We start from the raw sequence: 272,896 nt of genomic DNA on the forward strand, positions 1-272,896 counted from the left end.
GAAAACAGATCCACCAATCACAATCACCTTTACATACAGTCTTCCTTTACCAAGTATTGCCAGGTAAAATTGCCGGTACGAGACCCAGGGTGGAGTAGGTGCATCTTTGGCTGACTGTTATGTTGCCTTAGATACAGTCAACTTAAAATCACAATAATTTGCTTATATATTTTATCCCATCTATTACGTGTTCTTAGTGGTAATATAAAGTTACATAAATATAATTGTAATTAAAATTATAAATTTATATATGCACTGACCATCCGAATTTTTGTCTTGGAAATATTATTATAATTATTTTTATCTTTTCTTTCTAATTCCGTATCATTCTAAATCGTATTCACATATTTTAGTGAATTTTAGTCGAGGTGAATATTTCTAACCTGTAGTATATAGATTTAATTTTTTATCATTTGTTTCGTTAATGTTAGGATATTACGACGTCCCACGTCATAGTGTTCAAGCAGTGTATAAGGATAAATAATAATGAATCGTAGAATGAATGATGACATCTTAATCTTAGTATCAAGTGAACTAGCTTAGCGAGATTAAACTATCCTTAACAGCTGGTTCTTTACGAGTGAACTGAACTCAGGACGTGAGTGGAGGCGGGATGCTATTTAAAATGATGCCTTAATCCTAATAGGCCTCAGATATAAACACCTAGACCCTTAAGAATGTGATCCTTGACGTCCTAATAGAATTGAGTTCCATTAGGATTGAGGCCTATTATGTTTCTTATAACCCATTAACCTAACCTCACCTCACCTAACCTAACTTAACCTCACCTAACCTAAACCCTTTACGACACTCAACCTTGACTCGGGATCCCATGACTAAGACGCGGCCAAGGACTGGAGTAAGTGGGGGGGGGAGATTAAGAGATTTACAGCTTAAATACGTTTTTATATTGTATAAATACTTAATACTCTTAAAGGAGTGTCAATTGGCTCCTCTCTCTCCCTTTCATCTTTTTCTATCAGTTTTCTTCTTTTCTTTCTTCATTTTTATACATCTGACACCCTGCCTTTCTTTCTCTCGTACCCTATCTCTCATAATCTGAAAGCATGAATTTCGTAACTCTCTCTCTCTCTCTCACACACACAGCCCGGGGTCTAGTGACATAATGGTATTTCCCCCGTGTTGTAGCGCCCTGGTGTGACCCTCAAGCTAGCCTCATCTTTCTATCAACTTTACACATTGTAAACAGGCGTAAAAGACCTCCCCACCCACCACTAAACACATCATCATCGCTGGAGAGAAGTAAACGCTGGAAACAATAATAATACGTTGTGTCTTTACCATCAAACCAGCGCCAGCGAGAGAAATTACCAGCGTTTGTTGGAGTTACGCCATAATCTCCTCCTCGCTCTTCTACCTGTACTAGTGCTGTTTGACTGAGTGACGTGTGTGCGTGTTCATGTCTTTGTGGCGAATGTTCCTTTTATCATTATTTTAGAGAGAGAGAGAGAGAGAGAGAGAGAGAGAGAGAGAGAGAGAGAGAGAGAGAGAAACAACTTTCCTGTTAAACAAGCAATAGAATCCCAGCTGTCTCTCTCAATAAGTGGATCAGGCTAGTTAGGGAAGTGAGTCAGTCTCTCCACCTCATCCCCGGAACAACGCTGCCTATGTTTTCTTGGATATAATCTGTGATATTAAGTGAACATGATGTGATGCTGGACTGACATCCCCTCAAATACAACAGTAGGGAGAATGAAGCGTGGTGGTGTTGTCAGTCGTAGTTGTTGTGATGTTGTAACGAATAAGAAATTTTTCAGTTGCCAAGAAAATCATGTAAATTTCAACTCATAAACATGTATAAATAACATTAGGAAATATATAAATTACCCCTAATATAATACTTCTAAATATAAGGTCATCATACTGACATTTCCTGGGGCAAAGTTAGATAGTGTAGGAGAGATTGAATTATACCAAAATTATTTAAACCACCAAATAGGCACAAGTTTCTCCTTAAATTCACCCGTCTTATGATGACTTAACACCTCGAGTACAATGTCATATTACGCTGACGAATTATTCATCGTATATTTAGGTTACAACATTTAGCCTCAAGATGATTAATCTAACACTGCTTGACGCAATAGCAAGAGGTGATGGTTAGCATTGTTTTCCGAGTGCTAATGTACCGAGGGAATGGTTGATTTTCACAGTACATAATATTATAATCTGAAGGTATGTCACTTACTCTAGCTAAAAGGCACCATCTCCCTTAAAAAAAAAACACACACACAACAAAAAAACAAAAATGCGTTGACAATTCCCACCCGTTTTATATTATAATGCCATTGAGTTGCCAAATAATACCCTCAATGTCTTATTTTCACTGTAATCACGCAGTATTTCCCCCACACTATCTCTCACACAATTAGATGTATATATAAATGTAAATATGTTAACCTGTCACCCCACATAATCGCCAAAAAAACCCAACTAATTAATAAATTAAATGCGTCGACTCTGATATCAACACTAGGCTACCCCACGCCGGACACTTACTAGTGACAACAGAACTGGGAACGCGATACTCTCTTCCCGCCAACGCTTTTTATACGAAATAGATAAATTTAGTCAGTAAAATCGCCATATAAATTTATATTGATTCAGAATATACATAGACAGTTTATAATATACATCTAAACAGTGCAGATAAATAATTTAGATATACAATACAGGTATAAAATGATAAATAGTTAATCGATACGACAAAGGATACTTCGACAAAGCCAATACTGTTTGTTTAGTTCAAATGACGTCTTTTCCTAGTTCTCTGACCACCACCACCCCACTCCACACTTCTAGAATATTTAATTCCACAAAATTACTAATTAAGCAACTCATAAACAACATAACTGACGACGGAAGGTCACACAAGTACTGAGTCGACGATCAGTAGAATTTAAATCCTGTGAGAATTGTCTTCCCTCCCTATGTAAACCGGATGGGTAATATCTCTTTTAATTCTTTAGTGTTGATAAGTAGTGTGTTTACTTACCAAGGATACGTGCTTAAAGGCCTTAGTTGTTGAAGTGTTGTAATGCATTATATCCCCTTCAACGACATGTGGATACCCCCTGAATCCGCGTATTGAAATTACTGCTGTAAAACAAAACAATTTACTGAATATAACCTAACAGCTGCATCCTATGAGAGAGAGAGAGAGAGAGAGAGAGAGAGAGAGAGATTATTATTGAAAAATTTAATTCTCAAATACATCAAACCTACTGTATAGCTTTCGAGTCCCCGCGATACAAATGTGAAGTGACACGTACTGGTGATAATATCCAACGTCGGGACGGCTTGAACACTCTGCAAACACACACACAACTCAAGAACCCACGTGTCCAGTTAAATATTAATTAAACACATCCAAACACTTCCCAGTGACCCGAGGTTTTGCTGTTATTTTAAAATGGGATTTACCATTATCAATTTCACAGCCGACATGTTTACCCCGCCTAGGTTAAGTGTCGCCGCAGGGTAGGTCACAGGGTACGTACAGGTATGTGGGTCAATCTCTTACATCCTCTAAAGGAATGTAAAGGGGAGGGGGGAGGGAAGGGGGGTTAGGGAGGGGAAGGGGGTGGGGGGGAGGGGAGGGGGGTGGTAGTGTAATATTGTTTTTTTTTCTTTATTATAAATAGTGACTACATTTTGTAAATATGAATAGCGGCTGATTTTTATTGATTTATTAATATAGTGAAAGCATTAGGCACATTTAAACGAGAAAATGGGAAAGATTCTTGAGTTGTGAAGTATAAGGGAGTTTTAACCCAGAAATCCTCAAAAAATTATAAACCAGTTTTCTCATTCTCTCTCAGGATATAACTATGAATCTATATTTTGCTCTCTCTCTCTCTCTCTCTCTCTCTCTCTCTCTCTCTCTCTCTCTCTCTCTCTCTAGCTAATTTTTCAGCGTTTATCATAGATCCAACAGTTCAGGGAGATAGACAGAGAGAGGGAGAGACAAACAGACAGACATAAAGAGAAACGGAGAGAAAATCTTCAGGAAAATGATGTAAGCCTCCAAAGGTGAGAATAATGACGGCCCCTTACACAACCGGGGGTGAGTGAGGTAAGGGTAAGGCTCCTCTCAACCTCTCAAGTCTTGATCAACGTGAAGGCGACACATTACGACACCTGCCTGACGCTGTGTACTGTACTGCTCCGGCCCACACCCTGACGAAGCTCAACCTTACACGTCAGTACCGATGTTTGTAGAAATTGATGATTATACTACAGTCTGCCTATAGAAAGGTTATAATTAATTAGTGTTCATAACTACTGACTACAACCTGCCTATAGAAAGGTTATAATTAATTAGTGTTCATAACTACTGACTACAACCTGCCTATAGAAAGGTTATAATTAATTAGTGTTCATAACTACTGACTACAACCTGCCTATAGAAAGGTTATAATTAATTAGTGTTCATAACTACTGACTACAACCTGCCTATAGAAAGGTTATAATTAATTAGTGTTCATAACTACTGACTACAACCTGCCTATAGAAAGGTTATAATTAATTAGTGTTCATAACTACTGACTACAACCTGCCTATAGAAAGGTTGTAATTACTGTTTATACTACAATTTGCCTATACGGATACAGAGTTGTACTAAGTATGAATTAAGTACACTAGAAGTCATACTATAACATGTACACAGTTGTATTTAGTGTGATAATTAATATTCACACTAGCACTTATCTTCAGTGGAATATGTAGACGATTGTACTAAGTGTAAATATGTTTATAATACAACCTAACCTAACCTAACCCCCAGTATTGTTAGGGTGGTTAATCTTCAGGTGAAATAAGCTTAGGGGGAGAATCTTCAGGTGAATTAAGCTTAGGGGGCGAGTTTTCAGGTGAATTAAGCTTAGGGGGAGAATTTTCAGGTGAAATAAGCTGAGGTGTATTTATTAATTGTCCACAGGTATATATTTTACTTGTTCATTGGGAATCCCTCCGATGAGATTGAATTTAAGAATCTGTTTTTATATTCACAGGTGGGGCTTTGTTAGTTACGGTTCAGCGAAGTGATATGAAGTACCCCCCCCCCCTCTCTCTCTCTTTCTCCTGCCTCCTTCTCCTCAAGATAAGTTGTCTTTTCCTTCTCTTCCCCTTCTTCTTCTTCTTCTTCACATAATAAGATTGAACTATTCCTTCTCTCCCTCTTCCACCTCTTCCTCTTCTCCCTCATCGTCTCACCCCAGATAAAAAAAACCATCAGCACAAACACTCAGCATCGCCAGGCGTTTCCCTCTGGGCCACAATGACAAAGGAAGAATGGGTCCTGTAAGCCCCTAGTACGTGGAGGTGGTGGTGGAAGGGACAAGGGCGGGATTCCCAGAAGGTTCCTCAAGAAGTCCTAAGACAGAGGGACCCAATGCGGCCCTCTCTTGATACCCTTATTCCTGCAGGACATTCACGGACAGAGGATGTCCCGGCGTTCTTGACCGACGATGTTCACGGCCGAGGGAAGTCCTGGCATCCTCATCTTTCATCCTGTTGGATACTCGCGGGTGACGGAGATGCTGATGTTCTCTCTCTCTCTCTCTCTCTCTCCTACATGATATTCACGTATTGAGGTCCTTGAGTCCTTTGTCTTCCTATAGGATATTCGCAAATGATGGAGGTCTTGGCGTCCCTTTGTCTGTCTGTCTGTCTCTCTCGTAGGACATTCAAGGACGAAGGACATTTAGGCGTTCTTGCCCTCGGGAAGGATGGTGGTGGTGGAGGTTGGGATGGTAGAGATAGTAGTGGTGGTGAAGGTGGCGGTTGTAGTAGTTGTAGTCGTGATGGTATAGGTAGTACTGGTAGTGAAGGTAGTGGTTGTGGTAGTGGTGGTGGTGATAGTAGCGGTGGTGGTGATGGTAGAGGTAGTAGCGGTGGTGGTAATGGTAGAGGTAGTAGCGGTGGTGGTGATGGTAGAGGTAGTAGCGATGGTGGTGATGGTAGAGGTAGTAGCGGTGGTGGTGATGGTAGAGGTAGTAGCGGTGGTGGTGAAAATGGTGGTGGTGGTGATTGTAGAGGTAGTGAAGATGATGGTTGTGGTAGTAGTGGTCGTGATGGTAGTGGTGGTGACGGTAGAGATAGTGAAGATGGTGGTTGTGGTAGCAGTGGTAGTGGTGATAGATGTAGTAGTGGTGGTGGTGAAGATGGTGATTGTGGTAGTAGTGGTGATTACAGTCACTGAATGCCGCATAGATCTGCGGCTCAACTAACTCAACACAGCTAGGATTGCTACTTATGTATTAGGATATTTAATATTAAGGTAATAAAATGGTGGCGAAGGAATGGTTATTGGGGGAGGCTGGAGGCCATTTAAAAAAGAAGTGGTGATTTAGGTAGTGGTTGTGGTAGTGGAATAGTCCTGGGCTATGAGGAGACACCTGCTACCACTTGTTTATTTCACAGTCTCCTCAAGTTACTTAATATTTCCTGTGTGTCTGCCAGATGCTCTTCCCAATACACGTGTTTATCTGTTTATATGTTGTCTCATATTTCAGTCTTTGTTTTGTTTACATTATCGTTAATTGGTGAATGTTTATTTGCTCTCTCTCAATACTTACATCAATTCTTATCACTGCATGTTATTATTATTATTAGTAGTAGTATTAGCAGTAGTAATAGTAGTAGCAGTAGTAATAGTAGTAGCAGTGTAGTAGTAGTAGTAGTAGTAGTAGTAGTAAAAAAAAAAAGTAGTAGTAGTAGTAGTAAAAGGATGTTTAATATTAAGGTAATAAAATGGTGACGAAGGTATGGCTATTGTGGGAGGCTGGAGGCCATAAATAAGTAGTAGTAGTAGTAGTAGTAGTAGTAGTAGTAATAGTAGTAGTAGTAGTAGTAATAGTAGTAGTAGTAGTAGTACCCTAATATCGAGTTACAAACGTGGAAATAGCGACTGGTAGCAAAACAAGACAGAAACGTAACTTGTCCACAGGTTAGCAGGCTTCAGGGAGAGAAGAGCCGAGTGTGTGTGTAGACGGTAAGATAATATTACCATAGATGGGGTGGTCGGTGGCCATAGTATAAGGAAGACCACATCATCAGGTGACTCATTATGACACAGGTGAGACGCAGGTGACACTCAATATGACACAGGTGAGACGCAGGTAACACTCATTATGATACAGGTGAGGCGCAGGTGACACTCATTATGACACAGGTGAGACGTAGGTGACAGCCCATTATGAGCCACACATGTGAGATGCAGGTGACACTCATTACGCCACAGGTGAGACACAGGTGACACTCATTATGACACAGGTGAAGACACAGGTGACACTCATTATGACACAGATGAAGACACAGGTGACACTCATTATGACACAGGTGACACTCATTACGCCACAGGTGAAGACACAGGTGACACTCATTACGCCACAGGTCTGGTCCACCGCTGGTTTCTGTGAGGTTCGCGGAACTCTGATAATGACGAATTTCCTGACAGTTGGAGACACTGCCGCCAGCCTCCGCCACCCACCACCACCACCACTACCACCAACAGCCACCCACCACCACCAGCCGCCACCCACCACCATCAACACTACCACCGCCCACCATAACCACCACTCCAAATGCCCAAACGGCAACCACCACTCCCTACCAACACCACTACCACAACCACAACAACCACCACCAACCACCACCATCAACCACTGTTCATCTATTTCCTGACCTGTTACACTACCCAGGGCATCATTGACCCACTCTACCACACATCCACATTTCCAGACGGATATTCCAGTCTCTAGTAGACAACACCCACCAACACGCCCACACACACACACACACACACACCGCTCACACAAACACACACACACCGCCCACACACACGCCGCCTACACACACACGCCGCCTACACACACACGCCGCCCATACACACGCTGCCCACACACACACGCCGCTCACGCCGCCTTGCCACACACACGCGCCGCCCACACACACGCCGCCCACACACACACACGCCGCCCATACACACACGCTCTCCCACATACACCTTAGGGGTAATTAGGAATGCAGGTTAAGGAAATTCTGGAGGCCATAAACGTCGCACCTTCCCAAACATCTGAGAGAGAGAGAGAGAGAGAGAGAGAGAGAGAGAGAGAGAGAGAGAGAGAGAGAGAGAGACGTCCATCTTACCCACAATATATTTCACATTTTCATCTCTCATCACTAAACCAATGACGTCAGCCTTCAGGTGTAGGAGTGATGACTAACCCTGTACACTGACACTTACCCACCTATACTGTATATACCCACTAACAACCACACACGGTTTGGTTAGGTTAGGTTAGCTTAGGTCAGGTTAGGTTAGGTTAGCTTAGGTCAGGTCAGGTTAGGTTAGGTTAGGTTAGCTTAGGTCAGGTTAGGTTAGCTTAGGTCAGGTTAGGTTAGGTTAGCTTAGCTTAGGTCAGGTTAGGTTAGGTTAGGTTAGGTTAGTCTTCAGGTGAAATAAGCTGGGGTGGAGATTCTTCAGGTGTTCTCAATATTCTCTCGACTAATTAACAACAGGTGGGATGTTTCTTGAGTTGTGATATTGAAACAGTTTATTTAGCCAGAAGAACACAGATAGAGAGTCGATAATAATAACAATATTAACATGGCTGAGCTGTCCCAAACTTCTCTCTTGTGTTTATTTAGAGGTGGAGGTGAAGTCTGGTGTTGGTGGATGAATGAAAGGTTTACATCTGCATTATCCATCTTCCACACCAGTACATCCACACGCTACACCATCACATCACCATACCATCATACCAGAAAGCCACTATACCTTGTCATTAACGCACAGAAAGTCACCATACATCCCATCATCCAACACTACACATCTACACCACCTTAACCTCACCATCACTACACTTCACCACCACCATAACCCCACCACCTTTACACCATCATCCCACCACCTTTACACCATCACACCACCATCACCCCACCACCTTTACACCATCACACCACCACCTTTACACCTTCCTGGATGTGCCTCCCTCCCCACGCTCCCCAACCCACACTATACCTGTCCATCACACCTCACGCACTGTCTGTCTCAATGTCACTTGAAAAAAATATCACCCGACCAGTTTAGAATATGACGGGAGTTTATTCTTAGAAAAACAAAAACAAAGGGAAGAAAACAAGGAAGGGGTGGTGGGTAGTGGGTGGTGGTGGGTGGTAGTGGGTGGTGGTGGGCGGTAGTGGGTGGTGGTGGTGGTGGGCGGTGATGGTTGTGAAGGAAGAGGGGTGCAACAAGACGGATGTGCCCACGTCCTCGTTCTACCCCGGATCTTCCTGTCGGGGAGGTAGAAGAGGGAGCGGGGGAGGGAGGAAGTCATGCTTGGTTCCTTATCAGTGCTCCTGTCCCTCATGACAATCTAAGGTTTGGTATTCTTCCGCCAGGTATTTTAAGGTTAATGGCCTCCAGTCATAATTTAACTAGTTCTAATGGCCTCCAATCCTAATTTAACTAGTTCTAATGGCCTCCAGTCCTAATTTAACTAGTTCTAATGATCTTTAATCTAACGCAATCGCCTCCTTTGTGCTCATTAGGATGCCGTCCCTAGCCTTGAGTGCATTAGGACGGTGGGGCATATCTGAGCTGGTATTTACTCAACCGCTCTCACCTTCACGACTAACGAGTGATGCATCTACCGTCCTTGGGTGTGTTGCGTGTGTATGTGTGTGTGTGTGTGTGTGTGTGTGTGTGTGTGTGTGTGTGTGTAACAACTCTCTGCACGGGAAGGAGGGGGATTCCATGAACCCTCATACCCCAGTCAGGCTGTGGTATGATATCCTTTTCCTTCGAGGGCGGGAAGGTTAGGTTAGGAAGGGTGAGGGGAGGGAGGGGGGAAGTAGGTGAGGGGGTGAAGGGAGGGGGGTAAGGGAAGGGGGAATTTTTCATCTATTAGTCTGTGGATTATAATATGATTGTTCCTGACAGGCGAAGGGAAGGAGGGGTAGTGGTGGTGGTGATGTCATATTAAACACACACACACACACACACACACACACACACACACACAACCTGACGTCATATAAAAGAAAATTGACAAAATAAGTCACCTACGAGACCAAGAATTCCCGTAGGACCAAATTTCTTTAACGCTTCACTCTCCTCCCAGGGACACCGGCCACCATAACATCCTGCCCCAGTGTATCCTTGATCTAGGTTACCTCAGTCTAGTATCCTTAACCTCTGATTATGGTGCAGTTGTGGGGGCCGGGGTGGGGGGGGGGAGGAGAGATCATACCATGCTAAACAGGTTGGAGATAGGTTACTGAACAATTCTCTGCTATATTGTACCTCAGTTCTATCCTGTGTTGTACCATGATAACTACTCTTAATACAACAATTTAAAGAGAGGATACTGAACCATTCTTTGTTATGTTGACGTCAAGACCTAACCTATACTCACTGCCTCCTCAAGTTAGCGTTGTGTTCCTGATCAATTTCACGAAAATATTTCATCATGTTGAGCATAATGTCGCTTTCCTAGAACCTTCATTAAAAACTTCCTCACGGGTTAGGTTAGGTTAGGTTAGGACGCCATTACTTGTGAAAGCAACCAATTGTCTCGGTGAATATTAAACTTTTCCAGACAAGTGAGAAGTGTTCCATGTTTATCATTAATAATTAGTTCACTTTTGTGTCGAGCTTAGAGACAAGACCAAATTAGATGTATAATCCCTCGGAAGGTTAATTACGTTCACCTGGCCGTCAAAACAACAACAATAGGGCCTCCCACACACACCCACACACCCACTCTCTCTCAACAACATCCCCTCTAACCAATAGACGTGCAGTATATACCAACTCGGCTTTTGATTGGCTCGACCTTTTGAAGCACACGAACATACAAATCACCCCAACACTTGATTGGCTTGACCTTATGAAGCACACGAACATACAAATCACCCCAGCACTTGATTGGCTCGACCTTATGAAGCACACGTAACATACAAATCACCCCAACACTTGATTGGCTTGACCTTATGAAGCACACGAACATACAAATCACCCCAGCACTTGATTGGCTCGACCCAGAAGACAACAGGTATAACACGAAGCTTCATCATAACACCTTGAACTCACAGGTAAACAGATCAGCTCCTAATTAACTAAAGAACCAGGTAGGGAGACTTAAACATAGGAAATACTTTAGCTAACGATCACGAGGCGGCTGGCGTAAGAAAACAAGGATTTAAGATTTCCTAAGAGTTTGTTAGTCAACCCAAATGATATACTGTGTGTGAGTCAATTGTCTTTTGATAAAGTTATGGTGTTCATTTATTTATTTATTTATCAAGTGCCTTCAAGAATGCTGTTGTTGTTGTTGTTATTGTCATTGTTCTTGTCATTGTTCTTGTTATTGCTGTTATTGTTTTTGTCATTGCTGTTGTTGTTATTGTTGTTGCTCACTTTGTATTTGTACTGTATTTGTACTGTATTATTAACTAAGGTCTTCAAGCACATACAGTAATTTAGTTCAATAAATACACTAAAAATTACAAACATTCATCTTACTGATTTATTCACCCTAAAAAAACAGTTTCAATTTCAACCCCCCCCCCCTCCAACTTCCCCCCCTCCTCCTCCCCTTCTTCTCCTTCCCAACCCCCCAACTTCCCCACCCTCCTTTCCCAACCCCCCCAACTTTCCCCCTCCTTTCCCAATCCTCCTCCCCCCCTCTTTCCCAACCACCCTCTCTCCTCCCAACACCTCTTCCTTCTTTCCCAACTTCCTCCTCCTCCTCCCCTTCTTTCCCAACCCCCTCCCCCTCACTATACCATTCAGGGTCACGGCTTACGTCATCCGTTAGTACAAAAGACACAGACAGACAGAACTGAACGTTATACCAGAGGGGGACTAGTAGCCTCCATATAACGAACTATATCAGATGAAAGTCCGTTATATCGAGGGTGAGTTAGCTATGACACCTCCATATAACGAACTATATAAAGATGAAAGTCCGTTATATCGAGGGTGAGTTAGCTATGACACCTCCATATAACGAACTATATAAAGATGAAAGTCCGTTATATCCAAGGTCCGTTAAAAGAAGTATTTATTTAATCTTACAATATCTTCATTATGTATCTGTATACTGTAATGGTTTGTGTTAGACAGTTAGTTGTTTTCTAGTGTCTAACGGTACTTAGTTCTTATAAATAAACCGTAAGTTGTTATAGTCACCCATAATCATACATACAGACATACACATACACTCAAAATACATATTACCAAGATCTATACATGCACAATGACTGGACAGACTCTCTCTCTCTCTCTCTCTCTCTCTCCCCTCACCTCTTATTTTTCTCCTTCCCTCACAAAGTCTCTCCCTCTCGCTCTTCTCCATTTTTCTCCTTGTTTCCGCCCACCACCCCCCTTCCCCCCCCCTCCCCTTCTCGACGCAGGCAGAAATTTTCCCGTTGGTGGCAGTGACGTCATCATACAGCCCGGGAAAGTGACGTCACGATATGGCCCTGGTAGTGACGTCATCCGCCAGCTCCTCAGCTCTTATCGTCGGCTAGAACGCCGCCCACACATCACGTGTCCTCCAAGCTACCGCGCGCTCTGTCTGTCTGTGTGTCTGACTTGCATGCGGATCTCATTTTACCGTATCTATCTTGATATTTAATAATTTACTCTACTTTTTTTGAAGACTTAGTAATAAGTATTTTTTTCCGGGTCGCTTTGTCTCCGAGTCTCTCTTGGTTATATCTCCTACGCTGTAAATGAGTTCTCTCCTGATCTCTCCCAGGTTGGTCTCTCGTCTCAACAAAACATGAATTAAATATCTTAAAAATAAATAGAAATACGAGTTCCTAACCTGAGCGTTCCCTGTCCACGTCGCTAGGAGGAAAAAACTGTTGGCGCCACTGGTTTATAATCGATAGCTGGAGCCCGCCAAAATATAGTCCTATATTGTCCCGCCAAAACTTGATACAATTTTTAGAACATTATCTGAAGTTCACCAAAAATTTAAAGCAACACTGGAACAATGTTTTACAACCGTCAAAATTAATTATAAACAAACATTCTAAAAAATTAAATATAATACTGAAATACTGTGTTAAGTCAAGGTAGTACAGTATTTAATGTACTAATGGAGTAAATACCTAATGCCCGCAAAAAATAATAAGTGCTCGTAATATTGGAACAGTTCCTGAATCATCCCAGAATTTAATACAATATTATTTTGAACAATATCAGAAGCACACTAAAATTTATTGTAATTGTTTCAGTGTTTAATTAACATGTAAAGCGATTATTTGAAATAGGGTAAACAAAGCTTTCGATTCAATAACAATAATAATAATACACATAAAAAGTGATGAGTAATAATAATAATAAGCACAATAATAATAATAATAATAATAATAATAATAATAATAATAATAATAATAATAATACACATAATAAGTGATGAGTAATAATAATAATAAGCACAATAATAATAATAATAAGCACAATAATAATAATAATAATAATAATAATAATAATAATAATAATAATAATAATAATAACTGCATCCGGTTAAAGCGTCTGGCGTCGGTGTGCCTAATTTGTGTCCGTCTGTGTTAGAATGTCTGTATATGTCTTGTTTCTGTCTATATGTCTGCCAGTAAGAATTTCTGTGTGTCTGTCTTTCAGTAAATGTGTGTGTGTGTGTGTGTGTGTGTGTGTGTCTGACCCTTATCTTATCTAAGGAACACAGACCCTCGTAACCAGGATGCAACACCACCTCTGCACTACATCAAATATCACTGAACATCTCACGTGGGAAGGTGAGGGGTGGAGGGGAGGGAGGTGTGGGAGGGTAGGGGTTTGGGAAGGTGAGGGGGAGGGGGGGGGGAAGGGGGTATCATCTCTGTTAAGGATATTGTCTTTTTGAGTGACCCCTGACCTTTTCTGACCTTTCGTGGAGTGAACTAGACTTTGAGAATGTCACGGTCACGTTGAGATAAAATAATAAAAGAAGGATTTGTGAGTTATGGATTGTGGTGGTTGAGATCTTACGTCGCGTTGGGGGTGTTATGGTTAGTATGTTCGCCTTGCAAGTGAATAGGCCTGAGTTCGATTCCCGGGCAGGGTGAAACTATGGGCAAGTTTCTCTGAGCCATTTGCTTTTGTTTACCCAATGGTTAGCCAGTGCAGTTGACAAGTTGTCCGGCCTTCTTGGAATATTCCTCAACACTGGGTCATGCAGCTCGTTAACTCAGGGTGTGGTTGTTGTGTTGGCGACAGCTTCTACACCATAAACAAAATTCACGCCTAGGTGGCTCTAGGGCCGGTCTTCCTTGAACACGAGAGGCATCCATTATTATTATTAATGTATCACTGCGCTTCAACAAATAATGGAATGGTATTATTGTTATTACATGTTAGTGCAGTTCAACACAGGTCTTTTAGCATGTATTGTAGTTTCGTAAATACACTACTAGTCATCAACGAGGCAACAACCTAAGACAGTTTAGATGACTCACAAAAGAGCCCCAAAAAGTGAGTCAGGGAACGAGGAAACGGTGAGCTCAGACTATCATTTCAAAACGTATTCATGAAGTGTTTTAAAACATGAAATACAAATGTTTGAAAATATATTAAATATTGAAAATATATTTGCGCAAGAGTTAAACAATAGATTGGATAAATGTTTCTACAGGTTACATAAAAGCGATACAGAGAATATTTTGAAACAGGTTGCTGAGATTATTATTTACAAACGGATAAAAGGAGCATTTTCAAAGAGCATATATATAAGTCTTTAAAAGGGATTAAATAAGAGTTAATTGATTACGTACATATTTAACAACGAATTTCAGTGGAGGTTAACGCTGTATTAAAAGCTTAAAGCAAATTACATAAGAGTTTAATTAAAAATGGATGCGTTAAGTACAACATATGTGTACCAATTTTACGTTAATAAGTGTTCCAAAAACGGCAAAAAAAACGTTCCAATATTATTAGAAGTGATTGGAAACTACAAAATTAACAAAAGTCTCTCAAAATACGTAAAAGTGATTCAAAACTAACAAAAGTTTCCCAAAATACGTACAAAAAGTGATTCAAAACTAACAAAAGTCTCCCGAAATACGTAAAAGTGATTCAAAACTAACAAAAGTCTCCCAAAATACGTAAAAGTGATTCAAAACTAACAAAAGTCTCCCAAAATACGTAAAAGTGATTCAAAACTAACAAAAGTTTCCCAAAAATACGTACAAAAAGTGATTCAAAACTAACAAAAGTTTCCCAAAATACGTACAAAAAGTGATTCAAAACTAACAAAAGTCTTCCGAAATACGTAAAAGTGATTCAAAACTAACAAAAGTCTCCCGAAATACGTAAAAGTGATTCAAAACTAACAAAACTCTCCCGAAATACGTAAAAGTGATTCAAAACTAACAAAAGTTCCCAAAATACGTACAAGAAGTGATTCAAAATTAACAAAAGTCTCCAAAAATACGTAAAAGTGATTCAAAACTAACAAAAGTTTCCCAAAATACGTACAAGAAGTGATTCAAAACTAACAAAAGTTTCCCAAAATACGTACAAGAAGTGATTCAAAACTAACAAAAGTTTCCCAAAATACGTACAAGAAGTGATTCAAAATTAACAAAAGTTTCCCAAAATACGTACAAGAAGTGATTCAAAATTAACAAAAGTCTCCCAAAATACGTAAAAGTGATTCAAAACTAACAAAAGTCTCCTAAAATACGTAAAAGTGATTCAAAACTAACAAAAGTTTCCCAAAATACGTACAAGAAGTGATTCAAAACTAACAAAAGTTTCCCAAAATAAGTATAACTCGAGTTTGAGACGGACCCATTAGTGAGTGACTGTGAAATCCCGTTGCAAGACACGACTTCCTCCCTCGCTGGCAGCTTCTAGATATTGTTACACCAGCGAGCAAACGAGACTACGAGGAAAATGAGACAGGTAAATAGATGAAAGCAAAAATAAAGAAAAATATAAAATAAACGATACAGAACGATTAAAAAACAAATTATGTATGGTGGTATTGCAGAAAATCAAAGGCAAAGATAGAAAAAAAATAAGAAAAATAATAAACAATAACGATAAAATATAAAATAAAATCCGATAAATTTGGTAGAAGTAAAAAAAAAAAAATAAACGTAACGACAAAATAATAGAAAAATGATGTAAAAGAAAATCAAGGAAAAAATATATAAAAAAAAATGGAAAAATATTTACAAGAAAAAGAGAAGAACTGGAACGAAATCAAGGTTATGGATGTGTTCTGGAGCAACAGGTAAACAGAGAGAGAGAGAGAGAGAGAGAGAGAGAGAGAGAGAGAGAGAGAGAGAGAGAGAGACCTTGACAGCACCAACACAAACTTGAAAAACATCCGATATAAGAGACTGTGATGTAAATATGGTAAACACACCACCTGTACTATTATTGTTGTTGTTGTTATTATTATTATTATTCCCGCCGACAATAAAACCTTCAAGAGGGGTTATATATAGCCTGATGATGTTATTCTCTCTGTCTGTCTGTCATTAAATGCCTTCCACCCCATAGAGACAGTGTACATAGATCGTGAAGGTATGTACACACAGAAAGACAATTTTGACCCAAGATAGCCAACGAAGCCATTAGATGGTTGTTTCCAGTAGCGTGTAAAGAGGAGAGGGAAGAGAGAGTGAGGAGAAGAAGAGAGGGAAGAGAGGGAGGAGAAGAAGAGAGGGAAAAGAGAGGAGGAGAGGAAGAAGATGGGGGGAGGAGGGATAAGGTGGAATTTCGACACTATTTTAAGTAACTATAAAGAGCAAATTACATAACATCTTCACATCGACAGACTGACGTAACAAAATAAAAATTAAATACACTAAATGAATCTTGAATAAACCGGATCTTGTATAAATAAAAACACAATCTATAAGTGTTATTTACTCAATTTACTCAGAGTGGAAAGACCAAAGAAAAAAAAGACCACCATCTGATTCACGTAGAGTTTAAACCAACGATAATACAGTCATGACACCACTTTAGCCTAGCACAGCAGGATTCCTCAGTGGGGGGGAGGAGGGTGTGGTCACGTGTTAACTGAGCTAGGCTTTGGGTGAGAGGGAGGTTAGGTTAGGTTAGGTTAGGTTAGGTTAGGTTTCCCATTGAGTCACAACTGCAAACGTGCCAGTGTGCCATTTACACGTTTCTGCTCACTCTAGGAAGGTTATTAGGCGTCATTCTTATAACTTAACCCCGACTAAGAACTTTCTCAGAATTATGGAACGTTCCTTACCGAGTCTCCCCTAGAGTATGACTGTACGGGCAGACGGAAAGACAGACAGACAAAGCCATAGACGTACACAAAGCCAGGAAAACATAGACACAAGGGGTCATAGACAGTCAGGAAGACATACAGAAACAGACAGAAAGACACACACACACACACACACACACACACACACACACACACACACACACACACACACATGTTCACTCGAAACCAGGCATAAGTATTTTTATCACGTGATGTGTAGGGATATGTATACTGTATGTGTGCGTTAAGTATCCGCATGTTTGTCTCTGTGTGTGTGTGTGTGTGTGTGTGTGTATGTAGGCGTGTAGGCGTGTGTGTGTTAGGTGTCGGTGTGTATATATCAGGTGTCTGTCTGTCTGTTTGTCTGTCTGTGTGTGTGTGTGTGATATGTTATCGTACGCCATACCAAACCCCTATGAGATGTTTCCGATATGCACAAAGTTTCCTAGTGTGTGTGTGTTGTCAGACCTGATAGCGGGAGGAAACAACAGCGGCCCTCAGTGTTCTAGGAGTCCCATCAAGAGGAAGGTGGAGGAGGGTGTTGCAAAGAGGGTGAGGAGTGTGGTAGATAGATAGATAGATGGATAGATGGATGGATGGATAGATGGATAGATAAAGTAAACAGATATGTGTTTGTCTGTTTTATAAGTCAATCCTTATTCATAGCAATAATCTTAATTAACCTAACCTAACTTAACACCTATATTCATGTTAGGTTAGGTTAGGTTAGGTGACAGATAACCAACACCTTATCACCTACATTAGTGTCAGGTAAGGTAAGTTGATTAATTCGTCAGTGTGAGGGTAAGATCGATGCTTCGTCTTGTATACAATAGCTATTTGTCTTTGGCAGTATTGGTGATTTAAGTAAGGTGTAAAGGCTTTTTTAAATTATGTTGAGTCGGGGATGTAATTACCTGTCAATCACATGTCAATCAATCAATTAATTAGATTATATTAACCTATTGTGATTTAGTTTTTGTTGTGATTTTTTTTCCTCGAATGCAAATATTTTTCAATTAATTTTTTCAAACTTTGTTATAGTATTTTTTTTTTAATCTCAAACCTAACCTAACCTAAATCAACAGACTTTTTTTCGTATTATTTTGATGACCACAGTGTTTCGTTTGAAGAAAAATCATCATTAATACTTTAGTTTTTCTTTTGATTTTCCTCTAATAACAACAAGATATGGTTGTGATACAAAAGATCAAATGAGCTTCAGTTGTGACGAGAAACCTTTAATACTTTAGTTTTTGATTTTCCAATAACAACAAGATATGGTTGTGATACAAAAGATCAAATGAGCTTCTTCAGTTGTGACGAGAGAAATTTTAATACTTTAGTTTTTCTTTTGATTTTCCTCTAATAACAACAAGATATGGTTGTGATACAAAAGATCAAATGAGCTTCTTTGTTTTATGTCGAACACTGAGGAAGGGAAGTATCACGAGTCTCAGTAGATACAAGTCTGTGGGGACAACAACACGCCATCTCTCTCTGCCTGAGACAAGGACAGCACCCCCCCAACACACACGATACTGACAACACCGAGACGAATTCCTGTGCTTGCTTAAATTAAAACAGATTTCATGAAGATGTTGCTTGAGTGTGTGTGTGTGTGTGTGTGTGTGTGTGTGCGTGTGTGTGTGTGTGTGTGTTTTCTGGTGTCTTGCGTAAATGTATGTGTTCTGCTCTGTGTTGTATGTAAGTATGTATGTATGTATGTATGTATGTATGTATGTGTTGACATGTGGTGTTGCAGAGGGAGATAACAGTCTCATGTACACAACAGGTGAAGTAATTCATCAGTTGCTGCAACACACTTCCTGAAACACGACTTTCACAACAATGGGGGGTCGTGACTTTCCTGCATGTGTGTGTGTGTGTGTGTGTGTGTGTGTGTGTGTTTAATTGTTGTGAGTGTGTGTTTGTGTATTTGTGAATATAAGTTTGAGTGTGTGTGTGTGTGTGTGTGTGTGTGTGTGTGTGTGTGTACATAACACTATAATCAACCATACAATTATAGGTCATCACATACACATACGTTCACAAACACACACCTACACATCCTACACATACACTCACGTATACGCACACACATTACACACATGTACACACTCATGCAAATACGTTCCCACACATACACAAAGGTTCACGCACATACATTAGCGATTGAATGGCCAGAATGAATCATTTTTTAATCTGATAAGTGATAGGATCGACTGACTTATGTGTAGGTGTGGGAGGGAGAGTGTGTAGGTGTGTGTGTGTGCGTGTGCGTGTGTGTGTGTGTGTGTGTGTGTGTGTGTGTGTTGTACCAGAATCCCGGAGGATATCGAATGTGATACCGATATTCAGGAAGGGAGATAGATCACTATCCTCTAACTACCGTCCAATCAGTTTAACATCAATTGTAGGCAAATTACTGGAAGCAATAATTTGAAACTCTATTCAAAATCATCTGCATGAGAGGCACTAGTTGATCAATGACTCCCAACATGGCTTCACAAGTGGGCGTTTATGTCAAATCTATTAACATTCTTTTCAACTGTTTTCGAATCAGTGGACGATGGATAGGATTATCGACGGAGTCCCCCACGAGAGACTTATACGAAAAGTGGAGGCTCGTGGAATTGGAGGAGATATTCTAAAATAGATTAGGGCGTGGTTACAGGACAGGAAACAGCGAGTAAGCATTACCGGCACTAAATCTGATTGGGTAACGCCACTAGTGGAGTACCCCAAGGCTCAATACTTGGACCATTACTATTTATTATATACATAAACGACATAGATATCGGCGTAGACAGCAGCATAAGTAAATTTGCTGACGATACTAAAATAGGGCGTGTAGTTAAATCTGACGAGGACTCCGTAAAACTACAGGAAGATCTAAACAAAAAATCGCATGATCTGAAAAATGGCAGATGAAATTTAATGTGGACAAATGTAAAGTACTTAGTCTAGGAGATGCAAATAGAGAAACCAGATATCAGATGAATAAAGTTGTTCTAGAGAAATCCGACTGTGAGAAAGACTTAGGAGTAATGATAAGTAGGAATCTTAAACCAAGTCAACACTGTGTATTTGGTCGAAACAAGGCTGATAAAGTACTTGGGTTCGTACAAATGAGTATTAGTTACAAGACTAGAGAAGTTATCCTAAAACTATATCTTGCACTTGTGAGACCTCACGTGGATTACGCGGTTCAGTTCTGGCCACCGCACTACAGAATGGATATAGAATCATTATACAGAATTCAGAGGAGACTGACAAGACTAATCCCAGGCATTAGGAACCTTGGGTTAAAGCATCTTAATTTGCACTCCCTCGAGAGACGTAGAGTAAGGGGCGATATGATCGAAGTGTATAAATGGAAGACAGGGTTAAAAAAAGGTGATATAACAAAGGTACTCAAAATATCCAACCAGGAACGAACTCGTAACAATGGTTTTAAAATAGACAAATTTAGATTAGGCGCGAGATAGGTAAACATTGGTTTGGAAATAGAGTAGTGGATGAATGGAACAAGTTACCAAACATCATCATTAACTAGAATACGCTGGGTTGTTTCAAACATAGGCTGGATGGATATATGAGCGATAGGGGTTGGGTGTAAACGGGAACTATCTAGTATGGGTCAATAGCCTGGCTGCAGTTTCCTCCATTCTTATGTTCTTATGTAGAGAGAATGTGAGAGGAAAATAGGATGTGCGAAAGGTGAGGGGGAGGAGTCCGTGGGCGAGGAAGGCAGGTGAAGGAGAGTGTGTGTGAGAGGCGAGGGTGAAAGAGTGTGTGGGAGAAGGAAGGAGAGAGAGTGTGTGTGTGTGTGTGTGTGTGTGTGAAGGGAGTGGGGAAAATGTCACCAAATGCTGGGTACATTTATACTCTTCCTTCCTTTTGTTTATATGCTCTCTCTCTCTCTCTCTCTCTCTCTCTCTCTCAGATGCTCGAACACACACCACTGCTAAACCATCTGAAGCATCAGCATCTCGAACCCTTGTATACTCACGTTCATAAGCAAACCACATGATGCTTTGTCACCTCAAACCAACAACGGTGATTTAGGTTCGTAACAAGTGAAGCATCATCTAAGCGAATCACACGAAGCACCTCCCTGAACAGCTCGTATGCTCAGGTTGATGGACGAACAGTGATTATAGAACCTGATAAAAGTGTAATTACATAACAAAGATAAGGAGAAAAAGTGTAGTTTGTAATTTAATGATTGTTTTTTAGGTGTACTTAAGCCAGAAAGATGGATAACTTCAGTAAAATATCCATCCAATTTTATCCTCATCCACACCCAAGTACCTTAGCAGTACAGGTATACAATGTAGTTCGATAGGGCAGATAAACAATGCATATAGACAGTGCAATTATACAAACAACATACATAGACAGTGTAGGTAAACAAATAATGTAAATATTGACTTGTAAATAGACCGTACTTTTTACATTTAGTGTCATATAAATTTTCCATTCATCATTGTCATTTATATTTATCGACACGTGTTAATGTGTACAAGGTTTCATATAAGAACATAAGAATGGAGGAAACTGCAGCGGGCCTATTGGCCCATACTGGGCAGTCCCATTTACACCCAACCCCTATCGCTCATATAAGCATCCAACCTATGTTTGAAGCTATCCAGCGTATTCGAGTTAATGATGATATTTGGTAACTTGTTCCATTCACCAACTACTCTGTTTCCAAACCAGCGTTTATCTATTTCGCGCCTAAATCTAAATCTGTCTAATTTAAAACCATTGTAACGAGTTCGCTCCTGGTTGGATAATTTGAGTACCTTTGTACGGACTAACCTTTCACCTACAGTCCGTTAAAGAGAGGTTTCATATATAACGGACTAACCTTTCACCAATAGTCCGTTAAATAGAGGTTTCGCTGTATTGTAGTACTTAACGAGGAGATATTACCGTGACCTTTACGTGTGTGTGTGTGTGTGTAATAATAATAATAATAATAATAATTAACGGTTTATTGAAAGAGCTTAGCAGCCAGAAGGTTGAAAATATACAGTTACATATTTGGGGAATGAGTTTCGAATTACAAATAATATAGTCTGTGTGTGTGTGTGTGTGTGTGTACATCATCATACTCAGTAACTGTGTGCGAGAGTGTTGTTAAGTGGTCAGCCAGTCAGTCAGGTACACTTAGTCTGGGGTGAAGTCAAGGTGTAGCCAAGGCCACCGCGGCTAAATGGATGAAATGTCAGGGGGGTCGCGCGCCTCACAAAGGTGTAGTGAGGCGAGGTCAAAGGTCATAATGTTGTGTGCTGACGTAAGATAAAAGGGGTCAGAAAAGAGCATTGGGTGGGAGGGGAGGGGAGGGGTTAGGTCGAGCTGCATGAAAACTGGATTTACGTCATTCGAAGGTCAAAGATATAGAGAATGTTAAGGTCATAGGTCAGGTGGGGTTCATGAGAGTCATCAGTCACCTGTCCTATCCCCCCTCCCTCTCCTCCTCCTTCACCCCCTCCCTCAGTTACCAGGCAGGACCTAATCTAACCTAACTTAGCCCAATTAACCTATCCTATCGTAGCATAACCTAACCTAATCTAACTTATCGTAGCATATAATAACCTAACTTAATCTAGGCTAACCTATCCTATCGTAGCACAACACAACCTAACCTAACGTGGCTAGGTTAGGTTAGGGTAGGTTAGGGTAGGTTAGGGTAGGTTAGGTTAGGTTAGGTTAGGTTAGGTTAAATTAGGTTAGCGCTAGAGTGACAAGTAATATTAAGGTTAAACAAACTTGGGTGCCTAATCTTCACATGACTCCCCCCCCCCCCAATAAAAAATACAATAACAAACATACGAACAAATTCTATAAATAAATCCAAGCAGTATATCCAGGTTACAATACTCCCTGTGGTCCAGTTTAGTATGTCGACTTGTTAACATACTGTACACACAGCGTCGACAAGTAACGTACACACACACACACACACACACACACACACACACACACACACACACACACACACACACCAGGTAAAATTTGATTCCTAAGTCACAGTTGTTTAAGTTATTTGTCACAGGGATACAATAATGTGTTTCCCAGGACGGTAAAAGACATTGTGTATCCAGTGTGTGTGTGTGTGTGTGTGTGTGTGTGTGTGTGTCTTTGTTTGTGTGTGTGTCTTTGTTTATGTGTGTGCCTGTGTTTATGTATATGTGCCTGTGTTTATGTATATGTGTCTGTGTGTGTGTGTGTGTGTATGTGTGTGAGTCTCTGTTTATGTCTGTATATCTACTGTATTTGTCTGTGTGTATCTGAACATCATACACTGAAACACAGGCATCCCCCCTCTTGACAACCTAACACAAACGCACATTTTCCTCTTACGATTTACGTCAGAAAATACAAAAAACAAAACCAGCCAAACAACCTATAACCTCAGGGCTTTAAGAAAATCGGAGTATAGCATTACTCATTTCTACATCGAAAAATACAAACATAAAACATATCATCTTTACCCGCATGGCATATTGTGTAGATAAATGAGAACGAAACAGGATGGCAATATTATTATCTGGAGCTCACCTGTTTGACCTTTCGAGTGCCATCACTTTAAGCCAACACTAACATCATCATCACTACAACACAACACTAACATCACTTTAAGCCAACACTAACATCATCATCACTACAACACAACAATAACATCACTTTAAGCCAACACTAACATCATCATCACTACAACACAACACTAACATCACTTTAAGCCAACACTAACATTACTTTAACGCTCTTATATATTTTGACATACTAATTCTTGTTCATTTACTGTACCCAGTAATTTAAAATCACTGAGAAAACTTTGAATAAAATGTAAATACACGACCTGAACAACGATTCAACGGCAAGAAGGAATTCCTTAAATTCCTTGAAGAAAAAGTAATTTTCGCAGTATTTCGACACAATTGATCTTGCAGGAAGATTTAGTCCGCAGTATAAAGTACTGTGATGGCCAAGGCATCTCGGCTTCAGTTATTGTGGACGGTTAATGTCAAGTTAAGGTGCGAAATACAATGTGCGCGTGGGGGGCTCTCCACAGCGTCAGCCCAGAAGTACGCCTTCGGGCGTCGTCTTTCGGCCTTGTGTGGAAGTCCTTGCACTCGTGCTCGTAGCCCAGCGCTGTAAAAAGCAAGTCGGTGGATATTCCCTCAAACCAAAATACTTCGCCAGCCAACCAGAAACGCAAAATCAGACATGGAAAACGTCAAAGCAGCCAAAACGAGTTAAAACGTCAGCTATGAAAAAAAGGAGACTTTCGTCGTTTTTTTCGAAGTTTCTCTCCTTCATCCAAACAGTAACAACATAGTGGGTCGGCACGACCTATTCAAATATAACACGTACTGATACAAACAAAATGGGCTTCAGGAAGTACTAGGTTCCAGATCGGACGTTTAATGGCCACCCGAGGTCTGGGTTACCACAAGGGAAGAGGACCGGAAATAAGCGACTGTATTACTATAAAGGCTTAAAATGGACTGACAGTGGAATGACAGCAAAGATGTTCTCATACAAGACCACAAAACACCCCACCTATGTAAAACTCGACCAGATCTCACACCTGTCCTAATCGAGGTCAGACCCGACATATTCGAGGTCGGGCCACGACCTATTACAGGTCGAATCCGACCTGGTCGAGGTTGAGCCCGACCTGGTGGAGAGTCGAACCCGGCTTAGTCAAGAATCAGGCTTCCGGCAATCAAGGTCAGCGGAGCAGCCAATACACCCAACGTGGCCAAGGTTGAACCCGACCAACACACGACTAGCGTGGCCAGATCGAACCCGTCGGGACTCATGCGACCTGTCTCAATTCTGGCACGCCTGGCCGTGATCCTTTGAACCCGACCAACACACACGCGTGGCCAAGGTCGAACCCGACCTTACACCCAACGTGGCCAGGTCGAACCACGACCAACACACACCCAACGTGGCCCGTGATCTCGCCCGACCAACACACACCCAACGTGGCCAGGTCGAACCCGACCAACACACCCAATGGCCGTGATCTCCTTTGAAAGCAACACCACGCCTTGTGGCCAAGGTCAGCCGACCAGCACACACCCAACGTGGCCAAGGTCAGACCGACCAACACACACCCAACGTGGCCGTGATCTCCTTGACCAACACACACCTAACGTGGCCAAGGTCACACCAGAAGAAACACACAAAAGTTGACCTCCAATCGGACAATCACCAAAGCTAAATGTGGAGGAATATGATTGCGTGGGTCCTGATTCTCCTAAATAAAAATTTTCATTTATTACTAAATACTTTAATTTCATATAAACATCACAATTGTCAGTCATTTTTTCTTTTCAACCAACCCCACAAGTACATAATTTATAATAAAACTGTTGCCCCAGACAATGAGTCAAACCTATATACAATATACTTCTCTTACCATTGACAACACAACATACATACAGGCACAGCACAGAATATATGGTTTCTCACTCTTGATCTTTTTTGTTCTTTATGGTTCTTTAATAGTATTATTTATTATTATTATTATTATAATAATTATAATAATTAATATTATTATTATTATTATAATAATTATTATTATTATTATTATTATTATTATTATTATTATTATTATTATTATTATTATTATTATTATTATTATTATTATTGCAGTTTTATTATTTTTATTTTTGTATATTTTATTAAAAATTGTACTTATCTGAATTATTATTATTATTATCATTATCATTACATTTTCGCCCCCGGGCCCCGATGTGGGTCAGTGACCTGTGCCCGGGTGGGCTAATCCCTGTTAAAAAACAAAGCAAAACACTGTTCCAGTGTGTCCCACATACCATGACACCATATAAATAGACTATATATATTGTTAGGATAGTTGAAAATGCATCAAATTGCAACAAAATGTTTATTGTTCTATGGAAATTCAAATTACTGTAGTTATTCATTGGTACTCTTAAGAAGAAGCCCTCCAGAACCCCTTTCCAGGTGTGTTGGGGTTACTTCTGAGAACCATATAGTGTTGCCAGTATACCACATGACCTAACAGTGTTGCCAACACTCACCATAGAGTAAAACCATTTGTCATTATTTGTTATTACCATCAACCACCACCCAAACAGTGTCACCATTGAGTTCATTAACCAGGAGCGTTCTGTACATGACAAATGGGGCCCCAAGCCCTTTTAAGCCCCAACCTAACCAACCTGAGGCACCGACTGTATACAGAGATAGTGAAGAAAATAGATTAAGCGAGATAGTAGTGATTAGTAACGACGTTAGTAAGCAAATAGACAAGATAAAGCCTAATAAGTCACCAGGTCCCGATGAGATATTTGCCAGAGTATTAAAGGAATGTAAGGAAGAGCTTAGTATGCCCTTAGCAAATTCGTTTAACATGGCCTTAAAAACAGGTGTAGTACCAGAATCCTGGTACTTAACGTCAATTGTAGGCAAAGTACTGGAAGCAATAATTTCAAACTCTATTCGAAATCGCCTGGAGAAGTACAAGTTGATCAATGATTCCCAACCTGGCTTCACAAGCGGGCGTTCATGTCTAAGTAATCTATTAACATTCTTTTCAGCTGTTTTCGTATCAGTGGACGAGGGGCACGACTATTATGTGGTATATCTTGACTTTAGTAAAGCCTTCGACAGAGTCCCCCATGAAAGACTAAAAAGAAAAGTGGAGGCTCATGGCATTGGAGGAGATATTCTAAAATGGATTAGTGCGTGATAACAGGACAGGAAACAACGAGTGAGCATTAATGGCACTAAATCCGATTGGTGTAGCGTCACCAGTGTAGTACCCTAAGGCTCAGTACTTGGACCATTATTACTTATTATATACATAAACGACATAGATATCGGCATAGACAGAAACATAAGTAAATTTGCTGATGACACTAAAATAGGGCGTGTAATTAAATCTGACGAGGACTCCGCAAAACACAGGAAGATCTAAAAAAAAAAAATGAATGGTCTGAAAAATAGCAGATGAAATTGAATGTGGACAAATGTAATAGACTTTGTTGAGGAGATGTAAACAGAGAAACCAGATATCAGATAAACAACTATGTTATAGAGAAATCCGAATGTGAGAAAGATTTAGGAGTAATGATAAGTAGTAATCTTAAGTCAAGTAAACAATGTGTATTTGCTCGAAACAAAGGTTATAAAGTACTGGGGTTCATACAAAGGAGTGTTAGTTACAAGACTAGAGAAGTTATCCTAAAGCTATTTCTTGCGCTTGGAAGACCTCACTTGGATTACGCAGTTCAATTCTGGTCACGGTATTAAAGAATGGATATAGAATCCCTAGAAAGAATTCAGAGGGGAATGACAAGACATCCCGGGCGTTGGGAACTTTGAGTACAGAAACAGGTTAAAGCATCTTAATTTGCACTCCCTTGAGAGACGTAGACAAATTTAGATTTAGGCGCTAAATGGGTAAACATTGGTTTGGAAAAAGAGTAGTGGATGAGTGGAACAAGTACCAAACATCATCATTAATTCGAATACGCTGGGTAACTTCAAACATAGGTAAGGTGGATATATGAGCAATAGGGGTTGGGTGTAAATGGGACTGCCCAGTATGGGCCACTAGGCCATCTGCAGTTTCCTCCATTCTTAGGTTCTTAGGTTATATCATGTCATGGAACGCATCTCTTATTGTGTGTAATCCAGATGTTGTGATGGTTGCCAGAATTCACCAATGTTATTATAAGTATTATCATTACCTGAAGAGAATACTAATTAATTAATATACAGGTGTGTGGGTTTTTTTTGGTCGGGGTTGAAGTTATGTTTGTGTTGTTTATGTTGGGTTTAATAATGTACAGGTGATGGTGTTGTTTTATTGTTATCTTATGTCAGGTGTGTGTGTGTGTGTGTGTGTGAACTAAACCATCACAACAAATACACACAAAAACTCATACATAAATAATCATATAATACACTACAATCTAAAACACATACACACACACTTTATAATGAGGGCTACAGAACATGATACATAAATTAAAAAAAACTCCCATAAAGTCCATCTAACAAGCAAAAGCTGGGAAGTGATCATGAATATAAACATGGTATACTATCACTAGCCCTCACCCCCCACCCGACGGCCGATAATACCTTGGACATAAAAGTTAAAATATTGCGTAGCTATTTAAATTATATAAACAGGTTATATGGTATTGGTGGTAGTAGACTATGATGAGTGGTGGTAGTGGTAGACTGGGCGAAACAATTGGTAGTGGTAGACTGGTAGTGGTGGTAAGCAGTTTGGACGGGAGTGGTTGTCGTGGTTGTGGTAGTGTGACCGGAAACACTGTACGGTTGGTGGATTTCCAGCCGGATATTGTAGAACATTCAGGCGGAAGTTTGTGGTGAAGGGGGGGGACTGTGTGGGTTGTTTTAGGGGGTGGTGGTGGTGGTGAGAAATGGGGGTGCAGTGGCGAGAGAGGGGTGTGGTGGTGAGGAGGGATGTGAATGTTAGGGGAAGGGGGTGCGTGTGTTGGGTAGGGAGAGGGGGCTATGGTGGTGGAGAGGAGAAATAGAGGAGGATGAAAAGAAAGGTGTATACCGTTAGTGAAAGGAGGAAGAGGCAGGAGGAGAGGATTCTTTGGCGAGGAGTGGGAGAGGTTGTAATCTCAAGTGACGAAGAGGGCGTGGGCGTGAATCCAACAGCACAGAGAGGGGGGTGGGGTGTGGGTGTAGATCCAACAGTACAAGGCTATGTGGGCGTGGCTCCATGAAAAAATAGACCATATGAACGTGGGCGTAGAGGATAAACCTTACCATATATAGCACAGAAGCTCAGTAAGGTGACAAATCATTCCTTTTTCCACTGAGCAATGAGATTGATCGGCCGGAACCAAAAGGTCATATCGACACCTGAAGAGCAAGTACCTAATAAAAAGTGTGTGTGTGTGTGTGTGTGTGTGTGTGCAAAGTTTATCTACAACGGAGAACCACAACTAAACTTCTCACTTAACTGATACACAAAATATTCAAAGATGTCAGTACATACATTTGGAGTTTGTACGGATAATGTTATCGTTTACGGGATAATATATTTACTTAAATACAGTGTATACAGCTTAAATATATACATTATGTACATAGTTCCAGACATATACTTGTAAGTCTTCGTGTAGGTGTATGATAAATCCCCACCAATCATCGAGAAGTACGTGAAAATGTTTACAGGTGTTCTCGTGACGTCACAGTGTCAAGAACCAATCAAGTACACCCAAATTCCACACCTGTTTTATGTCATTTAAGGGGAAAAAAATCATACGTCGCCGCCACCACCACCCACACTCGCCCTCGCTACAGGGTGACGCAAGGCAACCTTGGTTACCTCATCCAGGACCGTGTGTTCGTTCACTGTCTTACACTTGTCCCACTGTCTATTTCGTCATCGCTGTCCCCCCCCTTTATGTTACGCCATCATTGTTTCCCTTACCTATTACGTCATCCTGTCCCCCCCTTTATGTTACGCCATCATTGTTTCCCTTACCTATTACGTCATCCTGTCCCCTATATTTGTTAAATCATCGTCCCTCCCTCATTGTTACGTCATTAATGATTATCGAACCAGAATGCCCTTTTATAAATAAGTTAGTTAGTGAATGAATGAATCAATTATTTCGTACGGTATAAGGTGTGTTTGTTCCTATACTCGGTGGGTTGCAAACGTCACAGGCATCACGCGAACACCGCTAGAGGATAAGATTGGTCGTGTTCAGCAGGCGGTGTTGTGGTCGGTGTACCTGGTCCGTCCTGGGAATAAAAAAAAAAACACCCTCGCCTAGACCTCTTGCTCAACACGGTGTATAATACCAGGAAAACCGATGAGACTTGGGGGTAAATTGACGTGGTGTATTGTTGTGGTTGTTGCTGTTGTGGCGGTTGGTGCCGTGTTGTGGTGGTTGGTGGTTGTTGTTGCTGGTGGTAATGGTGGTGCTGTTTTGTTGGTGTGTTGTTGTGTGGTGTGATGGAGTGTTGCGGTGGTGTGTTGTAGTGGTGGTGGTGCCGTGTTATTGGTGTTGTGCCGTGTGTAAGGTTGACGTGGCGTGTTGGCCTGAACTCTCATTATCAGACAGGTCGAGATAAACACCACCATCCCCACGGCTTCAACCACTTGGGCCCCGGCGCAAAAACATTACCAGACAGCGTGGGACGGGGTCCGGACAAAAGCCCCTCAGTAAAAGTGCAAAATAGGACAGAAGCCCCCTGTTTTTATGTTAAAGAGAGGGCCATTAGAAATATTAAAAATATATTGATTTAAATATGAAATTGTTACAATTTAAATAATTAGAATATTATAACTCTTTCAATTTTGATATAGAACATTATAAAATGCAAAGAAAAAAAAAGACGACATATTTTACCTTTATGTTCATTCTGTATTTACTGAGATGACCCTAGGCCCAGTGAGGTCACTGAATGTCAGGGGAGTAATTACCCCAGTAGACACAACATACGTCATTGCAGATTTATTAAACAATCCTTGTATACTTAACTATAACAGAATTCCCGAAGGTTAGGTTAGGTTAGAGAAGTGTTCATAAACTAAAAAAAAAAGAATTATTTTAAAAATTCTTATTATTTCTCCTGGGGGACCTTTGTCCTGGGGGACTTTTGTCCTACACTCGGAGCAGAGGCAGACACAGACACACGAACCTGGCGTCACGTACAAGTTCCCTCCACTAGTGCGTTTACAGGGGCTCGTCACATAAACATTACACAAATCATTACATTGAGATATTTGTTTTAATAGTGTTTTAATTTGATTCCATAGCATGTTTATTCTTGTGAGTTTCCTTCTGTTGAAAGTAAACAAACACAGCGCTGCCACACTGTACAAAACCTGACGAGCCCCTGTAAACGCAGTTGTGAAGGGGACAAGTACAGCATCACACACAGAGTAAGACCTTTATACACACCCCCCCTATATGGAGAAAGAAATCCTTTGTATGGAGGTTTTACTGTAAGCACAATGGTTGATATATTACAGAGCTGTGAGGATGTGGTATAATTATCGGAATACACTGGAGGACTCCGGATATTGCGACAAGATTGTGAGGACTTGGTTGGTTATACAGATGACACACACACACACACACACACATACATACACACTGTCTCTTTTTCAGTGGAGATGACAGTAAGCCCCTGGGAAGTTTTCAACGATTACATAGTGGTTGGTGTTGTGGTTGTGGTGATGGTGTGGTGGTTGGTGTTGTAGTGGTAGTTGTTGATTAGTGCTGGTTGATGATGTGGTAGTTGTGGTAGTGGTTTGTTGGCGTTGTGGTTAGTGATGCCGGATGTGGTGGCGGCTCGCAAGGTAGTTGGTGTGGTTGTTGTGGTGGATGGCATGGTGGTTGTTGTGGTGTATAACATGGTGGATGTTGTGGTGGATGGCATGGTGGATGTTGTGGTGGATGGCATGGTGGTTGTTGTGGTGTATATCATGGTGGATGTTGTGGTGGATGGCATGGTGGATGTTGTGGTGGATGGCATGGTGGATGGCATGGTGGGTGGCATGGTGGGTGGCATGGTGGATGTTGTGGTGGGTGGCATGGTGGATGGCATGGTGGGTGGCATGGTGGGTGGCATGGTAGCTCAGTGTTGTGGTTGCTCAACAGCAGCGCACACCGGCCAAACACCTGCACCATACCACCCCCCCTCCCTTAATCCCTCATATCCACACCCCCTGTCAGGGGTTGTTGCCCCCTTTACCCCGCCTTCTGGGGTCGCCACACCTCTACACACCTGCTCGTTCACTATCACACATCTGCCGGTTCACAGTTATCACATTTGTCACGTAATCTTCACCTGTGTCCCTTAATTACAATCTGTGAGCAAGAGAGAGAATTAATCACCCAATTTTCACACAATTTTACCTTTATCCCTAGTGAGAGAGCGAGAGAGAGAGAAAGAGAGAAAGAGAGAGAGAGAGAGAGAGAGAGAGAGACATTCATACACACGTACAACAGGTACCCGCATCACTACCACCACCACTACATTACTCATTCGCCAAACCTTTACATCTAGTGATATACATAAATATACATAAACACATATAATACAGATATCATACATATCATACATGGAAGCATACATGTTATACTGCGCATGAAGTACACATGAAAGTGGGGAATCCGGGTGTCAAGAAAACGAATTATAACCTAACCTAACCAAACCAACCTGCAATTTTTCTACCATTAAAGTTCTGTTTTATCTCTGAAGTGGCGCAAATGTGTGATGCTCGCTGCCCACCCAGTTAACCTCGTGCAGTAGGGTCACATAATGCGGAAGGTGATGCGAGGTCAAACAATCTGGGTCACGGTGAGGTCAAACACAAGAGGTCAGTAGTGGTCAAGGTAAGGATGAACTGGCTGTTAGGGTACATCTCTTATAATTATTTTACACCTGGGTTATACCATTACTGCAAGACGTCACTTCACTAACAGACCAACCTTCACAGTGCTGTCACAAAGTGCATCTGCGTATCGTTGCAACATCGACAACTTCATTCTCTCTAGTTAATGGGGACAATTTTGTTTAAGTTTTACAACGTCAAAATAATAACCTTGTTTCATTTAAGACGTGGTTTGGTTAAGGTAATGTTAAATTAGGTTAAGGTAAGGTTAAGTTTGTTATGGTTGATATTCACATATAAATTGTACTATTTTGATCTATATTATCACCACTATATACACTGAAGTTAAAAAAAAAATATGATGAAATTTTCACTACCGCAATATCGTCCATAGCATAAAAATCACTGTTTACGTTGATATACGAAGCGTTCATTGGATGCCGGATTCCTCACGCCTGGCTGGGAACACCTGAGCAATTCTTAACAAACAAACAACTTATTTTTGATGCTGTACAGTTAGAACGCGTTGCATAACTCTGAACTTAGGTAATGTGAGTTAGTTTGGTTGTCTTAGTTGAACTAATTACGTACAGTCTATTAGATTTCGTTGTTTACTCCTAAAGCAATATTAAGTTTCAATATCAAAAGGCAAAACGAACAAACCTAACCTAACCAGAACCTAACCTAACCAAAACCTAACCTAACCAAAACCTAACCTAACCAAAACCCAACCTAACCTAACCAAAACCTAACCTAACCAAAACCAAACCTAACCAAAACCAAACCAAAAACCAACCTAACCAAAACCTAACCTAACCTAACCTTCCCAGCCTTGTCTCTTACCAACTTCGATAAGAAATATTTTAAGACTGAAGAATTTTTTTGTATGTCTATTTAGATAAAACTGTTTACTGTGGCAATCTGACAGCCTCCATTTCCTTAACCTGTTCGTAATGTAAAAAAAACTCACAAATTCTTCTCTTGTCTTACATTATATTGAAGAGTTAAGAAAAAAGTTGTATTTAAATAGAGAAAATATTATATGAACTTACACTTATACCGTATTTAACTTTATTATATATACTGTAACAAGGAAGATGATGATTACTGATACTTATGTTCACCAGGAGATTAAAACACCAAGGAATCAGAAATGTTTTATTTTATGGAGAGTAGTTACCGTATTATGCTGACCCCATTAATGAGCTCGTACAATTAAGAAGACCAGTTCAACATCTACACACACACACACGGGTTATTTCTGCCCTCCATCGTGTCCGTTATCTTGTAGGGGTTAAACATAAACCTAACACGGGGAATTTACCTTCTGCGGGTTTATACACTCATCCCGGTATTAATGGAAAGTTTTGATTGGTGAGGTGATCTCTGACGCCACATAAACCATTTAGTCACCTTTTCATTAATAATATTGTAAGAAAAACTAAATAATGTCTTAGGTCAACGGTAGGGTATTATATATACCTTACTATATCACACCTACACGGCGATATAAGTGAAGCGACAATAGATGACTGTATCAGTTTGTGAATAACTTGGTATAAACGTAATAGTGTAGACGAGGGGATTAACCTAATGACTTTGTCTCTTATTCCAGGCGATTTAATTTTTATGGAAGAAATTTATAAAATATGACTTCAGTCGAATACATACATACAAATACATACGAACGTACATTAACACTAACATTACCCGCCCCCTAACACAACAAACACACACACACACACACACGTCTTAAGTTTCAGGTCATTACACACAGGTAAGTAATGCAGGTGACAGTCACGGACGGCTGAAACCTCCTAAGTACTATAGGTGAGGAGCCTCCACGTACACACTGCTCCTGTTGGTGACCTCGTTTGTCTGTACTTCTATCTGTACTTTTACCCACACATGTATTTGTGTCTGTATCTGTATTTTTATCTATAAATGGCGTCACAGTAGTTGATGTCATCACCAACTACTGTGGCCTTATCACCCACTGCTGTGACATCATTGCCAACGACTGTGACGTCATAACCTACTATTGTGACGTCATCACCAACTTGTGACGTCATCACCAGGTTAGAGGATGTCAGGTCAAGTCAAAGACAGGTTAGGTTAGGACAGGTCAGGTTTGGTAAATGAGTCTCAATTTAAGCTTTACATTCCTTATTTAAGGCTTATTATGCTTGCTTTATATGTCTGCTTTATCTTCTTGCTTGAGAGTGTGCACGACTGAGATATATCAAGGGTAGATGGGAGTCTTGGAAGGTTGGCAGGTCCTTAACTCCATGAATTTGTTATATTCTTATGGGATTAATTACTTCACTAGCCAACGACTTTTCACAGTCCCTTTACTTGTATCTACACCTGTACTTGTAGCTATACCTGTACGTGTTGTCCCCAGGATGATTATAATTAAATAAAGACTTAATACTAACTTCACCTGTCACACAAAACTGGTTTATTCAAGATACAAACACTGCTATGTGTGTGTGTGTGTGTGAGGCAAGGTGGGCAGGAGTCTCGCAACCTGTTATTATCAAAGAGCTGGGCAAGACTGTGTTGTCACTCCTGATAATAACTCCTCAAGAGGTTGCGTCAGTGTGTGTGTGTGTGTGTGTGTGTAAATCCTCCAAAGTTTTGTACCTGACATGAACTGGTACCTGGTTTAGACTCGTACCGTGTGTGTGGACCAATACATGGGGTGGACCGGTACTTGGAGTGGACCGGTCAGAGTTCAAGTCAGCTTCACAAAACAACAATAATCTTCAGAATGTAACGGTAACTATTTTAACCCTTCAAGTGATCTTGACAACTATGGCCAAAACTGAACCATTTTTTCCCACGACCAAACATTATTACTACAGAAAGTTTAAATAATCTTGGTATTTATATTTTTTTGATTCAACAACAACAACAACAATAATAATGATGATGATAGAAAATTGCTCAAATACAAATCGTTTCTGTTTGTTCATTCTAGCATCCATATTTCTTTCCAGATCTTTTTTAAAATTTCACAGCTGGTGGAACTCGACCCAGAATGTATTATTTTTTGAAGAGCTGCCAACATCGGCTCAAGGTTAAGGTTATAAGCCATCGAGCTAAGGTTAAGGTTACCCCTACTCTTGCCTGCTCTGCGTGTGTAGGACGAATCAAGGGTTGGTACGTTTTCTTTAATCGTAATTTTTTTCTCACTTGCAAACAGGAGGAGCTGGAGGAAGGGACGGAGGTGTTAAGAAAATGATATAAGAGTTTCAGGGCAAAAATTTCAACATAGCTCCTGTGTTGCAACTCAAAGTGTGTATTTATGCTTTCTCACATGATCAAGTTTGGGTCAAAATTTTAAGTAAAGTGGTAAGACCTTGAGGCTTCGTTCACTTAGGGAGTCACGAGAAACATGCATTACCAAGGTAAATTTTTTGGGGGGAGTCGTCTTCAGATCTAAATTTCCATCTTTGACTCGGGTTGTGGGTCGTGAGTGTATCGTAAACCTAGACAAAATATACCACAAACTATAAGATAATAACCCCCCCCCCCCAAAAAAAAAATTACACACACCAGTTTACTTCACTTGATGATTAGACACCCTAAGGCTACATGGAGGGATTAGGGTGGTAGATTAGCATTAGGGTGATTAATCTTAAGGTGAAATAAATAAGGGGGACTAATTTTCATGTGATACGATAAAAATGACTGGTTCCACACTTCTGCCCTCCAACACCTGGACGATAGCTGGCCGTCTCCCTGTGTATTGTGATGTATTGAGTCATGGTGAAACTCCTCTTACGTTCATACAATAGATGTCAGTAGGCAACACTATTAACTCTCAAAAATAGTGAAATAGTCACTATGGTCCAGTTACATTATATTTAAGTGGTTTTATTATGATTATAGTGATTTACTAAAAAAAATAAGATAATATTGAAAAGAGTTAAATTTTGACATCATCTTCATCTATGCTTTAAGACACTACACACCCACGCACGTCGAGCATACCAAGGAGTTTGTTATTTTCGTTTAGATTTGGAAAAAGTGGATGTGAGTTTCGTGTTTTTTTTTCGTATGTGTAAAAATAAATAATAAATATTAAACCTGAAACTTATGGATGTTGGTTAGAGAATTGAATTACCACTATAGTTGTTCTTAACTTTCCTGTATACAGTCAGAGTAATGGTGGTGGCCTTAATCTCTAGATACGATAGATGTGTAGCCAAAAATTTACTCATCTTAGTCATGATATACGGTGCTTGGCTTAATCATGAACTTAATAAAATAGTTTACTAGTTTACCATGACGTCCAAGAGATTAACTAAACCCACGAGAGAGAAAAATAACACAACCACAACCATTCGAAAAAAAAGTCGTAAGTTAAATCTATTCCCCGACCTCATCTAAAATAGCGACGTAAAGATGGCACCCAAAATGGAAGCTTCTTATCCCTTCGTCTGGGAAAAAGATGAAGAAAAAAAATTGAAAAGCTATAACTCCTGTACCACGAGGTTGTCTACACACAGGTTTTTCTTAAAGGTGTGTCACGCTGGTAAATATTGCACATATATATATACCTGGGGAATGACATTTACAACTGCTACAGTAAACACGGTGTGAACTCTGAACTTTAGCCGTCTGTACCAGAAGCCGTGAACCGTGAACTATGAAGCTCCTGGAAACGTATCAGCTCACTCTAACCTATAATAGTGAACTCCGGGTTAAGGGTGGCTTATGCTTGGACCCGCCTACGCTTTCACACGCCTACACTGACACATTCAATAGTACCCGCCTACGCTTTCACACGCCTACACTGACACATTCAATAGTACTCAAAGTTGCAACACACAATGCAGCATTCCTAGAATGGTACAATGTGTAACACCTACTACGTGACACACCTAGTACAGTGGTATACATATTTCAAGAAGTAACACAAGTTAGTAGTGTGTTACCAACCCCTCAAGACCTCTGCACCCGACAGACACTGAAATTCCCCTATATTCCCCTTCATTATCCTACGGTTCAGTATGAAAATACTACTATACTAGTTGGTATGGCTTTTATTTATATACCGGTATATAGCATATACTGCATATACCGCCCTACAGACCATGAAATGAGGCTGAATTACCCTACGCGTAGGGTAAATACCCTACGGTTGGCAACAAGTATAATACAATGGTCGAAGAGAAAGAGAAAGAGAGACTGGCGAGCGTGAGTTACAATATGGTGTTGTTTGGTAGAGCACTGTACATTGTTTCATCTAGAACAACAGCAATAACAATAAAAATATATTAATAAATAATAATAATAATAATAATGACAATAATAACAACAACGATAATAATAATAACAGTTCTTGACGTTTTAGTACACCGACCTCCGCATCTATCATAACGGAAGCCATTTTAAACACGCCCTACGAACCTAATATCGGATAAATTACTCACTGCTCATACGACAAGTGTGCCAATATCTTCTTGTTCCTCGGAGTTTGTGCAGGTTTGCTGATACTGTATAAAGAAAACACAGGAAATTCTTGGCTGGCATAGTAGATCCAGTCGTTGTTGTACCTCTGGGTATTTGGTCGAGGCCTTCTGTTGACATATAAATTAGTTGTCTCTAGATATTTTTGTGTTAATGTCTAGATTAAAGGACATGTTTATTCTCTGGACTTGCTCTATGTAAAGTAGTGTTTTTAGATGAATTTATTTTCATATCTCAGCTAAGACATTTGCTCTCGGTAGCTTTTCTTTATAGCTATTTTATTATATAACTAGTTCTTTGATAACTTTTTTTAACTATCTATTTAAGGTAGTGTCACATAAGTTATTTTACGTATTATGTATACGTGAATCTGTGTTATTGCTTGTATATATTAAACAAGTTGCTGAATTTTACTCTAATTTTCCCGATCGTCCCCCAAAGCACTTTCTTACCACCTGATATTACAACCGGATCAAACCAAACCTAACCTAACCATGTTTAAGTTCAGGGGTTCAAAGTTGACAAAACTCATTCTCCCCTTCTCCGTTCAGTCTCCTCCTCTTTCCCTCTCTTACCTCTTGTATATTGCCTCTTACAGACACATTATAAGCGTCTTCTTAATACACACACATATACACAAAGGTTCCCCCCAAAAAACAAATTAACATCGCGCTAACTCTGGATTCTTTCCTATAGTTGAACCAGCTCACCGTTTGTCGTTTACATACATACACAATATACGTATACAACTGAACCACTGTGTAATTTTATGATGCGTTTTTACTGAATAAATATCTGTCTATTTGTTAGCAAAATACTAAAACTATCCCCAAGGTACGAACATCAACTTATTCCACTCTAACTGGTGCCGTTTCAGGAAAATTTTGTTGTGCGTGTGTGTCTGGGGGAGAGGAGGAGGGAGGGGGAGGTGGAGGGATGAAGGGAGAAGGAGGAGGGGGGGATGGAAGAAATAGGGGGTGATGGTGGGACAAGAGAGAGAAAAAGGAAAGAGGGAAATGAGGACTGAGAGGAAGGGAAGACAAGTGGAGAAGGAGAAGGTTAAAAGGGAAGTGGGGGAGGAGGGAGTAGAGTGTAGTAAGAAATGACGAAGGGGAGAGAGGAGAACAAGGAGGGGTGAGGTGGTGGTGATGGGGAGGGAAGAACGAGGAAGAGGAGGACAGAAAGGGGTGGTGGAGGAAGAGAAGAAAGGAAACCAAGGAGAGAATAATAAGAGAAGAGGGAGAGAGAGAGGAGGGAGTTAAGACCAACACAATTGCTGAGTGATGACAGACTCCGCACATAATTATCACTCACCGGAACACGAAAAAAATTTCATCGGACAAAAACCCTAACGGACAAAATAACGCACAATCCCATCTGACAAAATCCCACCCAAAAATTATTTCTGTGATTCCCAATAGCTTTGGTTTAGTTAAATCAAGTTTGAAGGTCATTTAGGTTAGGGAGATTTAGGTTGGGGTGGTTTAGGAAGGGTTGGTTTAGGTAGGGGTGGTTTAGGAAGGGGTGGTTTAGGCAGGGGTGGTTTAGGCAGGGGTGGTTTAGTTAGGGTAGGTTTAGGTAGGTACGTTTTAGGTATTTGTGGTTTAGGTAGGCGTAGTTTAGGTAAGAGAGTTTCACGTGTTATTTAGGTAGGAACGTTTTATTTAAGTTAGGTTAAGTTAGGTTAGGTAGGTGGTTTTAAAACAACTATATACTGTGTACCATCAGCAAATATATATATATATATATATGGCGCGAAAAAGCTGACCCCCTGACCTATGTTCCTTTGTAATGCAGTGACCTGAACGTTTCACTGTCGTAGATTATGTACAACTAGTCACCCAAAAAAAGCCGGTTACCTATTTCATTATTCTGAATTCCAGACCGACCTTTCGAACTATACGGGCCGACTGCCCACCCTTTGGCTACGAGGTTATAAATTCTTTAGGGTCTTAATATTGTCTAAGGTAGCCACAGGTGATGAAATGACGTCAAAAGTAAAGCAGAGCCTGGTATGACTACATAGATTATAAGCAATGAGCAACATACAAAGAACTTGCCTTTCAAAGTCATGCTGTGTGACTGGGTTATGAATGGAGCGTCACTAGAAGCCCTTAAATATTGACTGTACTGAGGCAAACACCACCTTTATAGGGAGCTTATTAATGAAATGAAGATATCCTAAGCTAATCTATAGGGGAGAGGCAGTTAACCTGCGTTTAAAAAAAAAAGTATACGCCAATGAAATGCAAACAACTACAGTATAACTGCAGAAAAATCGTAAAAAAATCCTTAAGTAACGGACACAAGATAATGACCGTCTCACCAATTACCTTAATTTCCTTTATACCTTTTTGTTTGCTACACTATTATCACTTAATATTAATCAAGAACAGTCAGACCAGATTATAGCTCTTCCTGTTCCCTCACCTCCCTCTACCAATCAAAACTTAACCTTACCTTAATTATCAGATGCTGGAGGTTTACGCGATGTTACTTTTGGTACTTTGCCCAACCAAGTGTCCTGCAGAAGCCACAGTAACGAGATTTCTTTTGTCTTGGCGAGTTTCCATCTTCTAATAACAGTTTGAACCGCACTTTGCATTTCACAGACGTTAGCAGAACACCATAAGCGCCAGTCTTTCTGCGTTCGTCAATTGTAAACGAAGAAGATGACTCTGACTACCATATCATGTATTTACGAATATCAACATCAATAAACCAAATTTTACACTTAATCACTTTATTAAAACTGCAATAGATTATAATTATTAAATTAAATTTAGTTATATTACGTGGCTCGATGTTTATTTTATAAAAATATCCTCATTATCGAGTACAGTATAGATCTTGGCTTGACCGCGGGAATTGGTAGAAGCCAATCAGGAGGATACGATATGTTTCGTTTAAGTGAGACACCAGAAAAAATAAGAATTCATGGAAAAAACGACAGAAAAGGGGAAAGTTGACGGAAATGGTGCAAAAGTCACCACTGACGATACACAAGTAACTATGCCCAGCGGATCAGCGTTGCTTTCAGTGTCAAGTGATACACACAGTCAGTTTTAATTTTCCTTCCCTATTCGCAAGATGGATTCACGGCGCAATGAGTGTTCGTCAGCTTGGCAAACCATTTGTCAAATCTGTCAAAATGAAGCCGCTATTATTGACATTTTTAAGGCTTAATAAGATGTAAACAGTGTCTCCCGCCAAAATGTATGTTTTAAGTTGAATCGAAAAAAAAAATAGAAAATATAAATTTACGACGAAAACGTAATAAATGAAATCCCCCCCCCCCCTGTCTCCCTATATAAATAGCAAAATAAAGTTCCGTGGTAGAAAATTTCCGAATCTTAACCCAAAGATGTCTGCTTACCACTTCAGAGTAAACTGCAAGTTAAAGCAGCGTAGATCAAGGTAGCACGAATAAGAGAGTAGATCAAGATTCAATCTCAGCAACAGACAAGGTATATCCAGGTTTACTTTACTTCCTTTTACCTTACCTTACTTTATTTGATCCTCTTCGCCACTGATCGGCCGCCTCGCTTCTTGGGCGACAGGTCACATCTCTGTTACACACTGTTGGCAAGTACAGTACTTGGTATTTACTGGCTCCAGAATATTTCTGAATTTACACCAGTGTTGGTCAAGTCTGGTCTTAAATGAGCTCACACCCGGTGCCGTCACAACACTGGCAGATTGTTCCAAGAGTTCACAACACTCACTCCCCAAAAGTTGGCCCTGACAGCTTTCTGAAGGCTTGATACTGGTCAGTAATATAGTAGATCATAATGTACAACTTATCCTATGACTAGATAATGTACAACCTTTCCTAATGTACTGAGGTAATGTACAAAATTAGTTTTGTTACGAGTTGGGGATTTAGAATATAGTTAAAAGTCTACCCAGATCCCAACAGGCAACAACAATAAAAAAACAAAGACAATCGGACTATAAAAGGGTAGACAAAGGATGCGAGTTTTTGGTGTGTATAATAAAATACCATAAATTCCTTAACAAAATATTCAGCTTTCTATAATTTACCCTTAACCATACTTAACCTAAACATTAACAGTATATACATATTTATACAACATAAAACAATAGTGAAGCAAGGTGGAGGTGGGAGGCAATATAAGATTACAAAATACTCAAGTGCAGTGCTGAGATGGCTGACGAGTAAGGCTGAGTATTGTAGAAGACGGTAGGTAGTCACTGTGCCGTAGGTTTCCAGGATAGGTGAGCCTAGTGTGGTCACTTCCTAGAGTGAACTGAACATTCCTCGATCTGGAGCTGATGAGGAAGACTTGGAGGAGGTGACCCAACAACCAGGATATGGAGAAGGGAAACCCCGGAGTGGTAACTAGACTAGTCATACTCGGGTTTCGTCCCTAGATGGCGTTGCTCGTGGTGCTGGGTAGGTAGATCAGGACAATAGATGGCGTGGTTCGTAGTACTGGGTAGGTAGATCATGACAATTGATGGCGTGGTTCGTAACAGTGTCAATATTTTAAGCACACGAATGCATCCGACATTGTCTAGACGTGTGCAGAATTATTCTATACACAAATATAGGATCATCAAAAAAGAAAACCCATAATTTAATATACAACCATTTAAACTCCGGGTATTCTTTTTAGATGACTCTGTGCATCTTGTAAGCATAATGAGTTCTCTATTGATTTTGATTGGACGTGACAAGGGGTATGTATTCCCGGTAAAATTTATCGGGTGGAAAGGCATTTTTGCGGTTAGAGATTGGTTTGGCAAGAACCCTGGAATTGATGGTCGCTTTGAGATGTGAAATAATCTTTTTTTTTGTATATGGTATGTGGTAAATATAGGGTAAGACAATAGCGAGGACAGGATGTAACACACAGAGGAGCCAGTGTGAGGTCAGGGTCTCAGAGCCAACATAATAGGAAAACACGAGTGTCTCAGGAGTCGATTTCAGAGAGGGATTCCCACCCCCCCCACCTTTTTCAGCAAGTCTTATATGGCATTAAAAGTATCATTGGGAAGAGTATAATTTTGTGAATATTATTAGACCGAGTGTTGCTTTCTTGGTACATTGTTAAAGATTCAGTGAGGTAATATGACCAAGCCTTATACACTGTAAGATTTCATGCTGAGAATTGTTGGATAGCTGGGGAGTTATTATTAATTTGGATCACCTGAAGATGAGACACACCAGTTTTTTAACCTGAAGATTAGACACACTAGCTTATTTCACCATAAGATTAGATACCCCAGCTTATTTCACCATAAGATTAGATACCCCAGCTTATTTCATCTTAAGATTAGATACCCCAGCTTATTTCACCATGAGATTAGATACCCCAGCTTATTTCACCATAAGATTAGATACCCCAGCTTATTTCACCATAAGATTAGATACCCCAGCTTATTTCACCTTAAGATTAGATACCCCAGCTTATTTCACCTGAAGATTAACCTAACTTAACACTATCATGCCAGATACTAACCAGGAAGATAGTATCAGAGGAATCATCCCGAATCTCATCTCTATATACGGTTTACAGAAAGGTTTCAATGCTAATGAATTCCGTCAGAAGGAGCATTAAGTAGGTCAGTCTCTCTTATATGTATTTAATTAACCAGCTATAGTGAGGAGACATGATATAACTAGTCTCCTCCATACACGTCCTCAGATACACATAAATGATCAGGTATGTTATTGTTAAACTATCATATAATAAAAATAATTCATTAAATTCTGGACATATATATTTAGAGTATGGTAACTTATATTGTCTAATGTTGGTAAAATGTATCTGGACAATGTTGCTGTGTGTCGTCATGTGCAAAAACACAGGAGGTATTACTATGTAAATGATGGCAAAGAGACAAGTTGTATGTAATAAAATATAAACGTTTGTGACTTGATTCAGTGTATAATGTATTGATGTACGCTTTATTTCATGATGATAATGGCTCTGACATTTACTACGTGTATTATGGAGCCTTTATGGGAAAGCACATCACAAAACGACAACATGTTCATTGCATAATATTATCAAATATTTATATGTCGACATCATGTGATATATTCAAAATGATAATGGCTGGTCATTTTCAATCCCGTCACGTTTTATTTTATATACTGTATATATAACTAGCCGTCCGGGCGGTGGGTTCGTCTTTGTTATTTCGTTATGAATTTTATTTGTTCAGTGTTACTACAGGGGAAACCTCAGTAGCTCTCCAGTAATTCTTCCATAATCACTCAAGTTGCTAGATTCACTTGTTATATGCTCCTAAAGTCGAGTGTGAAGCCTCATTACTCCTGTCGTGAGTACTCGTGATAGAAGAACGGGCTGTAATACCTGCTTTGTTCCAGATGATAAACAACCCAACAATAATCTAACCTAACCTAACACCTTCAGGTATGCGTTAAGGTATTTAATCATCATGTGAAATAAGCTAGGGTACCTAATCTTCACATGGCCTTCAAAATTTTCCAAGATAATTTTTTTTGGGTGGAAGGGAGTTAGTGATATGATAAGTTTGGTTCTAATGTGATTTTTCCTCAGTTATGTTTGGTTAAGTGAAGCGATCAGTGTGATAATCGAGATAGTGTGAGAAAGGAGAAAGGAACTTACTATTTAGGTTTTTGTCTGGAGAGGACAGAAGAGCTTTATCTTGTGTTATTAACGACATCTGCTGAAGAGATCACCAACACGAGGGGACATAACTACAAGGTTGCAATCAGGAAATACGCCTTCACACAGAGGGTAGTGGTCCCATCGAACCGTCTACCAGCTCAAGCAGTGGAATTGAGAACAGTACTTGGCTTCAAAATAGTCCCTGCCCAAACCATCAAGAACAATGGAGGAATCCTACACAGACCACCGGACTCCTTCCCTTGGCATGGCCGCCTTTAGTGGATGGCCATTAGGTAAAATAAGGTAAATGAGAAAAAATCATGAACATATTTGCGTTTACTGACTCGACTGTACACAGTAATGCATATCTTGCTAATGACCACCACATGTGACTGTGTACTTTAAGCTGCTACTTTGGTCTGATATAGGAATAATGTTAAATATTTATCCACCACCACCTGTCCTTGCAAACAAAGAAATGTCTCAGGTAATAACACAGTCAGTCACAAAGCATTTCGAGTGGTCAAGAGACATTATATCACCCGAACATTGACATTTTGCATTTTACGTTGAGTTGATGGTCATGTTGAGTTGAGACAATGCAATCTGTTTTTGTATTTGTTACCGGTATATCGGGCGACTTGGTGGAACAACTGGGGGAAAGACGGGCCAAGCAGACAAAGGAGTCAGTGTGAGGTCAGCGTCCCGCCTACAACACCCGGGAGGCTCCCCTACAGCAACACACTAGGAAAACACAAGCTGCTGGCCCTCACCTCGTACACCACCATATTGTATCAGCGAATTCACACACGTGAACCGCGACCTATCTCTATCAGCGCCAAGCAGCTGCCGTGTCTCCCCGTGTAGCAGTTTTTGGGACTGGGTTGTGGAAACATCATAATACAACCTATATAAACAACCTAAGATATGTACAGCCTTCTTCACTGTCTATCCATGCGTGTATTGAACAGTTATGGTGACATGTGGTCGAAATTAGTTTCAGAAAACCATTTGTTTTACAGGATAAATAAGGCAGAAAATTTACTCGTCTTGCAGGACTTTGGGTTTGTGCTTCATCTCTACCAAGTTACATAAAAGTGATCAACATGTAAACTATTTTGTTTGGTATCTGTGTTTGTTATTTGTTTACCTTGTACCTGTGAATGGTTCAATCTTATCATTCCAATGCCATATCATTGTGTCAAACGAAAAGATGCAATAAACGAAACTTAACACGACCGCTTGAATAAGGGATATGTGATTTTACTCAAATAATATATTATGTATTTTTTTAACTAAATTTAACGTCCACTTACCCAAGCAGGGTACAGTACGAGAGTTGGTGATAAGAAAAGGTTTTTAGAAAAAAATGTCACTATTTTGACTAACTTAAAGCGAGGTAAGGTGACATACCTCTCAAGGCAAGTGGGTTGTGACTCTCCAAATTTAGGAACTATGTAAAAGGAAAAAAGTCAAGCAAAAATCACATGGTTATATTTGTGAGGGACTAATTGTATGTTCTAAAGCACCACCGTCAGAAAACATTACCGGGCTTCCATAATTTCTACACAATCTCTTAATAGTGGCCAAGATAACAAAATTGCGACAATATAAACAAGAGAATGATGATGCAACTCAGGGAAGCGAAAACGATGTTTACGAGAAAATCCTAAACCTATTTAATTGAATCTCTAGGGGAGGGAAGAGCATCTACACTTCTGAAGTTTTGCAGTGGCAGGATCTTAAAGAAATGAACGTAAATGTAAAATGAAGAGCTGATCGTATTACATGGCAGAGAGAATATGAGAAGGCAAAACAAGAATTATAAAAGGCTAATGAAACTGGTAAACGAGGGGAAGTGATTTTTGAGATGGTGGCTTCGGAGTGATCAGTGATGGGTGTCTAAGAGAAGACGGTGCAGTTAAGTTAGGTTAGGAAGAAGGCTTATGAACCATCGGAAGGAACAGTGGAGTTCCCGGTATGGTATGTGAGGGGGAAGTGGATGCTACAACTCGAGAAATGAAAAGATAACGGAGGACTTGAAGATGGGTGTTATTGTGTCAGTATACGCAAGTGGAAGAGAGACATCATATACTATGGAGACTATATAGGGACGATAATGAGCTTATTTGGGAAGTATCGAAGAGTATAGTGCAACGGAGATTGAGATAGTGAACATCGGTTTGTTCGTGTTCTGGCCAAAACAGAGGAGGAATAGCAGAAATAAGTTTTACATTGACGACACTGATAACGTAAAACACACTCACACACTCACACACACACACACATACATACACGGGTTCTAAGAGTAAGTCGCATCACACCACAACAACGGACCAGATAACGTGTGACTCACCTGGATTCACAGGACCACAAATGATGTCACATGGATTGTTAAGCACGTGAGTCGCTGGACCATCACATGACAGTGTTAGGATAAAATTCAACCTACCCGATCGTAACTTATCCTAATATTGTCTAATCTACCTTAACCTAATATAACCTAACCTATGATATTCAAATATATAGGTACAGTTACAATCCACTTTTTCTTTACCTGCCTGGCTGGATGGAAGGCGAAGCCAAAGTTTAGAAAGGCCGGGCGAACGAACATACGCTGTGCTACGTGCTGTCGTTATAAATTAAAATTCATAAAATAATTATAGCCCTATCAACATACCAAAAGTCAATGTTATTAATCATATTTCATACGTGTGCTCGCGTGTTTTGCCTGAGTGTGTTGGAAGTGGTGGTGAGTGTTCCCACCACCATCGTGCCTCATCACCAAACTACTGAAAGAGTAGATTGTATGTCCGCTCGCCTGACCTTTCTTCAACCTTGGTTTCGCCTTCTCTCCAACCAGAGGGGGAATATGGATAGTGACTGCACACATATCCAACCCCTGACTTATTCAAATATAGGCTACTATTCTATCATAGCCTCTTATAACCTAGGATAAACTACCCATATATAACGTGGCCATTCTAATATAGCCTTATCTATCCTAAGCAAGCAAGTCTAGATTAATATATCCTGTGCCACTTTAAATTGAGTCAGTAGCCGTGATCGCATAGTGGTTAGTACATTGCGTTGTGGCCACAATAACCCAGGTTCGAATCCTGGTCACGGCAAGGGATGACTAGAGTACAAGAACCTTTTGGCGGCTACAACATACGAGTTGTCGGAGATCATAAAGATGTTATGAAGTTTCCAACATCTAACATAACGTAAGGGCCTGTCCGGGATTTGAACCCGGGACCTCCTGCACCCAAAGCAGGAATCATACCCCTAGACCAACAGGCCGCTATTTTATTAAAAGAGGATAGACAAATATAAGGAAGTGATGCCATACAATGATAACAAATGTCCTGGATTTGATAACCAGCTCGGGTCAGATGTGACAAGGGTGTTATCCAATGTAACCCCACCAAACGTCGTAGCTTTTCTCCGGTTACTCTAATTTTCTCCTGTAAAACGTTTCCTGGACCCTACCGGGAAGACGCCTCCTAGACCCTACCTGGAAATCGGCTCCTGGACCCCACCTGTAAGACGTCTACTGGACCCCACCTGTAAGACGCCCCCTGGACCCCACTTGGAAGACGCCCCCTGGAAGACGCCTCCTGGGCTCCACCTGTAAGACACCTCCTGGTCCCCACTTGAAAGTTGCCCCCTGGACCCCACCTGTAAGACGCTTCGTGGACCTCACCTGCAAGACGTCTCCCGGGACCCACCTGAAAGACGTCTCCTGGAGCCCACCTGGAAGACGTCTTCTGGACCCCAACTGGAAGACACCTAGACCCCACTGAAATAAGACTCCTGGACTCCACTTGAAAGACACCTCCTGGGACCCACCTGGAAGACACCTGGACCCTACCCATAAGACGCCTCTTGTACGTCACCTGAAAGACACCTCTTGGACCCCACCTGAAAGACACCTTTTGGACCCCACCTACCTTGATCTATCGTAACCTATCCGAATAAAATCTATCCTAATGTAGCCTCATCTCTCCTAAGCGAACCTAATCTGTCATAGTCGAGACTAATGTCTCCTTTGTCTATAAAATGAGTCAGTGGCCGTGATCGTATAGTGGTTAGTACATTGCGTTGTGGCCGCAATAACCCAGGTTCGAATCCTGGTCACGGCAAGGGGATGACTTGAAGGACTTTTTGTCGACTACAAAAACACGATTCGCTGATGTTTATAAAGATGTTAAGGAGTTTCCAACATCTAACATAATGTAAGGGCCTGTACGGGATTTGAACACGGGACCTACTGCACCCAAAGCAGGAATTATACCCCTAAACCAACAGGCTACGGCATTATTAATAGAGGATATATATATATATATATATATATATATATATATATATATATATATATATATATATATATATATATATATATATATATATATATATATATATATATATATATATATATATATATATATATTTTTTTTTATATAAGCCTTTATTATACAATGTTGACATGCGTGTTTTTAATTATGTTACTGGCCCGGATCAGTCGTGAGATGGGAGTTGCCCAGTGTAGCCCTACCAAACGCCACAGGTTTTTTCCGGTTACTCGCGTTTTCTCCTGTAAGACGTGTCCTAGACCCCACTTGGAAGACTTCTCATGGACCACATCTGAAAGATGCCTCTAGGACCCTACCTGGACAACGCCTCCTGGACCCCACCTGGAAGATGCCTCTTGGACCCCACGTGAAGGACTCCTCCAAGACTCCGCCTGGAAGACGTTTCCTGGAGCCCACCTGAAAGAGGTCTCCTGGACCCCACTTGGAAGCTTCTTCCTGGAACCCACCTATAAGACGCTTCATGGATCCCACCTGTAAGACACCTCCTGGAGCTCACCTAAAAGACGCCTCCTTGACCTCACCTGGAAAAGGCTTCCTGGACCCCACCTGGAATCTTCCTCCTGGACCCCACCTAAAAGACGCCTCCTGGAACCCACTTGCAAGATGCTTCCTGGACCCCACCTGGAACACGTCTCTTGGACTCCACCTGGAAGACGCCTCCTGGATCCCACCTGAAAGTCGCCACATGGACCCTACCTGGAAGACACCTCCTGGACGTCACCTGGAAGACGCCTTCTGGACTGCGTTTGAAAGACACCTGCTAGACCCCATCTGAAACATATTTCCTGTAGCCCAAATGGAAGACGTCTCCTGGACCCCACTTGGAAGCTTTCTCTTGGATCCCACCTGTATGACGCCTCCTGGACCCCACCTGCAAGACGCTTCTTGTACCCATTTGGAAGACGCCTCGTGGATCCCACTTACCCTGATCTATCATAACCTGTTCTAACCTAATGAATCCTAACATAGCCTCATCTATCCTAAGCCAACCTAATCTGTCGTAGTCGAGACTAATATCTCCTGGAAAGCTGTAACATGAGTCAGCGGCCGTGATCGTATAGTGGTTAGTACATTGCGTTGTGGCCGCAATAACCCAGGTTCGAATCCTGGTCACGGCATGGGATAACTCCAAGAACCTTTTGACACACACGAGTTGTTGAAGTTTATAAAGTTGTTACGAAGTTTCCAACATCTAACATAACGTAAGGGCCTGTCCGGGATTTGAACCCGGGACCTCCTGCACCCAAAGCAGGAATCATACCCCTAGACCAACAGGCCGCTATGTTAGTAAAAGAGGATAGACAGATATAAGGAAGTGATGCCATACAATGATAACAAGTGTCCTGAATTTGATAACCAGCTCGGGTCAGATGTAACCCCACCAAACGTCGCAGTTGTTCTCTGGTTACTCTAGTTTCCTCATGTAAGACGTCTCCTGGACCCCACCTGGAAGATGTCTTCTGGACTCCACCTGTATGACGTCTCCTGGACCCCACAAGGAAGACGTCTCCTCGACCTCACCTGGAAGAAGCCTCCTCGACACCACCTGGAAGACGTCTTCTGGATCCCACCTGAAAGTCGCCACATGGGCCCCACCTGGAAGACACCTCCTGAACGTCACCTGGAAGACGCCTTCTGGACTGCGTTTGAAAGACACCTGCTAGACCCCATTTGAAACATATTTCCTGTAGCCCAAATGGAAAACGTCTCCTGGACCCCACTTGGAAGCTTTCTCTTGGATCCCACCTGTATGACGCCTCCACTTGGAAGCGTCCTCCTGGACCCCACCTGCAAGACGCTTCTTGTACCCATTTGGAAGACGCCTAGTGGATTCCACCTACCCTGATCTATCATAACCTGTTCTAACCTAATGAATCCTAACATAGCCTCATCTATCCTAAGCAAACCTAATCTGTCGTAGTCTAGACTAATATCTCCTGGAAAGCTGTAACATGAGTCAGCGGCCGTGATCGTATAGTGGTTAGTACATTGCGTTGTGGCCGCAATAACCCAGGTTCGAATCCTGGTCACGGCATGGGATAACTCCAAGAACCTTTTGACACACACGAGTTGTTGAAGTTTATAAAGTTGTTACGAAGTTTCCAACATCTAACATAACGTAAGGGCCTGTCCGGGATTTGAACCCGGGACCTCCTGCACCCAAAGCAGGAATCATACCCCTAGACCAACAGGCCGATATGTTAGTAAAAGAGGATAGACAGATATAAGGAAGTGATGCCAAACAATGATAACAAGTGTCCTGAATTTGATAACCAGCTCGGGTCAGATGTAACCCCACCAAACGTCGCAGTTGTTCTCTGGTTACTCTAGTTTCCTCATGTAAGACGTCTCCTGGACCCCACCTGGAAGATGTCTTCTGGACTCCACCTGTATGACGTCTCCTGGACCCCACAAGGAAGACGTCTCCTCGACCTCACCTGGAAGAAGCCTCCTCGACACCACCTGGAAGACGTCTTCTGGATCCCACCTGAAAGTCGCCACATGGACCCCACCTGGAAGACACCTCCTGAACGTCACCTGGAAGACGCCTTCTGGACTGCGTTTGAAAGACACCTGCTAGACCCCATTTGAAACATATTTCCTGTAGCCCAAATGGAAAACGTCTCCTGGACCCCACTTGGAAGCTTTCTCTTGGATCCCACCTGTATGACGCCTCCACTTGGAAGCGTCCTCCTGGACCCCACCTGCAAGACGCTTCTTGTACCCATTTGGAAGACGCCTAGTGGATTCCACCTACCCTGATCTATCATAACCTGTTCTAACCTAATGAATCCTAACATAGCCTCATCTATCCTAAGCAAACCTAATCTGTCGTAGTCTAGACTAATATCTCCTGGAAAGCTGTAACATGAGTCAGCGGCCGTGATCGTATAGTGGTTAGTACATTGCGTTGTGGCCGCAATAACCCAGGTTCGAATCCTGGTCACGGCATGGGATAACTCCAAGAACCTTTTGACACACACGAGTTGTTGAAGTTTATAAAGTTGTTACGAAGTTTCCAACATCTAACATAACGTAAGGGCCTGTCCGGGATTTGAACCCGGGACCTCCTGCACCCAAAGCAGGAATCATACCCCTAGACCAACAGGCCGCTATGTTAGTAAAAGAGGATAGACAGATATAAGGAAGTGATGCCATACAATGATAACAAGTGTCCTGAATTTGATAACCAGCTCGGGTCAGATGTAACCCCACCAAACGTCGCAGTTGTTCTCTGGTTACTCTAGTTTCCTCATGTAAGACGTCTCCTGGACCCCACCTGGAAGATGTCTTCTGGACTCCACCTGTATGACGTCTCCTGGACCCCACAAGGAAGACGTCTCCTCGACCCCACCTGGAAGAAGCCTCCTCGACACCACCTGGAAGACGTCTTCTGGACCCCACCTGAAAGACTCCTCCTGGACCCCACCTGGAAGACACCTCCTGGACCCCTCCTGAAAGACACCTCCTGATTAGTGGCAGCAGTGGGGCGAAACCGTAAAATGGCAACGATCGCCTTACATGTGATTACTTGTATATATAGCTAGAGTATTATACGAAAAACTTCAAGTAATGAATACATTGAAGACTCTTGATATATGAGCTCTGTTCTCCTTCTTATGGTGTTCAATTTCCCTATTGTATTTTGATATTCGAATGGATACTCCTATTACTTCAGTTTTCTTCTCTCGTCAGCAGGATATTCATATAAATACCCTTCCCATCTCCTTTTGATGAGTATTTGTTCGAATCACACTGCTCTGTTGCCAGTTCCACTGTGTGTGTTAGTAGGAGGTTCGGCGCAATGACCTGTCGTACAGGAAGGGTGCAACAGGCTATGCACCCTTCACCACTTGTGCACCACGAACTTCTGAACGGAACTATACCTTGCTTGGACCCCGACTCGAACACGCGTCACGGACCCCTGGCTTGATCAGTCTAAGAATGGTTTAACCTTACCAACTCAAGTTAATTCAATCAGACTTTTTTTCTAACTTACAGATTGCCTGAATTTATGAAAACTTATAATTTTGTTTGTTGGATTTTGGGGAGTTGAAAGTTCTCTGGAGGCAGAAGCCAATGTTCTAATAACTTCTTATTTTGATAGCCCAAACTAACCTAACTAATCTAACCTGTATAAACCCAACCTTTCTGTGGATTACCCATGATTGACGAATGATAAACTCCGCATTACGTAAATATGTGCACAAAGCAACTATGAAAAAGATTATTTGATTTTTATATAAATTTCGGTGGAAAGGTTGAAAGTAGAGGAAGGGTAAGAATGATTGATAGCAAGGGCAAGGAAAGTGTCAGAACAATGGAGCATGTCAAAACAACGAAGGCGGCGAACAATACACTGTAGGGTGACCCCGTTACCCAATGTGATTTTTGTTCTTTGCAACGAAATTAAGACTCGAGGAAGAACTCCCATCACTTAAGGTTAGAAATGGTATCATTTTGTCTAACTCTGACCTTTTTGTTGTTGTTGAAACATTTTCATTAAATGGTAGGTAGCGAAGCCCTTACTCAGCTATTCGAGTTTCAGGGGGCTGGTGAAAATAAAGAAAAAGTGTTTTCAGACATTTGCCACATACAAAACAAAACTGACCACCAAAATAATAAAGTGAACGAATACCACCACTGTAAGTCAGGTTAGGTTGGATAAAAGTTAGGTTAGGGTAATTTTGGTAAGGTTATGTTCGCTAAGGTTAATTAAGGTTTGGTTGGATTAGATGGATTTTTGTCCTACAATAAAATGGATTTATACCTGACACTGATGGCACACGAGACTCAGAGGGCGGTGTCGTGGCTCTGCTCTGAATAACCGGGTGCAGGAAGCTTCTCGTTACTGAGAACCTCCAGCGTGGGTTGTGGTAGCCAAGGCGTATACTCACTACGTGGAACTGCTGCATCAGTGCCTGAGGGATGATAAACACATTATTGGTGGAACTGCTTCAGCTCTAGGAAATTTTTGAGAGGGTGATTTAGCAAACGAGTTAATGTTGTTTGTCAATAATTACCCTTTTTTTTTTTTTAGGTGAAAACGTTACTGTGCAGGGGAGACGATTTTGATGAACCCTGAAAGAGAAGTTGGTTAATGGATAAGAACAATCTGATTTGATAAAAAAAAAGTCGTCATACCTAAATATAAGGACATAAAAAGGTAAATCAGTTCTGAGAAAACCTTAAACACGGATTTAATGTTTTAAACCCTCTCTTGGTCATCATCCACTTCACCTTTCAGTTGTCATTAAAATCTGCTCGTTCGACTTTTTTCTTCAGTCATTGAGGCATGACTGACCTTCACCTTTCATCTCACACCCCCCTTATGGTTTGGTCAACTGTTTCAGGTTTATTGTTGTGGCTCTTAACCTTAAATTGTAATGTTATCCTTTCACACCTTCGCCTAAATGAAGCGTTCCCTATGACTAGTGCCAGCCACCTGACTCGCCTGTCACGGGTCATCATAATCAGCTGTCTCGTTTATAACGGAATCATTTCTCCCACACACACACACACACACACAATGAAAAAAAATACCCTGGCAGGTGAGGAGGATATTAATCAATGAGCACAAATTAGTAAAGATGATGGTAGATCAAAGGTCAGGACCAAAATTCAAAACCACGCGATTAAGACACATCCGGGCCGGGGGAATTGGTTCTGATAAACAATTTTGAACTTTTCAGGGTCGGATCCAGGAATATGAAAGGGGGGGGGGCGTAGAGCCCACCAGTTGGGGGTGCGCTGTAAGCACCCCTCCCCGATTTTTTTAATCTGACCAATATCATGGGCATTTCGAGGCCATTTTGAAGCCATGTGCACTTGATATTGGGAGATATTCTGATGTCAAAAGTAATTAAATTTTACTGTGTAAAAACGCGTCGCCCGAGTATAATATTGCATTAAAGAAAAATATTGACATTTTCTAATGAAATGTGGGGTTCCGGACCCCTCTGCATCCGCCCCTGCTTTTACCTTATTTACCTAATGCTCACCCACTATAGGTAACCATATTGAGGAAAGGAGGCCAGTGCCCTGTGTAGGATCCTTCCATTGTTCTTGATGATTTTTCTAGGGCTATTTTGAAGCCAAGTACTGTTCTTGATTCCACAGTTTGAGCTGGTAGAGCGTTCCATAGGTCTACCACCCTCTGTGTTAAGAAGTATTTCTGATTCAACACACACGGTGATAATCCAGGGGAGGTACATGTGGCAGTATACCTTCTGGTTGACAATACTTCTGACAGTGACCTAAATCTAAGCTAGGTTTTCCATTACAAAAAGACAAAATACGAACTAAGAATTTTGCATGAAAGCTTCGTCTCTTGCCAAGTTGCCAGCTTACAAGTGGTAAATGCTGCGAAACATATGCGCGGACACTTGAATGTACCTGAACATGTGCCAGAGTTGAAGTCTATTTTTTTTACTCGACTTAATTAGGGGCTTATTCAAAGAGTTCACTAGTCTTATTCAAAAGAAATATCCAAGAACTACTTATTGTGGCTAAGAACGTTATATATATATATAAAGATTGCAAGATACATCCTGTTATATAGTGGGAATTACGCGCATTCGATAAAAAGGCTGCTAACTACATGTGACACTTCCAAACACCGCAGTCTTCCCCTGGACACCCTAGTTTCCTCCTGTACTAATACTGGACATTACACGTCTGCAAAATATCAAAGAAGTGATCAACTGCCTGAACGATAGATGGTGAAACGATAAATTGATATCAGCAAGTCAAATTTATTTTAGTTTGCCCTGAAAATTTCCTTCACAATATATCTGGTCAACTCCAAAGAAAACGAAAGAATTGATGCCTAACGTACTTATTATTATTATTGCCTTATTACTTCCACGTAAAATTTTCTAAGTGTACTTTCGCGCTCTTAATAAAAGGGTCAATTTATGGTTATTTTTCGTTAACCACCCATCACCCCTTTTCACATGAAAAATATATTTTTTCGTCAGTTTTCTTGCTGTTTTAGATGATTCTGACATTTATCTTTGGGGCAAAGCACTTTTTTTTTCTGTTACGTTAAGTTAGGTCAGGTTATTTGGTTGGATCCTTCCTTTGGTATGAGAATAGGTTATTTTTGGTGTTTTTCTCAAGTCTGACCTCCATTTCTGTGCAAATTAGCAGTTTATTAAAATAAAAAATTTCATTTTTTTGCAAAAAAAAAATAAATAAATAAATAGCAAAAAAAATGAAGGTCAGATTTGAGTAAAACACCAAAAATTATTCTCATACCCAAGGTGCAGGGGCTAGTGAGTACCAGATGCATTGTGACCACCAATCTGGTCTCCTGAGTCGGCTATACAGTACGTACAGTGCACATTATTCCCAGGATCATGATAAATGGATCTGCTTGTTGTTAAGTTTGCATGAAGCACTGCTACCTATTGTGGGACTACAGTATTACTCCAGCGATTGTGTTTGATAATTTGATTCGTGACTTCAATTTGGGGAACATCAATGGGTTTGAGGGTCCTAAGCTGCCAATGTTCATGGTTTCCAAAACTACTCATACAGAACAAGTTGCCAGTTAATTCAAAATGATCACATACTATATGTCTGCCAGAAAAGCAAGTGGCGAAGCATCCATGAAAAAAGAAAGCTCAATTAGTGATTCAAGCTGCCATTGCCAAAGCATAGGCAAGGCAACACTATCCAATGTGCATATTGCATAACTACCAAACACCTCCCACCAAACTTGCAAAGAAATGCTAATACTTAACACAGGTTTCAAACACAAAACAAAACATAAGTGTTTCTTTGATCATACGCATTTACACCTTAAGTAAATTAATCATGGTTTAAGTGAACGAGCATACTATATGTGGTACTGTACGAGTTATCATTTGGTAGTGTTCAAAAAAGGCCAGGAGTCAGCTTTGGCTGGGTATTGAAGCACATGTACAGTACACACTTGTTATTAATCAAGTTTATTTCCTTCTGGCTAACAACTGATACCTACATTCTATGCCTAAGCAGATCTTACAGTATATGCCAACAAATGGTACATGCTACCCCTACCTGTGACCATTAAACCTTTTGTGAGGATTGGTGTTGATTAAGTTGACCTTATTCATTCCAGGTCATCTGATGGATTGAAATGGACTAAATGGATAAAAGATCTATATATTCTAACTTTTGTGGATTTGGGGATTTATTGACTTAAGGTAGTGAAGGTAGTGCCTTAAAGAACATTGAAGCAACCATGGTAGAAAAGGCTATGAAAAACTTTGTTTATTTGGGAATACCCCGAGATGATAAGCAATTTCAGTACTGTACTCACTTTACAATGGAATGGATGGACAAGGTATCATGGCATTTACGTACCATAAGGTGCTTCAAAGCAGCCTAAAGTTCTCATGAAATGTGAGGTGCACTCTAGACAGACAACCCTAGGACCTCTCTTAATTTTAATGCAAACTGGGGGACAACAATGAGAAATCATTTGATAGCCCAAGTGGTTAACAAGCCAATCAATGGCAAAAAGGATAAAAGTAAAAGAAAAAAAAAGATTATTTTATGCTTAAACATCTTTCTTACTGCACTAAAGCTATTCTACCTCTACAAATGATGGTGCTAAATCCCGACCACCCTACCTTAAGATAATATACCAAATTTTTATCTACAGTACAGGTATTCATTTTTTAATGTTAGGTACTAAATTACAGTACTCTACAGTTAGATAATAAATTACAATGGTTAGGTACTAAATTACAGTACTCTACAGTTAGATAATAAATTACAATGGTTAGGTACTAAATTATGGTAGTTTTTTGGGGGGGTTGTTTTTGTCCATGAGCCAATTTGACTTTTTGGTCAGAAAGAATTGAACCATATTTTTCCCATATGTTATGTTATTTGCTATATGAATATTCACGTCACAAATGGTTTTCAAGCACCCTAATCCATTCGTATAGTGAGACGCACCTGTATTTCATAAGATTCAACCTGTACAGTACCTGTACCTTATTAAGACACTTGTACTTAACTATAAATCTATACCCGATGTATTGGTAACTGGAGAGTTTTATTCATATTAGACATGTAGTATACAGCTGCACTGGGCTTACATTCGATTCATGTACCAATAGTCCCTGTATTCATACTCAAGAAAATTAAAACTTTTAACAATTTTATTTTCATTTACATATGTTTAGTGGTTGTAATTTTATTTTATTTATATGTAAGTGTATTTGAGTATAACTGCCATTAATAAAAAAAGCTATCATAGGTAAAAAAACAAAATACAATGCCAGAAACACATTCCCCCTTATTCTACTAATTCTATGGGAAAATATTATAGTACTTTCATTTACATTGTTTTGATAACCGACTCACTTTTCAGGAACACATCCCTAATGTAAATTGGGGTATAGTACAGTGTTACTGTATACAGGTATCCCTAGTTTAATGATTGGGAGGAGTTTCTGAAAAATCGATTGTTAAGCAAAATAATTGTTAAACGAGGGATAACGAGGAATAATATGAGGAGAAAGTACATAATTGCATAGCCAAATCACCGACTCATCACCCAGTAGCACTAAGAGCGGAGTACTGAGCTGTGAGTTATCTTATTGTTCAACTCGTAATTTTGGGTATAGTGTACAGTACAGTACATAATTTTCTTTATTTTTCATTTACTCTGTTAAATGCACAGAACAATCCTTCATACAGAATATGCAAAAAATTATAAAAATAAAATGAAATAATGATCATACGACCAATAACCTAAAAGTAATAAACATTTCTTATGTGCTCAGCAGTTAGCCCACAGAGTGGGAGAGGGGGAACAATGGCAATGCAGTATTTTTCTTTTATTTTATTTATTACTTTTATTTATTATTTTTATATATTCCTCACATTTACTGGTACAGTATACATGCGACACAGTCCACCTGGGAACTCACCAAGCTGACTCAAGAGACGTGTGTGGCTGCTGCCTGTATGTCCTGACATCACATAGGGGGAAGGGAGAGGATGGTGAGCCAGAGTTACAGCTCACTTCCTCAATACATGTGTTCTTTTCTCACACATACACACCTGTGCTCTTCATTTTTCTTATTTTATAGTTTATAGTACAGTACACTGTATACTATAAAACTATAAAATATAGTACTGTACTGAACTGTACATTGTATACAGTACCGATTTTCTTTATTTCTAAGCCACATTACAGTACATTATTGTAATGATGTGCACTTGGAGCACAGAATCCCCAGTTTTTCTGATATCCCTCCTGAATTTTTCCCAGGTAGTTGCAGATTGCTAAACCGAAAATTGTTGATTGTTAAATAAGAAAGGGTGTTAAAAATTTTAAATTGCTAAACCAAAAAATTGCTAAGTGAATGATTGTTAAACAAGGGATACTTATATCATATATCAGAAGACTCAACCATGTCAGCAAAGTTTGTTGTATACTTTTCCCAAAATATACTTCTTAATGGAGGCATTTTGCAAATTCATGTTCTTCCAAAGATGAAAACATTAATTATTTGTATATCTATTTACCCATTGATAAATGTTTGGCGACCCATTTTTGATTGGACTCTTCCACCCTATGGCCCATCACACAATACTACAGTAGCTTTAACAAAAACTTTTAGTCTTTAAAACAAGGAAAATGATTTTCAGTCATAGAATTTTGCAAAACTTTACATAATTTTACATCATAAGTTTTAATCTGCCAAATACTACATGCCAAAGTCAGTGAGCCAATTGAGTTAACATATCTTCAGTTGTTAATTTTGTACACAGCATACACTAAATGGTTTCATGATGTTACTTTTTTTATGTGCAGAATAAAAACATTTTCAATGAAACGTTTTTGCCAAAATATGTTGTTACCTGATGAACTAACTAAAAAAAACTATCAATAGCTGTTAATGTTTACTGAAATAAATGACAATATGACTTACCGGGGTAATTCTTTAAAACTCAAAAGTTGGAGACCTGGGAAATTATATATCAATGGATGACTAAATTGGAAGATATGGTTATATTTCTAAAAAGTAAGGTAAATAAAGATGTTTAATCCAAATTGAAAATTCCCATTACTAATTTAGGCTTTCATTTTCTATAACTAATACCTCTACAATGTGTGATACCGGTACATACTACAGTACTTTAGTGTCCAGAACTAGATGGTGGGACATGACCCAGCATTCACATTACCTACAAATGTGGTGTATGCTAAAGCTACTGGGTCCTTATTAACAGTTACATTTCTCACACAGCCAATAAATTTTTTATCACTTGCTCCTCCACGTCGATTCTGTACGTGTGGTTGTGAACCCAAGAATAATGGGTTCTTTGTATCGGTAGAGGTGGCCCCGATCTTGCCAGACACAGGAACAGTTGAAGTTTCATCCACTACAAGAATGGCAATATTCTTGTTCTTGATTACTGGAAATAAGTCAATTTAAAAAAAACTACAGTAATTGGATTAATGTTAAATATAAAATCAATTCATCTGAACTCTAATTTATAATAATATAACTGTAATGAATGAAATAAAGTAGCCAGCATAAGGAGATACATTTACTGCCGGGTAGTAGACTGATATATGAAAGTAGTAATAAGAGGAAGAGGTTAACATTAGTCTACTGACGGTTCTTTACTTTGGCCACACCCACAATACAGCACCTCTACAACCAGGTATATCCTTCATCTAAAGTTGTACGACTTGCTAATTCTACTCTTTTTATTTTTACTTATGAATATGAACAAAATGTTAAAAATATAAACAATTCACTTGATATAAGCAAGGGCCTCATATTTTACATGTGTATGTTACAAAACCAAGAAAGAATGTTTAACAAATGATTTGGGAATTACTGTTGGTTACTAGACACTTTACAATGTTGAGACAGATAAATAAGTATTATGAAGTAAATATTTATATATCCCAACCAAACATAAAATAGAATATCAAACACTATTTAGATACACATTTACCCTCTGTACTTACATTGGATAGAATGCCATTTGCCATCACACAACATCCATGGGGAAGGTGGGGTATACTTAGCAGTGATAATACCCTTGCCATTGTCAACACTTAGTTCAACAGTTCCATTCTTAAGATGCAGCATCACAAAATCACGCCGTCCATGAACAGATGCAAGGACACCATCAATTGTTCTGGGTTTTATATCCATTGTCATTTCAAACACTCTTCCCACGCTAAATCGTTTGCCTGATGAAGAAAAATATAAATTGTAGTACCTGTACAGTAATCTGTACTGTTAAAGAAATTTGTAACACCAAAATGCATATAAAAATGAAAGCACAGTATTTAAGATACAGTAATATAAACAGAAATTCCCCAATTTATGAAAGGGTTTTATTCCTGAAAAACCTTTTTGTAATTTTTCTTCAATCCAGAATGCGACATCTAGCTTATACCTAGGTATGTTAATGCCAAGCAATAACTCGCCAGGCCAACATACAGGCAATTAAAACATCTAATAATTACTTAATAAGTAATATTAGGAGGACACGTCGCTACCTGGTATTTAATTGCAATTCTCAAAATCCCCTCCCTCACCCCCCCATCATACCACTTCTTTACTTGTATTCATTAGTCTTGCATTTTCTTGAACACTGTACAGTACTTCCTTTTTGCAAAACTGGTTGATGAAATTTAACTTAGAAATGATTCAAGTACAGTAATAATTTTGTTTTGTTTTTACAGGAGGGGGCAAAGTTATATTTTTCCATACATAAATGCAACATCAAATTCATGTAAAATGTTTAAATGTAACCAGTTTTCAGTAAATCTGAACTTACGTAAAATAACATGAGAACGAGGACCATATCCAAAGAATACTCCAGCCTCCACATTAGCAGAACAACGGATGAGACTAAAGGCATCATGTCCACCACCTACGCGTTGGTTATTCATGCGGAAGTTTCTCAGGCATCCATTAAAGGAGATTTCTGTGCCTTCAGTATTTTGCTGTACAAGATTTGCAACGTCTGAAGAAATGCCACCATAATAGAAGGGTTGCTGTAAAGAAAGAAATTTCAAGTAATTTAATTTGTTCAAATTAAAAGACTACCAGCAAAAACAGGCATAAAAGAAGTACCTGGTAATCAAGATTAAGATATGAATTACTGAAACATTTTAAAGTCGATCAGTTCAACAATGTAATACTAATCACAGTAAGTTTGACCTCTGAAGAAAAAAAAAAATCCAGTAAAATAAGCAGACAATTCCCAAACATTAAAGCTTTGCTCCTTTGAAAAAATTCCTATTGGGTTATTTATTAAAGTTGAGAAACCATTTTGGTATCAAGTTGTAACTTACAGTACTGTATCATGGTTTATACCATAATAATTCAAACAAACCTCCACATCAATATATTTTGAATCTCCTCTACCAGTGCCATTAGCAACCTGGTAGCCATCAATAAACAGCATTCCATATTCTTCTCGGCGTTCTACTATCACACTATGCCATTCTCCATTGTTGTAGAACTGTTCAGACCGCATAATTGCAGCTCCAGTGCCAGTGTCAAAGCCGAACACGATCTAAAAAAATTTTTAAACAAATTACTACTTTTCATTTAAAGTATAATACAAAAATCGAAACTAATTGAAACACAGAGGGGATAATATTTCTGAAAATGCAATGAAGAGGTGAATTTGGAGTTGGTACCAGTGGACATTGTTACCAGGATTGAAGATTGGCTTAACCTTAGGCTGTGGTAACAATTGCAATACTGTATAAGAATGGATAGAAAAGGATGCAGGTGGTTTAGAATTTTTTTTATAAAAGACAAAAAACATTTGCCAATAATGGGTTACAATTGAATTGAAGATACTGTGTTTTGCACTTTATGAAAACCCTTCTTTGTTGAGGGCAATCTTGATATGGTTCTAAGCAGTAAAGAATGTGATTTAACTTTCTTCGTTTTGTCAGTTGCCCTATCAGGAAAGTTTGAACTTTATATACTGCAGACCTGATTCATATAAATACCAGTACTGTATGTACCGGGTATGTATTGTATAGTATTTCCTTTAACTGTATTGTACAGTGTATTATTCTGTCACTATCAAGGGAAAATGGATAATGTGGTGAAGGGGAGATTAGTCAGGGTAGTAGTGTCTGTCAACTCACTCTGTACCCAGTGCCAGCAGGGATAGAAGGTACCTTGTTGTGTTCTATCTGATATAAAGCAACATTTTCCACTTTACTTTATGCTGTACTTCATATAATGTTAGTATTTCTAATATACAGGCTGTGCTTCAGGTTTATACTGTAGAGTAAAACCTATGTAATTCCGAATTCCATATTTTCTGATGTGATATATTTTGGATACTGTATTTTCAGAAAATTTATTCCTCATTTTTCAACCTTTACCGAATTATAGCAAATAACTTCTGAAACAGGTGGCCTGGCACTTAATTGTTGCTGGGTAACCAATATTCCAGATCCTGGCTGATTGTGAGGGGGGCTTTGGGTGGTGGGGACTAGGAATGTGAGTATTAATGTGAATCTATCAAGTACAAACAGTACTTTTTCCTACCTAACTACTGTATATGTATGCTATATTGATGAAGTACAGTAAACCTTTCTTATTTGTGGGTTTACAACTCATGTTTTCAAAAATTTTTGTCAATCAGATGGTGGCTAGCTCATGAGCCTCTGCGAGAGCACTACATGTCACCCTTACACACCCACAGCGTCTCTTCTCCCTTGTTTGTGTTCAACCATTACCCGTGATGCATCGTCTCTCATGTTGTGTTCAAAACTTTAGTAATTTTTTTTTTGCAAAATGGCTCCTAAAAGAATGCCTAGTCCTAGTGATCTTCAACTTCAGTAATCAGACTTCATCCTGTTGTACAGTACACTTCATCAAATTTCAAACTTCCGTATATGAATATAAGTAAGGGGTAACTTCAGTGTCTCACACACAGTATAGGTATATGGTAGTGCAAGTTACTATATTCAAGGTTTTGCTGATTAGTAACACACCTTGGAACCTAACCCCCACAAATGACAAGGGTTTACTGTACCTTATATAATGTTACACCAATATATATATTCAGTCACCTTGTTATCCTTAAGGTACATGGTGATGTAGTCACGGTGTGCTAAACTAGAAGCATAGAAGATAACACCCTCATCAGTAAGTGTTTTAAAGTCAAAGGAGAACTTGAAGTCTGCACGTGGATTATCTGGTAGAGTCTGGAACTGAATGCGGCTGTTGCGTTTGCTACCTGTAAAAAATTAAATGGAATTAGATTTCATGCAAAGTAAAGCAACATGTATATAACATAAATCGCATGTAATATCCAGTCACTATGTACTGCATTATAAGTGTAAAAACCAAAAATCATGTCTACTTAAAAGTTTGAAATTTCATATTTGCATAAAAATTCACGATAATAAAACAAATTTCAAAGAACTGTAGCAATGTTTCAGTCAAGAATGCAAAGCATATACAGCTCCTCCCCGACTTACGACCTACTCGACTTACGACCACCCGCACTTACGACCTGCCTCAGTCGTATCAAAATTTTGTCAAATTACGTATTTTCGAGTCCCAACATCAGTACAGAGAAAATTTTCGTTTGTAATTCACTTTAAAATGGCTGGCAAGCTTAAAAGTGAGAGTTTTGTGGTGCTGAGAAGAAAAGAGACACCGATTTTAGATTTTCTATGTATTATTTAAGCATTTTCGACTTACGACCATTTCGACTTAAGACCTGGATTTGGGTCCCTAACCTCGTCGTAAGTCAGGGAGGAGCTGTAATAAAAATCTTCACACTACATGCATGGTTCAAATTGTATTAGCATCAACTTCAGAGACCCCACTCACAGTTTAATCTGGGCAGAGCCAATATAATACAGTGGTCCCTCGGTTAACGAACGGTTCGGTTAACAAATTACCTTTCATAAGAATCTTCAATTCAGTTAACGAACAAAAATTCGATTAACGAAATCCTTACGAAAATCATATTTTGTTGTGAGCATCAGCTGATCAGCTGATAGGCTAGTCTGCCCATTCAGTAATCTGTTCTATTTTTACATTTGTTTCCAATGGAGTAAATATCAATAAAGTTGTGCTATTTAATATTTTTACATGTATTATATTAAAATTAATAGTCATTTTAACATTTATTTAACATATTGATAATATATGCAGTACAGGGAACTAGTTTGTTGTGCGCCCATCAGATGCGTGAGTCGGTCACAAGGCATCAGTTGAGGCTTTGTTTACAGTGAAGAGAGCATCTATTTTGTTGGTGTCTTGAATATTTTTGCATTTTTCATTGAAATTATTGGTCATTCTGAACTTTAGTTAACATATTGATAATATATAGTGCAGTGTTGATTTCAACAAAATTAATGTTGAATTACACCCAGTGAACTTAAAATTTTATTGGTGAAATGACTGCATCAAGCATGGGTCCCCTGAAAGGTGATTTCTCCTCCATCCCCACTTCCTTCTCTTCTCCCTTCTCCTCCACCCCACTTCTAATTCCCATCATCATCATCATCATCAACCAGGAACCTTCTACATACACACCTCAAAGTAAGTGTACTTTACTGCATTTTTTTTTACTTTGTATGTACTTTTCGGTGAGCTGGAACCAATTACCCAATATCCCATTGAAACAATGGATTCGGTTAACGAAATTTTCGGTTAACGAACAACCTTCTGGAACGAATTGTGTTCGTTAACCGAGGGACCACTGTACTGTACTAGGGATAAGTTGTATATGGTATATACTGTGTATGAATTGATGTCCTACTTAGGTCTAGCATATGGTAATAATTTAATACACCACAACACATGTTAAATGCTAAAGAAACAACAGCGAACTCTCATCGCAACATACTTGAACACCTTGAACACATTTAAGAGGTGAGAAATCAATAGTATCATGCAAAAAGACTTAGATATGGAGTTTGACTACATAAATGCAGCAACTGTTTTTGCATGCTTACAAAGAAATTGGAATACAATAAGTCCTCATTTAACGTTGCCCCCGATAATGCTAATTCATTTTACATCGCTATTCTTTAGATACCCATGATTCGGATAACATCCCGCCGATTCAGTATAACGTCATTACAGACTACTTTGTACGGCGCATCACCCTTTCCCATCTTGGCACGCTACGCTCTCACTCGCAGAGTGTCACAGCATCCCCAAGCGTCGCCAGACTTTGTTAGGCATCCACAGCATTCGTGCGTGTTTAAGTGTTTTTGCTCTTAATACTGTACTCTAACCCGTTCGAAATGGCTTCCAAGCGCCAATCATGTGCTACTGATGCTTGTGTTGTGAAAGCAAAGGAAGACCATTAGCCTTGCTACGAAAATGGAGGTTTTAAACCGTTTCGAGAAAGGTGAATGTGAGGTGGACATTGTTGCTGCGCTAGGTCTAACCCCCACAACAATGCATACTATCCAGACCAGCACACACTTGCTCCACCACCTCCGCCCACCAGTGAGTACAATACAAAATGATCTAGTTTATTTATATATATACTATTTTCTATAAAAATTACATTGAATAAATGTATATGTACTGTAAAGTATTTTATGGGGCAAAGGGAGGCTGGGGAACGTAACTCCCATATTTTATCTATTTTTTATGGGGAAAATTGATTTCATTTATGTTGTTTCCATTAACGTAGCGGTTTTCAGGAACGGAACCACAATGTTATGTGAGGACTTACTGTATTATATGGGTTACTTTACAAAGTAAGGCAACCAGTAAATGAAAAAATGTGGGAGTAATTCTGAAACACCAATCTACAACCAAGGAGAACCCATAACCAGGTGTTTCCATATTACAACTCCTTCCAAAAGGGATGGGGGTTTAGGTCATCATATTTTACCCCTAAGGATAGTCAAGGGTTAATTAATGATCCTATGATCACCCAACTATTACAGTCACATCTATTGTCTATAAATATGGAAGGTTAGATGCATAGGTTGCCTTCTAGAGGAAGATGGTCTTATTAGAATTCATGACTACATCAGGTAGTACAGTATACAATTCCCATAAATTATAGGCTGCCATTATGATGGGATATGTTGACAAAAGCATGTTACAGGGTTGTAAAGGCCTGCTCACAAGCTTGATGGCTAGTCTTCAAATTGAGTAATTTAATAATGTATACAATCATTAAAATTGCCAAAATAACATTCTTACCTTAATGTTATCACCTAAATTTGGAATATATCCTCACTTATCACCTAATGAAAAAGACATTGGTTTAAATTTGATAAAAAGACTGCTGAAAGGCTTTATATGACAAGGACTTTTGTATGGGTTAGAAGTGTGATCACTTTCAGCAGACACCAAAAAGAGGTTGGAGACCTTTTGAAATGTGGTGTTATAGGTGAATGCTAAGAATAAGCTAAACTGACAGGAAAACAAATGATGAAGTACTAAGATTAGCAAAAACTTTAAACTTTTGTCATATAATTAGGGATGAGGGGATAATTACAGTAATATTCATGGGCAAAGTTGAGGGTAGGAGGGCCAGGGGAAGGCAGAGACTGGGATGGCTGAATAAAATTAAAAACTGGGTCCCCATAGAGACAAAACCTCGGAGGATTGGTAAAAACGGCCCTAGAACATTTACGGAGTGGAGGACTGTGGTCGCCATCCCTCAGATATGAGGATGGTACTTTGATTGACTGATTGATCTTCTTTTACTGGTAAGATTGACCATTTCTTCAGGCCAACTGACCCAGCTTCGAGAATGATGAAATGCAGCTCTTCTTGTTATGACAATCTAGTCGAAGCAGGGCATTCCAGGGTCACTTTAAAGCCCTCCAATATCATAATGAATTCTGAGTCTGATTAATCACTTTTGTAAGGTATTTGTAGAAAGGAAGGGGTAAGGATTGCACAATTGTCATTAATCATTAACACAGTCCTCCATCATCCCTCAACATGTCTGGGAGCACCGAGTCATAATTTTCAGTTTCTTTTATTTATCTGTTTATGGCAAAATAGACTATAGATTTTAAATTTGTTTTGCTTAAATATGGACTTTTCACTTACCCAAACCATCTTTTGGGTGAATTATTTAGATTTCATTAGCTTCAGAATACAGCCTATCGATGGAATATTTGCAGGCATAAACAATTATGAGAAAGTGCGACATGATGGAGGATACAAACTGTGATTCATTAATACCATTTAACTGAAACACACACCTGTAATTAGGCATTACCAACATTTCAGTATCCCGTGGCTTTTCGATTAAACGTGCACTTTATAAAGCATGAGAAAATAACTTCTCTCATGCAACAGTAAAATTGAAGACATTCCATTAAATAAAATTAATTAATAGAACAGCAACTCAATATGTAATGCATATTAATCAGTCAACAATTTACTTAAGAGAAGTACAAATGTCCTAAAAATTCACTTCAAGGCAGAGTCGCTAAACCTTCACTCACCAAAGTTATAGCCGCTAGGGAAGTCTTCATCTATGGAGTGAAAATTTTTAAAGAGAAGTTTTATACACTAGAAATCACACATGAAATTGAGCTAAAACACAATTTTAGTCACATGAAGCTTTTACTGTACAGGTACTATAGAAATGCAAGAGATTTTGACATGTGTGGCAAGAGCACCACAGAAGGCAGCAGCCAGAAAAATCCACTCATTCTTTACTCATGTTTAATGAGATTACTTACCGTTAAATCAGAATTTCCAAACTTCTCAAACACTTTACATCAAATCCACTTCACTTATTAAGTTTATTCATCAGTGAAGCTGTGGTTTTCGTGCACACTTCTACTTTCAATCATAAATCTCCACAGTGTGTGGTCTCATGTCAGTCCTCTAGCAAACACCATTAATATCTTTCTATACCTTGTCAACTAACTTATAATATTGACTACAACCACCTCTTACATGGTCTACCTCTCCCCATCCTACCTTTCATTTCTTCCACTCAATTCTTGCATCTTGGCGCTTCACCATTTCAATTCTCATAATTGCCAGGGTGCTAATTAAGTTATCAAATTCTACTGCTTAGATTACTGAATTAATTGTACTATGAAAAATAAAATACATCAGTCTGTTCATTATGGGTTTGCTTAGACTGAGCTGCTCACAGATGACATCATTTCAAATCTTTTGGTCATCATTTACAAATGAGGCAGATGACAGCAATTATACGGCAACTCCTCCACTTTTTGGGGCAATAAGTTCAAGTGTTGGCAACTCTCCTCTCTCATAAAATTCAATAATCAATAAATAAATAGAAACTAAACCGACTGGCCAGCTGACCTATCTGATATTTCTTCGATGTTTATATATATATATATATATATATATATATATATATATATATACAGTATATATATATATACAGTATATATATATATATATATATATATATATATATATATATATATATATATATATATATATATATATATATATATATATATATATATATATCTAACAAGTTCAAGTCTTAACAGTATGTAATATTGTACCTGTGGTGGTGGTGGTGCTTTCCTTGATGGTGGTGGAATCTAATGCTAGTTTTCATAGGTTGTGACAAAATGTAACAAGAAAGAAGTATACAGTATAATAAATAACCGAACAGTAATATATTCTTCTGTTTTGATATATAAATACTAGCTGGTAGCCTCTTACTGTTTATAAAAAATCTATGTGTTTAATACATGGTAACTTGCTCCTGTCTCTTCTGTAGCCATTTACACCAAAAATACTTAATGTGACAGATTCTCACCATACATTACATTCATTCATAAAATTATGTCAATTGTTTTTATTTGCATTTCAATACTCAAAAAATATATTAGACATGCATAGTCACTAAACAGAAGTCTCATGGATCAACAACACTTCGGTCACCACTGATTGATACTTTCTAGTATATCCTTCGCTTCTTTCAAGTAATCATTGTTACAGTGGGGTATGCTATAACGAACGGATCCTACTACGAATATTCCTATAACGAACGGTTTTACCTATAAAATTGAGAATGCTATAACGAACGCAACTCCTACAACGAACGCGGATGAATACAGGACTATTTCGCCTGGCGCATGAATATTGTTGTACCGCGACCCACAACAAGAGCGTCAGGCGCCATCTTTGTCTCATTGTGTAGCCAGTGCACCACTGTTATTGTTGAAATTTCGTCTTTTGATGTGGAAATTCGCGTTATTTGTATAACTATTTTGTTATACAAGTATACAATTGTAACAATGAGTCGTCCAAAGCGAGTGAGAAAGCTAATAACCCTTGAAACTAAGAAAGAAATTGTAAAGAAACGTGAGAATGGAAGAAGCATTGCGAAACTTAGTGATGAATATGGGATGGCTAAAACGACTACTATGTACGATTTTGAAGAATAAAGAGGAGTTAAAAACTGTGCAAGTGGCTAAGGGAATCTTTAGACTTAGCAAAGCAAAGTGTAATGTGATTGAAGAGATGGAAAATTTACTCTTAGTGTGGATAAAGGAGAAAGAAATGGCAGGTGGTAACATTAGTGAAGCTATAATTTGTGAGAAGGCTAAACAATTGTTTGAGGACCTTAAAGCCAAGACTCCCAGTGGAAGTGATAGTGATGTGCCAGTGTTTAGGGGTACCTGCATGCTGAATAACACTAAGGTAAGATAAAGTACCATATTTTTTACATTTTCCACATAATTTTTTCAGTGTTAAGTGGTTGTATTTGGGGGTCCGGAACGGATTAATCCTATAACGAACGAATGCTATAACGAACGAGGTTCTGGAACCAATTACGTTCGTTATAGCATACCCCACTGTACGTACATTGTTTTTATGAAGACTCGATAGAAATTGTAGCAAACTTTTAAAAAGCTTCTCTAGATTTGCAAATGATCTTGCCTGAAACAGATATTATTTTGTCACTAAAGCTAAACCAGTGCAAGAGCATACTCACATAGGAAGGACTGTACATTAGCTGATCTATAACCCTCACAAACTGAACATTGGCAGGGCTTATTGTATCTTTCCAAAAGAATAATACAATCTTAATGCTGTACAACATTTAAAATTTGTCTTTCCCATTATTGTTTATCTATTATCAATACCACTACTTTATCATCCTACTCATTAATTTTGAAATTCTATCCATTAAAATTGAATGAATTCCACCTTCAAATTCCTCGACTTAGTATTATTATTATTATTATCATTATTATTATTATTATTACAGTATTATTTTTAAATTTCACCTTTCACAATAGTACTGGCTAGCATGGGTATTCATGTCAAACTAATACTGAAAGAAGAGCAGCTGGGTGGTATTCATCTCCATTAACCTTTTGGAGATCCTTTCAATAGTAATCTCCCCATTAGCTGGAATCTTAGATCCAGTACCCAGAAAAACCCTGGGGATGAGCGATTTTTTCCGGGGAAAATTTGTCACCATACCTGGAAATATCTCATTCCCAGAACAGCTCTACACCAATTATTCTGGCTAATGAGGATATCACTATAAACACCAATATATGTCAAGTCATTCCAGTTCAGAAGCTACAGTACTGTCTCATTCAAAAACCAATTCAATAAAAGTTTCTCTGGGTTATCAGGAACTGATACCTACTTCAGGCAATGGTACTGAAATTTAGTTTAATTAGTGTAAATCAACTTCAGTTTGTTATTATGGTTAAACCAAAGACTTTTTACCCTCACTACCAAACAATTTGTCATATCATTTACTTGAGATAAATATAGTGCGTTACCGGTAAGTATTCTCATTAAAAATTGGGTAATTTTTCATCACAAATTTATTCATGCATTATTTCAATGTTGACTTTCAAATTCATTTTTTTATTTCCACCTCTGCTATACTATACTTTCTTCTATCATTTATCAAATACTCCTCATATGATCATCAAAGATATCAACATTTCCAGTGCTAAAGATCTTCAATATCAGAGCTTCTATAATGTTCTGCTTCCAGCACTTACTGTATCCGTATTCAAGGTTTCTCCAACTGTGCAACTTATTTCCCACACTGATGCCTAACATTATTTTCCATCTCCTATAATTCAATATTTCTAAGCATTTCCACTTAAGTATCAGATCTCCTCAAGTATCTCCCCATTTTTCTTCAGGAAAGACTTTTTGAAAAAGTTATTCTTTTTGTCCATGCCTTTAATATTAAACCATGCATGTTTTGTCTTTAAATTCATAGTTATAAAAAGAAAAATATTCTATAACCAACATCAGCCGCTCCAATAAATTAAATTAGAATGCACTTTGATTACCTGCCACCAAATTAACAATAATTAATTTTCATATGAATTCAACATTAGTAATAATGGGGAAATCTTACATCAGTACTTACCAAATCGGAAGCCTTCTCCTGAAGGAACGTCCTCTTCTGCTGGGTCTTCAGGTAAGGCACAACCGTCAAGTGGAACAGGCTGTGTAATCTCTGGACGAATCTCCTCTGTTAATAATAGATAAAAATAATTATCACAGATTTGGGATTATCAATCTTTATGTAATACACCACATTAGGCATAAAAAAAATGCACTTTATTTGAAATAACACTATTTCTACTACTGTACTCTGTGGGTCACTGGTAGAGGTACCATAAAGAAAGGAGTAAAAAGAAGTGTGGCGCATGATAAGTGTGCAAAATTTATAAGACAATTAGTAGAAACAGCCATACATACTTGCCCATATGATCATCTTGCACATGTGCACACGCGCACACACACACACTCTAGATAAAAATGAATCTTAAAGTTTACTTTAAGTTTCACTTCAACTCACTGTGTATAGAGTTCTGGTTTGATGAACCCTCATCAACCACAGGTTTACCATCCACAGTTCTGTGTACAGTGTCAACATTTCAAATATTGTAAACCAATTTATCAATTATGGTGTCCAGTCTTAAGTATCCGTGCAAGATTTCTAGCCTAGTGCGGCAGGAATGTTCACTGGAGGCCTATCAAGTGGTTCGTCTTGTTCACTTCATTATATGATCCCCAAACAACAATTTATTATCATCTGACATGCCCAGGTCCTCTTTCATTTATAATCTCTTAAAACCAATCTGCTCTTTTTCATCCTTTATAATTATTATATGCTTTATGGCTTTTTACTGTTCAAGCAGTAGTCATCACTTAACACTCTTGGAGTAAGGGAAGTATCAAGGCCAGGCATGCAGCTTAGGGGACTCTCCATTAAACTACGACTTTAATGTTTTTGGAATACTTGCAGTGTGCTGCATAACAGTTTTATATATTAGAATAATTTGTTTTTAAGTATAGCACACACCCTGTACTCATTCTTAACTTGAAGCTGTACATTATAGGAATTTAGGCATGTCTATAAAGGTATTTCCCAATTGACCCATCTCTTGCCATGCAAGCCACAGTTTTGCCAATTGTGGGAGAATTCTAGAATGTAACTCCTGTGGTTGGGAGGGATTACTGTATAATATGTTTGTGTACAAAATAAAAAAGAATAAAGGGTACCTGTATTTCAAAGCAATACAAAAATACTATTTGAATAACAAATGTTTGAAGATAATAAAGCTCACAAATAATGCACAATAATGTTACATTCCAGATACTGTATGCTGTAAAACGTGATAAGCAAGAGATTACTGAAATGTTTCTTATTCAAACACTTAAGCATAAATAGTTAAGTGTATAGCAAGTGTACTATAACATAAAATATTCTGCATTTTGTGTGAGCGAGTTAAAAATGTGAATGTGCTGAAAAAAGAAAAGAACTTAGAATAAAAAATGTCAAGCTTGCTTCATAAAGCAAACTGAAGCAAAGGTGCAGTACATGATGTTCAGTCCAAATTCCTTGGGACCAAGCAGTGTTCGAATTGTGCTGATCTTTTCACAAATGGGTGCCCTAGAAATAGGTGGGGTACAATATACTTTTAATGCTTCATGCTTAAATCACTTATAAACAAGCATATTGAGGTCGGCCGATCTAACTCCGTGCATGGTTTTACATTTTGCAATGCCCTTCTCTGAGTCAATCTTGATATTGATATTGTATATGGTCATGTTACTAACACCATAACACTTCATCAATACATACCAAACTAGACTGCACACTAGAATGTGGCACCAGTCTTTCATCCCTGGTCAGTTTCCAGAGGCTTTGTAAATAAGGAAATACTGTATGAAGTTTAAAATTTGACTAATTGACATGGTTATCTTAAAATTATATGCTAGCTTGAATCAGCAAACTCCTGCTGATCATATTAACCCTTTATTTTTATTTTCTTATGAAGAGGCTTCATGCAATGAACGAGTGGTAAAAAATTCTTATATTCAAATTAATTAACACAAAACAATAGGGGTACAGATTAATTTACAAAATGTGTCAATTTATGTTCCCAAACACCTACTTGTATAAAATCTATATATTATATTGGTCATTTACAAAACTATACCTGTATATAAAAATAAATAATGAAATGTTAATCATGACACTTGATCACTTGCACTTCCCCAAATGTAAATTTAGGTACCCAATCCCAACTGGGTTAACTACTAGTATAACATATGATAAAACCTTATGGCTCTGTGATGGGCACAGACAGAGTTATTAATGGTATTGATCTCACTGGCCACTCACTTTCTCCCAGTGCAATATGCTTTAATTATTGATCCTTCACAATTACAGTAATTCTTTAACCATTTGTCACTTTTTAAATTTATGGTACTGTACTGTACTCTACATGTATTTCATGCACAACAGTCAGCATCTCCTTATGTACTGCACTGCATCATAATCAATATATAAGATCAGCAATTCAAAATAAGAAAATCTATACATAATCTGGTTGAGCAAATACTGTACTGACTCCTGTAGTATGTAAAAAGAAGTCAATTTAACACTGACAATATTGCTTATGACACAACAGACATGTTTACTGAATACTTTTTACCATCTTTTAACCCAGTTCAACTAGAGTACTTTCAGTTTGATTTATGTACTAATAAAGTATTTTCTTCAGGTTTCCCCAATTTTGACCTTTTAATATTTTTTCTTTGCCATCTAATACTGTTTATGTGGAAAATCTATCATATTTATGTGGGGGAAGAAGAAGGGTAAGTACAGTATTACAAATAATTTGAATTTTTGATGGCTAAATGACATCAGCAGTAAAATTATTTAAAATCTAAATATGGAATCAAAACACACTAAAGTTATTCAGTCTCCTCCCAAAGCTTTAATGATATTATGGTCTTTATATTCTTCTCTGCACAGTTATAAAAGCTAAGCATAAAAACAAATATTTAAAAAGACTGCTTTTATGTCTCAACATAACTGAATTTTTAATTATTTTAGTCACTTTCGAAAAAATATACCAGACCACACAATTTCATCTGAGATCTTTACCAAGTAGAACATTCCTTGATAAACTTCACCAACACTAAATCTGTATGTGAAGACTTGTCATGTTTACAAACCAACAGAAAACAAACCACACACACACATCCAAGAAAGACAGACACACAATCACATGGACATGCATATAATACTAAAAACATTATAGTCACACAATCTTATTACTGTACTGTACTTCATACTAAGACAAGAATAACTAAATCAGCATGAACTTTGGGACTTGAATAAAATTACTGTAAAAGCATTGTATACAAGAAATCATTATTCTTGCAATTCAAAATAATATGGAAAACATACATTATAATATATTCATTTAATTAGCACTTCACTGTACAGGTAGACCCCTATTTACAAAGCATCGGTTAACGAGAATTTGAATTTCTAATTTTTTGGTGTAACCTATTTTCACTTATGAATAAAAACCCTAAAGTTATGATTTATTTATTTTTTTTATTACAGGTTGACAATCCCTTATCCGAAATCCTTGGGGCCAGAGGCATTTCGGATTTCAGAATTTTTCGGTTTTCAGAATGGTTAGTTTTTTTATTTATTTATTTATTTTTTGTATTAGCCCACCCAGGCACAAGTCACTGACCCACATTGGGGCCTTGGGGGGGATATTATAATAATAATAATAATAATAATAATAATAATAATAATAATAATAATAATAATAATAATAATTATAATAATAATTCATAGGTCTAGGTCGTGTTTCTCACTTTTTATCTTTTTTCATTCTTGTATTTTATTGTTATTATTATTATTATTTTATTAATAGAGTATTAATGTTATTATTATTACAATATTATAAATTTTATTATTATATTTTATTATTATTATTATTGTTATCATTATTATTTTATTTTGGTGTATTTTTTAATTTAAAATTTTATTTGCTATGAATAATTATTATTATTATAATTATTATTATTATAATTAGGATTACTATTACATTTTCGCCCCCCAGGCCCCGATGTGGGTCAGTGATCTACTGTATGCCCGGGTGGGCTAATCCCTGTTATACTGTATATAAAAAAGAAAAAAAAAGAAAAAAAAGAAAAAAAAAAAATGCTCCACAAAAAACTTTCGGTTTTCAGAGCTTTTCGGTTTTCGGATAAAGGGTTGTCAACCTGTATTAATATTTTCATATTTTTTTCTCAGTAACAATGAATGCCTTGTTAACATTCTATTTTAAATACTGAATATACAGTACACCTCATGTTGAATTTAACCTTAAATTTTGCATTCATTTGTCTACTTAAATACTCAAATTAATTTTAAAAATTATAAATAAAATCCCTACATACCGGTATATCTTAACATTAGAAAAATCTTTCTCTGAATTCCAACTACCTGTTGTTGTGGCCATGGTGGTGGTCGTACTGGTGGTGGTTGAACTAATAGTGGATGAAGTTGTTGGGGATGTGGGGATGGCAGAGAAGGATGTGAAAAGATCACTAGTTTCAGAAGTAGATGAGGGAGGGGAAGAAGTTGATAAATCTACTTCCACCACATCAGGGAAACTGGGCGGTTCAGCGATGATAGGAACTTCTTCATAGTCACTAACGTTGATTCTCATCCCTTCTTGCCCTGAAGTCCCGGGGTAAACATTCATAGAAACAAGCAGCAAACAAAGGCTAAATTAGCAAACACTGCAATGCTTAGAAAAAAATTGCCCTTGTGTGGACCTCTTTGATTAGTGAGTCAGTTTACTGGTACTGTATGCTGCTAGTACACCAAAACTGACACTAAAACTTGGCAAGGACAAATTATATGACAAAAGTTAAAGGCAGTATCTGCATCTAGTGCTATATTTATGACTATATTTATGCATATCAGTAAATTAGCATGCAATAAAAATATAATGACTTAAGCAAAGAGCAACAGTCAAAAAGAGTATCAAACTATACTGGTCAAGCACATGGGGATTGCTTCAGTAGTTATTTTACAAGAGTACCGATGTTTTTATCTATGAGTTACAGTATCTGGGGTATTACCAGGGTTTGACTTTGAGATAAGAAATACAGTACATGTACGTACTGATATTGAATAAGAATAATGCCCAAGAACTTCAAGTTACTCAAATGAAAATAGAAGCATATATGCCAGACATAACTCGGAGAGAAAAGAAGAAATGAATGCAGGAGCTTTCAAACTTAATTAAGAAAAAATAATTTTTAAAGATTAATGTACTAAAGTGGTAGGGGTAGGCCATCTTGCATGAAGAGATGAGCAACAATGGAACAAGAACCTTGACTGGATCTCACAAACAAGGAAACACTATGGAGTACATTAAGTGCCAGGTAGATACTGTATGTGAAATTATAAAGTTCAAGATGTGCATAATAGAAAAGGAAGGTTTGAGAGAGAAGTGAGTAGAAGCATATGGGAGAAGCTTTAAACTACTGAAGCCATCTCTTCCATGATACAGAGCCCGTATTTAAAAAAATTAAATTCAACAAAGGCATCTATCTAAAGAATGAATAAAAGACACAAATTCCAAATCATGCAACTTTTTTCCATACCAACAGATGGTTTCTCAAGGAATGATGAACTCTTTTGTAATGGACAGTTCTGCAGATGTGCATTGGGTCGTTCTCGACTTTCCGCAAAGTTTACAATTTGACTGTTAAGTGTCACATCTCCAATACATCCAAAGAAGTTTGTGTCAATGGCTGAAGCAGCAGCAGCTATGTTGTAGAACTCAGGAACCCCACCAAAATATACTGGTCCATCAAATTGTACCGCTTGTTCTGGTACTTTCACTCTGATGGTTTAACATGAAAGTTATGAGTTTTAGTTTCTTACAAGAAAAAACAAAAAACATAGTTTTCTCACTCTTAGTTTATGACCAAAAGAAGAAAGGTTCAATACTTCTAACAATTAATTCAGTGATGCTGCTTACTAAATACTTTAACACCTTCAAGAGCCCTAATGTAAAAAAATTCCCATAAAAAATTTACTCACTTATATGATTTAAAATCATCAATGTCCAGGCGCAGCTCATTATGTTCACGGGTAGCAATGACAACATGCCATTCACTGTCATTGTACTTGTCATATGTCCCTAAAAGAGAAGTTAATTACTTTTAGTAGAGAAAAAGCTGTTATACATTTCCCCAAAACAGAACAAAAACAAAGGACTGAAGTTGGAAATCCAATTTTGTGACTGAAGGAAAAAGTCTACCAAAGACGATCAAACCAGAACCCCACTTGAGAAGGACTATCTTCTTCAGGAGGATTTCTGCATTTAATAAAGGAACATTACCTTGTCTGATCATTGTAAATTGCCATATAATCGTTTAATAATTTGTCCCAACAATTAGGACAGAAATGATTTTACCCTGAAATGCTGGCATGGAGCTTGAGACTGCCCAAAATATATAGAAAGTTTGGTTGAAGTATGTGGTAGAAAAGGAGCACAAATGGGGCGGCACTCTTTAAAACTGACTAACAAAAGTGTTTGATTGTATTCCTCGGTTTCTTTTACAGGAAAATGTGGTCTAGGAAATGGTAATGAATCTTAGTTGTGGTGCCTTATGAAAACTAAGCCACAGCTTTAACCAACACCACTATAAACATCCCCTGAACATATCCACACTGATACTTTCCTCAATTCCTTTTTTTTATATTCCATCATGTGGATTTCTACAAACCAAACTTTTTCACATTTCCTTTTCTGTGAATACAAGTCAATAATGTTTAAAATTCATATACTATACAGGTATTAATATCTATACATCTCTGATGCTATTTCTTTAGGTAATTCCCTCATGAGAAAACAAGTAACAATAAAAGAATAGCATCCAGATCAATTAATATGACATCCTCACAAGATCTTTCTTTATGAAGCCTGGTTACTTTCCCCACCCTGCTGCTCCTTTTATACCTCTACTGTTCATCTATTTGCAATTGTGTCATCCATTATCCTCTGTATTTGTCTCAACCACCAAAAAGTATTTCTCCTAATCTGCTCTGTTATCCCACCTCACATGCATATATTATCTGACTTTCTCACCTGTCATACATCTTTGATACACCATTACAGTATTGTTTATCCCCTTCCATCTACAAGAACTTTCAAGTAATTTTCAACAGCCTGAATTCTATACCTTTCTCTTAGGTCTTCATTTGACTGTATGTCTGAGTCAGAAAGATTATGCTGTCTCCTCACACTTTTCTATACCGTATCCATTGCTACTTTTTGCTTTTAATAACCCACACTTGAGGAATGAAACACAATCTCCTTCTTTTGTTCTCTTACTTCTCCTTCCCCATGCCACTTATCCAAACCACTAATCCCAAAACTTTAAATTCATAAACCTCTGCCAAAACTTCATCAACATTGCAGTTTATTGAACTTTATTTACTGTATTTTACAAGGTAAATGATGTCTACCACTTCACTCTTCCTTCTCTCAAAAGCATTACCACATTATTTTCAATATTAACATGGAGCTTTCTTCTTATACCATAATTATATAGAACTCAATTACTACCTTTTCTAAATCTTACTCTGCCACAAGAATATGTTCATCAGAAATAAAAGCCAATCAACAATGACACTTTCCATCCAAATCCAGGTTTACCTAAACATGTAGGCTGACATACAGAAAAACATTTTAAACATATTCTCAACATTGTTGCTGGGTCTTCAGCAAGACCTAAAATATTCTGTATTCAAAATGTTTCTGGAAAAATTTTACCTGCCAAACAGTGTTTTAAATATAGAAACCAGAAATACAGTACATATAAAGGATAACTTCTACAATTGTATGACACATACCAAGTCGAGAGTGATAAGAAGTAAATGTATTTTATATAATTCAGAAATTATTATATCAATTTTAAACATACCTGTGGTAAGTTCGCCTCCAGGGAATGCACGAAGTATAAGAGCACTCTCTGCTAGAGACAGGGAGAGATAGCTGTCTTGATTCATTGTCGAAGTGTACAAGATTAAACCATCTGGTTCATCAGTCTTGAATTTGAACACAAGCTGTAAGCCACTACCTTCTGGACTGCTATGCTTCACATAGCCAGAAGATGTCTTATCAAATGATACAAGACTTGCCACCTGTAGGCAAGTCAATATATATAGACTGGTATAGCTATGACAGTTTCAACAACAAGCTATAAATGTGGGATTGATCATGAAATCCCATTTTATTACAAACATACCATGCTGTAAATCAGACAAATCATGTACAGTACTTGTGTTGACATACTGTACTCACAGGTTTAACCCCAGGGTTCCCAGGAATCCTCCTTTGGTCTATACTCTACAAATTCAGTAATAACTGAAAACAAGAGATAAAATCGTCCTGATGCAACTACAGCACCTACTGTATTAATAGGGGGTAGTACTGAAAATTCCCGAGTAGCCCAAAGCCTACTCCAAAGTGATGCAAGAGCTCTACAATCAGCCCACCAGTTAGTCACCAACTAAATTACTATTGATAAACAGCTGTAAAACGTCCATCAGCATGAAAAGTATATACTGTATCTAATGTACAGAACTGCATGACAACCAGTCTATCCCTCAAATAAATGCTTGAAATAAATAAACGAATCAATAAATAAGTAATGCAATTTGCTGGCCCAAAAAAGCAGCCTAGCAAGAAAAGTTTTAAAAGCTGGGGAACTAAAGAGCAGTTGAACATGACACCTGTTTTATAGCCTGCTTGAGTCACTGGGTCTATGAGTAATGGTGCAGTAGTTTAGACAGTCTGCTCTTGACTTCAGGCACCTGGTTTATCAGTGCTATCCCCTATATATACAGGTTACTGTTGATCCTGGAGAGATCCTGTCTCTAGTTTTATGGAATTAAGTAGTGTAGTCAGTTGCAAAAGTGAATGTTCCTGGGAACCCTTAAGTTAGACTCACAAGCTTGTCAATGCAACTACTGTACACGAGTTTCTTGACCAATTACATTATTAATAAATAACAGATTTTTTATAAGCAGATACGACCATCTCCCAATTATAAAATATTTATATGAAAAAATGAACCTTGAAGTTCTGACAAAAGAAGATATATACTGAATTACTCTACAGTCATGAAGACTTGCCAATTCAACAAAGTCACAATTCATGGTGCTTTTAAAAATCAATAATTGGAGTCAAGATCTTTAACTAAACCTAAGAATATAACCATGTTAATTTTCCCTTAACCCTTTAGCAATGATTACCATGCTGCGATGTCATGCCTGTTTGGGGGCAGTGGATAAATACAGTAAAATTCATTCAATTTCATAGGTTTACTAAATTCTACTAGGAGATAGACTAAAACTAAATACTGCACAGAAAACCTACCTTAATCGGACAGCCAGGAGCTGTGTTAATGGACTCCTTGTTCGTGGAAAGGTCTACAGCAACAGAAGACATGACAATATTGTCAATACATCCATTGAAGTCCTCATTTGTAAATTCTCTGAAGTCATGCTCTCCTGGGTAGCCACCAAAGTACATAGTGTCAGGTGTACTTGAAAACTGGCTAATATGACCAGGAGACTGTTCCTGTATTGTCTCAGATGCAATCTGAAGCATTATCAAAAAAAAATTGATGAACATTAAATACTTGACTTCTTTCTTAAAAAATCATTGACCGAATTTTGGCAAAGGTTCCACATATGGAAAAATCTCAAATTACAAAGGAAAAAAGGATCTTAAAAATATACATCACATATAAACAGACATGCTAAGTCAACTATACCATTCTCATATATAGTTTTCAGTGCATGCTCCTTTATTCAACCATATTTATAATTACTTCATAAAAAACTTCTTTGAATGCTTGAATGCTTACCTTTAACACACCATTACGCAGATGCCTGGTAGCTTCTACATGATACCACTCCCCATCATGGTATGTGTCGGCAGATTTTAGCGTAACAACACCAGACCCGAGGTTGTACTGGAATATTACATGACCTTCTTCCATCGCCACTACCATATACTGTCGCTGTTAATAGTAAATAAAGAATTACTTCACTTTATTAACATACTGAACATGTTAAAAATAACCTGACTTCATTAGTCCAATAATAATCATCTATATCAATTCTGATGAGGTAACAAGGAGCTATCTTCTCCATGGAAAGGTTAACCTGAAACAATGGGTCTCTTAGAGATTATAGAAGACATAAGAGAACAGAAATAGAGAGAAAAAATAAATAGACACAATGAGATGAGAGAGGATAAAATGAAAAACTTAGATAAAACAAGAGAAATGAATATAACAACAGGAGAGTAGAAAGAGCATGAAGTGGAGATAACAATATGGGAGAAGTGGCAAGGCAAGAATTAGAGATGGTATGACTTCTACAGAATGTCCATCTCTACTCACCACATTTTGTTATTCTTGCCTAATGTAATTTTATACTACAGCATATTAATTTCGAACATATTCACAAAGACTTATACTTACAGGACCTCCATCAATGATGAACAAAATGCCATCTTCAAGATACGTCTTGAAATCCATTTGTACGTCAAACTGCATCCTAAAGCGGTAACCATTACGAGTGTCTAAGGCTGCATATCCATTTCCATCAAACCGAAGGCCAGTTGGAGGCACTAGATCAACCAGGCGATCCCTGACAAGAGTGAGATATAGTATACCAGTGACTCATTCCTTATCACATGTGCATACTCTAAATTGTATCATATTAATTTATCAAATACAGACATTTCCTTTAATTGTTTAGAGCTCATAGTAATAATTAAATAACACTTATTAGACAAATAAAGGACAATGCAGTAAACCCCAGCTAAGAGTCATGATTCATTATTTCCCAACAAACAGACTATATGACCACTTGCTAGTACAGGTTAAATAAAAAATAAATTTAGATTGTACTTCACTAAACTTTTCATTCAACACCAACTAGGAGAAAAATGAAGGAGTCTGTTGTAAAGTTGATTCAAATTTCCTCCACAGGTCCAAGTTTCAGTGAAATGTTTTTCCATACAAATAAGGTCCATGAGTAATGTAGTTGGCTATATTGTGGCAACTATTGGGACATATTACTGTGATGTATTGGGGTTTACTTGACTTCATGATCCTAATGAATGTTATGTAACTTTCCTTAAAAATATTTCTACAATGTTTCAAGCAAAGATTCATCATCTTAAAATTCTTCCATACCTCTCCACAGCACCTCGCTGTTCGATGTTGTTGGTACCATCCATCATGAAGTTCCACAGTCCAATAGGTTGATCATTAAGACGAAGATCTTCCATTTGGCCATAGTAGGAAGTGCTTCTGATAGCACTATTAACTTCTACTCCAGCAGGGATGCCACCAACATAAATCTTGGACACTTTGGGGTCTAAATTGAACACTGAGAATCTGCCAGGTAACACTTGCTCCACTGGTTCACCTTCCATTTCTTCACGATGCACAGATAATTTTACCAACTTACCTGTCCTGTAAACGATATTATTCATTAGTTTATTTTTACTTGATTTAAGACACATAAATGATCATATGGTGTATTTCACCTGAGGAATATCATACGAGATTGATTGGGTCATAAAGGACTGCCAAAAGGAGGCTGAAGAAATTTAATCTATAAAAATTAATTTCAATCTCTACTAGCTGTTATTTACCTTTCAACAGTGATTTTACTCCAAACACCATCAGCAATGTACAACTTGTTGTACTCAATTGAATGTGCTCCAGCCCCAAGATCCATTGTGAGTCGGACAAAGCCACGGTCCATCTCAAGGGCCATGAAATCATCAGTGGTCGTACGTCGCATCCTCTGACTGCCTCCAACAGGTGTGCCCATAAAGAGTAGGAGTCCTGATGGTTCTTCTGTTTGAACAAACACTGACAACTGTGAAAGGAAATGAAATTACTTATATGTTTCCATTATGATTATAACATTACTTGAAAAAAAAGGTCAGTAATGCATAACTCAAATTTGTGTTAAATCCAAAGAAATTAAAAATTCTACATACAGAATCTATATTCTATGAACTATACTACTTTGTCACTACAGTATAAAGGAGGACAGTACAGTACTGTACATGTAAGACCTCCAGAATAGAAAATCTTGAAATTTATTCTCCAGATTCCTCCACCAAAATAACCTCCCCTTGTGGAAGTAATTCTTTTGTGCTTTCACATCTCTTTTGGTTATGCTTTGTCTATTCCCTCTCACATAACACTGAAACATTCTTTTCATCATTTTCTCCACATTCATTATCTGCAAACTTTTGACAATCAATTTTGTATTTATCAAACATATTTCAAGTGTTCTTTCAAATTCTGGTGTCAAAACAGACATTCCCCAGAACACTCAAAAAGACAGCAAATCCACATGATACAAAGGTGAACAAAGAAGAATACCCATTTGTTCACACTTAATGACTGATATATTCAAGCAGCCCTAAATTTGGAGAAGTATTACCTAATATTGTACCTAATTTCATGCAGTACTTGCAAGTAGTTACTGAAAACTAATTAAAAAAAAAAAGATGGATTTAATCAACACCTACATCAGTAGCCAAAACACGCTGACTACCACACAGCCACTAACATTACATTCCCAAACTAGCGATACTGGTCAGTAATTCTTTAAGATTTTGACCAAATTAACAATAACATACATAACTTATTAATACGTGAGCCTTTTTGAATATCAATATACTGTATCATAAATCTTTATTAATTGCAAAACTTTTGTATACTGTACTACAGTTTCATTAACTAGAGTTCTAAAATTAATGTAAAAGCAATAAATTTTTCCTACTTCTCAAATGCACAAAGAGATCACCAACCTTTGTAGAAGTGGTGGCCTTGGTGAGATCTTCTGGATTCTGCACTTCAATTGTAGTGTTAGGTTGAAATGACACACCCACTTTAATTTTATTTGACAACTCCCGAGTCTTTTGAATGGTACGTCGTAGCTTCTCCAAGCGATCCCCAACATCAATAGCAGTAGTCTGAATCTGTTCCTTTTGAAGACGCAAACGAGCAGCCAATTCTGTTATCATAGGGACTGCTTGCTGCACTCTTTCAACTAAGAATATTGGAGAAATAAGATGAAAGTAAACAAATATTACCAACATTTAGAACACAACCTACCTATGAAACTGATTATATTTTGTTGTGTTATTCATAGGCAAGAAGTTATGACAAGCAGCAAATTAGAGTTTAATGTGACTGACCAAAATTAAGATATGAACCAATAGTAAAAGAATAAGATTTCTCACAAAGCAATGTTTCTATAGAATGCAGCCATCAAACATACTTCGTAAGCTAAATACAACCAAAGCAATTCTATACATTCATTAAGATGGGAATTACATGATACACATTATCAAAAATAGTTACTTGGACTTGATTAACAAAGGAAGCAATCTTTCTTTAGTAGTTTTTCATCTTTACAAAGGATAAAAACAAAGGTTTGCTCCTTTATGAAATTCATGCTGCACCTGTATGACATGTTCCCTAATACTGTGAACCAAAGCAATAATTGGGTTGTAAATTTTCTCAGTTTACTTTAGATGACCATTAAATAATTCAAAGTTCATAATATTGTACTGTACAGGGTGCAATACAAAATCTAGTACAGTACAGTGACCCCTCCGTTAACGAACTCAATCCGTTCCAGAAGGTCGTTCGTTAACCGAAAAGTTCGTTAACCGAAACCATTGTTTCAATGGGTTTTTGGGTAATTGGTAGAAAAGTTCACTTACTTTGAGGTGTGTATGTAGAAGGCTCCTGGATGATGATGATGATGATGATGATGATGATGATGATGATGATGATGATGGGATTTAGAATGGGGGTGGAGGAGAAGGAAGAAGAGAAGGCATTGGGGTGGAAGAGAAGTCACCCCATGGCGCCATTTCACCCATAAAATTTTAGCTCTCTTGGTGTAATTCAAGATTATTTTCTTTAAATCAACACTGCACTGCATTATATATTGTCAATATGTAAAATATATTTCAAAATGACCAATAATTTGCTTGGAAACACAGAAAAAAAGCGTTTAGTTGAAGAGAGTCTCAAGCAAGATGTTACCTCCAGTGAAAACAGAGAGACTAACTCCTGTTTGCTGTGTTAAGAGGCTGGATGCGCACATTAAACTAGTCACTTTACCTTCAATTATGTTCAATAATTGTTAAAATGACTAAAAATTGAATATTAAACTTTTAAAATTATTGAATAGTATAAACTTCTTGATATTTACTAAAATAGTAAGGAATTTAAGCCCTAGAACCGATTAATGTATTGGCGGACTGATACTAAAGCTGGTTGCCCGGTCAGTGCAAGCGAAAACATGTTGAGGTCGGTTCGTAAGAACTTCGTTAACCGAATTTTTTTTCATTAACCGAATTGAAGATCCTTATGGAAGGCAGTTCGTTAATCGAAATTACGTTAACCGAGGTGTTCGTTAAACGAGGGGTCACTGTATATATTTTCAAATTTCTGTACTTTGGTGAATAACCCTATTTCTATAAACCATGGGAAGCCCTTTGTACCATCATAAACACAGGTAACTACTGTATTGCCAATTTAAATACTGGCAAGTCACAAGTACCAATATGAATAATGGTAAGCCACTACAGTACCGTACTGCTAAAGTGAATATTGGTAAACCACTAATACTTATAAGAACAACGGCAAGCCATGTGAACAGATTCATCATTTACAGATGCATAATAAAAATGAAATGAAATCATAATAATTAACAAACTAATCTTCTCTCTCACCAACCTTGTTTACTGGCTAGTTCTATAGCCTTCCCTGCCTCTGCCCTATTTCTCATTAGTAAACGTGCATCTTCAGCAGCTCCAGGTAATTTTCCTTCAACACTGGCTATGTTTTGAATGGCTCCATCAGCTTCCTCCCTAGAGCTAACAGCAGCTTCCTTAAGTTTTGCAGCATTTGTTGAAACTGCTTCTTCATCAAGGCTGTTCAGTTTACTGTGTTGTTCCACATATGAAATAACAAAAATAATAAATGGATCCAGTAATATCATTGCATAACAAGAAAGAAATGGTAACTCATGTACAATTGACAAGCCTAAGGTTTGAAAACCAGGTTCCCAGAACCTGTGACATGTGTCTGATAAGACTAAATTCTAGATATCAATCCTAAAAAAGCTCAATCTTTTCCAGTGCAAACATTGTCCCTGAAAAAAGGGGAATGACATGTACTAAATCTTCTGGAAGGGTTGTGGTTGTGGGTCAGGTGGTGTAAGGATCTTTATGGCTGAGAAGTGGGTGGAGAATGTGCTACTGTGTGAAGAGGGTAAATATGAGAATTCTGCATATGCCCTACAGGTCAAGCAAACTGAGGAAGAAAAGGAAAACCAGGAGTCCTTCATATTTTAATCTTATAACTTAAGGCACATCTTATGGCTGAAGTAAAATGCACTAATAATATAGCCAAAAAGGCAGTCGAGTAAAGGAACACCCCTGACAATAGGTCATACAATGAGAAGTTCTACAAACAAATTGTTGTGATGCAATAGGAACAATTACTTCAAACTGGGAAAGTATCTCTATAGTGTGTCTTGCCTGAGATAAAGGACTGGAATGTGTCCACAGTGGAAAATGGACACAGTTGGGTTGAGGGGTAGTGCACACTCAGCAAGAAACTTGTCATCAAAAGCCTAACTTTCCTTATTGAACAGCCTATTTTACAATTAGCTGGCTATCAGATCCCCAAAAGTATTCCAATTTACCTTAAAATAGATCATGAAGCACCCGAATCATCTCCCCAAAAAGATATTAACCAGTTTGTGTAGACCCAACAAACTCTCAGGTGGGACAAGCTGTGTGACTTTTCTAAATGGAACATTCCAGAAATTCCATTAAAAACAAAAAACCCCAAGGAAACAAGAAACTACAATCAATATAAACAAATGGCAAAGCTGTGATACTGTACCAGAAATGTAGTATTGCCCTACATTCAGTTATGTCATTAAATTACCTTAACTGGTTTATTAAGCACATGAAATACTGTACCTGCAATCTGATACACACCTTTAATAAAATACTCACACCTAAGGCTGCTAGGAAAACAAACAGAAATTGAGATAATACTGTAGTCCAAAACATGACAAGAGAGAACGTGTTGCTGAAATAAAATGAAGTCAGGAGGTTTGATCTGCATGCTCAGGTGACTTATAATGAGCATAACATGCGTATTAGTGTTCTGTCTGAATAGCAACTGAAAGCTTCCTAAATACCCTTTTTTGAAGTTGTGTTGGGAGAGACTAACTGTTTTGCACATTTTTTCCTGGAACTTAGTTCTAGTCACACATGCCACAGATCCTGGGACCTCTGGTTGTCAAACCATTAATGGTAACAATTAAGGACAATAGAATGAGTTAACCAGCCACCTGAGCAAAAAATATATATTAAAAATCTTATTTCTTATGGTAACTCAACACTAAAGCAAACCGAGTGAAGATATAGCACTTTTTCAAATCAGGTGGGTGATAGCAGCATTGTCTTTATCTATGAGAGAAACCCAGGACAAAAACATGAATATCAAAACTGCTATTCCTTCACCCAATTTGCTTTTGTCTTGAGGTAAGAAATATGTTTTCAACTACAGTACTATACAGAGATTTTTTGTCAAGTGGCTGGATAACCTAGGCTTTTGTCCTTAATAAATTATCCCATGAACTTGTTGACTGTACATTAGTTGTCCATTCCACAAACAAGATTTAAATAATGCAAAGAAAACATATAAGTTCATATTCAAATTTATGTCAAGAGACATGCAAACATTCAGATGTACAGATTTCCTCTTCATTTCTATCAAACTCCCTCATAACAACACACAATCTTGCATACATACACCCATAGTTTTTAACTTTTTAAACTCAGTTTTGGTCTTCTATTGCAGTACACCATCTTTTTAGCTTACTCATAAATACAGTTCCATTAATCTCCACACATGCACATTACCCACATGGTCATCTGAAGTAATCATTCCTTACATTAATGATCTAAAAAGTTAATACTGTAAGCCTAATGCTTTTAAAATTGAATCTTGTATAAATGTCACAGCAAAATGTTAAAGAAACAGATGATAAATAGGTCGATTCATTAAAAAAATTATTCACAGGCAATCTTCAAAAACTCCTGTCTTATATCCATAGGATCATATTGCTGAGGGCCAAGATCTCAGATGAGATCAAGGGTTATTGACGGAGCACAAAGGAATACAGGAACTTGCCAAGACAACACTGAACTTGATACTTAGGCAGTCCATACATTCTAAAAATGACTTGTCATCAACTAATGTAATTCATTAGCTTTTCTACATATCTTAATACACACCATGAATAAAATTTATACTGTACAGTATTACCTCGCTTTACGCGTTTTTTTTTTTTTTATGCGTTTCCACGTTTACGCGGTACCCTGCCAGACCCGGAATGCTCACCTTAGGCGGTGCATGTACTTTTTTACGCGGAGAGCGGCACAGGCAGGGTGCGCACAAGGTCGCCCAGTCATCAAAACATTACTGAGTTCTTCACCCGCCACCCACCACAGCCGGCCCAAGTCAGTGATAGTGAGGATATGGACTTATATGGACTTTGAGGGGTTTGACAAAGAGGCCCTGCAAGCCTCTGTGGTGGATAGTGATACAATTGATACAAGTGATACAGGTGAGGGCCAATAATCTACCCTCTGCCTCGGAACCAACCCCCCCATCCCCGTGTGCCCAGCCATCTTTTCTACTAATGTAAGTGTTAAAAAAACCTAATATTATTGATATTTCTCTTAATTATTAATTGTGTGTGCATACCATCATAAAATTAAGAAGTTATTTTTACTACAACGTAGGTATTGTGTCTGAAAAAGTGGAGTTTGGGGGTCGGCCCAGTCTCTATTTCAATTAATCCCATATGTTCTGTTGTTCACTTTAAGCGTTTCCCGCTTTACGCGGGCCTCCGTGGGTTCAATTGACCGCGTAAAGCGAGGTTTCACTGTATATGTTTTCAGCACTCTTGTGCCAAGATAAAACTAAATTATGAGGCTTTACTACAACAATTAAAATTTTAATTTAACCTTTGAATAAAGTCCAGGATGGTAATTGGTAGCATTTAATAACTGTACAAAAAATTCAAGAGAATATATATCTTTTTACCTCTCTATAACTGCAAGGTTGTCACTAATGTACAAGTTCATGTCCTTAAGATTGCTCACATCTAGTTGAGCTTGTGTCAGTTGAGGACGTAACTCCTTCTCAACCTGTTGTGCTCGGACCTCTGCTGATCCAGACTTCTCCTCTGACTGTGTTTGAGAGACTAGGGCTTGGTCACTCAGTCCCTCAGACTTCTCTACTGCCTGTGAAAGATTCATTAATGGATTAAAAATTTCCCCTCAGTATAAACATAATTTTTTCTTTCAAATTTAATCAAGGTGTAGTATTCCACAGAAACAAATAATATTATTTATGAAACCTACTTGTTGTGCAGACATGTTAGCAGACAGGGAGGCATTGTAAGCATCATCAATAGCAAAGACAATATTCTTATAGGCATTAGCTGCAGCAAGAGCATTCTCTGCTACCTCTCGTGTGTCTGCTAACAATTCATCCAACTCTTCAGCCTGAAATTAATTAATTATTAACCATATTCTTGTGGCATAGGCTGTTGAAGAAAGGGTAAAATCATACATGAACCCCACTCATCATCTTTTCCTCTCAAATTCCAATTCATTATAAAAAATATATATTGTAGTACTGTATCTGTTATTCCATGTCTCTCTCTTCTTACCACCCTCTTCCCCTCAGTCAAAGGTAAAATACTTCTGAGATATATATCACAAAAGTCATGGACATTAAGACTTTTCAGCCCTCAAAAGAAGACTGACTTCTGAATAAGAATACCGACCAGTAAGTAATACTGCACAATACAGGTACCTTTCACACATCAGATCAACAAGTCTGTTTAACCCCTTCACTACAGGGATGCCACTTTTATTATTTCATTTAGCAAATACCAGATGTTTTATTCAGAAGAGAGAGACCCCTTGTATCCAAGAGGTTGATAACTTATATTGATAAATTTTGTGACAATATGTACAGTATAGTAGTTGTAGGTTCAGTGTCACACTGGTCTAGAAGTAAACACTACTGTACACCAAACACCTTTTAAGTAAATGGGAGACAAAGAATTCACTACAAAAATGTAATCAATCTCACCCTTATTCCCAGCTGTTCAGCATGACCCTCAGCTCTCTGGGCAGGATACTGTGCCTCCTCTAATTCCTTCATCATCACAGTCACACTGTCATCTAAAGTTGATTTGACTGCACGAAGATGTTCTATTTCCATCACTGTTACAAACACAAAAAAGTTACATTACAGAAAATTCTAATAAACTATGCCAAACGAATGGGAAAATAAAATTTATGCAAACAAATGAGGAATGGGGTCAAATAATACTAAATGTAATAAAGTAGTTGTTTTGGTTGCCCAAGAAAGTATTACTGAACTGTGTAATATTTATAATGATAACATTTTTCCCATTGTTTCTCTGACCACAGTCATACAAATGGTATACATTCTTAAAAATCATCTAAAAAAATTAAGATTAAGTCTACTGTAAGTACTGTATATCATTTAAGACTTACACTATTAGTGAAATAATGTAATATGACCAATTAACACTCGTTGCAGTACTGATGTATGAAGTTAAGGGTTGATAGAACAGTATATCACAGAGCAGCCCAACATGTACCCAACACATCCTACAGTTAGAAGCATCTGATCTATACCAAATACAGTATATACTACAGTTACAAGTCATATGTACCAAGTAATTCATAGTTAGCTGATGCGTTGATATGATTCCCGTTGGCCTGATCAACCAGATTCTGAGATTCTTCTAACTCGGCAGCAATCACCCTATCCAAGCGACGTATTTCTTCCAGTTTCTTTTTCAGTGACTTGTATCTGCACGGAAAATAGGTGAAGAATTTTCAGTTATCTTTGTTACAATCTCATATTAACAAAGATGTGAACGGTTTCACAGATCTCCCTAGTCCAAAGTGGGTATTAAATTAGTTCCCTCTACTGATAATCTAATGGGTCTCATGGAATTTATTAAGGACACAAGTCAACAAATAAGACAAAACTCGTAACATATGTAACTATCAAGCAAATGTTTAAACATGTATATCTTCAACAAACACTAGAGACTGTATGGCTGCTATAAGGTCCTGTATTCCACTATCATTTTCACGCAATATAACATAAAGCCTATACTCTGGTACTTATCTCTCTCCAATAATCCAGGAGAGAGAGAATAAAAGAAGAAAGTCAGAAAAAACCTGAATGGAATGTCCTTTCTTAACATAAGTGATAATGTGATGGTTATTTATGAAAGGGAGAACAAGTGAGTGTTCCTGAGCATCTAGAGGCCCTTATATCCCAGTGAATATCCATCTTTATGAATTGAGAGATGAGGGTTTGTCTGGAGGCCTGGTTCTTTTGATGGTGACTAGGAAAAAACCCCACAATTTTGGTTAGGTTAGGTTAGGTGACTTTTTTCTCTGATTAATTTTCCCTGTGAATTTTCTTTTCTAGATTTGTTTTGATAGTACAGTACAAAGCCCCTTGTATGAAAACATGACAAAGTACCTCATCACAAAAGGTAAGCAAAGTACTGTACAATCAATAACATATCATGCTTGAAATCCCGACTCATAAATATAAAACTAACCAGTCACATTACCAACAGTTTCCTATGGAAGAAATACTAATTGGAAAATACAATTTACCCATATAATTTGTTGTTACGGATCTGGTGCTCTGCATCAGTTGTCTGTTGTGTGGCCTTTTGGATGTAATCTCTCATTTCCTTAATCTTATTCTCAAAGTTTGTCAAATGTTCTTGATATGAAGTTAGTGTATTCCTTTGGCCCTATGGGAAGTTAATTAAATCATAAATTTATTTTTATTTTATAAGAACACATTATAATCACTTGGCCATATGGGAAGTTAACCAAAATGATTTTTTTAAATATTCCTTTCAAAGGGTTTGACATTGTGACTTTAACCTCACTTCTTAAAAAATCTACTAGAAGTTTCTTTTGTAAATAAAAAACTACAACACACACTGATGTAGTTATAGAACAATTTACAGACATGAAGTTATATGACATCAACCTAAAACCCAAGTTCATTTATTAAAAATGTAATTATTGACCATTAAAATTAAGTCAAACTTTCTTTTTCTTTTTACACTTTCATGTTCCATCCTATTAAATGCAGGGTGGTTAGAAACATCAATAAAAACACACAAATTTTTCCATTATATAGTCTCTTTCATTCATCCATTCTCTTGTGTGTGAATTATGTGAAATTGTTCTGTTTTGATACTCCCCTTCCAAAACAAGGCCCCAAATCTGGTTTAGCCCTATTACTTCACACAATCCAGCATCACTCATCAGCAGCAAGCTCTTCCTTATAATATTGTTTGACTCCAAGTTCTACACTCACTCTTGAACAATGCTACCTCCTGGATGTCCATTCCCTCTCTTCATATGTGCCCTCCGTCCCATCCTTCCATTTCCATGCAACTCTGATACTTTTACCAATCTATCATTTCCCATTTCCTCAATATATCCCATTCACTTAAGAAACTCACCTGCTCTCTGCCCAACACTTCCTTCACTTAATTTTATATTTCCTTTTTCATCATATTTACCCCACTCATTGCCCTCAAGCATATAATTTCTTACATTTAATCTGTTTTTCACCTTCTATCCAGAGACCTTATTTCATACCCCCATAATAATTTCTTATCAGCATTCTCCCTGTACTTCTCCTTCCTTGTCTTCAACACAGATTCTTGCCATACACTTCAATACATTTGCTTGACATGGTGATACCAATACTACAGTACAGTATTTATAAATCCTAAAATATTATGCCAAAAACATTCTGTACCTTAATTGGTTCAAAGAAAGTTCCCATGCTGTCAAGGAGCTCCTCTGCTGTTTCTTTCTCCTCTTCCACCTTACCCAGCTGCTCTGTAGAACTGCGTTTTTTCATCTCTTCTACCACAGCTTCTGCTTCACGAATAGCTTGTTCTAACTGGGCCCCTGGGAAAACAGGATGATACTTCATGCTTTGGTCTTTAATTCCATAATGAGGAAGTGTTTGTTTCCATCACTATCTACTCTTTCATGGAAAAAAAAATAGCCCTCTACATATTACAAAACACTGAGATTCTACTGTATATACTGTATAATAAACATATACTGTATCAAATTATCCTACAATTTTACAATTGAATAGAAAAAATAATTATTCTCACTAATATCTAATTCATACTACAGTAATTATGATGAAGTAAAAGAGGTTGTACAACATGCAAACCTTTTATACATAAACAACTAAACAGGAAAGTCATTCCAGGTGATGCAAGGAAGCTATCAAGAAAAAATAATGTTCTTACCTGTGCCAGTCTCCAGACCAATCACAAGTCTGTTGATCTCACCAATGATGCCCCGGGCTGAATTGAAAGCATCATCTACATCTTCTCGAACCCTTAATGCTTTTACATGAATTTTAAAGCTATCTGTTGCAGCCCCTCCAGCTCGATCCAATACATGTTCACTCTAAAATATACATAATAGTTAATCACATATTTTACTGAAGCAGATAAAGCACTACATGATATTTTTGTCATAATTTCTAATTCATTATTCAAGTAATTATAGACATAAAATTATTATAACTCTTCCTCCCTAGAAGAGAATAAACTCCCATACCAATGAAGAAAACTTTTGCAAAAGATCCGAGTGACTGTGAAGAGCAACAGAATAAGTTAGAAAAATAAACAAGGTCCATGGTATAAATGATTACACGACACAGTTTACTTTGAAACAGAAAAGCATTTCCAGTAATTTAAATCTGACCAAAGTATAATAAGAGTAAGTATGGCTCATCTGTAAACACTTATTACCGATAGCTATATGTTTAAACATTTACTATAAATTTTACTCTATTTTCCACTAAAATCCTTTCAGTTGTAGGCCAAATGGCATCCTGTTTGAAAAGGCCCTACCCTAACCTATCCTAAAAAAGGAGATGGGAGCTCAACAGGACCAGGCCCCAATCCTAAAAGTTACAAAAGAGGATTCTTTAACTGTACATCAATAGGATTAGGGCCTACAAGGACTATAGGCCATTAAGATTGGGGTTTATTTGACTGCAGTCTGATAAGGAAACCTCTATACATGAATTAAGTAGCACATGCCAAAGTTAAGTGACATAAGCTGGGTTGGAATTCAAACTAATACTGTATTAGAGAGTAGAAGAGTAGAAAGCAATTTCTAGAGGCAGATTACAACCAAGGTCCAATCAAACCCAAAAGCTTCTAATATTTCACAAAACCAAAATTCAGGAAACACGTGGGTGTAACAGATCTGAGACATAGATGGTAGTAATGAAGACTCAGACCAGGACACAGCTGGTTGTTAATGAATTCTTTTCCTCAAGTGTTTAGATGAGGATGAAAAAACCTACTAGTACTTAATTTTGAGGAAAGGCAGTTTGGCATAATATTGAGGTAATACTGTATACAGTACTGTATAGCATTCTCAGAATGCCTGTGAGGGTTAGCCATGAACCTATGATTACTTGATGGCATGGTGTCCCATTTGCTATCAAGCAAATCTGAAGTAAGTTTTATGGATGGATGCTCATCCTATTGCTCACCCAATTTTACAGAGTGGGAACTAGGCATTCATCATAAGACTTCCAAGCACCTTCATAGCTGGCAAGGCAAGGTTGCAACTCCCTGAGGTAATAAAAATTTTCTTGCCTCCACTGATATCCATTAATACACCGGTGTAACAGACAAGAAAAATGCAAAAGAAAACGAAAAGTTTGATTACATTATACTCATGCATCACATATAAGTGCTAACTAGCTTCTGCCAGCAGATGATACATGCTGCACAACAGAAATATAAATAATTGATTCATAATTACTTATATGTTTTTATAATCATGAGTAAGCATAAGCAATCTATTCACTGGCAGTCAAAATAAACGGTAGATAACAGTCTTTTATTTTTTTAACCCTGCCACAGTTATAAGAGAATTCTGATTACTTATGTTCTAATAAGACTGAGTATCATCTATATAATGCACTGTCTTGTTACAACCTAGATCAAGTGTGCCACACATTATAATAGGCTCTAAATTCTAATGAGCCTCGGTGGGCCCCAAGACTGATGACAAACACATACAGTACAGGTATATTATAATATTAAATACTTATTAATAGAATTTACACATTTGTGTGGCAGTTTATTTTAATCCCAAGAATCACACACACAAGAGTTTCCTAGTTATAAGTTGTTCAGATATTGCAGAACTTAGTTGTGGCTGAGCAACTAGTAACTTACTTGAGCAGACACAGACTGTGCTTCTTTCATGATGGAGTTTAGATCGCCTTCTAGAGGTACATTCTCAGCCTCAGACAAGTCCAGCAAATTAACTTGAGGTCGAAGTTCATACAAAGTCGAGTTGATAACTCCCAGTCTTTGGTGTAGGAAAAAGCTATATGCTGCAGTCTGTTGGCAACAATGCATATTAATATTAATAACAGGAGGTTTGCCATCATTTTGATTACATATTCCATATGGTGACATCCATATTATTTAGTTCAAATCACAAGTTTTCAAAAAGTAATCTAATGACACAAATCAGTAGGAAATAAAAAAGCTGTTAACACCTATTAAGTTAAAACTCAATATTAAAAGAATAAGTCAAAGACGTACTGAACATCTGGAATAAGTGGCAATAAATATTGCATTAGGTATTGATTGAGAGTCCATTTTATAACTGAAATGTGACAAAGAGACTCCAAGAAGAATAACCAGTCAGTTTCTTCTACCAAAATCCAAAATAAGAATCCTTAAACCTAAATCAGCCTCCAGCTGGATATTATCATTCCATGAGCAAGACACCCATTTGATTAACAAAATAAACTCTCCTCTGATGATAGAATTATGTACATCCTGTAATGTAAAACTGGGTTCCCCCTTAACACAGTATGAGAAAAGGCTGGAACCTGCAACCACATGCTGGTTGAATTGTCAATTGCAAGGTGAGTGCATCCATTACTTTGGGTATGGAGACAGCTGCCAGATTAAGGACCCTCACTACTTGGGAAAACAGAGAAAGCCTTGGTAGTGGAATTCCAATATGGCAGATAACAAACAAGGGAAGGTAAGGCTGCTTATGCTAGTGTGGCCAAGAGTCAGTCAGTCTTTGAGAGCAACCTTGGTTCCCTTTTTAACCTCTTCACTATGGGGACGTCACTTTCAATATTTTATTTGGCTAACACTAGATGATTTTATTCGGCACAGAGGTGACCCCATACACAAGGGGTTAAGGAATATGGTTACTATGGGAAGGTGTTGCTAATCATCTGAATAGCACCAATCATAAACTGGCTTGATGTTATAAAAAATCATGAAAAGGAGAAGTCACTCAACCAAGACAATATAGTAAGGCAATATGTAAATCCTTTTATGTGATCCATGTTATAACATGGAAATTTGGTAAAATGCTACATAACTGATGGACCCAGAACATCCACATCACCTACCTTGGGATTTGAGTTTAGTGAGTGAATTATCAATGCCCATTAAAGAAATATAAATGTGTTTTAAGTAATTTAGTAAGAATTACCTCAAATTCATTGATTGTTGGCTGAATGAGCCATGCGAGTTCATCAGTGGTATCCAGCAAGGCATGGACACATTCTTCACATTCTTGGCAACCAACACCATCAACCAAGACCCACCTGAAAATGTATATTAGTGCTTCATTTTATGTGTGCTGACATTCAAGTTATTTATTTTTAAAGCTACAGTACTGTATACATCAACAGGAATTTAGATTTGCATGCAGAATATTAATCATAAAATTCAAATTTCTCAATGTGGCAAGTAACTTCATAATAGTGTACCTGTAAATTATAATTTCAAACACTACCTGTATGGGCATCCCTCACAGTTTGTTCCTATTACTCCCGGTAAACACTGACACTGACCAGTCCGAGGGTTACACCCAACACCTACGCTGAAACCTTCACGGCATGTGCATTCTGCATGGAAAGAAACCATTAAAGATTAAAGACATTTGTCAGAATTTTTTATTTTTTTTTATTTACAAATTTCTGTTGAAAGAATTCTGAAAACCCCCTTTATGACCTCACAAGTAGGAAGCAACTGACATATAAAGTCCACTAAAGCCTCATATTTTGGCCTACACTGAAGATAAGCCTAGTGAAGGATCGGATGTCAAATTTCTGACATCTGCAGATGTGAATGTGACAATGTGACATTGTAGTATTAAAAAGATACAACAGAGAATATAAATGGATAAGAATTCTCAATATCAAGTCAATTTCTGAGCAAAATAAATAATTATAAGGGATTCAAGCACCACAGAAACCCATAGTGTATTCATTTGTCTTTGTCAGAGTTGAATATAAAGGATTTTTTGCTTTTGCTATGCTGGTGGACCAACTAAGATTAGAGAAATGTTGACAGAATGCAGGTACAAGAAATCTCCGCATTTCTGGGAATGTTGGAGAAAATAAAGCAAAACAAGATGAACACCACCAACCTTGGCATCCATATCGAGTGTAATTCCAAAAGCCTGGCATACAGTGGTCACATCGCTGACCAGTAACTCCACCAGTACAATGACACTGTCCAGTGCCTTCATCACACTGGCTAGTTAGTGATGCTATCCCGCACTGACAAGGCTGACAACCCTGAATAAATAAAAAATAATAAAGTTATGGAAACAAAAATCTAAATAAAATGTACTCTATGACCTCTAACAAACATTGAAAACCTTGACCTAAAATAATTGGGACATAACAGATGAATTATATCTTTAATTAACATTTCAGGAATCATTTAAATTGGTCAACTGTAAAGCCCACAGTTCTTTGAGTCAAACTTAATTTCACTCCCTACCTCTTTAACCTATAGGTGAATCAGACAAAGAACCCAGTTAACAGTACAAAATTAAATAAAGGTAAAAAACAAAACAATCAATACAAATGAGCACAATAATGGAAGATCATCTGATATGCTACTTTGACTCTCGGCTAATTATTAAAAAATTTACACAGTAATAAGAAATTCACAACCCTTCTGCACAGGAAAACACTAACAAAACTGGGAAACTTTATACTGCAGTACTAAACTAAGCAGCTCCTTTCTGTGCAGGAACACGGCTGGATCTGACCAGGTGATTCTTGAAACATCATCTTATAATGTGTGTCCAATAAAGGCAGATAGATAATGTGTTTATGCTTAGCTTAAAGACCTCAAACTTCCTAGTTTTATGAGCATCTTCATGCCAAAGATTACTCTTATAGAGACTCTGGTTTGAAGGTGATGGTAAAACTAATTTTCAAATTACTTAAGTATTTGAATTTTATATGCCTGTCACAAATATCTGGACCCTAAACCTAAAGATTAAACTTCTTAAACTTAGTGGCTCTGAAGAGTTATTTAATCTCAATGTTTATTTATAAATTACTTAAATAAAAGTATGGAACAATCAACCAGATACACCCACATCTAACTGTACATTACTCCTTACCTGGCAAGAGGCAAATCCCCAATGGTCAGGAGCACATTGGCCACACTGGTTACCAATGACATTATCAAAACATTCACAAACACCAGAGAAGTGTTGACAATTCCGAGTGCCACACTCATCACAGGTACAACCTGCAAGACAAGTGAAAATTTGAATATTTCATTCAATTCTGCTCCTAATAACTTAATTATCTACACTTTACTAAAGTACTGTAATGTTGGGTGTGTATGTGTTAATTTATGTAATTTACAATACGTACATCTTAATACATAAACCTTCTGAATTATGAGTTAAAGGTAATTCAGAATAAAACAATGGGAAAAACATCATAAAATGAGACAAAGAAACAGTGATTTCGATATCTAGATTGATATGGGTAACTCATCATATGTCAAACCCTTCAAAGTGCCAGACACAGCGAGCTCACATTTCTGTTTTGCACAGTACAAGTACATGGGTTATACTGTACAGTACTACACTCTTGATTACCCAATCTACATAATGTACTGTAATATTGTACATCCGTCTGTATTTTACTTGATATCTTGTTAAAGCTGAAATCTGTGAACTTACTTTCCTTTGGACATCAATAGAAACATTAACAAATGGTATTAAATTTATCTCACCTACACCAAATTCAGACCACTCAAGGTATGCCTTGCCATATCCTTCCCCAGCGATGCGTTCTTTCTTCCTTCCCTGTCTGCCTTGTTGAGAGCCCCGGGGAGATGGATATGTTTTGGGACGTTGGTTACTTTCTCTACTCCAACTTTGACCATGTCTACCCAGTGTTGTGTAATGAGTAAGACCAATGGATGATTCAATCAGAGGGGGAACTGTTGTTTCCTGAGCAATGTCAGTTCTGCTACGGTGATGGCCTATTACTTTCTGGCCTCTAAATCTACCATGACCAGAGGTAGATTGCCTCTGATGACCTGAATTTCTATGCTGCCCAGTGTTTTCATATCTCCAGGTGGATGTAACCCTTGTTGGTTGTTGTATTGCTACAGATGATGTAGAAGTACTCTGATTACTTGACTGGAGTGAACTTCCATATTGTCTTCTATACGTGTCTAAAGGCCTGTATGAATCATAGCGAGAGGAGGAGGTAGAAGCCCTGGAGTGAGCATGTCTTGTTGCTCCAGACCAGGAACTAGAGTTTGGCCTTGACTGTTGCTTGGTTCTTGAAGTGCCATATGTAGTACTCTGATATTGACACAGAACTATGCCTACTAGCAGTAATAACACACAATAACGCAACATGCTTCCTGCCCCTCTAAAGCAGGCAAGGCACTGAGCCAACCTAACCTACACAGCTCACACTATTAGCGACTCATCATAGGGGCAAAGCCTCTTGGTAGCTATTCATAAGTAAAGCACATTTCCCTACAGTATAATTATCAAACAACCAAATCTATGATATATTTTAAAGAATCCCCCTTCCTTTATTAAAAAAAAAATTAATAAATGAGGATAAATACATACCTAGCTTTGTAAATTATTATTATAATAATATCTGGCAGCCCCTGAGAACCACCCTGCTGGCACAAACCACAGGTCACACCATCACTGCCAAAAATATATCACAGCTGCTGCCCTTTCAACTTTCTAAGACATATTACAACTAATGTGTTAAAAAATATCCCTTATTGCATCTGTTACTGATGTGTATATGGAAATCTATAAGTGATTGGCTTAAAACTCCCTAAACAAAATCTTTCTAAAAGTGTAAACATTTTAAATCACACAAACAGCTGAGAATTAAAAACTTTTGTCTGTTATCCACATTACACTATAAAACTTGAGGCATGTGAAAGTAATATGAAAAATATGAGGTTATGAGGGAGAATGATACATACACAAATGAAAAACTCCAAAGTACTTGATAATAAAGGTGACTCAAGAGTGTGATAGAGGAGCAAAAGTCCAAATAACAAGCAAGATGCAAGTGAGAGGATAGTGGGTGACAGTAATGAGGAGCAATGAAGTAAATGGCAACTGAATAACACAGGGTTGTTAGAGTAGAGAGTAACAGGTGTGAGGAGTGTGAGTGACACAGGTATGAGGGTAATAAATGACACAGGTATGAGGGTAATGAATGACATAGGTATGAGGGTAATGAATGACACAGGTATGAGGATGAATGACACAGGTATGGTGGATAATGAATGACACAGGTATGAAGGTAGTGAGTAAAATAAGTAAGACTGTTGTGAGTGACATGGAAGCGTGAGGGGAGTGAGGAACATTCATGTGTGAGGATAATAACAGAGATGCTACTGATAAAGAAGAGGCAAAGGCATTGAAAATATGGCTCTCTTTTATTCAGGCCTTTTCCCACTTCCTGTAGATACAGGTACAGCACATGCACACACACACACTCTTTTTCCCATTCACTCTCACTACTATAGAAAATGTACTGTCTCACGGATACAGAGGAATACTAATAAAAAATAAATACAATTGAGAGAGGTAAAAATGTAATCAGAACTTATAGGAGTGATGAGATATGAGAGATAATGTAAAGAGACCTAGAGGAGAGGTTGGCCTGTCGCCCAGTCTGGCTCAGTGCTAAAAATAAACATGCTCACATTTCCTCTCTCTCTCTCTCTCTCTCTCTCTCTCTCTCTGTGGTTAGTGTTAAAATGTCAGCATTATTTTCCCCCAGATCCACCAAAGATGGTCACTGTTATTTTTAAGTATCTGGTGATGTATGATTATACTATGGGTTAAAAAAAAGGTAAGAAAAAATTAACATTAGCACTACAAAGTGGCGGCCACTTGTGTACAATACGATTACAAAATGTGTCGGCACTGAAAAAAAAAATATGGTACATTCCAATCTGCTTTTGTTTACATCATTACAGAATATTAATATGACAAGGATCGATTCATCAAATCCAACTCATTTCAACAGCCTAAACAGATGCCAAGTTGCTCGATCCCACCTTAGTTATAACTCGCATACATTCTGAATGCAAAAAGGTTCTTGGTGGAGTACCACAACGCTATATCCTTTGACCCACCTTGTCTGTGATCTACAGTAACAACATAGATGAAAATATATCGAGCCACATTGTCAAACTTGTGGACGACAAGAAGATATTTGGGAGGATAGCAAGTCAAAACGATATCACAATAATGCAGAAAGATTTAAATGAGCTGTTCAAATGCTCAAGACTGATAAATGCTCTTTAACATTACAAAATAAAAGACCCTAGATGTAAGACACAACAACCCTAAGTACAACTATTCTGTTAATAACAATACATGTATAACAATTTCCTGGATACTGTAGAGATGGAGAAAGATCTTGATGTTTTGATAGATCACTAACTGAAAGTGGCACAACAGGTGGGGGCAGCAGTGAGAAAAGCATACCGAGATTTGGGAATTACAGTTTAAAGCATACCTTCAAATACAAAGATAGGAAAATGCTCCTTCAACTGTACAAATATCAAGTACAGGTATGTCCCAGTCTGGATTACTGTATACAGGCATAGAAACCGTACCTCCAAGACGACCTAACATCCCTACATAAGGTGCATCACAGAGCGACTGAGATGATTCTGGGATTATGTCATCTCAATTAGCCAAGTAGACTGAAGGCCTTCATAATCACAACCTTCAAAATCTTGAAAGGGATGTGAAATGTGAAACCAGGCCATTTATTTTTGATATCACACACCACCAGGACAAGAGGATACAACTAAAAACTCGCCAAGTTATCATGCAAAACAAACAAAGAAATACTTCTTCCCATAGAGGGTAACTTGGCTGATTTATTCACTTTCACCAAGAACTCCCATTACTCCATTTCTAACTGAATTGCATTGGCTTCTTTTTAAAGGCAGAACTGAATTTACTATATTCAAATTGTGTTTGATGACCTATAAAGCTGTAAATGAGGCAGAATTCTCTGTACTGATTGGTTTTCTGTGATCTCTGAATCTTGGCTTTAACAGAGCCTGCCAGAGGCAATATTCCATCCAGTGCTGTACAGTATATCTCTTTCTAGTACCTTAGAGCCATGTGAGAATTTTCTTTCCAGCCACATCTTTACCTACACACCACCTCAATTAAACAAACAGTACACTACCTCCCTGAAGCACCGAGTCAGTAGCGAGTTTCGAAGAGCAACTAAAGACTTTCCTATTTCAGATGGCATATGACCCTGTTGGTTATATGGTGAACAAAGATTATTATTCTTGTGACAGTTCTCTTTCATATAACTGTTCCTATTATAGTTTACTATTCACTTATGACCCGCTTGCTGGTCTCTTTTACATTTTTATATGTTGAATGTTTGGGATTTTTTCTTAATTTTTTTAGTACATTTGAAAATTAAAACTCAAACTTTACTACCTTTATTAATTATTAATGTAACTAATATCATAGTTAAATGAATGATAATAATTGTAACCGCCATCTGGGCGGTTAATGGATTTAATTTGACTTGTCACGTTACACTCGAACATTATAATTCGGTCAAACCTGTTAAATACAATTCATTTTAGTATTTCAAATAAATCATACATAAATGTCTAATCCAATATATATTTACATAACAATCATAGCTATGTAATTAGTCTAATCTTAACACTTAGAATGAGTACTTAATTTGCCATATTTTTGTCATCACAATGATAAATGATGCAATGGACACAGTCTACCTGTGTACACACTAAATACAAGTTAAACTTACGTGTTGAAAGTCTTCAGGAGAAACAGGTTAGGTGTTGGTGGTGTAATGGGGATAGCTACAGTGAGGCTGGCGATCAGGTCGGCTATTCAAACTCGCTGTGTCAGGCGTATTATACGCAAACAAGCTCACCTTACACCACCCAACACCTCAACCTACTCTGGGTCTCTCATCTGCCTCCATATCAACACTATATACTGTATATGGGCAGGCACGCCCAATAAACATGACATGAGTTACAGCCTAACATAACGTTTGTTTATGTGTCATCATAATTCAGTACCGCTTGCAGTAACAATAATATTTCATCAATATTGTTTACTAAACAAAATCTGATACTTCCTTTGTTATAGTGGTAGCTAAAGCTACTAAGGAGCCTTGATATGATAAGAGGTCAATCTTTACACACCCCATACTACCAAAGTGATTCTTCATATTTGCAGATACGGTACTGCACAAGCCCACCTCCCTTGAATTAGGAATCCAGAATTATCTCTGAACAGTACTAAGTGTCATGGAACAACAAAGTTGTACAGCACTAAGAGAAAAATATACAGTACCCTTGCTAGAGTTGGCTAAACTTTTGATGTGCTGAGAATACTTCCAGCTGAATATGAGCAAATTGACTGACCATATAAAATGTGAGGTACTGTACTGGTACTTGTTACACAAGAAGTCATCAAGTAAAAATATGACTATGCTGCAGCAAATGAGAGAAAAGAAAGAATGTGATATATATTTTACAGAAATGTACCAGCAGTTTTCTACTCTGTACCAAAATTATAAAAATTTCATGCACAGGATGGCTGATCTTGAGACAAACCATTTTCTAATTAAAAAGAAGATACAGTATAATTATTTTTAATATCTATATCCAATAGAGGAAGGTCAAGAATTCAAAACAAAGTCTTACTCACTTTCACAGTTCTTGAGGTTAATGGCATCACCATAATATCCAGGAGCACAGCGTTCACAGGAATTGCCATATGTATTGTTAAGACAAGCTAAGCATCGGCCAGTAATATCATCACACGAAAAAGAATCTCTTACATCAATGTTGCCATTACATGTACAGGCTTCACACCTGTCACCTGCAAGAAAGAGTCCATCATATTATTGCAGAAAATGAGCCAGAAAGTGTAACTGTGGAAAAACATTAAATTTGCTAAGTCAAATGATGAGGTCAACAGAAGAACCAATCACTGTTGTTAAATGTGTATAAACGTAGAAGTAAAATCAATGATTGATCCCAAAATTCTTTTTCTGGTGGGACCTGAAGTCAAGCAGCTCTTGTAACATTGAGTACCCGGTAACTTAAGAGAGGGTTCTTGAGTTCAGTTGACAAGATAAATCACTTACACTCCCCTCTCCCCAAAGTTGCTGGCCTCAAACAATAGAGATTGACTCCGGTTGCTCCAAAAAATTTAAGGTCTATTTGAAAATGTGATCATCCAACTGCCTTGATACCTGACTCAGCTGTTTATTAATTCAACCGAGATTAAACCAGCCAAAATTATATAGTTAGCATATCACATCTTTGCAAAAACTCTTTTCACATGATTTTACAATGATGCAATGTATAAATTATGGATAAAATATCAATTTACAAAAGAAAATTCGCAATAATGAAATCGATCAAGAACCCCTTTTATACCACATGCCATCCACATGGTCTGTTCCAAGCCCTGTTTATGTAAGGCATTACACAGAGATTACCACTATGTCTAGTAAGTGCAAATGTACTGAAACTTTGTATTTCACTAATTTTATGATTACATACAGTAATAATTAACCCTTAGGCCCCGGGTGACGTTCCAGAAAGTCCGACCAGTGCGCCCCGGGTGATGTTCCAGAAATTCCGCCTATTCCCACAATTTTTTTTTAAGTTGATTTCTTCTTGATTTATCCCGGAGGGGGGTTACTGCCAGCAGCACCCTAACCCGGGGCTTAAGGGTTAATACAACAGAAAAATAGAAAAATGCTTAACTAAGGTAATGAACATAAGACTGTTTAAGGGGGGTAGACCCATGTGGAGGTAGGAATGACCGGTAGTGAAATTTACTTTGCTAAGATTATGCATTCTTTAACAGAGCTCTTTTTGTAAATCCTTTTGTTAATTTAAGATATTAAAAGTATAAAAGAATACAGAGTGACACTTGTAGTTTTCCTTCTAAAACAATATATTCATTGTGGAAAATATTGTGTACATTAATGTTTTGTTTATCTAGCACCTACCTAGAACTTCTGGTTGTCCATGGTAGCCGGCAGCACAGCGCTCACAGCGTTCCCCAATGTAGCCTTCTTGGCATTCACATTTAATTGAGAATCCATCATCTAGGAAATCACAGCTTTCTGCAAAACTGTATAAGAAATAAAATCAATAAATCATTCTATTACTTTAGATGAAATATAAACTAACTTGCAAAGTGTATGTACAAGTATTACCTCATTGCAAGCATAAGATAGTTTGGTCAGTGTTGTCACATAGACAAAAAGAGGAAAATAAGGAAGTATGGCCAGAGAAAGGTAAATATAAAATATATATACTGTACTGTATACAGTATATAAACAAATAAAAATAAATAAATATATCAGTAACTACTGTATATAGTAAAATTATAATATTCGGTCATAACAGTGTGCAACTCTGTAGTCTCTATTAAACTCTCCACCCACCTGCACCACAGCATGCATCTATGATATGTCTGTCCCTCCTCATATTCAAAGCAGACTGATAATCACATAAATTTACTTTGACTCACTTGTTGGTAATTGATGGCATAGGACAGGCACAGATAAGACAGTCATATGGAGTGCCCTGTGTAGCTTTTCCGTGGTATCCTGGTGCACACATTTCACAATTGTCACCAACCGTATTGTGTAAGCAGTTCTAACAGTGAAAAAAATACTCCAAATTGTATCAATCTAAGTAAAAATACAATTCAAAATAAATAACAGTACTGTACTGTATTTATGTTCATTCATTAATAAGAAATTTTAGTCAGTTAAGAATGAAGAGTTGTTTATACAGTACAGTACTCAATACATAAAGCTACAGTAAAAGTAATTCACAGGATTAAAAATATCAAGTAAAACAATGTACGTAATAGGACTGCGGAAATACAAATTAACATAAGAGTTAATTTCATACAACAATTTTGGTTTTCTAAAGATCCTATTCTCCCATAAACACAATACAAGTGTAATCAAAATGTATTAATTTTCTACAAATATAACAACTTACACTAAAACTTATTCACTTTCATTAAAAAAGGTATAAAACCCTTGAATACTGTACATTAATGACAAGGAACTTACCAGGCATTTGCCAGTTTCTTTATCACAGGTACCAGCATGACCATTACACTGGCAAGGCACACAGTATCCACCATAAGGCCCACGCTGAGCACGATAATATCCTCGTGCACAATCCTCACATGACAATCCTATAAATAAAAATTGAAATATAATTAAAGATTTTACCCACTTTTATAAGATGATTTATAAACTAAACTTAACTTATATCGTTTTACATACTATATTTAATGGGCACTGGTATTGTAAGGTGTTGTTTTTTACCACTATAAAATATTAAGTACTTAAGACATCAACGACACACCATCACCACATCAAAAGTTCCAGAATTTTTCTAAATATTGTAAATAATTGCCCAGAATCCAACCGTAATGAATTTATTCATGAGAATTTTTAGAAGCGGAAATCATACCTTGCTCAATTGCTCTGGATCAATTGCAAAACAGTTTCAAGCATGTGTGCCGGTTACATATACAATATTCTTGCGATGCCAACTCTGGTATAATGTGCAACTTAATACAATAAACTCCTTTTAAAAGACCTGACTGAGTGGGAATAAACTCCCTAGGTACAATTTTTGGGTAGTTACTAGTGGTTGTGATGGAGTTTACTTCAGGAGCCCACAATCTCTTATCAATAAAAACATGTCTATTGATCTTTAAAATACTGCAAAGCAACTTCATGACACAACATCTAATCCCAGTTTCTGGTTTTGGGATGAGAGTGCTTAAGGAAGGCACATTTGTGCAGAGTTGGCATGTCAAATATTACCAGCAGAAATCGATGTAAATCGTTCCTTTACAACTGACAATTAGAAAAGTGTGTTAACATGGGATGCTCCTGCTGAAGAGCAATTTTTATAAAAGGGGGGGAAACTCTTACAAAAATATCAGGAATTCAGTGCTCTGCAGTTTTTCTTGTGGTAATAAATATTCATTTGGAATTCCATCATATTTACTGTACTGTACATGGATTCAAACTCATGCTTTGTTCAAGGTTAGGAATTTTGACCTTCAGCAATGGCAAAAATTTTAATTTTGTTGTTCACCACTTTTTATGGTGGTTTACATATTCATGTGAAAATTTATGATTTTTTCTACCATAACAAACATTTTTCTCTAAACAAGGTTTTGGTCTTGACCTTTGACCTGGACATTTGATTTTGATGTTCAGCACTTCCATAAAAATTTTCAAAACCACAATTCCCAAGCAATATGCACATGATGTTATTTTCTGCCAAGTAAGAAACATATCCAGTTGAATAAGTTAGCATATGTTAAAAAAAAAGTTTTAATCTCGGACCTTTTCTCACAACCTTAAACTATAAAAATTAGATTATCCTATGCATTATTTGTAGATGTATTTCTATTATATTTCAACGTAAAACAAAATTTAATGCAGAAAAAACAATCTTATTTACAGTTATCAAGAAGACTAAATGAACTATCTTGAAAAAATAAAAATAAGCCAAAAAAGGTAATCTTCTCATACCTTCATAATTAATTGGACACTGGCAGCGTTCCACAGACAATGCTGGTTGTGATTCACGTCCAAGCCACTCAGCAGTTGGGACATCAATGCTCGTATTAAATAACCTGTGAGGGCAATTGTTTATTATACAGTAAGTACTGTACACATACGATTATTCAGTCAGTTTTGAAACATTACACACTTTTTTACACCTAAAATCATAGGCATACCGAAGGGGGAACGACGTGGGAAATCACCCCTCCCCTCTTGAGCCAATAAATTATTCCAATTAAACCAATTTTAACAATAAGAAAAGAAATATATTGATAATTAAATAAATAAAAACAATAGCATAACTAATTGACCAGTAAGCTCATCTTGAACATATACAGAAAAATATTAATTATCTTATACAGTGGGGTATGCTATAACGAATGGATTCTACTACGAATATTCCTATAACGAATGGTTTTACCTATAAAATTGAGAATGCTATAACGAACGAAACTCCTACAACGATTTTTTTTTTTTTTACTAATTTATTGTTTTTTTATTAATGTATTAATGATATTCTTTATTTCACGAGTTTAGATGCATATTTATGCACTTTTTTTAAATTTTTACAATTTTATATTATATTCTTCAGTGTTAAGTGGTTGTATTTGGGGGCCTGGAAAGGATTAATCCTATAACGAACAAATGCTATAACGAACAAGGTTCTAGAACCAATTCAACTATACCTCGGTATGTTTAGTTCAAAGTTTGACCCCCTCCTCCGTGGCAAATTTCTGGGTATGCCACTGTCTAAAATTACAAATTACAATTCATTCTTGAGATTTTTGGCTACCAGTGCAAAACTTGATTACAAGTATTGGACCCAGTTGCATTGCCTCTTTGTATTCCCATTCATGGGTGCCTTTCAATGTTGGTTAACTGGAAAGAGATGATAATGGTTTTCTTCATGATGATTGAACTGAAAGTTCAGGCCATAACAATGCATCTTAACAGTCACTGACAAGAGAGACCCTCTGCACACCCTTTGCATTCTAAGAAAATAGGGTCAGTCCAATGACCAGACTGCCAAGTCATTCAAAATAAAAGCCTGAGTTACCCCCTAAGCCATCTTTCAAAAGAAGGTTAAAAAAATCATTCTTTGATTCAAGGGTGCTCTTTCTCTCTATTTTGTCGCAGATCCTTTGCTAAACATAACCGAAAAATGTTTCTCAAGTGGAAAACTGTAGTCACCAACCCTCAGACATGAGGATGGCACTTTGACTGTCTGAAACCTGAGAGAAACTCAAACCCTAACACCAGCCAAGCAAAGCAACACCCATATAACAACTTGCTCAACATTCTCCTATACATGGCAAAATAAATTAACAAAAGAACACTACAACATCCTACCCCCAATCCCTCTCCACACATTCAATATTACAAAAATGTCATTTAAATTAATAGACAATAACTAAATTCCAGCACCATATACCCAACCATCAGAATTTACCTTCTACAAGGAAATAATAAATTGCAATTGCTGTAGATGCCATCTCTCCCTTAACAGGTTAAGACATAGCCCAGCTCCTCCAAATAATACATGCCACCCAATAATTTCCTACCTACCTAAAACACAATGCAAAAAATTTTTAACACAACCTTTAAAAGAGCAAACAATGGAAGTCGCTTGCTTCCTAAGGCCAAGGGATTCACAAGGAATTGAACTGGGGCAACATAATAACAACAGTTTTTCAACAATAATGAAGTACTGTAGATGATTCTTACCTTGCTTCAATAGCGTTGCTCCAGTAACTTGCTCTAATAAAAATAGCATCAAGTTCGTAGAGAAGCATCATAAACTGTTCTCGCTGCACTGGGAACCCTATAATCCCCCCCAAGAAAACAAATCAGACATTGTTTTTATCAAGATCAGTCTACATTTGAATAAAAATCACTCAACCCCAATGCAGGGGTGATTAATGTATTAAGAATACAGACAAATAACAAAAATAATCTTAAAAATCTAAATCAACAGAAAGTGCTAAATAAAATATATGAAGCACATTCTTTAAAAGGCAACCTGTTTTGTGAAATCAGTGGTAAAACACAAACTAATGCTTCATTATAAATTTAGTCAATAAATCATTTAATTGAATAAAAGATAATTATTTACTTATCTGCATTCTAACTTACACAGTACTTCAAAGCAAGATCAGCTAAATAATTAACCTTTCTCCTTTATGGATACAAAATGTTATATGCAAGAGATAATGAAAGAACAAATGGTGAAGGAGTAATTGTAAACAGGGAACAAGACCCCACTCTAAAAGGGAAATAAGAATAGACAGCCATAAAATGTTCTCTCAGTTACAGTACTCCAATGTTACTTTTTTGGCTGATTTTGAGCAGTGTATAAATCCCTCTTTGGTACTCCTGCTCCTCTACAGTAATGAAACATTATGATATGTTGAAAAGTTACTGTATGATAAGTTACCTGCAACACTGCTTCACAAGGCACAGTGGTACCAAGAGAACATTACATCACTCACAGCTGATGTCCATCTATTTTTATGTGAATCATTCATTCCATATCTTTGTTTTTTAGGGACAGAAACTACTTATTTGGAATGTAAAAGTAACAGCTTGTTTATGAGCATAATAAAGTAACAGCTTGTTTATGAGCATAATAAGTATTGTCATGGGAACAAGATATCCTGATGGTCATAATTAACAAATAATTCCCCCAGGAACTTTACAGACCCAAGCATTTGGGGTAACTGATGTTGGTCAGTATCCATAATAATGCTTGTTTTTTCTTCATATTTATGCATGGTCTTTGTGTACTGTACCTGATTATTCTTTTCTTGAATTTCATATATTTTCCATTGTTATTTTCATGTGGTCTTGTAATGTGCCGGTAATCTTACTTTTTATACATGCATTGAGTTAATACTATTGGCAACACATAACTTTTACAGAAATTTCATTAGATAAGTGTATGGGAATTACAGTACTGTATTTATATTGTTTGCTTTATAAACATTAATTTAAATTTCACCTGACATAGTTCTGAAGTTGTGCTCCGTTAATCGTATCTCAGCAGATAAGACTTGTGAAGAAAATGGTAGATCTGGTGAGAAGTACTGGACAAGGATATCACCTCCCCTCAAGATAACATCTGGACCACTTATTTTAGAGCCTGTAAATTGTAAATTACTTGTTAGCAATATATTTATAGAAATAACAGTAAGTTGTGAGAAACTTCAACTCTTTTTCCCACTCAAAAGTCAAGACAGGACAAACAGTACAGTACAGGTATGTGTTTGCATCACTGATGTTAATTGGACACCCGACCAAAAGAAGCTACAGATTTTGTAGTTCGACACACACACCACATGATGAACTGAACGAGCCATCAAACTACACATACAGCTAAACAGACAGAGGCAAATATACAAATAGAGCAAAAATAGTCAAACAAACATATACATAGACAATCAAACACTTACAAGTACAGTGGTCCCTCGGTTAACGAACACAATTCGTTCTAGAAGGTCGTTCGTTAACCGAAAATTTTGTTAACCAAAACCATTGTTTCAATGGGATTTTGGGTAATTGGTTCCAGCTCAGCAAAAATTACATACAAACTAAAAATAAATGCAGTAAAGTACACTTAGTTTGAGGTGTGTATGTAGAAGGCTCCTGGCTGATGATGATGATGGGAATTAGAAGTGGGGGTGGAGGAGAAGGGAGAAGGGAAGGCTTCATGCCGCCATTTCACCCATAAAATTTTGAGTTCACTAGGTGTAATTAAAGATTATTTTCTTTAAATTAACACTGCACTGCATAATATATTGTCAATATGTAAAATAAATTTCAGAATGACCAATAATTATACTGAAAAAACGTAAAAATAGTTTATGTTCAAGAGAGTCTCAAGCAAGATGCTTCCTCCACTGAGCAGACACAAACTGACGCCATTCTGGGTGAGTCAAGTGGCTATTTGGTGTGCTAAAAACTAGTTCCCTGTACTTCAATTATGTTAAATACTGTAATTGTTAAAATGACTAAAAATTTTAATATAAGACTTGGAAAATTATTGAATAGTACAACCTTCTTGATATTTACTCAAATGGTAACGAAATTAAGCCCTAAAACCGATTACTGTATTGGCAGACTAATACTACAGTTGGTGAGCAGGCGAAAGCAGGCGAAACCATGTTGGGAAAAATTCGTAAGGAATTCGTTAACCGAATTTTTTTCGTTAACCGAATTGAATATTCATATAGGAGGTAATTCGTTAATGGAAATTTCGTTACCCGAGGGATCACTGAATACACACAGAGAGACATGTGCACACAACTGAGAGGACAGAGCAGGACTCTTCACAAATATCAAACTCTACATTTGTTTATTTTCAATCACAACAAACTGTTGTATTCTCAAAATTTTTCATTCAACTTCCTTCCAAAATATCAATTTACTTTCCAGTTTCTCAAGTAATCTCTTATATCTATGATCCTATAAGCTTCATTATTTAGACTTCCATTTTTCACTATTTACTGAGGCCTTTAACTTTTCATGAATAAGACTCCAAAAAGAACATAACATACAGATATTACTCACATGTTGAAAACTTATTACTGTACCTTCATCTCCCCATACAATCACAATTGAGTATCTGAGATATCCTCCGTAAGATGAAACATGGTTGCCAAGGTAAGCAGCTGGAGCAGTGAAGAAGATTTGGCCTTCTGGGTAGTGTTTGTCCACACCCTCCATATCCTGCTGTATGAGGTCCTTATAGTATGTTGGTTGCTGATCCAGTGAGGAAAAGCTGAGGGCAGTCAGAGATTGGGAGGAGAGTCCAGGCGAAGAAACCAACTGCTCCACAACTATCACACTCCATGCAGACATGTCATCAATCTATCAAAGGAAATAATATATCATAATCACAACACTTATTAGTGAACATAAAAGTATTCTACTGTATAACACAGTAACATAGAAATTCAATACGGGTGCTCCTCTACTTACGAACGAGTTACGTTCCTGAGGCTTATTTGCAAGTCCAATTGTTTGTAAGTCCATCTTTACTCTTGTAGATACCAAACATATTGTACAAAATGAAAAGATTACGGATATTTAGTATAGCTATACCCTTTAATACAGCCTTAAAACCAGGCTCACTCTTCTCCTCTTAGGTAATGTTTGTTCTATCTGGAATTTTCTCCAAAATAATCCAGTCTCATCCACATTAAGCACCTGTTCTGGCAGGTAACCCCCCCTCAGTGATGATGTTTGTATCTCTGAAAGTTGTAGGTTGAATGTTCTTAGGTATATGAGCACCTGTATAAGTTTTATGATACAGTAATATCTTCGTTAGCCGTAATCCCTCAAATCCGGAACTCTCCGATAGCCAGAATTGAAATTTTATGGGAAAATCATTGCCAAAGCCAGAATTTACCGGGAAATTCCAGCTTTTGGAACCAATTTCCGAGGGGCACATTTTCTGGAAAATTCCAAGAAAAATTTCCCAGTAGCCAGAAAATTCTGGGGATGGTGAATTTTTTTCCGGGTTTAAGAGATCAAAATCAGGCACATTTACCAGAAATTCAAAGAAAAGTTTTCCAGTCCCCAGAAAATACCAGGGATGGGGGATATTTTTCTGAATTCAAAAGATGATGTAATGAGCAATTTCTGGAACTTATGAGAAAATTTTCTGGAAAAGTATAAGGATGAAGGATTTTTTTCAGGCTTTGAGAGATGAAATAATGCATCATTCTGGAACTGACGAGAAAATTTTTTCGTTACCTGAAAAATTTTGGGGATGAGGGTTTTTTTCCAGCTCTGCACCAATTGTTCTGGCTAACGGAGATATCACTAGTATTTGTGTACGTACTTCACACATTTTGTTGCTCTACAAATATTTAGATATAATTTAAAATACACTGTAGTTATTTAATTAAACATATGTCTTAGAAAATGACAACACACCTTAATATACAATTGAAGATAAAGCCAAAATAATAACCCTGAACACCGCTATAACAAATATCTTATACACCTCACTATCTCCTCTGGAACATTAACTACACTGAGGTCCTGATATGATCATGCAACTTATTCCTATTAAAAATAATAACCTAAGTTGAGAAAATAAGTTCAAACCTCTGTGCCATGCTGCTGTTCCACGCTCAAACCATTCTCTGGGCAACACGACACAGTTCAGTCAGGCTTTCACCCAGGTGACTCCAAGATACTGTGTGTGTGTGTGTGTGTGTGTGTGTCTGTGTGTGTGTGTCTGTCTGTGTGTGTCTGTCTGTGTGTGTCTGTCTGTGTGTGTGTGTGTGTGTGTGTGTGTGTGTGTGTGCTGTGGTGTCATATGCACTCTCATGTTCTGAAATGTACTTATTTTATAAATTTATATAATAAATTATTTTCTTTACTTCTAAACCACATTAGAGTAATACAATGATTTTTCCACAACTTTTATAGTTTCATTACATGTAACAATGGCAACATGTCATCTCACAGGCCACCTCATCCCCCTTCCAGTGAGTCAAGCTATTGCTAAACAGAATTTTGACCAAACATTAAGTGAGAAAGGGTGTAAAAAAATTTATATCGCTAAACTGAATTACAGTAACGCTAAACGAGGGATGCCTGCACAGTACAATCTTCGATGCCAAGCTTTTCTGACACTCACATTTCCTACTTTTTCCTGACTGTCTGCTCCTCTCACTCCATGTGTGACCATCATCCCATCCTTCCATCTCCTTCTCACTGGAACAGTCTTATACTGTACAAACAGTAACTGACTCACCTTTCAGTTGTATTTTATATCAATATTCACCGAGCTTACAACCCTTACCTTCAACTCTCTTACTACTCTATTCATGAAAATACAAAATCATTATGTTAACATCACACATCTATGCCTAAATCTTACCTTTACTGGAAAGCATCTTCCCTCTTCCTCCAGAAACTCTGATTCAGATTGGTTTCATTTGTCTGGCTTCACAAGCACTTAATTTGCATGTGTTTGGTTCACTTTTTAACATCCAAAATCTCTTTATAACAGGATAAGGTTAACATGTACAGGGTAGTACATTACCATCGACTCCCTCTCTCCCTACCTCACTTCTTCCAATCTCATAGGGAATGCCAAATTGACAGCAAACTCACCCAGTAAGCATATTAATAATGTATCATGAAATCATGGCTATTAAATACTGTATTATGCATACAGGTACTTTACAATGGAAAGGATAGAGTTTTGGGGGGAGACAAATTTGCATGGTTCGAGTCACTCTCTGTACTGCACACCACTGCAGGACATTTGCATATATATATAATTTATAAAATAAGTTAACTAAACAATTTGCATACCAAATATACATACCAACATTCCCTCCCAGTATACATCAGCAGATGAACAGTACTCAGACTTGCCAAAACAGAAGCACTTTGTACAGCCATCAGGGTTTGTTTCTTCTAAATTGTAGGAGCCTGGTCGACACATATCACAGGAACGACCTTCAACATTAAGTTTGCAATAGCAGCTCGCATCATCCTAAAAAATAAGCGGAAAAAGTGTTCAGCATATTGTGGAAAGAATCTTTAAGAATTAAAATACTGTAGAGGCAAATGTAAAATACAAAAAAAAACATTTGAATACAAATTCAATTTCAATATGGTTTGAGAAATAAAATACTTTTGATAAAAAAATGGAGATGGTTTTCAACTTACCATCATGTCATAGGCATATTCTCATTACTTCACAACCTAACCATGAAATTTCATAAGCTTCACATCACTCTTATTACTATTAAACAATTCCAGACATACCCTAAAATACCAAAGTTAACCAAGATAAGGGTACCAAGATTATACTGTACCAATATTTTTTACCTTATAAACTACTTATATGGTACTGTACCAACTAATAAAGACTCACACAGGACTCCTGGAACCTTCTCAATTACAGAATTTTTTTATTTATTTATGATGACAGCAAACAGAGAAGTGTCCTAATATATCACGTGAGGGAATACTTTACAGACCGAGTTAATCTTATAAAACAAAATATGGAGTTGAATGTGTACAGTAATGCACGATTCAAAAGGTTTTATCTTAAAAGTCCAATTGTAGACCAAAACTACGGTATGCAAATGGTTCGGATCAGTGTTTTACTCAACTTGTGATGGGGCTGTTAATATAGGATGTTAACTTTATCACTGTTTGGTGTTTTATGTTGAGACTAATTACTAAAAAGATGTCAAATTTAAGAGAAAGTTATCAGAGTCTATATACAGTACTGTAGTTACTTAAACCACTGAGCCATGATATATAACTCACCTGACTACATATATCCTCCTCAGTTCCCCTCAAATCACAGTCACACAGCTGGCAGAATGGGAAAGACCAGAAGCCAGCTGCACATCGCTCACATCTAAAATGAGAATTGAATGAAAAAAAAATACACACAACAAAAAATTTAATATAAGCTGATTTTGGTTAATGTTTATGCAATGCACAAGATTTGCCTATAAAGACTGCACTGCACACTCTACCCCTCAATCAATCATAACAGCCACAGATTTCAACTCACCCTAAATCTAATCTGATGCAGCCCTGCACCTAACATCATCTCACCCACCCTAACACAACACAGACAACACATCAATGAAACCTTTATAAAATATTCTGAGACTTATGTTAGTCATCAGCTCCCGAGAGGCTGCCAAGTTCACATGGAATTGACACAGGACACAGCAATAACAATAGGATGTGTTTAAAACAGATTGCAAATCTTTTCCCTTCACTTATGAGTAACCTTCACTATGGGATGCCACTTTTAATATTTTATTTGGCCTATGCCAGATAATTTTATTCCGCAGAGGGGGGACCCCATACACAGGTGGTTAAAGATATAAGAGGTTGTCATTGCTACTACAGTAGTACCCCGATTTACGCGGTCAATTGAACCCACAGGGTACAAGATGAAAACCGCGTAAAGTGAACAACAGAACATATGGGATTAATTCCAATAGAGACTGGCCCGACCCCCAAACTCCACTTTTTCCGACACAATACCTATGTTGTAGTAAAAATAACATCTAAATTTTATGATGGTATGCTCACACAATTAATATTTAAGAGAAATACAGTCGCCAGGTTAATGTCCATTCAAATAATGGACTCAAATCCCCCCCCTCCCTCTTCCCAGCTCACTAGCTCTCCAAGAAATGTTGGGTGAAAACACTAGATTTTAACGTTTAGTAATAAATAATACCTCAGACTAAAGATAGGATAATATAATTGAATTTCTGGATTCCTTGCAGGTCAGGGAATATTTTGAATGTAAACTTCATATATTTTGCACAAAAGATAAAATATTTGCTTTGTGTAAACCAAATTATTACATTAGATCTAAAATTTGTATGTCTAATGCAAATCCATGATGTTTATATTCAAAATGATCATCATATTGTAAGAATTCCAGCAATGTAAATTATATTCTGGCCGGGTAATTTGTATGAATTTTATGAGCTAAAAAAAAAAAAAAAATTATACTTCACCGCGTATATGAGTAGATGCACCGCGGAAAGTGAAAGTCTGGTTCTGGCAAGGTACCGCGTAAATGAGAAATCACGGAAAGTGAAACCGTGTAAAGCGGGGTAATACTGTACTGTATATCCAAATAGAGGTAAATCTCCTTGAATACACAAAAAAAAAATCATTGTTGATCCAGGCAATTATTTCTCTTTACACTTCCTACCATTCCTCCATCAATCCAACAAACTCAATTCATTGTTGGAAATATTTGATTTGCTCTCTAATATTTACGTTGCAACAAAGTGTCTGGCCCATTTTGTATTCTTTTAGAATTATATTTTCAGAAACATATACGGTACTGTTTTCTCACACATTTATCAAAATACATCTTTACCACCACATTCTTTCATTAACTTCTGGGAACCTGCTCATCTTTCCCACCTTAAACTTTAGGTTTTTTTGTTATCCAACACTGCCATGTTTTAAGCCAACTGAATCAGATTATTTTTAGTTGCTGATAATGTCATCAATTTGGGCTGCTTATGAATGACATTTCAAAGATTTAAATGTCTTCAAAATATAAAATTACTGAACACTTAAATTAGTTATAGTAATGCAAAATGAAACTTTTTCTTCATAACCTAATGATTTATAAGACAGGAGTATTTCAGACAAACTCCTGTGAAAAATAAGTAGGTTACGGTTGTACAGCTATGTACAGATCAAGGTTATTTTATTAATGTTTATGGCTTCCTGTGAATTAATAATGAGTATTATCTATATTTGAAAATAATTTTTTTAAATTATTTAAGAAACACCAAAAACATACAGTACATACAAGGTATATGTATATTCTCAAGTTAAATTCTGTTTTTATATCAAAGGTAAGAAAGTAAGGGCTAATTCTAATTCTGAAGAGATGTAAATAACAGCTGAATTATTTACCTTCGTCCAACAACTGAGTTTTTGCAACTACACTGTCCTGTTTGTAGGTCACATTGAAGGTTACCAGATTGAACACCAAGGGCAGAGCACTGGCATTCCTCACACCCAATAATTGGATCAAAACCATAAGTGTATGGTGCACAACGCTGACACCGGTTGCCTTCCACACGGGGTGGACAAATGCATTCCCCTAGGAGGATATGCAATAATTAGTACAGTATGTTAGAGGCTGACCTCTAGTGACAAGCAGTAGAAGAATTATTTTAAGCCACTAATAAAACTACATGCTTATAATGCTTTCAGAACATTCAATATACAAACAAGTTTCCAATAGCAACATTGCAGAAAATACTACTAAAATAGTTTTGTACAGTACAGTACAGTACTTGCTAAAATGAAGTCACATTTTCATTAGGTCCAAATATGTAAGGAATACAAACAATAAACTAGAGAAGTCCACAAACCAGTAACAGGATCACACAGGGCTGTGGATGGGCAATTGCATGGTTCACAGTCAGGAAAACCAAAATACCCAGTTTTGCAACGATTGCATCTGCGACCAATAACATTTCGACGACATGGACATTGTCCACCAAAGCTCTCACACTCAAAGCTTTCAGATCCATAAAAGTCACACTGGCATGGTAAGGCCCCACTATTGTATTCCATTGTCAGTTCATATGCTGCAGCCTTACAGAAATCTGAAAAAGTTTATTATCTATACAATAAAATAATCATAATTTTTATGTATGGATATCAAAACACCTGAATTTAAAACATGTCTTCTCTTGAGTATTGTAATTACCTTTACAAGAACTACATGTTAGCAACCTAAAAATTACATACAAAGAGTTTTAAAAATAATCAGAACACAAAATTAATGTTGACCCCTTCACTCCAAGGATGCCACTTTTAACATTTTACCTGTATTTGGCTTATGTCAGAGGACTTTATTCAGCTCAAAGGGAACCCATACACTAAGGGGTTAAACTCATAAGCCAAATGCAGTGCCTTTTAGAAGCATTTAGAACTTCATGAGTATAATGTATTACAAAAATGTAACAATAATACCAGCTATAACAGTATGGTTTGTGATCATTATTAACAATCAAAACTTAAAATAGCATACAGTGGGGAGGGGGGGTGTTACTGGTTAATAAGTTACTGTATTATGATATATCAAAATTTACATAAACTACATGTAAAAAATCATTCACCCACTATGCACCTTGAAAAATCTATTAAATAAACAATATATAGTATTTGCTGGTATATAAGGCAAACTGTTTCCCTAAAAAAAGCCCTCTAAAATCATCCAGCATCTTACTGGCAATTGCCATATTGTGAACTGTACTGTGCAGGTACTGTATTATATTCACAAAAATATTTTTTTCTTTTAGGCCGCATTGATGTATGTTTCCATTATAAATAAAGTAAATACTAAAGTACTGTACAGTATATTCATAAAAGTACTGTACTGTTTTTTTTATTTCCTTCTAAAATCAAGTTGCACTTTATACACCAGAAAATACGGCAAAAATTAATTTATCCAAATAAGATTCTCTCTTCACAGTAGTAGTCTGTTGTGCAGTATGTAGCACCAACAAATGATACTTCTTTACAGTATCCTGAATTAACATAAATGAATTGAATTAAAAATTCTAATCAATTAATCCTCTTAAGAGTGAAACATTTATACTGTCTGTGAATTCCAAATACTGTACAGTACAATTTACTTTTTGTGAGAACTAGGCCCGAGTGTTCTAACACAACATATATCCTTAAAAACTGGTTATATTCACCCTTGGAAATTAATGGTAAAATCTTTGGCTGAAACAGTATTCTTACTTAAAGAATTAAAATTTTCAATATTACAAACCTGTAGCATTATCTCCAATATTGAAGTTGTTCTGTCCACAAATGTTAATGAAATCTGCTGTCATATCAATTGGCATTTCATGCATAATTTTTTCATTAAATTGCTGAGCTGGAACCACCAAGACTTTGTCTACCCAGATTGATTTATGATTTGGCTCCTGAAAAACACAAAATGTAAAAAATATGTATAAATCTATTTATAGTCATGAAGTTGCCACATGGGCAAATGAGGAAGCACTGGAGCAAACCCAGTTCATAGGTACATTAATTTTTTATTTATTTAACTCTGAAATCATTCAGTTATTAATTTTCCTCTGAACACATCACTCAGCCTCTCAATATACTTAATATCTTATGAAATAAAATCAACGTGTGTCAGTACTGAGAAGGAACAACAAACCCCTCAACACCGCCCTTCTAAATTAGCCATTTAGAAACACCAGAATTAATATGGTGGACCAACAATGAAATCCCTTGTCTGGTGGGGCCTGAGGCCATGTGGCTCTCATAATACAGGGCAACTTTCTAGGGGATCCTGGAGTCATTAGAGAGGGCCCACCCTAATGTCAACTTGGATTAATCTATTCATACAATATGGATAAGTCAATTATGGTGATCCTTGAAAAGCCAAAGTCTCAATGAAACCATGACTGGCCATTCAACACACATCATGTCAAGGACATATTACCACTCCACTTGAATCTGAATAAAATTGACCAAAGCTGAGTGAACCTAGGCCAACACAATTGCACAAGGAAGGCTGGAAATGTCCTACAGTCTCTGCTACAGAAAGTATTTTTAGAATCAATTCTATATTTCTGGCTACCACCCATAAGCCAGGAAGCTCTCATACTACTGTACTGTAGAAGACAAGTTAAACAAAAATGAGATGGAAATGCTACACCAGTTCTTTTATTAGACATTTAAACACCAACTATGTGATTTGCCTTACTGTAAACGCCCGCTGGGTGTCCCAAACTCTTTTACAAAACGAGTCTGGTGTTATCTGGACTCTTGCAGATACAATTTCAACTGGAATTACACCCACCCTCTCATGAAGATTCAAGCAACCATGGTTTTGAGCTAACTACACAGTTCTAAGAATATTTGTTATTACAGTACATTCATTAAATACTGCAAGAAGTAATTAATACAATTCAATGGTTGAGGGCAGCAAAGTTAATAACGTATAGAATAAACTTATGTAAATATGATCACTTTATAATCCAAATGTTAATGTCAAAGAATTCATCATTTAAAGAGTTTGAAACATTCCATAGATCACATATAAAATGAGAAACTTACCTTAAGTGAGAGAACAAAGTTTTCCAAAATATCAAACACGTAAGATCCGTCTGGTTGTCTAATAACAGAGCGACAGCCAGAAGTGCTAGGGCAGTGATGGACTGCCAGTGAACCTTCATAAAACTGACCATTCTGTATCAGCACGTCCACATCAAATTCTGTAAAGGAAAAATTATTGGTAACTACAGACTTCAAAAAAAAAGGAAAAAAGGAAATTCTGGGAAAACTTTACTCATTAATGTAACTTGTTCATGCAATGAATCGAAACAAAAGCAAAGCAAAGAATCCATATCAAACATTCCTTTACTGAAACAATATTGGTAATTGCATTTTTTTTATAAAAAAAATTCATGAAATAGCTATTTCTGGCAAGGCCCACAGGCAGACAGTGCATTGTAACACAAGCTGGCAACTAGGATGTACTATATACTTGGACAACTTCCAATTAATCAGACTAGGAGTGATAACTAAGAGCATACCTAATCTTCTCACCTCCCAATCACACCACCAGCGTCACTGGGGGAGATAGGGGTATTTGGTGCAATGGATATCCTTGAAAGACAGGAGGCTTTGTTAATAAGCGAGTCTTACTAATTAGTACACGTCACGACAAAAGCTGTAGCTCTGGCATCTTGTTTTGGTCACATCTATTTCTTATTTAGTTCCTAACTGAATAATCCACAAAGTCCAGGTAGGAGGAAGGGCGTCCCAGCCATCTAGTTACAAGCTCTGCCAGAAAAATCAATTGCAAGATCAGTCTAACTTTTCTGGTTAATGCTCTCCACGAGGTGACTTCTCATAACCCAAACCTATGCTATTCAAAGGTCCAGGATTAATCTGGGTTATGAGTACAGTATATAATAAATACTTCTTAACTCTTTCTTACTGTACACTCACTTAGCATCATCCTTGAGCCTCCAGTCAAATGTCATTGGAACTTATAACTCCAATCAATTGGACCACAAAGACCCATTGTAGAGGGGTCAAGTTAAGTTACCTCTGATGCATGAACCATAAACATGTCTTGAGGGTCAGGAAGATAGAAAGTCTACAAAGAGGACAACAAGGTAAGCATAGAGTTTTTATCCTACTTAGGAAAAATTTTGATCATTAAGCTCAAACTACAAGTACAGTATATCTATCTCAGTCTTCCGTAATGTGCACGGCATACCACTGTAAACCTAACCACCAAATATTCTGACTACTGTATGAGAAAACTTAGACCCCTATTTATTCACAAAGAAACCTACTTAGCCTAGGATGCTCAGACCTATCATAATAGCCCACCTCACTGCTTCACAGGTAAACTAAAATTAACTAGTTGAAAAAAATAATAAAAATAACACTGATAAATCTTACCCAAAATTATTCCTCATATTTTGTGAACATTCCCAGAGCTATTTTCAATTCGAAAGGAAGAACCCTGAACTGGGAAGACTGACTACTGAAAAAAGAATTAAAATTTTCTAATGCTCGTATGAAGAGAAATGTCTTGATAAGCATCCCTCATTCAATAAGGATAAACCACATTCCCACAAAGGTTCATCCTTGCCTGGGGAAACTGCAGTCATCCAGAACATTTTATTAAGAATAAAGTCATTCAACCATTAATGATCCAGAATCACATGATGATCCTCTTGATGTTTAGGGGCATAAATATTTCTAGAAATTAAATCTCTATATTCAGTCTTTCAAAATCAAAATTTCACATGGGAAGGTGGGAAGTACATTCAGGGTTAAAATTTCATTCTGGGAAAATTATTTTAGGGATATCAAAGGACAGAGCACACCCCAACAGCCAGCCTGTATCAAATGAAGCCAGAAAGCAGATAGTAAAAGCTAGATGGGCAAAATTCAAATACTGTAATTAAGTTTATTCATGCAATAATACAAACAGGCACAACAAAGCTTGCAGTAAACACGGCAGCAACTGCTTCAAGTTAACATACCTGTTTTATTCCATATCTTAAACAAAGACAATAAAGCAAAGAAAGCACAAGCAAAAGCTAACCTTTCTCGCTTGTATAAACAAACTGCACATACAGCACATCATCTGCAGAAGTCATACACAAACACATAATTAATATATTTTCAGCATTCACATTGTGCAATTTATTTTTCATGTATTTTAGTAACAAATGACAAACAAGTATGGTGCAACAAGTAACTAGAGTCTTAGACATATTAATTAAAAGAAATAAAAACAAAGATAAACATTCAGAAATAATAACTAACCAAGGTTTCCTAGATGCCCAGGCAGATAAATCATCTAGGTACTGTATCTGAAAAAGCATCCCACCCCAATATTGGAACTTACTTACCAAGCCCTCATCTCCACAGCAGCAGCAAAGAACAAAATGCATAATAAAGTGGGCACTCAAATACCCACCTAAGAGTCCTTGTTCCTAAAATGAGGGCCCAAAGATTCTGGGACATGATAGACTAAGGATTAATATTCTTCAAAACAGGCAAGGCAAACAAAAAGCAGCATAATAAAGTACCACAGTCATCATATTAAGACCATTTCCTAACTACCATGTCCCAAGAAGCAATGCCCTACTATTGCACAAACAGCAATTACCAATAATAAAAATCAATGCTATGAAACAAAAATGCTCCCTCTCATGGACTACAAAATAGAACAAGACGCATGTCTCATCCTACATTGTAATTCCAACTGTGAGTTGGTCCAAATGTAACAATATAGCTCAATCTGTTGTTAAAAATTATTGCATCAAATTATCCATCCCTCTTTGAAGAAAAGCAACTGATTAGAGTTAATACTTAAACAAAGTAAAATGAATCTATTCTAGAGATCAAATTGGTACCACACTGGTCAGTGGACCAGGACAAAGACCTAAGGAACACAATCCACAAAAATGAGTGGATGCTGTCCTTTGGTCTGGGCCAGTTTAACACCACTTCCCAGACTAGCATCAAGGAAAGTCAGTGGAATGAACAGTAAAAGAACAATGATTCGGCCTGTTCATGCTAAACCTATATATCACCAGTACTGCAGCTGTGACAGACAAACTACAACACAGCAATAAATACATCACACTTCTACACTGCTTACAAATAAAGATCGGTTACAACAAAATTATGCTTAAACAGTGTGCTAAAGAAGGTGGAGCCCTAATTCACAATGGGAAGTCCTATAAACCTTATCTTGAAGTCACTTCCAAGGCTATAATGAAAGATACCTGAAATAGAAAAATCCCTGACATAGCAATAAGCCCCCCCCCCCCCAAAAAAAACCTACAAGAGTGGGATTGTACCTGGGAGAGAATTAGCCTAAAAGTAGCTGAAAGTGGAAAGAACCACTTGGGTTGAAAGGTAACAACAACTTTATTAGAAAATGTTTTGAAACAACCTAGTTACCGGTACTCCTTATGAATCACCCAGCCATAGTTAACCATGTCAGATTCTTTGATGGAATTCCACATGTCATAACCTAACATTAGGTATACAGGAGTGCAAAATACTCAAGTATATTCACTTCCTCAAACATGAAAATTGAGAAGTGTTACAGTATTGTATATGAAAAATCAAAAAGACAATTGAACTTACCTGGGTACTGTGGCTGATAGTAGTGGACAACAAAGACGTACTTTCCAGCGTACCTCAACTTGCCAGTAATATCTACCATTGGGTCACTATGGTTGAGGTAAACAAGACCAGTACCATTTGCAACACCATAAGGTAGTTCTGTAGACATTTTCCCTTCAAAATTTGATTCAAACTCAACCTGAAGTTAAAAAAAATTTCAAATGACAAAATGCACTAAAGCCTTTTGAAATTTAAATATCTCAATTATTTTTACTCCTATCCTACTTATAAGTGAGATGGATGAAGGGGTACAGAAACCTCAAAGAAAGAGAGTGGAGAGGAATGCCTGGGAGAATGATATAACACAAGTGTAAAACAAAAAATCACAGGAATGTACTGTGACATGACGAATACCTAAACAAACTTGCTTATATCCATAGCTTAATCACTCATTCATTAATAATCTGAGAGTATAGGATGAAATATTATCAAACATTTTTCTTCACTACTATGTATCAGTATTATACATTTTTTTAATAAGCACTGCTGCCACATTAAAAGGTTATTTACCTTTACACTCTCAGGAGGAATTGGATATGAAGATTCTAAACACTGGCCATCTAAGCGGGTGCAAACTGGTTGTGGACGCACAAGGTCTTCGTGCCAATATTCGTATGGTACTGCAACAATGGAATCAATCCCAATGTTTGTGTTGGTCTCACCCTGAGGAAAATAATGTTAATCTTATGCATTAGAGAGAGATGAAAGATTTATCCCGAATCTCTTTTTTTTTTAGCAGAGCCTAAAGCCAGGCAGCTTTCATAATTCTGGGAGACTTACCACATACCCAGGGTTAATCTGTTAATACAATTATGTGCTGTATATGGTTTAACTCCTCCTTTCCCCTGTTCAGCTGGCCTAAAACAAAGGGATCCTCAGTACTGTACAGAGACTCCTCCGAAGCTGAAGGACATGTTGAAGTCATGGCAACTCAATCAGAGCACCAAAATGACTGCCCCACCACTTATGGATCCAAGCAAATCTGTTCACCTAACTGTCTCTATTGTTATTTTCAGTTGATGAGACACTAACCCACGGGAAGAGGGAGGGTTTATGAGGCACCTAACTTTGGGCTCTGTCAGAAAAGAAGATTTCAGGATTAATTCTCCATTTCTATCTACAGGTACGACATCTAGATAAACTGCTCTTGCAAAACCAAGATTAATTAACACAAGAGGGTGAAAGAGGAGGTAATCAATGTTAAACATATGCTAGCTTTATATAAGCAAATAATTATGTCTATGATGTAATGTACAATACTGTAAAGAAAAATGTATGCATGAAATACTTGTCATGATACACTGTCTTGTACATAAAAACACATAAGGATATTTTGGGATAGGTTACTCAGTTTCTAGTGTATAGTGAAGAGTGCTAACTTCAAGTCATATGGATAAGAAAAATGCATTGATAAGGAAGATAAGTTAAAGAACAGTTACAGTAATATTAAACATCAATGATGGTTACCTATTTATAGGAGCCATTGGTTCCAGCTATTAATCCTAGTTCTTTTTCTTAGAATTTAACTAACAGTGATTATAAAGGGATAAAAATATGTATCTATGGAACACTTACTGTGATCTCGAGGCTGATGAAATTACTATCAAAGTAGAACACGCCCACTTTACCACTTGCATCTGTAATAACTTGACGACAGGTTGTTGAATACATGCAGTCATACAGGATGGCTCTCCCCTTCTCTCGACCTCTACGTGTTGACGTTTCTATCATGATATTAGTGGTTTTACCACCTTCAGGAGTAAAGTAGTTGATAAGAAGTATATGACGTCCTGGACGAGAAAGTCGTATGTCGTACTGAACACTGGGTTGGTTGTGGTTCAGCCATGCCATCGGTTGTGTGTCTAGTTCTGATAAAACCTAGATAAACAAAAACATTGTAAAGGCAAAATAAACACCAAATGCCAATTAAACATTAAAATACATTTCTATAATGCATTTTTCATTAATTAATATTATATTATGTTAGTGTGAATGAGGAGTCTAAACTCACAGAGGTGTTAACTATTCTCTATTATAACATCATAGATGGAGTGGATCCTGTCCAAGGAACAGAAGATTTACTTTAAGAGAAGTGAGTTAACATTAAGATTATGGGCCAAGCTCAAACTTTGATGGCTTATATTCTGAAGAACATATTTCTAGTTTATGCCAATCTCATTTTTCATTTTCTTAAGACTTAAGAGAAACAGGGCTTCAATTTCTGTGTAAAAGGATTAGGTAATGTACACCACCGATAAGGGTTATTGCACAATCCACACACATATTTTTTTTTTATTATTAATACTTCAAGTCCCTCTTGTAAAAAAAAATATGTTCAACAAACCTATCTACATCTTCACTTAAGGTAGATACAGTATATTTTTTATTTATGGACCAGTCTTCCATTGGTACTATGTCAACTGTGCTACATCTTCACAGACTTCTTATTAAATAGACTGAGCAACAGTACCAACCAAGTTCCTAGAAGTAAGAACTTACCTCATAATCATCAAACAGTTCCACAGACTCTCGTTCATCACCCACACTGCGATACCCAGCTGATCCATATATGTAGTTATATTCGAAAATATCAGGGTAAGCATAATGTATGCACATATCACCATATACATGGCCAATCATACAGGGTGTGGTCACATTCCTGGAGAGGATGGTGCCCTCATAGTAGGCAAGAGGAAGCAACACAAAGTAGTCCTGAAATAAAAACAAAGTACAGTAATGTAAATAGGCAAATATTCTCAAAGAATGAAAATATTGGTTCTGTATTATTTCTCTCCACATTGGTCAAATCAGTAATAATTCTCAAAACAAACACAGTAAGGGACTAAAAAAAAAATCATGGATAAATCAACTCATTCATTTCAAAGAAAACTCAACTGAAGGTTATGTAAGAGGCCTGGGAATTATACAGACAACTAAACATAAGCCTTTTAAAAATTACCTTGTGTGTTAAGCTTTTCTTTGGAATATCAGTTCAGTCATATACTATAACCCACTTTTGTACATCACGGGATGTAAGAATCATTTGTCTTTCTTCAGATGCTTAATGTTACAAAATTTATAGCCAATACATTAACTTACCAGAAAGAGATTTTTCTTATTCTTTATAGCAACGGACCATTGGCCAGGGTTCATAACTAAGGGCACAGGGAAGTCACCAAGCACAGACTTCACTGTCATGAGTTGGGGCCCATTAGTAGGTGCAAAATGAACATCAATTTCCTGTGAAAACAAGGTATAGGATCAGCAAAAGCTTATAACTGCGTAAAACCTCAATAATTATGATTAATCTAAGAAGCCAATTTTACACAGCAATAGCTAGAAGATAATCTAAGTGCATTATTGCCTTTCCCTAAGGAATATTGGCGAGGTTGTGTATAGAAGTAGGCCTCTTTTGGGCATGTGGAAAAATTGGTAGAGACCATCTGATTCAAAAGATGCACAAGTTTGAATATGGTAGGGAAGAGAGATAGTAGTATGCCAAGAATGACATAGGGAGAGGTTTTAAGAAGTTCCCTAAGAGATAAGAACCAGATGAGAGGCTGTAAGAGACTACAGCATGGAAAAGTGGCTATAAGGTCATCACAACAACACAAGTCTTCACAATTCATCATCAGATAAACAACAATTAGCCTACAACAGAAACATGAGCCTCTAAACATCCAAAATTCTCACCTACATACTGCCTCCCTCATTTTCATCACACCACACTAACATAATTATCTATAATAATAGAACACTTACAACTAATATCTCAACAAAATTTTTCCCATTTTTTAAGTTGATCATACCAATGGCTACCTTACAGTTTCTAATTATACTGTATCTAATCTAACATCAACCTATAATTCTAAATTCTTCTCGTGACCTCATCAGCAAGGGGGATATGGTGGGTGTGAAAGAGGGGTCCAGGTCAGGAGGATTAGGGTTGATTTTTCTGGTCAGTTGTGGGCAAGTTATATATTAGCGAAGAAATTAGCCATTTAGCATTAAAATCAGTTTAATAATTTTCCTTTTTCTTGAACCTTGTATTCTACTCTTATCAAACTTCTTTCAGCATACTGTATATTGTATTTATATTAGAGTCTCTTGTTTTCTGTTCATTCCTGACCCTCCATATTTCCCCTCCCCAAAATCCTTATAAAGGTATTTTTTCTATCAATAACTGTTCCATTTAAATCCCACATCACTATAACCTATACAATTTCACACAATAAAGCTCTCAGCAGAGTTATTGTTTGCAGTACCTTTTATCTTTCTTTTCACTCTCTCTTATTTCTATACCTATAATTGTTTTGTTTTTTTAATTACTGTACCTCCATTAAGGAGTATTTACCTGTTCAGTATCACTTGGGTTGTCAGGTGTAACTTTAATCTTGCCAACAATAGTCTTGGAGCTTGGGTTATGATAGAACATCACCAAAAGATACAGAGATGGCTTCTCTATGTATATCTCCTGGATGATTTCTTTTTGAATATCGGAGAAGACTGCATATCCTCGCCAAGAGTAGTTTGGAAATACTTCTTCATCGTAAGCAAATCTGAAGAAAAAAGGTGATAAATAAATCTAACAAACTAAATTTTTCTTTCTAAGAACATATCTTAACTTCATTTATATACAGTATTCTAAATCTGAATGAAATACTTTCATTATTGAATAACTGTAGAGCCATAGCAACTTAATTACAAGTCCTACACTTAAACTGTACTGTACAGTATACAGTATTGGTATTAAAGTACAGTGACCCCTCGTTTCACGAACACCTCGGTTAACGTAATTTCGATTAATGAACTGCCTTCCATAAGGATCTTCAATTCAGTTAACGAAAAAAAATTCGGTTAACGAAGTTCTTACGAACCGACATCAACATGTTTTCACTTGCACTGACCGGGCAACCAGCTTTAGTATCAGTCCGCCAATACATTAATCGGTTCTAGGGCTTAAATTCCTTACTATTTTAGTAAATATCAAGAAGTTTATATTATTCAATAATTTTAAAAGTTTAATATTCAATTTTTTAGTCATTTTAACAATTATTGAACATAATTGAAGGTAAAAAGACTAGTTTAATGCGTGGCATCCAGCCTCTTAACACAGAAAACAGGCGTTAGTCTCTCTGTTTTCACTGGAGGTAACATCTTGCTTGAGACTCTCTTCAACTAAACGCTTTTTTTCTGTTTCCAAGCAAATTATTGGTCATTTTGAAATATATTTTACATATTGACAATATATAATGCAGTGCAGTGTTGATTTAAAGAAAATAATCTTGAATTACACCAAGAGAGCTAAAATTTTATGGGTGAAATGGCGCCATGGGGTGACTTCTCTTCCACCCCAATGCCTTCTCTTCTTCCTTCTCCTCCACCCCCATTCTAAATCCCATCATCCACCCCCACTGCCTTCCCTTCTCCTCCACCCCCACTTCTAATTCCCATCATCATCATCAGCCAGGAGCCTTCTACATACACACCTCAAAGTAAGTGAACTTTTCTACCATTTTTGTTGAATTTAGGAAATTTTCGGTGAGCTGGAACCAATTACCCAAAAACCCATTGAAACAATGGTTTCGGTTAACGAACTTTTCGGTTAACGAACGACCTTCTGAAACGGATTGAGTTCGCTAACGGAGGGGTCACTGTATAATACTGTACAGTGGCAGTACAGTGTACCCCTTCCCAAAGATACAAACATACAGTATAATTTTTTGGAGCTATGATTTTAATTTTAATAAAAAAAGGATGTAATAAATATTAATAAACTCTTAGCAATATAATACTACAAAATTCATTGAAAATTTATCAGACAAACTATTTATTACAAAGTTACATACAGTACTTCACTTGTTTGTGTAAACATAGGTGTGCAAGAGCAAAACAAATTCAAATACTGTATAAATGTTTCTAATTCATTAAATCCACAAATCGTCATGCTTGTGAATATATTGTAGCATTTATTAACACCTAAAATGAGATCCTCCTCTTGAACTATATTGTACAGTACTGTATACTGTACTGTACTGTACTTGTTTATGCAATCAACCTGACACATACCTATAATTATATTAATCATTAATACAGTACAGTACAATAAATAAAATAATCACTTAATGGTTGAGGATCTATTCAGTAAAGGAATGTTCTTACCTGACTGCAGTATTTTGAGGTGTGTGGCCATCTTCTGCCTCATATTTCAGTTGATAGAGAGTTGGGAAGTAATGCAGTTGCATGGGTTGATCACAGTGCTGACCAGTAACACGTGGTCTGCAGCGACACTGTCCCGTATTTCTATCACAAATATTGTCAACTGACCCACCAGAAATACAACCACATTCTGAACAACCAAACATGTTATCTTCTACCAAATTATATGTTCCATCTCGACATTGGTTGCATTGACGGGAAGTGACTCCAGGTTTGCAGATGCACTGGCCACTCACTGACTCACACAATGCCATTCCACCAATTGTACCAGGAGTGTGACATCCACATTCTTCGCATCCAAAAGGATTATCTTGCCTCAGATCCCAAAACAGTGACTTACACCTATCACAGATTCTGCCTGTGACTCGTTCCTTACATTCACATAGTTCACCAACTGGTGCTTCACCACATCCACCAAAACTTTCTATTACACCTGCAGGGTTACAATTACACTCTGTATGGAAGAAAAATAATTTGTATTTTATATTAGTAATCTGGACGTGAGGGAAGGAGTAAATAAAAACTCCAGAAATATAGTAATACAATGAGAACCATATGTAGGGAAAGTAGAATGCATAGAAAGCTTTAAACATTCAGGTGCTTGTTAGGGGAAATATCTCCTTAAAGTATTAATGATGAAGAGATATAGCAATGACTTGTGATGGTACCGTATAGATAATTTCAGAAATAATACAACAAGGTCCATATATTATTCATCATCAGTGAAATCAGCAGTGTTGTGACTTACCTTCACACAGGGGGAAATTGTAAAATCCTTCAAGACACTTATCACAATGAACTCCATCGTAATGTGGTTTGCACTGGCATTTTCCATCCCTGTCACATGAGATCCCAATACTTCCTGCTTGATCACAATTGCATGGAACACATTCTGGGAAGTTGTAATATCCAGGGCTACATTGGTCACAAGCTCGACCAGAGAAACCTTGTATGCAAGTACAGCCTCCAGATGCATCACAAATTGATGAGGATGAACCTATCTCGTGACAACCACAACTCTGGATATATGGATAACCATAAAATCCGGCAGCACTATTATCACAGCGGTTACCACCAAACCCACTCAAGCAGAGGCATTCCCCTGTCTCCTTGTTGCATTTTTCTTCTACTGTCCCTTGCGCATCACAGTTGCAGACTGAAAGCAGTTTAAGAAAAGTTACAATTTGTAATTTACATAAAAAATTAAAAACAGTTAATAAGTATCAAAGCATATTAAAAACATCAATACATTCTTTTATAAAATAAAATGTCATAAGTTATCAGCAACAAACAGTCCATTACAATGACCAAACATGTGTAAACTTACATGTGCATGTAGGATAATCATAAAAGCCATGTTCACACCGATCACAGATTTGTCCACCAAATTCATTTTGACAATTGCACTGTCCAGTTTCTGCATTACAGTTGTAATCTAAGGATCCAATGTCACTGCAGTTGCATGGTAAGCAGTCTGGGAAATTGTAATAATTAGGTGCACAACGATTACAGTTTAGTCCCTCATAATTATCCTTACATGGACACTGCCCACCACCTACTTCACATATGCCACCAATTGTGCCACTTCTATGACAGTCACAAGGTTTACAGTTGGGATAATCATAGTATCCATCATTACACTCATCACAGTAAGGTGGTAAAAATTCAAGGCGACATTCACATTGCCCTGTTCCAGTAGCACAATTACCAGTTGAGAAAAACTCATTACAGTTACATGGTTGACATACATCAGTATCATTGAGGTCTCTATCAAAAGGTCTGTAGTACCCAGATATGCACTGGTCGCAGTTGATGCCTTGCGTATTGTGCTGACAATTTTGACAAACTCCTCCACCTTCAAACTGGCCATAGATGTCCCTAGATAGTCTTTGTTCATTTACTTCTTCACTGTAGATACACTCATTGGAGTGATCATAGCAGTTGCATGCTGAAACAGAATAAAAATATTTAATATTCAATATACGGAGGAAAATACTGAAACACAATCATAACACGTGAGATTTTAAAAATAAACACTCATGACAGAGTACAGTGAGCAGTAGCTTTGTGGAATGAATCACAAATAACGAATACAGTACTTCATATACAGTACAGTATCTATATTTGGCACCAGAACAATATTACAATAAAATTAAAATTAAGTAAATCTCGAATATAAATTATTTTGAAAACAGGTTACTGGTACATCAATCAAACAGGGTGCAGCAGCTGAGTGGATACAGCACTCATCTCCTACCCTTAGGGTTGTTGGTCCTTCCAAATGTAAATGGGAACCTAACTTTGCAAGTTGGGAAAGGCAGTTGAAGGCAGTTAGTCAGGCTACCCCTTTATTTAGTGATGGCTCAGCATACAGTGTATTGTTTCCACTTTGTCCCTCATGGTCAGCCGTGCCTTTGGAATCCACTTCCACTCTCATATAAATCAAGCCCCATATCAAACAAAAGGTATCCATTAAACACTTTACAAACTAAGTTCTTTGCGTTCACAAAAGTTGGCTGAAAATTACTTACGTTCACAAACAAAACTGCCTTGGTAGCCAGCTGGTCTCCATTTCTTTTGGATGAAACCAGGACAACACATCTCACACCGAGAACCACATGTGTTGTGTTGGCATCGACACTGCAGCTTATATAGGTCATTTGGATCTGTTATATCACACACATCTGCATGACCATTGCATACACACCTTCCTCCTATACTGATGTCTTTGATGGAATAAAAATACTGAAAAAATACAAGTAAAGTGTCATCAATATTTCTATCACAAAATAATTCAGCAGCAAGCAGCACACTATTACCAGCACATATTCTAATATATTTAACAAACTCTTGGCTAAAGGCTTTGGTAATAAGGATACAGTGTCTGTCTTACCCTCCTTGTGACTGTTGGATCTTGTCTTGCCACAGACATTAGATGAGCAAGTAGAGTTTTAGTGCGTAACAAGCGAAGGCGAACATTAGTGGCCCTAGTGAACTCTTGAAGGACTGTCGAGTTGAAAAAGCTGTTGGCTGATGGTCGATTATTTAGAAGGGACACAACAATCTGAAATATGGTACATTGCTATACTGGCAATATAAAGTAGTTTGGTTCAAGAAAATTATACAGAACCAACACTGGAAAAATCAAGCCAGAGGGCAATTTGATTAAGTGAATAGTCTGGACTATAGTAAAAGTCCGGTAAATTTGCATTGTCACACCGTTCTCTGTTAGAAAGTCAAAAATAATTTTTTTAGTGTATTTGTGTGTGCTTAGACCGAATATGACCTTCATTTCTGGCAGAAATTAGCGGGTTTTTCGATTTTTTTTTCGTTGGATGTTTTCCGAAAAAAAATCATGGCAAAATACACCAAAAAACACTTGAAAAACAAAAACAAAACCTAACCTAACCTAACTGACTCTCACCATATGATGGAATTACCTATTTCTTACCTTATTGGCCTGATTCTTGTTCGTCGTTGGATTCTGAGACTCTTACACAAAGCCACATATGTTGGTCTTTGCGATATTTACATTTAGTCTTGTTCTTAGTACACTTTACTGAGGTTGGAAACAGCATGCGATCGAAAAAATGCTATAGTTTCTTCGTTTTTTTCCTAAAAACTCGCAATCAGCTCTATATAATTTAAGGGACACCCTTCGCAGACTTCCAAGGTCGGCGGAACTGAAGTTACTGAACTTGAATTTCAAAATATGAGAGACCCGAAACAAAACTCGAATTTGATTGGGCCAAATATACCGCGAATTAAACCCAAAATCATTTTAATTAGTTACAAAAAGAAAAACGCTTTTGATTGGCCGCGTGACGTGTACGGGAACGCATGCGTGTGACGATTTATGAAGGAGACACCAGTGTTGGAGGAGAGGCAGGCGACAATGGCGGAAGACTAATGGAAGAATATAGAGTAAATTTTGGATAAGCTATCTCCGTTATTATATATTTCCACCGGTAATGTAATAGATGAAAATTATCTTATAATTAGATGTCTTATTCAAATATGATAATAGATTAGTGGTAGGAATGAACGGTGTGTAAACGCAATCATACCAAAAGTCCTTTACTTTACTCAATTTTACCCAAAAAGAAATACAGTACTGTTTAACACAGAGAAACAAGTAAGAATCCTCCCTGGTGAAATACACCCAAGACTGGGTGTAAGCATACTAAAGCCCAGATGCCCAGATAATTCAACCAATGATATACTTAGTAGCCACCACATGACCTTTCTACTCAGCACCTTCCCCTTCCACAGCACTGCACTTGATGCTGGTTAGTTTAGATACAGGAATCATAAGTGTACAGTCAGCATTAACATGTTTTTTCAAGCAAACCAGAGTTGAGATATGGTTCCAAGGACAATTTAAGTTCTTCGTGAAGCCCAGTTTGCGGTGACTCGAATTTAAGGAGGTCTAGGAACATTTATATAACAAGAAAATTAGATAACTTACCTCCCCACCTTCAAGAGGTACTACTTTTGAAAAGTGTGTTACACAGGTTACATCATCATCTTCCCTGATTGGCTCCAAGCTCTCCTTTCCAAAGAAACTTTCACAATCCCTGAAAAAAATATGAAAATAATTTTTAGTCACAAGCAAATGCACAGTCTCCTCAAGAACCTCCAGAAAAAAATTACTGTAAGCATCTTTATCAAAGATTTTCTTGTAGAAAAACTTATAAAGAATAAGGTAAGAAGAGTAAGAACGTAAAAATAATAGAAAGATTAAGGCAAGAATTGTGAGAATAAGGTAGCAAGTTACTGTATAAAATCTCACCATTCATCTAATTTTATCATTCATATTCGCCACTTATCAGCTTACTAGCCATTAAAACGGTTTATCCAGCGTTAGTATACAGGAGGAAACCAGGGACCGGGAAATCTGTAGTGTTTGGTAGTGAGGGTCACACTGGATAACACCCTTCTCACGTGTGTCCGGACCGAGGCTCGAACCCTTGACATATTGGTGAGAGTTATGCGCGTTACCGCTTTACCACCATTAATTCAACTACAATATTTGGGAAAATTTTTTTTTTTTAAATAGCACAATAGCATACAAAGTCAAGAAGAAGATGAAGAAAGCTACTTACCCTAGACTGTCAGCAAAGTACTGCCATGGGGTGTATATTTCTCCATTATCCACAGAACGTTCCAAAACCCATACACCAGGGCGTGGAGAGTTTCCCATCTTGATTAATATGTAAGCAACTTGGAACAACTGCAACATAAATAAGAAGAATTTTTCCATAAAACTGATTTTTTATGACATAATTAAATATTAACCTAATTATGGTACAACTTTCCCAATGACGGAAATATTTCCTTCTTGGTATACTCAAGAGCAAAGGGCATGCTCTTTTTTTTTTTTTTTTACGGGAATTAGCCCAACCGGGCACAGGTCAAACGACCCTACGGAGCCTGGGCGAAAAAAAAAAAAGAACGGAAAGAAATTGAAAATACATGTACAGTGGGGTATGCTATAACGAATCTAATTGGTTCTAGAACCTTGTTCGTTATAGCATTCGTTCATTATAGGATTAATCCGTTCCAGGCCCCCAAATACAACCACTTAACACTGAAAAATATAATATAAAATTGTAAAAATTGTAAAAAAGTGCATAAAGATGCATCTAAACCCCCTGAAATAAAGAATATCATTAATATTTGGAATAAAAAAACAATAAATTAGAAAAAAAAAAATTAAATAATGTTCGTTGTAGGAGTTTCGTTCGTTATAGCATTCTCAATTTTATACTGTATGTAAAACCGTTCGTTATGGGAATATTCGTAGTAGAATCCGTTCGTTATAGCATACCCCACTGTATAGAAAAAAGGTTATACTGTACTGTAATGCAGTACAGTTGATTTAAAGAAAATAATCTTGAAATACACCAAGAGAACTAAAATTTTATGGGTGAAATGGTGCCATGGGGTGACTTCTCTTCCACCCCAATGCCTTCTCTTCTTCCTTCTCCTCCACCCCCATTGTAATTCCCATCATCATCATCATCATCCAGGAGCCTTCTACATACACACCTCAAAGTAAGTGAACTTTTCTACCATTTTTGTTGAATTTAGGAAATTTTCGGTGAGCTGGAACCAGTACCCAAAAACCCATTGAAACAATGGTTTCGGTTAACGAACTTTTCGGTTAGCGAGCGACCTTCTGGAGCAGTTGAGTTCGTTAACGAGGGTCTGTATATTACTAATGTTACAGTAACTATATAATACAGTACTAGTAGCGGAAACCGTGAGGCAAACTTTTTGAATTGAGGGTTGTAAACTCTTGGAACAATCTACCAGAAAGTGTTGTGGCGGCACGAGTGTGAGCTCTTTCAAGAAGACTTGACCAACACTGGAGGCGGGTTCAGGTACATTCAGGAGCCGGTGCATGCCCAGTATTTGCCAACAGTGCGTGACAGAGGCGTGACCGATCGCCAGGCTAAGAGCCGACCTTTTTGAAGAATATAAAGGAAAAGAGTCGTGACCCGATCAAGCGGCTAACAAGCCGATCCAGTGGCGAAAGGATAAAAGTAAAAAGTAAAAGTAATATAGTACTAGTTAATGAGTATAGTACTACTGTTACAGTAACTATGTAGATCTAGTGTAACAGTGATTATAATAATAGTGTTAGAGTAACTATAGTACAAGTGCTAAAGTGACTATATAGTGCTAGTGTTTCAGTTACTATAGTACTCGTGCTAGTGACTATATAGTACCAGTGTTACAGTGGGGACTACAGTACTAGTGTTATAGCCTATAGTACTAGTGTTACAGTGACTATAGTACTAGTGTTATTGACTATAGTACTAGTGTTAGTTACTATAGTACTAGTGTTATTGACTATAGTACTGTGTTACAGTTATTATAGTACTAGTATTAGTGACTATAGTACTGTGTTACAGTTACTATAGTATTAGTGTTACACTAACTATAGTACTAGTGTAATACTGTTACAGTAACTATATTACTGTGTTAGTTACTATAATACTACTGTTACAGTAACTATATTACTAGTGTTACAGTAACTACAGTACTAGTGTTACAGTAACTACAGTACTAGTGTTACAGTAACTACAGTACTAGTGTTAGTTACTACTGTACTAGTGTTACAGTAACTACAGTACTAGTGTTACAGTAACTACAGTACTAGTGTTAGTTACTACTGTACTAGTGTTACAGTAACTACAGTACTAGTGTTACAGTAACTATAGTACTAGTGTTACAGTAACTACAGTATTAGTGTTAGTTACTACTGTACTAGTGTTACAGTAACTACAGTACTAGTGTTAGTTACTACTGTACTAGTGTTACAGTAACTACAGTACTAGTGTTAGTTACTACTGTACTAGTGTTACAGTAACTACAGTACTAGTGTTACAGTAACTATAGTACTAGTGTTACAGTAACTACAGTACTAGTGTTACAGTAACTACAGTACTAGTGTTACAGTAACTACTGTACTAGTGTTACAGTAACTACAGTACTAGTGTTACAGTAACTATAGTACTAGTGTTACAGTACAGTACTAGTGTTAGTTACACTGTACTAGTGTTACAGTAACTACAGTGCTAGTGTTACAGTAACTACAGTACTAGTGTTACAGTAACTACAGTACTAGTGTTACAGTAACTATAGTACTAGTGTTACAGTAACTACAGTACTAGTGTTAGTAACTATAGTACATGTAACTACAGTACTAGTGTTACAGTAACTACAGTACTAGTGTTAGTTACTACTGTACTAGTGTTACAGTAACTACAGTACTAGTGTTACAGTAACTATAGTACTAGTGTTACAGTAACTACAGTACTAGTGTTACAGTTACTACTGTACTAGTGTTACAGTAACTACAGTACTAGTGTTACAGTAACTACAGTACTAGTGTTACAGTAACTACAGTACTAGTGTTAGTTACTACTGTACTAGTGTTACAGTAACTACAGTACTAGTGTTACAGTAACTACAGTACTAGTGTTAGTTACTACTGTACTAGTGTTACAGTAACTACAGTACTAGTGTTAGTTACTACTGTACTAGTGTTACAGTAACTACAGTACTAGTGTTACAGTAACTACAGTACTAGTGTTAGTTACTACTGTACTAGTGTTACAGTAACTACAGTACTAGTGTTACAGTAACTACAGTACTAGTGTTACAGTAACTACAGTACTATTGTTACAGTAACTACAGTACTAGTGTTACAGTAACTACAGTACTAGTGTTACAGTAACTACTAGTGTTACAGTAACTACAGTACTAGTGTTACAGTAACTACAGTACTAGTGTTACAGTAACTACAGTACTAGTGTTACAGTAACTACAGTACTAGTGTTACAGTAACTACAGTACTAGTGTTACAATAACTACAGTACTAGTGTTACAGTAACTATAGTACTAGTGTTACAGTAACTACAGTACTAGTGTTACAGTAACTATAGTACTAGTGTTAGTTACTACTGTACTAGTGTTACAGTAACTACAGTACTAGTGTTAGTTACTACTGTACTAGTGTTACAGTAACTACAGTACTAGTGTTACAGTAACTATAGTACTAGTGTTACAGTAACTACAGTACTAGTGTTACAGTAACTATAGTACTAGTGTTACAGTAACTACAGTACTAGAGTTACAGTAACTAAAGTACTAGTGTTACAGTTACTACTGTACTAGTGTTACAGTAACTACAGTACTAGTGTTACAGTAACTAAAGTACTAGTGTTACAGTTACTACTGTACTAGTGTTACAGTAACTAAAGTACTAGTGTTACAGTAACTACAGTACTAGTGTTACAGTAACTATAGTACTTGTGCTACAGTGAATATATAGCAATAGTTTAGTGAATTATAGTCATGTACTAGTGTTACATTTACTATATAGTACTACCCGGTAGTGTTAGTGACTAGTATACTTGTGTTAGTGACTATAGTGCTAGTGTTAGGGACTATATAATACTAGTGTTGCAGTGACTACATAGTTCAAGATGTACTGGATGCGTGTCGGTAATATCGCGTGATTGGAATGAACATACATTTTCTGGTTGTTTTAATATATGATTAAAATCTACACCCTTGTTTTGTACACCGTATCTTATTAATGGTCACCAGCGACTCCGCCTACACGAGGTTGGCTTTTACGAGTTTCTCTACATCTTAACAATAAGAATGTAAAGTTTACCGAGGTTCCCACTTATGTTATGTATTTTTCATATTAAGAGACACATTGATGTAAATTTTTATACTACATTAGTTTAGAGGGTAAAGTAGATATAACAGTGGAGGACGGGATGTGTAGTTATCGAGCAGGGTAAATATGAATACAGACGCTGAAAGCCTGAGACACACCCAACAACAGGTGCACCACATTAAGTTTCAAGGCAGCTGCTGGTGCACGTGTTCATAAGTGGCAGGTTCCGCTCGCTCACTAACAAACTGCTGCCTCTTCTCCTCACACTATACTACTGATGGAATTATTAGATAAAGATTGGTTTATATCCTGAACTGATGCACCAGTCAGAGATCTTTTGGTAGTAAGTATACAAGGGATCCTGAGGCTAATATAATTTCATCATGGACTTAGTGCCCTAACATTATCATTCGATTTTGGACTTAACATTAATTTTGCATTAATACAAATTATTATTAATACAAAATTAATCGTTACCATCATAATTTGCATTACTAATAACACTTTAATCATATATCTCTAATACCGTAATACACATCTGAATAATACGTATCAACTATTACGTGAAGTTAACTGCTTGTTTTGAAGTATCATCGTGATCGTGTGGGAGGTGGTGTGGGTGATGCTTGTTAGACATGCGGCCAGTGTGGGTGGTGCTTGTTAGAGATGCGGGCAGTGTGGGTGTGGTGGTGTGAGTGATGCTTGTTAGATATGCGGCCAGTGTGGGTGGTGCTTGTTAGAGATGCGGGCAGTGTGGGTGGTGCCTGTTAGAGATGCGGGCAGTGTGGTGATGCTTCTTAGAGATGCGGGCAGTGTGGGTGGTGGTGTGGGTGATGCTTGTTCGATATGCGGGCAGTGTGGGTGGTGGTGTGAGTGATGCTTGTTAGACATGCGGCAGTGTGTGGGTGGTGCTTGTTAGATATGCGGCCAGTGTGGGTGGTGCTTGTTAGAGATGCGGGCAGTGTGAGTGATGCTTCTTAGAGATGCGGGCAGTGTGGGTGGTGGTATGGGTGATGCTTGTTCGATATGCGGGCAGTGTGGGTGGTGGTGTGGTGGTGCTTGTTCGATATGCGGGCAGTGTGGGTGGTGGTGTGGGTGATGCTTGTTAGATATGCGGCCAGTGTGGTGGTGGTGTGGTGACCTTGTTAGATATGCGGCCAGTGTGGTGGTGGTGTGGGTGGTGCTTGTTCGATATGCGGGCAGTGTGGGTGGTGGTGTGGGTGATGCTTGTTAGATATGCGGCCAGTGTGGGTGGTGGTGTGGGTGGTGCTTGTTAGATATGCAGCCAGTGTGGGTGGTGGTGTGGGTGGTGCTTGTTAGAGATGCGGCAGTGTGGGTGGTGCCTGTTAGAGATGTGTGGGTGATGGTGTGGGTGATGCTTGTTCGATATGGGCAGTGTGGGTGGTGGTGTGGGTGATGCTTGTTAGATATGCGGGCAGTGGGTGGTGCCTGTTAGAGATGCGGGAAGTGTGGGTGATGGTGTAGGTGATGCTTGTTCGATATGCGGGCAGTGTGGGTGGTGCCTGTTAGAGATGCCAGGAAGTGTGGGTGGTGGTGTGGGTGGTACTTGTTAGAGATGCGGGCAGTGTGGTGGTGCTTGTTAGAGATGCGGGCAGTGTGGGTGGTGGTGTGGGTGGTACTTGTTAGAGATGCAGTGTGGGTGGTGGTGTGGGTGGTGCTTGTTAGAGATGCGGGCAGTGTGGGTGGTGGTGTGGGTGGTACTTGTTAGAGATGCGGGCAGTGTGGGTGGTGGTGTGGGTGGTGCTTGTTAGAGATGTGGGCAGTGTGGGTGGTGGTGTGGGTGGTGCCTGGTAGAGATGCGGGAAGTGTGGGTGGTGGTGTGGGTGGTACTGGTGTTAGAGATGCGGGCAGTGTGGGTGGTGCTTGTAGAGATGCGGGCAGTGTGGGTGGTGGTGCTTGTTAGAGATGCGGGCAGTGTGGGTGGTGGGCTTAGAGATGTGTGGGTGGTGTGGGAGATGGTATGGGTGGTGGTGTGGGTGGTGCTTGTTAGAGATGCGGGCAGTGTGGTGGTAGATGCGGGCAGTGTGGGTAGTGTGTGGGTGGTACTTGTTAGAGATGGGGCAGTGTGGGTGGTGCTTGTTAGAGATGTGGGCAGTGTGGGTGGTGGTGTGGGTGGTACTTGTTAAGATGCGGGCAGTGTGGGTGGTGTGTGGGTGGTGGTGTGGGTGGTACTTGTTAGAGATGCGGGCAGTGTGGGTGGTGCTTGTTAGAGATGCGGGCAGTGTGGGTGGTGGTGTGGGTGTGCTTGTTAGAGATGCGGGCAGTGTGGGTGGTGGTGTGGGTGGGTGCTTGTTAGAATGCGGGCAGTGAGGGTGGTGGTGTGGGTAGTGCTTGTTGAGATGTGGGTAGTGCTTGTTGAGATGTGGGTAGTACTTGTTGAGATGCTGGCAGTGTGGGTGGCTTGTTAGAGATGCGGGCAGTGTGGGTGGTGGTGTGGGTAGTGCTTGTTGAGATGCGGGCAGTGTGGGTGGTGGTGTGGGTAGTGCTTGTTGAGATGCGGGCAGTGTGGGTAGTGCTTGGTTAGAGATGCGGGCAGTGTGGGTGGTGGTGTGGGTAGTGCTTGTTGAGATGCGGGCAGTATGGATGGTGGTGTGGGTAGTGCTTGTTAGAGATACAGGCAGTGTGGGTGGTGGTGCTTGTTAAGAGATGTGGGCAGTAGTGTGGGCGGTGTGAGACAAGACATAACATTTAAACTGAGCGAGTGGGAAGGAAAAGTGACACTAGTCTCAGGCGGAGGGAGGGAGAGGGATGGAAGGAGGGAGGGAGGGAGGGAGGGAGGGAGGGGGAAAGCGAGGGTAAAGAGATCGCCAGGCAGGGAAGCGATACAGAGCAAGAATGAAAAAAAAATTAAATAAATAAAATTAATAAATAAATAAGAGAGAGAGAGAAAATATCAAAGTTTTCGGGTATATCAAATCAGGTGTGACAATGTTATTTTGGATATTCGTACTTCAGCTTTCATGTCACTCAAGAGAATAACTCACACCACAATAATTACCGAGAAATTTTGGGATAAGCGAAACATCTCCATTTTGGTGTTTAAATTGATTTAATGAACCTACAAAGTTTCCATCCTACTCTCAAACAGTACAACATGCTCTTCCAACCAATCACGGAACACCGACTATGACATCACATCAAGGCTCCACCATATCAAAACACTGGACAAGAAGCTCTCTCTCTCTCTCTCTCTCTCTCTCTCTCTCTCTCTCTCTCTCTCTCTCTCTGCCATACTAATTTATTCGTCACATTTACCACACTGATGAGTAACTATTAAGTACATCAGGAATATCATCACATTACAAAGATTCAAATATCAGTTTTCAGGGAATTGATCAAGTGCTCTCAAGACAGCTGCAGCTCTTTTAAGTCTTACCCGTAGCAATATTATCGTCAGTGTGCAATTTGTATCACTGAAATTCTACTTCAATAAACGGTTTCAATTCACTCGAGACAGCAGTGAGGAGAGGCAGCAGTGAGGAGAGGCAGCAGTGAGGAGAGGCAGCAGTGAGGGGAGGCAGCAGTGAGGGGAGGCAGCAGTGAGGGGAGGCAGCAGTGAGGGGAAGGTCAGGGGTGTAAGGAGACACGGGGACCATTATGACCTCACCCCTCACCCACATGTCTCTCTCTCTCTCTCTCTCTCTCTCTCTCTCTCTCTCTCTGTCCGTCTGCCTGTGTGTGTTTCTCCAGACAGCTGTGGTGATCCGTGACACACACACACACACACACACACACACACACACACACACACACCTACAAGACATATCCTAAGTAAAAATTCTGCCTAGGCTACACTACCCACAACCCTTCCACACCACACTTATACTCCAGCTACGCCACCTTCACCCTAATGATGTCCCAGCCACACCCTCCTAATGTTGTCCGAGCCACACCCTACTAATACTTTCTGTCCCATCCCTCCTAGCGCTGTCCCAGCCACACCCTCCTAATGTTGTCCCCAACCACACCCTACTAATACTTTCTGTCCCACCCCCTAGCGTTGTCCCAGCCACACCCTCCTAATGTTGTCCAACCACACCCTACTAATACTTTCTGTCCCACCCCTCTGCTTGTCCCAGCCACACCTCCTAATGTTGTCCCAACCACACCCTACATTACTAATACTTTCTGTCCCACCCTCCTAGGTTGTCCCAGCCACACCCTCCTAATGTTGTCCCAACCACACCCTACTAATTCTGTCCCACCCTCCTAGGTTGTCCCAGCCACACCCTCCTAATGTTGTCCCAACCACACCCTACATTACTAATACTTTCTGTCCCACCCCTCCTAGCGTTGTCCCAGCCACACCCGACACCAGTAACGTGAGAACCCTCCCAGGCGTCTGTGTTCTGTCAACAAAACACAAATGCCCAACTGTGTAGGTCACGCCTATTATCTCACAACATACCCCCACACACCAGAAGTTCACAATATACCCCCACACTATCTCACAATATACCCCCACACTATCTCACAATATACCCCCACACACCAGAAGTTCACAATATACCCCCACACTATCTCACAATACCATCCCAAGCTTACAATACACCCCTATTTGAGTATGAAGCCAATTTATTCAATAACTAACACAAGGTAAGCTAAGCGCACCAACCCCTCACTTCAAGATATAATAACAAAATTTTGCTTAGTGAGCAAGATCAATTTTGTGTATATCAAGACGCGATGAGTCAACGCTCCATACCAACTGTCACGTTAACCCTAGAAAGATGACAGACAGACCCAGATAGATAGATATTATTCAATTAAATCGTCATACAAGTTTACATTTATTCAGTATGTGTATAGACAGTGTAAACATTAAGTGGATTCGACCAAGGATATGCCAAAAGAAGTTACCATAAGCTTCTTTCCCTTGAGATTTTCAATGACATAAGTACTGCAAGGTACTGTATATGAACAAGGGTGGTGGCGTGAGAGAGGGTGAGAAGTATCAAGGAGTTCCTCAATTGCTCCCTGAGTCCGAGGTATAAGAGTTGTTTTAAGTGAAATTAGAAGTCTTGAGGTGGTTAACAGGTTGTGAGGGACATAAGACCAGACATGATTTCGTCTCTTTAAGGCTGTTGAGCTAAATGTAAAACAACCTGATAAATGACAATGCCGACGTAAATGCGGAGTCGACGAATACAGTAATTGTTTCCTTGGATATTATATTGATGAGGGCTAACGATTTTCTTTCCATGCGCGTGTGTACAGTATGTGTGCGTGTGTAACCATTATATACCCTAAGTACTTTTAGTCACGACCAGCTAGCAAACAGACAGTGGGAGAAGACGGTAAACTAATTCTGGAGTTCAGCAGACCAATAGTGAGATGAACCTCTGTCTGTGTGTGGCAGTGAGGGGAGTTGCCCCACTGCCCCAAACTAGTACATGTGACCTGAGTGTGGAGAGGGAGGGAGGGATAAGGCTGGGGGACGAGGGATGAGGAGGGAGGAGCGAGGCCGAGGAGGGGGGACAAAGGAGAGGGGTGGGGGTGGGTGGGGGCAAGGCTAGGGAGGAATGGGGAGATAGTGGGGGGTGGAGGGGAGGACACTAACTACGGCCCCTTCCGGTGGGTGTGTGGAGTTCGCTGATAACTGCACTACAACTAACCTCTGCTGTTGTCCTGTTCCACTACTACCTCCTGTTACTGTCCTCTTCAAAAACTACTTTCTACTATTGCTCTCCCTTCTTCACCTTCTGCTACTATCCTCTTCAACTACTACCCTCGCCAATGTCCCCTTCAGAAATTAATCCCAGCTACTTTAAGAATTGTAAGACCCTACTGCTGCATTAACTCATCCTCACAACATTTACAAATAAAGTATTGGTGAAAATTTTAATTCACCTTGCTTAACCAGCTTAACCAATCGGCAATAAATGTTCCTTTCCTAGCCTGGTAAGCTGTAAGACGAGACAGTATGTAAACAATGAACATCTGGTTAGTCCCATCTGGAGGAGTTATGACATCAACACCACGTATGTTCTGTAAATAACTGTTACGGGCATGATCGCTTCACACGACCCCAATACGATAATTAACAAATATTGCCACTGGACTGGTATATAATTACGTAGATACTAAGATGAAATCATTATGTTATATATACAGACCATTATCTTACAGACAAGTATCAGCGTTGCTACAATATGGTGGGTAGGGGTTGCACTGATAGTTGTATTTGTAACTTAGAATTTAATTGTACACATTCATCCTGGGTTTATTTGCCAGAAAAAAATAAAAATCGAGGACAAAAAAAAATACAAGAAACTGGAAGTGGTGGAGGTAATTGTACTCACCTGACCCAGGTCGATGGTGAGGTTGACCTCATTGTACTTCATGCCGCGGGAAAGTGGTGGGCTCTGCCACCACCGTTCAGATCCATCGATGGCAAATTGCACAGGGTGGGACTTGTCCAGCAGGTTGGGGTCACACCGATCACACCACTGTAACAATACACAAACACTAATTCACACCACTTAATTTTAACTATAACAGTATTTATAATAATCTCTATTGGTCAGCAAAATAATTATACCTACTTTGTTATTTACCTAATTACCTAAAGGCCACCCACTAGAGGTGGCCATGCCGAGGGAAGGAGGCCAGTGGCAGAAGTGGTGCTACAAGAGAAGCGAGGCACTTATAAAACGCATCGAGAAAACAAAGTTTTAAAAATTATGAAGTTGTCTGTGATAAAACGTTAGCCTTAGAACGCTCACTACAATAACAATTATGAATCTAAATGTTACGACCGACCCGTTGCGACACATCCATCATGATGCCTTGTGAAAAATCAAAGGTCTACCGAAGACCGTATTGGATCATATGAAGATCCTCCCCCCCAAACCTACTTGGGGGGGAGGATCTTCATACGATCTAGCCTGGATGGGAGGATCTGACCTGACCAATGACCAAACCTGACCTTACCTGACCTGACGTCACTATGACCACCTAACCTAACCTAACCTACACCAATATTTAGTGGAACAAGAAAGTAATCTGAATAATGTTTTATTATTTAATCCTTATGTTGTTTATTTATATTATATGTTGGGGGGATCTTCATATGAGCGCGACTGGGGGGGGTGGATCTTCATATGAGCGCGACTGGGGGGGGAGGATCTTCAGTTGGATACTTTGGGGGGGAAGATCTTCATATGATCCACAGTTATTTTGTGACTGACGTGGGAGTGATGACAGAGAAATACGAACGTAACGAAGATAGGTTGCAAGAGTACGGACCTAGAGAGTGAGATAAGATCGTACGCAGGAAGGCACGGACACAGGGGTGTGAGGCTGCACGAATATAAGAACATAAGAACATAAGAATGGAGGAAACTGCAGCGGGCCTATTGGCCCATACTGGGCAGTCCCGTTTACACCCAACCCCTATTGCTCATATGAGCATCCAACCTATGTTTGAAGCAATTCAGCCTTGATAAAAGCGGTGGCGGGGCATAAAACTTAATCATTAACCTATATGTACAGTGTACACATTATGATTATCATAATGCACTCATTCACCTTGTTATAAATATGGGAAACGTTTATTTGGAAATCACCTGCAAATGTTTGATACAGCCACAAAGCCGTGTAAAAAGAACGTCTTATCAACAACCATTTCTCATTCACCCAAAATTTGGAAGATAAAGCATGTTTTGAAACGTCAAGTAAGTACAGTATCTAGGTGCCGATACTACCAAGTAAATATTGTTCACTAAGCCTTCTCTCTATTTATGTATAAGCTATCTTACTGTAATTAACGTTTACCGATTTTTCTATTTTTTGTACAGTATTCAGTAATTCATAGGCCTCTCGAATTCTTGAGTCGAGAATCTTGACTGACAGGAAGTCTTCTAGCTACGGCATCGAATCGAGTCGTCAAATAAGAAATACATGAACCTAGGGGTAGCATGAAAAAGTGTACCACTACCCAAGGCTTTGGACTTTCTTATTTAACATTCGTTATATGAATAAACTTATAGATAATGGATCCAGTGTTGAGTGCTACTTTCAAACGACAGTAGGCCGTGTCCTCTGCACCTTCGTTCACTGACAAAAAACACCATTAAGTTTTATTTTATCAAAGCGGAATCACTTCGTACCTACTAAAAACGGTATCCCCAGTAAATTCGAAATTATTTCCTTCTAATTCTAACACCAGGTTTATAAACAACATATATAATCAAAGAACACATGGTTTATAAACAAAATCCCTCAAACTGCTGGTTTGGCAGCGTGTGTGGATGTGGGGTGATCGGAGCGAGTGTCTCAGTGACCATTCCTTGCTGAAGCTATTTTACAACATACAGACAGTTTACTTGTCATACAAACACCCAAACTGTGGCCCTCAAATGCAATTATCTTATTTAACAAATAGGCTGTACAGTATAATATATCCTGTGTGTTATGTTTGCCCAAATCCAATATAAATTGTACTGATAAGCTTTTTTTCGCTCCTAAGTATTATGCATTAAACCTCCTAAACCGGACACAAACTAAATCAAAATGGAATATACAGCAGCCACAATAAATGAGAACTAACCTGTCCTCCATGGATGAAGTCTGATGAAGCATCAACTCTGTCAGCTTTAGCACCCACCAACTTGCAGTAAAGCTCCGGCTCTGCAACATCTTCACCACAAGTCGCAGAAGATGTTATAAATCTATTTTCTGCTAAATTAAAATACGGCGGCGTTAAAACTTGGGCAGTAGCGCCCGCCAATAGCGCTACCAAGTAGAGGGCCCGCGCTCGACCCCCGTCCTGTGTCATGGTTACTCTCTCACTAACTGGCTGCCTGCGGCCTGTTGACCCATCGATGCCCAACACAACCCGTTTTCTGAGGACGCGTTTGAAGATTTATCCTGTTTCTGCTAATATGATGTAAATTTTATTTTAATAAAAACTCTATTATGTAAGGGCGGATCCAGGGGACGTCCGGACCACCAGCCCCTCCCCCCTTCACCAGAAAATTCCAATACCTTTTCTTTAACGTAGTATTGTATTCAGGCATTTTTCTAAAAAGTATTTACTATTGACTTCAGAATATATATATATATATATATATATATATATATATATATATATATATATATATATATATATATATATATATATATATATATATATATATATATATATATATATATATATATATATATATATATATATATACAGTATATATAGTGTATACTCTAACATTTGTGTGTTTAGAGTCCCAGAGTTTGATCTGATGTCAATGGCAATAAAATGTTAAATGGATAAGTTCAGTATTATATCTTCTTCAGTTCAAACCTCATAAAAATTCGAATTCAGTTACCTGTATATAAAATCATCTCAAATATAGTGTCCATAAATGATTACCCTGATTAAGGCATGGTCTATCACGGTTTTTAGGCTAATAATTTATGGACACCCTGTATATGTGTAGTGCAGTAGACTTACTGTTGGTGCATCACTAAGAAATTAAAATCATACCTCTTGACCAGGCCTTGCAATCTGCTCTAAATCACCAACGGCATTGTTGCTCAGTAACTTCCATCCTCCACTAAATTTTTTTTAAATGTTTATTATTGGTTTATAATCATTGTATAAAGTGCACCAAAAGAATATTTAAATACTGTACAGTATATGTTTTGTAGCATTTTACAACAATTTAGGGAAGACTTTTTCATGGGAATTATTTCAGCTTTTATAATGGGAGTCTGTAAAAATGCAATTCAATTTACTTTAAATTAATCTATGAAGGTTTCTTCAAGAAAATAACCTTTTTCTTAAATCAGGCAGTGCCTGTACCGTATATGCATTCCATTATTTTTCTAAATTTACATCAAACAGTATAGTACTGCATAGTCTTCATACTACCATTCCTCAGGTCTTTGTCTCCCATCAATTTGTGGAGGTACTGTTTCCATCTACCAAACAGTTCTTCCTTAAGACCAATATGCCTTCTTTTTATATTTCTGTATATCGAGGTTCTTCACAAACATTTCTCCCCATTATTTGTTCATCTCCATCTAATAACAATCTGCTTTTTATGATACTTTTATACAAATTTCTATACAATTTGTGCAATACTGTATATACTTTTCATTGTATTATTTAGTCTGTATTAATACAAATAAGTACACGGCACTTTCCCAAGGCTTACAATTCCTTTCTCAAAGGTTAAATGTGAATACTATAATGAGATCATTTGTTTTTATGAGATGGTTTCATAAACAATGCTCCTAAAATCTAGAACTTGTACAAGATCGTAACCAGTTATAAAAATATTACTACAGTACACAAGAATTTGCTTTAATTATTTGTTCACAAAAAGGACATAAATCAGTTATATCATAAAAATATAATTATACAGTATTGAAAAACAGACAACCTATTTATTTACAAAAAAATGAATTAAGTATATTAACTTTAACAAAGGCATTTACTGAAGTACCAGTACTCCAGTAAATAAATTTTTGCCTTAAAATATCCAATTGTTTTAACATTATATTTACCATAAATCAATACACAATATACAGTACATGTAATTTGTGGTGACACTTAAAACTACAGTACAGCACACAGCCCCCCAGTTAATATACATGGACCAAGTAAATTGGTTCAGAAACTTCATATTAATACAAATATACATACAGTACCATCATTTTAACACATCTAAATAAATACATATACAGCAATCCTCTGAACAATTTCAAGGATAAACACCAACTGGTCAAGTTAGATTGATTCACTATGGGTAAAAATGGGTGTTTTCTAAGAGATTATGAAGGACAGGAAATTTTTTTGACAACCTTCCTCAAATAACTTAATTAAACATAAGGCTTTTAACTTTTAACTATACTGTGCAATAAATCAATTCCTATACTGTATTGTACTTCACATGAACACTAAAACCTTGAATAGCAATTCCTTGAAAATGTTATTACCTTGTACTGTAACATTCCTTTTAAAATGTAATTATATTTTGTACTGCACAGCAAAATTCCTATATTACAGTTAGTTTGGCACAGCAGTTCAGCACAGTTCAGGTAGTTATACCGAACACATAATTGAGAATAGCCCTCAACTCTGACCACCCTGCATCAGAGAAGAAACAGGCATTTTGAGAGACCAGTTGAAACAAGTTTTAGAGACCAAGAAAAAAAAAGAGGAATGAAGACTTAAGTAAATAGGGATTGAAACTAGCATCAGCTCATTCAACCTGGATGGGTAAGCATATGAGGTGTACCAGACAAGAATAAGACAGGCAACATAACAGCTTGAGATGTGTTATTACAGTACCTGTACTGTATACAGTACTACGTATAGTGCAACATTGTAATCTACAAACTTTCTACTAGAACTGGCTGCACCATTGCAATAAAAGTAGTTAGTCAAATGTAAAAACATTCAACATAAGCAATTATACACATGGCCAAATATTTCTACCCAATTTAGTGATCTTGGGTTAATAGTCTAAGTAGTGATAGAAACATTTCATGGAAGATTCAAACTGACAGGTAGGCAAAATAGTTAAAGCTCAAGACCCAGAGAGAGATGAGAAACATATTCAAGACTTCAAGCATCGAAGCTCACACAATCCTCATCTGCAAATAAAATTTATGGCCAGAGAAAAAGAATACAAAGTAATTCAAGAAGGGATGGGTAAGAGAATGGTGAAAACAGCCAGTGCAATGCACCTTTTGTTTGTGTTGTATATAACTTACCAGTTCTGGCATCTTCTGTTAAATATGTTCAGCTAAAATACTGCATAGTATGGTATATAAACTTTCTTTTTTTTTATTTATCATTCATTCAGCTTTGTTTTTCCTATAATACAGGGTGGCTAGACTGGTGCTGATCTCTTGATTCTTAGACTGGTTCATCTCAGCAAGAACACACCTGATCATGTACTAAATTATTGAAGGGTGCACAAAGACTAAGTGTATGAGGAACTCGATCCTCTACTCCAGTTTGGAATCAAATCTGTGACCACCTGCATTGAGGGCGTACGCTTTACAAAGTGAGATATGAAGCCAACTGTATATAAGATGTTTGTATTTTTTTAATTCAATAGCGGCTTATAAACTACTAAGAACTATGGCAAACAAAATATATACAAACCATATACCGGTACTTTACGGTATATTTATACACTTTTTTCATATATCTCTAAATCACCATCAGTAGCCTATTAAAAAATGTAATCTGTACAGTATATATATATACTGTACTGTATATATATATATATATATATATATATATATATATATATATATATATATATATATATATATATATATATATATATATATATATATATATATATATATATATATATATATATATTATATATATATATATATATATATATATATATATATATATATATATATATATATATATATATATATATATATATATATATATATATATATATATATATATATATATATATATATATATATATATATATATATATATATATATATATATATATATATATATATATATATATATATATATATATATATATATATATATATATACTCTTTATTAAAAGAAATACAATGCTAAATTTGCTCAATTTACTGTTTCAACTAATGCGAGGGGTAGTTCCCTTTCTGACAATAAGGACTAACAGATAAGGATAACAATATTTGCTCAGTCCATACCACAGTAAAAGAACACATCACTTAAGAAGGCATTTCAATAATAAGCTATTTGTTGAAGTATCAGGATAGGGGAAAAGTAGCCAGTGGGTGTGGCTATGTCCCTTTCCCACTGGGGAAGATCTTTTTTGATGCATTCTACAGGTATCAAAGGGCCAAAATTAAATTTTCTGATTTTAACTGATGCACCAATTACAATATTAGGCCTCCAGAGAATTTCATCCACTCACTTGCTATCATACAGCAACAATCATGGTCAAATATGCTATGTAACAAATTTTAATCAAGCACATGTCAAAGATCAATTTTAATCTGTAAATACATGGCAATTACTTTCAACCTTAAGATTATTAACTTAAAGACGAATAAAAATACAATATTAAACATTTGTCTTCACACTGTATTTCTATGAAAATTAATACTGTACGTACTGTACTGTGAACCTATCTTCATGACACTGAATATTTTGTAATTGTTCATTTCATAATTTATCACAAATAACCACTAATACCTTTTATCTAAAAGTATTGCATTGAAAACTTCATATACTGTATTGTATACAGTAGTATTCATTTGTGCATTGGTGCCTCAGAGAAAATGTTGTCTATCACAGCTTCATTATTCTCATGAAAAGCTACATACCGGTATATCAAGTCAAACACACCATTAACCTTTCCTCCTATCTTAGTTTTCGTTTTCAATATCTATACTTCAGTTTCAATGAGTTGTCATGAACGAGTTGTGAATTTTTAACCAAAATTGTTTAATCCAAAGCTGAACTAATGTCTTATGTCACATGCAAAAAAAAAGATATAATTTTACTTAAAAACCTCAATAGATTATTTGTAATATTGGTCTGATATAAATGAGACACTACCATAAAACCCCATTTTATAATGAGCATGGAATGGGTGACTCCAGCACTACATTATCAAGTTTGTAGATTTAACTCCAGGGCTCCCAGGAATCATCTCGTGTGTGTCTGGTACAGTATACAGATCACACAGTACAGTACAGGTACTGTAAACTCCCAAAATCCTGTAACACCAGAAAACCAGAGAGGATTTCTCCTGGTCTAACTGAAGTCTTTATAAGTAAGGGATAGCACTGATGAACAAATTCTCAAAGGAAAAAACAGCGAGTCTACACCTCCCCACCATTACCCATGCTTCCCACACAGGTTGTGACTAATTTAATATTTGTTTAGTTATCCTTCTGTTCCCTGCTCTGTTAGAGAATCTAACAGTGCTGACTGTTGAGTAAAGTTTCAAATTCCAAATATGTAGTGTTATTCTTTGTCTTAATGTTTCAAGTCCTTATTATAAGGTTTGTTTGGGGAAGGGAAGTGCTTGGGCAGTCACTTGACTCCCTTCAGCCACTGATGGCAGAGGTAAGCTTCGTTTCCAATTTTATGATTTTCCTTACTGTATTTTGTCATGGTAATTTATAAAGGAAAACTTTGTTCTGTTTTGAGTGGTTCCATTATACTGTTTGACATTTTGGAGTTTTATTTTATTATTTTTGGTGTGTTCCTTTACCAGGACTCTACCTAAGTTAAGGGCTGTACTGTACTTTAGGAGGCGTCCTTTCCACCCAGCCTGATCACCAACCACCTTGTTCAGCCAATCCGGTCAAGCCACACTATTCCTCCGCTCCAACTCCCAGTTTCAGTGAACCGATTCTACAACTCATCCCCAGTCTACCTGACGCCATATTAGTTACTATGCACTGGAGCTCAATTCTATGGCAGTGATGGAGTTCTAAGCTCTAGTGGAGAACCCAGACCAGAGAGGGTTTCATCTAATAAGTGTTTTTCAATAATGGTAGACTGTGGGACCTAACTGGTGAATTTGGTTATGGGGAATGGATCAGAGCTAATTTCTTATGGAGAGTTATTATCTACAGTATTGGTATAAAGTGTATTTTTTTTTTTTTTTTAAGTGATTGACACAGGCTATAAAAGAGAGCCCCAGCTGCCTGGCCCATGTGTATTATAAAATGGGATTTCAGGATTAATCCCTCACTCACAAGTTTAACAGTGGATAAAACAACCTATGTGTACTCAAGCCAGATGTTGCAGATGCAAGACTGTTTGCCTGCCAGTTAGCTACCAAATGGGTCATAAAGCTAAAGTAAAAACTTCTGAAACTTGAAAAATATATACATAAAATAACCAATCTACTTCTCATATAATGTTCTAAAATCTAAACAAACAAAACATGCAGCTGTAATACATGGAGCCATGTGAGATACAGTATGTCTGAAGAACTAACAAATAACTGGTGAAAATAGGTGTAATGTCTTGGGTCCCCCCTTTATAGTCTGTTTGGGTTGTGGATTGCATGTCCAATGGTGCGGCAGTTTAAATTTAAGGCTCTTGTCTTTTGGCAGTTTGTTTTCAGTGCTACCTCCTATTTATAGGGGGGGGCGGGCTGAGATTAAAGGAGGAGGCCTATCACAATTATTTTAGATTCACTGAATTACTGGAGTCTAGCTCAGAAGCACAAGAGAAGAGCTCCCAGGAAATTCCCGAGGTAAATCCACAGGCGACCTTATAAAGAACACAAGTTATGCATTTCACTAAGTCACTTATGAAAATCTGCCATATGGAAAGCAAAATACAATTAAAGCATTACAAATTCTAATCCTTCTATGCATATTTTCAAAATTTTCATTAATTTTGTTATTTCACTAATTACAAAGTCTAATTAACAAGTTTTTAGATTGGGAACATTTTACAAGCTAGCTGTATTCACAAGGAAAAATTCATGTCAAAAACTAAAATTTAGTTAAACATATTATATTTAATTTAATAATTAATTTAATACTTAGTTAACGCTAAAAGGGAACATGGCAGACTTGTACACAAGTATGGAATAGATGTGATACATAATTGTAATATCCATGTACTGTACAGTACTCTCCATTCTGTCCTTCGCACAATGTTCGCTCCTTAGGCATGAAAAGTCCACAGTATACTCACGTGCTCATTTTCTTTATGGCACATAAAAGCAATGCAAAATTTTCAAAATTTTGTGTTATCGTACTTTGAGAGAAATGCAGAATAAAATGTAGTACTGTACTGGATTTATTCTGAAACATATAGCATCACCAACTTGCAGCATATCTCTTTAGTATGAGTGAATGCTATAACTCAATGTGTTTAACTGCCTTTTCTTTTTCTAAGGGGAAGGCCCAGAAAGATGAAGGAAAGCCCTTAGCATCTCTTTCTCTCTTTGCAAAAGCTGAGAATGAGGAGACACAGTTGGCAATAAAATGATTGGAGCGACCAAGGATAGCCAAATCTACATGAGGCTCAGATGGTTCACGGCGATGTACAGCCACCTGAAAAGTAGTTGCTGGTCAAGTTTACAGTAAAATCAAATACAGTATGTACTCTTACAACAAATGCTTATCTAAACATGGACAAAGAATAAATTCAATATCCTGCCAATAGTATTCTTTCTTCCATAATTTACATTCTTATCTATCCATATCCTACCCAATTCACCTTGCCAGTAAAGAGGTTCATTTTAAACCTACACCTAATCTGATATCAACAAACCTCCTTAGGTTCTTGTTATTTCCCAATTCACTGAACCAAATGTATTTAGAAAATAATTTACTGTACAGTATATGGAAAGCAAAGTATAACCAAGACAAGAGTGATATATTTCCTTCATTAATATTTAATTTTTCCTTGCAAAATATCTGTTCACACTCACTTTCATCTTTTTTAAAGCTTGGGTGAGCCTGCCAATCATAAAGTCGTTATCTGAGGCAACAAAAATGCTTTTTGCCCCAGTAGATTTGATGACACGCTTTAACTTCTTTATTATGTTTGTTTCTGAAGGAAGACAAAGCTCTGTCGAAGCCACACCATGTTCATTACGGTAACCCAGACACTGAGGCGCAGCAAATAGATTTGGACTGTGCTGAACATGCTCACAAGCTCTCACCTGAAACACAAAAAAGTAATTGTATTGCAGGGTATTGTACTGTACATAAATAAAATAATATTTTATCTATTTCTCTTTCCAGCTTTTTTTGTACTTAATGCAGGAGGGCCAAATGCAAAATCAAATACACAAGCACATTTTTCCCTTCATTGACTGTTACTGCTATAACAGATGTGCTGTGCGAGGATACCCACCCTTCACGATAAGGAACTAAATCTAATTCACTCCTGTTGCTTCGCACAAGACAATATCATTAGCACATACTTTTCCAAAAAATAATTTAATGCCATGCTCTCTGCTCATTCACACTCTGCTGCTTCCTGGAACTCCATCCTCCCCCACATCCAGTGCATCCTTAACCCTAACCTTACATCTTTTTCTTGCTCTTACCCTCTCCTCCTGCAATCCACCTGACCTAATATATAAGTACTGTACAGTAGAATCCCAGTTATCCAGTCAACAGGCATGAAAATGAAATAATAATAATAAAAGATCCTCCAAAATCAGCTTGAATCGTAGGTTTGAATACCGCATGCAACGGGGATGAGCTGCCATATGAAATCGGCACATCAATCAATCAGTCAAGAGAACCGTCCTCATATCTAAATGTTCTCGGGTTGTTTTTATCCATCCTCTAAGGTTTTGTATCTCTCTGGGGACCCAGTTTTTAATTTAATTCATCCATCATAGTCTCTGCCTACCCCTGGCCCTCCTATCCTAAGCTTTGCCCATTAATATTTCTATTACCGGTATCCCCTCATTCCTTCTCGATACCCAGCATATCATAAAATACAATAGCACTTATTTTATGTACAAAAAATAGGTCTTCCCACACTGAAACCATCCTCTGGGCGAAGCGACACAGCTCAGGAAGTCAAGCAGCCGACTCACAGACATGTGGCTACCGCACCGATTGTGTGTACTGTATGCTGTGATGTCACATCGGGAGGGAGAGCAGCCAAGCAGTTTTAGCCCAGTAACCCACCACTTCCACACACATTCACTTTCCACATATACACATCGATGCTCTTCGTTTTTCTTATTTTATAGTTTTATATTTTCTTTATTTCTAAGCCACACTGGAATATTGTAATGATTTTTCCACAACTTTTATAGTTTCATTATAAGTAGCAATATATGTGGCAGCTGAGCTGGCAACTTGGCGATGTGGTTATAGCCCACAGCTTCCACACATGTTCAGTCCCCACACACAACTACTCTACATTTTTCTTATTTTATTGTTTTTATTATATCTTATTTATTTCTAAGCTACATCGTTTATATAAAATATGTGTTAAAGAAGTCTGCATTTCTGTGACATGAATTTGCAAGGTCAGCCTGTAGCACTGTACTGTACAATGTAAGATTTATTGAGGGATCCTAAGAGTGAGTTTCAACTAACAGGAAAAACTCTTTCTCTGACACCTCTCAATCCCGTAGGAGCCGAATAACTAGAATTCTACTGTACCCCATTTAGAGCACCTTTGAGAAGCACATTTTCACTTTAAAGTGCTTTTTACTTTAGGTACTTCTCTCTTCTAGAACAGTAGCAAATTTCATTTAGCATGGTTTAGAAGTAGAGAAGTTTGAGTCCCCAAATGTACTGTGAATGCTCTCAGTCAATTTACCTCTTGGTCGTCAGGTGGGAATATTGTTCCATGCCATGAAGAGTACACCAATTCTGTTTCTAAGATAACAAAAAGTGACCAGAGGCCTTAGTGCATAAAGGCATGTGAAAGAAAATGTATATTTAGTCTCTGCTCAGTAGCCATTACCATGCAAAGGCAGATTATTTGCTTGAAAGGTAGTGGAATAACAGAGCTTCTGGATGGCTCACTTCCCTAAATAAATTATATGGTACCCCCTTCCCCAATTCCATAGTTGTTGAGGTGTGGTTTGTATTTTGAGGTGTGGTTTGTATTTTTCAAGTTATGTTGCCAAAATTCTGACTCTAGTATTTTTCAGGTCCTGGAACCGTACTGTGGATGAGTTTGTGCACCCCCCAAAGCAAGGAAAGGATTCAAATGGAAGAGCTGGAACAGGTGAGTGACCAAGAAATGTGAGGCAACAGTAGAAATATAAACATTAATATAGTACCAGTAAAAAATTTGCTTTTACATCTTCATATTTTATTTAAAGTATAGTTCTAACTGCTGACTGGGACTAACTGTGACCCATTTAAAGTTTCCGTGTCTTTTTCTTAATTTCAACATACCCTGTAATTGTAGTTGGTTTATGCATCTTTAATTTTGTGTAGGTTCAGGAAAAATCAAGCATGCTTCATTTGAATGTAAACACGTACCCAGTCTATTCCATTCCGCAGATGTATACCAATAAATGGCCCCCTCGGTAATGTGGCAATAAACTGTTGTGCCTTTTCTACTATGCTGTCACTCCAGATAAGATATTTGTGTAAGTGTCGATTACTTTCTTGAACTGGAAAAGTGGCTGGAGCTCCAGTGAAAGCTAAAACTGAAAAAAAGACAAAACAAGGGATAAAACATACAGTATTCTAATACTAAGACAATAAAGCTTTTAAACTTGCTTCTATGTGGGTACTGTACTGTACCAGCTCATACAGTATCGTACTCTAAGGACACACTATTGTGGAGATGTTTTCTTTCCTACACAAAATTTTATGGAGACATAACCCCATAAAATTAGAATTTGACTGTACATCTTTTCCATCATAGTTTATTAAATTCCAGGAAAATTGTTGGAGGCTTTGATTTTACTAACTTAATATTACAAACAAGCAAACAGAAACATCAAGTATTATACAGTACAGTATAGTCTGGATTTACGCGGTTTTTGTTTACGCGGTAAATTTCATCATTTACGCAGCGAGTGGCTGGAGAGGTCCAGACCGCCGCGCCATTTTTTACTCGCGCAGTCCATTCTTGACCGTACGCGGGAAGAAGCGCGGTGAGTGGTGCGCATTAGGTCGCTCTTACGTTATCGCTGACGTCATATGACGTATCAGACTGTGATTGGGCCACGCATCCTTACCACCCACACATTCCCTCCGCTGCTAGCTGTGATTGGTCTAATGTAACATGACGTGCCCTGCCACCAGAGGGCAGAAGTCGCTGACCTAGCCGGGCCTGTCTCATTGTTCTCAGTCCGCGTATACAGTTCTCTCTTGTGCCCGCTATTCCCTCACAATGGCTTCCACTGGACCCCCACCACCCGAGAAAAATCTTGAATTACCTGGACCAAGCCATGATAATGTGATGGAAATCATCGAGTTGGGGGAGAAAATTAAGCTCGTCCTTGACAACGACCCAGACAAGCATCGGTATGAAGTGTCTAATAACCTTCTGTAGAAAGTTATGGAGCCGTATATCCAAATCTATCTCGACAACATCAATGCTAGTCGTCAACGTAGTATTGAGGACTTCCTCCCCCACAACCCACCACAACCACAGCCAGCCCAAGTCAGTGATAGTGAGTGAGGATATCGACTTTAAGGGGTTTGTCTGGGAGGCCCTGCAAACCTCTGCGAGTAGTGAAAGTGATTCACCGGAGGGCAACTAATCTGCCCTCTGCCTCGGAACCAGCCGCCATCCACGTATGCCGACCCAGCTTTTCTACTAACGTAAGTGTTAAAAAACTAATATTATTGATATTTCTCTTAATTATTAATTGTGTGTGCATACCATCATAAAATTAAGATGTTATTTTTACTACAACGTACGTATTGTGTCGGAAAAAGTGGAGTTTGGGGGTCGGCCCAGTCTCTATTTCAATTAATCCCATATGTTCTGTTATTTCGCTTACGCGTTTCTCGTTTTACGCGGACCTCCACGGGTTCAATTGACAGCGTAAATGCAGACTATACTGTACATGTACACATCTGTCCAGGCCAGGGGAAATAGGGATTGGTAACTCTGTACAATCTTCCCTATAAAGTGGAGCCACTAACACAATGCCCATAATCTGCAATAGCAAGAATGCTCTCGCTTCTATTATTTTCAAATTTTATTTTATTTGAAACCTAAAAGCTGATCTCTAAGATACAGAACTTACAGGACAGGTATACAATTCCTTCAAATTAAATCTTATTATACAATAAATGGAACTACTGTACACTAATGCACCGTTAATGAAATATCAACTTGCTAACATGTGAAATATGTAGTGTTCAAATGGTAGCCACGAAAGGCATGTGCCGAGGTGATGAGAATCAAAACTACAGTAGTGATAACTTTTATAGAAAAATATGTTTTTCTTCTTATTCCGTATTATTGATGGTGTATCTATTTAATAATGCAACACATTGAACATATTATCAATGTCACACTTTATAAATAATTAGCAAGTACAGTACAGTTCTGTATAAGCATGTCAGTATCTTTCAATCTACCAATACATACAGTATGTATATGGGATGGAACAGATGTGATCTAACTCACAATTTCTTTTATCCAATTATCATCACCAATCAGGTGGTGAGGTGGTGATAACTGATGTCCAGTTTGAGCTTACATTATTATTCATACATATATCCTCTGCCTTCCAAACATCGTTCTTATTCATAAAAGCTTCAAGACATGTAAAAAATATTTAACATACTGTATTCATATTCTGCCACAACTAGTTGATCTATGCCACATAATGCCAGGCTCACTTTGCTAACACTCTGGGTACATATGGCCAATAAGCCATGTTTCAATTACTTGTCTTGTCAGAAGTTTTGCTCTTAAGTATAAATTCTAAAAACACTTTGACCTATAGTGGGTGCCAAAATGATTCCTTATAATTCAAGCAAAAAAAATAAAATCTCTACAGTAACGTATAGTCTTTGTAACTTACAAAAGTTTTTTAATAAGCTCACACAACTAATTCCTTTATACGCTGCTAATTAAAAAAAATTATAACCTGCAATCAAACAAAATGATTAGTAGAGCAACAACAGTTTCCTATACTGTACTGTACATACCAGGCCATTTTTCTGCAAGATAATGCTTATTCCATTGTTCAGCCATGTTCTGGTAATGCACATCATAACTGAGACCACGGTAGAACTCAGAACCAACAAAATCTATGTTGAATGTGTCCCAGAAAGGACCAAATGGATTGCCCTCTTTAGGATTGCAACCGTCAGAGTTGTGACGAGGCACATAACAGAAAGCTGTAAAGACAAGGCATTGATAAACACATATTTCTAATAACAAATACACACAGACAAAGCATGGACAAGCATTTTACCAATACTAATAAAGATAATGAAAATACCGACAGAATCTGGTTCTTGTTTCACAATTGCAGACTTTCAGAGACAAGTAATGGATATGTACTTTTATGATAACTTGTTTTACTATGCATATACAGTACAGTACTGTACTGTATACTGAATTCTGGGATTTGTTGGTGAGTTCTTGAGTTTTAATAGCCCTAACTCAAATGACTCACTAACCATTAAGGGCAACCACATCACTGAATGCCTCATTAAATTCTTCATGTAAATAGGCAAAGACTGTAAGCATTTCTACTGTAGCTTCATTACTTGGAAGAATTATGTTTCTTGATGCTGGCATATTGTACTCCATGGAACAGTAGACACCGTCATGAGGCATACAATGTGCCTCATGACAAAATATCTCTCTTATTTCAAAATTCTGTTTACTAAATGCTGCATCATCAAATTACATACTGTATACCGGTAACTGTTAAAAAAATCTCTTAAAACTTACAAATTAAAATTGCACTAATCTAAAACAATCCTATCATAGTACTATATATTATGTGACAGTATTAAAGCAGTGATGATTACAAAACTAAAACTAATACAAAACACAAACCAATTCTCTTCTCTGGCGGCCAGATTGTTTGGGCAAGCTGATCCATGAACTGCTGCATAGTCATGACACGATGATACTTAGCAAGTGGTTCCACTTTGAAATATGTGTCAAATGGGATCTGCACCTGTCAAGGGTAAGTTGGTGATAAAATCTACATTCAAGAGAGGATGACAATATATTACAGTATGGGACTGTACAGTTTACCTAAACCAGTAAAGTACTGTATTGCTTTAACCAACTAGATCTAACTGGTTTATCAGAGTTAATTATCATACTTATATATTGTAAGTTAATTTACGTAAACTTATATACAGTACAATATGTTGTTTATGTATGGGTGTTTAGTATGTGCCAAATACAGTAGCTTTTAAATATTGTACAGTACATCTATAGTAACTTCTCAAAATATAAAGTAAAAAATATGCACAATACTTCTTCCTCAGGCACTACATACTGATCTTGTTACTCCTGGTTTGTACTCAACCCATGGTGGAAGCACAAGGGTGCGATTCAGACCTTTGGCAAATCCCAGTGCACCCAAAAAGTGGTCAGCTTGATTTCCAAATCGTCCTGTAACAAAATCCAGATTTAGCTTACCAGTAAATCACATTTGAAACTTAGAAGGGTCTGTCTTCTTTAACTCACTTAATTTTATATCAGTTACATTAGATCTACTTAAATACATTAAATTGAATCCTTTTGTTTATCAAGTATAAGGGAGCAATTTACAAGAGCAGTACCTGTATAGATTGTCCTTCACCCTCATGCTGGATACCCTAAAAAGGGAAAAGGATAAAGAATATGTTCCATTCCACTTTCCTCTTTACTTCCAAGTAAGAGATGATTTCACAAGGATCAACCAAAATTAGCACCTGACAGCTTAGTTGGCTATCCTTGGTCTAAGTGCCTAATGGTACTGTTTACCATCAGAATTTTATATTTTACATAGTTTCATATTGCTTAACAATATTTTATATACAATATTTACATTATTTGTTATGTATGGGATATCACTGTTGTTTTGAATGGACAGGGGTATGTTTTAACCTAAACAAGAATTAACACTGTTCTGACTTACCAACAGATTCACTTACAAACATACCTCATTCGTAACTCAGAGACTGCCTGTACATTATTTATATTAATGCTGAACTGTATAACTGTATAGTTTACATACATGCCTATCCAACTGTAAACAGTGCAGCCTCTTACCTCATCCTAAAGAAACAAGATTTACACACTTTATGAACATTAAAAAGAGGATGATAGTGACATTACACTTAATTTACTTTCTTTTCTATTGAGCTTGTATTCTATATAAAATCCTCAGTATAGCCTTATATTTTGGGCAGTGGATATTTTGCTATGAACTCACTTCTGGTGCTAGCGGTCTGCTCCACCAGTAACCAGACTGTTACTATTGCCAAGATAAAAACCTTTGATTTGGTACTAAAAGACGGAAACTCACCAAGACAAGAAATCTCATTGTGACTTCTGAGTTTCTACATTTAAGGGCACTTGGTTGGACAAAGAACAGTACCTACAAGTAGCATCACTCCAGCATCTGATAATTAAGGTAAGGTTTTGTTATGTTAGGTTTGGTCAGTAGTTCTTTTCATGTTTTTACACCACACTTTCCCACTATTTCAAAGCCCTGGCCACTTTGTGCAATCGAATTAGTTGGTAGTGGGGTGGGGTGCGACTAATTACCCAAATGTAGCCAAATATAGCCGGAATGAAGTCAAATAATGGTCCTAGATGAATAAATCGGACTGCCAATCACTTCTCGACTAGTATTTGGTGTCACAGAGTCACAAAAAATTGGAAAACTTAATTTAATCTTTGTTAATAGATCGAGTGCATGTACCTAACCTAACCTAACCTCGACTAGTATTTGGTGTCACGAAGTCAAAAAAAATTGGTAAACTTAATTTAATCTGAGTTAATAGATCAAGTGCATGTACCTAACCTAACCTAATCTAATCTAATCTAACCTAACCTAACACAACACAACTCAGATTAAATTAAGTTTACCAATTTTTTGTGACTTTATGACACCAAATAATAATCGAGAAGTGATTCACAGCCCAAATTACGCTTGTACGACCATCATTTGACTTCATTGCGGCTACATTTGGGTACATTTGGGTACATTTGGGTAATTCCTCGCTCCCTCGGTACATGCGCGCGATGTATTAACTCAGATTAAAGTAAGTTTTCCAATTTTTTGTGACTTTCTGACACCAAATACTAGTCGAGAAATGATTGGCAGTCCGATTTATTCATCTAGGACCATTATTTGACTTCATTCCGGCTATATTTTGCTACATTTGGGTACATTTGGGTAATTAGTCGGACCGAGTGGGGTGTGGGTCACTTATCCATAATGGCTCATTTTCTACAGAAATGAAGGTCAGATTCGATTAAAACACCAAGAAATACAGTATAAAAACCTATTCTTGTTAGTAGTTTCCGAAATACACCTTTCTCAAATCTTTACCAAAATTTTGCTTTTCATGCCTAAATTAAACAGCAATAGCCTCCCTTTTCAATACTTCAACTTTACCAGTTAAGATTAATTTTAGGTATACCATGGAACTTCATACAGTATTTCTATTTATATAGGGAAAAAGAGCAAAAAAGAAAAATACTTTAATCTATTATGTTTGTCGCAAATTTATATTTTCTGAGCATTTTAACTGATATGACCCCCACCCCCCACCTAATTACCAACAATATTAGTTGTTCAAAGAGGCCATGACTTTGAAGTCACATTGTCACAGCAGGTATCTCGTCAATAATTACCAGAGCTTACGTTATTAATTTTTTCGGTGTTAAGTATGTGATGGTGCTGTTTTTGGTGTTCAGATGAGGAGACTCATAAACTCTTAAGCAATTCTCAACCTTTTTACAAGCTAGGTAAGGTTAGTTAGATAAGGTTTTTAGAGGTTTGTTTAGTGTTTAAATATTTTACCCCACATTTTCCCTCTACACTTTGAACCATAACTGTTGGTAATTGGGGGGTCTTATCTCCATAACGGCTTATTTACGACGAAAATGAATATCAGATTCGTTTGAAACACCACAAAATTCACTTTTTTTGGTTGTTTCCGTGGTGTACTCTACCTATGTATAACCTTATTCATATATTAACATTAAATACAAAGCTTTAAAAATCAAATCGTAACCCCAGCCAATGAGGAACTGTAACTCTTGGCCCTAGACACCGGTGTGAGTGTGTTCCCTAACACTTCTTGTTTCCACAATTATCAAATATAACAAAGCACTTACCCATACATGGACAAAATAGAACGTAGCCATTATCATCAACGTCTACGTTAAAGCCACTGGCACACACTACTAACACAATAACAAGCTGAAACATCGCCCACTTTACAGTGTTTGTGCACTCCACACACGCCATTGTTTTGAAAAGTAGTAGTGACACCTGGCGGGGCCGCGGCGGTGTTACCCCTGCTGCCTCCCTCACCCACCACACTACCCCTGCTGCCTCCCTCACCCACCACACTACCCCTGCTGCCTCCCTCGCCCACCACACTCCTGTTCCTACAAGTCAGACGCACAAACACTGACGCGCTACTCGCGCTGACTCCCTCACCCACGATACCCGTCCTGTAAGTCTTTCCCTACTTTTTACTTTATACTCTTCGCCACTGATCGGCTCGTTAGCCGCGAGTACGGTCGGTCACTTTTATGTTACGCACTGTTGAGCATGCATTGGCTCCTAAGCCCTGAGTGTATCTGAACCTGCTCCAGTGTTGGTCAAGTCTGGTCTTGAAAGAGCTCACATACAGTGCCGTCATAACACTCTCTGACGGATTGTACCAAGAGTTTTCTGGGCTTGTGGCTTCCTTAACCTTTTGCAGTGACCCCTTGTGGGGCGGGCGTCCGCCAGCTCCAGGTATGTGCAGTACACTCGACTTAGTGCCCTCTGAGATGTTTATACACTTCAATTAGATCACCCCCCCTTGCCCGTCTGTAGTATAAGCTAGGCAGTTACAGGCCCTTGAAAACAGTGACACACTCATCTTCATACAAACACATCTTGACACACATGCTTGGAGGGAGGATGGAGGAAGTAGCAGATCTCCCTAGTAATCCAGATAGCATCCAAAGCACAAGCCTCCTTCACGGGAGATTTTAATCGAAAGACATTCACGGTGAATCAAACCATACAAACCGAGGGAGAAAAATTCCTTGATCTCATTCAATTCCTGGCACATCACGAGTTGGAACCCAAGAGGGGAGACAACATTTTAGATTCGTCTTTTTGACTGGCGAGACTATGGTGGACGAGGACCACGTCAGGGAGAAACTACAGTATAACTCCAATCAGCGACCACTGCATATTAAGATGGAATACAGTCTCTGATAGTCGAGAGAAAGCAGTTGAGGAGGAATACTGTGTGATATTTCGATTATCAAAGTAGACTGAAGGAGGACTGATAACTTTTCAGACAAGGCACAATAAGGCAGATCTCAATGAAACATTCAAATTCTTAAATGGGATGGAATATGTGAACCAAGGACATTTCTTTGTGAAGTAACTTGCCATCAACACAAGAAGGCATAACTACAAGCTCTCCAATTTAACATGCAGAACGAATATAAGGAAATATTTTTTTCACACAGAAGGTGGTAGACTTATGGAATGGTCTACCAGTTCAAGATGTGGAATCAAAAGCAGTGCTTGAAAATAGCCCTTGACTTAATTATCAAGGATATTGGAGGGATCCTACACAGGCCACTAGCCTCCTCACCTCGTCCTGGTCACCTCTAGTGGGTGATCATTAGGTAAATAATACCAAGAAAAAGATGCTTAAATGAATCCAGTCATTTGGTTATTATAATTATTATTATTTGACTGACGGAGGGAGAAAGCTGGTGGCTTGTCCTCCATTTTACCTAAGGAGTTGGTCCTGTGGTCAAATTTGATTACAAGAACGAACGGATTACCTAAAGATTCGCCCCCTCCAGCTAATTTCACTTGAAAATTAACAACCCTAACCCTCCCTAAGGTGTTAGGTTAATTCTTTGATGTTGGGATCAAAGTCTAGATGTGAAGACGCATTATATTTATTACACAGTAACGAAATATTTTCATAGGCCTCCTTACCTGACATGTTGAAGATACAACCAGAGCGTTCATATTCCTTAAATTAATTAATAGATAATATAAACGTGAATGATAACGGAAAGGACTGTGAATGCGCCGTAACGCTGGTGCATTTTTTCATAGTTCAACAAACCTTGAGCAGAAGGCTAACTTGGCCTTGTGTGATACTTGAACCCCGTTAATAATAATGTACAACTTGATTATAACGGCTTAGTGATTAAGAAGTCCTTCACTTATCTTTCTATAACCTTTTATTTAATATTCAGATGATGTTAGCATCAACGACTAGCTACCTTACACCTTTGTGTGTGTGTGTGGTGTGTGTCTGTGTGTTTCTTTAATAAGGAAGTAGCCTTACATAAGCTTGGTTGCTATAAAAACAACAGATGGCACAAAAAAATCAGGGTTGAGTGTGGGAACCCATGTCTTCCGCATCGGCACCAGTAAAGAAACCGCAGTGGAGGACACTCACGCTTGCTCTGTGTGTGTGTGTGAAAGATCAAGATTCTCGACAGGTAGAGCATGGTGAACAACGAAATACCTGGATATCCCAAGGAAAAAAAAGAAGTTTGGACGTTCTCATTTGACAGGAAGGACTGAAGACAGATGGTTGTGAGAACAATTATGAAGAAAGGTTTTATCCAACAATGCATAGATATACAAACCGATATTGGGTCGAATATATACAGGTAGTCACCGAATATAGATGTCCACGACGTAAACATCTTAGGTACAGTTAACGGGTTCTGATAATTATCCGCTTCAAGAAACTGGATCTGTTCCATTGTTGAACAAATGATCAGGCCACTTAAAGGATTTCTTTAGAGCCGGTTAGTGGTCACTCAGATTTCTTTGACTATTCTAATCATCATGCTGTTGTACATTGTCAAAATAGTAATTCTGTATCGCTAGTAACTGCCCGACCCACTAGTAGTGAAGAATTTGCGCTCCTATCTCTTGAATGAAGTAAGATGACACTTTTGAATTTCTCCAGTGTTGCTGTAGATCATAGGAACATTTATTACTCTTTACAATACACGAAGACGTTTATGAATAATTATTGCAAATTAATGATATCTCCTCAAGGGGACCCCCTCCCCCCCCCCCTCCTTGAAAAATCCTGGACCCACCAATGAAGGTCACAAGTGAAGGTTAAAGACGGGAAGGATAACCCACCTATAGATTGAGGTATTCGTTTTTTATGGACACTTTCCAGTTTATAGTAAACATTAAAAATAACTAAAATTGCTGTACGTTTATTTGTAAAAGATGGAGAACCAAATATTAGCCGCTTACTCCTGCAAAGTTATAAAATTAAGGGTGATCAACACTGTCATATCAGTTGTAATACAGAAAGCTAGGGGAAAAAAGTATCTTTTTGGGATGGTGACGAAAACCATTCTTTAAGATTACTAATACGGTCAATCATTTGTTTCACCGCAACTATTCCTGTGAAAACCGTATATTTTTTCCCAAAATTAATCGTTAACATCCATCAATGATGTGTGTGTTCAGGCTGGTGTAAAATGCTTTTATATTAATCATATACAGTATTCAAGCAATGATTATTTTTATGGATATTTTAACAAATCTCTGGTGGAACTGGAATTATCACATTACTCTGAGGCAAGGAAGGGAGACTCCCACTATACTGAGGCTGCAGTGTGGCGACTATTTGACATTCAGTGCATTCACATGATAATTTAGGCCACTGGTTGTACGTGTGATGGCAGTTGATGTTTAGTTCCACCCGTCCACTGACTATAGTTTGATTTAATCTTTCCGATTACAAATTTTAAGCGTAACCTTGGCTTAAAACATGCAAAATCACACTGGAAAATCCCGTTGTGTTCATTAACATCATGATGCTAGGTTAGTATAATATATTATGTAAAGTGGGATTTTGCTTTACAGGGTTTTGAATATAGAATAACTGTACAAGTATTGTATTGACACAAATTGTTCTCCTGCAAGCAATATTTATTACCCCTAATTAGTGTTACAGCTCACGTGCCAAATAAATTTTCATTGTTGTAGCAGTTTACTTAGCAAAGCTTATATCATTTGCATACAGTTTTATACTTATAATGCGTCTTTACGGTGCATTTTTTCAGTTTATCGTAAAAAAAATATATATATAAATTTGCAGATGCAAAGTGTTAATACTCTGCGTTATATCCACTTATATATTTTGCGGGCCCCTCTTGATTCGAAAAATATCATATGCATATAATAGAACTTGGATTTGACGCAATGGACACAAGTTCACAAATAAATAATAATCATTATCCTGAACATTTCATTGAAAACCAGTTCTTTTGTCTTCACGTCAACTAAATGTGCCTGCCGTAAGATACTTCATGATATGTACAACAAGACTTGACCCATTCAGTGAATATATCATGTTTAATATATAGCTAATGTTCATTTATTCTTCCAAATTGTACAATATGAAATTACCAATTTCTGTTTCGGAAACAATTATTATCAGTGCAGTACGGCATTTTTCCAGGCAGCGAAACACAGCTGTTTTTGGTCGCCAGCAAAAACATAACACAACAAACAGGGTGAACCATGAGCACAGGTAGGGATGATTCTAGACACACTGGGAGTAATGTAGGTAAAGCATCAGGTTGTTCACTGTATTTATCTTCTGGTAGGTGATAATTTTGATGTTTGATGGTAAATTGTGTTTGTTTTATGTTGTATTGGTGTAAGGACAGTACTGTACTTTTTTGTGTGGACATTTTGCCTGTTATTCTTGACTGGTGGTGGTAAAACAAGTGGAAGTGGAAGTACGCACCTGAAGTTTATCCAAAAAAAAAATCTTGTGTATACCACTGACTGAACTGAACACATTTAGCAATTGAAGATCATTTGACAATATTTGGTTTTCACAGGCACAGTTCACACATTCTTTTAGTATAATCCAACATGGCACTTTTGACCATATTAATAAGCCTACATAACTTATTTGTGTATTTTATCTTTCTATCACTTTCATTCCATTACCTAAACTGTCCTATATTTGTAGTGGATACAGGTACAGCACCCGTATGTAAAAAAACACACTGAATATAGGTATGGCAGCCGTATTCATGTTCTTTGTTAATGGTTTTGTTGGGTTAGGTTAGGTTAGTCAAAAAGGCCATCTTTGTAACTATGGTATTATTGTATAGTCTGCCCACCACGTATGGGCCTTAGGCTGCCATTTCATTAAACATCAACGTTTCGCATACCGTACCTTTTTCCCGTGCCCATATTTTTGTCATTAATATCCAAACAGCCATGTGCCTTACATTCCATACCGAGTATATTGCACCTTAACCAGCAACTTGAGGGAAATTTCCTATAGAGAAATACTATAACGTGGAGGATTAGCAATTTGTGTAATGTAATTTTTAAAACTTTTCCATCCTGAACAATATTCTACACCCACATGCCACAAGACCATAATGTATCTCCACTATTAACATCCAGGAAGCCGTGTCACTTTTGTTTCATGTTATGCATTTCCATATTTTGTCAAGTTGCTATTTTGAGAACCACAAAAAATAAGTCTTCTAACTTTTTGTGTTATCCTCTCCTAATATTATGTACTGTATTTTAAAGTGTTTACATGTTATTGTTTTTCATACCCATATTGTATTTTACATATGATGAAATCCCAACCACAGAAATGCTTCCAAGCAACCATTACATACACATGAAAAATCTGTAATTTATACCCTTTACTGTACAGCATACAGTACGTATATCAACTAGATGCTTTTCAGTCAACTCTCAATTCAATTTCAATCGTTTATTCCTTGATAGAGGAAGCGGGATCCTAGTGCTGTCACTAGGTACCCCTGCACAGTCAACTCTCCCAAGAATTTTCAATCTAACATACTTTTACATATATATTGTTCCGATACAGTGGAGTGTTTTATGGTAGGATTAATATGTGATCTTGATGACTGAACCTAGTAGACATTAAATTGATATGAAACTTTATAATCAAAGTAGATATTAAGAATTCACTTTGTATACCGGTAGTTGAAAATACAAAAGGTTCAGTGATAATTGGTAGATTTTTCACAATTATACTAAGAACTTTTGTATTCATTATATGTGGTAATATTTCATAGACCTCCTGCCTCTGGAGTCCAACCTTTGCTTCCAAGCCACTCTTAACTCTTCATTGTTCTAAGCCATGATCGTGATGCAACATTGTAAATTGCTCAAGCCATAATCATGACTATTTTCAAATCCTCATAAGTGGAACTATAAGTTTATGTTGGCATTTATATCAGTTACCAAGAGGATTATATAAATTTAATTACTTTCATTTTATCGTGTTTTCAGCCAAATAAATACACTCGGGATGGTATATGCCAGACATATGTGCAATAAACGGGTTAAAGGGAGACTTTTGATTGGAGGATAGGTTCTGGGAAAGTGGAGCATCCAGTTAGGGGATAGCCATACCGGTATGTTATAAACCCCGTCTTAGATAGGAATTACATTTCTGGCTCGATCTTCATATTTTGATGTTATATCCAGCAGATAATTATAGTGACAACATGGCAACCAGCACACAGTTTTCACGAGAGGCACTCTGTGATGGCCTTGACCAGCTGTCAATCCAACAGCTTGAACTTATGGATCATCTCATTAAGGTACAGTACAATACATAAAGTGATGTTTAAGATATTTTGTTTGTTTTACTTTATAAAAACTAAGTGGATGAAATCTAATATTCTAGGTTGGACAAATTGGTGGCAAACCATTTTAATAGTCATATTGAAAGATTGTCAAAAAGAGTTTAATTTGGAGTTAGGTCGTAGGGAAGACCAAGGAGATGGAAGGATGCACTAGAAGTGAAGTGAATGGGACTCCAGGAAACACCATAGCAAAGAGCATTTAATGTATTACGGAATTTCAGCGAATTGGGTGTTTGCCCTTGGTTTTTGCCTCCCAGTATTTTAACTGGAAAAGGTTAAAATGAGTGGAAGATTTTACTTTCAAACTTCTTCCCATTATAATACAGGATTTCCAGAATCAAGAGCAAATACAGTATTCATATCGACTCTTAATTCTGTAACAACTATTGTATTATCGTTCCATAACAAGGCCCCAGATATCCATCTAGTAAGGCTATTGCTACACATCTATCTCCCAAAATCATGGGACACCTTGACATTGCTACTTCCTGGATATCCATCCCCCTTTAATTCCATTGTACAGGTATTTTGCATCTTCCTTCCATCTTCTTGGTCTTTTGTCCCACCAGCCATGAAGCTTTATGTCTTTCAATACTATACAGGTATGTCCATATTGGTAAGTAGTAGGCAGCTACCAAACAGGGAGGTACTACCGCCTGGGAAGATATTGTGTTATCTATGGTAGACCCTGCTGCCACATGGCATCACAAAAATTGTGACCGAGTCTCAGGTTGCTGATCTGACTTTTTGCCTCATTTACACAATTGCTGGGTTTCAATTACTATTGACAACACAACATACATATATTGTTTCTCACGTTTGATCTTTTTTCATTTCTTTACGGTTCTTTATTATTACTACATCAACCCCCAGGCCCCGATGTGGGTTAATCCCTGCGTAAAAAAAAATATCTGATCAAACCCTTCTCTGCCTGACAGATCTTGTACTTTAACATCGTTGGTTCTTATTCTCTACACCCTGTTTACCCATATTCTCCAGCATTCCTTGCTAACCCAAGCAAGCATATAAAATAGCCATATAACGTTGATGAATTTATCCAGGTCATTAAATATTCCATCTATGGATACAGTAAGCCCTCATCATGAGAGTTGATGTATACAATACTTCCCATTAGTGTGACAAATGAGTGATAGACTTTATTACTTTACACGGGCCCTCCACAGGAAGAGGGTTTTTGTGCCAAAAACTTATGTAGTGGTCGTATGGTGAAGAGCTGACCAATATCTTCCATCATTAATTACCACATCAAAACCATGTACCCGTACACTACAGCAATTCAAGCATTAATGGGGGGGATATTAATTGAGAGGTAAGATGGTCCCTTGCATCATAATTTGAACACCAAATACTGTATCAGTTTCTTTTGTATGCTTCAGTATTTTGCATTACTTACACCAGATGGTTCACATTTGTATCATGTACCAAACTACAGAACAGCTAGACAGGAAAAATTTTGAGCAGTAGCATTGCAATGCCATATTACAGTATTGGATGTATATTTATCAGTCCTGGTAAATGGTGTACAGTACAGTATTTCACCCCCCTTGTTTTCAATTATTACATGTACCTGTAATATCTCCATTAGCTGGAATCCCTCAAAGTTGGAAAAATCTGTGACAATTTTCTCATTACCCAGAAAATTCCGGGGCTGGAGTGTTTTTCCAGGTTCCAGAGTTGAAAATCAGGGTCATTTTCAGGTACCCTGAAAATTTTGGGGATTTTTTTCCCACCGAGAAATGAAATAATGCATCATTCTGGAACTTCCAAGATTATTTTCCATTACTTGGATAGAGGGACTATTTTCCAGCTTCGAGTCATCTTGTTACCCGGTAATCTCTCATTCCCGGGAGTGCTCTGCACCAATTGTTCTGGCTAATGGAGATATCACTACTTTACTGTATGTTGCAAACAGTATGATCTATAAATTACAGCATGGTCACTGAACCTGATCCTTATTTTGCCATTACATAATTGTTCATAGTTGCATTATTTCCTGGTAATGTGGCTCCCTTTAGTAACACATTAAGTGTGGCTTGAATAATTGGATTACTTAAATCAGGCCAGTGGTCTGAACCTGAAAGTCGTGTTAAAATTACAGAACATTTTGTAGCCAGGATGTATAGGACCATGCTGGTCTTTTAAGCCGTTTGTATAAAGTACCCGACTTGATTTCAATAGCATGAGAAATAGAATTGCCTCTTATTTCACATATACATATTGTATAGTGAGAATAGCTATTATCCATGTACTTTATGTACCCTTATTTTATTAAAGTACTATAGTACAATAACTTCTGCTGTCATACACGATGACTTATAATTTCACTTTTCTACCCTCTCCACCTGGCCATCACCCTCTACTGTAATGTTGGATGGATGGAAGTTAGCAAACATTGCATAAGCTACTTGTTCTTTTGCCGTCATTAATTATTCCTACTGTAATTAATACATTTTGTGGTACTGTTTAATAGCTAGGCCAGAAATATCCAAGTACAACACAGATGTTACAAAAGTTAAGAATGAAGGTACAGTCTCGTTCATGATTCTTCAAACACTGCTGGAGACAGCTGGCAACTCAAGGCGGTTTGTTTACTATAGTACATCTTAAAAATTATGAATAAATGAAATGATTGGTTACTTAGTTCCCCATTGCTTAATTTACTTGTTGGGCTTTGTTTCTTATTATATTATACTAAACAAATGGCCTGGAGTTGCCAGCTGTCTCCAGCAATGTTTGAAGAATCTTGAAGGAGACTCTGCATTATGGTATATATAATGTACTACAATGTATTTCAGTTTTTATTGCAGTTTAATTTCTTAGATCCATAATTTTAAATTCTTTTACAATTTTAGAGTAACATGAGCCTGGAAGAAAGTATGAGGAGTGGATTTTTCCTTTTGAGCAAGACACGCTACACTCTTGGCACCAATGCTGTCTGCTTGCTGCAGTTACCAACAGATGAGAGTGAAGTGGAGTCTCTAGCTACTGTTGTTAGCTCCCCAGTAGTCTTGGAGAAGTATGATGGGGATATCATGTATCATAGTGTTGATACCAAGTTCGTGGATCCTGTAATTACAGTAGACAGTGAGAAAGGAATAATTATTTCAGATGACTCCGATAAAAAAATTCAAGGACTAAGGAAGAGAGTGACAAGTGCTGAAGAACAAAAAACTGAAGAGATAAGTGATGAAAATTTTGAAGAACAAAGTGTTAAAAAGGGAAAACCTAAAATCATAAACCGTGACCCCATTCGTTGGTTTTCAGCCCTACCGCCCCAGACTTTAAAGCATGCTCAACAAGATTTCAAGGCTGCCATTAATTTAATTGCACAATGTGCCACAACACAATTAAAGCTCAGAGCAGTCAATAAGGAGTACAAACGTTTATATGAAATAAAACAGAAGTTGGACAAAACTGACAAAGAAGAATAATTAAAATTCCAAATGGTGATATAACATTAGCACAATTATTTTTGCATGTGATTTTGTATTGCAATATTACATTCCTCAGTCCTGTAGTAAATTTCACCATGATAAAAACTAACGAAGCTTAAGAGAAAAATCACAAATTTGGTATGGTATTGTTGACCTCTTTACTATGGGCAATGCCTCTTTAATATTTTATTTAGCTATGCCAGATTATGTTATTCAGCTCAGAGGCAACCCATACACAAGGGTTAAATTACTCAGGACTATTCAGCATTAAAGGTTTTGACCTTGTAACTTTATTGGTTTAGTAAGATATTATATTGTAGCTTCGGTTAAATATGCTTACATTATAGTGCAAATATGTAACATTCATACATCTGAAGTGATTACTCTTGCATCATATTTGCTTTTTTGTTTAGTAAAATGAACAAATTTATGAAATAAGGAGAGCTTGTAGAACAGGTTAACTTAAATGCTTTTGACAATACTGTACAAGTGCCTTTGTGTCAGTTATTACAGAACAGATGCTAGATAAATAAGAAATGCAAGACCAATTTCACTTTCATAAATTCAATGTATTGAGGTTTGCTATTATTAACAAATTTCCAGCCTGTACACCTTTTTAATTTTCTTCCATCTCCTTCAAAATGATGTTAAAGATAAAAGTGGTCTCTTATTAACAAGGGTAAAGTTTTAAGAGGAATGATACAGTTTAGGACTACAAACTGGAATTCGTATGCTTTGGAGTAAGAAAATCGTTGCAAAAGGCATTAATTACAAATGAGAAAATTTCCAAGTCATTCCGAGTTCCCAGTGATGGGAAATCAGAAACAAGTTCCAGGAAAGTTGGTCTATGTCAGGGTTGTGCAAATCTCACAAAACAACTCTTCCCCATCTTGCTCATTTGAGGAGGGGGGAGAGGAGAGAGGGTGAGGAAAAAAAATAGCATTTGAAAAGTAACCATACAGTAACATATCCCTCCTCACACAGAAATTTTGATTTTGTCTGACCTGATAAATTATTATTATTTTGGCACATTTTGTATGAAAGATTGTGTGAATTTAATAAAAAAATATCGACCCAAAATTACAAATTAAAAAATAACTGCAATGATAACTCATCAGGAATATTCAATTTCCCCTTATGTTATTAATGTGACATATGATTAATAGCTTTTGAATATCCTAACCCTATTATATAATGGGCAGCACCTGTACACATTCAAAATTTGGAGTAAAATTAATATACATGTAATCTGCAATTACATCTAACTTTAAGCAAGTAAATGTATGTATATAAAACAAATTTGTATTACTTTCAATTAATTCAACATACAGCGAGCATTACAAGTCTTGAGTTCAACTACAACTGTTCCGATATTAATATGTAATTTTGTTTACATCTAATACACGTACCACTCGACATACAATATTCATTTACAGTATACGAATTTCCTAAATTACCGCCTCTTTCTTGTTAGGATAGCTTCCCCACTTAAACAAAATTGGATCCTGGCAAACCCCCCCCCCCGGTTAAATCAGTATTTGCATGTGGTCAATGTAATCTTGGTTGGACTTACCATTAATCTTCTTTTCCTTAGTTTACAAGATCTAGGCATCATTTTTTCTCAAAGCCTTTTCTTTAAGATTTGATTAGATCAAAACTTATGTCACCTGTAACATCTGAAAGTAAAAATGTAAAGGCATTAAAAAATAAATTTATCCACTACTTAGAACCAATATTTTCATCATCCTGTCCATTTACTTAGTCTTGTCAAACAAAAGATGGTGCATTTAACAAGCAGTACTTAATGGTGAATGCAGTCTTCAATTGTAATCTCAAGTGACCTAAAATTCAACTCCATAAAAAATCTGAACAATTTGAATTCCTTAAAAGCTTACCTTAAGGGAAAGATCTAAATTTTGAGACTTATTGCAGTCACAGAGGGTCGACAGTATCGGTGCAAGTGTCATAACTGGGCTGTGCTGGTGTTGTAAAACTCGAAAAACTACAGACAACTAGTTGCCTTGTGGAAGACATACAGTAACAGGACTAATATATTCTCGTGTAACCATATTTTTCATCTGGAAAAAGAAGAAACCTTTAATTTTACGAATGCTAAATATTCAGTTTAGCAATTCAAGGCTGCCACTCAGAATACATCAACTCTATCATTCAGGTGACGAAAAATTATGACATGGTAAAATTTCTTATTTATTACAAACCTTAGCTACAAGTTACAAAAATATGACCACGAAATAATATACCATGTATTTCATCAACAATACTGAGACAAACACTAACCTTCCATTTATCACTTTTAACATAGAAGTACTGTAGATGAAATATATAAGATCCCTCCTCTCGTCTATTCTTGCTGCCTTCAGACTGACTTCATTCCAATCCTTGAAAAAATGATGACTTCAATATGGAATATTGTAATACAAATTTCATGCCTTACAAATATATAATCAGTATTAATAGCTGTCTACATGCCAGTTTCAGTTTTCAAGTGTAAAACATCATGAATGCGATTTATATTCACTAACAGTTATGAAAGTGAATGCGGGTCCCATAGGAATGGCTGCCCATTAGAGACAAATGTGAATATAGCACACACTATACTAAAAGTCTTTGATACACAAGGAGGCAGTATGGCCAGTACTGCATTCACTTTGGTACACATTTACAACTGTGAGTACCCGAGAATCAAACCACAGACCCCGACAAGGTGGCAAGTGCTGTATCCACTCGACCTTCCCACTTATTTACATTTATAAGACAAACTAAAATACTAACCTTATGTTATTTCAAATGCCTGGAGCCAACTGATGAACATCATCTTGTTCTAGGCCTCAGGATTGAATTTCCATCCACTGCCAAATAAATGCTTATTAAATATGGAACTTTTTTTTACAGTTTTTGTACTAAATTGAATTATAATCAGTAACTAAATGTCTACATACATAATCAGTTTTCAAGTGTCAAACATCATGAGTGCTGTGCACATCTACTCCAGTATTAAACATGCAATTATGATTCACTATTCACATGTGGTCAATGTAATCTTAGTTGGACTTGCCATTAATCTTCTATTCCTCTGACATTAAAACATGGGCTGAATTCTTAGAGTTACAAGATACAGGCAGCATCTTTAGCAAAAGCCGTTTCTTTTAAGATTTGATTGGATCAAAGTTTGTCACCTGTTACATCTGGAAAGAAAAATGTATATTTAGTATGATATTTATCCATTATTTATGGCTAATATTAGTGTCATCCTGTCTATTTCTTCTTGGCAAACAAAAGATGAAGCATTTATCGAGTAATAATTAAAGATGACTGCTGTCTTCAGTTCAAATCTCAAGCGAAAAATTCAAATGTAATCAAAACCTGAAAAATTTGTATTCCTTGAAGGCTTACCTTAATGAGGAAACGTCTAAATTTTGACACCTTAGTGCTGCAGTCACACAAGAGTTGACAGTATCTGTGTGAGTATCATGACCGGGCTGTGCCTTGTCCTGGTGTTGTAAAACTTATGAACTAGACAACTAGTTGCCTTGTGGAAGATATACAGAAACAGGACTAATATATTCTCATGTAGCCATATTTTTCATCTGGAATAAGAAGAAATCTTTAATTTTACAAATGCTAAATATTCAGTTTAGCAATTCAAGGCTGCCACTCAGAAAACTACATCAACACTATCATTCAGGTGACGAAAAATTATGACATCATGGTAAAACTTCTTTTTTATTACAATCCTTAGCTACAAGTTACAAAAATATGACCAAAATCATATACCATGTATTTCATTTAACAATACTGAGACAAACACTAACCTTCCATTAATCAATTATCATATAGAAGTACTGTAGATGAAACATAGAAGACCCTTCCCCCTCCTCTTCTGTATTCTTGCAGCCTTCAGACTGACTACATTCCAATCCTTGAAAAAATGACGACTTCAATATGAAAAATTTTAATACAAATTTCATGCCTTACAAATATATAATCAGTATTAATAGCTGTCTACATGCCAGTTTCAGTTTTCAAGTGTCAAACATCATGAATGCTGTTTATATTCACTAACAGTTATGAAAGTGAAGGTGGGTCACATAGGGAGTGTATACCAAGCCTTTGGTACACAAGGAGGTAGTATGGCCAGTACTGCACTCAACTGCATTCACAACTGGGAGTACCCAAGAATCAAACCACCGACCCCGACAAGGTGGCAAGTGATGTATCCCACTCGACCTTCCCACTTATTTACAGTTACAGGACAAACTAAAAAAACTAACCTTATTTTATTTCAATGTCTGGAGCCAACTCATGAACATCGCCTTGTTCTAGGCCACAGAATTGAAATTCCAATCTCTGCCAAATAAATGCTTATTAAATATGGAGCTTTTTTACAGTTTTTGTGCTAAACTGAATTATAATCAGTAACTAAATGTCTACATACATCATCAGTATTCTAGTGTCAAACATCATGAGTGCTGTGCTCATCTACTCCAGTATTATCAAACATGCAATTATGATTCACTATTCACATGTGGTCAATGTAATCTTAGTTGGACTTGCCATTAATCTTCTATTCCTCTGACATTAAAACATGGGCTGAATTCTTGAGTTACAAGATACAGGCAGCATCTTTAGCCAAAGCCGTTTCTTTTAAGATTTGATTAGATGAAACTTATGTCACCTGTAACATCTGGAATGAAAAATGAATAGTAGTATGAAATTTATCCATTACTTATGACCAGTATTATTGTCATCCTGTCAATTTACTTGTTCTTGTTAAACAAGATAAGGCATTTAAAGTAAAAATTTAAGATGAATACTGTCATCAATTGCAATCTCAAGTAACAAATTCATGTGTAAAAAACCTGAAAAATTTGAATTCCTTAATGGCTTACCTTAAGGGGGAAAGGTTTAAATTTTAACACCTTAATGCTGCAGTCACACAAGAGTTGACAGTATGTGTTCGAGTACCATGACCGGGCTGTGCCTTGTCCTGGTGTTGTAAAACTAAATACTACAGACAACTAGTTGCCTTGTGGAAGATATACAGTAACAGGACTAATATGTTCTCATGTAACCATATTTTTCATCTGGAAAAAGAAGAAAGCTTTAATCTTACAAATGCTAAATATTCAGTTTAGCAATTCAAGGCTGCCACTCAGAATACATCAACTCTATCATTCAGGTGACGAAAAATTAGAGACATGGTAAAATTTCTTATTTATTACAATCCTTAGCTACAAGTTACAAAAATATGACCACGAAATAATATACCATGTAATTCATCAACAATACTGAGACAAACACTAACCTTCCATTTATCTCTTTTAACATAGAAGTACTGTAGATGAAATATATAAGATCCCTCCTCTCGTCTATTCTTGCTGCCTTCAGACTGACTTCATTCCAATCCTTGAAAAAATGATGACTTCAATATGGAATATTGTAATACAAATTTCATGCCTAACAAATATATAATCAGTATTAATAGCTGTCTACATGCCAGTTTCAGTTTTCAAGTGTAAAACATCATGAATGCGATTTATATTCACTAACAGTTATGAAAGTGAATGCGGGTCCCATAGGAATGGCTGCCCATTAGAGACAAATGTGAATATAGCACACACTATACTAAAAGTCTTTGATACACAAGGAGGCAGTATGGCCAGTACTGCATTCACTTTGGTACACATTTACAACTGTGAGTACCCGAGAATCAAACCACAGACCCCGACAAGGTGGCAAGTGCTGTATCCACTCGACCTTCCCACTTATTTACATTTATAAGAAACTAAAATACTAACCTTATGTTATTTCAAATGCCTGGAGCCAACTCATGAACATCTCCTTGTTCTAGGCCTCAGGATTGAAATTCCATCCACTGCCAAATAAATGCTTATTAAATATGGAACTTTTTTTTACAGTTTTTGTACTAAATTGAATTATAATCAGTAACTAAATGTCTACATACATCATCAGTTTTCAAGTGTCAAACATCATGAGTGCTGTGCACATCTACTCCAGTATTAACAAACATGCAATTATGATTCACTATTCACATGTGGTCAATGTAATCTTAGTTGGACTTGCCATTAATCTTCTATTCCTCTGACATTAAAACATGGGCTGAATTCTTGAGTTACAAGATACAGGCAGCATCTTTAGCCAAAGCCGTTTCTTTTAAGATTTGATTAGATGAAACTTATGTCACCTGTAACATCTGGAATGAAAAATGAATAGTAGTATGAAATTTATCCATTACTTATGACCAGTATTATTGTCATCCTGTCAATTTACTTGTTCTTGTTAAACAAGATAAGGCATTTAAAGTAAAAATTTAAGATGAATGCTGTCATCAATTGCAATCTCAAGTAACAAATTCATGTGTAAAAAACCTGAAAAATTTGTATTCCTTAATGGCTTACCTTAAGGGGGAAAGGTTTAAATTTTAACACCTTAATGCTGCAGTCACACAAGAGTTGACAGTATGTGTTCGAGTACCATGACCGGGCTGTGCCTTGTCCTGGTGTTGTAAAACTAAATACTACAGACAACTAGTTGCCTTGTGGAAGATATACAGTAACAGGACTAATATGTTCTCATGTAACCATATTTTTCATCTGGAAAAAGAAGAAAGCTTTAATCTTACAAATGCTAAATATTCAGTTTAGCAATTCAAGGCTGCCACTCAGAAAACTACATCAACACTATCATTCAGGTGACGAAAAATTATGACATCATAGTAAATTTTCTTATTTATTACAATCCTTAGTAACAAAAATATGACCACAATCATATACTGTACCATGTATTTCATCAACAATACCAAAACAAACACTAACCTTCCATTAATCAATTGTAATATAGAAGTACTGTAGATGAAACATAGAAGACCCCCCCCCTCCTCTTCTGTATTCTTGCAGCCTTCAGACTGACTTCATTCCAATCCTTGAAAAAGTGATGACTTCAATATGGAATATTATAATACAAATTTCATGCCTAACAAATATATCATCAGTATTAATAGCTGTCTACATGACAGTTTCAGTTTTCAAGTGTAAAACATCATGAATGCGCTTTATATTCACTAACAGTTATGAAAGTGAATGCGGGTCCCATAGGGAGTGTATACCAAGCCTTCGGTACACAAGGAGGTAGCATGGCCATGCACTCAAACACAATCACTTACATAAGTTATAAACTTAGGTAGTTACTCATTTACAGCTGGGTGAACTGGGAGCCCCAAAAAATCAAACCACCAACCCCCAGAGCAGAAGGCAAGTGCTGTATCTACTCGACCTCCCTACTTTTGGACAGTTATAACGCACACTTAAAAACCAACCCTTTGTTTACAACCTAAGTCTTACCTTCATATATCTCAAACCAGCTGCAAGATGTCAACCTTTTATTTTTGCTCTGTGAACAAAGGAAAGTATCACATTTAGTTAATAATAAAAACACACATAATAGAAACTATTAAATGAACATTATCAAGGAGAGAGTTCTGCATCACAATCATCGGAAGTTTTTCTTTCATCATAAAGTTAATTTATAAATCCATCAACATTATTACATACAGTATAACCTAAACCAAATATTTCATGTAAATAAATTAAAACCTATAAATATTACATGGTTGATCTTCTGGTTAGTGATGCACTATGACACTCCTACAACAGCAGAGACTGGCCTGGAACACCATATTGAATGACAAGGTAAACATCTTCATGACCAATGTTCCTTCCAACATTTTTCATCAGACACCAAAGGCTGGACCTGATGAAGAAAGAATATTTTTTAAGAACCTAAATGTATTCTATTTCTTCATGAATAAGATGAACAAGTTAAAAAGAAGGCCTCAAACCAATTAAGACTTCCACCTTTATCAAGTTTTGATATAGGTGACAATAATTTAGGAAAATCAAGAGAAGCTTAACAGATTTATAAGACCAACCCTAATATCCCAATATTATTCATTCTGTAGTCATTCCCAAAGGCTAGTGGTAAGCTTCTTGGACCAAACACTGATGGGCCACTAGTAAGTCATCCTATATTACCAGAACTCTCTGGGATAAGAACAATGCAAAGAAAAATCACCCTAAAATCACAATGTCTATTGCACCTCAATACAGAATTAAAGTAAGTGGATTCGTAGTAAGAAATATTAATAATATTCTGACCATAAAACCCAACATTAATACTTGTACTGTACCTGTGATGAACGATGATGCCGCCTCCTCAATATAGTGTAGTTGGTCCCGAGTATTTTATATTGTGCAACCAACAGCTGTTCGAGACAAGGAGTCATTAATAAAATATAAATCTCATGCCAATAAATTTAACATTCCTTACCATCAGTAAATATATATCATCCACACGGAGTCCTCACTACTTGTGAGCTTGAGAGTTGGATCTAAATAATCATATTACAACAAATTAGAATATTCTCTTATATCAAATACTCTTTAAATCTATATCTTATTTTCTTGTCACTATGTGTTGTAATTCTTTGATTACAACCATCTACCTTACAGATCATTATTGTGGTTGTTTATAACCAAAGTCTTACCTTAATATATCTGATATTAACCAGCTGCTAGATGCCACGTTCTTTTATCTTTACTCTGTGAACAAAGGATAGGATCACGTTTAGTTATTAATAAAAACACACAAAATAGAAACTATTAAATGAATATTATCAGGGAGAGAGTTCTGCATCACAATCATCGGAAGTTTTTCTTTCATCATAAAGTTAAATTACAAATCCATCAACATTATAACATACAGTATAACCTAAACCAAATATTTCATGTAAATAAATAAAATCCTATAAATATTACATAGTTGATCTTCTGGTTAGTGATGCACTATGACACTCCTACAACAGCAGAGACTGGCCTGGAACACCATATTGAATGACAAGGTAAACATCTTCATGACCAATGTTCCTTCCAACATTTTTCATCAGACACCAAAGGCTGGACCTGATGAAGAAAGAATATTTTTTAAGAACCTAAACGTATTCTATTTCTTCATGAATAAGATGAACAAGTTAAAAAGAAGGCCTTAAACCAATTAAAACTTCCACCTTTATCAAGTTTTGATATAGGTGACAATAATTTAGGAAAATCAAGAGAAGCTTAACAGATTTATAAGACCAACCCTAATATCCCAATATTATTCATTCTGTAGTCATTCCCAAAGGCTAGTGGTAAGCTTCTTGGACCAAACACTGATGGGCCACTAGTAAGTCATCCTATATTACCAGAACTCTCTGGGACAAGAACAATGCAAAGAAAAATCACCCTAAAATCACAATGTCTATTGCACCTCAATACAGAATTAAAGTAAGTGGATTCGTAGTAAGAAATATTAATAATATTCTGACCATAACACCCAACATTAATACTTGTACTGTACCTGTGATGAACGATGATGCCGCCTCCTCAATATAGTGTAGTTGGTCCCGAGTATTTTATATTGTGCAACCAACAGCTGTTCGAGACAAGGAGTCATTAATAAAATATAAATCTCATGCCAATAAATTTAACATTCCTTACCATCAGTAAATATATATCATCCACACGGAGTCCTCACTACTTGGTGAGCTTGAGAGTTGGATCTAAATAATCATATTACAACAAATTAGAATATTCTCTTATATCAAATACTCTTTAAATCTATATCTTATTTTCTTGTCACTATGTGTTGTAATTCTTTGATTACAACCATCTACCTTACAGATCATTATTGTGGTTGTTTATAACCAAAGTCTTACCTTAATATATCTGATATTAACCAGCTGCTAGATGCCACGTTCTTTTATCTTTACTCTGTGAACAAAGGATAGGATCACGTTTAGTTATTAATAAAAACACACAAAATAGAAACTATTAAATGAATATTATCAGGGAGAGAGTTCTGCATCACAATCATCGGAAGTTTTTCTTTCATCATAAAGTTAAATTACAAATCCATCAACATTATAACATACAGTATAACCTAAACCAAATATTTCATGTAAATAAATAAAAACCTATAAATATTACATGGTTGATCTTCTGGTTAGTGATGCACTATGACACTCCTACAACAGCAGAGACTGGCCTGGAACACCATATTGAATGACAAGGTAAACATCTTCATGACCAATGTTCCTTCCAACATTTTTTATCAAACACCAAAGGCTGGACCTGATGGAAGAAAACCAAATTATTTTTTAAGAACCTTAATATAATCCAATTCAGCATGAATAAGATGAACATCATACTTAAAAAAGCATCAAAGCAATGAACACACAGAGATATGTAAGATTATGTGCATGTAAAAAGAGTCTACCCAAAATTACAAGCCAAAAAAAATTTAAATAAATAAAAAACAGCATTGCTCACAACTCGGCATGGAAATGAGTGGGCTTTAGGGATATGGCTACAGTGACGAGTGTAATTTGGCAACAATGCAGGTAGTAGGCAGCTACCAAACAGGGAGGTACTACTGTACTGCCTGGGAAGATATTGGAAGCATAATGTGTTGTCTAATGGTAGACCCTGCTGCTATGTAGCATCACAAAAATTGTGACCAAGTCCCAGGTAGCTGATCTGTCTTTCTGCCTCATTTACACACAATTGCAGGTCCTAATTGTTTATCTTACTGGACAACACAACATGAATACAGTATAGCATTTCTCATTTTTATTTTTATTTTTGTATTTCTTTAAAGTTCTTTATTATTATTGTTATTATTATTTTATTTTACTTTTTATTATAAATTTTATTTACTATGAATAATTATTACATTTTCGCCCCCATCAAAGAATCTAGAGGTACTATAGGCAAGCCCAGGATAACGGAGCTTACTGTTAAGGTTAGTCTACCACGCGCCTGTACCGAGTAGCTATCACTCACCGTAGAAGATCCAGTGAAATGTATGCCTATTAACCCCTCAAAAATATTGTGTATAAAGTTTGACCCCCCTACTTTTTGCTTAAAAATTTTATTAAAAAAAATTGAATACAATAAATAAGTCACCAATTTCTTCACTTTCTTATTTTGAAGTGAATCCCTCATCACACTTTTTATTATTCAATATGGGCCCCCTTACATAAAAAGGTTGGAGACCTAAATTCAGTTTTCCTTCAAATATTTCAAATTATTTATGAACACAACTTTTGCAGGATATTCTTCATTTATATCAGGGGTTCCTAAGTTTTAGGCATTACCCCAAAACAGACCTAACCATATTTATTACTCCCACACTTTAAATTTTATTTTTCATAATAGATTGTCAAGGTTACTGTCTTCACTGCCATGCTGTGTGTGACTGCAAATAAAATTTACTATTTAATGACCAAAGGTTCACCTGAAAAATGACGAATTACCCCAAGTAATTTGGGAACCCGATTTAGATCATTTGACCGTCAACAAACACCATTACTGATAACCAACTTGCTACATGTTAACCAAGATTTTATTTAGTCTGAGTGGAGAAAAGAATCACTTATAAATACCCTATGAATATGAAAAGGTTTATATAAAATAAATACCACCGAGTTATCTACGATCTCAACGGTCTTCAATATGTAGTTAATTAGATTTTTAAAGGCCAAGAGTGAAGTACAAATTACAAACCAATTATTCAAACAAAAAATAATTATCCTTACTTGATCTGTGGAATTGTGATACAGTCCCAATACAGAGTGTGATACAATGTCCCCTTTTGTTGAATGGCAGCTTTCCTTTGATTACTCGTTACCAATGGCTGAGTCAGACAAGAATTCAAATTGCATCACTATACATTATACCCAAATATAATAATGGCAACTTCTATAAATGTCAGTAATTTATTTCCACAGGAAAAACCCCACGTCCTGTGGGATTGAGAGTTGGATTGAAAATCATCATTGTTATTTTTAACCAATTAAATAAGTGTACTGTATATCTACAAATTTGTTTTTAATCATTCATGAAACCTTTTAAATAGCTTTAGCTGGATGTAGCAGACATTCACAACCAAATCTTTGATGCCAACTGCAGTCGCATCTCTTAGTTCTCATAACTTTGGGATAGAATATTTAAGATATACAATAATATAATCTTACCTGATCAGTGAAATGGATACACAGCGCCATACTCCCATCACATGCAGCTGGTGTGGAACACAATACAGTACAGTACTTGGAGAGATACCATTTTCATTCGTCAACTGCTCCAATGGGTTTGTATCAACACCAAAGGCTGGATCAGACACAGTTACATTACATCACCATATATATTATATACTATATTTATATATTCAATAACAACCATATCGTATTTCAGTAATTAATTTCCACAGGAAAACCTCACTACATGTGAGGTTCAGAGTTGGATTGAAAAGCATCATTATAATGAAAGGTAAACGAGCCTTATAAACTATCTACCTCACAAGAAACTAATCCTTACCTTAATAATGTATCTCTGATGAAGTAACTACTACATGTCATGTGTTTTCATTTTAGTCTGTGGACAGTAAAGTCATTTATCAATAAGCATTGAATACAAAAGCAACACTATTGCATATTAGCAGGATATAATCAGGGAGAGAGTTCTGCATCATAATGATCGGAATTATTTATTTCATCAGTATATTGGGTTCTTAAATCCTACATTTAAACAATGTATAACTTGGATCAAACTTTGATTTAAATTAACAGACTTTCCTTACATGATCTGTCGTATACAGTATTCAGCAAAAGCTGGCCTGGACCACTGATTTAGCTGAAGATGTGCCTGTTATGATGCTTCCATTGTTTTGTAGAGTATTATTGACACCAACAACTGGGACTGAAAGATGAAGTACATTACTAATTACCCAGTATATATTATACAAATTGATTTCTTTCAAAAGGAATATGACAAAAACTCTGAATATTAGGAGACTTAAAACGGTGTATCGGCATGGATGCACCAGCTTAACAGATACAAGCAACTGCACTCACCTGCTATATTAAAAATTCTTGCACTCTGGGATGAAAATTATCCCAAGAATTCATCACAACACTCTTCAAGATAATCCAGATGGTTCAACAATATAGTGGTAACATCCAGTAAATCTCTAATGAGGAAACTAAATACTCTACACAAAATATAATCATTCATTGTTATGTTTATATCAAGGAATCATTTACACAATGTGTTCAATCTAAACCCATTTAGTTCAATATATTATCATAGTATGTTGAAGTTTTTCATGCATTTCATCTTACATATACACTATATTAAAACTGGATTGACTAGGTATAATTGTACGCTATGTACTGGGAATTCAGTTATCACTATAATCCCCTCATAGTACATAAGCTTCATTTTTCTTAACATTTGTTTTGGAGTCCAGAATAAATTTTAAGTTAATTTCTGAGCTACACCTTTGACAAGTTCCAAAATCAGTACAAGTTGAAAAAAGAAGTTATTTCATGACCAATATTATAATATCTCCATAAAACAGTTGCCAAGTTTCAGTTTATTTCATGGAAAGCTATGCCATTATATATATCACATATGCAACTTTTGAATTTTAATTACCAAGCTTAGTCCAACTACCTGTGATTAGTACAGGGGCAGTGAAAACTTGTAAATTTTTATCTGGAAGTGACATCATTCAAAGGCAAATCAATAAACACAAAACTTAACTTGGACGGCTTTAACCCTCAAGTATCAAACCTGGTCTTGCTGTTAGTCCTAAAAGCCAAATTATCAACTGTGGAATTAAACTACCAGGTAACAAATAGTACAAAGTGAAATTTAGCTTATACAGTAATTGTCAATGTTCACAAGTATGAACATGCCCTTATCAAACAACTGTTTATAGTTCCCACCCCATGTCTGTTAGGTCCTGTATTCTTACTGGTTCAAATTGGTAATAAAAATCACTAAAACTGACTAGGATATAACTATAGATGCATAACAAAAAAAAATATTTTATTTATAACATTATGTACATTATGTAGTCCTCCAAATTTATACAAAATTATAACGTAACCTTAACTTAGTACACATAGACGTCTATGTTGGAATATTGATATACAGTTGAATGTTTGGAAACATTCATTAGGAGTACTCCCACTACTAATGCTACCAAGACATTTATACATTCACACATGGCCATTGTTACATAAGTTCTATGAGAACACTGGTCTATCAGATGCATGTTGGCATGACTGATGTCAGTGATGGGCTTGGTGGTGTTCATCAACAACCTAACTCATCATAACAAATGTTGAATGAACCCCTGGCAGGCCCCTCACTGAGAATCCATACATCAGTCACAATGCATCACTCCTATACACTTTAAATTAACTAAAGCACCTCACTGCTGACCCTCTCCTTCTTTCTTGCCCTTATCATCACTTGATGGACCACTTTCCCTTTCCGATGCCATCTGAAATTAAAGGTTACATGTAATGCCCCTGTACTCTTAACTTGCTGTCCGTCAAATACAGCACTTCTCTAATCAATAGAGGCAGTTACCGAGTTACGAACGGGTTACGTTTCTGGACCCTGTTCGTAGGTTGGAACTATTAATTCCATAGTTTAGGTTAAATATCCCAACCAGTAAAATAATATATTTTAATACATAAATCAATCTTACATAATTGTTACTTACAAATTAACAAAATAATCACTTACCTTCTTGTATGCCATTTCAAACAACTTTAGAGATGCCTGTTGAAGTTCACTGACTTGCTTCTTAATCTCCTCTGGGTCTGCAGTATCCTTGTTAGCAAGAAGATCTTTCACTTTGCTTATCTGGTCTTTCAACTTGGAGCTCTAGAATACAAAAATATTTGTAATGTTTAACAGCTATTTCTTGATTATAAATGTGTATAATTCCAATCACTAAAACAGACTCCATCCAGGATTTTTTTATTCAGTTCACCAAAACTATTAATATTAAATGTTAAGATCAATTTATATCACACCTTCAAACTGCCCTATTCTATACAACTAACAAATTTTAATCTGTTAATCCAGACTGTCACCTTATTTCATTGCACTATTCTATCAAACTAAGGAGTTTAGCCCTTGGAAGCTCTTGACTTTTTCTATTTTTAGAAAGAATCGTGATTTACAGAACAATACAACTTTTCACAAACACCAAGTGATGCCCTCAGAAATAAAACAATCAGGAGTGAATGTCACTTCCATTAGCTCTGACCCACTGAAAACTAATACATATAGTTAAACCATAACAATGTCCTTGGCTACCTGTATACCTGTAGCCATGCCTAGAAATTACCCAGGACTTAATTTTTTTACTTACGGTAGATTTTATTTCAAAATTAATGATTTTTTATATTCAAATAGGATACAAATCAAAGACATTTTACCTTTATAAGACTGTGGAACATATTATAACCTTATAATATGGTAAGCATGCCCTGAGTACTTCCAGACACTAACCTCTTCTGCTGGTAGCTGATCTTTGAATTCTTCCATCTTGCTCTCTGTATCATGAATAATGCTCTCTCCTTGGTTTACTGCCTCAACCACTTCTTTCCGCTTTCTATCTTCTTCTGCATATTGTTCAGCTTTCTTGACCATATTCTCAATTTCTTCTTTGCTTAGGCCTCCTGATGACTGGATGACAACTGTCAAAAGAATTTTTTTAATGGTGGATAAAGGACAATTGCAACTATTCCCTTCCCCATAAAAATTAAACAAAATCAATAACTGTTCAATCAGCAAGTGCTTTACCTCAATGAAGCCATTAACCTTTCTAAACACAAGGCTCACACTGGTTGAAGGCAACTCCTCTGAATCTCAGTTACGTTTATATATGATGCTCATCCAACCAACAAAAAGTGAGCAATGTTAGACACCAATGAACAGTAAACAATGGAAGTTAGAATCATGATGAGACATTGCACAGAAGGAATATTGCAATTTGAAAGAATTAATTAAGCTTCTAAAACTACCAATTGGCATAATCTCTTACTTTGTTTCATTAACAAGAGACCAATGCCAAATGGTAGTCTTGGCATTGACACTAACTTTCATGTCATATCTTTCCAAAAATTTTAAGTTTTTCCCTAAATTTTGACACAGACTGTACAATTAAACAAAAAATACACATCTTTTAGCTGCTAACACACACATTCTTCAGGTAGCTTCATCAAAATTCAACATTGCCTTTCTCAATTAAATCTAATTTATGACTTTCTTAGGTTACCACTAGCTCTGAAAGACCATGTAGCTTGAAGAGCTGCCACCAGGTAAACAAGGCTAATCCATGTAAGCATGGAAAATAGTAGTAAAAGTTGGTGGTGATTTAATACATCTGCACAACATTCACCTACATACCACCATTAATACCATCTACACTATTCTGTGCCTAAACTGTTATTTATCCTATTGTCCACCAAGTCCAATCAGGTTCTCATGAATATCTATGTCAGCACACACCATTCAGATCGATGTACTGTAGTATATACAAATGTGTGTGTGTGCATAAGTAATGAACGCAGATTTAATCTCTGCACCTACCCTTAAATCTATTCTTCCATTTTGCCTAAAATTTACCTCTTGAAGGTGTACACATTAAGTGTAAATACATGGGAATCATCACTAATAAAATCAGGACAATTACTTACTCTGTTGCTCTTTGCCAGTGCCTTTGTCTCGTGCAGAAACATGAACAATACCATTAGCGTCAATATCAAAGGTGACCTCAATTTGCGGAACTCCACGTGGTGCAGGGGGAATGCCTACCAAACTGAACTGACCCAGAACTTTATTGTCTGCTGCCATTTCTCTTTCTCCCTGGTGCACCTTAATCTCCACTTGAGTTTGACCATCAGCTGCAGTTGAAAAAACCTGTAATATAATGTTTCCTTTATATCAATTTCCTCAAATGTGAAACCTGTGGAACACAATCCAAAACTACTTTCTAATAATGACATTGAAATTTTTTTATTGCGAGACTAAAAAGTAGGATAAAAAACTAGTGTACAGTTAAATATGCCAATTTATTCTTAATATGGACAAAAGGCTACTCTATTATCAGGTATGTGAGGAAAATTAGTATTACAGGTATATCAAATTTACATAAAATCTATATTTTCCTTTACAATGAAACTTTTTATCATTCTTAACCCACCTGTGATTTACGAGTAGGAATGGTTGTGTTCCTGTTAATAAGTTTAGTCATTACACCTCCCAAGGTCTCAATACCCAAAGAGAGAGGGGTTACATCTAGCAGCAGCACATCTGTCACATCACCTGCCAATACACCACCTTGGATAGCAGCACCCATGGCCACAGCTTCATCTGGATTGACAGATTTACTTGGGGTGCGACCAAAGATATCCTGTACTACAGATACAACCTGTGGAGTAAAACTGGTTTTAGAACAATTTTGGAAAAACATTTTACCAATACCCATAAAACCCTTTAAGATGTTTTCAAATGTTACATATATAATTTTTCTCCAAGGATATTATTTTTATAATCCCTACATATTGTTAAAAAAATAAAATAAATTACCTTGGGCATGCGAGACATTCCACCAACAAGGATGACTTCACCTATGTCTGACTTGGAGCATTCTGCATCTTTCAGAGCTTTCAGACACGGATCAACTGTGCGTTTAACCAGTTTATCGACGATACCCTCAAACTTAGCCCGGGAAAGCTGTTGGGAAAAAAAAAAAAAAAAAAAGTCGCATTTAGTCATTAACAAACTGACACCCATACAGAGTATAGATGAAGAATTTCAGTCCACATGCATTTTTTTGCAATATGCTTTACCTAGCATCTACACTACATTTCCATAAGTTGAAGTGTCTTTAAAGAAACATATTGGTCATTACATATTAACCACAACAAATATGGCAGTGTTTATATGTATTCTTGTAATTTCTATTCCAATTTGATATGGGATTACATGCACAGTATGAAATTAAGGGGAGCTTAAAGATTGATGAAAACAGGAAGAATATCAAATGTGAAAATATTCCTGAGCAGCAGTGTTGCTTTTGGCTGTATGAGGATGGAATTTTATTGAGATATTCATATTTATGCATCTATGGTCCCCTCCCCCACATGGGGTAGACCTGATTAGTCCTGATGGCACATGGACTACTGGAAACAAGCATCTCATGGCTTTGTTGACTGTCCTTAGTCAAACTGACCAAATATAAATTATTTACATTACGTATTACTATTTTGTCTAATATAATAAATGAGTATATAAGTGAACTCCTCCCAGGTCTGTGACAATGATATGAACCAAATTCCATTGGAAACAAAATTCATCCATCTACGTTACTACACAAATGTGTTAGACAATGGATGAAGAGAGTAATCTGACACATCCCCCAACTCAACTGTTGGCAAGGGATTAAATTGAACTAGGAAATTATCTACAATGAGAGAATAATTTTTTTTAATATTTCATTACCTTATACATCATATGTTTGGGTCCTGAGGCATCCATGGTCAAATATGGAAGGTTAATATCGGTTTGTGTTGAAGATGACAATTCAATCTTTGCCTTTTCTGCTGCCTCCTTAAGTCTCTGCATGGCCATGCTATCCTTAGTTACATCTACACCTTGCTGAAACAATATAATTTCACATTAGCAACTAATTTCGCAGTACCAATTTTTTTTTAATTATGTTCACACACACACACACACACACACCAACAAGAGGGACCCCAAAACAATGTTTCTTTTTCCTTAGATTATACATGTACAGTATCCGGCCAACCAAACTAACTGCCAGGCACAGACAGCCCTTACACAAGATAAAATAAAAATTGTTAGAACCCGCAAAATGAGCTAGTCCACAAAGAACTACTCTGTGAAGAATCCTTGTTTGCTCTATGATGTCATAAAACCACTAAGTGTATCAAGCACAGAGTGGGGAAAGACACATCAACATTCTTGGAAAACAAATGAAATACTAAAATAAGCAAAAACATCGAGAAATAATTGAAACATACAGAAAATGGAAAATTAGATATTTAGGTAGGAGGGCCAGGGGAACACAGACTGGGATTGATGAATTAAATTAAAAAATGGGTCCCCAGAGATATAAAACATTGGAGGTTTGGTAAAAACAGCCCAAGAACGTTTAGAATGGAGGACTGGTCGCCAACCCTCGAGTATAAGGACAGTACTCTGATTTATATATGTTCAGTCATGGGGTGCAATAATCATTCTTTATCTACACTTTATGTTCAAAACGTTATTCACAATGGTGAATATGCTTCAAAGGAATATATTCAAATGATTTTAAAAATATCTTAACTTACTTCCTTCTTAAATTCAGATGACAAGAAGTTCACCAAGTGGTTATCAAAGTCCTCTCCACCGAGGAATGTATCTCCATTAGTCGACTTAACTTCAAAAACACCCTTTTGGATTTCAAGTACTGAGATATCAAAGGTGCCACCTCCTAAATCATACACAGCTATACTGTAATGAAAGAAAAAAATTAAGACAAACGTATTCAGAAGCAAGCTTATAATATAGCAATTCGTTTATTGACCATACATTAATATTTTACTAGTACGTATTTTACACATACAAACACTCCTCAGGATATGGATGGGTTCCATTCCTGGAGGTGACCCTTCCATAGGTACCATAATCAGTTAACACATAGTACACAATGTATACAGTATACTATTACTATACAGGTATGGAACCATTTATTTGACATGGTTGGCGCCTGGGGATTTTTCCTGAAATTTGGAGCACCAGGACTTAAATATACCAATTATACAGTAAACCCTCTGTAACTGGCTGTGAATAATGTTCAAATCACTAGATTCACCATTAAAAGTAGCTTTAACTGTACACTAACACAAACTTAAAATTATAGGCATATAAACATCAATAACAAAAGCATGTAAGTAGCATCAATGAAAACAGCAAAAATGACAAGTTAGTGTTCAAACTGCATCCGTCACCTAGCAATGGTGCTGCACCACAGACCCGCTGACCTGTACACACTCGCCACACAGTGGAAGCCCATAGATATGTAAAATTTAATACTTTATGATAATTACTCATTTTTGCACTTTCTGTATGTAGGATTGTGTGTCTGAGTAAAAAATTAGATTTATCCGCAATTTTGAGTTAAAAACCCTATAGTTTATGATTAACTTTTTTTTCCCATTTTCTATAAGCAAGATTCAGTGTATATAACTACACAAAAATATGAATATTACAGTAAATACAGATTTTCATCTAGCTAATAAAACCTAGCAGCATACTTACACCTTATCTTCAGTTTTGTCCATTCCATATGCCAGAGCTGCTGCCGTTGGTTCATTAATTACACGCAAAACATTTAAACCAGATATCTGTCCAGCATCCTTTGTTGCCTGGAACAAAGACATCACTGTATGAATGAAGCTGATAAAGACTTTCAAGACAAAGTTGCAATGGAGTTATTGATGGACAACATTGAAACCCACAAAATATTGTTTGGAGAACTTAAAATACATAGATCCAGGCCAGAAAATAAATCATTCTTCCTTTACCATTTCAGTAACCCATTTATTGACTTTGAATCATATCCTCCAGATCCCCAAATTTAATTAGGAAATGTTTCAGTGCTACAAGCAGAAACAAATCACTAAGAGACACTCACCTGTCGCTGGGAGTCATTAAAATATGCTGGCACAGTGACGACTGCATTTTTAACTGGAGTATTAAGATATGCTTCTCCCGTTTCTTTCATCTTAACAAGGATGAAAGCACCTATTTGCGATGGAGAGTACATCTTGCCATCATCACCCTCTACCCAAGCATCCCCATTGCTAGCACGAACTATCTTGAAAGGTACAGTGTCCCTAAGAAATAATATGGGAATAATTAAATTTGAATGAACAACTTTGGTTCATTAATGAACAATTTTTCAATTTTTAGAATATTAAGAATGTTACAACAAAAGAAAACTAAAGATTTTAATTTTTAAACAATTTCAAAAGTTGACTTAACTAACCTGTCCTTAACAATTTCTTTATCATCGTATCTTCTACCAATAAGACGTTTGGTAGCATAGAATGTGTTTCCGGCATTGGTAACTGCTTGACGTTTGGCTTGGATACCAACAAGACGTTCTCCATCTGTAAGGATGCTACTTCAGTGTGATGTAGACATGTTAAAAAAAATTGCAGCAAGGGAAATTTATATACCTACTGTACTGTACTTGGACAGAAGTTTCTTGTATTGGGAATCAATCTTGAACAAAAGATTCCTGCATACAATTCCATTGAATACTGAACTCAAAAAAGAGAAATTATATCCACATGAAAGCAATATTTGTGGAAGGGTAAAGTGGGAAAATAAGGTGATAAGGGGAATTAAGAGGGAAAAGGTGGTACAGTACAGTATACCTGTATATTGATAAAGCAACCTGGATGCTGTTCAGCCATGGAAGAAAAACTAGAGGGATTCTTGATGTACATTATTGTACCACAAGGAGCCACCCTGGAAACTATCCTCATGTCAATTACCAATTTAGATAAAAATATGTCAAGCCATAAATCAAGTTACAAAACAATACAAATACATACATGTTCCATTACCTGAATGCAACATGTGAATGAAGGAATAGAATACATGAATAAAGAACTTACCTTTTGAAAATGCCACAACTGAAGGGGTGGTGCGATCGCCTTCTGCATTGGTTATCACTTTAGCCATTTTGCCCTCCATAACTGCCACACAGGAATTTGTTGTACCCAAGTCTATACCAATCACTGCACCTTTTACTCCATCTGATCTGTAAATGAAGTTCTATTTATCTCTCCTGCCCACATAGAGTCCCAACAACCATACTACAGAATCACCACTCATACTAGGAGTCCTAATTAAACTAAAAATTCATAACCTTAAATACCAAGCACTGTTGGAACCAGGATCACCCTCCCTACCTCTTGAAACATGAAGCACTTTTATGTTGAACTTCCAAAGGTAAACTTATTGAAAAAAAATCTTAACCATGATCAGTTTTAATGCCACTTCCCAAGCTTATGCAGGTTAGACGTGATTACCTGATGCACGGTGTCCTGGTTGCCATCAGGCAAATTTAAAGTTTTATGGCTGGATGTCCTTTCCTTTGCAGAGTGGGAACATGCTGGTGCAGGATTGATTCATTTTGCCATAATACATATATGGTAAAGTATCCTGAATTATCAATTTTATCAAAGAAGGTTCACTGCACAAGTTCCATCTTCAGTCTATCATACCAGGTGCTTCTTGAACTAATCAGACAACCTCTTCATCTTGTCAATGTCATCCGATTACCACCCCAACATTTACTTTATATCCCATCTACTTCTTAAGTCCATTAATAAAATTTCTCATCTTACTTGTATCTTGTCTGCATATTGAAGACATCTCTCCGGGCAACAAGGCTCTGAGCCGAGGTCTGCAATAAATAAAAAATCATTAACTACAGAGATGAACTTGCTTTCAATTTTGTTAATTAATTCCAGTACTTAAATAGCCTATGTAGTTTTGAAACTTACTGCATGGTTAAAGAAGAAACTCTGTAGGCTACAAACCATTCCCCCATTACATGCTTTCCATAAGGTTACCATGTACGTTCGAGTTTTTATGACCAAATTTTTATGCAAAAAGTAGGGGGTCAAACAATATACGCATAATATTTTTGAGGGGTTACAATTCATGCATAGCCATGATTCATCTATGGTGTACGATAGCTACCCAGTATACAGTCGCTGGAGGCTAACTTTACCAGTACAGTAAGCTAATTTACCCTGGCCTGGCCTACTGCACCCCTTAGATTCTTTCTTTACATTCCTACATGAAGAGCAGAATCTCATTCAATATATAAGCTGTTTTAAATTTACAAATGCCCAATCCAAATTAAGATTTACAGAATACTTTCTTTTCATTTACATCAGTTAACATTGCTGGTGGCATTGTTGCCAAGTAAGACTCGTCACTGCTGCAACACCCCTAGTCTTCTCGCTAGATTTCCATCACCACTGATACTAAAAGGGCTCACAATTAAAGTTTAAAATTAACTTTTAAGCCATGGCCAAGCAAATGGATACAACCTACAGTACTTCATAATGATTAACTTAACATACACCTTGAAGTCATGTACTGTCAAAAAATGAAATTCCCATGTTTTTCAATGCTGCTACCAGTCCTACTCCCACCTCCTCCTGTCAAATATATTCAGGTCCTACTGCTGTTTTTCACAGCTGCCATTGTTATAGAGCCATCTAGGCCTTTTTGGTATTTTAGTGTTACTGTATATATTCTCTAAGTGTAGTCATTCACCTTTCAACACGTAATAGCTAATAAAGAGATACTAATCTTGTACAGTACAGTGTATTACCATTAAGGGTGAGTTACCAAATTGGTAATGTGCTGCATATCCAGCTCTGGACACCACTGGTTAGCAAGGCACCGAGACATTTTAACCGGTTTTTACCTTTACCGTACTGATGTATAAATCAATGAACAACTTATACTCATTACAAGAATGTCAGATCAGTCCAACAGCTGATTTCAAATAACCACCGTATCGTCATATCAATTCTCATACTCTTCCTTATCTTTTCAGGGTTTAACCAAACACCCCAGCTATCAGCTGTAGCCCCTGCTGCAGAAACTACTAGACTCTCAGTGTACATACTAAGTAAGCAAGATGATACCGACATTGATTTTGGACTTTCTTCAATCAGAATCATCCTGTGATGGAAACTCTTCACATTCTCAAACCCATCCTCTACTGTCCCTTGTTGCTTAATATGTGAAGCCCCTCGACTAAAAAGTTAGGCAGGTTTCTTTAGTTAGGTCAGGTTCTGCTGGGTTCTATATGCTCATTTCCATGTTCAGTATCATGCAAATAGAATCTCCAGAAGGTAATTATTGATGATTGACCCGCCGACGATTTAGCATAGTAAACAATTAAAAAAAACACCGCATTTTCACTGTGCATTATAGAGGACACCACCATAGTTTGTGCAAATATTTCCTCAACCCAACCCAACTTAACTTCGCCCAACCCAACCTTAACAAAACCCCACGCATTACCGCCGAGAAGACAAGTAGTGTGCACATTAGGCGCCTAAATATCTACTAAACGAAGCATTAACACAAGAAATGATTATCATATCAGTACTCACTGATGAAAATAAACAAAACAAATAACTCGTTGGCAGGTCAGTCACCAATATTAACCCTAGAGAAATTTTGGTTCAATTCCATTAGTTATTTCTGGTGTTAATCAGCTCCTCCACCTTTATCAAAATGAATTTACAGTTATTAACTTGGTTGTAGGATATGATCTATGCTTCTGGTGACAATTTTGACAACTTATGATTTCTTCAGACCACTTTATTTGCAGAATACCTATGTCACAAAATACACATGGTCAATTTGTAGTTTCTACCAACCACAGCTCTCGAATTGAGCAATGTATTTTTCCGGTGGTTTTGACAAATTTAAAACACTTTTCTTCTGTTTCCCTTGCAAATGACAAATAAACCAGGGGATCTATGGGGCAGAGCCCCCCCCCCCCCACCCCCTCCTGTTACGAGGTTAGGTTAGGTATATTTGGGTCATTTGAAAGGGAAGCATCATAAGTGTCTTAAAATTGTCTTAACCATCGGAAAAACACATTGCTCAACTCGAGAGCCATGGTTGGTCGAAACTACAAATTGATCCAAAATAATTTCCCTAAAATACTTAGGTTTTCATTAGATACCCACATTTCAAAGGAACTTTTGTGCCAGCTATGGCAACTTCATGCTATTCTCATAATATAAAAGAACTGCAATAAAAAAGCTCAAATTAATACTCATTTTTGGTGAAAATTACACTTGTTGGGAATAATTATGACATCAGATGACGTGTAAAAATCCAAAAATATAAATTTTCAACAAATATAAAACGATAATTTTTCTCCATTTCCCAAAGAAGTATCAAGTTCCGTGGTTGACCTTTTCAGAATCGTAACCCAATATACTATATAATGAAGCAGTATCTGGTAATTCATAAAATTCCCAGTCTCATTGAAAGCTAACAAAGGCACTAATTATTTTACCAGTTAAATATCGGAAGTGGCTATCTAGCCGAGAATTCCCGGCTGGGCTGCTACAGCGCATGTTTTGTCAACGTGAATTGGTTGTAACGTGATTGATGAATGGTGGAACGCTTTGTAAAACGCAAAATTTTGCATGCGAATGTTGGCTATAGCACGATTCCATTCCCAACGTTTTAAGTGTAGCGTGGCACGGGGTTATGCAATGTTTCCAGTTCAGGCTCAACATCACATGTTCAATTGATTCGTGTGTTTTGTTTGCAAAGTGTTTTTTGGGAGGTACTCTGTAAATTTCGCATGTTCCGCAGTGAGGACTAATAACGGTTTACATCATCGCTGTTTACATAGGAACATAAGAATGGAGGAAACTGCAGCGGGCCTATTGGCCCATACTGGACAGTCCCGTTTACACTCAACCCCTATTGCTCATATAAGCATCCAACCTATGTTTGAAGCTATTCGGCGTATTCGAGTTAATGATGATATTTGGTAACTTGTTCCATTCATCCACAACTCTGTTTCCAAACCAGTGTTTACCTATTTCACGCCTAAATCTAAATTTGTCTAATTTAAAACCATTGTTACGAGTTCGCTCCTGGTTGGATAGTTTGAGAACCTTTGTAATGTCCCCTTTGTTTAGCCGACTTCCACTTATACACCTATCAGGTCGCCCCTCGCTCTACGTCTCTCGAGGGAGTGCAAGTTAAGGTGCTTTAACCTGTCTCTATGCTCAAGGTTCCTAATGCCCGGGATTAGTCTTGTCATTCTCCTCTGAATTCTTTCCAATGATTCTATATCCATTCTGTAATACAGTGACCAGAACTGAACTGCGTAATCCAGGTGTGGTCTCACAAGAGCAAGATACAGTTTTAGGATGACCTCGCTAGTCTTGTAACTAACACTCCTTTGTATGAACCCAAGTACTTTATTAGCCTTGTTACTAGCAAAAACACACTGTTTACTTGGCTTAAGGTTCCCACTTATCATTACTCCTAAATCTCTCTCGCAGTCGGATTTCTCTATGGCATCGTTGTTCATCTGGTATCTGGTTTCCCTGTTTACATCTCCTATACTGAGTACTTTACATTTGTCCACGTTGAATTTCATCTGCCAATTTTCAGACCATTCGAAAAATTTGTTTAGATCTTCCTGTAGTTTTGTTGAATCCTCGTCAGATTTAATAACACGTCCTATTTTAGTGTCATCAGCAAATTTACTTATGTTGCTGTCTATGCCGATATCTATGTCGTTTATGTATATAATAAATAATAATGGTCCAAGTACTGAGCCTTGGGGAACTCCACTTGTGACGTTGCTCCAATGGGACTTAGTGCCGTTAATGCTCACTCGCTGTTTCCTGTCCTGTAACCACGCCCTAATCCATTTAAGGATGTTACCTTTGATGCCATGAGCTTGTACCTTTCTAATTAGTCTTTCGTGGGGGACTCTGTCGAAGGCTTTGCTAAAGTCGAGATATACCACATCATAATTGTGCCCCTCGTCCACCGATTCGAAAACTGATAAAAAGAATGTTAATAGATTAGTTAGACAAGAACGTCCGCTTGTGAAGCCATGCTGGGAATCATTGATCAATCGGTACTTCTCCAGGTGATTTCGAATAGTTTGAAATGATTGCTTCCAGTAATTTGCCTACTATTGATGTTAGACTGATTGGGCGATAGTTAGAGGATAGTGATCTATCCCCCTTCTTGAAAATCGGTATTACATTCACTATCCTCCAGGATTCTGGTACTACACCTGTTTTAAGGACATGTTAAACAAACAACTTAGCTAAGGGCATACTAAGCTCTTCCTTACATTCCTTTAATACTCTGGCAAATATTTCATCGGGACCAGGTGACTTATTAGGCTTTAGTTTGTCTATTTGCTTACTAACATCGTTACTAATCACTACTATCTCGCTTAATTTGTTTTCTTCACTATCTCTGAATAGAGTCGGTGCCTCGAGTATCATGTTTAAATTTTCGGTGGTGAAAACTTGAAAAATATTTATTCAAATTATTGCTCATTTCTCCGTCGTTATCAGTGAGCTCGTCGGTATCTGACCATATTGGTCCTTACCTCATTATTCCTCTTGGCTTTCCTTATCTCGGTTTTAACCCTACTCGCCAATATCTTATAATAATCCTGGAGGTAAATTTCGCCACGCTTTATCCTTCTACCTATAGCCTTCCTTTGGCCAATGATGCTCTTTAAATAATTATTTATCCATTTAGGGTGATCAGTTGAATCGAGCGGTTTCTGTCCATTGTTTTGTGAAGTGTTCCCTGTGATTTTTGCTGTTTTCTCCAATTTTGTTGTGTAAGACATGAATATGGAAAGTCAAAGTAAGAAGAATGTTTCGAAGAAGCGTTCTGGTGATCGAATTGCCGGTGGTGAACGTAAAAGGAAGACAATAGCACTTTGTGTTAAGCTAACTACAGGTACTATGTTGTTTCAATTTTGAGTAATCTGCACCTAACCCTATTTTCTCCATAAGCCGTTATTTTTATTGCGCGAGGTTTCACAAGAACGCAACTATCACGCTGTAGCAGAAATGAATATATATATATATATATATATATATATATATATATATATATATATATATATATATATATATATATATATATATATATATATATATAATGGACAACTTTCAGACAGCATGACAATGAAAGAAATCACAATAATTCACCACCACAAAGAAACTTTGCTATTCTAAAAACACTATTTAACAGCTTAAGATGTGAACGTGCAGCAGAAAACCACACAGGGGAACAATACAAAACTATGGAAGCACATAGTGGAAATTGCCAAATCCACAAATAATCTATATGTCTTGTGAATATTCACCAATTCCTGTAAAGTTCTTGCTACCGTTTGTCGAATATGAGTTGCAATAAATCAAAATCAAATTTTTAATTGACAATCACTATTCAAAATCAATCATGATTTAAGGTCAACATTGAAAATCCATCAATCTCAGATTTGTATAAATCACACGAGCATCACAATCGCCAGACTTGTTTTAGTTCTAACTGATTTGTTTACAAAAAGATGGAAAATAAATCTGTTTTTATCCATGTCTAGACTCCTCCATGTCTATATTCTGTTGACATGACTATTTTCAACATTTATTTCACCCAGTTTATAAATTAAAACTGCCAAATCTATTAGCCTGAAATCTGTAAATTGCAATAGTTATTCTAAACCAGTGTGAAATATATACTTGAAGTGCAATGTTTGTGTGACGAAATAAGACACTTGTGTAATAAGGCGCAACCATTTTAAAGCGCTGCATTACATTTCACTATTTCACTGCATTTTCCTACAATTCACGTTGACTGTTGTATATCATAAACACCGTAGAATATGAACACCTCTTCGAAATCATTGAGACGTACTATTTAACAGAACAAACTCATGATGACAATATAGATACAGCCTTAACAAATAGTTGGTAAGCATCATCACCTGCTGCCGGCGCCATGGCGTCGTCTGCTTCACCAAAGTAGCCTACAAGAGTTTCTAGTCAACAATTCAATAATACCTCCGTAAACACTTACCTGTTGTACCAACTGGGCAACATTCTTCTTTGTGTTGAGGGCACACAAATTTGTGGCCAAAAGTCTGGCTTTTGATATCATTTTAGTGGCGTTTGTGGTGCAGCGACGGCGAGGAGCAGCGACCCACGTGTGACTGATGTAACACCAAGGGTTGTGGCGGCGTGGACCAGAACCTTCTCATTCACATCAACATGGTTCTTATTTCTGCTTCACCCTTCTTGAATTAAAACATGTTTTTAAATAATTAACTGAACTTTTGACTACCTTGTGTAAAAATCATGGTAAAATTTTCATAATTCTTAAAATGTAATAATTTCATAAACGCACTACAATACACGTGAATCCTTTACTGTGTTCCTGAGTCCTGACAGCTGAAACCCATGTATTTTAGAATATCTCCTTGGTGAGGGTAGGAAGCCGGTGATTTATTTTACTCCCTAAGTACCTGATGATTTTTGTCTTTTAATAATCACGGTCCAGTGCATAGCGTAGCGCAAACCAGAATCCAGAAGACCCGCCAGACTCGGTTAAGAATGTTTGATAGGATTCTGGATCACATCCTACCGCTGTTCATATCTTATTCAAGTCACACAAATTCACAATCACAATCACAACCTTCATGTTTATCGTATTATAGATAATGTAGATTTAAATTGTAACTCGTTCATTGTTTTATTGTGCAAGTGTACACGTTTCTGACCCATACATCAGTCCTTGCCACATAAAGCTTGCATTATTTATCAGCGGCCTTGTAGCATGTTTATCTATTTTCTTTAGTTTTTTGTCTATACTATACCCTTTTTTTCTTTGTCTATTCTCTTTATAAACACACACACGATTTGGTGATGCTCAAGTACTAGGGAAAGATAAACCAAGGATTCTATTATTCTAGTACTCGTGCTATTAGAATTGTTGGCTATATGTATTGCAAGTTGCAACCATTGAGATTTAAATAGTTGAAGAAGATATACATGTAGGTGGTAGACGATGAATGTAATTTTATACTGTACTGTATACCTTAAGGAAGTTAAGGCTGCAGAGCACTTTAATCTATTGTATAAGGCACTGTAGTCTGCGGATGTACTTTATATGAGCAGTCTCTTGTTTACATTGTTATCCTCTTATCATGTGCAGATTATATGATTCAAAACCGTCCATTGGCTAAAAGGGGCCCATAAATTTATCGTTCCCCGGGCACTGGCCAGCCCTCGGCGGTCCTGCAGATCAATCAATCAAAAAAGGCTAGTGACAGGGGGAAGACCTAAAGATCCAATATCTGGTGATGATGAATAATGGGTTTAATATTTTTGTTTACGGATGTCAAACTTTCCTGGTTTTATTAGTGAAAACGTTTATTTGAGTATAGTGTGACTAGAATAACACGCAGGCGCACAAATGCCCAAGGACAGGATAGGTCATAGGAATATAGATCACCGAAAACCAGCACCACCTTGGTAGCCCCGAGCGCGCTTAAATCAACTGGCAGACTAAATATGAAAAGTATGTTCGCAATAACTCAATTAACTTATATTCTTCAGCCACCAAAATACCAAGGTGTCTTTCCAGGGCCCTGGCTAAAATCCATCCACAATCAAGTGATCAACTGACTCAATAAGCACACCTATGGGCCAATAAAGCAAGAGCCGATTGGGTGTGGTAGTAAGAAAAGAGATTTGTATTATAAACTTACATTTATGACGAAACTTTAAAAAAAATCCATAAGCCTCACACAAGCTTCAACTGCTTGTATTGGAAGTTTTATCTGCAGAGTGTTTTACTGGCATGGGTCTCACAGATTACTTCCTGATAAGTGATAACCCATAGATCATAGAATAAGCTTTCCCTGTAACTTGACAAAAGAAAAAAAAAGGACCATAAAGCGATTTCCAAACTCGGAGCCGCGGCACGTGTATCGCATAAAATAGTATCTCTTGGCCCCTTGGGTGTGCCGCGAAATATTGGAAACTAATGAATAGTAAAACCTTTTGGTATATTCCACCAGTTTTGACAGAAGGGATTTTAAAAGCAATGGGACAATTTTGAGAAAATAATCAGGTAAAATGTTGACCAGTTAAATCCTTTACAATTACATTCCCCTAATATGCTTGACCTCAGTACCGCTAGGTTGACCTGGCGGCCTAGTAAGCTACTGCCAGTGCCAATTCCTGACCATTTTATGGGATCTACAATACGTCACGAATCCACATCACCCAAGACGCCACGAGCTCTGTACTGTATTAGCAAAACCTTGTTTTAGTTAAGGTCATTTGGTTTCTATTCACAAAAGAAAGAAATTGCAAAGATTGTTCTTAACAGTACCCTGGAAAAATCCAAAAGGATAAGTTTGTTAAAAAAAAATGTGAGTAAGACTTTGGCCGTGTAGAGATCATGGTCGAAGTTGGAAGAGTAGTGAAATCAAGTAAAAAAAAAAGATAGTTACAATTAGTAGCTACACGGATAGTAAAATAGAGGCAGATAAAAACAAACGAAGTCGTGTTTCTATGGACAGTTATCATAACAATCGGTTTATTTGATGTAGAAGTGAGCTTTAGCAGACTGTAGTGTTGTAGTGAAAACTGTCAAATGAAGAGATAGTTCCCCCAGTAAGTTAAAGAAACATTTTTCTACAACACTTAGTTACCTTTTTGATAAATCAATCAATTATTTTCAAAGACTTCGAGGTGAGCGAAACCTACTGACCAAAAAAGTAATATTGTATAGTATCCAAGTGCCTGTTTAGTGTACGCGCCTCTGTTGCCTGAGTGACCGTCTGACTGTCACAGTGCGACAGTCAGACGGTCACTGCCGGTGGCATAAACCAAATTACCAAATGCAGATGTTCTGTACGTGTCCACTTCGTAACTTCATCACAGTCCCCTCTGCTTAGTACAGCCATCACTCGGCATGCTAACAATGCTCTGACTGAGCTATCAAAAGCAAAATTAAATTGATTACAAAGGGTTGGATGGCAACAGGTCCCAACATACAGCGTCTTGCTACGAAGTCCGCGGATTATATTCAAAGTTCCCTTAAGACAAAGACGGCCTATCGATGACGTCATCAAGGAAACAGAGAAAACGGGGGACGTTTCCACTGGGGGACTCGGAAGGTTTTGTGGACGTTTGAGCGTAATATGAATCCTTAAGGTTTACAGGTTAGCCGTCATCACGATCATGACATCCGTGACTCAAAAAAGGTTAAGAACCACTGCACTAGAGTATAGACCGATACTTCCAATGGATATTTTGTAATTTTTTCCGGAAAAGAGAAATGTAAAATACAACTGATTCAGAAAGTGATTGTGGTCCAGAGACACCACGTAAAATATGAACATAAATTCCAAGTGAAGTGTTACAAGACGACAGATTTTCCTCGTGGGTATGTAAAAGTGAGAAAGCTGAGAATAAAGCATTTTGTACTGTGTGTAAATGTGAAATAGCAGGAAGTGTAACATTGCTTGGAAGACACAGTAAAACTGAAAAACATGTGAAGAATATAAAGTCGATAAGTAAATCAAAGAAAGTAAAAAAAAAATTCAACCATCAGTGTCATCGAAATTTGAAAAGGAGGTTGCAAGCTCAGACTCAGAGGTTGGTTGCAAGCTCAGACTGAGCCTCAGAGTGGAGCCAGCTCAGCCAGGCTCCAGCCAGTCAGTGGACGACCAGTATCCCAGGAAGATGGAGGGTAAAGCTTTCCTTACAGAAGAATCTGCCTACAAGGCGCTTCAAGATTATTACGATGCAAATGGCAGTAAGATCAATATTCTCAAGATGTTCAAAGAAGATCCTGACAGATTCAATAAGTACAGGTAAGTTTATTTTTCCAGAAATGAAAATACCGGTCTGTCCCAGCTGATAGCATAGTTGCCAAAGTTATATTTTGTCTTCATAAATACAATGCAACTTATTATTTTTATCTCAGTTGGTTGCTGTTAGTGAACGAAACTGTTGTCATAATATTGTATTTTGTCAGTCTTGAGGGAGAAAACTTTTAAAGAAGTGCGATCAATGACTGCTGTCACCTTCACGGCGTCCTTGGTTGCCCTTCAGTGCCGGATGATGTGGCTTGCTGAAATCCGAAAATAATTAAATACAATACGTACAGTAGAACAATTTTAATTTTAAGGATGTATGGCTTTCTTGTGTGTGTTATTTTTAGATTTATATCCAAGGTTTTCATTTACATTATGGAAATAGACATTATCGTCTCAATCGCTTGGAAACTAGATGTGCTAATAACTCAGAAATTTTCTGTATTATATTTATTTTTACAATGTATGGATAAAACTTTGGTATATTATGGTCAAGATAACATACTCGAGTAAGAATTGTATTCGAAAATATGTTAGAATTTTTTACTTTCATTGGAGATCTTTGATTTTGCATACTTGTAGGTATTGTTTAATTGGTTTTCGGATTTCAGGAATAATGTACGACTGTGTATTTTTATAATAATAATAATAATAATAATATCTTCCTGTAAATGTGACATTGTTTAATTGGTTGAATTTGTTCAGTAGAAACATTTGTGAAAAAAGGGTCCACCATTAACCCAAAGATAATGTACATGTACTCTAGAATTATTGCCCTTCGTTATCAAATTATTTATTTAACCCTAGATTTTGTCATTGAAACACGTACTATAATGAACGATTTGCAGAAAATACCAGTTGAAGGTAGGTCAAGGTACCGAGTGGTGTCAGCCAGTAAGATGGAAAAGCAAACTCATTAGAATAGGTTGTCTTGTTTTAGGGGTATCAACTTTTTGTCTGGTTTTCTTCCATGATTAATTATCGGGAAGCTTTTTTTTTTTTTTTTTTTAATACAAGTTGAGACCTTAGTGTTATGTATAAAGTATTTTTCCCTCCTATTCCATGTGCCTACATGCCTTTGCCACTCCCCAAATCAATGGCATACCAATCGCCCGAATGTCTAGCAAGCTGAAATGATAAGTTATAAAAATTTGGCTTTTCTGTTTCAGCAAATTGATAAAAACCATCACTAGACTAAGTTGATTTTAGCAGGACCAAACCACTGAGTATACTGTACTGTTATTCGCTTAGTGGTTCATTACTCTACTGATTTGTTTTTCCTAACTTTATAAAGCTGCAGAGGCATTGCCTATTTGCCTCTTCCTAGTTAAAAAATAAATTAAATAAAAATCATAGTACTGTAAAGTAAATAGCAAATTGTATCTTGGAATAAATTGTGAGGAAAGTACAGGCAATCAATTTTACTTTAACTTTTTAATTTTATCCTCTTCGCCACTGATCGGCTTGTTAGCCGCTTGGGTGGCCAGTCATGTCTTTGTTATGCCAGTTTATGAACTTAATTTATTCCTGAAAATATGTATGTAAACCGAATCAATAAATCCCTTTGAAACAATGATACACTACAGTAAACCGTAAATAAAAAATAATTAACTAACTCCCGGACATAAATGAAGACCACATTATATTAAATACAAACATAATGAATATACAGTAGAATATCAAAACATAAAGGAATACTGTACGTACTGTAAATTTACTTTATATATCATACTGGTACTATGGTATTACAACTGCAAAATAAAATACATACTGTACTGTACATTAAATAAGTATCACCTATTGTTCATGAAAAAGATTTCACCAAATGAATGATCTGTGTACAACAAAGTAAGTCCCTGATCCATGCTAGGACACTCCCCAAATCCTGTACACCTCCAGTTTAATTTTCAGCCTTTCATGGGGTATGCTGCCAAAAGCCTTGGCAAAGTTCAAAGGCTTTCGACAGCATACCCCATGAAAGGCTGAAAATTAAACTAGAGGGGTCCGGAATTTGGTGGGAGTGTCATAGCTTGTATCGGAGACTTTTCGTAACTACAAGCAGTGTGTGGTGATTAATGGCATAAAATCTTTATGCATACTTGTGACAAGCAGGGTACCACAGGGCAGTGTACTGGGCCCATTGTTTGTTTGTTTCATAAATGACATGCCAGAAGCTATAAACTCCCCATACAAATGTTTGTGGACAATGCCAAATGAACTGTGAAGAGCTACAGAAAGGTCTGTGTCAGCTTAAGGAGTGGTCAAAGGAATGGCTGCTAAGATTCAATGTCACAAAATGACAAGGATGCTCTTAGATCGTACCAACAGTTAGGAGGCATATCATATGTCCCAACGGAAAGAAGCAGCAGCATTAACGGAGACCAAATATGAAAAGGACCTAGGTGTGTATGTTGACAATGAACTGAAGTTCTCATACCATTGTGAGAAGAAGGTGAATCAAGCAACTAGGCATTTAGATACCTAGATGGTAATGAGTCCGATCATCATTGTGATCACCACCATTTCACAGTTAATTTCCATTCTTGCATGGGTTAGCTGTGATTACCTGTGCAGTATTTTATGTATTAACTAGTAAAAGGATTAATACAGTATACAAAGGTTTGATATACAGTTCAGTACAGTATTAAATAATTTCAGTGTCACCTTGACAACACCTGAAGATGGCTCAATTTTGTTTGACTTCAGCAAGAATCGAATCAATGAAGAAGTTGTAAAGCTGTTGATGAATTTGGTAAGTAGCTACAATGATCATTTATTTATTGTAAGAATAAGGTGTAGATTTGCTTTTGGGGATGGGTGTGATCCTAGGTTGTCTAAGTGGCAGGTTAAACCAGACACAAACAGTACAAGGGGCCTTGTTATGGAAGGGGAATACCATTGTGGGTCACATTTGGTACTGTACAGTACAACATTAAACCTGAATACAGCACAGCATAGCACAATACTAGCAAAGAAAGGGAGATACTTTGCTTTTGATTCCAGCCATTGCATCGAAGCAGGAAGAGGAGGAAAATTTATCCCATAAAACTTACTGATGTATAATGAGAAAAAATACCCGGTATACAGTATAGTCTGTCCTGAGTTTGGTGATGTTGACCTTGAATTTTTATGCTATAGAAATGTAATTGTGTGTACTGTATCTTTAATATTCACTCTTTATCTTATCTGTAAGCTATTCATCAATTTATTTTGTCTGATATAAAGTTGACTGTTAAAGAATAATTCTCATGGCATTGTTTAATGTAAAAGAATCACCATTGCTAATGATTTTTTTCCCTTAGGCCAGAGCTCGCAAGATTGAGGCTTCTCGAGATGCAATGTTTTCAGGAGAGAAGATTAATTTCACAGAAGACAGAGCTGTATTGCACATTGCACTACGCAACCGTTCCAACAGTCCAATTATGGTAAATGGAAACGATGTCATGCCTGATGTTAATGCTGTGCTGGATCACATGAAAGAGTTTTGTGGGAAGGTAAGCCATATGTATAGTATAAAAGACTGTAATGATTCTTGGTTTTGATCAAAATAATGTTCTACTTGATATAGTATACAGGAATATAATATATTTTATTAGTAAATTATTTTGATTACATTATTAATGAAAAAGTTATGTTTTGAGATGCAGTTTAATTAAAGATCACTTCTCCCATTAGTAAGGAACTCTCTGTATTTGGAATATCGTTAAGTGCCTTCTCACAGCTCAGTCAGCCTTTTAATCCTGGATGTCATTTTAATTTACAAGAAGTTTAAATGTCATTATATACAGTATCATATAATTTATTTTGTGCATAATGAAGTAACGGAAGTTGACAAGATGTTAAAAAAAATCAGTTTTGAGTCAAAGTACACTCAGATTACGAATATAGTAGAATCAATAGGACTGAGATGTTCTTTCCCCAAATTTAAAAGAAACAAAATCTTCTGTGCTGTCACCCCTCCTCTTTCCTTGGATGACAATAATCTCGGTTTTGCCATCATTGAGCTTAAACTTTCACCTAACCATCCAGATCTTAATATCTAGCATCACAGATTTTGTTCTCTCCTCAATATCATCAACATCTATCATTTGCACATAAAGCTGTTTATTATCAGCTTAGAAATGGTAGGTACTAACACCATGAGCATTGAGTTGAGATGCAAGACTACAGTACTGGTATTGACTGTAAACAGAAGTGGTCCAAGAATTGATCCCTGTGGGACTCTAAACTGGTCTGAAATGGTTCCACCAATCATCACACATAAAAAGATTGCTTTGAAAAATAAAACTCAAGCAGTGATAGTGCATCATTACAGACACCGAATGACCAAAGATCTTGAAGCAACAAACTTACCACCACTGTGTCAAAGGCTGCAGAGAGATCCAGCAAGACCAGGAGTTTATTGCAACCTTTATTTAACAGTCCTTAAATTTCGGTATTCTTCTCGGCAATGCTTGAGACTATTTCGTCTTCAGGAAATTTAGTAGGAAAACCATCAATTATCATTTTCAGCATGATTTTTCTAAGTTCGGACACCATGGAGTTCGAGTGTATACTAAAATAGGAACTCTTCTCCACTAGCTTTCTCAATGGGAAGTCTAATAGCAAGGGAGCCAGTTCTCGTCGCCCTGCAGCTTATCAACCGGAATTGATTGCAATGTTCTCTCGACACTTTCAGTTGCAGCAGCAAATTTAGTTTTATCAGCCGCAATGCCCTCCTTTGGCTTCAATATGAGTACATGCTGGGTGTGGACTGTCCTATCCCTTAGTTTTGTGTGCTTTTACAACCTTTCACCACAACTGACTCGAAAGCTTATGAATAAGTCAGTCACTTGTCAGCTCATATATATAGAGAACTAAACTTTATTGTGTGTATGCTACAGGAAAATGTACATTGGTCATCTTCTAAGCCTTTATTAATTTTGCAGGTTATATCTGGCGAATGGAAAGGTTATACTGGCAAGTCCATAACAGATGTGGTTAATATTGGTATTGGAGGCTCAGACCTTGGTCCTTTGATGGTAACAGAGGCACTCAAACCATATGCTATTGGACCTAATGTGCACTTTGTTTCTAACATAGATGGTACGCATATGGCAAAGACTCTGAAGGTAAGTAGTATTCTGGTTTTAATGGTCTTTTTATTCTGAGCTAAATATTTTGTACTGTTGTTTTGAGATATAAATTTCCAATATTCTTTTGATATCCCTCGTTTCCTTTCTTTAAAAAAAATGCTTTTTGCTTCAGATCCTGAATGCTGAAACGACACTGTTTATCATTGCTTCAAAGACTTTTACTACACAAGAAACAATCACCAATGCTACATCTGCCAAGAACTGGTTCCTTGATACTGCAAAAGATGTAAATATATTATTGTTTCCTTAGTTGTAAATGATGAAAGCATTGTAGATACAGACAATTATTGAAGGGATAGATTGAAATTTTTTAGTTGGACAGCCAGCAGATGTTGTTCAGTAAATATGGCAAGTGAACTTCATGGTAGGGAGAAGAGGGATAATATGAGTTCTTGCTTGCACAACAAAATCCTGAAGCCTTGCACGGGAAGTAAATGGTTCAATATTTTTCTTCATGGTGCATTTACTGGGTATACATGTGTTTCTCTTTTTAAAGTTACCGTATATCTTACTGGGTAATCACAAAATTATTTACTCGATAACTGATGGTATTGTTAGCAACAGTGTAGTATGCACCGTGAACCGTTTAATAACTTTGTTTTTCCTTCACTAGGCATCAGCTGTTGCCAAACACTTCGTTGCTCTCTCAACCAATGGTCCTAAGGTAAAAGATTTTGGAATTGATGAAGCTAACATGTTTGGCTTCTGGGATTGGGTTGGTGGACGTTACTCTCTCTGGTCTGCCATTGGTCTTTCCATCGCTCTACACATTGGATATGACAACTTTGTGAAGCTATTGTCAGGAGCTCACTTTATGGACAACCACTTCAAAACTGCTCCACTTGAAAAGAATGTAAGTAACTTGTGACTTTTTTATTTATCAAAAAATATTGGTAAAGTTCTTAATAAAATTATTCACATTAGTGTTGTAAAATTTGGATTACAGAATTAACATGGAAGTAATAAAACATCTCGGCCCGTTCTATAAACTAATACTACCATAATCCATGCCACCACAGTACTTTCATTCTTGTTTTACTTGTTATTAATTTGTCGCTCCTTTCTGCTCGTATTGTAAGGAATTCCTTGTAAAGTACTGTATATCAACAATAGATGAAATTGGCTTGGAAACTTTTGACAATGGGAAGTCACTGCTCTCCTCCATATTTATAGAATCACCTTTAAATATAATTGCTGGTGTAGTAAATTTCAGTAATTGATTGTGGTAGAGCTCTACAGAGGTCTTCTGTTTTTCCAGATTCCTGTAATCTTGGCAATGCTGGGTGTGTGGTATCATAATTTTTATGGCGCCGAGACACACGCTCTCCTTCCCTACGATCAGTACCTTCACAGATTCGCGGCATACTTCCAGCAGGGTGATATGGAGTCCAATGGCAAGTAAGTGTTTTCATAATTATGCTTAATGGAACATCATATTCTGGTTTTATCCAACAGCTGCCATTAGTTAGTTCTAACCTACGTGGACATGGAGAATGGCCGTCAAAATGTGAATTTTATGTAGACTTCCATATACAGTACATATCTCTACATGACTTTATATTTTCAAGATTTTTTAATTGTTTTTCTAATTATGTCACTACCATTGGCAGAGAGCTAGCAGAGTTTGTTATTGTTGTCCATCCACGAGGTCAAAATTTTTCACCTAGATTTGGGGGATATAATTTACAGTGTATTTCCAATTTTTTCCTTGTTTTCTCTCTTCTAGCTTATAAATGACCTGCAAAGAGAAGGAGGCATGGAGGTAGAAAGAAGTGGTGTTTCAGATATCCTCCAAGTTGTAATGTTTTCACAGGTATGTTACACGCAGTGGTCGTTCTGTGAATTACAAGACGGGACCAATTGTTTGGGGCGAGCCAGGTACCAATGGTCAACATGCATTTTATCAGCTGATTCACCAGGGAACCAGACTTATTCCTGCTGATTTCATTGCTCCAGCAAAGTCCCACAACCCAATTGCAGACAATCTTCATCATAAGGTGTGTAATAATGATCCTTTTCAAGGTAAGTGTACTGTATTCACTTACACCTGATAATAGAATATTTATACTGTAGGAGGGCTGCAGTGTTGTACAGGTCCTGTGGAAGGTCATTTCCCTTGATAACGGGAATGATATTGAGGATTGAACATAAACTTGGTACACACAGTAAAGTATCTGCCAGCTGAAATGTTTGGGACCAAGAAACTTTGGTGAAGTGTGTACTATAAGTGCATAATGCCAAACATTTACTGTACTATCATGAACATCTGTACAATGATAGTAATTAAATAAACCTGACTACAGTATGGTACTTGCATATTACAGTACATTAGTTTCTGCAGATACCTGTATATAGTGTACTAACTCATTTTATTATTCTCCAACACTAAACTATGCTTTTAAGTCTACAAATAAGCTTTCAGTGTGTCATCATTCTCTTACAACCACCATATAAACCTACTGTCACTAGTGTGAGGATAAGTAGATTTTCCACTCACACCACCATGCACAAGGTCACTCGGGCAGTTGATTTATCATGTCATAAATTTCTTCATGTCGTATGTGTTCAGTTAAATCATAAAATACTCATGTTCTTTAATTCTATATGATAATTATGAACAATAAAGGTGTACTGTACAGTTGTTAGGGAAAGTTTGGAATTTGGAAGTAAAGAAAAGTTTGGAAGTGTGTGAAGATTGCGGGCAACACACGAAAGCATTGTGAAGTGGTCAGCTGCTTTTTAAACTTTTGAAGCCAGCCAGCCCTTAGCTTTATCACAATGCATCAGTCTGGATATGGCTATTCCTTCATTGCTTGAACCATTCTTATGGCACTTTATCCACTGAATTTTTTTGCATTATTTCTTCAATGTGAACATAATTTGATTACGGAGTATATTTCTTTAATAAAAATAAATAAATACAAATTTTTAATTACAGCTGCTCCTGGCCAATTTCCTTGCACAAACAGAAGCTCTTATGAAGGGAAAAACCACAGAAGAAGCCAAGGCTGAACTAGAAAAGGCAAACATGCCAGCTGACAAATTGCAGCGCATCTTGCCCCACAAAGTGTTCGAGGGCAACCGCCCCACTAACTCTATTATGGTAGAAAAGTTGACTCCATTTACGCTGGGGGCATTAATTGTCATGTATGAAATGAAGATCTTCACCCAAGGTGTACTTTGGGATGTAAATTCTTTCGATCAGTGGGGGTAAGTAATTTATTCTCTATTTTTCTTGTTCTAGAATAATTCACTACCAAAATATTTCATATATGCTTTTAAACTGGGGTAGATTATATAAGCTTCACTTCACTTGGAATACAGGGTTGGTCTTTCATTTGTTTTAGGCCTTTTTCCTACCATATTGCAGAATGGCACAATTGAAAATGTTTCTTTTACAAAATTTAGAGCTTAAACTTCCAATGAAAACAAAATTTGTAATGTTGATCAAAGGATGGGTGAAGAGTAGACAGAATAAGGTATTTAAATGTGATGGAAGGATGTGAAATTGAAGAAACAAAAGGATGGAATAAAATGAACTAAGTATGGGCCATGGAATGAAAAATGAAAACAAGTTGGAGAGACAAAGTGAGAAAAAGAGTAAGAACAAAGTACTGTATCAAGATAAGAATGAAAGATTATATGGGAAAGAGACATCTCCTTGTGGATGAGTGCTTGGAGCTCTGCCAGGATAGAGTGAGAAAATTTGTGGACAAGGCATCAATATAGAGGAATATGGGCTCTACAAGAAAGGGATTGTCTGCAGACAATGCATCTAACATTCTGGGTGACTTATAAAATTGGAATGGCTGTAGCAAAAGCTTAGGATTGGATGAATTTTATAAATGAAAAGAGCTCCTCGTCTTTTGCCTTATTTTTTTCCAAAATGACGGTTTTTTCTTTATATCAAAAGTTAACCAATTGAAATATGCATTGAGAAATTTAATGATAGAGCTGACTTAGCAGACAAAAATGGGGATGTTTAAGGACATCATTGATGCTGACATTGTTATCCATGGATGTTACATGTAAGAGACTAAAGCAATTTATAAGTGATAGAAAATTTGTTAGTCTGTCATATGTGGGATAAATAGGATGCAGAGAATAAGAAAGTCAGAAATAAAGAGAGATATTGGCAAGAGATGACCAGGGTTTGCTAAGGTGGCATGAACATACTGAGAGAATAGAAGTGAAAGAGTGGCTTGGAAGGAGGGAGAGAAGACGACCAAGGAAGGATTAGGAAAAGGACACACCATAAGTTGGGGGATGAACACCGAGTAGGCTGCTGTGTGCATGAGTGAGAGGAGGACACAGCATCAAGTAGTTTATTGGGATACATGTGCCACTAAGAGGTACAGAAGTTACAGGTGTAAACCAGATATATATACCAGTAACTTTAGGCCTTGTAAAATGGGAACACCATAGTAGACCAACTCTCTTGCAGCAGTAAGAATGAATTAGGAGAGACTATGTGTCACCCTGCAAAATGGCAGGGAAAAATTGGGGAAAAAATTAATTTACATTTCAAGCTGACTTAGAGGGAAGTGTAAATGTGTGATGTATTGTTATTTTTCAATCGGAGTACTGTCCTCATATATGAAGGTTGTCGAGCACAGTCCTCTACTCTAAATGTTTTCGGGCTAGTTTTACCAATCCTCCAAGGTTTTATATCTCAAGGGACCCAGTTTTTAATTTCGTTCAAACATCCCAGTCTCTACTTTCCCCTTATTTACAAACCAGAAATGTTGTAGGAAGAGGGCAGTAAACTCCCATTTCATGGCATTCTTTATATGCCAAATAAAAAAGTAGTGAAAGGGGTTGAAGAATGTGGAAACTTAAAAATGGGAGAACTTTGCTAAATGTCTAATGTGAAGTTATAGAATTGGATAAATAAACAGCTGTCAGTTGAGTAATAGACAAACTGCATCCACAATAGTCAACTAATTAAATTTCATAAATTATTATTAAAACGAGTCTTCGTGTTCATGTGTTTAAAGCTTTTTTTATACTTTTAGACCCATTTAAATATAATGTTATATCGGTTGTGACACATTGTACTGTCCTGTTGAGCTGCCTACACCCCATATTATTGCTTGCTGCTTTAGTTATCAAGTTTCAGTTGAAAGCTTTCAAATTTTGAGAAAAAAATGTACTGGTACTGTATATATATATATATATATATATATATATGTATATATATATTATTAAATGTGTTACATTGTCATTTATAAATTTCCAGTGTTGAACTAGGAAAGCAACTGGCTAAAGCTATTGAACCAGAGCTACAGGACAGGAATCCAGTCTCATCCCACGATTCATCAACTAATGGACTGATCAACTACATCAAGAACCATTTGTAAATGTTTTAGCAAAAGCTAAAGTTCAAGTGATAGTTCTGTCTGGTCATAATCTGCTATTTCTAGTATCAGTGTCTTTCTGAGGTCAGACACTTGAAAGATTTGTACTGTATGCATTAAATACTAATAGTGCATAATATTATTTTGTTGATGTATCTTAGTACAGATTGGAAAAAATTGGTGTGGTATTACAATCACAGGAGCCTTGATTTGTAGTAATTGTTTCCATGTAGGTGAAATGGGATTGTAATGAGTAAGCACCATTCATCAGTAAGTAATAGTACTCTCAGAGTTTTCAATATAAATCAGTGATTAGTGCTGTGTATGTAAACCTTAGGTAATGTCAGCTTTGATTAATAAAATCTAAATTTACAGCATGTCTACTAAGAGTATTATAATCATTAGAGAACAGTGTTTAATTAGTCATGTGCATATTAAACTCACACTCTCTGTATAGATACTGTGAATCACATGTTGTATTGTTGTCATTCCTTTCTCTCTCTATGGTTACAACTTGATTTGGTTCAGTCTCTTTCACTGGAGTTCTCTATTTCAGTTTTTTATTTCACCTGCAATTGCTTTATGTTATGACCGTGGCATGTTGTAGCTCCTTGCTCTAAGCCATGATATTTGAGACTGTTTCACACCAATTTTAATTGTTCATAGCTACTGTAATGGCTGCTTCCTCAGAGCCTTGGTGTTTGTCGAGTGCTTCAACTTTGTGAACCCCTCATGCTTAAATGCCACAAGATAGTAATGAAAATAATCAGAAACCCTAGCATAGACAAATAAGTGATGAAGTAGAATTTGCCAAAGAAATGGGTTCAACAATGAATGCTGAAAGTGGAAATAATATTAGGAAGCAGGTGATGAAGACAAAAATATAGTCCCTGTACAAAAATAATGTTAGAAAAATTTTATGCCTCATAATTGGTGAATATTAAGTACACGGAGTTCTGAGGAGGAAATGGTTGTGAAAGAGATGCCAGTCTGGGTACATGTCTGGAAATTAGTGGAAGGCCTGATTTCTCTCCCCTGCTATGCTATAAATAGCTCTTCCCCTCCATCACCACTGTTTTATCCAGGTTAACTTGGTGTGCACAAAATTTAGTTTACATTTATTCTATCTAGTTATATATACTTTACATTTTCTCACTACAGTACTTCTTTTTAATTTGGTTGATTTTATTCAAAATACAGGACAATATGGTTGGGGGGGTGTGGGGTTGAGCATTAAAAATGTACATTTTTTAGAACCCTATGCTGTTTGCACCTTAATCAGTTCCATGTAAAATTATGTATGTGAAGTGTCAATGTTGTAGTAGTGGTATAAATGTTGTAAATTGTATATTTGAAGATATGACTGTACAGTTAGCTTTTGTAGAACAAGAATGGTGCAGTATTAATAGTGACATAATAAATTTACTCTTTAAGATCCATGTACTGAAAGGTTTAGTATTTGTACTTATAAGTTTGAATTGGTTTTTATTCAAGTTGAGTTCACTAGTAAATTATAAGTCAGAAAAATAAAAAATAAATTATATTTAAAAAATAATTTAAACACTTCTATTTTTATACCATTAAATTCTGTTGAAATATCACATATTTAAATCCCATATCTTTATTAAATGTTCAGTGATTTATATTAAATTTTCACCAGGCAAGTTGATTTTACATACCGTAACCTAATTTGTCTATGCATTTCAAAATACCGGCACTAAACACAGTACTGTACTACCTACTGATACAGTTTGTGCAGTACAGTATCTGAAATTTTAAATTTTCTGCCCTCTGTCCTCTTACAGATCAACTCTATGGATGCTAATACTGTACATGTACAGTAGAAAATAGTGATTGAAAATATAATGGCACTTAATTACTTATTCTAATTCAGTTTTGTTTCTCAAAACCTTTACATTTAAAAATTTGATTTCTAAATTGTCAAACAATAAAGAAAAGTGGTATGCAAAATTCACTTGTGTTTAATAAACATAAAAACAAAAGATTAAAATGATACTGTACATACAGTATCAATTTAAGGCCAAGGAGATGAGACAAGTGACCTAAGTGATAACCATAACAGAATACTCCCAGGAAGTCTCAGTCTTGCCCAAGTATCTTAATTCTCAGGTGAAGACTACAGGTATTTATTGTACACTCTCCAAAAAGTATCTTCAAGGTAGGATCCAATGAATTTCAAAACAAACCCTGCAACTGTTGTTGTCTTGGTAGGGTTGTCAAAATCCTTCATCCATTGTCATATTGTCTGGAACAAAATCTTGCAGATACCTTTTGGAGCGAGTGTACCAACTAGAGCACTTGTCAAACACTTTCAAATGCTTTTGTCCCTACAAAACACTATCATATGTATCTATACACTGCCAGACATTGCAAGCAATTTTGGAAAAATATTGTTTGGTTCAGTCGAGAGCATCATTCAATGACAAGACGAACCAGTTGTACAGTTGTGAGTCTGGATCATAATTAAAAAAAATAAAATAAAATGAATAAATTGTGGCCACCTCTCTGTCACATTGCCAAGTCGCCACCCTCCCACACACCACCTGCCTCCGTGCCAAATTCTTTTTGTCCATAACTGTACATTCTAAGGATGCTTGTGTGGCTCTTTAACCACACAAACACAGTACTGTAATATTAGTTACCATATATGCCATGGTGAACTTAGTGAGGCAATTTATAATTACTTTCTGGACAATGATATTGTAACTTGACAAACACAAACTTAAAAGACTTGAAAGGAAAATACATCTTTATATAAATTTGGTGCATCTAATAGAATCAATTCCTTTTATTATACTGTAACAGTAAAAATTTACCGTCATCCCTTGTGTCTCACAAAATTTTATCAGAAAATTCCCCTGGACATGACTAAAAAGAAGAGCAAAATCCAGTGTTTACAAACTGTATCTATGAAAATTACAATACTGTCTACCTTGCCATTTACGGTATATCAAGGGGTTTAATTACCTGGGGCAATGGTGATGAGCATATTTTCCTGCCAATCACATCATTTGTATTTACAACAATTAATGGTTACTATGAGTAAACAGATAAGGAAAGTTTTTTAGTGTGCCAAATGGAGTAAACAATTAGACCATCAAAGACACTTTATGTCCTGTGATGTCAGCACATAAAGTGCAAGTAGATCCCAAAGGCCTGATGGCCTTTTGGGGGCAGTATGGATACTGTACTAAGCTTTTGGTACACACACAAGTGTGGATAGCTGAGCACCTAACTGCCTTTGCTTCCCAACTGTACTGTAAAGTTAGGGTGACCGGATAAAACCCCAACGGACAAAACCCCAGTCTCATATATAAAATATAAAATAAAACACTTTTATGTTTAGGTTAGGTTTGATTAGTGTTGACAAATGACAACCCCGCTGGGGTTTTGTCATGGAACCTAAAGTTAGATACCCATTTACAACTGGGCAGACTGGAGTGGTCTGTATCCACTAACAGTAGTCACTGCGTCCCATAAATTGGTAATTTTCTGTAAAAACAGCTGCATCTACAATTAAACCAGGGATTATGGAGCAAGCTCAAACCACAATCCAGTGGTTAAGAAAAGTAAACTAAACATGGCACTGGTTTGTTTGAATCAGTCACAAATTTGGTTTACAAACTTATTTCCTCATTTTCTTGTATGATAAGGATAAAGCCAATCTCATGGGGTTTAATGACAGGAAGCTGATTCTGTGACTAATAATTTCTTGACTTAACAAAACCTAATTTCAAGCATTAAATAATAAAAAAATGTATGTTCCAAAATCAAGATCAATTGACTAAAAAAAATACAGCCATGAATCTATAATGCAGGAACTTGTTTGGTGTTGTGGGAAGACTTCACTGAATATAATAAAAATACAGTTACCTAAATTAAGAATTAATTAATTTTTTTTATAAATAATGGCAACTAATTCATTTTTACACATAAACATAAGTTTTGAGTAAAACTTATCTTGGCAGCTACCAGACTGTGGATGTGGCAGGTGTAATCACAGCTTAGTTACCTGTTGATTATTACCATCACCCTATGATCAAGGTTACCCAGTACTGCTATAGTTTTTAATCTTAATTTCCATGTACAGTATGTAAAAGTTACAGAAATTTGTGGAAGTAAATTTTTACCTGTAACTACACTGAAAATGACAATGGTACAGTATCAGAGTTGAGCTTTAAAATATTTCACTGCTTATGCAACAGATAACAAGAGGAAGGATCAATCATTAAAAAGCTCTTTAATTTAATGTTTTAATTCTTAAATTATTCTAAGCACTTTTTTTATTGTGCACATTTTTTTTTAACTGTTGCATGTCTTCACGTGTGCAGGTATTATGTCAATGGTTTAAAAAAATAATTTTCTGGGTAAAATATTTCAAATGCTGCTGTAAATCACCAGGAAAAATAATTAATTACTAGTTTCTCTTTTTCTTTCTCTCACACACGCACAAAGACATACTGTACCAGACCGTGCTTATGATAACTCATCCAAAATTTGACTGAGAAACTTCCCTTTAATGATGCTGTTTTTCAAAGCTGTCACCACTGATGATACTACAGATGAATCAGTGTGATAATGTTGTGTCAGAGATCTCCAGAGAGCTGATCGGCAGCCTAACCTCACAAGCCAGGTATCAATATTTTTTACACAATATAAAGCTCTGTCAGATGATGCTGAAATCTGCTGGAATATAAAATTGATATCTTGTTCTAGCAAGTTAAGAAAACTGGAAATGGAGAGAAATGTCCCTTCTTTATTTTCTATTTGCATCTTCATTAAGTTATCATTTTTCTGTGTGGATGAAAATATACAAAGAAGTGGCTCAATTTGAGACTTGAGAAATACTGGTGGGCTGAAGCCTGAAGGCCAGGAAGATAAAGTACAAGCCAAGGACCTGGCAGCTGTCCTGCCTACAGTGATATCTTCACTGTAAACATTCATTTCTCCTTTATCAAATACCCTGTCATCATCTTGTGTTAGTCCAAAGTCTTGTGGCAAGTCCTCCTTCAGTATGAGCTTCACCAGCAAGGATAATGCCTCTGGTGTTCTGATATTGCTGATTACATCACAAATTTGGGGTAACATCCTTGTAGACTGAAGAGAAAGCTGTGGTTGATCATGATGCCATGCCAACAGTCTCTCAACTCCCTTGGCAATAGTGTCACGTACTACATCCCAATCATCCTGCAGCAGCATTACCACTGTTTCAAACAATTCTAATTTGGCTGATTCAGATATATTTGGATGAAAAGAGAGGAATGGCATCAAGCCGGCTATTCCTTCAGCTACCATAAGACGAGAATCTAAGCTGTGTTCACTTGAAGAGTAGTTAAGAATCATTTCTAACCACTGATTAAAAGCATCTTCAAAGTGGTAAATAGGTTTCAATGATAAAAGTGTAATGACTACAGCAGAACTAAACTGTAGTACTGCTGGTATTAACTCCACATGGGGCTCTCCTTTGGTTTTGGATATGATAAGCTGCAGAAGGAGACCAAGTTGATTTCTCTCTATTAGCTCACTGTGGATTTCTTGAGGATGAAAGGCCTTACTTAATATATCATATATCAGTATTAGACACTCAGTATGAATTTCTCCATCCCTAACTCTGTCCATCAATTGCTTGATGATGAATTCTGGAGGATTTTGGAAATCAGCTATGTGCTCTAATACAGCAAGTCTTACTTCATAACATTCACAACTCAGAAGAGTTTTGATCATGTTTAATTCATTTGAATCTTCAAAAGGACAACTGGTACTCTGTATAAGAAACAGAGCTGCTTGCCTCTGACAAAGTGCTGACCAAGGCTTATTTGGTAATGTTGGGTCATTTGAATGGATTAGAGAAAGAGCTCCTGACCTAATAGGTTCTAATACAGGAGATATTTCTAGGATAAAATGTTCTGAACACATAAAAGTAAAGAGCTCTAAGGCACAACCACGTGTTACTAGACAAGAGTTTTTTTCTGTTGCTACCCATGATATTGAAATAACATTCATAATAATAGCACTTTTTTCATTGTCAGAAGTGATGCTGCCACTATAATTTTTCAACAACTTCAAAAGGCAGAGTAAGGAGCCATGAAGTTTATTTTGATCTGTGAGGCAAACTCCCATGCAAAGTTGATTTACAACTTGACAAAGATGACTAGGAGGCACAAGGGGAATAAGAGCATGAGAGGCAAGAGCACGAAGCTGCAGAACTGAGGAGGCAGCACACTGTAGAACAGCTGGGGTGAAGAAACTCAAGGATACAGCAGAAGTACGACCCTCAAGAGGGGCAGGGGACAACCTAGCCAGAAGCAAGAGTGTTGGAAATAATGCTGGCACCAATTTTTTTTCTTTCACACCTTCAGCTCCAACTTCCAATTCGTCTTTTAAAAAGTCAAAAAGTTCTGGATATCTCCTGAAAAACACTAAAGCAGACATGGCATTCTTCCGGCTCAGATCATCTTGTGTTTGCTTTACACCTAGCATGCGTGTTACCAGTGAGGCAAACAACAGAGCAGCTGAATTTCGTTCTGCCCAAGATGTGCTTTTATATCCCCGAATTGCAGCTTTAACTCCAGTAGAAACATATGGTATGACAAGATCTCCTAGTCTTGTATCACGATAAACTGCCCTGAGAATGTTGAAGGCATGAATCCTGGAGTCAGTCCCATCAGACTGACATTTTTCTGCCAGTGTAAGCAAGGTTGTCATGGTACTTTTAAGACACACTGCCCCCCTAACACTAGGTTCTGATGACAGCACTGCCTGAACAACAAATGGTACTCCAGCACTGCGACGTGTGGCACACAATCGGGTATCACTATAATTCTGTATGGAATTCAACACATCCCGAAGCCATTCCTCTGGTAGCTTACGGAGTTGTTCTTCTTCACACCGCCATAATCTGTCACATACTCTGCCAAACCCAATATATGACTGTTCAAAGGCTCCCCTATGTTTTGTCTCTGATAACTGTGTTAAGAAGAACTGACCTATTGTAGTCACATCTTCAACTGTGAGCACAGCTAAAGCATCAGGAGACAAGGGTACTTGTTGTATTAAGTCGCCCAATATTAAAGAAATCTCTTTTACACAGCGCCAGGCACAAAGTAGTAGCATTTGTGCACTTACAGCTTGAGCCTTCACTAATTCATCAGATTCTGATTCTTGTGAGAGTATAAACTCTCCTTCTTGAAACTGCTGATTTCCAAGGGATGCTTGCAAAGTAGCTCTTAAAGTTGCCAAGCTTTCTGGATTGAGATCCATTGGCAAATGGCCTTCTGGGGAGGAATTTCTTACTACTGGGGCTACTAAATCAGAAATTGTGTAGCAGATTTTCAACACTTCTTGTATCAGGTGAACCCAAAGGCCATGGCATGTGGTCAGTTCTGACTCTGATATATCAGAGATAAGCATTTTCAAACACAGGAGAAGTCCATACATGGGTCCTGAAGCTGCTGCCATCAGTAAACTTTCTTGTGCAGTCTGTACTTCTTTTTTAAGAGACTCCAAGATGTATCTACACAGGACCTCTCTTGGATTTTCAAAATTATATTCCTGCATAAGTCTTTCTTTAACCATCTTTACTGCTGCTGGTTGTTTGCACAAAAATTTGAACACATAAGCTGAAGTGAGTGAGTCTGGTGGCCTACATGATGAAGCAAAGCTCGAGGCTGCTTTTACAAGGGAGCATATTTTCATGTGTTGCTCAATTCCCCAATTTTCTTCAACCACAGAACACAGTATGTTAAGAGCAATTATCTTGTTGCACTCAAATGAGTCATTTAATACACATAGTAAAGTATCAATGTAAACTTCATCATTACTAAGTTGATTTATATGAAATATTTTCCCACAGTCTTGTAGAATAATATCATGAAACATCTGTAAGATGGTCAGTGCTGTGCTCCTACGAACCATGTTTGCTCCACAGTTAAGGCTCTCAGCCATCAATGAGAATAGCTTTGTGCAAAATAATGACTGCTCACTGATGGTTGTATTGGTTAAACATTCATTCTCTTTATTTTTTCCTGATTTTATTAAGGCTCCTGAACCATCCTTGATTCTCTGAAACAATTTCTTTGTACTCTTCACCAACTGCTGCCTATATGAAGGGCTCTGAGAAGGCATACTATAAATGTAATAGTCTAAAATAAGGTCTAGTTCATGTTTCTCAAGAAGTTCAGTAGATTTAGGGCTCTCACACAGAAGACTAAAAGCTGCTATCCTTACTGATTCTTCCTTGTGTGACAAGCAGAGCTTAATGGTCCTATATGGCAAAATACACCTCCACATACTACTATCATTCTCATCATACCTGGACTGGCATGTTTTAAGCCAGTGAGATGAATATCTGCCAATTTTCACACACATTATAAGGAGACATAACTTCTCACTAACAGGGTCCACTGAGCACTGAACAAGTCTTGCCACAGCAATATCAAGACTTTCTGGGCATGTAAAAAGTAGCTTCTTGAACAATAATTCATACCCAAATACTTGCATTTCTTTGGAAAAGGAATCAATGAAAATAGTAAGCCAAACATTTTGCCAAACCACAGATGATACTTCCTTCACATGTTGCTTGAAAAGAGCCTCTAACAGTTCTGCTGCATGACTGGCCATGGCTGGATCCTTCATATAATTTAGGAGCTCATTTGGCAAGTTCGGGTAAAGTTCCAGAAGGGTTTGGGCGCCTACCACAGGCACCATACAACTCACAGCACTACATCTATATTTTCGTGAACTCAGCTGATTCAGGAACATCTTGCATATGTTTAAAAAATAGTGCTTACTGCTTTCAAAATCAATTCCTTGCATTATCTTTATTAAATTCATAAAACTTTCCTTTGTGGTATGTTTGACACTGTCCAAGAAATGATCCCAAGCTAACCAAAGATAGTCCAAAAGACTTGTCAATACAGGACACCTCAGATTTAGTACATTTTTCAAATCACCTACTGCAAGAGGAGACTGTAATGCTTCTTGAGTTCGCAGAGTCCATTGAAACACAACTCTTATCATACTAACAGCAACATTACCATCATTAGACTGAGAGGCAGAGGTAAGAACCGCTTGAAGCACTTGTACACCCAGGCAAGTGTCATCATGTTTAATATAAAGGTCCTTACCATGTGTGATACACAACACACCATTGATGAGAGCCAACTGTGCAACTCTTGCAAGATCACAATACTGTTCATCTCCATTTACAATAAGCTGGACAAGATGACAAAGTCTTCCCTGAGATATGACATTATGAATCACAACAAACAACTGACCACAATTGATTCTCAAGTCTAAAGGACAACTAGGATGTTGGACCACTTTCAACACAGCCTCTAGCAGTTCATGCATATCTTGGGATACAACAGTAGTTTGTACAGGACCACTGTAATACTGCTGGAAGTACATAGTACTGCTCTTCATCAGCTGCTGTATTTGCTGTAAGACAACACAAGCTTCTACTGATGATGAAGATTCTCTGAAAAGTTCATTTATTTAAATAATAACAAACCACACACCACAAATTTTCAGACTGATATAAAGCCAATTGAAAATTGATTAGCAAAATATTTATATTAAACTATAGTTGTAAAACAGAAATGGCTTCTCATTGTAGTCAATATATATATATATATATATATATATATATATATATATATATATATATATATATATATATATATATATATATATATATATATATATATATATATATATATATATATATATATATATATACTAAATTTGGACAAAAAAAAAATGCAAATACCATTGATGGCTAGCACAGGAGTAATTTAGATACAATTGGGAATATTGCAAAGAACCATGGGTGATTATGGAAGTGTGTGGGAGTGAGTGTTGTAATATAGTGATGATAATGTGAATAATGTTGTATTAGTGTTAGTGACTGAACATTCAAGTGCCAAGAATTGGAGGGAAATCAGTTCATGAAAATGTGAAACTTGGGTGGCTCATAGTACCGGTATGTTTTCTTGAATTTCATTGCAGAAACTATTATTTTAAAATAAACCTGAAAAATCACAATAAACACCTCATATATTAACATTTTATCCCATAATAATGCTTAGTATTGTAAATAATGTAAATATTCACTGAGAAATAAAAAATAAAAGATGGACAATCCAACAGAATCATAATGAGGTAATATAACATAGAAATTAAACAATGTATGCTGAGTTCAAATAATATATGATACCATATTAGCAGTGATGAGATTAAGGGACAATGCAAACCTAAAGCCAACTGGGCTGACATCTGTTGTTAGCACCTAATATGTCAGTGAGGTTATATTATCAGTGGTGACTTCAACATGGACTGGGACATGCAAATATACATTTTTCTATGGTACAAATATCTCCAGAGTCTGTAGAAGAGAATGAACATATGTGCTATAATGGTCCAAATCTGTGTAAATAAAAGAACACACAAAGCACAGTCTTTAAAATGATGTGTAGTTTATTTTTATTTATTTTTATTATTATTTATTGGGCACTCCCCTACATCCTTGTGTAAGGTGAAGCGCAGAAGCGTTTACAGTGCCCAACAGGGAATCATGCTAAGTTCATGCTTGCCTTTATGTCTCATGAGTCAAGGGCGTAGAAGCCTGAAGCGTCAAGGGCATAGAAGCCTGAAGAGTCAATGGTTTATGTCATCAAGTTATTGGAAGCTCCAACAACTTGTCCCTGAATACGAATTCACAACTTTCGATTTATACCAGGTACCTACTTTACTGCTAGGTGAACAGGGACTAATGGGGGCTAGGAAGTATGTCCAAACAACTTCCACCGGCCAGGGAATCGAACCCGTGACATCTCGCTTGCGAAGGCAAGAGCGGTACCACTCTACCACCAGCACCCCCTGAATGATGTGCAGTGTTTACTGGTAGTGGGAGAAGAGGGAGAGAGGTGTGGCTGTGCTGTAGGGCCCGTACATGCTGCTGATTGGTCCAGCCGCCTCCCCAGGTAATCACCAGCACTTGCCCAAAATACAACCCTTCAAATATTGTACATCTAATTTTTCTGACACTGATGATGACCTGGTACCTTGGGATATTGTTCATTCTCTTCTACAGACTCTAGAGATAAGACATTACAAGAGAATAAAGATTTTTGCATGCCTGTCAAAGTCGTCCATAAAATCCACTTTGCCTCATATACAGTATACCATTATTGTACTTTATTTCAATGCAGTGTTTATTTTTCTACTCAATCCAGAGCATCCAGTCTCAAAATGCTTCAGTAATTATTCCTAAACTTTTAAGTTAAATAACATTTCACATAAAAGAGAGTTTGGCTTCAATATCTTACCTTATTTAACATGCATTTGAGCTTAACAGTTATCTCATAAAAACTGAAAGATTCTTACTTGAAATTTTTATTCCAGAGGAGGGTTATCCCTTGTAGCATAGCCTGTATGATCCTGGGTTGGAGCTCTAGAATAGCCTCTTTACTGTATGTCTCTTCCTTGGTTTCATCACAACAGCTTCCTGCATCTTCCTGCTTCTGGAACTTGCAGAATAATGTACCTGCACCTTCAACAACAAGAGAAACTCCCTGCATCAGGACAATGGGGTCACTGGTTTGTGTTAAGGCACAGTTGAGCACAGTCATGACACTCTCACGGTACAACTGCGGGTAACTGTTGCCAATAGACGGGAGGGACCTGTGATTGAGAAACATCTGTATCATCTTGTCAACTCTGGGCATCCATTCTTACAAAATCTTGGAATAATCAATGAATATACTGTATATATATATCAATCATGTAAATGTGGAGGAACAGAGGCATAGGACACAACCAACCAACCAAAGATACATGTACAGGTATTTTACTTTACACCAAATACATCCTCATCCCTGAACCTTCCTTTTGTTATCTTAGCAATATACAAGATTAACATCAGATCTATTTTTTTGTACCAAATTACAGGAGCTGATTTTTAAAATAAACCTCAGCAAAAGGATCTAGGAGTAGCAAGACTATACTGGTCATAGAATCCTCTCAGTCTATCGTGTTTTTAATTTTTTAAATAAAAGTGAACAAACAAATGCCAAAAAGAAAATTTTATTGAAAAGGTTGTGTATATGAAAAGAACACTGGTACAGTTCCTTTAAATTTTCTTTCAGAGTGTACTGTACAGTATATACATTATGTATATGTGGGTTGTTTCATGTACACACAACACACAGCCTATTTTCATGTAAGAAATAACATGTAGCCAAGTATTTAATGAGAGTCAATTCAACAGATCAGATACTGATAAACATTTATATAAATTTCAAAATAATGACATTGCAGAACAAGGATTTTTTATAGAGCTCCGAACACCTCACTATGATAATTTGAATTACAATTAAAGACAGCAAAGATGTGGATATAAGACAAGAAAGACTAAAGACAGCCATTCACTCAAACTTACTTTAATATCTTGTTTCTCAGTTGAACTTTAGGCTTGAGCTGCAGCAGTGATGACACAAGGAGAGTACAACACACCCTGGCTGATGCTTCTGAACCTGAGGCTGTTACTACAAGCTGTAAATTAGAAATAATATTACCTACTTAAAACACAGATAATAATATTAAATAAGACAGCAATTCTAATTCTATAAATGAAATGACTCGTACAAAATTTTATTTATTTGCTACAGTTTCATTCCCAGTTACATGATATGATGCATAATGCTTCTTAGATACTGTATTAAAGTATGTACTGGTAAGTTTTTGAATCAGCTTTAGTGCGAAATGACAAAAAGAATAAATTTTCCACTGTACCATAATGTTTCACATCCACTCCATCTGCATATTAAGTTCATTTGTTATTTGAAACTAGTCTTTATTCTTCCGTTCGCACCCAAAAATCACCACAGTACAGAATCACCTTTCATACTTTTGACATTATATGCAGAACCATCTCTTACTTGTAACTATGAGTAAATACAGTACATTGTAATTTAATATGAATAAAGTGGAACTAGAATTAATACAGAGTCACTGTTTAATTACAGTATAGTAACAATAGGGAAGCAGCCAAAAACATATCACAAGTAAGAAGAGTTGCGGCACTGTGAGCCTTTCTGAATGGAAAAGTTTTAGTATTAAATGAAAGAGAAACTTGTATTAAAAAAGTTTGCTCTAAACATTCTGTATACCAGTAACTGTGAAGCTTTATGCTTCCACAACAGGGGTAGGTCAAGAATGTTACATGTACAAATGAACAACTCATATGGTACTACAGAGCCAAAACCTGATGGGTGAACAATAATAATGAAGATAAATATATGTAGATAGAAAGATAGATGCCTATTCAGCAAAAAATTTATATGCTTTCACATTTGTTTAGCATGTATCGTCCTCCCAAAAAAGTAGCGTTAGATTTTCTGTCGCTACAATTTGAAAAGCTAGATGAAATGCATTGATATGATCCCCAGTGCATCATCATAAGTTGGTACCTGGTTGCCATATCAACAACAGTTAAAGATGTGGGTAGGATTGGGGATGGTGGGGTCGTCCTTGTATGGCATATTAGACATAGTACTGCACTTCAAAAAAACAAGAAATCCATTAAGCTACCATATACTGTATTAATGTATGTATTGTACTGGGTAGAAGCATGACATATGTAAACAAGCCACTGATAATTACAATAACACTGGAAATGTTTTGAAACATCATAGCTGAGACCTCAAAACACACATTTCACCATTACGTTGTTATACTAACGGAGTTTCATTCATACTGAGTGCCACAATACTGTATTGCACTTGTTACATATTCATTTTTGTCAACCATGAACCTTCTAGAAGGCCATAGAAATTGTCTACCTTACCAGTTTTCCCCCATAGCTTTAAGGTACAGGTGTATTAACTTTTCCCAGTAAAACATTCACACTGATTTCTAAAAACTTATCCCTGCAAATGTTGAGAGCTTATTGTAGGTGCCAACTTACAAATATCAAACATTATAGATTATAGTACATACAGAAGAACTCAATATCCTATACGAAATATGGACTATAGTTTTTTTTGATGGAGAGAGAATAAAGAAACTCACCTTTTCCACTGCACCAACTTGTTGTGGGGGACTCTCAGGTGCAATGAGGTCTTTAAATGCTTCTTTAATGATTTCTTCAGCAGTTTCTGAAATAAAAAAAAAGTGTTAAATTTTTGTTTGCAAGCACTAATTTTCTTATACCTAAGAAGTTTTATTGCCATATGCTGCAGCATGGCACAAGACCATCACAATCAATGAGGGATCCTACACAGGCTATGGGCATCCTTCCCCTTTCATAGCTACCACTAGTTGCAATGGCCATTAAGTAAACTCGGTAGGTAGGTAAGACACTCCAAAGATATGTGTATTAGACTTATTCCTGGGTACAATTAGTAATAAAGGTTTTCTGTGTCAATAAACACTATCTCTATAAAGCTCTATAATCATGTCCTCTTTTCTGGGTATATTATCTGCTATTTATTCTATGGCTGATTAAAGGCTCCTCCTTACTGAACACTTGAGAACTATCTACATTAACTGTTCCCAACTTTTAACTTTTTTAAATTTGCAAAGCCTGATGCCAGCTTTTCTATGTAGTACTTGCTAATGTGATGAGACTACCATCCAGCAAAAGTCTCCAACAATGAAAAATTTAAGCATGAAATCCTATTTTATGGTAAAAGGTAAAAACCAAGAGACCTACATTTACCAGAGGTCTTTGCAATGTTTAACAATAGGAAACACTATCCACATTCACAAGGTCATTCTTAAATCTAATAATCTAATGCGTAAAAGTTTCTCAATTTTATGAATATGGTTCCAATTAAAATACTTGGGTTAAACATGATTCACCTAATTCACAAACAAAATTCTAAATACATGTCCTGCTTATGTAGTACAGTACAGTATTGTACTCACCTGGAGGAGGGTCTAGGACGAGTTTTTCCATGTGTGATTTCCGAACTTTTCCTCCTTTTATGGAAAATTCTCGGTGCGTTGAGTCCATGTTGACTAAATGTTTATCATATACAAAGGATCAACTGGAAGAAAATATTAAAAGCTTAATCGTATCAAATCTTTAAATTATAAAGTAAGAATAAATATGAAAGTATTGTATAACATGTAAATAAAGCACGGTACATGTATGTTACTCCATATTCTTGACGATCCAGCTCTTTCAAATACTGTACTTCATCCAGCACTTTTCAGCAAAAGGAATGACATCTAAGTGGTTTGTAGAAATTATAACTTCACTGCGACTTCATATGACAGTCACAAAGATGCTCCAGAAGCAAACCTAACCTACACAAAGAATTACTCAAATATGCAAGTTGTGCATAAACTAGTTCTTCTTGAGTGCCTTGATCAAACCAACACAAGAAAGATGACCAACTGCCCCAAGAGTTTATCTGTTCGAGAGTGCTGGATGAATATGATCTGTGGTATTTGTACCAATCAATAATCTAGCAAGGTGGCATACCAAAATTAATCATACAACAGTTAGCCCCATACTGGTAAGCTTGTATTTAATGAGCGTATAACCACTCATTCCGTTGTTTTCACTCGGTACTTTACTTTTACTTTATCCTCTTTGCCAATGATCAGTTTGTTAGCTGCTTGGACAGTTGGTCGTGTCTCTGTTACACACTGTTGGCAAGTACTGGTTCTAGAATGTACCTGTAGTCTGTACCCGTGCCAGTGTTGGTCAAGTCTGGTCTTGAATGAGCTCACACTACCGTCACAACACTCTCTGACAGATTGTTCCAAGAGTTCACCAGAGGTACGAGATACTGTTACATTATTTAGTTTATAATTCTAAAAATGATCCATCAATTAATATCATGTAGGTTTTGCCCTTTTTTTCTAAATTTTTTGTTTTGGCTAGGAGCTTTTAACACTACCACAATTGTCCACAAGAAACGGTTATCACGAGTGCATAAGAGCATAAAAGTAATTCTTGAAAACCATATCTCGTTAATAGGTTAAGGAGATAGTGCCTTCTACATATTCATTCCCCTAAGACAGGTAATAACTGGATCTTCTTTTACTTTATATATAGTTTACATGAAGACATTTTCTTCTGATAAGTTCACGTTATATTATATACAATTGATTTTTATTTACCGTCTTGCTGAATGTCTTCTTAGCTTATGCCATGTGTGGTGTTCTGTTGTTGTTGTTGTGTACATCTGTCAACATCTTCGGCGTTCGTCTATGAATCCGCATTTATAAACTAACTCCTTCCAGGGTGTTCGTGCAACTTCACACATCAACTGCACCTTTACTCCTTGCTACGGGCGTAATTTAATTTAATTTACCGTTCCATCATTTATAAGCTTATTAGCCGTTGGGTCGTTGGTCTGCATTTTGTTCCTCTGTCCTGGCTGGTCCACCCGGAGACGTTTGGTTGTCACTCTGGATTAAAAAAAAAAATGAACCAGGGAGTGTGGACATCCTATTGTCTCCCATTAGATCTACCCAGAATGGCTACTATTTGCATTACGTCAACTTTAATAATATTAGGTCTATTCTGTCAACAAAATACTAGTGTAGGGTGGTCTTGATGGGGTGTTGGGGAGGTCTTGTGGGGATGTTGAGGGAGGTCTTGAGGGGGGAGGTCTTGTTGGGGAAGTCTTGGAGGGGGGGGTGTTGGAGGGAGATCTTGTGTGGGAGTGTTGGATGACTGTTTTGAGTAGTGGACCATAAATAGTCCCTGCCAACGATTTTTTTTCTCTTTTCCTGCCTGTACTTTGTGTTGTAGTAGTGGCATTAACTGTACTGTATATTTTTTTTTTTTACGGTTTATTCCTCTCTCTCTCTCTCTTTCTCTTAACACCAACGTAATTTCTCCTGCACTCCCATATGTTTACTGACACACAGCTCCATCTTGAATATATAGTCAGCTTTTTCCGCCATACACGTGTGAGTTGACCGCCTCAGGGACAGGTGTCGTAGTGTGTACCCGCAGTCCTACTCCTACGTCCTGGTCGCGCTCACCACCACCACCACTTTACTCCTACAACACACTGCCAACAACTAATTTACGTAAATTCTATGAACTCAAAGTCGTCCACTGGAACAATATAATCACAGGGTTTATAAATGGCGTACAGAAATTGAAGGTGGCCATATTAAGTTCATATGAATCGTTCACTGGATAAAATGTGAGTGTTTATTAATTTAGTGTATGAAAATTAGGTGGCGCTGCACTAAGTTGTACTGAAGTTTCACCCCCCCCCCCAAAAAAAATGAAAACAAAGCTAACTGAATGAACCATAAGAGTGTTACATAAAGTGGTGTTCACATATTTACTCGACAGTGTAAAGCAGTGTTCCTAAGTAAGAGGATCAACTTGTCATAAAACCCAGCGGTAAGGGTTCGTGGACTCTTGCATACATCGTATCACCTGAATATTAGCAACGTTAGCTTATTTCACCTTAAGGTTAACCACCCCAAAGCTAATCCAACTCAAACCTAACATACCACTATATACCCCCCAATAGCATTAAGGTGATTAATCATCAAGTGAAATAAGCTAAAGAGGCTAATCATCACTTGATCCAATTCGACTAAAAAGAGCTGTAAGGTGTGTCTGTGACCGCGACCATGTTACCATTACGACTTGGAAGAAAGTTCTGGGATAGATTTTGTAGGTATGTGTTAGTATCAGTGTGTGTAGTGTATGTCCTTTACTCCCCTGCCAAGCCAGCACCTAAGAGACTCCCAGAGTTAAGGGAGACATTGGGTAAAGGAGTATTTGAGTACTACGTGGAGGTGGATCACTTGACCTCTGGTTCACAGGTGATGGTGGTGTACCTGGTCAAGGGTTCTCCCACCATACTACGACCCTTACACTACGTCCACAGGTGAGACACGACCCTTTAAACAGAAACCACGCACTGTACTACACGTGTTATGTCTATGAGAGATATCACCTTAGAAATACTGTGCACAGGAGAGAAACACTACTTAGATACACTATAAGGGATAGAAACACTATTTAAAAACACTGTAAGGGAGAGAAACACTACTTAGAAACACTGTGTAAGGGAAAGAAACACTACTTAAAAACAATGTTAACAGACGAAACATTACACATCAAATACAACTAACCTAAAAAAACATAAATCAGAAGAGAATTACACCAATATATCTTCTTACCCTGGCAGAGCTCAGCCACCGTCGCCGCTCATCCTCGGCAGTAGTGGAAGAGGGCGGGTGATGGCCGAGGAAGGTACATTGGTGCGGGTCGAAGATTACTTCACCCACCTCTACACACCTCAGGCCGACTGCAAGAAGCTCCTCATTCTTGGTGGGAAACACATATGCGGCGAGATTACGGATGAGTTAATGGACGGAAGCAAGGTATTATGAGTTTTGTGAGAATTGGCAGTTTATAATTAAACATTTTCTATGACTTTTAACATGTGGATTTTCTACCTATTTTTAAAATGTGTGTGTGTATGTGTTTGTGTAAAATAAACACAAGATGAATGTAAGTGTATGAGTGTATAAGTATACCAAAACTTCATCCCCTCCTCCTTCTCCCCCTACAGGTAAGAACATAAGAATGGAGGAAACTGCAGCGGGCCTATTGGCCCATACTGGGCAGTCCCGTTTACACCCAACCCCTATTGCTCATATGAGCATCCAACCTATGTTTGAAGCAATTCAGCGTATTCGAGTTAATGATGATATTTGGTAACTTGTTCCATTCATCCACTACTCTGTTTCCAAACCAGTGTTTACCTATTTCACGCCTAAATCTAAATTTGTCTAATTTAAAACCATTGTTACGAGTTCGCTCCTGGTTGGATAATTTGAGTACCTTTGTAATGTCCCCTTTGTTTAGCCCTGCCTTCCACTTATACACCTCTATCAGGTCGCCCCTCGCTTTACGTCTCTCAAGGGAGTGCAAATTAAGATGCTTTAACCTGTCTCTGTACTCAAGGTAGTGTGTATGGACCCCCCGCTGGACCTACCACCTGGTCGAGACCCTCAGAACTGCCTCACCCTCTCCTTCGGCATCCACGTAGACTCCACCTTCGACGAGGCCATGTCAGATCTTAACTGCGAGGTGCACATGTTCGACCTTCTCCCCGCGGCACCTGCCCATCTCCTCAACAAGTCTCAACACGCCTACTTTCATCAGGTCCAGTTTGTTTGCGTGGTCCAAGAGTCCTGTTATAAAAGTGATATATTCTTTTTCTTAGTCACCTTCAATTGGTAATTCTACTTCCAAGTTACCGATTACCTGAAGATTAAACACCCTGACTTATTTCATCTGATGATTAACTACTCTAAAGTTAACCCACCTCAACTTAACCTACCCAAACTTAAACTAACCTAACTTACCCTAACCTAATCCCCAGGTAGCGTTAAAGTAGTTAATCTTGAGGTGAAATAAGTTGTTGGTGTCTAATTTTCAGATGATCTTTAGTTACTTTAATAATGATAAGACAAATAAATAATACTGGTTTTATTTCTAAGTTAACGACAGCCACGTCTTTGTGTGTGTGAATTATTCCCGGGGGGTGTGTTACAGGTGGGCCTCGCTGACAGCCGCCGACAACACTACTTCCTCAACTTGGAGAAGGAGATTCCCATGGACACCCTCACCGGCATCATGATTAACAACAGCCTCACGGACCGCTTTATACACATCCTGAAGGTGGGGTAGTCTCCTGCTGGTGTAGCTCCTTCAAACCTTCACACTACACGACACATCATTATTAGTCTTATCAACCACACGCGTTATACGATCTCATTAAACAGTTCTCAAGTGCTTAGCTCACCATTTTCCTCACATATTTGCTATAAACTAACATTTTTATCAGTTAAAGATCTTAAGATGACAATATATTTATTTACTTATTATTTATTTATTTATTTATTATATACTTATTTATTTATTTATTTACATATTTCTATATATTTATTTATTGAGTACATAACACACGTGAAATCTTTCTTATTCTTATGTAAATGTAAGTGTTGATTTAATCATTATAAAATACGACCAATAGAACAAATTTAAGGTAACCTAAATTAAACATATATAGAAAGAGTAAACAATAAATAAATACCTTTGTAAATACAGTACAGGTGAATCTAATTTACCTGGAAAGACTTAATGAATCTTTAATGTGTCTGGTTGGCAGGTGGATATTGAGGACAATGAATGGGAAGTGTTGGAGCAGCTGATAAAGGATCCCATTCTGGACATTGTAGGACAGGTAAGGAGCCCCCCCCCCCACACACACACACACTACATAGAGTAACTGACAATGTTATAACTTTAGGATCACCTGAAGATTAGACACCCCCAGTTTATTTCACCTGATGATTAAACACCTTGACGCTAATCTAACGTGACCCAACCTAACCTGACCTAACTTAACTTGACCTGATATGACCTAACCTAACATAATTGAACCTAACTTAACCTAACCTAAACTCCCCTAGGTTTGATCATCAGGTGAAGTTAACTGCAGTGTGTAATCTTCAGGTGACCTTGATTCTCTTGTACACTATTTATTCTTAACTAAAATATTCTACATTTGCATTCGTTTATAAATCTAGGGACAAAGTTGGCTTTATATATGTATGAATAATTAGATAAGTTAATTATTTGTTACCTTAACAATATGCCATTATTATATTTTTTTCATCAATTATATTTTTTTACAATTATTTACATTTACTCTATTATATATCAACATTTACACTGTCTCCCATAATACATGTTCTCCTTCGCCCTGCCTCTGGTTTACCCTCGGCCAGCTTGCCTTAGAGGTGCACGCTGAGAACGCTCCCCTACTCTCACCTCAAGACCTCTTGGTGTTTATCCGTCGACGTTACGATTTACTTAAGGCTATTGAGGTGAGTGTGTGTGTCTCTATTGCCCACTCATCCCTCTCTGTCTATTTTCATCAGATTTTCTCTTTCTCTCCTTATTTTCTTTCTTGCTATTTTCTTTTTTTTCCATTTTCCCTCTTTATTGTCCACCTTTTCTTTCTCTTTTTCTATTTTCCTCCTCCCACCCCTTTCTCTCTCTTCCCGCCCTCTCTCTTCCCCCCTCTCTATTTCCCTCTCACTCCCTTGAAAAATTTCAGTAAATTATTATATTTGTTAGTATCTAATTTTTTTCTCAATATTTACATTTATATGACCCATTGATGTTATAGTACAGTTATACTGATGTTACTGATGTTGTTATTGATGTATACCCATGTTGATCCACATCCTATCCTCCATGCATCAAGATAAATCCAACCTAATCCACAACACATTCCTTCCTCCATTCACCAACATGGGAGTATTCATCCTTTACTCCATATTCCATCCTCCATGCAACAATATAACCCCTCCCTCTTACTCACTCCATATTCCATCCTCCATGCAACAATATAACCCCTCCCGCTTACTCACTCCATATTCCATCCTCCATGCAACAATATAACCCCTCCCTCTTACTCACTCCATATTCCATCCTCCATGCAACAATATAACCCCTCCCTCTTACTCCATATTCCATCCTCCATGCAACAATATAACCCCTCCCTCTTGCTCACTCCATATTCCATCCTCCATGCAACAATATAACCCCTCCCTCTTACTCCATATTCCATCCTCCATGCAACAATATAACCCCTCCCTCTTGCTCACTCCATATTCCATCCTCCATGCAACAATATAACCCCTCCCTCTTACTCCATATTCCATCCTCCATGCTACAGGGTCGTGGGTTCAGGATTGTGGCATACTGGAACAACAAGAAGAGTCGTACTTTCAAAGACGACTCGGGGGCCACACACAGAACCTGCGGAGAGATACTGTATATTAATTCCAATTGGTCTAACACTACATTCATGGCTGCCTTAATGTGATTCTGATGCTGTTATGCTGTACTGAGTCATAAGTGTGATTCTGGTCCGAATATTATGCTGTACTGATTCATGAGTGTGATTCTGGTGCTGTTATTAAGCTGTACTGCTATTGAGTTATACTGATTCATGAGTAGTGATTCTGGTGCTGTTATTAGAGGTATACTGATTTATAGGTGATTCTGATACGGTTAATTCTTGTTGTCAATCTAAATATCGGGGAATGTGTATAACTTACTTCATTTCATTATCAATTTACACATATCGATCTTCATATTACACACTGGATTATTCATCTCCTCATTCATTCATTTATTGTTTATGTTATTTTGTTGGAGAATATTTGTATTTATTTATTTACGTGTGCTCTATATACCATCTGATGCAAAAGGTAAACAAACAAATAAATAAATAAATAAATGTTTCTGTTAAAATTGTTCTGGTTGATGAAAATTAATTAATGTTATTTATGGTAATTGTGAATTGAATAAAGTTGGAGGTTATTTATGATATGTTTGTGTTTATTTACATCCACCTGACTCAGGATACAGGTATTAATCACGTTATTTAAAGGTCATGCTAGATGCTCAAAGTTGGTATGGTGTATACTGTTTATGGAGCCTGTGTGTGTGTGTGTGTGTCTGTACGTTAGGTCAGGTTAAGTGTGTAAGATATAACACGCCAATACTAAACCTTTTTGTCCAGATTATCTCGTCACAAGCCAAGTTGTCAGATTGTCAACAGTTCCTACCATTAAATTCCTCGTAACTAAATATACATGAACGTCTTAATTGGTTGACTTACATATAAGCACAAAATTACTATCTCAAAATGGAATTAGTTTTATTAAGAGATTACCGGACCTTACATGACAGACGTTCGCTTAACACCAGACAAAATTAAGGTAGTGAGTCTTAGGAAAGATTCTCTTACTTGGCTTTTCCCTTTATAACTGTGAACCCGGGCCCAGGTCAGCCTCTGTGAACCCGGGCCCAGGTCAGCCTCTGTGAACCCGGGCCCAGGTCAGCCTCTGTGAACCCGGGCTCAGGCTAGTCTTTGTAAATCCAGGCTCAGGCCAGCTTCTGTGAACCCGGGCTCAGGTCAGTCTCTGTGAACCCAGGCCCAGGCCAAGCTCAACAGATGAAGAATGATCTCATTTGTAATATGCGGTAACTTGTGGGTCATCAAGGAGACTGGAATGTGATTTAATGAAGATGAATGATTCCAGCAGCCACAGAGGACGGCAGACAGGCTATACTTTGTAATTTTAAACTGCCTATTATCTCTCATCTTACGTCTTGGCAAAGTCTTTTTTTTCCCTTGGGTTTTGAATATGTGTAGTAATACGTAACTTTTCTACCACAGGTGTATATGTTGTTCTTGTGTGATCTTAAACTCATTGTGTGATTTCAAACTCTATATTATCGTGTAAAAGGTAACTCCTCAACGCTCTTGTATTTTTGTACTCTGATATTTAAGTCCATAAACTCACTTTAAACTTCTACTACTACGTCACACACACACACACACACACACACCTGAACCCCGGGACATGAACCTTTAACATTATCCTGCAGTTTGATTTTATCCTCTGTCGGATCCTCTGAACCATGAAATGACAGAGGAATAGATGTCTAACCGTCCATCCGCCCCTTTGACCGTCCGTCCCTGTCATTCTTTCCGTCCGTCCATGAACAATATTTTCAGATTTCGTTGTTTTATACCGAAATATATTTTGCCATTAATGAAATTCAAAATGATAATAAATAGATCATATGTATACCAAAAAATTCACACTTCAACAACATCGTTTTTCGGGAGATATAATATTATTGCGCGCCATCTAGAGAATGTAAACAATAATGGCGTCTTCTGTGCATCACAATCTTTTGTTTTTCTCTGTTCCGTTTTTAGAAAGGTATTGTACGACAAATTCTATAAGTTAGTAAACAAAAAATACCCCCCCAAATTGGTCCTAAGTATATAATATCCTCAATTAGTTAGTAAAATATACTTTAAAACACAAAATTAATCTAGTATAGCACTTACCCAGCCATCTTTATGATACTGCACCATGCCTTGCTACACTACAGTACTAACATATCTTTAGTCGGCTACTACTCAACTGTATAATCATTAGTGTTGTAAAATTGTTGCAGATAAGACCAATTAGCGTCGAGCAGTTCTGAACTTATGAGTGACAATCATTAATGCTTTTAGTAAGGTTGGTCGTGGGGGAGAAACTGGCATCATTTACTTACAACAGATACGTACACAGCGAGGGCTTGAAGGTAATAATAATCTGATATATAATTAGACTATTTGTCATTAGCTAGTGATATATACGGTATGGCCCTCGTAATTGTATGTGTGGTGTGTTGTGTTAGGTTAGGTTGTTGGGCTGTGTTGTGGTGTGTTGTGTTAGGTTAGGTTGTTGTGCTGTGTTGTGTTGTGTTGTGTTAGGTTAGGTTAGAACATGTAGATAAATATGTAGTGTTTTTAGATAATCTTAAAAACATTTAACAGTTTATATAGTTTGCCTAGGATAAAAATATTACATCAGTGTTTCAGTAAAAAAGTTATGGTCATTTATTGGGATTTTCTCGTAATCGTAATTGTCATGTCAAAGATTTTAATTTCTCACTCAGAATATTATTACGTCATTGAAGGCACATACGGCCTAACTAGTTGAGACAGAACAAGACCATCTCCCTACCTTGGTCATCCACATCTCCACATCAAATTTCATCTGTCTTCAAAACCGTGGAAAGGTGAGTGGTGGGTCAAGGGACAGAAGATAGTGCACAACCATCCCCTAGCCTAGACCACACGCACCTCCCTACCAAATTTCAAATATCTTTAAAACTGTGTAAATGAATCTCGCTCACAGGTACTGGGTACGAGTCGGGTCCCAGGTAGGAGATAATGTACGATTATCCCCTATTCTAACCGCACCTCCCTACCACAATTTTATCTCTTCAAAGCTGTTTACAGGCTCGCGGGTGCCTAATCTTCAGGTGATCCCACAAGTCTTCCGAAGTTTTAGGCATTAGAGTATAACATTATTATGTGGTCTCAGAGTATATCCATTTATTTAAGGAGTGAGTTGGTGTTTTGTTCCAGTAAATAGTGAGAGGCCAAACATGCTTGTCGTGTTCAACCGGTGCACCAGCCAGCCAGCCACCATGACCAAGCTTATTAAACCAGTCATGATTGTCACTCATAAGATCAGATCTACTCGACGGTAATGAGTCTTATCTGGAACAATTTCACAGCAGTAGTGATTATAGGCTTCACTAGCATCCAGCTGGAGATATGTTCCCAAGCAGCAGGGTAATGAAGGCAGGTGGTGGTATTGCCTCACTACAGCTGTTTTGAAGTTTGGTTCACCAAATAACCAATTACATCATATGCAATTTTTGTATACGCTGTTAAACTGCTCAATTATATACAACAAAATCACCCAGTTTGTGCCGCAGCCTGTACGATGTTACACCCCTGAGGTCCACTAGTTCATCTTTCGTACTCTAGGTGGCAGTGAACTAGAAATCGACAATGTGCGTTATATAATACCTAACCTTCCTCAGGCAACACTAAATGGGACTTTATTCTACAAGATACAAAGTCAAACATATAAGCAATTTTCTTTTCTTGGTCCCTTGGCTAAATCGACTTACAGTTCGTCATGGTCGTCTGTATACGGTACACGCTGAACCAATGTAAAATTGTATGACGATTTCCAGTGAATATATATCTAACTATTTATCTTCATCCACTAAATTATATTCTCTGGACATGTTTCTCAAGTAAGTCGTATCTCAGAGTACTCGTGACGCACAAACACTTATATTTCAATGTCTCAGAAGTAATTAATTCTAGTGAGGGGTGCGTCACGGTTCACGAGGCAGTTTAAGGTCCTCTTGATTATCAGGAGGCTGCCGGGAAGCCCCTCGTAATGTAGATTGGCAGACGTACATAATGATAGCATCACGTCTGCCCCATGATCTATCGTCCACGGAGAATTAATGGCACAAAAACCCACCAACACTAGCGGCCATTTCCATCTTCATTAGGCCAATTTCGAATAATTAGGTTGTTGAGACTCCGGACTTGGATAACCTAAGTTGGAGTCGACTCTGGAGGCAGAGAGTCTCAAGAGCCTGTCGCCGATAGAGCCAGTTTTCTTTGAATAAGTATTAGGGGTGACTGACGTAGTGGTGCGCCCGTGTGTTGCCAAGAGAGCTGACCACCTAGGTAGTGGTTGCAGTGTACTGTCTTGCCAAATTGCAGTTAAGTGATACTTCAGCATTTATTGAATATCAAATTATACTCTTTTAATCCGAAGGTATTCTTTAAATTTACTTAAACTTATGTAGTTAATTTTTTTCTTGAACGTTCGTAAACTGTTCCTCAAACGACTCTTACAAGCCTAAAGCTATAGATAAAGAAGTAACGTTTAATCTGGAGCTCATAAAAAGCTATCATAAAAAAACAAAACCAGTTTACTCATGAATTAGTAGCCAGAGATGACTCACACACTTTGGGTCAAGAGAAAATAGATTTCAAGAAAACTTTCGCGACATGATTAAGAGAATACCACAGAAGAGAATGGTTGGGGGGTCGGGTAACAAAAACTGAGCTGTGTTGAGGTGTGTTGTGGAGATAACATCACACACACACACACACACACACACACACACACACACACACACACACCAAATTTAAACCACAGATATAAACACATAAAAGGTCAGATGATGAAGAACATAAGAACTTTCTACTGAGTAAAATTCACTTCACATTCATCTTTCAAAACACAACACAATTAAACACAGCTGGGAAACAAATGCTGTCAGTTGGAAGCAGAACAAAGAATAATACAAGTATAACTATATATTAAATTAGAAGTTAAGAGTTAATTGTACTACGTTAATAAAAGTCAAGAGAAGAGTGAGCTATTTACTCCCTTGTTGTGTGCTAATTCTCAAAGGTTCAACTGCATCCTTCTTAATTCTGTCTCCTAACTGGTGCTAAGTTGAATGTGTCTAGTTAAGGTAGAGTCTCAGTGTTAATTCTGTCTACTGACTGGTGCTAAGTTGAATGTGTCTAGTTAAGGTAGAGTCTCAGTGTTAATTCTGTCTACTGACTGGTGCTAAGTTGAATGTGTCTAGTTAAGGTAGAGTCTCAGTGTTAATTCTGTCTACTGACTGGTGCTAAGTTGAATGTGTCTAGTTAAGGTAGAGTCTCAGTGTTAATTCTGTCTACTGACTGGTGCTAAGTTGAATGTGTCTAGTTAAGGTAGAGTCTCAGTGTTAATTCTGTCTACTGACTGGTGTTAAGTTGAATGTGTCTAGTTAAGGTAGAGTCTCAGTGTTAATTCTGTCTACTGACTGGTGTTAAGTTGAATGTGTCTAGTTAAGGTAGAGTCTCAGTGTTAATTCTGTCTACTGACTGGTGTTAAGTTGAATGTGTCTAGTTAATGTATAGTCTTAGGAGGAGGTCTTGTAGCATTCTTATAAAAGGAGGTCTTGTAGCAGTCTAGGAGGAGAGGTTTTGTAGCAGTCTTTGAGGGGAGGTCTTGTAGCAGTCTAAGAGGGGAGGTCTTGTAGCAGTCTTAGAGAGGAGGTCTTGTAGCAGTCTTAGAGGGGAGGTCTTGTAGCAGTCTTAGAGGGGAGGTCTTGTAGCAGTCTTAGAGGGGAGGTCTTGTAGCAGTCTTAGAGGGGAGGTCTTGTAGCAGTCTTAGAGGAGGCTCCAGAGCAGTCTTAGAGGGGAGTCTTAGAAGCTCCAAGACAGGAGGCCTTGTGGTGCAGTCTTAGAGGGGAGGTCTGTAGCAGTCTTAGAGGGGAGGTCTTGTGGCAGCCCTAGGGAGTAAGCTCCTAAAGGTCCCTAGTGGGGAGGCACAGTGTCTTTGTGGAGGGGAGGCCCCAGCAGTCTTAGAGGGGAGGCTCCTGTAGCAGTCTTAGGAGAGGAGGTCTGTAGCAGTCTTAGAGGAGGTCTTGTAGCAGTCTTTTAGAGGGGAGGCCTGTAGCAGTGCTCCAAGAGAGGAGGTTCAGCAGTCTTAGAGAGGAGGCCCCAGAGCTGTCTTAGAGAGGAGGTCTTGTAGCAGTCTTAGAGGGAGGCTCCAGAGCAGCCCTAGTGGGGGAGGTTTTGCAGCAGTCTTAGAGGGAGGCCCTGGGTAGCTGTCTAGAGAGGAACGGTAGCAGTCTTTAGAGGGGAGGTCTTGTAGCAGTCTTAGAGAGAGGAGGCTCCTAGAGGAAGTCTTAGAGAGGAGGTCTGTAGCAGTCTTAGAGGGAGGTCTTGTGGCAGCTCCTTAGAGGAGGCTCCTTGTTGCAGTCTTAGAGGGGAGGTCTTGTAGCAGTCTTAGAGGGGAGGTCTAGCAGTCTTAGAGGGGAGGTCTTGTAGCAGTCTTAGAGAGGAGGTCTTGTCAGAGGTCTTGTAGCAGCCCTAGAGGGGAGGTCTGTAGTCTGAGAGAGGAGGTCTGTAGCAGTTCCTAGAGGGGAGGCCCTTGTAGCAGTCTTAGAGGGGAGGTCTTGTAGTGTCTTAGAGGGGAGGTCTTGTAGAAGCTCCAAGAGAGGAGGCCCTTGTAGCAGTCTTTAGAGGGAGGTCTTTGTAGTAGCTCCTAGAGGGGAGGTCTTGTAGCAGTTCAGAGGAGGTCATGGCAGTCCAAGAGAGGAGGTCTTTGCAGTCTTAGAGGGGAGGTCTTGTAGCAGTCTTAGAGGGGAGGTCTTGTAGCAGTCTAAGAGAGGAGGTCTTGTAGCAGCCTTAGAGGGGAGGTCTTGTAGCAGTTTTAGTGGGGAGGTCTTGTAGCAGTCTTAGAGAGGAGATCTTGTAGCAGTCTTAGAGAGGTCTTGTAGCAGTCTAAGAGAGGAGGTCTTGTAGCAGTCTTAGAGAGGAGGTCTTGTAGCAGTCTTAGAGAGGAAGATGTTGATGGACAAACTGTGACTTACCAAATTTTATAATAGGTATACAGGTTGTGAGGGAGATCGGGCTAGATGAGGTGTGACTCTTTCTCTCTTTTTTTCTTTCATAAATATCTGGTTATCTTCTCCTTTTCTCTTTTTTTTTTAAATATTCGATCTTTCTCTCTCTCTTTCATAAATATTCAATCTTTCTCTGTCTCTGTCTCTCTCTTTCTCTCTCTCTTTCATAAATATTTGATCTTCCTCTCTCTCAAACACACAAATACAGTTATATATATATATATATGAGCTTCCTTATAACTACCACAACATCAGCTACCACCGTAACAACAACCATTACTACTACTACTACTACTGCCTCTACCACCACTATCACCATTTATGCTACACCCTCCCTTTTTTTTTACACTATCATCATCTAATCAACCACAACTACCACCATTAATACTACTGGCACAGATGACCACTTTCACCACCACTACCACCATTCTCAAACTCACCATAACCACAACAATTACTACAATCAAAGCTGGATTGCACTACCACAATTACCAACATCACCATAATCACCACCACTAGCTTACTACCATTAATGTTGCAACACGCAATTTTACCACAAACACACTACCATAGGTCATCATTTACACACACACACACACACTCACCATCAAATATTTCACCATACCACAATACGTATTTACTACCACTGCCATACATCACCACTAATACCACCACCACCACATAACTACCACACCACTATTACCACCACACATCATCACCATTACCACAATTTCAACATTATCATCATTCCCATTTACATGCGTTTACTGCCCCTCCCCCCTCCCCCCTTCTCCCCTCTATCTCTTTGTTTACATTCGTCTTCTTTGACAATTCTTATTTTCTTCATCATCATTCATCTTCTCCACCTCGTCCAGCTGGTGACGAGGTGGGGGGTAAAGAGGAGGGGGGGGATAGAGAAGCACCGGCCCTGTTTAATAATACCCAACAACGGGCCTTCAGAAAAAAAATGTAATCGCTTTAAGAACTATTACTATCCCCGGAGAGACTCGACTCCTTGGCAGTTAGTCTCGTTCATGTTTCACCCTGAGGAACCGAACCGTGTATTACCTTCCCTTCTGTAGACTAAACTAACAATACGAGTTTTTTTTTTTTTGCTTTATATATCACTAATATTAATATCTCCTTCGTTTATAGTCGCGAGATAGTCTGTGATATCGGTTCGTGTTAGTGTAGGAAGTGTGTTATTGTAAAGAGTCGAGCGTTCGGAGAGAGATTCGAGCGTTGGTTTGCCTTTCGCCGTGGGTGTCTCAACTCAACTGTTCTTAACTGATTTCAAAATGTTTAGAAGTTTTGCTGAATTTTACGAATGTTGGTTGGGGGGAGATGATGGGGTGGAGTGAGCGAGGTGGGTGGGTGTTGAACGATAGTTGTGGGAGAATACGTGGGTGGCCTGCCGACCACCCAAGACGGCGGGCGGCAGATACCATGACCGGGGCACCAGCAGTGTTTACCTTGTTGGCTGCCACCCACCACGACCCACCCCGCCACCCACCACGAACGACTTAGACACCCACCACGACCCACTTTGCCACCCACCACGAATGACTTAGACATCCACCACGACAGACGACATTATCCACTGTGACCCACCCCTTCACCCACCCCATCACCCCCCCATAACCCACCCCACCAACCACAACCCACTCCACCCCACCACCACCATACTCTCACCCATACAATAACATTTAAAAACATCAACCAATAAGCCCTTATTTTACCATCTAGTTTATCAGAAGCCCAAAGGTCTTTCCCAAAGGCTCGACCAATACACGAACAACAAAGGTACACACACACACACACACACACACACACACACACACACACACACACACACACACACACCGATACCATTTTCAACACCTATGAACGTGAGACTGAATAAGTTAGTTTACTGTTCCTTTTAAATATTCATAAAAGTGTAAAACAAAATCATAAAAAAGATGATTATTGTTGTAATCTCAATTTCTTTTGGCTTTTCTTAATATAAAACAAAAGCAGCTTGATCGAAAAGTCCCTGTACACCTATGCTGGTTATTTACCGTGTTATACCTAGGGGTGGATGCTGAAAGTGGTGCATAGGGATTTTTTGATCACCCTGGACTGTATCACTTTCAACTACTGAACATTAATTCTGGTCACATTGTATTTTTTAAGAGTCATATGTGTGTGTGTGTGTGTGTGTGTGTGTGTGTGTGTGTGTGTGTGTGTGTGTGTGCCGTTACGTGGACATAAACAACATGATGCAACTCTATATCCCAACTACTTAACCTAACCTTCCTTAACCTAAATTAACCTAACTCAAACTAGTCTAACCTGAGTTAACCTTACTTAAACTCACCTCAACTAACAATCTTGTATTATCTTAACTTAAAATAACTAACCTTAACCTAATCTAACCCATCCTAGCTTAAACTAACCTAACCCAACCCAACCCAAACCCTACCCTACCCTACCCTACCCTACCCAACCCTAACCTACCCTAACCTAACCTAACCCAACCCTAACCTAACCAATCTGAAGATACATCAACACTGGTAAGGTAAAGAATATTAATACACATTCCATACATCACACGTCACCCTACAAGACGTGTGTGTCCTAGAAGCGTAAGAGACACCACCTATTGTTCATGAGGGCCCGGAAATAACTGGGCAGACTAAGATGTCATGCCGGGTGATATAACTCTCTCTCTCTCTCTCTCTCTCTTTCGTGTTTTAAGTCTACGTCCTCGATGCTCCCTGTTTCACCAGACTGACGACGAAGAAGAATAAGCAAAAGCAGAAGAAAACGAAGAAGGAAAGAGAAGAAAAGGAAAAGAAGAATGAAAAATTAGAATAGGAGAACACGAACCTGAAGACCAGGAGAGAGAGAGAGAGAGAGAGAGAGAGAGAGAGAGAGGAGAGAGAGAGAGAGAGATGAGAGAGAGGAGAGGAGGAGAGAGAGTATAATCATAGTTGGTCATGGAGACTCACACACACACACACACACCACACACACACACACACACACACACACACACACACACACAGTACACACAACACACACAGCTCCAAACATACACATACACCAGTAGCATACACACAGAATCAGCCACACACACACACACACACACACACACACACACACACACACACACACACACACACACACCACACACACACACCCACACACACACACACACACCCCACACACCCACACACACACACACACACACACACACACACACATAAAATCACTATGGTGCCAACTTTCTCCCTCCTGATACGTGACTCCCTTAATCGCTCCCGCCATCAGTGCAGAAGTGAACGATTGCAAGTGCTTTACAATAGTGGGGAGATGAGTACTGACCTCCCCACTCCCTCCTGCAGGACTCTCTCTCCCTCCCGCCACGTCAGGTCTCTACAGGACAATTGCAGTACAAGAGAGAGTAATGTGTGTTTCAAAGGCCCTGATAGGTATTGATAAGATTTCAATGTCCCTAATCTCCCTAATCTCACCAATCGCCCTAATCTCACCAATCGTCCTAATCTCTCTAATCTCGCCAATCGCCCTAATCTCTCTAATCTCGCCAATCTCACTAATCTCGCCAATCTCCCTAATCTCGCCAATCTCCCTAATCTCGCCAATCGCCCTAATCTTACCAATCTCCCTAATCTCACCAATCTCCCTAATCTCACCAATCGTCTTAATCTCTCTAATCTCGCCAATCGCCCTAATCTCTCTAATCTCACTAATCTCGCCAATCTCCCTAATCTCGCCAATCTCCCTAATCTCGCCAATCGCCCTAATCTCGCCAATCTCCCTAATCTCGCCAATCACAATAATCTCCCCAATCTCCCTAATCTCGCCAATCTCCCTAATCTCGCCAATCTCCCTAATCTCACCAATCGCCCTAATCTCACCAATCTCCCTAATCTCACCAATCTCCCTAATCTCGCCAATCACAATAATCTCCCAATCTCCCTAATCTCGCATATTAAATGAAACCAACACCATTACCAACGACACACACACACACACACACACACACACACACACACACACACACACACACACACACACACACACACACACACTGTATTACAATGTAGAAGAAGAAACTTATTAATGTAATCATACGTGGTGGACAGGTAACCCTCAAAGGTAATGCCATATTACCAACTCGAGTCAACAGTTACCTTCAATATTCATATAATTATCTTGGCCTGACTTCCTCTCCCCGCATGACTCGACGTATATACATGAAATATAGTGATATACACATACTTATAGATACACACAGATGCGATACATACATGAATTCAGACACAATACACACATAAATACAGACATAACACGCACATAAACACATACGCAACAAACACATGAATACAGACACAATACACACATAAATACAGACATAACACGCACATAAACACATACGCAACAAACACATGAATACAGACACAATACACACATAAATACAGACACGATACCTACATAAACACATACACATGAATACAGACACAATACATACATAAACACATACACATAAACACACTTATATAAACAGGCACAAACACACAAACAACTCCCCCCATACCCCACAAACACACCTGGGGGGGAGGTTGTGTAAAGTCATTAATCCTGGAGGAGCTATGAGTGAGTTGGCCATTAGGTAGTTGAAGCAGTTAACTACCTCCCCGCCTCCAATTACCTGCTGTGATTGGTCGAGAGCTATCTTATACGAACTCATTGTACTCAAGATAACTCTCTTAAGGTCTGGGAATTGTACTCAAGGGGCTGGCATTGTACTCATGAGACTAACACTATACTCAAGGGTTTGATATTGTACTCCAGGGGTTGATATTGTACTCTAGGGGTTGACATAGTACTCAAGAGGATTTGACTTGGTGGGCCATAGTCGCCGACCCTCAGACGTGACGGCAGCAATACAAACTTCACTGGCCATAGCAGGTTAAGTTAGGTTAGCATTAGGTTAAGTTAGCGTTAGGTTAGGTTAGCGTTAGGTTAGGTTAGCGTTAGGTTAGGTTAGCTTTAGGTTAGGTTAGCTTTAGGTTAGGTTAGCGTTAGGTTAGGTTAGCGTTAGGTTAGGTTAGCGTTAGGTTAGGTTAGCTTTAGGTTAGGTTAGCGTTAGGTTAGGTTAGCTTTAGGTTAGGTTAGCGTTAGGTTAGGTTAGCTTTAGGTTAGGTTAGCTTTAGGTTAGGTTAGCGTTAGGTTAGCGTTAGGTTAGGTTAGCTTTAGGTTAGGTTAGCGTTAGGTTAGGTTAGCGTTAGGTTAGGTTAGCTTTAGGTTAGATTAGATTAGATTAGCATTAAGTTAGATTAGATGAGCGTTGGGGAAGTTAATCTTAAATGGTGAAATAAGCAGGTATGGGATGGGATGGGATGGGATGGGATAGAATAGGATGGGATGGGATGGAATAGGATGGAATGGGATGGGATAGAATAGGATGGAATGGAATGGGAGAGCTATACTTCAAGTGATACAATTTATACACTAATACTCTCATTGGATTCATGACGGACACTTAAGTGGTAAACAGCACCTTGAAGGGCGGAGAGTGGAACAGAAGGTCCATCACTAAATCTTTCCCTTAAAAACACAACAACACCAAGACAAAAAAACAACAACAACAACAACAACAACAACAACAACAACAAAATAATCATCTAATTGTTGGGGCAGACTTATAACCGACCAAAACAAAACAACAACAACAACAACAACAACAACAACAACAAACAACACAACAAAACAACAACAAAAACAAAGATAATCCTTTAATATTTGGTACAGAATTACAACCGACCATAAACAAACCCGGGGGAGAAGGGGGGGGAGGGGGAAGGAGGAGGGAGGGAGGAGGAGAGGGAGGGGAGGGGAGGAGTAGCCTGAGCCTCATTGAATTAAAATTAGTAAAAGTTCATTTAGATCTTGCCATAAATCACGCCCGGCCATTACACCGTCTCATCTGACTTTGGTCCATAATTATAGCGTAGCCAAGATGTATACTGTATGTGTGTGTGTTGTTACTTTACTGCTGTGGTGGTCTTTTAGGCCTGTGTTTCTGCTTTCTATTTATGGGTGTGGGAGGGGGGTGGTGGGGAGGAGGTGGGGAGGGGGTGGTGGGGGGGAGGTTCGCCGTGTTTCTTTAGAGTCTAGTGCAAGCAATATATTAAGAGGTGACCCTTTTACCTTTAGGGAGGAGGTAGGAGGGGGTAGGAGGGGTGAGGGATAGAAGGGGGGGAGGGGTGAGGGTAGAAGGAGGGGTTGGGTTGGGGAGGAGGGAAAGGGATTGGTTTCTAGTGAGTTAATTACTTAGGTTATTCATTTGTTTACCTGGACAACTTTACCTTGGTGTGGGTCGTTACTACTACTACTACTACTACTACTACTACTACTATTATTATTACTACTACCACTACCGTCACCCCCACCACTAATACTACAACTACCACTATCACCACCGTTACTCCTATTATCACCACCATCTCTACAACCACCACTATAACTATTACCACCACCATCACCACTATCACCACTATAACTATTACCACCACCATCACCACTACCACCACTACAACTATTACCACCACCATCACTACTACCACCACTACAACTATTACCACCACCATCACCACTACCACCACTATAACTATTACCACCACCATCACTACTACCACCACTACAACTATTACCACCACCATCACCACTACAAAAGTTACGATCATTACATCACCTGTAAAAAAAAAATCACTTAGAAATGTCATACAGTGAAACCTCTATATAAAGGACTATATAGAGAAGAAAATCCATTATATCGAGGTTCTATTATATGTAAAAAAAAAAACTCATTCTAACTGATTATACAGAGAAAAGTCTATTATATGGAAGTTTCACTATACACTCAAGAGGTTAAGTCAAAGACCATGTTTCAATTATGCATAACAGTGTATCAGTCCCCCCTCACCCTCCCAAAAAATACCCCATATTTACAAAATTTATAGTAAATCCTTTTTTTTTAATTAAGATGAAAGTTCCAACGTACAAGTTCCCTCCACTAGTGCGTTTACAGGGTCTCGTCATATAAACATTCCACACATCATTACATTGAGATATTTGTTTTAATATTGTTTTAATTTGATTCCATAGTATGTTTAGTATCGTGAGTTTCCTTCCGTCGAATGTAAACAAACACAACGCTGCCACACTGTACAACACCTGACGAGCCCCTGTAAACGCACTAGTGAAACAAACACAACGCTGCCACACTGTACAACACCTGACGAGCCCCTGTAAACGCACTAGTGAAGGGGGCTGGACATAACTTCTCAACCATTCATGTGTAAGAAACTGCTTAAAGTCTCTGTGTTTATATTAGAAATTTCAATACAAAATCCAATATGCATAACAACTGAGTCAAGTTCTTCCCCATCCCGAAAACCCCAGAAATACCCCAGAAACACATCCCAGAAGCACCCACTTGGAAAACCCAAGAAACACACCCACAAAAACCCCCAGAAACACCCACAGAAGCAACCCTTTACAAAATCCCTGAAATACCCCCCAAGAAAAACAAACACCTCCCCCAGAAAACCCAGAAACACCCCAGAAAATACAAACACCCCCAAAACCCCAAAGCACCCCCAGAAAACCCCAGAAACACCCCAGAAAATCCCCAAAACACCCCCCCAGAAAACCCAAACACCCCCCCAAAAAACCCAGAAACACCCCCAAAACCCAAAAACACCCCAGAAACCTCGCATTTGTGCTTTAAAACTATATTACAAATCAAATATAATTATAGAGGGGTGTTAACGTGTCTCAGCTGTCTTATGTATGTATGAACAGGGTATGTGCATGTGTATGTGTTTATGTGTGTGTGTGTGTGTGTGTGTGTGTGTGTGATGTACGTCTGACCCCTTCTTAACCCTCCGATTTATTAACCTCTTATTGTTAATTAATTATGCCTTTATATTTTTGTTTACCTTTTATAAAATTAAGTCTTGGGATATTGGTGAATTTATGAGTCAACGGAACAATTAGGATTCTTTAGTATTATTGTGTGTGTGTGTGTGTGTGTGTGTGTGTGTGTGTGTGTGTGTCTGTGTGTGTGTCTGTGTGTGTCTGTGTGTGTGTCTGTGTGTGTGTGTGTGTGTGTGTCTGTGTGTGTGGTGGCTGTCTGTGTGTGTGTGTGTGTGTCTGTGTGTGTGTGTGTGTCTGTGTGTGTCTGTGTGTGTCTGTGTGTGTGTGTCTGTGTGTGTGTGTGTGTGTGTGTGTCTGTGTGTGTCTGTGTGTCTGTGTGTGTGGGCAGAGCCTGTGGCGTCTGTAAGGAGGAGGAGGAGGGAGGAGGAGGAGGAGGAGGAGGAGGAGGAGGGAGGAGGAGGAGGAGGAGGAGGAGGAGGAGGAGGAGGAGAATAAGGATGAGACAAGACTAGATTACAGGAGACACATGAACGAGGAAAGAGAGAGAGAGAGAGACTTATAAAAAAGAAAAACACACAAACGTACAATGACATTATTATTATTATCATTATTATTATTATTATTATTATCAATGACAATATTATTACCAATATGAAATTCATTATCTCTATCTCAAATCTACGTCTTATTCCCTTCCCATTTCGAATGAGGGAGTGAAAGTGAGTGAGATAGTGAATAAGTGAGTGAGTGAGCGAGCGAGTGAGTGAGCGAGCGAGTGAGTGAATAAGCGAGCGAGTGATTGAGTGAGTGAGTCAGAGATCAAGTGAGTGAGTGAGTGAATAAGCGAGCGAGTGATTGAGTGAGTGAGTCAGAGATCAAGTGAGTGAGTGATTGAGTGAGTGAGTGAGTGAGTGAATAAGCGAGCGAGTGATTGAGTGATTGAGTGAGTGAGTCAGAGATCAAGTGAGTGAGTGAGTGAGTGAGTGAGTGAGTGAGCGAGTGAGAGAGTAAATGAATAAGTGAATCATTAAATCAATAAATACAAAATAAATAATCAGCCTCCATTTACACTATACCTTTTACAGTGCTCCCGAGTTAAGTACCGATTTACACTACTTTTATTTATTTTTACAAATATCTGTAAATATCTCGATCTCTTACTGTAAATATCTCGGTCTCTCACTCTGTAAATATCTCGATCTCTTACTGTAAATATCTCGATCTCTTGCTGTAAATATCTCGGTCTCTCACTCTGTAAATATCTCGGTCTCTCACTCTGTAAATATCTCGGTCTCTCACTCTGTAAATATCTCGGTCTCTCACTCTGTAAATATCTCGGTCTCTCACTCTGTAAATATCTCGGTCTCTCACTCTGTAAATATCTCGGTCTCTCTCTGTAAATGTAAACATCATCAGAGTCTCGGGCGGGTATACATGTTAATCTGGGCGCCATATTTACGACTGCCTCTAAATTATTTGCTTCGCTGCTTTTAAAAAACTGAAGATTTATGTCGAGAATATTTCAGTACCTATAGTAGTAGTAGTAGTAGTAGTAGTAGTAGTAGTAGTAGTAGTAATAGTAGTAGTAGTGTGTAATAATAATAATAATAATAATAATAATAATAATAATAATAATAATAATAATAATGTACATGTGTGTGTGTGTGTGTGTGTGTGTGTACATATCCACAACCACGCCACCCAAAAACAGATGCACATGACAACACTTCTCTGTGACAGGTAATTTAAGTTATATCAAGTCGCCCAAGATGTAAAATAACCCCCTTGCACATTAATCAACAGAGATAAGACCCCAAAAATAAAAAATAAAAAACAATATGTAAATTAAATGTAGATGAACCGTGGAGGACCTTTTACAATAGTTAACTTTTAGAGATTAATTATATATACACAGGGTCATGTAAATTTGTTGATGGAGTTGTGTATATACATAGTTATTTTTTGCTTGGTTGGTGAAGGTGCGTCTGTCCTCAAGGGGTTACGTCATTGTACTCAAAGGGTGAAGGAATTCTTATCAAGGGGTTAATTCACTGTACTCAAAGGGTTAAGTCATCATACTCAAAGGGTCAAATCATCGTACTCAAAGGGTTAAAAAAAAATTCTCATCAAGGGGTTATTTCATTGTACTCAAGGGGTTAAACTATCGTATCCAAAGGGTTAAAAATAAAATAATTGTAAAAATACGTTTAAGTTCTTGCCTGCCATTCATTCCTACTCACAAATTTACACCTATAGACCAGGCACAGTGATCAATACTAAACACACAACTAAAACAATGAAAAAAAAACAAAACACAAACACCAAAAAAACAACACACACACACACACAAACACTTAAAATACCTTCCTTACAGACATCAAAGTCACATTATAATTATTAGTTAAAACTTTTCGTCCTTGGCATTCAGAATAAAAGTGTTACCCCGGCACAAAGGCATGTAAACAAATACCCATTTTCTTTGTTGAACCTTCCTAGAGCTAATACTGCTGTAGACTCGAGTTTCTTCATTGACTGACAGAAGCGAGTGTTTTAAACCTTCCCCTTCCCCCCCTCCTAGTTTAATATTAGAGTAGGAATTTTTTACCTTACCGTTATTACCTATTAAAAGCTCTTTCTCTCTTTCTCTCACTCTCTCTCTCTCTCTCTCTGGTGCTAATGGGTGGCAGATCATAGTGGCGTCATATCAGTCACTTCAAAGGGAGCCATCATCCCGTAACCCCGCTCACCACCACCACCACGCTGACGGAGGGTAATGTATGGCCTTAGTTCAGTGAGGTGAGGTCGTGAATCCTCCCTACACACACACACGCACACACACACACACACACACACACACACACACACAGGCCCTTCCTCCCTAGTTGCTATCTTGTAAAGTTTTCTTCTTTTGTGAATCAGTTACCACTTTATCTATCTATCTATCTATCTATCTATCTATCTATCTATCTATCTATCTATCTATCTATCTATCTATCTAACCTATCTATCTAACCACCTATCCGTATCTATCTATCTATCTGTCTGTATCCCCATCCTCTGCCACTTTAATATCTTAGCTCATCTGTCTGTCTGTCTGTGTGTCTTCTGTCTGTCTGTCTGTCTGTGTGTCTGTGTGTCTGTCTGTGTGTCTGTCTGTGTGTCTGTGTGTCTGTGTGTCTGTCTGTGTGTCTGTGTGTCTGTGTGTCTGTCTGTCTGTCTGTCTGTCTGTCTGTGTGTCTGTGTGTCTGTCTGTGTGTGTGTCTGTCTGTCTGTCTGTGTCTGTCTGTCTGTCTGTCTGTGTCTGTCTGTCTGTGTCTGTCTGTCTCCACACACTCACAACATTTAACGACTGTCTCTTACCTCGTGTTGTTTCCCATCCACGAGTTCGTTTCTCCTCTCTTTCGTTGTTTTTTCCCCCTGTTGTTCTCCTTCTATTTCTCGTTATTATCAGCGTGCGTGTGTCATTCCTTTCCACCCACTCTCACACCCCTCGTTCTACCTCCATCATTCTTATCTTTACGCACCTCTCTCTCTCTCTCTCTCTCTCTCTCTCTCTCTCTCTCTCTCTCTCTCTCTCTCTGTCTCTCTCTCTCCCTCAACTGGGCACTGGTTCAACCCTCCCAACAGCGGTATCAACATAAGGGTTTCATTAGGAATTAGAAGAAATATGAATGCAGTGTGTGTGTGTGTGTGTGTGTGTGTGTGTGTGTGTGTGTGTGTGTATGTGTGTGTGTGTGTACGTGTGTGTGTACGTTCATTTCAATGTGTACGTGTGTATGCATTAGCGTCTCTGTTAATATTCATTTTTGCTCATTATTTTTATACCACACAGGCAGGAGTGGGTGGTGGTGGTTGTGGTGGTTGTGGTAACTTGGTGATTGTGGTTGTGATTGTAGTAGTAGTAGTAGTGGTGGTGCTTATGGTGGTAGTGATTGTGGTGGAGTGTGGTTGTGATTGTAGTAATGGTGGTGATTGTGGTGGTGGGAGTTGGTGATTGTAGTAGTGGTAGTGAGTGTGGTTGTAGTGATTGTGGTGGTGATTGTAGTACAGAAATATATACTAAGTGAGAAATTCTACATTGAGTTTTTTCCTCTTCCTCCTCCTCTTCTCTTCCCCCTCCCTCCTCCTCATCTCTTCCCCCTCCCTCCTCCTCTTCTCTTCCCCCTCCCTCCTCCTCCTCTTCTCTTCCCCTCCCTCCTCCTCTCTTCCCCTCCTCCTCCTAATCTCTTCCCCTCCTCCTCCTCCTCCTCATCTCTTCCCCTCCCTCCTCTACTCTCTACCCCCTCCCTCCTCCTCTCTCATGTAAAACAACCCACACAAAAACTCCATCACAAAACACAAAAGGTCTCCTCCTCCTCCTCTTCCTTCTCTCTCCTTCTCCACCTCCTCTTCCTTCTTCCCCATTCTCTCCAAATATTCTCTCTTAAAGTGAACTCAAAACTGTAAAACAAAGCAAAAAATGGCTCTGAGGTCTTGTTCTTCCTCGACCAACACTCTCTTAATTTACCCCAAAGACATTTACAGTTCCCCAGAGATGATGATATGACCGACCGGGCCTGACTGGAGTTGAGTAAAGGGTGAAAAAGTTGTCCTGGTTGATCCTCCCCTCCCCCCTTTAACCCCCCCTTCCCCCTCCCTAACTCCCTTCCCCCTCATCCCTCCCTAACTCCCTTCCTTTAACCATCCCCTAATAATCCCTTTCCCCGTTAATCATCCTGCTTCTTTCCCCGTTAACCATCTCCCTAACCCCTTCCCCTTTAACCATCCCTAACCCTTCCCCGTTGTATCTCCTAATCCCTTCCCCTTGGCATCCCCCAACCCCCTTCCCTTTAACCATCCCCTAACCCCCTTCCTTTAACCATCCCTAATCCCTTTCCCCGTTAATCATCCCTAACCCCCTTTCCCCGTTAACCATCTCTAACCCCTTCCTTTAACCATCTCCCCTAACCCCCTTCCCCTTTAATATCCCCTAACCCCTTCCTTTAACCATCCCCTAACCTTCCTTTAACCATCCCCTAATCATATACCTTAACTTCCCTTACCTTTGTCTCCCTTCCCCTAACTCACCTCACCCCATTGGAGATGATGGCTTAAACCCTTAGCCCTCCTCTTTGTTTTAACCCTTGAAGACGATGGTTTAACCCCCTCATAGGTTTATTTTACTGTGGTCAAATTCACTGTACTCAGAGGTTTAGTTTAGTACTCAAGGGATTAAAACATTTAATCCTCTTAATATATTAACCGGATAAAACTGTCTGGCGTTAATCGGAATAAAGTCTCTTAGCCGTTCATAGTACACAAGGGGTGCTAGTCTGTTAGGTTAGGTTAGGTTTGAATAGCTTGTTAGGTTAGTGTCATATCAAGGTGGTTAGTCTCAATGTAAATTAAGCTGGGGTGTCTAATCTACAAGTGAAATAAGCTGGGGTGTCTAATCTACAGGTAAAATAAGCTGGGGTGTCTAATCTACAGGTGAAATAAGCTAGAGTACCTAATGTATAGGTGAAAAAAACTAGGGTATCTAATCTACAGGTGAAATAAGCTGGGGTGTTTAATCTACAGGTAAAATAAGCTGGGGTGTCTAATCTTCAGGTGAAATAAGCTGGGGTGTCTAATCTACGGTAATAATGCAGTCTCTAATCTACAGGTAATAAAAGCTGCGAAGTACCTAATGTATAGGGTGAAACTTCAGGTATAATCTACAAGTGAAATAAGCTGGGGTGTCTAATCTACAGGTGAAATAAGCTGGGGTGTTTAATCTACAGGTAAAATAAGCTGGGGTGTCTAATCTTCAGGTGAACCAAGTGAAGACATGTGACCTCACCTGTAATCACTCGACACACCTGGATTTTTTTTTCTCCCTCATAATTACTTTACCACATAAATAATTCCGCTTTTGATCCTCTGTCACAGGAGGGACAGGTAGCCATCATTACCCGTCCCGCTTGTCACGAGACGGAGGAAAACATCATTTACCTGTCTCTTTGGGGGATGGAGTGGGGGGGTTGGGGTGAGGGGTGGGAGGGTAGGGGGTGTGAGGGTAGGGGAGGGGAGAGAGGGGGGGGGAGAGGAGTCATATGTTGTGTATAGTGAACACCAGATGGCCTCTCTGATAGGTGTGTTCTGAGCATATTTCCCCCAAACAAAAGGCCGCCATCTTTATTTTCCTTTATTTCCCTGTCATTTTCTTCCTTTATCAATTTATCATTTCCACCATTTTCTTTTACCTTACTAGACGTTTGGACAGTTTGGTCTGTTATTTATTACAACCTTACAATATCCAGTGTTAGTCCGTATGAACACGGGAATACTCAGAAAAACCCTCCCGTGTTTGGTATCAGAGGAGCAGTGGTTAACACACCCCTTCTCACGTCTGTCTTGAGGATCGAACCCGGGACGTAATGGTGAGAGGTACACGCACTACCAATACTCTACACGCCCCCCAACACAACCTAAAATTAATCAAATAGTAGGTTTAAGGGTTGTAATTTATTGTTGTTATTGTTGTTGTTGTAGTTATAAAATCATAAAACATCCACGAGACTCCCACCACCAGGACACCATACAGGGTCCGTCGTCAAGGCAGCACAGTATATAGGACCTTTGAGGATGGTTCACTGTGATCACTCCGACCCCCTCATCCCTCTCTCTGTCTTCAGCCATCCATCATAAGGTATTCTTGTAGAGCTGTATGGTGTTTCCTTTTTCTTTCTTTCTATCTTTTTTTATTTTTTCCTTTCTTTCTTTCATTTTCGTTCTGTCTTCATTTTTCTCCCTTCCTCTCTCTCTCTCTGTTTCTCCCTTCTCTCTCTCTCTAATTTTCTGTTTCTCCTCTCTCTCTCTCTCTCTAATTCTGTCAACAGGTTACCACATTATTTTCTCTTTCTACTTCAAGGCTAAATAAATATTCCTCCTCAACAAGAACAACTATTTTGATTCTTAAAACTGACGTCCCTCCTGTCTTGACTATTTTTCTACCATAATGAGGTATATATATCTATGCTACGGCAGCTGAGTGGATATAACACTCGTTTTTAGTCCTAAGGGTCACTGGTTCGCGCCTCGGTTAACTCCCTCCCCCCCTAACCCCAGGATAATGTAGCTGTAGATGCGCATCTAATTTTACAGTTTGGGAAATGAAAGCGATCTAGTGCAGTGCCGGTGGCCTATAGCTGTCTCCTTGTGTGATCTGAATGGACCGTCAGGACTATGGGACGTATTACACCTTGACATATCTCTTGACGTATAACAAGGGATATAATTAACATATATCCTTTAACAATTAACAATACATAATCACGTAAGTATTCCTGACTAACTAACAATGGATATCCCTTAACCATGAATAGATTTACCGATACGTATATATATCCCACTAAATAATTAACAATGCATAATACTTCACGTACAGTCCATTCCTTAACAAATAGCAACAGACAGTATAAATTAAGGTATAAATGACCTCAGGTAACCCAGGTAGGTAAAGGTGTGTCCGGTATTCTCTCTCTCTCTCTCTCTCTCTCTCTCTCTCTCTCTCTCTCTCTCTCTCTCTCTCTCTCTCTCTCTCTTTAAGTCTTTTATCTCCCCCTCTCTCTCTCTCTCTCTTATCCTGTATGCTCATTATGGGCTCAGGGACGACCACACACCATCTGTTTCTTGTCACTCTGAGGCTATTGAGTCTGACAGGGCAACTGGGGCAGGTAGAGAGGGAGAGGAAGAGGAGAGGGAAGCGAAACTGGTATCGACGTGTTACAGCTGTGGCATGACCACACGGGTGAAATGTTATAGGAGTCATGACAGGAGGTGGTTTGAGGTGCTTATTGTTGTGTGTGTGTGTGTGTGTGTGTGTGTGTGTGTGTGTGTCTATGTGTGTGTCTGTGTGTGTGTGTGTGTGTGTGTGTGTGTGTATGTGTGTGTGTGTGTGTGTGTGTCTGTGTGTGTGTATTGATATTCGTATTATATAATGACTTAATGTGTGTGTGTCTGTCTGTGTGTGTGTGTGTGTGTGTGTGTGTGTGTATGTGTGTGTGTGTGTCTGTGTTTGTGTGTGTGTGTGTGTGTGTGTGTGTGTGTGGCTTATTGTGTGTGTGTGTGTGTGTGTGTGTGTAAGGGACTAATTATTCAGAGGTGGGGAAGTTCACATGACTTTGTGACTTTTTGTCTGAGACTCAAGTATCAACGTCTTCTTCACACACACACACAGTACAGCGCCGCCCCTGACATGAGCCCTTCAACGCAACAGACGCTTCCAGATGAACTCGGCGGCAAAAGAGAATTCTGTGATTTCCATTAATCTTACCCAAAACCATTCATTGAGCGCTTAATAACATATGTGATTAGTAAACGTATCATTAGCCCCGAGGAGGTTACAATAATTAATTTTCTACCGGACTGCAGAAAATCACAGGAGAGGGAATTTTATTAGCCAATCACCGCCCTTGCTCGCGGTCACGTCAATGTTGGAGGGGAGGCGGAGTTCCATGCAATTCACTAGCGGTGCCCATTTGTGTTTGTAAAGTTTGCAATTTATATGCAAAAACGTTGCCTCTGAATATATACGAGGTCTTATACTCTACCTTTGTCCTTCCTTAGGGATCTGTATGCTATATTTCCTCAGCTCAACCCAACATAATTTTGCTTATCCTAAAAAAAAAAAAAAAAAAAAAAGTTTAATGGCACCCGTTCCTTGCATGTCCCAGGCATGGACGTAACTCATTCTCTTTCAATTAACCATTTACATTCTTGGAATGCGTGTAATTTGGTGTCAGAGTCAGTAACAACCACTTAAGGTACATAATGGGTGGGCTGCAGCCCAAGGAGGATGCAAGATAGAGCCATCAGTATAAATAACAGGCAGACGGGGGGGGAGGGGATAGGGGTGAGGGACGGGACAGGAGGAGACAGGACAGGAGAGACAGGACTAGGAAAACCACTCCAAACCACCACCACCCTACTACCAACAGCACAGCCACAGTCGCCACCCGGGTCACCATCTCAAAAATAATCATATTAATATTATTATTTACCTCCAGGTTTATTTAATCCAGCACAGGGGAGGTGGGAGGGGGTGGTGCCCGGTGTGGGTGTGGGGTGAGGGGTGGGAACAGTTGTGGGGTAATGGTGGGGTGGGGTGTGGGTGGGGTGTGGGTGTGGGGTGTGGGGTGTGGGGTGAGGGGTGGGGGGGGCTCTCTCCTCTCGAAAAATAACACGTTGATTAATTGATGTTCAGGGAATTTAATGATAGTTCTCGTGGTAGTTAGAGACGAGGCTATTGGATAATGAGCACTGCCGTTGGCTCAGGTAAATCAACTGGCTCGTTCAAGGGTTTATCAAGCTAACATGACTGGTCGGATTTTTTTCTTTCTTTCATTATTTCTTTTCTTTCTTTCTTTTTTCCACATTTTTTCTTTATATTTTTCTTTCTTTCCTTCTTTCTTTCATTATTTATTTCCTTTCTCTCTTTCCTTCTTTCTTTCATTATTTATTTCCTTTCTCTCTTTCTTTCTTTCTTCTACCGTTTTCTTTTTCTGTCTGTCTTTCTTTCTTTCTTGTGATCTATATCAAAGTACTGGATTCGGTGTCATTTACAAAACTCCTACAATTATTTTAAAGTCAGCATTTTTTTAAAGGTACCTGTGAACGGCTGAGAGAGAGAGAGAGAGAGAGAGAGAGAGAGAGAGAGAGAGAGAGAGAGAGAGAGAGAGAGAGAGAGAGACCTCCCATGGCGCCCCTATTTATGGCTCCAGTTTCAAATCACTGAGACACTCCCATCTTGGCAAAGGACCTCTCAGCTTGGCCAAGTACCTCTCAGCCTGGCCCAAGTACCTCTCAACCTGGCCCAAGCACCTCTCAGCCTGGCCCAAGTACCTCTCAGCTTGGCCCAGTACCTCTCAGTTTGGCCACCATACCACCATCACAATTACTACCACCACCACAACCACCACCAACCACAACCACCATCACCACATCCCCTTACAATCACCTCCTACCACGACCACGACCACCACCACCATCACCACCCCCTCCCACCACCAAACAACCAGACCACCAACCACAATTTCCTCCTTCAACCAACATTTATCTCACACAGTCAACAGAATGAGACTCCCCCCCTTCACACCCCCCGTTGCCCCAAGACCTACTCACAACGATAGTAGTAATAATAATAACAATAATATCCCAATGACCTCTATATGAATCCTCAGGTAAAACACCATAACACCTGTGCTAATTACCATGTGTCTATGAGGTTGCGTCAATGACAGTCACTGAGTCTTTGCTTTATTTACTTTATTTTTCTTCTTTTGTTGTTTCTCTTCTTTAATTTTCTTTACTTTTATTGTTTTGTTGTTTATCTTATTTTTATTTTTGCTTATCAATTCTTCATTTCCTTTGAGGATTTGAACCATTGAGAACGTGAACCTCTGAGAACGTGAACCCCTGACAACGTGAACCTCTGTGAACTTGAACCACGAAAAACGTAAACCCGAGAACGTGAAACCCTAAGAACGTGAACCACTGAGAAAGTGAACCTCTGAGAAAGTGAACCCCTGAGAACGCGAACCTCTGAGAAATTAAACCTGAGAACGTGAACCTCTGAGAACGTGAACCTCCAAAAACGTAAACCCCCGAGAAATTAAACCTCTGAGAAAGTGAACCTCTAAGAACGTGAATCCGAGAACGTGAACCTCTGAGAACGTGAACCTCTGAGAACGTGAACCTGAGAACGTGAACCCCTAAGAACGTGAACCTCTGAAAACGTGAACCCCTAAGAACGTGAACCTCTGAAAACGTGAAACCCTGAGAACAGTGAACCTCTGTGAACTTGGACCCCTGAGCGAGTGAACCACTGAGAACATGAACCCCTGAAAAATTAAACCTGAGAGCATGTTAACCTCTGAGAGTAAAACCCTGAGAATGACCCTAAGAACGTAAACCTCTGAGAACCGTGAACCCCATGAGAACGTGAACCTCTGAGAATGTGACCCCTCAGGCAGACCACTGAGAACGAGAACTCTGAGGCAATGAGAAACTCTGAGAACGTGAACCCCGAGAAATTAAACCTCTGAGAGCGTGAACCTCTAAGAACGTGAACCCCGAGAGCAATGAACCTCTAAGAACGTGAACCTCTGAGAACGTGGACCCCATGAGAACGTGAACCTCTGAGAATGTGTGAACCCCCAAGAACGTGACCCTCTGAAAACAGTGAACCCTAAGAACGTGAACCTGAAAGAATGTGAACCTCTGAGAACGTGAACCTCTAAAAACGTAAACCGAGAATTAAACCTCTGAGGGCAACGAGACCTCTAGAACGTGAATCCTGAGAACGTGAACCTCTGAGGCAGACCTCTGGAGAACGTGAACCCCTAAGAACGTGAACCTCTGAGAACGTGAACCTCAGAACGTGCACCTCTGAAAATGTGAACCCGAGAACGTGAACCTTTAAAACGTAAACCCCTGAGGGAGCCGAGGCCCCTAAGAACGTGAACCTCTGAGACATGAACCCCTAGAGACCCTAGGCGTGAACCCTAGAGGCAGTGAACCCTTGACAGCAGACCCCTGGCGTAGACCCTGGGGCGATTAACCTCTGAGCAATGAACCTTGAGGCAGTGAACCCCTGAGAACGCGGTTAGTGGGCGTGACAGCAGCGGCCCTCATCTGAGTGTCGGTTCCCAGCCACACAAGACGCTGTCACTCTTAGCCAACACCTACCCTACCCTCCCTCTCTCCCTTACCCCTCCTCCCCCTCCCCTCCTTTCTCTTACCCCTCTACTACCCTCCCCCCTTTCTCCCCCTCCTACTACCCCTCCCTCCTTTCTCTTACCCTCCCTCTCTCCCTTACCCTCTTCTACTACTACCCCCTCCTCCTTTCTCTTATCCCCTCCTACCCTCCCTCCTTTCTCTTACCCCCTCCTACTACCCCTCCCTCCTTTCTCTTACCTCCCTCTCTCCTTACCTCTTCTACTACTACCCCCCTCCCCTCCTTTCTCTTACCCCTCCTACTACCTCCTCCTTTCTCTTACCCTCCCTCTCTCCCTTACCCCTCTTCTACTACCCCCCTCCTCCTTTCCCTTACCTTGCTTTAACCCCTCCAACTACCCCTACCCCCCTCTTAACCCTTCCTACCCTCCCCCAATACCAGACAGAACCCCCTCCTTAAACCTCTCCTCCTCCTTCCACCCCCCTCAACAAGCCGCTACTGGACTGAAATACCATCAATCACAAGAACCAATCACTGAAAATCACACCAATCTAGAGTATGTTAATATATATATACGTTTTTTTGGGGTGGGGTTAGGTTAAGGATTAGGTTAGGTTAGGTTAGAGTTAGGTTAGGTTAGGTTAGGTTTGGTTAGGTTAGGTTAGTTTGGTTAGGTTAGGTTTTATTTCTCGTGTAACACTATTACCACGCGACAGGAAACCCACACGCCCTCATCCGGCCCTTAATTAGTTCTCCAAAGCAGGCCTATACGTGGGTGATGGTGGTGGGTGATGGTGGGAGGTGATGGTGGTAGGTGATGGTGGTGGGTGATGGTGGTGGGTGATGGTGGTGGGTGATGGTGGTGGAGGTGTGTGTGTGATGGTGGTGGGTGTGGGTGATGGTGGTGGATGTGTGTGATGGTGGTGGATGTGGGTGATGGTGGTGGATGTGGGTGATGGTGGTGGATGTGGGTGATGGTGGTGGATGTGGGTGATGGTGGTGGATGTGGGTGATGGTGGTGGATGTTGTGTGATGGTGGTGGATGTGTGTGATGGTGGTGGATGTGGGTGATGGTGGTCTACATGGGTGATAGTTACCTACAAAACGGACAGACAGACAGGCAGGCAGAAAGAAAGACAGACAGACAGAAAGACAGGCGGACAGACAGACATACACAAACGGACGGACAGACAGACGAGCAGAAAGACAGATATACAGACAAACAGACGAACAGACAGGCAGAAAGACAGACAGACAGGCAGGCAGAAAGACAGACAGACAGACAGACAGACGGACGGACAGACATACAAACGGACAGACAGACAGACAGGCAGAAAAGACAGACAAGAAAGACGAACAGACAGACGGACGAACAGACATACAAACGGACAGACAGACAGACAGGCGAAAGAGACAGACAGAAAGACAGACAAACAGACAGACAGACAGGCAGAAAGACAGGCAGAAGACAAGGCAGAAAGACAGACGGACAGACACAGGCAGAAAGACAGACAGACAGACAGACAGGCAGAAAGACAGACGGACAGACAGACAGACGGACAGACAGACATACAAACGGACAGACAGACAGACAGACACACAAGGTCAAGACTATATAAAGATCCTATGGTTACAGTCTGTGTTGGTTAGGTTAGGTTAGGTCAGGTTAGGTTAGGTTAGGTCAGGTTAGGTCAGGTTAGGTTAGAGTTAGGTTAGGTTAGGTCAGGTCAGGTTAGGGTTGGGTCAGGTTAGGTCAGGTTAGGTTAGGTTAGGTTAGGTTAGGTCAGGTTAGGTTGGGTTAGGTCAGGTTAGGCCAGGTTAGGTCAGGTTAGGTTAGGTTGGGTCAGGTTAGGTTAGGTTAGGTCAGGTTAGGTTGGGTTAGGTCAGGTTGGGTTGGGTCAGGTCAGGTTGGGTTAGGTTAGGTCAGGTTGGGTTGGGTCAGGTTGGGTTGGGTTAGGTTAGGTCAGGTTAGGTCAGGTTGGGTCAGGTTGGGAGTTAGGTCAGGTTAGGTTTAGGTTAGGTTAGGTCAGGTTTGGGATGTCCAGAACTGTATTGTAGATCGCCCTTAACAAACACCATCCGTGACAAGTGAAGTGAGATTCTGTTGTAATAGTGACGGATCATTTCACTCCACACACACACACACACACACACACACACACACACACAGAATGAGAAATAATAGCGAAGAGAGAAGGAAGAAAGCGAGATGGAAGAAAGAGAGAGGGAGGAAAGTGAGAAGAGGAAACCGTGAAGAATATTACTATGGAGAAATATTGAGAGAGAGAGAGGAGAGGGAGGGAGGGAGGGAGGGAGGGAGGGAGGGAGGGGAGGGAGGGGAGGAGGGAGGAGGGAGGAGGAGGGAGGAGGAAGAGAAGGAAGGGTTGAACATGAAGTAGGAACCCTCAGGTGGCACAAATCTGGGCAGCAGGGTGACAGCGTGGGTGGTCCGGTGAAAGAGCCTTCTCTACACACCTTCCTTCCCTTTCCTCCTCTCCCCTTCTCCTCCCTCTCTCACCCCACCCCAGCGCCTCACTAAAACCTCCCATCTCTCCCCTCATATCCCACCAGCTTGTAAATAGTAGTTGTCGTAGTAGTAGTAGTAGTAGTAGTAGTAGTAGAGGCTGGGAGAGAAGTGAGATACTGGGGAGAGTGAAATTTGACTTGGGGAGAGAGGCCTGGGTGGGGGAGCAGGAAGGAGGGTGTAAAATGAAGGAGGGGAGGGGGAGGGGGAGGGGGAGGAGGGGAAGGAGAGGTTATGTGTAAGTGGTGAGACAGGTGGGTGGTCCCTTCTGAGTGCTCGACCACCCCTCTCTCTGTCTCCTTCCTTGCCTCCATCCCTCTACCCCTCATACCAGACAAACACTTTAGAGACAGAAGGAAGGGAGGAGGAGGGAGGGAGGAGGAGGAGGGAGGAGGAGGAGGAGGAGATTACTAGTAACTGATGATAATGAGTACATCAAGTGGCTTATTATTAAATTAGAGGGAGGTGGGGGCCCTTGAATTGAGGGGCCCCTTGGTGGAGTGAGGGGCCCTTGGTGGGTGTGGTGGAGTGAGGGGTTCCTTGGTGGAGTGAGGGGCCCTTGGTGGAGTGAGGGGTTCCTTGGTGGAGTGAGGGGCCTTGGTGGAGTGGGGTTCCTTGGTGGAGTAGGGGGCCCCTTGGTGGAGTGGGGCCTTGGT

General features: G+C 38.0%; 7 protein-coding genes, 4 long non-coding RNA genes and 8 other non-coding genes across 27 annotated transcripts; 7 read left to right on the forward strand and 12 right to left on the reverse strand.

The window, feature by feature from the left end:
- Nucleotides 1-48,071: 48,071 nt before the first annotated feature.
- Trnap-ugg lies at nucleotides 48,072-48,143 on the reverse strand. Its single transcript has one exon. It is a non-coding gene; the product is annotated as a tRNA-Pro (tRNA).
- A 770-nt stretch (nucleotides 48,144-48,913) lies between these two features.
- On the forward strand, nucleotides 48,914-48,985 carry Trnah-gug. Its single transcript has one exon. It is a non-coding gene; the product is annotated as a tRNA-His (tRNA).
- A 1,277-nt stretch (nucleotides 48,986-50,262) lies between these two features.
- Trnah-gug lies at nucleotides 50,263-50,334 on the forward strand. The gene has a single exon. It is a non-coding gene; the product is annotated as a tRNA-His (tRNA).
- An 88-nt stretch (nucleotides 50,335-50,422) lies between these two features.
- Nucleotides 50,423-50,494, reverse strand: Trnap-ugg. The gene has a single exon. It is a non-coding gene; the product is annotated as a tRNA-Pro (tRNA).
- Nucleotides 50,495-51,179: 685 nt separating this feature from the next.
- Nucleotides 51,180-51,251, forward strand: Trnah-gug. Its single transcript has one exon. It is a non-coding gene; the product is annotated as a tRNA-His (tRNA).
- An 88-nt stretch (nucleotides 51,252-51,339) lies between these two features.
- Nucleotides 51,340-51,411, reverse strand: Trnap-ugg. The gene has a single exon. It is a non-coding gene; the product is annotated as a tRNA-Pro (tRNA).
- Nucleotides 51,412-52,096: 685 nt separating this feature from the next.
- Trnah-gug lies at nucleotides 52,097-52,168 on the forward strand. Its single transcript has one exon. It is a non-coding gene; the product is annotated as a tRNA-His (tRNA).
- Nucleotides 52,169-52,256: 88 nt separating this feature from the next.
- Trnap-ugg lies at nucleotides 52,257-52,328 on the reverse strand. The gene has a single exon. It is a non-coding gene; the product is annotated as a tRNA-Pro (tRNA).
- A 7,549-nt stretch (nucleotides 52,329-59,877) lies between these two features.
- On the reverse strand, nucleotides 59,878-151,283 carry LOC121859626 (laminin subunit alpha-like). 4 transcript variants are annotated; one of them, XM_042356562.1, is made up of 59 exons: nucleotides 151,035-151,283; nucleotides 148,786-148,932; nucleotides 138,366-138,493; nucleotides 137,729-137,837; nucleotides 136,154-136,324; nucleotides 135,792-136,005; nucleotides 134,588-135,208; nucleotides 134,009-134,416; nucleotides 133,204-133,714; nucleotides 131,396-131,600; nucleotides 130,141-130,281; nucleotides 129,541-129,753; nucleotides 128,617-128,919; nucleotides 127,552-127,704; nucleotides 127,003-127,180; nucleotides 123,433-123,590; nucleotides 122,129-122,285; nucleotides 120,714-120,950; nucleotides 120,250-120,439; nucleotides 118,105-118,198; nucleotides 117,149-117,319; nucleotides 114,393-114,669; nucleotides 112,802-112,942; nucleotides 111,529-111,625; nucleotides 109,771-109,874; nucleotides 108,283-108,410; nucleotides 107,727-107,854; nucleotides 107,200-107,324; nucleotides 105,882-106,055; nucleotides 100,263-100,393; nucleotides 99,270-99,420; nucleotides 98,634-98,745; nucleotides 98,328-98,442; nucleotides 97,037-97,204; nucleotides 95,078-95,240; nucleotides 94,567-94,721; nucleotides 93,396-93,538; nucleotides 92,429-92,568; nucleotides 91,816-91,949; nucleotides 91,077-91,220; nucleotides 90,757-90,956; nucleotides 87,361-87,569; nucleotides 85,416-85,657; nucleotides 84,240-84,469; nucleotides 83,776-84,057; nucleotides 83,056-83,224; nucleotides 82,435-82,590; nucleotides 81,942-82,166; nucleotides 80,485-80,704; nucleotides 78,596-78,695; nucleotides 78,154-78,395; nucleotides 76,982-77,218; nucleotides 72,581-72,685; nucleotides 68,676-68,705; nucleotides 64,299-64,465; nucleotides 62,591-62,773; nucleotides 62,030-62,249; nucleotides 61,209-61,436; nucleotides 59,878-60,643 (listed from the first exon to the last, which is right to left on the reverse strand). In XM_042356562.1, the coding sequence occupies exons 1-59, from the start codon at nucleotides 151,260-151,262 to the stop codon at nucleotides 60,378-60,380; spliced, it is 11,178 nt and encodes a 3,725-aa protein (XP_042212496.1). In that variant the 5' UTR covers nucleotides 151,263-151,283; the 3' UTR covers nucleotides 59,878-60,377. The 4 variants fall into 4 exon arrangements, with proteins under 4 accessions (XP_042212496.1, XP_042212507.1, XP_042212503.1 ...); XM_042356573.1 differs by lacking the exon at nucleotides 76,982-77,218; XM_042356569.1 differs by lacking the exon at nucleotides 68,676-68,705.
- Nucleotides 151,284-154,996: 3,713 nt separating this feature from the next.
- LOC121859662 (GDP-fucose protein O-fucosyltransferase 1-like) lies at nucleotides 154,997-168,420 on the reverse strand. The gene is made up of 7 exons (XM_042356591.1): nucleotides 168,204-168,420; nucleotides 165,367-165,482; nucleotides 164,913-165,036; nucleotides 164,051-164,242; nucleotides 161,411-161,580; nucleotides 158,875-159,108; nucleotides 154,997-158,494 (listed from the first exon to the last, which is right to left on the reverse strand). The coding sequence occupies exons 1-7, from the start codon at nucleotides 168,334-168,336 to the stop codon at nucleotides 158,297-158,299; spliced, it is 1,167 nt and encodes a 388-aa protein (XP_042212525.1). The 5' UTR covers nucleotides 168,337-168,420; the 3' UTR covers nucleotides 154,997-158,296.
- A 40-nt stretch (nucleotides 168,421-168,460) lies between these two features.
- Nucleotides 168,461-178,819, forward strand: LOC121859674. Of its 5 annotated transcripts, none has more exons than XM_042356621.1 (3): nucleotides 168,461-168,547; nucleotides 174,595-174,710; nucleotides 177,629-178,819. In XM_042356621.1, the coding sequence occupies exons 2-3, from the start codon at nucleotides 174,615-174,617 to the stop codon at nucleotides 178,205-178,207; spliced, it is 675 nt and encodes a 224-aa protein (XP_042212555.1). In that variant the 5' UTR covers nucleotides 168,461-168,547; nucleotides 174,595-174,614; the 3' UTR covers nucleotides 178,208-178,819. The 5 variants fall into 5 exon arrangements, with proteins under 5 accessions (XP_042212555.1, XP_042212558.1, XP_042212540.1 ...); XM_042356624.1 differs by having other exon boundaries at nucleotides 168,465-168,547; nucleotides 174,598-174,710; XM_042356606.1 differs by lacking the exon at nucleotides 168,461-168,547 and adding an exon at nucleotides 172,534-172,633.
- On the reverse strand, nucleotides 177,562-181,086 carry LOC121859714. Its single transcript, XR_006087702.1, has 5 exons — nucleotides 181,004-181,086; nucleotides 180,509-180,609; nucleotides 180,106-180,288; nucleotides 179,784-179,886; nucleotides 177,562-177,842 (listed from the first exon to the last, which is right to left on the reverse strand). It is a non-coding gene; the product is annotated as an uncharacterized LOC121859714 (long non-coding RNA).
- Nucleotides 181,087-181,288: 202 nt separating this feature from the next.
- Nucleotides 181,289-182,581, reverse strand: LOC121859722. The gene is made up of 4 exons (XR_006087705.1): nucleotides 182,503-182,581; nucleotides 182,044-182,150; nucleotides 181,625-181,818; nucleotides 181,289-181,416 (listed from the first exon to the last, which is right to left on the reverse strand). It is a non-coding gene; the product is annotated as an uncharacterized LOC121859722 (long non-coding RNA).
- Nucleotides 182,582-182,785: 204 nt separating this feature from the next.
- Nucleotides 182,786-184,111, reverse strand: LOC121859715. Its single transcript, XR_006087703.1, has 4 exons — nucleotides 184,030-184,111; nucleotides 183,537-183,637; nucleotides 183,121-183,315; nucleotides 182,786-182,915 (listed from the first exon to the last, which is right to left on the reverse strand). It is a non-coding gene; the product is annotated as an uncharacterized LOC121859715 (long non-coding RNA).
- A 204-nt stretch (nucleotides 184,112-184,315) lies between these two features.
- Nucleotides 184,316-190,890, reverse strand: LOC121859707. 2 transcript variants are annotated; one of them, XR_006087701.1, is made up of 14 exons: nucleotides 190,666-190,890; nucleotides 190,323-190,369; nucleotides 189,885-189,982; nucleotides 188,275-188,418; nucleotides 188,004-188,058; nucleotides 187,646-187,720; nucleotides 187,066-187,209; nucleotides 186,795-186,849; nucleotides 186,438-186,512; nucleotides 185,858-186,001; nucleotides 185,593-185,641; nucleotides 185,068-185,173; nucleotides 184,651-184,845; nucleotides 184,316-184,445 (listed from the first exon to the last, which is right to left on the reverse strand). It is a non-coding gene; the product is annotated as an uncharacterized LOC121859707 (long non-coding RNA). The 2 variants fall into 2 exon arrangements; XR_006087700.1 differs by having other exon boundaries at nucleotides 190,323-190,458.
- A 1,275-nt stretch (nucleotides 190,891-192,165) lies between these two features.
- LOC121859650 (heat shock 70 kDa protein cognate 5-like) lies at nucleotides 192,166-207,025 on the reverse strand. Its single transcript, XM_042356588.1, has 14 exons — nucleotides 206,869-207,025; nucleotides 200,589-200,647; nucleotides 199,854-199,999; nucleotides 199,217-199,340; nucleotides 198,863-199,064; nucleotides 198,487-198,593; nucleotides 197,517-197,679; nucleotides 196,660-196,815; nucleotides 195,745-195,891; nucleotides 195,359-195,586; nucleotides 194,853-195,075; nucleotides 193,663-193,850; nucleotides 192,889-193,029; nucleotides 192,166-192,640 (listed from the first exon to the last, which is right to left on the reverse strand). Exons 1-14 carry the CDS (start codon nucleotides 206,947-206,949, stop codon nucleotides 192,569-192,571), a joined length of 2,037 nt encoding a protein of 678 aa, XP_042212522.1. The 5' UTR covers nucleotides 206,950-207,025; the 3' UTR covers nucleotides 192,166-192,568.
- A 3,455-nt stretch (nucleotides 207,026-210,480) lies between these two features.
- Nucleotides 210,481-221,552, forward strand: LOC121859732 (glucose-6-phosphate isomerase-like). Its single transcript, XM_042356686.1, has 10 exons — nucleotides 210,481-210,676; nucleotides 213,338-213,431; nucleotides 213,982-214,173; nucleotides 215,608-215,790; nucleotides 215,927-216,040; nucleotides 216,428-216,667; nucleotides 217,073-217,212; nucleotides 217,628-217,811; nucleotides 218,753-219,024; nucleotides 221,054-221,552. Exons 1-10 carry the CDS (start codon nucleotides 210,546-210,548, stop codon nucleotides 221,172-221,174), a joined length of 1,671 nt encoding a protein of 556 aa, XP_042212620.1. The 5' UTR covers nucleotides 210,481-210,545; the 3' UTR covers nucleotides 221,175-221,552.
- A 330-nt stretch (nucleotides 221,553-221,882) lies between these two features.
- Nucleotides 221,883-237,425, reverse strand: LOC121859728 (thyroid adenoma-associated protein-like). The gene is made up of 6 exons (XM_042356672.1): nucleotides 237,327-237,425; nucleotides 236,121-236,242; nucleotides 235,263-235,348; nucleotides 233,632-233,744; nucleotides 232,578-232,874; nucleotides 221,883-230,670 (listed from the first exon to the last, which is right to left on the reverse strand). The coding sequence occupies exons 2-6, from the start codon at nucleotides 236,206-236,208 to the stop codon at nucleotides 225,669-225,671; spliced, it is 5,586 nt and encodes a 1,861-aa protein (XP_042212606.1). The 5' UTR covers nucleotides 236,209-236,242; nucleotides 237,327-237,425; the 3' UTR covers nucleotides 221,883-225,668.
- Nucleotides 237,426-238,134: 709 nt separating this feature from the next.
- On the forward strand, nucleotides 238,135-243,483 carry LOC121859788. The gene is made up of 7 exons (XM_042356771.1): nucleotides 238,135-239,068; nucleotides 239,372-239,567; nucleotides 240,154-240,354; nucleotides 240,748-240,873; nucleotides 241,364-241,438; nucleotides 241,986-242,084; nucleotides 242,942-243,483. Exons 1-7 carry the CDS (start codon nucleotides 238,809-238,811, stop codon nucleotides 243,089-243,091), a joined length of 1,107 nt encoding a protein of 368 aa, XP_042212705.1. The 5' UTR covers nucleotides 238,135-238,808; the 3' UTR covers nucleotides 243,092-243,483.
- The last annotated feature ends 29,413 nt before the right edge of the window (nucleotides 243,484-272,896 follow it).

The sequence above is a fragment of the Homarus americanus genome, unplaced genomic scaffold, assembly GCF_018991925.1.
Source record: "Homarus americanus isolate GMGI-L3 unplaced genomic scaffold, GMGI_Hamer_2.0 scaffold2224, whole genome shotgun sequence".
Lineage (NCBI taxonomy): Eukaryota > Metazoa > Arthropoda > Malacostraca > Decapoda > Nephropidae > Homarus > Homarus americanus.

Excerpts from the sequence above, each read along its gene's own strand:
- LOC121859650 (XM_042356588.1), bottom strand. The coding sequence starts at position 206,949 with ATGATATCAAAAGCCAGACTTTTGGCCACAAATTTGTGTGCCCTCAAC. Across the intron at positions 200,000-200,588 it reads AATATGCAGACAAGATACAA|ATCAGATGGAGTAAAAGGTG; the intron begins GTAAGATGAGAA and ends CTTCATTTACAG. Across the intron at positions 195,892-196,659 it reads CCAAACATATGATGTATAAG|CTTTCCCGGGCTAAGTTTGA; the intron begins GTAATGAAATAT and ends TTTTCCCAACAG.
- LOC121859626 (XM_042356562.1), bottom strand. The coding sequence starts at position 151,262 with ATGACACAGGACGGGGGTCGAGCGCGGGCCCTCTACTTGGTAGCGCTA. Across the intron at positions 93,539-94,566 it reads CTTTCTTTGAACCAATTAAG|GGCCAAAGGAATACACTAAC; the intron begins GTACAGAATGTT and ends AACTTCCCATAG. Across the intron at positions 82,167-82,434 it reads TGCGTAATGGTGTGTTAAAG|ATTGCATCTGAGACAATACA; the intron begins GTAAGCATTCAA and ends ATAATGCTTCAG.
- LOC121859674 (XM_042356598.1), top strand. The coding sequence starts at position 172,624 with ATGAGCACAGGTAGGGATGATTCTAGACACACTGGGAGTAATGTAG. Across the intron at positions 172,670-174,594 it reads ACACACTGGGAGTAATGTAG|CAGATAATTATAGTGACAAC; the intron begins GTAAAGCATCAG and ends TGTTATATCCAG. Across the intron at positions 174,711-177,628 it reads TTATGGATCATCTCATTAAG|AGTAACATGAGCCTGGAAGA; the intron begins GTACAGTACAAT and ends TTACAATTTTAG.
- LOC121859788 (XM_042356771.1), top strand. The coding sequence starts at position 238,809 with ATGTTACCATTACGACTTGGAAGAAAGTTCTGGGATAGATTTTGTAGG. Across the intron at positions 239,568-240,153 it reads AGTTAATGGACGGAAGCAAG|GTAGTGTGTATGGACCCCCC; the intron begins GTATTATGAGTT and ends TCTGTACTCAAG. Across the intron at positions 240,355-240,747 it reads AACACGCCTACTTTCATCAG|GTGGGCCTCGCTGACAGCCG; the intron begins GTCCAGTTTGTT and ends GGTGTGTTACAG.
- LOC121859728 (XM_042356672.1), bottom strand. The coding sequence starts at position 236,208 with ATGGACTCAACGCACCGAGAATTTTCCATAAAAGGAGGAAAAGTTCGG. Across the intron at positions 235,349-236,120 it reads CGTCCTAGACCCTCCTCCAG|AAACTGCTGAAGAAATCATT; the intron begins GTGAGTACAATA and ends TTTTTATTTCAG. Across the intron at positions 232,875-233,631 it reads CTGAGAAACAAGATATTAAA|GTCCCTCCCGTCTATTGGCA; the intron begins GTAAGTTTGAGT and ends TCTCAATCACAG.
- LOC121859732 (XM_042356686.1), top strand. The coding sequence starts at position 210,546 with ATGGAGGGTAAAGCTTTCCTTACAGAAGAATCTGCCTACAAGGCGCTT. Across the intron at positions 215,791-215,926 it reads ATATGGCAAAGACTCTGAAG|ATCCTGAATGCTGAAACGAC; the intron begins GTAAGTAGTATT and ends TTTTTGCTTCAG. Across the intron at positions 216,041-216,427 it reads TCCTTGATACTGCAAAAGAT|GCATCAGCTGTTGCCAAACA; the intron begins GTAAATATATTA and ends TTCCTTCACTAG.
- LOC121859662 (XM_042356591.1), bottom strand. The coding sequence starts at position 168,336 with ATGGCGTGTGTGGAGTGCACAAACACTGTAAAGTGGGCGATGTTTCAG. Across the intron at positions 161,581-164,050 it reads TCTTGCAGAAAAATGGCCTG|TTTTAGCTTTCACTGGAGCT; the intron begins GTATGTACAGTA and ends TCTTTTTTTCAG. Across the intron at positions 159,109-161,410 it reads TGCGGAATGGAATAGACTGG|GTGAGAGCTTGTGAGCATGT; the intron begins GTACGTGTTTAC and ends TTTGTGTTTCAG.